The sequence below is a fragment of the Xylocopa sonorina genome, chromosome 10 (genome assembly GCF_050948175.1).
Source record: "Xylocopa sonorina isolate GNS202 chromosome 10, iyXylSono1_principal, whole genome shotgun sequence".
NCBI lineage: Eukaryota > Metazoa > Arthropoda > Insecta > Hymenoptera > Apidae > Xylocopa > Xylocopa sonorina.
This window is the reverse complement of record NC_135202.1, coordinates 12136487-12411738: the sequence shown is the minus strand read 5'-3', so window position 1 is coordinate 12411738 and position 275252 is coordinate 12136487. Positions and strand designations below refer to the sequence as shown.

The window sequence follows — 275252 nt, the reverse complement described above, 5'->3', positions numbered from 1 at the left end:
GATAAGGGAGTCGTTCGTCCTCGTTTGTCTTGGATATACTTATCGAACGCTTGGCATGGACGTTTTTATCGTGCCCGCTTTAGTGGATCCAAGATCGACGCTGCCGCCGAACTATTTGTCGCTACGATACGGATTTATTACCGCTTTCAAGAGATGCGGGGATGCGACGCTCACGCGAGGAAAACAGTATCGTCATCTGGACTATCCGCGAGCGGCTAATTTTCCTACAAATGTCCATTGTACGAACGTAGTCTCGTGTTTGGATTCCTTCGCGAAGTGGATTCGGACGTTCGTAGCCCGGCCAGTGACCACGGTTGTCTCGTCGTGGCCCAGCGGTCCACGAGCACGACTAAATATAATCAGCGACGCGACGCGACGCGCCGCGACGCGCCGCGACGCGCCGCCCCCAGGAATTGTTATTACACGGCGTACAAGTAAACATTATTAAAATATTCATGACAAGTGCATGATGAAAACCGTGGGCCGCGTTTCTAAACAGAGCCACTCGGACGGATCACGGCACCCTCCATACTCGGTTCCTCTCTTTTTCCCTTTTCGTTTCCCAACCTACCAACAACGTACCTTCTATCACGCAACCAACTTCTTTATTTTCCGGGCTGGAGTATCGTGTACGCAGCGCTCTACACAGCTCCCGTTGCAGCTACGTTTTATCTGCACCACTTTTACGACCTTCCGTTTTTACGATACTTCTTTGTTTCGCCGAGCGCTTTTCCCCGAGACTGGGAGAATAATAAGATATAAAAGGAAAAAGGAGGTGAACGAGGCAGGAAAAGGTGAGCCAGATAAAAATTGGCCGGCCCAGAGCGGCGTCGAGTCGCGCGGTATCTCTCGCGTGCCGCACTCGCACGATTCCCAGAGGTGATCGATGCGTTAATGGGTTAACCACTACTGGAACCCCCTGTCTAGAGAGAAATTATTTTCCCATTTCGCGATCTCTGCTTCTCGTTGCTTTATCGCCAGTGTCGCGAGCACTCGCGCGGTCGAGAATTAACCGGAAACTCTTCGTATTACGCGTTAAGGGTGAGAGAAGGGTTCAACGCCGAACCACGATAACCGTCTCGTTTCGCTTCGTTCCATTGCGCGAGGAGATTAACGATTTGGAAAGATAATTCGCCCGACTTGGAGTGAGTTCGCGTGAAAAAAAACTCGAGAAACGGCTGATATCGATTCTTCCCTTTTAACCCATCTTTCTTCCCTCCTTCGCTCGCTGCCAAAGTAACGGGGGGGCGGAGAAAACGACGTCGTTTAATATGCCCGAAAAAAGGAGAGTAAACTTAATTCACGAGACAAATAGCCTGGCATGGATTTGCCCGGGGAATTGTTCCGAGATCCCTGGAGAACCGCGTACGAACAACCTACGAGCGGGTGCAACAGCGAAGAAGCGGCTTCCTTCCTCGGCTCGACGAACATTCATCGAACGCTACAATCGAGCACTACGACAATTGAGATCGAAACGAGCCGCGTTTACGGAGACTCGTATCAGAGAGGAGAGCAGCCGGTGCGAGCTTATTTATGCAAATCAGGTTCCCGGGAAATTTTACACGGGCCACCAACCCCCTAGGCCACGGTCGCCTCGATAAAGAACCAGGCGGGCCACTTTGTTGGGTGAAGAAACGGGGTGTGATATTGGCTTTCTCGAGGATTTATTAATCATCGATAGGAGAGACTTTTTTAGCGCGTAAGACGATCGGAAAATATGTTTTTTCACACACGAAACCGTGACGGATGGAAAGAACAATCCGAATCGAAGTGTCTGGTTTCGTCCGTAGGCGGAACACGTTGAAAGAGACAATTTCGTCGAGGTTACGCGTTCCAAGTTCTTCGGCATCTGCAGAGGGAAAACCGGAGAAGTAATCAATTTGGAAGAAGCAGACCGTTCGGAGCCGGGATTGACTCTGCCTACTTTGCACGGAGAAGTTTCAGGGACGAACGATCCACTCGGAATGGTAACAATATGTGTCCCGCGATTTCAGCCGATTCGTGGAAAAAGAGGAGGAGGAGGAAAGGAATCGCGACGATTCTATTCAGTAGTAAAGAAGAAGTCCTAGTGTTCTCTCCGAGCTTAGAATCCATTCTCTCGTTTGCGAGAAGAGAGCGACGGTGAGAAACGCGTGGCAAACGTGGGAGCGCGGGGGCGTAGAGCGAGGAGGTCGCCGGCACTCGGCTGGCTGCGTCGGGTTAAACAGCGGGCACGACGAAGCGGACGGGGTGAAAGGGAAACGAAAGGGCGGCGAGAGGGTGGCGGCGGTGAGGTAAGGAACGAGAGCGAAAGGAAGGTCGAGACTGGAGAGAGGGAACGATCGGTCGAAGGGTTGAGGCGCAAGGTGATAGACCCGAAGCCAGGCAAAATGCGTATAGCTAAGAATTTACGAGGTGCGTCCACGCCATTTCCACGAAGGTGGAAAAACAAATAGCGCCGATCGAAATAATCCTCGAGGATCTAATCCATCTTCGGAGAACGGCTATCGAAAACTGTATTATTCGAGGAGGGTAGCGCAAATACAGACGCATTAATATTTTTTCTTTGGCTCCTTTTTTTTCGTTCGAGCTAGCCGGCGGGACGTGGGGAAACAAAAGGTTGTGGAACCGCGCCCCCGAAAGGTAGACGGAACGGTTGGGTGTTCGAGAGCGAGCGAGCGAGCGAGAGAGAGAGAGAGAGGATGGGTTGGGTGGTTGGGCGCCGTCCGACGACCACGGCCACGACCGCGGGGGCTACGGCCGGCCCGGGCGAGACATTGAACTCGTTGCAAGGGAGGACGGGCAACGAGCATCGATTCGTCTGCTCCAGAAACGAACGCTCTCGCTGCGCCACCCCCTGCGCCACCGTCGCCGCGTGGCGCCCCCAGCTAGTCTACCTAGCCGCGCGCTTTCACCGTTACCGGGCGAACCGACGCGCGGAAAAAGAGAGAGAACGCAGAGAGAACGATAAAGGGGTGGCTGCCGGCTCGTGACACGACCGGGCAACGTGACACGCTCGTTTATTCGATCAACCCCTCTCGCGTGCGTACTCCGCACCTCGCGCGCCTCCTCCCGTGCCCGATAATTCGCGAGGCTACGCGATAACGATCGATATCGCGTCACGAGGTGTGTCCTTTTCTTCCGTTTTCCCGTCGTCCCCGGCTTCGAGTCGCCTCGGGATGCCGAAGCTTTGTGTGTCAGTAACTCTTGCAGTCTGCGAACTTCCCGGTTCACTTTCGAGAAAGTTGCTAATGAAAGAGACCGCGATGTTTATGTACGCGTATCGCGGGTTTCCACTTTGAACGATCCATGGGGACGTGGTCCAGTTAATTTCGTGCAATTCCAGCAACTTTTTCATATTCTCGAGTAGCGAATCAATTCCGTCGAAGGGGCGGAGGAAAAGAGGACGGAAAGGGAAAGAGCAAAGATAATCTCTGGATCGAATTCCTCCGCAGCGAGTCTCTCGGAGATACAGCTCGGTAATGGATATTCGACATCACCGTACGAAAGGGGAAGCGTAACAAGTGGGCCACCTTTATCTAGTCCATCTTATCGAATGGTCGATTTAGTTACGGTTATGCTAAGCGTAAACGATAAATAAAGTTCACCCTCCGGTAAGCAACGGTACCGGTGGACTCGCTAGACACCGTTCGACGACGTTTCCGCGACGCGACGACGCCGTCCTGCCGAAACTTCTGAACCGCGTTCTCTCGTCCCGTGGTGCCGGCATGCCACCACCACCGTCGTATCTATCCTGTCCCTTTTGCGGCAGCTACAGCGGCTACATAAACGTTATGGTCTTAAGGGGCTGCCGCGACCCCTCCCAATGCCGCGCAGAATTCCCGAAACGTGCCGTCTTTCACGCGATAAGGGCTGACACGCGATAAGATTTTTTTTTATGGCCACGCTTTTGTTGGTCCGGCCGTATATTCATGGCCCCACCCCCATGGAACAAATCGGCTCTTGATCCTGACGCCGTATAGCCACGTACGATTTGGGGTGGCAATTTAATTGCTTCGCTGTCCAACGCTGTCCGTTTCGACGAAAGAACATTCTCGTAGTCGCGTTTCAGCGGCTCGAAGGTGTCTGCGTTATACGGACTAGGGAAATGGAATTATTATAGAAGAGGGTAGGAAATCGGTCTCTCAAGAACGATTTTTTAATGTTAACTAAATTAATATATTCGACGGCTATTTAATTTTTACGAGAAGCGAGTTAAACGATTCATATTTCAATAAAGTATTCGATGATGGATAGAGAATCACCTTATAACAGTATAAATGTAGCAATTTGCAAAAGATTTGTAAAGAAAATGTATAAAAAATTAGTAAAAAATTTATAAAAAACTATGTATACTACTGTAGTAAGTTGCAAAGAGCATAAACTTACAATAAAAGTATGAAAATTAATAAATTACGAGGTGCTATAGTATGAAAATTGATTTTGACAACTCGTAACCTTCAGATAGTGGGGGGGTTGACGTAGTGGGAACAGGTGTATAAAAGCAGTGCGGGCCTGTCGAGGGCCTTTTGGCTCTCTGGACGCCGAGGCGAGAAGGTCAGGGTGAGGATGAGAGTGGTCGCTTCTGATGACTAGCTGTGGACGGATTAAGGATAGTGGACACTGATGGATGATCGTGGACGGTGGTGGACGACGGTGGAGTAACCAAGGGTGGTGGACACTGGTGGACGGACACTGGTGGATGGACACTGATGGACACTGGTGGACGGACACTGATTGACACTGGTGGACAATTGTTGACTGCGGTGGATGCGGTGGACGGCGGTGGACGGTGATGACAACGACTTTTGCCTGCCGATTGGTAAGTGAACAAATTAAAGATTTAACTATTTAGAAATGCGTTATTGGGTCCCTGCGTAGTCACCTCCACGTGGTGGGCCTGGGCCCTTGGTAACGTTTTCGAGAGACCGGTCTCTCGAAAACGATATCAAGCTAAGGACTACGCACGTAGATATAAGTATAGTTGTAAACTCGATATTAAAAGTATCGGAATCAGTTAAAAGATTACAATTTCTGTCTTGTATAAAGATTTCATAGACTTACTATTATTATTTCATTTACTTATTTGATTATCCAACTATTATTTCATTAACTTTGTAGTAAATTAGAATAATTTAATCACATTGGTACATTTAGTATCGAGTCTTTTGCACTACAATTTAAATCTTTCAAGTCCTTTTCAGGACTTTGAAAGTTTAAGTTGGATTGCAAATAGTTTAAGTTAACTTTAGTGAACATATCTGTACATTCATATAATATAATTTTATAACTGTGTAACCTGAATCCCTTCTATCCTGACTTCCCTAATTTATTTTAATCGAGCATAATTGTGGTCGACGTTAATTACTTCATTGGGTATTATTCTCATTATTTTTTTCTAAACACCGTTGGTCGGAATTAGGAAGGTTTAAAACAATTCCGCGTAATCTGTAGTCATTTCTTCTATCAGTCATTCTATCTGTGGTGTTTATTCTTGATGGGGGCTTGTTTGATGACTGGAATTTCACTTATTTCTACTTTATTTTAATTTCTTCATGTCTAAGTTTCTACATGGGCAAGAACTCGCTTAAAATCATCGTGAGTTTGATCAACGATTTTTCACCTTTTCCAAAATTCGTTCTCAAATTGTAATCAAGGATAGCTATTAGGAGAATCTTAACATTGATGGTATTTTCTACGAAGTTGCACTCGTCATTCGGTGGTTCGAAATCCATTTCGTTCCTTCTTCACTTCAATTTCTACATTAGACACTGGATCACCGCTGGATCACCGCTGGATCGCCGTGGGATGCGTGCGTCCTTAGTTCTAAGCACTTAGATTTAAGTAATTTAATTGTAACTGAATTGTATTAAAATTGTAAAGAAATCCATTTTCTTATCCGAAGTGAGAAATAGTCATTTCTACAATCGCGTGTAGTCAGTACCGATAAACATGCGTTACATTCTTCCTTGAGCATTCTAAGTTTCTACTGCGTGAAATCGTTTCACGTAGCTTTTCTTTTCTTTTCTTTTCTTTTCTATTCGCTCGAGACTTCGTTTTCTATCGTCACGCAGCGAAATAGTCGATACTCAATCAAACTGATGTGGTTTTCGGTGCCCATTGAGATTTCGCAGCCCTTGTCGATTGGTACGCCCGTTGGGTACTCGACTTGGGTATAGGCTTAGTACATTGGACGCGCTCACGCGGGTTCGTTCCGAGTAGCTCCTACCCCGTGTCGCTGGGGTCTTCGGACCTGCTGTAAGACGACTTGGGGCGGTCTACGGAGTTCGTTCCTGTCGTTGGGCAATGCGTCCTACTGCTAAGTCTCGCTGAATTCTTGATGGTACCCGCATTCACCATTGGGGAGAGCGTGGTATCAATTGTTTCGACGTAAGACGTGACATAACTTGTTCGCGATTCGCGTCGGGTATGGTTCGCCTAATAACTAGTGCCGAACCATCGGGTTAGAATGCTCTCGCGAGAATCTAACGCATGTTTATTTGGTACTTGTTCGTTTTGCTCGCGTCGCGAATTTCATTTCCATTCTTACTTGATATTAGTTTCTCTTCTTAACTTTAATTTAACTTAATTTTATTGGAATTATTACTAAGAGTCATCATCTTAAATATCGTACCGTAGAACACTTGAATTTTCCTAAAGTGTCGGTAGATTCACTTTAGAAATTTCACTTTGGATAAGAAAATGGCATTCCTCGTCATCCCTTTCGTAAAGTCCATACTGCAATCTCTAAAATCTGTGTTAGATTCTGGAGAATGTATTATGGATTCCGGTTTTAAATTAAGAAGTAGAGTCAGTCCTCGGTACCTTCTGTACCGAGAACACCTGAATGTAATGGAGGGTGGATGGGATTAGGGACATAGGGATGGGTCCCTGCGTAGTCACCTCCACGGGGTGGACCTGGGCCCTTGGTACCGTTTTCGGGAGACCGGTCTCCCGAAAACGATATCAAGCTAAGGACTACGCGCGTAGATTTAAGTCGTTTGCAATTCATTGGAAATTTTTCCAAGTCCTTTTCAGGACTTTGAAACTTTCAATTGGATTGTGAACTCTATAATTAGTTAAGCTAGAGTTTAAGTTAAGTTGAGTATAGGAATTCTCGGTTGGATCGCTGCTGCGTATGCATAAGTACATTATTTTGCATGTAACGCTAGCTGCGTGTAGTTTGAGATTCGCTGGTATCGTCGGCCGATTTATCGGCGCGTCTCGTCGTGAAAAGTGAACTTAAAAGCGATAACGAACGTCGGAGGCGGGCGAGAGGAAGAGGGGTGGGTTTACCAAGGTTCCGATTCAATTTCCTCGAGTCGATTTCCATTGAAAGGACCGGTCCGTGTAGCAGGATCGAGACAGTTTGCCGCGCGAGATGACCGTTTGCGACGATCTGGCGTGTTCGATCCCATCAAATATAAATTTCCCAAACGCCGCGAAGTGGCAGCCTGTTTCCCTGGCTGAGAAGGGATAAAGATATTGCGGTCGTGTCCCTCCATCTGCGTCACGTACCTCTATGGGGTCCATGCGGTGATATAAAGAGACGCTTCGGGGATCGGGATCGGAGGGAAGGGGTGGGCAACCGTTCTCCGCGCTGTTACAACATCTTGGTCTCTGCCGGTTCACCCATGGGAGATGACCAGAAGACTCCGCCACGCACCATCGAACGAACGGTTACGTCGACGTGTCCAGTCACGCGGGAATTATGGCCCGATGGTCATTTGTACGTATCGCGGTAGAAGTGGAACGAACGGGGGACAGGCCGGAGGTCCGACTCGATCGTTTGCAAACAATTTATCGGGAAGCTCCTTTGCAGCTCACCGCACCGTGATCGGCAGCCATCCTGATCTCGCGGATCCCTTCAAGAGAGAAGAGAAAAGTTTGATAGTTACTTAATTGCGTAAGATCGACGCTGTCGTACCAAGTCGAAGCGTATCGTAGAACCGGTTCGGTTCGAGATTAAAACGTCCCTTTTAACCACGGTGATCCGGTGGAGTTTCGTTCGGGAATAGTTGGAACGTTTTCGTATCGCCGGTACGGATGAGCTGCCGAGCTGATCATAAACGAGTATCGGAGGGGCTCGGTTAGGAAGAGGAGACTGGTTTATTAATGCAAACTCTTGTTACTCCCGTGTAAAGTCGTAAAATGTACGGCTTCCGCAGCTACGCGCCGCGGCGCCCTCTTGTAACGATCAATACCTCCTGGGCCTTTACAATCGCGCGAGCCCCGCTCTCTCTCTCTCTCTCTATTCACGAACGAGCTTCGTTTCCCCTCTGTCTCCTCTTCGCGATTGCGTAACTCCCTGCCGGAAGTATGTTTCTCCGATTCTCGTATTTACGGAGGATCTCGAGAGCTCGATCTCGTTCGAGCGTGCACCTCTCCGTTTGTCTCCGCGTTGTCGTTCGTTTCGACTGGAATAACGATCGAGAGGCAACGTCACGTGACTTTTACGGTCGCTTAAAACTGAACGACGGAGCCACCCTTTCGCTCGACCAACGAACGTGAGGAAAATAAACCGCGAACCGTGAGCTCGAGGGTGCGATGTTAAGCCAATGGGGTTAAACAGATTTAAAAAGACCGAACGAGGGGACCGTTCCGGATCCCCGCGGGAACTTCCGCGACGGCCGATAAGAACGGCATAATAGACGTCGAAACGAACCTTGGCTGGATTTTCCACGACGCGTTCCTCGCTCGCCCTGGATCCACCCCCTGGCTACCCCCGGCTCGCGACAACAGGGAAACGCTCGGACCCTAAACCCAACCGGAACCCCCGCCGCGATCTCGACGACGTTCGTCGTTCGACCTTTCATCCGGTTCACCCGCTGACTGCCTTCGCCGCGCGATTATCGATCGATCGGTGAGTGGAAACCGGGTCGTGTACCCTCGGACTTGCAAATTTTCTCTCGGCGAAGCTGTTCCTTTCGCTATTCTTTCGAGAAAAAGAAAAAGAAAAGCGAGGACGAGCCAGCGAGTAGCAATTTGATCGGCAGGAATTTCATCGAAGGAGCCACGGTGACTATTTTCCGCTTTCCAAGGGTCGCTTTTACGTTCCTCGTGGCGGAGGTGGATGGGCGGGTCGCGTTACAAAAAGTATATAAAATTTCACGGGAAACTACCGGGGCTGAAAAACGTTAAAACGGCGAGGCATGGTTCGTTGTCCGCCTTCTTTTCTTTTTCCTTTTCGTTCCTCATCTTCCTCGTTGATCGTAAAAAAAGCGAGGAGGCGGCGTGTTTGGCCGTATAAGGGAGGATTCCGCCGCGAAAAGACCGTTCCCCGCGATAAAACGTGTTACATTAATGAGGCAGTAAAAATAAATCCAACGCTATCGTCAGCTCGACCGTGCCAGCTGCTATGAACTCGCCGAATCGTCTACTTCGACAACCCATTACGGGAACCTCCCTTCGATCGTGAATACTGCCACGATGAGAGCGGGAAACATTTAAAACTCGGGAGGAGGGGGACACGACGTCGTTAAATTGGATAATTTCATTTTCGTCGACCTAGAAAGTCCGCGATAACAAAATGAATCTCGAAAGTTATTCCGTTCGGAAACCGCGAGACTACTTTCCTTCCTATCCAGCTAAACTATCCCTGATTCGATTTGTCCGTTCGTTCGTTCGCGAAACACCGCCGTTGCGACTACTTTTTGCCTATGTATTTATCGACTCGATCGCGAGGAAGGAAACGTTCTTCGAGACGAGACGAGAAAAGAAACGGACAGTTCCCGTCGAGTATCGGTAAAAGTTTAATTGGAAGCGAAACGAAGGTCTGCCCGCCACTTGGCCACGCCATTAATGGGGAAGGTACGGATCGTCCGGGAAGTTGCCTAGGAACCGCCGTCAGAAGTTAACGCCGCTACGAAATGAAAATTGCCCACGATTTAATGGTAACCCACCAAGGAGAATCTCGTGGAGTGGAAAATTTCTGGAGGATTAAAATTAGCTAGCAGCGTCGAGAGACCTAAAAGTTGAGATCGGTTCGGTAATAAAACCGACCGTCGGGCGCGTTGGAACAGTTGTAAACCGAGATAATTGCTCGCGAAAAATGAAAACGCGCCGGCGGAAAAGCGGCGGGAAATAAGGAACGATTTAACGAAAGAACTCGTTTCCATACCCCTTCCATCGGGAACGAAGCGAACTCGAGCAAGGTCACGGGATAATACCAGCTTCGTCATCCTCGTTACCGACGAGCTCGCGTCGAGCCACTGTCGGACGAACGAAATCTTAATTAAGCGTCGCGCAATTTCGAGGGAAAATTCGATGAAACTATCTCAGCTGTTACCTCGATCGGATCAGCAATTTTTAACGACAGTTTCGATTGATCGGGAGAGTGGAATACCGTTCGCGAATGGGTCAAGGCACGCTCGGCTAATCATGGATTCCGTTGTTTCAGCGACGTGAGGTAATTAGCAGGCGCAATTAATTCCGGAGCGGTTAGGGATTGGCCGTGGAGCAATCCGAGGGGGCGAGAATGCGGTTGCGCGGCGCGTCTACAGTTGCAGAGCTATCCGTCTGGCCACCCCCTGATCCCCGATTCAGCTGTTCGCTTCTTACCTGTCCGGCTGGTTCGCTCTCTCCCTTAATTATGTCCCACCAAAGATGAATCGTCGTACACTTTCCTCGACGATATTCACTTCCGAAGCGGAGGAGAAACTCGGAGGACGATGCGAAAATGTACGCCAGTCGCAGCGAAATGAGAAACGATAAGGACCGAGGGAAGAAGATGGTCGACGGCGGCGGTGGCGGCGGCGGCATTAGTTATCAAACGATGAAGGTATAATAAAAGGGTTGGCGGATGAAACGAGACCGTGAAACTCGTCTGCCCAAGGGAGGGAAATCTCTGGAGAGACAGCGAGAGAAAACGAATGGAAAACAGCCGCTTTGTTCTCGAGTAATAATTCGCCCGCTCCTTCCTGAAAATTCGCCCCGTCTGGGCAAATATGGCTGAATTATCGTAAAGTAAACACCGGACAAGAGAGTCGCCAGGTTAAACCCGCCTTGTCATCCGTGCTCTGACTCGACGACGATGGCGACGACATTCTTCGAGCAAACAGCGGGAAAAAACCGGCGAGAATCTGACGAACTGGTGGGCCACCGCGAATTCTTGTATAATGAGACCCCTCCTTCACCCCGGAAATCGATGAACTCTATGGACGGTGGAGAACCGTGCCAAATCGTTTCCTAGCCGTATCTGCGAAACGTTTCCGTTCCCATTTCGCATCAAAACGTTACAATCTTTTTCTTTCGCTTCCAATATTTATCCGTTACCTCCGTTACTGTTAACTTCGACAACGATCGATGGAGCGACGATCAAACTGTTTCATTATCCCTTTCCACCGTCGCTCTTCTAGTTTTGGGTACGCGAATCGTTTTTTTTCTTTCGAGGCAACTCGCGGGACAACCCTCTTTTGTCGGGAGCAGCCAGATCGAATATACCGCGCATACGGCCCTGAGCTCCTCTTCTGTATCGATCACAGTCCCGGTTCGTCGGTCTATGTTAACCATACAGAATGCGTCTAGACTATTTTTTATGCTTATCCTAGTTTATAGGGAATAGAGGGCAATCACCGGAGTGTTCGTCGTCGGTCTTCAGGATCAGCCGGGGCAAACGGGATTAAAATATACACGTACACACAGGTATAGAGAGAAAGAGAGAGAAATCTAGCGGATGGTCGGTCGGTTAAACGCGAATTAGCTATCGGCCGGAACGGAGCGACAGGTTGACGAATGAAAGTAATTCGGGGCACTGTGCGTAGGTAACCCTGGCCATTCCGTGGCAGATAACAAGCCCCTGCTCCGGTATTTCGAGCGTGCCCTCGCAGGTCCGAATGAATTCGAACGTAGTCGAGGTACGGAGGAGGGTCGCCGGTGATCGATATGTAAAATTCACTCTCGCGACCCGGCCGCCGATAAATCCCGACTCTCGCCAATCGTGGGGGTGGGGTGAAAGCAGGTCGCGAGAACACACTGGCCAAGATTTATGTTACCGCTCGTCTTCTCCTCCCCGGACTGATTTACGCGCGACTTTCGCCGCGTTTCGGGGATAGCGTGTAGGGGGTGCAGGCACAAAGACGCGCGAGGAAACAAGAGGGTGGACTTAATGATATATTTTAAGACGATCATCGAGGTGCGCGTCATGGACGACGAAAGGAGAGATGCGCGAGCTTCCTTGCTCGCGAAAGAGTACGAAAGAACGCGTCCTTTAACGTTCTTATCCCGAGCGTGAAATTACTCTTACGTATGTACGTAAGGTGCACCAGCAGCGGAGGCTGAAACATTTCAGTCACAATTTTAATTAAGTTTTTAATTAAAAGCAACTCTCTCGCTCTCCCGGTGACAACTAAAAAAGGCCGCGCTCGGTTACGTCCACGCCGCGTAACTCTCATCCCTCCTTGTTCCTCTTCTCGAGCGAAAAGATACATACCCTTCCCTCTCGGCAACGGCGTTCCTTCGTCTCGCGCCGTCTCTCTGGACCATTGTCCGCCGCCTTTTCGACCCCGTGCCACTGGCATCCACGCGGAACCACCCTCCGGGGCTCTTCTAATTATTTACCCCGGCCGCTGCTTCTGAATCACGCCAACTGTCGCCCGCACGCAACTGATAAATCCTGCTGTCGCGATACACTTAGCTCCGATCTCGAGTTCCATCCGCTTCCCTCCTCCCTCCTTTTTTTCCCTTTGGTTCGCGACGCGGAGTCTCGATCGCGAGCGTTCGTCATCCGCGCGATACCGCGGCGAACGGCTGGTCGGATTTTACGATTCCGCTTATCGCGGATGGATGATCGTTTCGATTTAACTGGCTGGTTAGAGGGAATTCTAGGCGGAGCTCGTTCAATTAAACTTGGAGCATCCTCTCTCGCGCGCACCGTCGCTGATCGTAATTAGAATTAAAGGGAAGAAAATATCTCATCGGGCCCGTGTCACCGGCATCCCCGAAAGTACGGGAGGGACTTCCTTAATTACTTAGCCTGACAACCCCAAAATCGCGCCGACTGTCGACCGCACGCGACTAATAAATTTCGTTTTCCGCGAAACGCTTAGCCTTCCAACGTCTGCTCGATATCCTCTCGGTAGCGCGTAATCGTTTTCCCTCCAGCAAGGAATTCACCCCACGGCTGGTCCGTAACTTTTTCAAGAAGAGGAAGCGCGTGTCGGTCTAACGAGAAACCGTTGTCACGAGACTGTATATCTCTAAACAGGGACAGAGAGGGAAGATTCGCCGGCGTGTAACATCCAGTTCCTCCTTTCCGGCAGTAGTCCGTGAAAATGGGTGACGCCACTTTCACCGGCTAGATATCCACGGATATCCGCGTGGGAAAGGCCCGACGCGGGCCACCCTCTCTCTCTCTCTCTCTCTCCTGATTCCCGACCGACCTTTTTCGCGAAAAGTCGTAATGCGACGTTGACTACGCGACAAGCCGATTGGACGAACCCTACCCTCCGTCGGCGAATTTATTGCCACGGAAAAACTCTTAGCGAGGGCCGGCCTAAATGGCCGCCGATACATCGGCCGTATACTATATATCTCCCCGGGAGCCGAATCACGCGGAGGTTATTATATTTTTGCGGGTAGCTGCGATTTTATTGGGACGGATACCGGAAGAGCCTCTCCTCGTTATCCGTCGTACTGTCCTACCAGTGGCATTAAATAACGTCGAATCGGTCCGGCGAGATTGATCACGGCCAAGATTGGTATGACGCGCGACGTTCGGAACCACGACGAATGCGTCTCTTCCGTTTCGTTTATGGACATTCCGCGAGCGTGATAAAAGGGATCGCTCGTCACCCCCCTCTTACAGATTATCGTTTCTATTCTTCTCGATCGATCGTACGTCTGCCGATTTGTTCCGACCCCTCGGTGAAAACTGGTGGTCGAGATCCACGCCCCTTCTTTCCAATTAAGAAAAAAGCTTCGGATCCGTCGAGAAGGTACGTAGGTAGGAAACGGGAGAGCGAGCGAGTGGATACATTTTTATCAGTTACGGATCATTTAATCGGCTGTTGATTCCTCGTTAACGGTGGTATCGATCGGGAGGGAAACGCGAGGCACCGGTGACCGAAATTGCGGCGAGCGAAACAAAGGCTCGCAGGGATTACGGGCGGGCAGAGCTACGGGTTATTATTGTATTACGGGGCGTCGGGACGCCGGGCACCGGGCGTTATTCCGGTCCAAGGGCGGGTTCTCGAGTTTCGTCTTTGAATTTACGAAGCTATAATTCAAACTTGACACCCCGAACAGAGCCAGGTTCGGCTCTGTCTCGATTCGAGCGAGGGGACTCGTCGTTCGCCGTTCTCGAAGGAGTCGGCTCGGAACAAAAAGGCGATGGCGGCGCGCTTTTACCCTCGTTTCTGGCAACGAACGACAGACCGGCCCAGAATTGATCTCACGGCCGCGACGCGCGCGTCTACGCGCCTCTGATCCCCGGAGATTGAATTCCTCTCGCACCCGGTTTCTTTTTAATTTCCACCGGAAAACGGAGCATCCGAGAATCACCCCGTAGGCTACAGTCTCTCCCCTCGTTCTCGGCTGGCCGCGGATGGCGTATCGCGCTAAGCTTCGATATTATCTCCGGCCTCTAAACAAATTAGGTATCTTAATCAAATTAGGACTCTTCCTCTCCTTTTTTTTCCTTTTCCAGAGAAGCGAAACGAGGCTCACGTTCGCCGAAAATTGCCCCCGTTCGTTCGTCTCAACCGAGACAATGGAGCACCCGTGAAAACACGCGGGGCTAACCACCGAAGCGAGGCGAGGGCGCGAGAGCAAAGACAATCTCCTGCCGTTTTACGGGGCCATAAATTAATTCGGAGAGGCGGAAGGGGGCCACCGAATGTTCTCTCCTCGTATAACTCGAACGACGGTGGAAAGTTGTACAGAACGAGGAACAAAGGGGCTTCGATCGCGGACCCGGAATGCGCTGATTTCGATAAGTCGACGAAGCGCGAGTAAATGGACGCGGAAAGAAATTTTCGCGCATCCTCGAGTTCTCGTAGCGCGCGGTGCGGAAAAATGGAAAAAACGAGCCACTCGAAGGGGGCGGCCGGAATAAAAGCGGATCGTTGAAGAGCAAAGGGCAGGGACGCCTCACCTTCCCGTGTCTCTTTGTACGCACAGGGCCGTTGAAAGAACGCGGTGGTCCGGTGCCCGAGGAGAAAACGGATCTCGAGGATGCCCGAAAATAGAATTGAATCGGCGCGCGTACCGTGGCCCGCATAAACAGCAGGCGGAGGGTGCGCCAGTCGAAAGAAGAACAGGCGGTAGATAAAACGGTATTGACCCAGTGAGCCAGCGTTCCTTTTCTTTGATTCTGTCGCGGTAGTATCCAGGACCCTTCTCGCGTCCCTCCGAGTTTCCTTTCTCGCGGTGAATTTGCTTCCACGCTGCGTCTCTTATCGCTTCTATCGTTCGTTTCAAAGGGATGCCGATAACAGAGACTCCTATTCCGATTCTTCCGCGTCGCTGCCAACCTCCACCGAACTCTTCCCTCCGATAAGTAGAATCTCTTCTGTCGAAACTATTCAATTTATCTAGTATTCTTCGCTTCGCGAGACGAACATTTCTAGTCTCCCTTCATGAGCGCGACATCAAACGAAAACCTTCGGGACCCTCGAAGGTCGAGGGTCCAGGGGACCTCGTTCCTCCACCAGACGTACTCGTCTCGTATGTCCGTCACGCGCGCGTTACGAGGCTTCTGCGTTGTTTACGCTGTCGTTCGGACAACGACGACCGATTTGAATTCGCACGACAAATTGTGCTGCCTCCCGAGGAGAGCCTCTTTTCTCGGCAACAGCCGGGCGAAATTACCTGGCCCGAGAAAAGGGAAAAACGAATCACTTTTAATTCTACACGGTCTCGTTCGATCGATCGGGAACAAACTGGAAGAGAATGGCAAATTTTTCGCTAAACGAACGAATCCTTTTTCCATTTGGTAATCATCGTAGCTGGCGAAAGTCCAACAACTCTTCACCCCGTCGAAATTCACCAGCCACCTCTCCTCTTCTTCTTTTTCCATCCGACGTGTCCCTGTCACTTTGCTCGGTTAACTCGAAAAGTCAACTTCCGACCTTCAAAACGGAGAGAGGAAACTCCTGAATCGAATTCTACGTGGACAGCCTCCCATAACTCGATCGTATCGTAATCATTTGCCCGTTTCCCGTTTCGAACTTGGTCGAGTCTAGTTTCTTCGCGCGCGACGAAACGATCGCGATCATTCGGTTGCGCGCGAATCGCGAGCCAGATTAAAACAGCGAAAGGTCGGAAAGGTCCGTAAACGACGTTTATATAAGCGGCTCACTTTTGTTTCCCGAATGGCGCTCCCCGATCTCGTAACTACCCCCATATCCGGCTTCTAACGTCGGCGTTCCTCCCTCCGGAATTGATTTCATTTTACGAGCCTCCTACCCCGGCGTTCGCCACGGGGTTGGCCTTTGCCTCGCGACGAGTTCACCACCGCCCCGGAGAGAAGAGAGTTTGCTCGTCTTCGCGACGGTATAGATATACGTTCCCGGTCATAAACTCGTTACCCAGAATCGCACGAGCCCTGCCAAATCTAGTGTTAACGTTTCCAACTTTGTAACAGCCGAGGAGAAACGGAGAGAGAAGCAGCCTGGTCCGACCTCGTTACTCGGTACGATCGGATTTTCCAACTATTCCGTTTTATCGTCTGTTTCTCTGTGTTACACGGATCCGCGTGTATATCCTATTTTTCCGTTCGAACGTTCAAAGAGTTTGTTTCTCCCCCTCCGCGTGCCCCCTTTTATCGAGTCACGGGGGCGTATTGTTTCGATATATCGAGTTTCGAGTTCATTATATCCCCCCGTCCAACCGAGGTTCCATTTGAATCCGATCGTTAACGACGCGCGTCGTTACCGGCACGCAGTCACGCAGCTTCTTCTCGGTTCGATGGCACTCGAACTCGCTCGGGGCTCGGCTAACGAACGGCAACTTTTCTCGTTTAACGTAGACGAGAGAGAGAGAGAGAGAGAGAGAGAGATATTACTGTAATCTCATCCCTGAACCGATCCGAGCAGCCCTTGGCTCGCGGATAATTAAGCTTTCGCCTCCGCTTGATGCGTGTTTAATTGTAACGTCGTCGCGGCATGAATATGCAAGGCATTCTTTTTAAATACATCTCCCCTTGCCATCTCTCCTCCTATCTCCGCTTGCTCCACTTGGCGAACGAGAATTGTTCCGCAAACCGTCGAGATCCCTCGAACGACAACGGAATCCGTTATACGCTCGTCTCGTTTCTCCTTTGATCCCTCCTTTTCCGTCAAACACGAATATACGACTGCGAGCTACGCCTAATTATTCTATATAGGTGGATAACAGGAGAAAAGAGAGATCGAACGAGCTGAAAAGCCGAAATATCCCGGGTCCCTAAGCATCTCTAATCCCGGGCCGCCTTTACCGTTGCTATTCGCGCGAACATCGTCTAATGAATCCGAGCGGAGACAATGAGCGGCCTCTTGGCATTGCGCGGGACAATTTCATTACGAAGGCGCTCGCGGTCGAGCTTTTTCAGACCCGGTGATTAATTCGGACCCGTTGTCGAACTCTGCTACTCCGTCGAGGGACGAGCGAGGAATTCGACCTTCTCTCCTTGGAGATGGTCCGTGTCGGTCGCCGGCGTGGATTTCGCGGAATGCTCGCGCGTTAGATTCGTCGACGGGAAATGGAACTTGGTCTCGGAGGGTAGACTGGTTAATCAATTCTGAGAGGGAATATCTTGGCTCGCGTGAGCGCGCGCGCGCGCGCGCATCCAAGGGTGAAAAAGTTGATAAATACGAGGGCGAAACAGTCACGCCCCGGTATGATTTGTCTGGCTCTCTCGGTTTCCACAATTTTGCCGAATTAATGGCCACACCTGTAGAAGCGACTCTTTGGCTGATACTTGTCTCGGAGGACCGTCTTGAAAGGGGTCGAAACGATCCTCGTGCCTCTTCCGAAATAAATCACTGCTCGTTCCCACTTTCTTTTTCTCCCCTCCGGCACGGCACCGTTTTCTCTCGCTCCCTTTTGTTCGGGTAAATATTCAGTGCGTCTGCGAGTTACATTTACGATAAAGTTCGGCCGGCGCTTTATTTATTATTCATGGTGGAGAGGGGAAGTTGCTCGGCAGAGAGAGAGAGAGCCACTTATACGCGCGGCAGTCGAATTAAAAAAGTTTCCCTTTAATTAATACCGGCGTCGGTTCCGGGCGTATTCGGGAGTTTCCGCGGTAGAGAGAGACGGGAAACCTAAAAACTGGTAGATCCTCCCTTATCGCGTCGCGTTAACAAGGAAGCTTTCTCCGCAGGCGGGCATCCCTTTTCGAGCCGATGATTTGCCGGTAAGTTTATCGCTTTCATCCCTCGCGAGCAGACGTTCGCCATATGAGTCACTCCCTGCTGGTGGTAAAAGTTAATAAAAATAACGGTATTACGGAACAGAAGCAGGGGGTTTAGGTCTGGTCGCGTCCAGGCACGGCAATTACGTTCCTCCCTCCTGGTGGAGCATACTGGGCTGGTAAATATAACGACCGGGCAGGCCGCGACAAGACAGCCACGGCCCGTCGCCAGATATATCGCGGCGAATATTGTGCCAGCACGACTCTCCAGACTCCGCGATTCTTCTAACCCCATAGCCGTGCTCGTGTCCCGCTGACACTGGGGGGACACGATCCTTCTCGGCCCTGGGATTATGCGCTGAATTTACTTCGCTTCGCCTGCGCCACCCCTACGGAATTCTTCGAATATCGGGCTCTCGTTAATTAAACGATTACGTTGCACTCGCGAATATTCCGAATATCTTTCTTGGAAATTTCATGGAAACGTAGCAAGGAGAACGCGATATTCCCATCGATAAAAAGGGTACGCGGAAAGATAGCCGAATCGGTTTCCCGGAGGGGAGGTTAAATCGATCGTTGGACCGTGCATTCCCATCGCGAACGAGACCGGAAGCGAGGATAATCACAGGCGTTCGCGACTAGCAATTTTCGACGGCGAAATTTACGGGTGGCGATAAATCGAGCAATTATCGCGATAGAATAGCCGCGAGGTAGGAACCGGCGTGAACTGTTACGAGAGAAAAGACCACCGCCATCACCATTTCGGGGGGTGTCTGAACGGTGGAAAAATGGTATAATCGCGCGAGATAAAGCGGAATGGACCGTGTTGCCGCTAATTATCGGGAAGTCGGTCAGGGGGCTCGGGTATGGTAGTTTAGATAAATATCTGCGGAGCACGCACGGGTGGATGGTGAAACGCGTTAATCGATCCAACCGAGCGTCAAAAATAGCGGAACGATGCGGAGCGGCGATCGGTTTCCCTGACAAATTGCGCTTGTCGCGCGCCTAAAAGCACGCAGCCTGCTGCTCGGTCGCGTTCCAAGTGTAGCGGACGGAAGGAAGCAAAAAAAAAAGAGAAAAAAGTAGAAAAAACAATGCAATCGTGCCCCATCGACCATTAATTTCGATGGCGCGAGAAGAGAGCGTTGGACGAATCAACGGCCACAAATCGGCCGGGAAACAATGAAAGTTTCGAGCAGGAATTGCACGCTAAGAGCCATCGTAAATTCATTTCGAGCGAGCCGCCGCGTAATTTCGCCTCGCATTCCCGCCCACCCGCGGTTCTACTCCAAATATTTTTCCGCCTCTCTGCACCGCAAACCCGGAAATTTAAAAGCCCCGGCGCCGAGCCTCGTTCAGGCTACGCTGATTCCCGAGTTCGATGATCCGCGATCTTTATCAGCGGCCGATCGTGTAAAGCGTGAACGAAAGATCCGCGTGGAAAGAGTTTATCGTGTCGTTGCAACGGAGTCCGAAAAGAAAGCTGCTAACGAAGAGGGGAAAGTTTCCAAAGATCGTTCAACGGAAGACAGTTGGCTCGAGAAATGTTGGTCGACGGACGGAACTCGAGTGAAAAGTTTCGAGGAAAGGATTAGCAGCGGGGAAGAGAGGAAAAAGGTTGCTCTTCCGTTGGTCTCGATTGAAAAACTTTAAGCCGTTGCCCGGTCGAGTTCACGCAACGGACAACAATTAAACCCGACTGGAAAGTTGTACAATTTCTTCGACGTCAACGAGGATCGGCTTGCAAATTTCAAAGTTCCGCGCGAACGTAGGAAATTAGGATAATCGAGCAGGGGTTACCTTTGGTCTGGCCGAGAACGTGGCTGACAGATGCGTGCGTCGTTGGAAACGCAGTTTTCGAGCGGGATAACCCAATTTGCCTCCCTCTTTCGTCGAGGGTCTCGTCGTAGATCGATGAATCCGTGCACTCCCCGCGACATCTTCGAGTTCGTCGGAATATTTCTGGACGTGGCCATGGCGCCGGGACGAGAGAAGAAAATCTCCGCGATGCCGAAGGTGGGTGGGCGTGCAGGGGGAGGTCGGGGGTCGGCAACCTCCCCCCGTTATCGGGGATGCAGAAGCAAAAAAAAGATCGTCCGTTGGCCAAGGGCGAGCTGACAAATGGATGGGATTTAAGCGGCGCAACCGTCAGGGAGCGGGCGTTTTTCATCGGACAGGAAAAAGGGTGGCGTTCTCTCTGGTTTAAGTAATTGCATCCCCGAGACACTTTCCGGCCGAGAAGGGACAACGAAGATCCGACGGCATCGCGGGAGCAAACGTACGACGGATCGTTTTCGCATAGTTTTTTTTCCCATCGAATACTGATTTACCTTCGATGGTATCCGCGAAATTGTTATCTCACGGTGCACGTCTGCTCGGTCGCGTCACAGAGTCGCATCCGAGAGGACAAAGACCGTCCGGAAGACAAAACGTTTCGGTCACGGCCGTGACTGACCCTTCGCCGTACTGGATCCATTAGGGACCGGCGAGACACGACACCGGGAAAATAACGACAGACCGATCTCATCGGTGTTTCCATGGCCGCAGAACCGAGTGGGAAAGTTCTTAACGACCCCGCCGTCCGAGCCACCGGAAGAAAACGGAGAAAACGGAGAAAACGACGACGGAATCTCGAAAGAGGGCTCCGAGTGAAGGAAGTAATGGAAATTTCATAAGGAACCGTTAACTCTGCCGATAAACGCCACGGAGAAATGAACGGGAAATTCGCGCGGGGCTTCTCGCGGAGGAACTATTAAACAAGCCACCCCGTAGCTCGTTTCCGTCAGACCCGAAATATCCCGTTTCACCGTTTTAATAACCGTTTGAGAGGCTAAAACGGACGGCGTGCCATCGAACCTGGTTCCACGGATCGTAATTTCGTCCTATTCCTTCCTCGTGACGGGACGTCCATCGCGAATCAGAAAAATGAACAACTTTCATCACGCGAGCGGTCAGCTTCGCCCGCTCCCGGAGAGATGAAAGGGCCGCGTTTAAACGCGTTTCACTGTCAGCCTCCTGCTTTCTCGTCTTTCCTTTCGGCCACGTTCGCCGGCCGTCTAATTAATTAAATGTAAACCCGGCTCACCGTTCCTCTCTGTACCCCATCGCACTCGACCTCTTCAAACTCCATCTTCTTCCTGTCATCGTTCGCCTCCGCCGACAGGCTTCATTTCGAACCAGAGTTTCGGAAATTCTCCAGTCAGTTATTTGCATTTACCTTTAAGGGCCGCGTCTTGCTCGACGTGGACGGTTAATTGGCCAACCCCTTCTTCTTCTTCTTCTTCCTCCTTTGCGAGTTAAGTCTCTACCACCGGCAATTCCGCTCGATAGTTGACGATTTCGCTGGCCAATTAACGAATCGTTAGAAGATTGTTAGAAGAGCGGAGACTTCGGTGATTCGTTGGAGTGAAAAATTCCATATTCGAGGTAGGCGAGCCGCTTGACCGCTTTTATCTTCATCCGCAGCGGGTAATTACTTACTCTGGCGCGACTCCAAACGTTATCCCCGGGCTCGTAAACCGCGCGGGCATCGGTGGCATCTCTTAATCCCATAAAGGGGTGAATCGCGAGCTATTACCGGACAAGCGTAGGCCGTGCCACGGGGTTGCGTTTTAAGCCAGCCAGCGACAAGACGCGAGAACCGGCAGCTCATTATCATAAACGCGTAGCTTAGCAGGCTCTGTTAGCCGGTTCTTGAACTTTTGGATGGTTTCCAGCGTGCCTAGCGGTCGGAAGAAATGACAGCGTTTTGGAACGCGAGCTCTCGGGAGATTCGCATGGCACAGGTAGTTTCAGCCGTGATCCCTGGGTCCCTCCGTGTCGCGCGTTGCTCGCCGGAAGCGAGGGTCGAATACGGGAAAGGGGCTTTTTAAGGTTGCCCGTGTTGTCGGGGTGAATTTGAAACGATGGATCGACGAGATTGGGGTAGAATCTTCGTGCATCTTTTTTTCATACGGTCTGGTGAACGATGGCTGGCTTGGCGAGCGAGCTTCACCGGGAAACTGCCAGTAGTACCGGGAGATGAGCATTTTCGAACTCTATCTTCGCTACGTCGCGAGCTTCTTTCCTCGTTTCAACGAGATTGATTTTTTTTCTTTTCTTTTTTTCCAAGACCCAGCAGCTATAAGGAATCGTACGGGATTTCCTCGAACGTCACCTTCGATGTTTCTCCAAACAAACACGATTCGAAACGTCTACCGTCTGACTAAATACCTCAGACGACGAAATTTTCCGTAATTAGAGGGGAAACGGCCTCTTTGATCTCCCCTCGGTTTCAAAGGAGCACCGTGCGATCGATCGAAATAATTGCACGGCCCGAAATTTCCATGAGGCGATGCTGCGGCTGCCTGTTGGTTTTCCTCTCGTTTCGCGATTCCCCGCAATTTATACGCTACCTCGCGCGCAACCGATACATTCGGTAACTCGCACGATTTCCCGAAACTATTCGTCGAACCATCGTATCGTCTTAAAACTCTCCCCGGTTTATTCAAAGTAGGAAAACTCCCTGTTAATTGCCGGTACGGCGGCCGAGTTCGAACTCTCCGAGACGATGAAATTGCTCGGCCAATAGATTCTCGGAAAGTTACAGTTTGCCTCCCCCTGCTCGTTCGGTTTCTGAACGAGTAATTAGATGGAGGATCAGAGGGAGGTTTCCTCGAAACCACCGTCCAAATACGGAGTGTCGAAAGTTGCCGCGCCGAGTGAAAAAAAGAAAAAAACAGGAAACTTTTAATTTATTTAAAATCTCCGCGCTGTTCCGCAGGGGTGGCTCGCGTTCTCTAATGAATTCTTATTCGATCCCGGAATTAAACAAGGTCGCGAATGGACCGGTAGCACCGCTGCGGTGGTGAAAATTCATGGTAGGGAAGATCATGAAAAATTCGTCGGTAAGCTCCAAGTAAGGGGATCAAACCGGTGCGAAGGAAGGATAGCACCGTGTATCAGAAGTTACGTTTATCAGGTGAGATGGCCTGTTCTCGAAGCTTTTCCTCGTCCGCGTCTAATCGTTCCTCTTGCACGCCTTTTACCGCTCGATTTACGAATAGACACGTGTTTACTCGCTGCAGAGCGAAAGGGATTCGATCTCCTTTGTAAGTAAAACTTGATATCACCGCTGAGCAGTTACAACTTTTCGCTTCGAGATCAAAGTTTCAGTTTCGCTGTCTATCGGTTAACGATTTAGGGAACAGAGATATGGTAATCGGGAAGTGTGATTCTTTAATTATTCTGCTTGTCAATTTAATAGAGCCTCAACCATAAAAAACGTGCAACTTGGTGAGACTGTGAAGATCGGAGATATCGTTCTATCAGTTGCGGAAGAGAACGGAGAGAAGAACCGAGGGTAAGAGCGTGATCGTCGTAATTTGCGAGTCACCTTTGTTGTACGCAGAATTAATCCGTTCCTCGATCCATCCACGGTAATAATCGACGTCCGTATATACGCCGGGATAACCTGGTCGAGCGCAACCATTTCCACCAGAAACGACACCGGTCAGCATGCCGTTGCATAACATTCCGCCCCCAGAGTCACCCTACGAAACGTTACAATTTCAGATCACGCGAAATCGAATGCTCCCGTCTTATTCGACGTTGAAAAGAAACTTTGCGCTTCTCGTTACTTGGCACGCGTCCTTTTGGCCCTCCTCGTATCCGGCGCACAACATTCCCGGCGGGAAATCTGTTATGTTCGCCAAAAGAGCCTTGCATCTGCTGCTGGACAACAGTGGCAAGTCCACGTACATCAGACTATCGGTCACATCGTTTGCATTCTAAATAGAAGATAGTCTCGGATGCAAACGAATTTCACGGAATGGAAGAAATTGACGGAAATGTACTTACTTCGTCTGGATAACCCCACCCAGATACCTGGCAGATCGTATACGGTAAGGGCGAACCGGATATCAGGGGAACGTTGGTAACATCCAAGTTTATCACGAACTCTGTCGTCATCTGTAACACGTATGGATTCTGTAGAGTCACTTACTTGCTGACTCGCGGTTCGATCGAGTTCGCCAAGCGTAAATTAAAAAAGAGACGGTACAACAAGAATAGCTATGTCGTTCTGCAGAGTGGCTTCGTTGTATTCGGAATGAACGTGAATGGCCTCGACACCCCTCCATTGACCGGTCGACGTCGACTGACTGAGTCGAAGTTCTCCGGCGACTACCGTGATCGTCCATGGTTGCAACGTGGCACCGTCTCTGCGGGAACAGCGCTGTCTTTATTGTTTAAGAGGAAATAATTCTACATCTAACGGATATAGAACTGAGGCGAAAAATCACTCACTTGACTAAACAATGCGCCGCGGTTAGCACAAACTTTTTGTCTATCAGAGAGCCTCCGCAAAAGTGTCTGCCATTGTAACTCCGTCTCAAGGATACCTGTGCGGTGCGTTTCCAAGAATACACATTTGTTACGTGACTTTTTCTCTCGCGTGTACGTCACCGCGATAGATCGGTCGTTGGATACGACAATGTTGCAACCGACTACTCGAACTACTCGAGTGCCTCGAACAACAACTTTATACCTGATAAGGGAACTGCCGTGATTGCGCCTCCGTCCCGTTAACGATGCGCCCGGACAACCCGTATTCCATCCAGTCCACATCCTGATACGGAATTAGGGTAGTTCTGGTATCACCTGAAACGTACAGTTTCCTCGCAATTTCAACGCGCGCGCGTCTTCCTCCTCGTAAACGATCGAAAAAGAGCTTACGCGAGAGAAGACGCGAACGCGATAGAGACTTACCTAGAACAAAATTCGGTGCAACGAAAGCCAGCGTTGATAAAGCGAAAGGGATTGCCCACATTTTTCTTTCCACTGTTACGCTCCTGTCCCGTGATGTTAGTTGCCTCTTTCAACTTTGACGACCGACTGACTTTCTTTCGACAAACTGACCGGTTCGAAAAAATCTCGTTATCGCGACAACGGAGGCGATTATCTCCGCGCGATATCGGTTATCAGATATTGTCACGATATTCGTTAATTGTCAGTAAAACTGTTGACGGTATTCGTATTTTTTATTTTAAGTTTCGTCGATCCGTTGGCTCGCGCCAGTAATGGTGTGGCAACGATAGAGCGTTCAGAGTTTCAAATCGAATCTTTATCGATATCGATACTCTAACGAGAGCCTACAAACCTGCTAAGTCTAGGAGCGTATATCTTTCGCCGTTCCCGGGGGATTTTCCGCCGCGTCCTTCGAGTTCGATCGAGTTCCAAGATTTCAGATCGCAATCGTCCCGATGAGAACATCTTACGTGCGTAGACCGATCGAAGCATCGGAGAGAGTTTCGAGATAGCGAACGGGACAATCAACGGTAGTCGTAACTAATCAGCTGGTCGGAGGAAGATTCGCTCGACGTGTTTCCTTTATTTGACTTTAGATCGGTTATCGGTATTATTGGGAAACTACGATTTTAACCCACTTGAGAAAGAGTGACTGTATATCTCCGCGCCAACGAGACGACCAACCGTTCCGATTTTTATTACTTAGAAGAGGCACCGGACTGTCGCAACTCCTCTCTCCGTAAGCGTTTCATTCCCCTCCGTTTAATTCGTTTATTCCGATTCTGATTTTGTTGACGCGCACTCGTCTTATCCGGAAGCTTTAATCCGTAGGGTTGCTCGACGTTCCCTCGCGCGAATCGATAAGCGAAACACGCGAAGCGTAAACAGCTCTCGCGCGATATTTCCCCTGTCGAACCTCGTTTTTACATTTGCCAAGATTAGTATCGTTTTACATTTGCCATAGAGCCGATACTTATCGGAGTTGGGGAAATTGGTTCGATCGGGTCGAGCGGTTAATTAGCATCGGACAACGAACGGGCTGGCCGGTGGGAAGGTCCTCGATCGGTTCGATGCCCACGCACGGAGTTCTACACGCGGTTTTGTACGCGGGGGGTTGCTCGTCGAACACGGGGATGGGTAATGGTGGCTCCTATCAGTTCCGTACACTCCCTCTCGCGAGCCGTACCTCGTATCGTTATATTCCTCTGAGTTACGCCGATGGAACTTTGCGTCTGGCTGTTCGACGGACACGCGCGCTTATTCTCGATAATACTGCACGAGTACAGGAATTCGATAAAGTTTCGAGTGGCGAACGAAAACCGAGGTAACGTCTCTATCTCCCGAACGAGACTCGAACTCCTTCCATCGCGGCCGTTACGGACGATCCGTTTCTACTCGTCTGCCAACATCCATTCTCCGTTCTCCTTTCACCCGTCTCGGAGACGATGCTACCTCCTCGCGGTTCCTCGCAGCCGGATCGGGGAATCATTCTCGATGGAACCGAGGATAATGTTTATGGGATGCGATGATAAGGAATGCCACCTCGAGCCGCTCTTAACCCTCTAACCATCGCGCTCTACCGCACTACCTCTACCTAACGAGGAGCACTCGTCGACTATATCCAATTTCCGTAAGAAATTTCATTGCCAATCAATTTTTGCAAACAAATAGATCACCATCGCGCCTCGTTCGCGTGGTTCTCTTCCCTTGCCTTGGTTGAACTTGAAAACTTGCGGTGAGATCAACTACCGATTAATAACTCGATTTTCCTTGGACGGTGCGGGTTTCGGAGGGGCGATCAAGCGAAACTGGAAAGAAGAAATCCGGCAATGGCTAGGTACGACCTTGACGAAGTGGCGAACTCGCGACCCTATTCACTCGGTCCCTTGCGCCGCGAACGCAACAACGCCGTGGAAAGAGGAAGAAGGTAGCCTTGACTGGAGTGCAACCAGTTAAAGGGCCGTTCAAGGTCTACCAGACGGTTCCCAGTCCATCGTCTGGCTGGCTGGTTGGCTGGTTGGCTGGCTGGCTGGCTGGTTGGTTGGTTGGATGGCTGCCTCGGCCGGTTGTTACGCTCCGCCAAGTGGACGACGGATGGAAATAGCTAGAACGGAACCTTTTCCGTTTCCCGTGCAAACACCGTTTTACTTTGGGAACCGAAATAACGAGCTGCGGTGTTTCTTTCTCTCCTTTGATTCCGAGGTACGTTTCTCGCCTCTGCAGTGGACGTTCCGAACAATTTTTAAGCGAGAGAAACACTTTTCCCCCTCATCGATCGGAAAGATTGGTAAAAAGGTATCGAGAGAGGATGTTGCGTGAAAGCTGAATCTCCTATGAATCTCGTCGAGCGAACGGGACGTCGAGCTTTCCCCGTACCTTTCTCCTTCGATGGAAGTGCTCGTGACGGCTGACAGTATGTGGCAATCGAAGCGTTTTCCTCCGTAGTGAAATTGGGTTGCGCCCAAAGGGGGTTCCATTCTGCCCGTTGATGGCTGCCGTCAACACGCGATTTTCTCTCTCCGCTTTACTCGAAACGTGCCGCGAAATCGATCGGGGCGTAACCGAGACGTACGTGCCGATTATAATGCTCGGCGAATGCGAGCTCGTACTTTGGAGCGTGAAAAGTGTCGCTCGTAACGACCCAAGCTTATTATTGGAAAACACGTTCGCCTATCGATCTTTCGTTTCTCCTCCCTTTAAATTTCATACTCGATCTCGCAGCGCATCCGTCACTCTTTCGAGTCGACGACTCTGCGTTCGCCAAATTGGCGCCAGGCTGTGTAGTTCGCAAGCGAAGACGAAGAAGAAGAAGAAGAAGAATAAAGGCGAGCACAGGATCGAATCCTGGGTGTGCGTCATCGAATCGGCTCGTCAGCCTCGGCGAGCTTACTCCTGCTGTTCGTATTACGTAACTGAGAGCCCGTGACCTCGATCCCGAGGATAGCAGCGCGAGCAGTACAACCAGACGGCGCAGTCAGCCTCCCACAGACAAAACAACCACCTTCGAGCACGACCGCGACCTTTTTGTCGGCTCCCGATACAGTCGCTGCTCCAAGAACACGATTCCTCGCTGCCAGAGAGAAAACACACCGAATATTACTCTTTTCCGTGGCAGTTTTCCCATCGGATCGAGTTCTCTTTCGCGCGTAGAACCTAATGGAGACTGATTGTGAATTATCGACGGTTTCGTTGAAGTTGGCCAACGAGATATTTGCCGCGAGAACGAGTCGATGCTCGCTTAATCGAAAAGCCGTAGTAGCCAGAGCGCAAGCGATCGCTACGATCGGTACCAAAAATACGGCACTCTTTTATTATAGCCTCCTCGAAAACGCGTGACGTGCATCGCGACTGTAACCGTGCAATTTGTTCGTTTCGCAGAAACGATCCGACCGGGTAATCTGCTTCAATATAGATGGTCGATGCCGCGGACGTAGCGCGGGAACAATTAATTCGATCGATTCTACGGACGCTCGATTTTTCAGGCAGTCGACAGGATTCCGAGGGAATCCGGAAGAGGAGGGCCGAGATGACTTCTGGTGGGATTTTGGGGAAGATTCGAAACGATTCGGGACACGATGAGAGCGTGGTTGCAGGTGCGCCAAAAAATGACCGGTGGTTCGAAAAGGAGGATGAGGGATGGGAGGAGCGAGAAAGAGGAGAAAGTTGGCTCGAGGGGTGAACGAACCGCCGGTGGGTCGCGCGGTTTTTCGGGGCCCGCGATTATGCACGCAACCACGCCGCGTGCAATAACGCGGCGTGCTTCCTGCCATCTCCTCGTCTCCGTCTCGTGTTTTTCTTCTTTTTTTTTTACCAGCCCCGCTGCTTCCTTTTCGGTTTCGCGGCTGAAACACTTTTGGAGAATCAGAGTGTGACGGACACGCGGAACTTCATCCGGTGGCGGCGTAGCTGCGAAGAAGCGAGCGTGGCGCGCGCGAATTAATGTCGAACCCTGAAAAAGGTTAATCGTTAATTATTCGTAGCTGTTCGGGGGACTGCTGCTGGGGAAAGAGGCGATAGTTGAAATTGTTATTTTCTCGCCTCGATTAGCCAGCTGCATCCGGCAGAAGGTGTTCGCCGCAACAACACACGCAACGTCGACGATGCGGTCGGACACGATGTCGAGAGCAGCTCGTGGAATCGCAACGGAGTGCAGGTGTAGCCGCAGTGCAGACTGCTAGCGTTCGCAGGCGGACCGTACCACATGCCATTAACGATCGCCGTTCTCCGACGCAGCCCTTGCCAATATTCCGAAATATAATACTTATGACAATACGCGTACGAATTAAGACGATACACCTTCCTCGAGGTTTCGACGAAGGTTTCGCGTGGAGTTCGTTAGCGAACGGTTGCGAATGAATACTTATACCAACGGTATTGCCCCGAGTACCGGCGGGGTTGCGACGATCGGTTTAAATTGCTTTCCAGGCTGATTTATCGTCGCCACCGTTCCGGTCCCGAACACCACCGGCTCTAAATCAATTCTAGGATACCAGTGGCGGTGTCTTTTAAACGCGTGCGAATCGGTATCGGTAGATCCGTAGCTCGTCTTCGAGGTAACTTTTGGCCAGGATTGTACCGCCTTCGGCTTTGGTGGCCGCGTTAATTACTCGGCTCGGCCTCGGTATTGAGATTAATGACATCGGTTCGTATTTTATGCGAGGATGGGTTTATTGGCAGCGCGCGTTGCCCGTTAGGTGCCTCGTGTGCTCGTGAACGCGGTCGGTGTTAATTGGTACAGACGATCCGGGGAGCAACGCTCCGCGAGGCTCCTCGGTTAACCAGAATCGACCGAGGAGATTGAACCTAACCTAACCTAACCCAACCTACTGTTTATTCCTTGACGAACGACCTCGACTCGATACGAGATTGCGTTACAAGTTTTCGAACCGATCGCGATTCTAACACCCTTTACGAGCGGGACCAACCCTTTTCGGCACGAGCACCGGATTAGATTTGGCCATCGTTCAAGTACGGATACGCGTTCGCTTGATAACGACTGGAGGGATTCATCGTCCATGCCCGTAGGAGCAAGGGTTAGCTTTACCACGCTGGTTTCACCAGAAGGAGAGAGGGACGGAACATTTTCATTTGTTTATTTATTTATTTATTTATTCATTCATTCATTTATTCGTTCGAATATAAAACGAGACGTCTTTTTGTATAATAAAAGCGTTTGCTCGTCTCAGTTTGCAGAGCTTTTCAACCGAGTTTACTACGGTCGGTGGATAGTTTCGTAAATAGAGACACTTCCATCGGCTTTGATTAAAATTTCGCTGGAGAGCCACTCGACGGACCGTTTCAACGAGACAACGCGATTACGGAGGTTCGAAACAATGCGGAGAGAATCGAAAGACGCAATTAAAGCGTCCCATTTTCCTTTTGACGCAGCCTCTGTCGCGCGACGCCACTCGAGCCACGGTCGGCTCCTTTGGAAGCTCCTCGTCCACGTAATTCATTCGTTCCTCGGTAAATCGAGTCCACCCCGGTGTCTGGGAAGCGTCGACTCGCGTGGAACACGGCCGAGCGTGCGAGACAATGCTCGGGAACGATTCCTGAAACGGGGGGAGAAAAAATCTGGTTTCGTCTGCGTTCGGATGGCAGAGGTTCGGGTAATTCGAACGATAACCGGGCAGCCCGTGGCTGGGCAAGCTACGCGAAACAAGGGGATCGGAGACAATGCGAAAGTTTCACCAGCGACGTGAAACTTTCCGCTGTCAATGGTAGACGCGGAGAGAGGGAGAATAGTAGCTGGCCTGGCACAGCGGGGGTGAAAAGGAACAGACGGGGACAGAATCGAAACTTCACCGCGAGTCCTCGGTCCATTGTCGGGGCGTACAATCGTCGGAACCAGAAAACGCGACGTCCGCGTCCGCGTTCGCGAGTCACCGAGGTTTTAAGTGTACGTCGCTGCTGGTGGAACGAGAGAAGAGAGGAGCCACGAGCCCCACGATCCACGATTCACGATCCACGGAACCGTGCATCCTTTCGTTTCCTTTTTTTTTTTCCCACCCCTCTGTCCTGTTTTTTACGCTCGTCGAGGCTGAGTCCGTCGACGCTGGGGGCAGCGGCGGCTACGGCGACGGGTGAAGTAATAAAGCAGGAAAATTCCGAGCGACGCCGTCGTCGAAAATTTGCATTTTCTGCCGCTGGTGCAATTTTCACCGCAGCCACTGTGATTTTTTGTCCCCCCGCAACCCGTGTTGCATCGGTGGCTCGAGAACGACCACGAGAGTTGCGAATCCATCGCGGAGGAGGAGCCGTCTGATTAATTTCGCAACGCGAAGCCGACCGGCGGAATACTCGAAGATAAATGAGATCGTTCCAAGACAATCGGGCATCAAGCTGATTGCGGGACACGCAACAACCTCGGTCGGAAGTTCGATCGGTCCGCGGGCGCGCGGTTGCCCTTCGGGGTGGATGCGATACAGCCCCTATAAATCGTCGGATGACGCGCGTGCATCCGATCCGAGGAGAACGTCTCATAAATTAACCCGCGGACGATAAAACTTGCGGCGCGGTGGGTGAATCACTGTCTCGCGAAAGTTGGCCAACCGTGCCGAAGATATCTCGAGTCCGCGTAGACGCCAGGCGCGACGCGAACGAAAGAAAAGCAAATTCACCGACATTCCTGTCACGTTCCGAGAGGACTAGTTCGTACGCGAAATTGCCGACGAATTCTCATTACCCGCGGTCCTTCCTCTCTTGTCTTCCGATCTAAACGCCTGTCCGTCCAGCCTGGCTGGCTCGCGAGCGTAATTGACCGCGCGTACGCGACGCGCAACCGTTGAATACGGATTGCGTGATTCCGTAATCCGTGGAATTTCGTAAGAAACAAAGGAGTATCGATCCTATAATTGGACGCGAGGGGGTGAAGTAATCGTTCGGGTCGAACGGTTAATATTCATAGAGGTCGAGCCGAATCTCTCCAAGTTCGGATCGTAAAACTACCGTTAACGGGAATCCGAAACTTGTATCCCCCCTATGGTGGCCCGTAATACGAATCGGTCGGGAGGGCGGTGGGATGCATATCTTGCGGTGGAACCGGATAAACCGAGAACAGAGAAATTGGCTGGCACGAGCCGTACAGCCACCCTCGTAACGCGCGGAATGCCAGGTTCGCAGACGGGAACACCTGGGAAATGTCTGCGTTCTTTTTGCGAATCGGTTCTACCTGAAGCTAACCGGATAGACGAAGCTTAAGAGAAAGAAGCAATTTCTGGCCAACCGACCACGAATTATTAAACGCTGCACGGGAAAGAGACTCTCGCGAACGTTTGATCGATGCGGCGTACGTCGCGTGCCTCGAAACGCGTTTATGAATCCGTTCGTTCGAAGGGAGTTCGAAGGAAAAGCCTCCTATTCCTCTTATACTTGGAACCGTAATATCGAAAGCTGATAAAAATTAATGTTTCGCGACCGCGTGGGCTCGTCTACGAGCACGTTATACCAGGGAAATCCGATTAGCATCGACACGGGGTTGCTCGAAATCCAACCACGTTAATGGCACTTAATCGACCCTGGACCATCGAACGTGAACCCTCTCGCGGTAGAGTATTTCGGTTCCAACAGCCTGAATTTATTATTAATTGCTCGGCACTCGAAAGCAAGGAGGCGTTCGGTGTTCTTAGCCCCTCGAGCCTTAATCCTTTCCCCTGTTGTCCATCAACGGGTACCCTAACCGAGGATCCAGACCGAGTTAATCGATCGGCGTAACGCTCGAGCGATCCGTGGTAAAATAGAGGAAACCCGGTAAAGGGTCCAACGTCCGATCTTGGAGATATTAGAGTGTTTATCCGGGCTTTACGAATCCACTCGACGCATTGTCTGTTTGTCCGAGAGCAGCACGCGACGACTCCCGTAGGACCGGCTAACAACATTAGCTCGGGATTTGTCTTTGGGGTTGGATCTAGCCACGCGGGGGTGGCTAGAGGCGGGTGTACACCCTATTAATATTGCCGGCGTATCAGAGTTTCAGCAGACTCGGTGTCGTTAAGAGAGATGTACGCGTAGATAAGCATGCGTCGCGTCGTCCTTTCCGCAATCCGAGTTTATCACGGTTTATCGTTCCTCTAAATAGGAAATCTCTTTTTCTTCAAAGTTTTACTTTAATTCCCGCGCGATACGATCGAAACCGAAAGCCGAAGGAAATTGCGCAAGCGTTAGGTAACGCGAAGAACGGGTATCTCGAACGCAGAACGCAGAACGAAATATGCATAATTATATAAACAGTGACGGTGGCAGTCTACTCGGTAATAACGAGAGGAACGGCTTTCTCCCCCTGGGAACGACCCACGTAAGGGTTGCTTCATTAAATACTCGGATCCCGATGAGAGGGCTCACCCTGCCTCTAAAAGCCAACGATTGTAATAATAATTACGCGATATTAATAATCGGCGGAGTTATGCGCGTAACGACATCTCCGCGTGGCTCCATTAGCGAGATAGTTCGTAATTATTTGTCGGAACGATGACGGATGAAAATTTTTCAGCCGAAATTTCGAGGGAAGTGGCTAGGTCGTTAAGCGGGCGCGTCGTTGGGAACGCGGCCAGGAAACAGCCAGGAATATAGAGATGAATCAGAGGAAACAATGGACCCGAGTCGCACGGAAGACAAAGAGGAGAACGATCGACCTCCCAACTTTTACCGGCACCACCAGTCGTCGAGATCGAAGCCAATCACGACCTTGACTCGGTTCAACCCTCGGCTCCTAACCCTCGTTTAAGATTCCACGGAAAGAGCAAATGAAAATCAAACGACGACGGATTAAGGGTCTTCAAAAGTCGATGGAGTCGAAGGTACGAAGGTTTTCCAGGCCAGCCAGCCAGCCAGCCAGCCAGCCAGCCAGCCAGCCAGCCCTCGCGGGAGTAAAACGTTATTAATGATAAGAGGGTGACAGCGGCCCCGTTGTACGGCTGACACCGCAGTCAGTCGACGCGGGACGCCTAATGACGATTAATTCAATGTCTTGGTGGCACGGGGCTGTCTGAACGCGACAGCTCTCGGTACTTCCGTTCGCTCGCTTCGAATCCGTCTCGACTATTTCGACGGAAGCGTCGACCATTAATCAACGCGAACGAACGCGAATAATAATCGATCGCGGACCCTCGAACTGGACTGTATTGCCTCTCGGCAACGCATCGTCGAGACTCGGCTCGGAACGTTTCCTTACGGAGTGTCGCGATAATCAGAGATTTCAATTACCTACCGCGAAGCGATGGCTCCTCGAATAATAACCGATTTAAAAATGGACTTCTGCCGCGGGCGAATCTTTATCAGCCCCCGAGGGACAGCGACGACACCCTTAGAACGGTCGTTGGTTGCATAATCGTGGAATTCCAGGCTCCCTCGTGCTCTCGTGCAACTTTTATAAAACGAGAAACGATCGCGCCGCGGTCATAAATAAAATATCCTTTGAATCTAATGCGATCGAATCCTCTGGGCTGTATTTTATAGAAGAGCGCAAGCAGGCGCATCGCGGTCCGGAAACAACGGACACGGTGGTTCATCCCTTTGACCGGTCGTCCCGATCGCCACGCATATTTCAACCGGTAGACGTACCAGAGCTCGCCCTCGGGCGATGTTACATATTTTACTCTGCATTATTCATCCTCCAACCCCGAAGCAACCTCGTACTACACGCCGAGGAGAGCATTCCTCTCTCCACGGTGAACTTTTTCGAACGACGAGCGACTTTACGAGTGAATAGGGACGTCCATCGTTCGAACGATCGAAAACAATCGAGCAGTCGCGCGAGCGGAATGTCATCGCGTGTAAGGGAGCGGACATAAAAATTTGTGGCCCATCCCCGCCGGAAGGCGAGAGGGCCAACGCGACGGGCTCAAGACGCTTCGAATCACGCACAGGGCGTAAAGAAACTTTTCAATTCGCGTAACGGTAAATTACGGCTGTTACGGAAAACTTTAACGAGCTGGAATGGTCCGGCTCGTTCGGTAAACTTTAAGTGTCCAAATGGGTAATAAAAACGGGACGAGCAGCGTTGCCCCTCGCGCGTACCAGATCATTTTCACGATTACCTCCGCTCTCCGAGGAGATCATTCCTCGATTCGGTTAGCTGTCGAACAGAAAAATAAAAGGGACGCTATTATTATACAAACGATACGAGGCGTAACGTGTGTTCCGAGGGAAACGGAGAAAGTCGGGGAAAAGGAAGAGAAGGGCCAGCGAAACATCTCTAAAGACCTATCGTAAAAGTGCTCGCCATGAAACTTGTATCTCGTTCGTATCTTTGCACACCCCCTGCGTCGCGAAACGACGCGTCGTCAAACGAAATCGTCTATACGCGACGTTCGTCATAACTATTTACATGTTTCCGTCCGAAACGAGACGAAGCGGATCGTAAAAATCGGTACTGGAAGAGGGAGTAAAAGTTTGCGAAATTTGCAAGGGTGCGTCGCGTTCTCTTCTTTAACCGTTTAACGATTATAACAACAATGTCGAGGAATGCTAAACAGCTGTAACGGCTTATCATTCTTGCGTTTATTCTTCGGACTGAATACGTTATCGGCGTAATCCCGCTATGACGAGCGAAAAAGCAACGTGTACAGGTCGTATCCCGGCGTGGCGTATGGCTAGGGGTGGAAAAAAACGAGGAAAAGGGGCGTGGAGTGGAGAACGGTGGTAGAACGCGGGGACTAAAGGGATTCCAAGTCGCATTTACATGTTTCGTTAGATGTTGTCCTATCGTGAAAGCAACGTTAAACCGAACTAAGAAAGAGGGATCGAATGGAACCGAATCGGGACGTTGTTTGGTTAAGCGCGGTGTTAAGAGCGGTGCGAGAAAAATCCATCGCGCCTGGACGGACTACAATTACCAGTCGCGCGATTCAGCCCTTCGCCCAGCGGAGGTTATTCAAGGTGAGAGGCGAGTTCTCGCGAAAAGAAGAAATTCGAAACGCTTTGAAGATGTTTCCCCGTGCGTTGGGGCTGGCCCGAGCGTAACGCCACGCCGCGCCTCCCCGTTGCCAAATCTAATTTCGACCTCTACTCTCCAAGCTCTCGCGCTCCCCATCTCTCACCGGTCTAAAGCCACTTTCAACGGGAAACTCTCCCTTTCGTTGTCGAAACTTCGCACTTCATCGCGCGTGGATGGATACTTTGGATTTAAATCGCTCGGGAACTAACCGTTCTCTCTTCGTGTCGGGAAAATTTTTTTACCAAGTAGACACCAAGTATTTCTTTCCGAGCCGAGGGCTCGAGAAAGCTCGAAGGCAAAATCGAAGCAGACATTGTCCGAGTTAACCACCGCCACTTCCCTCTCTAGATAGGGGTTCGTTCGAGTGCTCGATGGAAAATGTCGAGCGTAAACTCGATACAAGCGGCTAACGAGAGAACGAGACGGAAACAGCGACGACGACGATGACGACGACGACGACGGAGAGAGGGTGCGCGAAAACGAAGGGCACGGCTCGAGTGGAATTAAAGCCGAAGAGGAATTGATCGCCGTAGGAAATTCTATTTCTCGTATCCGTCGAAACGCGACGCGGAAACGAGAGGTTCCATTTCTAATTACGGGAACAGCAACGACGTCCCCCGAATCGATCCGACTGCCCTCGTTTCGAAAGACGTCGAATAATAAGAGGGCGGCGTACGGAACGAATTCGAAAAGAGACGAGACAAGGCTGGAATTGTAGCCGACGAGGAGTAGAGCTGTGCCAGGATCGATAACCAATTAGCAATCCCCGAGACAAGGGTCGGAATCGCGCGTAAACGACGCGGACAAGGTAGCTAGGGTAACGAGTTTCGAGGCCAGCGTGACGACCATCTTAAATTTTCCGACCCCTCGTCTCGCTGTAGTTTAATCCCTTTTAGTTCGCTCGACGGATTAACGAGAGTGCATTTCCCGTGAAAGTCGGATTCGCTGGACGACGCGGAACAGAACTCGATAACGACGAAAGTGATAAAAAATCCGGAAAACTGATCGATCACGAGCGATCGATCAATTGGGATCGAGTTTCGAGGAAAATGACGGTGAACCAGATTCGTTGAAAAAAATTGTGCGAGCCCCGTTGGCGAAAAAAAAAACGTATCGGAAGAGCGCGGAATATTTGGTGGAAGGGCGGCGGAAAGGGAGGCTTGACGCTCGATGGTGCACGGCCGATGGACCGTGTAAGGGATGCATACCAAGTAGGCTTTTTGCCCGTTGGCAAATTTGTCAATGGGCCCTGCGGTGCCTGGAAGGAGAATCCACCCTCTTCAGAGACGTCGATCATCATCCGCGACTAGTAGACACGCATCGCTACTTGGAACTGCGAAGGCGCGGGAAAATATCCCAGAGAAGACAGTGGTCGATCGATTCTTCGGAGAGGAAGATGTTAATATCGGATGACGGAAACGGTATGGGGTTGTTGCGCGGAGCAGAATAATTGTAAATGGTAACAGCGCGAAGACAACCTGGGGCTAATTGAATTTTGGAAAATTACGACCGGCCATTTGGAGAATACCGGACTCGATCGACCCTCGGTTCGAGGATGTCGCAGGCGGGGAGGTGGCTACCGTCGATGTAGAACAACGCGTGGTAACCCAAATACATTGGAGGCACCCCATTCGGGTGAATTTAGGGGATCAGTCGGCCGAGTGGCTACGGTCCAAGTAGACTCTGACCTTGGCTGATCATAAATATTCAAGAAGGCCGGGAAATCGAGCGAAATCGTTTGTCACCTGCGACCGATAACCCAACGTGATCCAATAACGTCCTCGTACCATTCTCGGACCGATCCAACCTTTGGTCCTATTAAAAAAAAACCCTCGGACCGTTAAAACAACCAGACGCGTTCTATAAATCCTAAAAGTGCTGAACTTGGTAGAATCCGAGAGACAACGGTGAGACAAACAAGAATAAAAAGAAGGTACGAGACGCGAGTCGAGACGGAGAGACCGGGCAAATGGATGGATGGATGGATGGATGGATGGTCGTTCGCAATTTGGCTCCCCAATAACCGCGACGCAAAGTAGCCAATTTATAATCCCCTGCCCCTCTACCAAGCGTTGGATACTTTTATCTATGTACCTGTCCCCTTTTCCATCGGCGAGCACCGCCGCTGTATCCTTTTCCCCCGTTTCCTCCACCCACTGAGCAGACGCCGCGACGGTGCGCGTCGATAACGGTTACGACTCGCGAGCGATGGCCCGAGAAATGAAATTTCTGTATTAACCCTTAATCGTGCCGCGATCTAGTCCTCGACGGGCCGAATCCCTTACTTCTCTATTTCACCTCGGGCCGTTCGTCACCGGTCGATCGATCGGTCATTCGCGAGCAAACGTTTTACGAGTGTAAAAAATTTATCGCGCCCAGAAGGTGGAGGACCGTCTGGCAATTAGCGGCCCCGCCGTTTCGGTGATATACAAGCGCGTCGTTTATGGGCCTGACGGATGTCCAGGGTGATCGGGGACATTTTATTTCCTTTCCCGAACGAAACGGCTATTTGTTTCGCCTTACGCTTATCGTCCGATCGATACACTTAACCACCCCCTCCGCCTTGCAATTTCCTTTGAGAACCAGACGCCTCGAGATAAATGCATAATCTCTCATAATCCAATTTCCCCTATTTCCATGTCCGTCCTCTATCTTCGTTCGCGTCTCTCTACCTGCCAAGCCAAAACACTCCACCCTCCGGACTCTCCTACCAGTCTGTGCGACGTCATTCCGGACCGCTTAATTATTATCAACCCCCGCGGCTGACAGCACGAGTGACGGATGGATTTACGTTTATATGACGCGCGACGTGCCGTGTAATTAACTGCCGGCCAATTATAGACACCGAGCTTCGCGGTTTTTAACTCGATGTGTCGTAACGAGACGTAACGCACCACTATTTTCATCCCTGTCCATTGGTCAGCGAACGATTAGAAAATGTCCTTTCCCTTTCTTACTTTTCTAAAGGGGAAGAAATAGACGGAGTCGGATGATAGGAATGCCGTATATCAAAGCAGGGGAATGGTGAGAAATAATAGGACGCGAGAGATTTCAATTACTTTTTTTTCTCTTTTTTTTTGCTTTTTTTTCTTCTTCATTTCACTTCATTTCACCAGTATCTTTATGATAGTGGTATTAAAAAATGTTTATTATAATATAATATGTATACTTTCCTTAAAATCATCCATACTCGTATTCTCGTAGCGTAATAATCATAATAATATATATAATCATTATAATAATATATATATATTTATTTATATATATATATATTATGTATATGTATTTCGCATATAGAGAATAGTCAATTACATAGTAGGTTTGCGTAGGTTTTTTTCCTGCTGTAATTCAGTATTACCATAATCGTTATCGTTACTATTATTAATTTTTTTTTTTTGTTCATTTACTCTTTAATGTAAGGTATTTTTCATTACTAAACATATAAAAGCGGTATAAAGCTCGATCCTCACACGCTAATTGTATTCATATTCTTCTTTTCCATCGTCGCTTTTTTCTCCTGTTTCGTTTGTCCGTTCCCACCCGAATTCTAATTAATAATTACGAACCGTCGCGTCTCATCACCGGCCTGTATCTTTGTTACGTTCCCTTCTTTCTACAACAAGTTGCCGTTACGCGGAAATTTTCGCCCTTTTTTTCCTCCCTCTCTTCCCGCGCTCATTCCGTTCACATACTCCACAATCTCATCGCTTGTACACGTTTTGCTTTCATTCTTGCACGCATTTCTTTCGCATTCTCTCATATTCGATCTTTACCACATTTTTTGCATTTATTATTTTATCTTTAAACCTAGTCTCGCGCACGCGTGCGCGCAGCTTAAGCCGCGATGCGTTTCGCTTCGATGCTTACGACGAGCATACTTGCGTACGAGCGTACTCGATCGCCGTCCCTTTCGTCGATTTTCACCACTACCCCCTAATTCATCGACCGGAAATCGAACATAGATATAAAGTAGTAAAAATGCCGACAGGTAAACGGGAACGGGAACGGGAACGGGACAGAACGGGTAGACAAAAGGTGAGAAAGGCAGTGGGGATAAGGGTATGGGGTAAGGGGTAAGAGTAGGGACAGAGAACGAGGAGGAAAGATGTTTCAATGGTCGACGAAGTAAAGTTGGGGTAGGAACGCGAGAGGGAGGGCGCGTAAGCTCGAAAAGAACTACCAGGACCATATTGACCGTGTCCTCCGCTCTATCTAAGAGCATCGATTAATTAACGCGAACTCGTACTTGGCGCGACGATAACGACGGAGTTAAGAAAACGGATTTTCCACCCACTTTGACGACCTTGACCCTCTGTGTGTCCCTGAAAATTCGGGTCAACGGCCAGCCCGACCGTCGGCATCGTCCTCGAGTAAAATATTAAAAGACTAAAGGCGAGTCGTTTCTTCGAGAACCTTTCTCCACCCCCCTATCTTCCCCGTCACAACCCTATGCATTCGACACACCCGATAGGCCTCTCTCACCCCTTACATTTTATTTTGTACGTTCCCGATACGCTTACGTTTCTCACGGTTTTCTCTTTTTTGTTGCTTTTTTCTTTTTTTTTGTTTTTTTCTTTTTTTTTTGTTTTTCAATGTTTCGTTATATATCAAGTGATTTTCTCACGGCTGTTTACACCGCATCGAAGAAACGACCCAAACACGTGTTAAGCACTAGCTCTCGATCCACACTGCTTATCGATAATATATCTTTTTCAACCGTAAATCATCCTTCGTTACTTTCCGCTCCTTCACGCGCCTAATCTTCCCTCTCGAAGTCGCTGGTGGGCACACCGGTTCGTTCGATCCCCTCGACGTACAATTTTCTTCAACTTTGCGGATCAACCTCCCGCTGTCCTTTGTGTAGGGGGGGTTGGAACGTAGTCTCGATCGTTCGTTACTATTCCGACCACATTCGACTTTCACGGCGTTTTCTTTTTCATCTCCCGACAGCCCCTTTCCTTCCTCCTCTCTATTAATCGCGAGCGAATTCTCCGAGAACGATTTCAACGCCCAGCGTCGAGAATGCGGTTCCGATGAAGCAATTCCTCTCGAGTGGTGGCACCCTTTCACCGCGTCGAGAATACGTTCATCCCCTTTGTACGCTTCTCAGCAACGATTCGATTCGATTCGATTCGATTCCTGTCGTCGATATTTCACGCTTGTTCCGTCTTACCCTAATCGATCTTTATACTTTATTTCTTTACACTTTACTCTACCGCGCGATGGAGATCTTGCCGTCTTTATTGCAACGATCGATCTCGCAATAATTCTTCTTCGATAAATATCCAAGCATAGTCGAGGGATGTTTCGAAGGAGATCGAGGAAAAATTGTAAAAATTTCAATATCGCCCTTCGCCGATCCGAATGTGTATACGTATGTATATGGATGTATTATACGCGTGTGTACAAGTGAGAAACATTGCGAGATCGGAAACCATTGGAACCATGCGTCTCTCTTCGATGAAAGAGAGTACGAAAAATTGGAAAACTCCAGTAACCGGTTGCCGATTGCCCGCCAGCTAAAGGTACAGCGTAGTATCTAATAACACTCGAGTTAGACTCTCGCCCTCAAGCCAACCAAACAAATATAGTTCGCATACGATTATTACAATACGAATTCTTAAATATTAACTCTTATACTCTAACGATAGAATGATAATTAATAGGGTTGTCTCGGCTGACGGAAACGGTCGTAACCGCTAACCGGTCTTCGGTTATGCGTGTATACGTTTTTGCAGTGTACCGCGAGATAATAGTTATTTCTCTCTAACATGTACCATTTTATACGTGCTTCGTCTTTCTCAGCTGTTTCTGTACCTTCTTTATTTTTCTTTTCTTTTCTTCCTCGTGGATTTGAAACTACGGTGCGAAGCTGTCGAGATCGGTAATGACACGCTTTTCGCGGCACATCTCGTATGTCCGCTCTATAATGAGGTGGAAGGTTGCTTTCCGTTTGTTAATCGTTAGAGCTCGAATTACGATGCCAAACGATTGGATCGTTCGGTAGTACCTCTAGCAGGGTGAAAAACACAGGGGGATTAATTGGGAGTGTTATACGAGTAGATGTTTGTCGAATGTAGCTAAATAGGATTCGTTGCAAATTCCACTTTGCCCGTGGAAGATGTCTCTATCTACATTTAAGCCTTTACTTAGAAAATACCTGAATATAGGATCCGAAGTAGAAATTCCTTTAGCATTGCAAGTTGAACTCTCAAAGAGATCAATTCCAGTAGCAGTCGAACACCGTTTCAGAATTCTCTCTCTGCTGTCCAAGTGTGTCTTGCGTCGTATCGATATCGCGTGTATTCCAAAAATTGCTGAATTCCCTTATCGAAAGCTCAGTCTACCTTTTAGACAGAATATATCGAACTGGTGCTTGAGAAGAGATCGCTGATCAAGATCGTTGAGAATTTTCAATGGATCGTGCTCGCCAGACGATGGACTCTTAATACTAATTAATTCTATTTCAACTACCGCTACTGCTAACGCTACAACTACTACTACTGCTACTGCTACTGCTACTGCTACTGCTACTTCTGCTACCGCGCTACTGCTACTCTCTGCTGCTACACGTACCATCGCCATCCTTCTATACTCGGATCTTTCCTTTCCCGTTTCAAATTTTTCCTCCTTTTTTGCTTCTTTTTTTTTTAGAGCACTTTTGAATAGATTTTTATCAAAAATATATTTCGTATACGCGAGTATACGTAGTCTTTTTTTAGGCGCGGCGTCGATCGTTCGCTCAACGCTCGAGTAAACTGCTTACGGATATTCGAACTATCAAGCAATTCTTGAACGTTCGGATATGGAGTCGTTGGGCCAACATCGTTCGCCGCAATTCGTCGCGTCTCTCTCCTCGTGAATTAATTGCGCCATCGCCTGTCGAGCACTGTATTTTTTCCCGTTTTCGAATAATTTTGGCTTTTTGGCGCGATCCCTTGATCGGCACGATCTCTCCCTCGCGGTGTTTCCGCGCGATTATTTAGATCGTCTACGAAATATCAGTCTGATGAGTCGGAGATGCAAAAGGCATTGAAAATGCATCGTCTGAAAAATCGAAGGCTAGAACAATTATGTTTCTCGAGTCTTATTGGTCGGCAGTTCTGTTCGTGGACCATCGGAAGCTGTTCCCTCGAACATCTTCCCTCGAAGCGACCTTCCTTGTTGCTTTTCATGTTTTCTGGCCAAGAATCGCGAATTCGCCGGATCAGAGCGCAGCAAGAGTACACGTTTATCTCGTCGACCGTCTTGCTGCCCGGACGAAAGAGAAATTTCGAAATGAATTTTTCATATCGGAAGCTCGGCGATCGAGTCGGTAGCTACCGCTCTTCGTCCTCGACGAAGTCGGAATTCAGTCGTGGAACAGTTCCACAGAGTCCACAGAGTTAGTTGGTGTGCTTCTTTTTATCATATTTTTTTTCGCTTTGTTTTTTCTAGAAAATACGACCGAGCAAGTCGCACGGGATTAATTACGTTTCTGTTACACTGTATCGGTGCGAAGAGAGAAATAATCTTGTTCACGCTTGTGTCTATCTATAGTATACGAACGACTGATCTGTAAATACGTGTGTGCTTGTTTCTCGATTAATTACTCGTACTATATAGGTGTGTATATCGTTCAAGTTCGTAATTTCCCCTATTCGATAGATTCCGGTATGAATAAATCCGAATAAATAGAAGAGCGTTCAGATTAAAATGGAAAACTCGCGTTTTCTCTACGTCTATCCTAACGGTGAGCGGAGTTGCATGCAAGTGTACACATCGAATTCTAGCTAAGAGTACCGAGGTTCTTTTTTTTTTTTTTCTTTATCGTTAATATACACACGACACGACCGTTGGATTCCTCTCGCGTAGCGGTGACGTTATGGACCGTGGCAACGTTACATTGAGACACCAGCCGTGTATCTCCCCCTGTTGCCTCGGAATTCTTTTTTCTGCTTTGTACGCCGTCAGGGCCGAGTTATGTCAACCATGGGAAACGTAGAAGGTTCGATGATAGTCTGGAGAGCGGAAAGATTACGGTGCTTAACTTTTGCCCGTTACTTGTTTGACAAAACTCGATCGATGATCGAAAAGTTTCGGACGTTCCCTGGGACGCGATATACCTGAGAGAATTCCTGTTAAATCGAGACGAATCGAACGAAGCCGCGTCTCAACTGCTCTTTGTTAGTACGTCATATATATTATACGTATCGTAACTCGTTTAAGCGAGCCCTGACAACTTTAGATAAGTGTATGCGGTACGTACCATATATAATCTAATAGCAATAATAGTAATAATAATAATTATCATTATTATATGTATATATGTATGTATGTATATACTATAATAGATCATTTGCTAATTTTTCATATCGTTAGATCGTAATAGAACTCCTACCACCGGGGAAAAACATCGTTAAACGTTTCGACTCTGCCACTTAACCATATATATTACCTTCTTCTTACTCCCTTGCTCTCACTCTCTCGATCGTTTCACCCCCTTTCATACGGTTACACTCGATTACAGGGTTATCACTCTTTCATTCGTACAATTGCACACGATTCTCGATACAAACAAGCGAATCCGTTTACTCCGTTTGCCTACAGTAATTCGCACACCTTTTCGCCTCTGTCGCGACTCGCGTCTTCCCGTTCTTCGTCTTCCGTCAGCGCGTGAACGCTTCATTCGTCGCTCGAATATAATTAATTTCGTTTGAAAAATTTGTACTCTTTAATGAGAGAGCCACTCGCACCGTCCAACTCCGAGCCATTTCCCTCTCCCCTCTTTCATTTCCCGTTCGTTATCCGTTCCTCTCGAACGGCAACTCGAAATGGCTCCGATTCATCCGATCCAGCAGAAGGCGGCCAGGTCGACCGTAAGAAACGCGCCTCCTATTCCCGTGGTGATCGACGACCACGAAGAAGGACCATTCGTCGAAAGAGAAGAGCGTCACGTTCGATTAAAGCTTACGATCGGTCCAACATCATTTCCTTTTATTCGTTCCCGCGCTGCGTCTAAATATCCTCGCGGCCTCTTTTCACCGATCCCGTCCTTTTGTTCGGACGATGAAAGAAAAAACAGCTAGACGCCTCGACTCTGCTCGCTAAAGAGCCTTCTCCCTTTCTTTCCTTCCTTTTCCTCCATTTCCACACCACTCGAGACGTCTGCCAATTAAATTAAATAGTGTTGAGAAAGGATCTGCCGGTATCGAACTAACGGAAACCGTTTCTCCTCTTCTCCTCCTTTTCTCTCGATGTTCACAATCTCCGATGCACTTTCCTCGCGATCGAGGATTGACCGAACGGACGCAACGACGCGTTTCCCTTCTTCGCTCATTTATATTTCGCTCTCTCTCTCTCTCTCTCTCTTTTTCTCTCCTCCTATTTTTTCTTTGCGCGTCGACGAACGAAAAAGAGTTGTGTGAAAGAAAAGCTATAACACGCGATGCTGCTGTCCTAATCGTATCGTGTCCTGCGTTGGTTACTCTCTTCCTTGGCGGGTCCTTTCGTTTCTCGCACTCACTCTCCACTCACACGAGATCGTTAAACCACCAATAGCGCGTTCAAGCCATCTCTTCCCTCGTTCTGCCCAATTATCGCGACGCGAAAAATGGGAGATCGCTTCGAACGCTGCAAGCAACGGATTACCTACGAGCTATGTATCGGTTCGATCTCTATCCTCGAAACATGGATTACAGTTACATCGTAATGTGATTAACGCGTGTATATAATATATCGCATCGTATACCGAATGCGTGGTTAGCACATATTTGGATATTCATCGGAACGTCGCAACGATCGTCGTCCAGTTCTCCACAAGTCTCTCACTCTGCGTCAATATGATTGTTTTTCTTTTTACTCCAATTCCTGCTGTTCTCTTTAAAAAAAAAAAAGAAAAAAAAAGAAAGAAGAAGAACGAACATCGCATGTTGCAACGAAATTAAAAGAAAAGGATCGAGGCGAAAAAATGTTGCCGATTCGTCTGGACGAAACTCTCGTACGACGCACGAATCCGTTCCCGTATAGTTTTCGCGTACAATTAATACAGATATATTCCCGTCAACGAGACGGCGAGCTTAAACGTTAAGAATGGTGTATCGCTTTCGAATACCACGTAGCCAATCATGGAACGCCGAAGCGTCCTTTCTTCCGGATGATTCCACGTCCTTCGAACAATTCGAACGAGAGGGTGGAACAAAGAAAAGTAAGAAACGGCAAAGAAGCGTCGCTACGTTTACGTAGGAATCATTCGGAAGAAGTACACGCTCCGTGACAAAATGTTTGTTTAAACACTACGAACGAGTCTTCTCTAGACGTTGATTTCCGATGGAGCGGCAATTTTACGAGTCCTCGACGCATCTCTGCATTTCGATCCTCCTTCTTCGAGTCAATTTCCTCAATTTCCATACCTCGGACGGATGTTCGTCCTCCGCGTCCTTCTTTTTCTCCCCACTTTCAACCCATCTTTTCTTTCTTTCTCTCTCTCTCTCTCTCTCTCTCTCGGTTTCCTTCGCTTCGAAGCAGCCTCTGTCAGTTGTCCCGTTTGGTCCGCACTACCAGCATTGATTATTTTGTTGCTTTCGCAATGCACAAAAATGCTTGTGTCTCACTATGATTCTTTATTACTCGTTTTTTTTTTCATTTTAAACATTCTCACTCCATCATTCCCTTCTCCTGGCTTTGAATTCGTTGTTCTCCGCTACTTCCATGTGCCCTCCGATCGGTCTCTTCCTCCATTCGGCTCTCGTACACACTTTTACAATCGACATTGATTAACGAATTAGTTAGTAGCTAAGCTAAAGACGCGTTAGAAGAACTATTACACCTAGAAAGAAACGCGAGCTTCGCGAATGGTTCTCGTCTTCCATACGTACACATCTCTCTTCGCCTCTCTGCGATGTCGTCACATTCCTTCTTGCTTATTTTTTACTTTAGCTTCCTCCTTCCCCTCAGTACTCGACGAGATTTCACAATTACATTTACGCGACGCTGTCTACGCGCTTAAACTAAACCTTAACACGAGTTAAATACACTAGCGTGTTTCAAAGAACGTACGACCCTTTTTGCCCGATCTCGTTTCCTGATCGCCTCGGCGATCGCTTAAAAAAATAGGGTACAAAAATTATTCATCTAAATTTCAAAAGCCTTATCCGAATACTACGCGAATTTTTTCTTTTTTTTTTTTCGTTTTTCTTTTCACTTTTTTTCCTCTCTTCCAAACCCCCCCACTTAATAAACACAGCCGAATAAAAATGCCCCGATTTTTACGCTCTACTCCGAATTGTTACGAAATGTTCAATCGAATCAAACGATTTTTCTCTTCCCTCTTGTTCCTTTCGAAACACGTATAAAAAAGACTACCCTAATACGACACGTAAGGTACAAGAATTGATCTTTGCTTCTCGCCGATATAAAGAAAGAGGAGATTGCTTATAGTTTCCACGCGTGAAACACCGTTCTCGCTTCTTTCCTTTCGTAACTTGGTAGAAATTTAAGTAAAACGCCGAGTGTCTCGCGAAACGAGCTCGATCTTTGGATCCGAACGGAAACGAAAATACATGTATCGGTGAATTGGTGTCGATTCGAAAGTGACGATACTTCCGCTCGTTTCTCTCTCTCTCATCTCTTCTCTTCTCTCCGTCTTACGATCAAACGCGAACTGTGCGCGTCGCAGTCTTATACGCAATGATGTCCTCGTGCTTGCGAATGATCTCGCTAAAGGTTTCGCCTCCGCTCGCCTCGATTACAGTACGATTCTCGGCTCTCCGAGAACGAGTCCTCGATGTTTCCTTCGATATATTTACACTTCTAATTTATTGCGAGTCTAAAGCTACGATTATGGAAAAAACGGCGAACGTTCCGCTAGGAGAAACGCCGCGAAATAGACGTGAGCGGAGTTTCAGAAAAGGTCTCTACCGTTCTACTACTATCGGTACACTACCGCTACTCGCTACTGTGTTATTATTACTACCCCTTTAAACAGCTAAAACACGGCAGAAGGCGAAAATTCTAGCCCACCTCCACCGACTTGTAAAGGGAATTGGGTTGCGATACAAACACGCGACTACGTATCATCTATGCGCATTATACACGCGTACCAGTATAAAACGCGATTAAACGTGCGAAAGGGGAGGTGAGTGGTGTAGGTGATTACAGCACATCCAAACGCCATTCAAACACATCGGTTTAACCCTCGAGGAAATTGCCTGCAAACGGGTTTCGATACTTTGGGGGAACCGTTAATTACACCGTCTCTTTTTCCTCGAATCTCACCTTCGAGTGTCGATTGAGAAAGAACGAATCTTCAAAACGAGAGAAACCTTCGGATTGTCTCTCCTCTCGAACGCGCCCTCGAACGTTCAACGGACACTCGAAGAGGAAGGGGTGTACAATACATCGCGTAAAGAGAATCGAACGAAGATGAAACGAAAATTGTACCATCGTGCGCGACGAATAATAGAAGCCGTATACGAGACTTTATATTGATAGATATATGTATATATATTATATGCTTATATACGTGTATCGCGCTCGCGCGTGTGTGTGTGTGTATGTTTATATATTTTTTTTTATTTCTTTTTTTCTCCTTTTTTTCATTGCGTACGCTCTCTCTCTCTTGCTTTCTCTTTCTCGTCCACTCTCTTTCTCTCTTGCTCTCTATTGCGAAGCGTCGATCGATTGGATCACGGGTCGTAAAAACCGAGCCATTCCCACCTCGCGGAGGGAAGATAAAACGAACGTAGATGGGAACGGGGTGAAAAAGGGAATAAATCGAAACGAGGGTTCAACAACGACTCGAACCGTACAAAGATGGAAACGCAAAGAGCCGTGAACCAATTGTCCATGTATGGGTGTGTGTGTGTTTGTGTATTTGTGCGCGCAGCTACGCGTCGATTAACTTGTCGATCCACTCGGTGCGGTATCGATTGCCTCGTTTCCGTCTTGGAACCACCCTTTTCTTTCCACAGTAGAGACAGAGACAAAGAGAGAAAGGGAGAGTGTAATAGTCTCTCGATAAAATTTGTCGATAAATTTTTGGCAGCATATAGACGATATTAAGTTTCGTTCTCTTCGTTTTTTTAATGTTCTTTCGTTCGAAACACAAGAGGTAGCAAACGGGAACAGGCGTTATAGGTTAAATAACAACATTACGTTCCTATGTACATTTGTACCTTAGCCAACCTATCCCCAATCGACTCGATTACGGGCCAGGCTCCCAGGATTCGCGAATTTTCCCTCGGGGTCTTCTTCTCCCGTTCTTTCGAGCTTCTATTGCGGAGGGAAACGAACTTTATGAAAAATTACCTTTACATACACCGACAGGGACCGAAGAAGAAAGGGTGCTCTTCAATTTTTGTTCACGTTTTTTTTTTCTTTCTAGAGTTGAGCAAATTTCGACTACAGTTCCGAGAAAATTTTTCATAAAAGTTTTCAAACGGCAATATTCCAACAGCAATTCGTTCAACACACGATTTGGCACCGATATATATATTTTTATATATATATATATATGTGTATGTATATATATATGTATGTATGTATATATTCTTTCACACCCGAAATGATGCCCCGTTGTTCACGCTGAAAAATCGTAGATCCTGCTCGATTAACTGGGAGCCCGGTTCCTTGTTAGAGTGTGAAAGACAGCCGGTGTGTGTACTATTTGCGTGGTCGGCGATCGTGGTCCTTGCCTCCGGCACAACGCTCGATATAGAAATCTCTTTCTCTAAAAAGCACGCCGAAAAATTCGTTCCAGAGTTCCTCCCCTCGTTACCCTCGAGCCATCGACCAGACGTCGCGTACACTCGCTCGACAATAAATTTTACATATTTCTTTCTTTCTTCTCTCTCCCTCTCTCTCTCTCTCTCTCCTTTCGTCTCGCAAGGATCAACGATAGAATCGAACGATGCGTGTCGAGAGGCAAGGCGCGAAACAGGGTCAACGTAAACGCCGTCCGCGAGAAAAAACAAAATATCGCTCTCCAGTAGCGCGTAATCGATAAAATTTCATCGTCGTTCGTAACACGTTTCAGTATTATAATAACACCATATTTCTGGGCAAATGTACATTCAAATAACACGCATCCGTGGGATAATCAATCTTCATTCGTATCTGTTCTCTCTCTTCGGGCGTGGAAAAAACAGTGGCCTCGGAATATCATGCGTTTGCAAAACGGGAGGGAATGAGATTTATAATCTGTCAAACTTAATCGGGACTCGACGCACGCGAAACCGAAAGGAGTTTCATCCACGGGTGGATCCCTTCCGGTTCCACGTACGCTTTGATAAAGTACGCGCGTCTCTCGCTTTTTCTCTTCTTTCCTTCCACTCTTTACAACAACTCACTTTTCTCCTTCTCTTTCTCACTTTGTACCTCTTTCTCGATAAAGTCGCGTTCGTCGATGGACAAACGCTTTCTCTCTCTTTTTTTTTTTTTTTTTTTTTTTTTAATTTTTTTTCGTTTTCTTTCTTTCTTTTTTTGTCTTTTTCGTTTTTTCTGAAATCTTTTTCCTTTCCTTACCCCATTTTTCTCCTCTTTTACCAACGTTCAACCCCTCTCTCACGCGCACACTCCGCCGTCATTCCGGTGGCTCGTTTCCGTTCTTTCGCTTTCGTTCGTTCCGCTCCCATTCGTTCCCTTCGGTCTTTTCACGTCTCTGCGGCTGAAAATAACCGGGCTGGAAAACAAGAAAAACGCGAGATCCTCCGGGCACATCGTACGAAATCATTACTCTCGTATTTCGCGCGCTGTTTCGTGGAAGAGGTGCCCGCGATTGCCGCGACTGAAATCGTCTCTCGACGGACAACAGGATTGCCGGACGAGAAAAAGGAAAGAAATTATTCTCCACTCGATGGATCGACGATCATCTATTGCTGTGTAGAAAAAAAAAGAAAGATCCTTAAGAAAGCTACGAAGCCTACGCTATGTGCAAAAGTGAAAACTGAACAGAAATTGGCGAGGAAATTTGCTTTTCGTTCGTTGATGATAGTCTGTTGCATGTATGGTACGAACGCGTCGATCACTCGCATCTCCTATCGCCATATATATATTCGGTGGAATTAGAATCCTTCGCTTCGAAAAGAAGAAGGATCGTTAAAGGCGGAGATGAAATGAAAAAATGAACTATCGCGCGAGCCCGTGTGCTCGGTGAAACGCGGATCCACGTTTCGTAATTACGACTACCGAAAGAACATCGACCTGTGCGCACACCCGTCTAAGATACCACGTCTAAGATACGTGTCGATGCGTCTCGCGTGTACGTGCTACCTACTTAAAAGAAAAAAGAAACGACTTGTAACGACGGATCGGCTCGCGATTTCGTTTCGTCGGACGCTCGCAGCAGCTTTTTCCGATGCTCCTCTTCGGTTGCACTTTGTCAATTTTTAATTCTACAAATGGACGATCGTAACACATGGACAACGACGCGTATTATATGCTTTATTGTCTCTCGTACTTGATGCTGCTCTTTTGCTGCTGTACCGTTCGAAGGTGCACCGAGAAGATTTCCAACAAACCAAGGAGAAGGACGGAAAAGATCGCTGCGCGTATCCGATAAATCTCCATCGGATCGATCGGTGAACGCGTCCACCATTCGTTCCCATACACATGTATATCGTACGCTAAAACTTGTACGTAATTTAATCGTTAAATGGATACAAGACGCGTGTTCTTTATTCCTAAGGGAGTCGCGTAACCAGGCACGCAGACCGCGTGTACCACATTTTCATTCCTTTATACATATGTATGTGTACATACATATATATATATACCTATAGTTGTCTAGCACATCTGTAAAGAGAGCCTTACACACTAAGAGACAAAAACCGATCCTTAAACGTAGATTCGTATATAATATTTCATATTTATATATATATATATATATATATAGTTCATCTTCATGTTAAATTATTTGAAACCGCGTGAATGTCCGCGCGAAAAAGAACGTTTCGAAGAACAACCGATATATAAATTGCAGAATAAAATTTCATTTTTTTCTTCTCATTTCCTTCTCACCGCCTTCGAGCGGCGGCGAGGTTCGAGCGATAACCGAGTTAGAGCCGAGTTCTCTAAAATGTTCAACGAAATTCAAAGATATATCTTTGGGCGTCGACCAGCGGGCCGGCCGACGGACGAAATCAAGGAAGTTCCCTTCAACTAGAATCTGAAAACCGTCCTTTTCCAATAAACGTTACGTACTTTGCTTAGCGATTACTCGAAAACCACCTTACCTTTACCTATTTCGCCTCGCCACCATCCATAATGACTATACGATGCTAAACTCTATTCATAGTTCAACCACTCATAACCTCTCTCTCCGTCTCTGACGTGTCCCGTCCTTTTCGAATATATACCGGGGAGAAAAACAAAAAATTTCTTTCCCGTATCCTTCTGCGATACCCCTTTGCTACCGCGTACGCGTTTCGATCGACGTCCCCGTAGTCGAACGAACGGGTTGCGGGGGAGGATCGTGTCGGTGCAGTTTTCGTTTACGAAGTGGAAAGCTCGTTTCTCTCCTCCCGGGGTCGCGTGGATCGAGGTAGATTCATCAACTGGGGCTAATTGATCTGAATCCGCAACCCGTTCTCATCGGATACGGACGTCGCAGAGCATCGGCGAAACGAACGCGGGGGGGAAAAATGAAGAGAAATAAAAAACAAAGTTTACCCTTAGTAACTAGTACCGCGGTGCAGGCTAAACGCGCGCTTGTGCTACCATTTTATACCAACCTCCCCTCCCCACTTCTCCTGGGATGCAAAGAGAACGTCGAAATGGCCATTTCTCTCGAGATCCTTTGTTGCGCGCTTCTTTCCCTCGTGCAGCTTTCCCTCCACGATCCGTTTTTTTTTTTTACTCTCTTTCCTACCCACGTCGCGTGTCCGTTCGAGGATCGATTTGGAAACGAAGAGGAAAAGTGCTCGATGGTTTTGGTTGGGATCTCGACAGATTGCGCGACGCCGATCGATCGTTGTTTCCTGCCTTTCTCTCTCTCTTTCTATCTCTATCTCTCTCGTTCCTTTTCGATCGAGTCGCGATAGGAACTGAAAATGAGCCGATGAAACGTCCCCGTACAATTTATTTATACGTACAGTGTTTAACAACGCGAACCGCGTAGCGAAAATTGAAAACGGTAGGGAGTACCAAAAAGTAGGCGCGCGCGCGCTCGCGCGCTCCATGCCGCGACGAAAGGGTTTTAACCAGGAACGAATCGCATGCACTTGGCGGTATTACTCGATACACGTATAGGGGTAGCGAAAAACCGAGCACGAAACCATTCCTTCCGACGATAGCCATTCGAAAACCGAGAAAGCTAAGAAAGAACGCGTACACTTGAACCGTTACCTTTCTCCTTGTTATTTGGCACTCTGAGAAAAACCTAGCCCGCTCCTTCCCCTCTGATCAATGATTTTCCCATCTCGGGACGCGGTAATTACGAAAGCGATTATCAAATTTAGTTGAGAAAAAAAAAGAAAACATGATAAAAACGGGTTCCATTGTCGGTTCGGAGCCCTTACGCGAGAATATATTCGTCTGTTCACAATGATCGTACGGCGTGTGTGCTCGGTTTGATGAAACCCGTCATCGTGGCTGCCTCGAGAACGAAAGAAAAGCGAACGAACTGAGAAAGGGAGCATAACCGATGGGGGGCAGGGCTGAAGCGCAACGACGAGCGATAAACACGGTTCGATAGTGACAGCGCGTGACGGGTTTCACGGATCGTTGCTAGAAAAAACCTCTCTACGGGATACACGATTAATAGAAATCTCCTAAATATACTCTTCCCGGCGTAATAAATGGATTAAGTATACTTTGAAATCGACGTAACGTAAAGAAGGTACACGATCGACTAATTACTACCTTGGGAAACGGTGGGCGGTCTGTTGTGGGACGGCCGCTATTGATGGATAGAGCAACGACCAGCATCGCCAGAAAAACCAAAATATCTTCCCTCGCTCATTCTCTCTCTCTCTCTTTCTTCTCCTCTTTCTTCGCTCCCACGTTATTTAATTACGTACGTATTTACACTGGCTATTCGGGGCGCCCGCGGCTTTCGACCACCCTCCGCTCTGAAATCGAAATGCTAAGCGGGGTTGCGGAGTAGGAAAGAAGAAGAAGAAGAAGAAGAAGCTTTGGAGGAAGCTGAAGCCTGGCCCTGGTTGCGTCCTCGACGAAAAAGGGGTGTCTAATCACAGGGAAAAGGATATCTCGATGGCGGAGGATCGCTGGGCGCCCGGCCGATCAAACGCGAAACCCATCGAACGAGTCGTAGATCCTTAAACAAAATCAACATGGCCGCCGTAAACGTATAAACTAATAAAATGTAAAAAAAACAACGTTCTCGATTATCTAAGTAACAAACGATAGTTTCATTTCTCTTCCCCCTTTTCCTTCTCGAACTGACCTTTTTCTCCATTTTTATTTTCTTTCTCATCTCTGATTTTTCTCTTCCTTGCACTCTCGTCTGTACAATATACGCTACGGGGAAGGCTAACGCGTTTCTCCTTTATTCGTTCTTCCCTCTCGCGGTTTACCTGAAACTTCTTTCTTAGCCTTCTGCGAACTAAATTCAACTATGGAACACGAGGGACGACTCGCGCGTTTCACCTGAAACTCTCGATACGACGTTCCGATCCGTTAAACCTAATTTCGCGAATTTTCCCTTAATTTTAAACGATTTATGTATATACCGAGGCTCTCGTTCGTTCAACGTACTACCTAAGAATTTCGCTCGCGTTTCGATTCGACTAATCCACGAACTTAAAAAATCTGATAATACTGATTTAGCGCCCTTGGCCGTAATTCTCGCCAGGAGTCGATACCTCGACGATTTCCAGGTCGATACAGGATTCGTCGTCCCTCGCGGTGCAATATTAATATATAACACGGATCGATATCGACGTAGATAAAGAAAAAGCTTAAACGTTATCGCCGCTTTCTTCTGTCCGACCGCTCTCGCCTTCCACTCGATCAGGGGGGAATCCGTAATTGCCGTTCCGATATTGGAGAGCTTCTCTCGCTCGCGTTTTCCTTACTCGCTACCGTATGTCAAAGTAGAAACGAAATATAAAAGTCTCTTCGTGAATGTTGGCTGCTGCAAAATCGGAACGCGGATCGGGAACGGTGTGAATCGAGGGAGGGGTGTAAGCGGAGGAAATAAAGGCGGAGTGGAAGAGGAAAGCGTCGGATCCGGTGGATATCGATATCGTTGTCGCGTTGACGATTTTTCGCATCTCTCTTCCGCGTTTCCTTTCTTCTCCTCTCTTCGTCTGCTATTCTCTTTCTCTCTCTCTCTCTCTCTTTCGGTAACGATAATCGCTGGTAAGAGCGAACGAAATGCGTCGGAGGATTTAGAGCAAGGTCGCTCGGAGCAGGGAGATCAGTGGGTCGAAGAAGAGGGGACGCGGGTCAGTCGCGGTGGTGCTTAGACGCCGCCGGGTAACTAAGTTCCCTAATGGTTACGGCCACTGGCTATAAAGCTGAAACTGTTCGCGGGTGAAGCAGACCGAGAGCGGTTTCACGAAGTGGGCGTCCACGGCTCGGCAATGCGGACACGCGAACACGCGGCTGTAGTCCGAATAGAAGTTTAGCCGCTGATGCGGATAGATCAGAGGCTTCTGGCAGCTGTTGCACTGTAACAGAGAGACATCGGGATTGTTTCAACGTTAACAACTCTTCTCGAACCCAGCACAACAACGTTAGGCTCTCCTTTCTCCCGTACACCACTGGAATCGCCTAATTACCTTAAGTCGCTCCGTGCAACAGGGCATGGCAGCGAATATATCGTAGCTGTACATCGTTCCAAGGACCAAGCTGGACCCGTCCCACAGCTGCGTACAACAACGGCAACGCACGGGCTGGCTACCGCTACCTTCCAGGCAACTCATGCACACGGCCGACAAGAATTGCGTGCGACCCTCGACCTTCACCTGGAACAACGACCAACCAGGATGTCGACGAACGCTTCGATCGCGGTCGCTCGAAGAGCGAGCAAAACGCGGGAAGGTGGTTCGAGTTACCTCGGCGCAGGCGGGCGAATGCTGTCTCGGTGACAAGAAGAACGTGCCGTCCACCAACGGATATCTGTCGAAGACGAGCATGGGCGCTCGGCAGAGCACGCAGGAGACCCGGGACCACTGCAGGGCGGCCAGCGTCGACAGAATAAAGCATCTGGTGTCGTCGTTCCCGTGATTCCCCTCGTCCTCCATCTGGAACAAACGAACCGTTTCAAATTTTCATCCATCCTACGAATCCATCCGCGATTATCCAATCTATTTCCACGCTCGCGATCGTCACCCCTTTCGAGTCGACAAGAAAAGAACCTCTCTCTCTCTCTCTCGTTCTCTGTCTCTATCCCTTACTCTCTTTCGTTTTCCACGGTTCAACGGACAAATGGATGGGCTCGCGTGGTCAACAGAGAGAGAGAGAGAGAGAGGCAGGTTTCGCGTTTCAGTGGCTCGAATAAATAAATTGGATCGGTCTGGCAACTTTGCCAGCCGTTCCCGGTGCAACGGAAAACCGATCGCGCGTGGCTCGATTCATGGGAGAGACGCGCTTCAACTTTTCACGAGTTCGCTAGGAGAGAGATTCTTTCCCGAGGCCCCTGGCCTTCGACGACGAAACGTTCGACTGCTCGTCGAGAGACAATTTCCTGAGATACGTAATTAATGTCTCTGACCGGGGCTTTTAATCGAGCCGAGGGAGAAAGGCTACGGCCCCGGGTAGGGGAGGAACGCGAGCCGAAATTGCGGCGAGCGAGGGCAATTATTCTTTGCGACAAGATGAAATGAACGATGGACGTGGGAGAAAAACAAAGAGCATCGGGAACCGATTTTTTCCGGGCCCGGGCGGCGACTCCGGAAGCGCGGGTCGAAGGTCGCCGCCCTTGCAGATTATTTTATCGTCGCGGCTAAAAGGCTAAGAGTGGAAGAGGAAAGTGAACGAAGCAAAAAAGGGGGAAAAAGTAGAAAGAAAAGGAGTAGGGGAGACGCATAAATCGCGGGATATCGTCTGGGGGGTGGTGGCGGGCTGCCCGTCCGGGGGAGGATTACGATGCCGGCGTCGCGGATTATCGGAATTCGATAATACCGGACGGTACAAATAAATATAAAAATCAGCCAGAGGAGAGGAGAGGAGAGGAGAGGAGGGGCAGGGCCTGAGGTAATAGACCGCAGGTAAGAAAAAGGTCGACGAACTCGTAAACGACCCGGTCTTCTTTCGAGCTTTTGCGTAAACTTTATAACGCAGTAAAACGGGGACAGAGTTGGATAAATATGGCATTCCTTCCGTAACCTTTCTTTCCAGGAATCTCCGTTCTCTCGAGGCGTTTCCCGGGACGAGAGGAATTTCAGATCGCGTAAGAACTCAATCCCGACTTGGAATTGCGTGCATCGAAAATAATGTCGGGTAATCACCGGCGAATTTTTCACGACGGTCGATGCCTTCGAATAAAATTCGTCTTCCCCTCGAGGAGGGAGGTTATTGAAAATACCGAAACCGGCATTTTACGCCAGCCTGGATCGAGGGGAAAGCAAGGTTGAAAAGTATAACGCGTCCGCCATCCACCGAGGGATTTGTCAAGACGGTTCTCTCGCGAGGACTCTCCTACTTAGACCTTAACGGCAGCGTCGAGCGGCCATAGGTCCCGGAACGATAAAGCTCTGTTATATGGAAGAGCGTAAAATTCGTTACGATCGGACCCGGTTCGCTTCCGCTTCTCGTCCCTGGCTCGCGAATACGGCCAAGCGAACAAAGAAATTGAAACGTTCTTCTTTTTTTTTCATCGTTACTAATTCCCGATGAATCGAACGTCGTTGCGTAGACTCGTTCGCCGCGAAGGTAGAAGAAGACGAGAGAGGAAGCTAACCAAACCACCATCGAAGTCCGTGGTACAGAAGTTTGGTAACTGCCATCAAACGCTCGCGATACAGCTAGAAGGGAGTCGCGGAAACTTGGAAAGAAACTTTATCGTGAAAGGAAAAAAATGTCGCCGCCACGAGAGATACTCGAAAAGTTGGTCGAGGCGGGGAGAATTTACTGGTGCGGGCGTTCTGCTCCTCGTTAATACAGAAAGGAACGGGTGGGCGGGCGTATGATCGCGCGCGGAGTTACCGCGTGTACCGAGGTTTCGCGAGCGTCTACATTGGTTCGCCGAACGGATTTACGAGCACCGAGCGACAAAGGATACGAGCGACGAGCCTCGCTGCCGCGTGTCTTCTCGACCGGAAATGGGGGGCAGAAAGAGGAGCGGAGCGAAGCGGAGGCTGGAGACGCGACGCTCCGACTTCTCCTTCCCTCGCCAGTCGTTCACTCCCACGCTCTTTCTATCGTTTTTTCCCTCGTTCTCGAGGGGAGAGAATCGTTCCGTTCTTCGCTCCTCGGGTTCCATATCAGTTTGACTGACCCACTGTCGCGCCTACTCGAGGAGGTCCGATTCCCTCTGAGTAGCTTCTTTCTTTTTTTTTTTTTTTTTTTTTTTTCATGCCCAACCGATGCAACTGATCTACTGTGAAACCATTATATCGCTCTCTCCCCGTTTACGGTGGTTTTATTCGCGTGAAAATAATCGATCGACCGACGAACTTTGCTTCCTACTCGGCGAGATCCTCGCGTTTCGCATCCCCTTTGTTCGAAGCGGCGGGAGATGCGTAACCATGGACGGGGTTGGCGAGCGACACCCGAGGGGCGGAACGCGGGGAGACAGAAGGGAGAAACGCACAGAAATTGCGGCCCCTAATATTATTGACAACTGATACGAGAGACGACGCGGTTGCGTGACTCGTCCAATTTTATCGAGGGTGCCCGGAAAAAACTATTCTTCCCGAGCGATAACGCGAGACGCATCCATTCCGTGTTGCTCGATGAAATTCAACCCCGAGTTTGGAAAGCAATTCTCGGGACGAGGGAAGTCGGGGCTCGCTGTAGCCAAGTTTCAAAAAGGAGACGTCTCCTTGGAAAGAATTTATCGCGCATCGAGTTAAATCCGCGGTGCCCGGACAAAAGGGAAAGAAGAGAACTGGAAACGGAAAGGAAGAAGCCAGATAGGCATTCACGGACTAGAAGAGAAGAGGAGGAGGAGAGTGGCGTTCCGGTGCTTTACGAGATTTTTCCCGGTAATCTCCAGCTAAGCGGCTTACCCTCGATTTCCGCGTGCAAAGACGATTACACGTAATTGCGATTAGAAGAAGGAAAATGGAATTTGCCGTTCTGGCTTCGTCCGCGCGCGACGCCTGAGTGGACGACGGCTGGCAGCGCGTTAATTATGCATCGGCAAATATCCTCGAATCACGTAGACGCGAATGTTACCAGCACCGGCGATGCGACCGGTGAACGCCAGATAAAGGAATGCATTTTTCATGCACGCGAAAGGGTGGCGACGCGTATCGTGGGACCCTCGCCGATTCGAGTCGGATAACGGCTGGTACGACTCCACCGGCGTCGGTGAAACGGTCCCTTAGATTGGCGTCGAACATCGACGACGCCTCGTACTTTCGGTTCCTCGAGAGGGGAGCAAAAAATGGAATTAAAACTTCAAATTGAATGCCATCGCGATCGATCGATCGATCGAACGATGAAAAGCATCGACCGATTCCCTCGCGTCGCTTACTAAATTGCACCGAAAACGAGCGAGACGACCACTCGTGTCCGATCGGCTCGACAGCGTTGATCGATACGTACCCATCATCGGGGTCTGGGGTGTCGCATCCCCCGTCCGTCCTGTCCCTCGTGTCTTTTAACGCCGTAAAATGTCGATCAGCGAAAATTCATTCGCGATAGATTCTCACCCCGGGCCTCGCCTCGACCGCCAAAGGAAATTGCTGCCATACATCACGACACGCGTGCCGCTATTGTAAATACCCAACAACTTCAGCCCGGGGGGTAGACTCTCGGCGAAGTAAATGGACGAGACCGACTTTGAGGATTACTCCTGACTAATGATTTTCATAATCCCGTGGCATCGTTTAATAGCGCCGAGTCGGTGCGTAACAAAGGGTTGCGCCGTTACCTGAACGGTTCGAGAACCGTATCACGCGAAACTCTAAAACTGTAAACCCTCTCGGTGGCGGGATTACCCAGCAACAGCGGGAGGATTTACGGGATCGTGGAGGCAGCGGCAGTGGTAGTAGTATTCGGACACGGTATACCGCGTACTCGGACGAGGCGCGAAGGGTTCGGAGTCTTCTCTTGTCCTTATAAATCAGCCACGCGTCGCCGAAGAGGTTAAGGATGGCCTCTTGCTCGGGGTGCGTCAGCGAAAGGTCGCTCTCTCGGTTACGGGGGATTCGGCACCGTGGCGCGTCCTCTCCTCCCTCGGATATCGCGCGCACCGGCTCATCCCCTGCGAGGGGTTGCCGCTGCTCGCGGAAAGTAGGCCCCCCCTCGTTAAATTTATCGCGCCGCGTCGTCGGCGTCGGCGAAGTTATGCGCGCGAGCATCTCGACGCGTTGTCTCGTAAATTCAGAATCGTGGAAACGCGACGAACCGATCGCTTCGAAAAATATCGCCGACCAGACCTCTCGCCGTTTAACGGACCTGCAAAGAGATCAAACGACAAATTGAAACGTCACGCCCGATATCTCGTGGAACGCCTTCCGATTGATCTCTTAATTATCTCTTTGTCCATCGCCTGCCTCGGACAAATAAACGAACGGAACGTAGCCCAGAAATAGAGGCGAAAATTAAAGGAAATTAGAGGGGCCGGTACGGTCCGTGGCGCGGGTTTGATCAACGCGAGACGGTAATTGCGCCCGCGTTTCATACGCCACGCGAACCTAGCCGCGAAAAATTCGAAATAAGCCACAAAGCGCGGGGAGGGTATCGCGTGCCTGCCTTCTCGCTAATGCGGGAAGGCGTGGAAACGTCGTTCAAACCGAGAGAGAGAGAGAGACTAATTACTCGTTTAAGATAAGATTCTGATCGCGGGTGTCGTGATTAACGGCACCCTTAAACGGTCGGCTGTCGCCGGCGTAGAATCGACGAGCTAGCTAATCGCACGCGTATCTGCTTTTCCACGGCAAGAGGCGATTCGAAATCTTGCCTCCGATTTCTCGGGAAATATCCTAATTTCGAGATAATTAATTGCTCCAGCGGAACTTAGGATACGAACGAGAAACGCGAAGCGTGGGAGGGAGACGTGGGAAGAGGGGGGGAGAAAAAATCATTTCCCCCGAAACGTCCGGAGGCTCGAACCCTCGGAACGAGCGGCGATAAATCCAAATAGAAGATTATTAATAATGTAGGCAACGCACCGAGGAATCGTCGGTGGGCCGGTTTTCGAGCGCGAACCAGTTTATTTCCTGCGGGAGCCGCAGGAACTTTCCGAAAACGAAATCCGCGGCGTGTCAGGGGTCGTTACATACCTCCGTTACGTAAAAAATCGCGGATGAGTTCTGGCAACCGCGTAAATAAATGATTTCGACCTGGAAATCGGTATTCACGCGCGCCTAACCGTTACGCGAGAAGTCGATTTGCTTAACGCGGGCGGAAATTATTCCTCGAAAGGTCGGATTCGCGCCCAAACTCTCCGCTCTCGGTTTAAGAGGCTTAACCAGCACTTTGACCCGATATATTATTAATCGCGTCGGCTGGTATTTAGTTGGCGGGTTTTCTTCTTCAACGAGGAGAAAGAAAATGGTCGACGGGGCCTTGACGGAGATGTAAATTCCATGACGGGTCTGGAAGACGGTCGGGCGGGCGCAGCTGAGCCAGCCGAGGAAACTTTTACCGAAGAAGGGAACTTAATCTCGACTTGTCTTACCAGAAAACAAGAGAACCCGACAGCGGATACGTTTTAATACTTAATAAGACCCCGAGGTATCCCCGTCGGCGATTACGCAACGAGGCTCTCAGCTCGACCCCGCTGACACGTAGACGAGGATGAAATTTTCTGTAATTGCCTGGTCTGGCCCTATTAAAAAATAAAATTCCACGGTCCTTCGTGGTTCAGGTGGTCCGGGTTCGATTCGATCGAAGAATCGAATAATTGCGAGGAAGCTAGCGCATCGCATAGGTATTTATATTATTCGAGGGAGTTATCAGCCGGGTGGATAAGTCGCGGAGGGAGCGCGCAAACGCGCGGAGAACGCAGGAGGGCTCGCGCGGCGAGCCGGTTACAAATATAGCCGGTACATAGTTGCGGTGCGTGTACGCAAAACGGAGCGAAAGATATCTCCATCGGGCTCGCGGCGAGGCTAATGCACTCTAATCTAGCCTCTATAGATAGAGGCCCCTCAATGCCATTCACTGCACGTACGCGCGTGCACGAGCTGCACACGGAGAGCCGCGCGCGCACCGCCTAAGTCCTCCGTGGACTACATCGACCGCGACGCCGATCAACCGGAGAATTCCTTCAACGGAAAGAGATCCAGTCCAGATGTCGACCACGGATTACAATTAAGATACTTTATATCATCCATCCTCCGTCGCGTTCCTCCCGGGCTTATTTATTACGGCCGCGCTCGCGCCGTCTTTCTTCGCGACGACTTAAGAAGAATGAAATATTCGTTCCGACGAGCAATGCGGAAGGGCGAAACCATACGCATTCGAAGCGAACGCGAGAAATAAACGGGACGGGATAATTCAGGGACGCGTAATTTCATCCGCCGGATCCTTTCGTCGGGCAAGGAAAAATAAAAGCGTGCTCGTGGTCGTGGTCGTCGGACCACGGCGATAAAGCGAGCCCGCAGGAGGTCCTCCTCTTTCTTCGCCGCTCTTGCCACTTTTCTCCGCGAAATTGAGAAAAATAACGACCTCCGAAGGGACGGGAAAACGCTGGCGTTTCCTGCAACACGGCCCTGACAGCCGGTGCTCTCGCATTATTGCGCGCATAAAAGCCAATGTCGTACGTTTCCCTGCGAAAACGCCGCTGCTCCGTCCTCGTTTGTACCTTCTTTATCATCCTCCTACCAAACCCGGCACGCGTCCCAACCACCCGCACCCCCGATGTTCCCGTTGCTCTAGTCTCTCTAGACAGAGCCGGAGTTCCGATCGAAATCGAGAGCCCTGATCGCCGTTCGACTTCGACGATGCTGAAGAAATCGCGGTTAACGAGATCCGTTTTCGCTCCGCGAGAGTCGTCGTTGCGGCTCAACCTTGGACCGTGTCAACCGAGTTTCCTCCCCTTCGAGGAGAGCCTTCGAGGATCCTTGAGAATATTTTTACGGCGAGTCGTTCCAAAGATAGGCGGTAAAGCCAGGCCGCCGTCGCTCTTGTTCTTCGTTGACTACGAAGGTTTATAAAGCGGCGATCTCTCCCGTGGCGCGAACGACACCCCCTCTTCCACGAGCTGCGCCAACGTTCTCGCAAAATTTCGTCTCACCCCGTTACGATTGCGATAAATAGCCCGGTAAAACCAGCCGCTAAAATAATATTGAGGCAACTCGCGATACCCGAGATAATAAATACGTAGGCGGTCGATTCGCGCGAGTCGGTCGCGAAGCCATTGGAACCGTTTCCGCGCGAAGCATGTTTGCCAGCAGCAGCCGACGAGTTTCCGGTGAGTCCGTGTAAAGAGAAGCCGGAAGTTGAGGCGAGCGACGCGGCAACTCGGAATTCCTTCGAAATTGTTCGCAACACGCGGTTGGTGTAACGCAGTTGAAAACTTGCCCGTTAATTAAAACTTGCCGGAAGCAGAGAGTACCCGGATTGTTCCGATTGTTTGTTGGAAAACGAGGAAGAAGCACCACCGCCTACCACCTACTACTTCGGACGAAACTTTATATACCTGCAGATATTTCTCTCTCTCTCTCTCTCTCACTCCGTCTCCCTCGCTCGTTTCTACAACTCGAACGAGGTTTTCTTGGTGTCGCGAGTCGCGCAACATTCCGGCTATCTGCTTTCCCTCGATTAGCGGAACGCGAAAAGGCACTATGCGACGATGACGACCCGTAAAGGAACGCGATTTCACCGGCTCCGTCGCTAACGAGAGACGCCTGGCGTTTCATCGATTTTTCCTCCTCTCAACCTTTCGTCGCGATTCGTTTTTATCGGGATGGCGTATCGCTCGACTTCTCATCGGAGAAGGCGCAAAGGTGTCGACGACGACGACGACGTCGCCGAGTTGTCAGTTGGTGGTTATTTTTAAACCGGTGCGGGGGGGAAGATCCGAGGCTAACGCGAACCAACGGCCTCTGCGATACTTTTAAACGGGTCGCCGTCGTTCATCGAGACGCTTCCCCTTTCTCGATTCGAGTTAATTAACGTCGACGAATCGTTGAAACGTCGATTTTTCTTTTACACGAAAAGCGGAGCCTCGGATGATCGCACTCCGTCAGAAGTTTCGACGCGTTGGTAATCGATGAGAAACGCGGCGCGTAGGCGGCATGAGTCATCGTCGACGCGTGGCGCGTCTCGGCACGCACTCGGTGAGTTTTCCTTTTTAAACGCGAAGGAAATTGGTTGGACAGCCACCGGTTGTCGATTACTATTCTTCGCCATGCAAACGAGAGGGGCAGCGGGACGCGGACGCGGACGAGGAGACGACGACCGTGTCCCGGTGACTGCCGAACGCCGGAGAAACGGCAGAAAAACCCATTGTTCTCGCAATAATTGGCCCCCGGTGAGTTATGACGCGGGAACGTCGTAAAGTTTGCGGGAACCGGCCGGCGAGCGCGCGCACCTTTAAACGCACCCCTCGAGAGACGCGCGAGGTCCTCGTCGTTCGTTAAACTCCGAGAGAAAAAGCAACCGCGTGAGACCGCCGTTCGAAACGATTATTCGCGACCGGTATCTGCGGGCGGAAGTCGAGGTGCGCGCAATCTTCGCGCAGCTGCCAGATAAACCGAACGTCGCGTCGCGTCGCGTCGCGTCACGTCGCGACGGCGAGCGTGGAAAAGGTGACGTTTCTACGCGGAAGCGCGATCGAACGCGCGGGGAAAGAGATTGGCTTCGGTCGACGACCAGTTTTTTCAACGGCGTCGGCGCACCTGTCCGTTCACGGGTTACCGAGAGGTTGCTCCTCTTTTCCTTTTTTCCTCTCCTCTCGCGGATAGAAAAGATAAATAGTAGAAGTCGATAATAAATCGAAACGAGCCCGAGTAGTCGTAGAACCGGTGGCATACGCTAAACGAGCGATCGTCGCCGACTTTCCCAAAGCTTCCCACATTTTCCGGCGGAGGCTGGTAGACGAGGCATCCGACCGCGCTACCACCAGGTGTATATCCCCTTAAACGCGATCGAGACGGCTAGAAACCAGAAGAACCGGCGTCTCGACGCGGGGGGGAAAGAGAGAGACTGCGTGGTGACAGCGCGCGCGGCACCCGTCCGGACTAGTTTTCTCGTTCTCCTTTTCTACTCGTCGTCTCGCGCACTTTTTCACCTGGAGATCCACCGCGGAACCAGATCGCGATCCAGTTCACCAGACGATCTCTCGTTACCCGGTTCTCGATCGCGAAAAATTACTCGTCCTCCTCTAGCCGGGGCAGCGAGGTTTCATTTTGTTCGCGACGCCGATTGGAAAGCGAGTCGCGGTTTTGAATAGCCAATAAAATCCACGCTCGAACGAACATTTCGCGGTGACGTGGGCGCTTTGCAACTTAGTAATTTTCATTTCCTGTCCGGTACGACAAGTTTCTCTCTCTCTCTCTCTCTTTCTCTCTCCGTGTCTGTCTGCCCGATCAATGAGAACGCGTAATAGGGTATCGCGTACGGGGTAGAAGGAAGTTGTCGATCCTGCCCACTCGAAACTATCGGGTCTCGAATATCTCGCCGACAACTCGCGTGGCACTGAACTCGTGGACGCGGAATTGCGCTTTCGTTCACGTCACCGGATCGGTCGGACCAACTGCGAACCGTAACTACTAGGCGACTGGAATATAGGCAGAGGTATATACGCGATTGGTGGACCGCGCGCAGCTCGAACCGGACGATAGGAAGCCGTCCGGAGAACAGATTTATCGGACAACTCCGTTACACGGAGGCTTGGCATGGCTCGTTAATTACGCCGAGCCTTAAATCGTGCTCGAGTCGAGAATTAGATAGCGCGCGGAGGCTCGCGATCGCGTGACGAACGAACCTCTCGCTAGAATTCTTTCGGTGCGCGCACCGCTTCTTTAATCGATATATAATATACACCGCAACCGAGGCGAGAGCAGTTTCCACGGATAGAGAGATCGCCGGTCGACTATTACGAGCGATCGTAAACCCGTGGAGAGTAACGAGCGACCGTGGTTAACTCGGTGAATTAGCGAGCCTTCGAAAATCCTTTGGTTTTCAGCTCCGTTCGAGGACGGGGTGGTGCCCGCGATTATCGATGAAACAGGGGGTGGTGGACGGTGGTGGAGCGGAGAGAAGCAGGCCAGCGAGAGAGCCAGCTAGAAGGGAGGAGGCGAGAGAGGACGGAGCGGTTCCAAGTGGCACTCCCTGTCTGTCGACCCACGCCAGCTATCTCGCGAGCTGTCACACGATATTATTACGTGCGCATGGCCATGTATCACGGACTACCCGACAGATCGGGACTCGTATCTATACGAGAGCCGGCTCTCTCCCCGGCTAGGTGTGGTTACGTTCGGTACCGCGGCGTGCGATCAAATAAACGAGCTTGCCTCCCTCTTGCCTCTCTCTTCTGCCTTCCCTCCTGCGCTCACCTGACCGACGATCCTCGTGCCCCCCGCCATCGTCGTCGCCGTCGCGGAGTTACTTTTAAGGTCACAGACCTCCGAGAGAGGAGTCGCGCGTTTGATCGGTGCAAGCGAAACGAGGGCGAGACCTCGACGGAGTCCATCGAGACCCCCACCCGTTCCCGTCGCCGTCCTGCGAAAGCCCCGGAGATCGGTGTCCCCGATGCGTGTCTCGAATTACGATCGGTTACACCGATCCTCTCGTCGCGTCCAGTCGCGTCCAGTTGCGTCGACCAGCCATTTTCCCTCGACGGTCGCGGGGGTCCGCGAAACCGCGGCTCCTCTTCTTCTCCGCTTCGAGAGAACTTTCGATGATTCGAGCGGATTCCGCGCGACGACGGATATACTCGCGCGCCTCGATGTTCAGCGAGAGGTTAACGACCCGGTGACGAGGAGGGTCGCGGACTGATTAGTCACGTAGCCAGCGCCCACGTCGACTAGGAACGAGATATAGCCGGTGACGCGACGCGACGCTCCCTTCTCGAGCCTTTAAGTAAAAAGAAAATTCGCTACGCGCGCGTTTATCCCGCGCGATCAGAAAATTCGGAATCGCGATATGGAACAAGGACGACGACCACCCTCTGGAACTCGAACGGACACCGCGTTCCTCCTTTTCCTCCCGCCCCTTCGCCGGTTCCCGCCGCGCCGTATACACCACGGGTATTGCACAACCGATAACCGGTTTCGAATACTGATTTCACGACCGTATCTCTCTCTCTCTCTCTCGTAACCCGTACACGCGTGAGAAGAGGATTCGCGGTTCGAATCGAAGAGAGGAGATCTGCTCGCGACGAATTTCAAACACTTCCGCCGCGTGAAACAACCCTCTCGGAGGTTTTCGTTCTCGCTCCCGAGGAGTACTCTCTGGTAATTCGAGGCGACTCATGACCGGATCGTTTACTAGACGAGGTGAAAGCCTTTCGATGACGTCGGAAAGAGAGAAGAAGAAAAAGTAAGCGGTCGATCGGTGGTAGGAACCTTTCATTACGGCCTGGTAATAACCAACGTGCCGTCGTCCATGTTCGAACCGGCGCAGAGGCCACGGACGCGTGTACGTGTCCCGCGAGATCCTGCCGGGCAGATAGGATGATACCAGCCGCTCGGACGGGATCGTGCGGAGAAACGCGCGCGAACCGAGAAACGAAAGGGCGAAACGGAGACGCGAGAGAGGCGCACGGTAGCGTACGTAGGTACAACACGTTCGTCGTCTCTCGTGTCGTTTATCGCGCGAATCTCGTCCCGTGCGATGTCCAGGACCCGTCGAGAAACAATGGCTAAACGAATGCACGCCTTCTCCTCGTCCCCGTATCCGCGTGTGGCCGAGCGAACGATAGGATCGCATCGCGTCCAGAAATTAAGAGTCGACGCGCGACCAGAGTTCCTCTCCTCGTCGAAGGGAACTCCGTAAAGTGCCCCGGGAACAGCGCAATCCCGGCTGAAACCCTTCTTCCCGCCCTTTATCACAGCCTCTGACGCGAACTACCGTGTGTCGAATTCATTGCTCCCGGAATGAATAGACACCATTTCCCGAACGGAGCTTTCTCTCGCTATCCGCTAATCTCGCCAGCTCGGCCCCCTAATTTTCCTTTACGACCGTTAAGCACCTCGTGTCCACCGCGTGAATCACCGAATCTCTCGGTTCGACGACGGAGCTTAATTCCCGACGCTTATATCACGAGGGGTGAACACTGGCGCGTTATCTTTCCACGCTCGATGGTGAACCAAGGTGTTTCTTTGGCTATAAAACGTGATAACTAGCTATACACGCTACTACCGCCGCTGCTCTACCCGTCCTTTTAACTTTGCGCGTCTCCAAAAATTTCTCTCTCCTTCCCTCTCCTTGGTTGTAACCAAGAACGACGCGGGTCGAGGAACCGGGGGGAAGAGGAACCGTGTAATCCCGCCGCTACCAGTAATTAGCGATATTTGCATATCTCGGCACCGGAGGAAGAAGCGATTTACATGCGAATGGGCCTACTCTCGGCCCCGTGAAACGTACGTCCCCGTAAATAACTACCGTTTATGGTCGATGTAGACGTCGAGACGACGGAAGGCGAAAGGAGAAAGAATCGTGAGTCGCTTATGAAGTACGAACAATCGATCCGACGGTTCCTCTCGCGCATTTTAACGGAACGCCGCGGGAAGAGAATCTACCGAAAAGTTTCCGTTCCGGTGTTTTGCATAATCGCGGTATAATTCGCAGGGTTTATCGTTCGCGTTCGTGTCCCTAATGTCTCGCTAAAGTTTCGCGGCCGCGACCGCCACAGGGGTAGGCGATACCTCGTCGTTAGTCGCTAATGGCCCCGCGAAAGAACTAGGATTAACAGTTGTAAACCACCTTGCGAATTACTCGCTTCCTTCTCTGTCGCTTCCTCGCGTCGCGTCGAATCGGCAACGCGATTTACCCGACGAGTATCCCGTGGAAGCACGGTTTCCCGATCGTTCTTTCGAATCTTGTCGAGTCCGTAAAGTTTCCTCGAGGCACGAACCAGGAGACGAGAGGAAGAGGGAGGAAGGGGAGAGCTGTAAAATTTTACTGCCAAACGCCCGCCCGATGAATTTGCATGGAAATTCGCAGCCAGCCCGAGACGTACGCGTCGTGAGAATTAATTCGGTTACATTTAATGAGCGGCGAAGACGTTCGTCGGGTGAAGCCGAGCAAGTTCTCGAATGGAGCCGTTGCTCGTGGCGTTTCGTCGTTAAAACAGACGCGAGAGGACGATATAATCTGTCTTCGGTATCGCGCTGCGCGTCGTCGGATCACGCTCGGATCATCGGCGATGGCATTTACGTAGCAACGCATTCTCCGGCGAAACGTTTCCCCGTTTCAGACGAGACGTACAAAACGAGGAGGAGAAGAAGAAGAAGAAGAAGAAGAAGAAGAAGGAGAAAGCTTCCTGTGCTCGCTCCTCCGGGCGAGAGGGAGCCTAAAAGGGAGCTCGTTTAAATTATGAAATTACCAAGTCCGTGTTGTAGCAGCCTCGTCGCGTAAGCTTCTTATAGGAGTTAACTAACCTCGTAAAATTAGCAGGTAGGTGCAAACTTCCTTCGCGTACCAACCCTTTCCTACCTTTCGCGCTCGTTTCGTTACCGTCTCTCATCTTCCCCTCGTGCTCCCCTCCGCCGGTGTCTCGTTCTCTTGTCAGTTTCCGTCAGCTCGTAAAACCCGGTCGAGACAATGCCAGAACTCCGCGCGGAACTCGACAACCCTTCGCGCATCCACCACCCGTCGGATCCCCCGATATAAAGTCCCTCGTACCGTGGTTTACCTACCTACATACCTACCTACCTACCTACTACTAACGGAGAAAGAGGGAGGGAGGGAGAGAGAAATTTCGCGAAATACCGGGACAACGCCCATCCACACCCCCCTTCGTCCTGTAACGACGCCAACCGAACTCGCGGAACTGCTAAAAGACATCGGCGCTGGAATGGTTCGGCGACGTTTCGAATACGCGGGTTGGTTAACGATGATCGTGGCACGGAAGCGCGGTGAGACGAAATCGATTTCGAAGAGAGAACGGAGAAGGGAAGGCTAGGCGCGCGCGCGCGCCCATCGCGACCGAAATTGGCTACTACTCGAATACGTGACTCAATTTTACGGAAGGAGATCCGGACTGATTTCCATCCTCGCCGCGAAGTTCGCGAGACACGCGTGTTTAGAGGAAACAGCCCTTTTCTCCGTTTCGTTCGCGGGCCTCTTTCGCGTCTCGCGCGCGCTTCAACGGCAGATGAAATTAATTGGCGAAATGAAAACCGAACGGGGACTGGCCGCAATTTGCATTTCAAATTTCGCGTTTAAAACAAACGGACGCGTCGTGATTCGAATATAAATATCGGACAGCCGGCAAAAGAGGGAGAGCCGTGGACGAAAGGGTCGAGGAACGTAAAATCATCGAAGGGGTAATAAACCAAGCGTCGGTGGAGAAAGATTATTTTTCGAAATAACAACGAGGATTCGGAATGATTATCGATTCGTTAAACGGGGCGCATTAATAGATTCGGCGACGTCCGCGTGGAAGGTTCGTTAGGCAACGGCGACGGGGTCGAGAGAAAGAGAAAATTGGTGACCGCAAACGCGGTCGCGTCGCGTTCAATCGGCAGGCGGTGGTCGGACTGAGAAAAATTTCGTCTGGACGAACCGCAATTGGCGACGCTGGTGGCTGGCTACCAACCGGAAAGAAAGCTTTATTTCTCTTCTTCCAGTTGGAAAGGTTCGTTTCGATTAATTCTGCATCGGGAGGGTAGAAACGAACGAGCATCGACGTAACGGACGGAGCAGGGGGAAAGATTGACGCGTTTATCCGGCCGCGGGGCCCGTCACAGCGTCGACGCGACGCGTCTCGTTACATTTTTATCGAAACAAAACTGTCGCCGGGTGATATTCAATTTCCTGACGGCGGAACCGACGCGGGAACAATTCCGCCGTGCTTGGACAGGACAGATAGGCGGATCGGAACGGGAACCGTTGCCCGCTGTCACCGCTAGCTTCTACGTGACAGTATCTCTAGACGCCGACGCCGGTCGTCGTCCGTACGCTCCCCAACAACAGCGAACTCGCGACGTACTTGTCGCGCTTCGACGCTTGCCCGGAGTTTCCTGCGAAACTCTCCTCGAGAGGGTTCTTTATTATTCCACGTGCGACGATTCGTTCGGCTGCGACGCGTTTTCGGCGTCACCGCGATATTCTGCCATGGAAAACAAACGGCCGTGACGCGGGCAACTTCTCCGTTTGCGGTTTGCCCCGACACTGCAGCCGGGGATTTCACCGTCGAGCCCGACAGGAAACACGCGTCCGGCCGCATTTTTGCGTTTCCGACACCGTTCACTTCCTTGCTTCGCTCGTTCTTTTCGAACCGGCCGAAAGGGAATCCGGAGAGAAATTTTCGCGAGACACCCGCTGGTGGCTCTCGAGAATGGGACCGGGAAGAAAGGATTTGGGAGATCCCCGAAGGTCCACGGGATTGAATTACCCTCGCGCATCCCCCCACCCGACGGTGCGATGTTCCGTCCGTTCGAGTGGCTCGAAAGCCGTGTGGCGGAAGGACCAGGAAAGAGCCACGTTAATTGGACAGATGATACCGCTAAATCCCGGGAAGCTTGAAAGCACGGAGGGAAGCCGCTCGTCGTCCGGCATCGCTTTGTCAGAAATTAGAGGGAAAATGGCCGAGAGATGAGGCCAGCTTCCGGTGGCCTCGTCTCGCGAAGGATCCCGAGGGCCGAGAGGATAAAAGTCGCGGATCAACTCGCGTTGATGCTCGTTAATCCTGGGCGTGGTTGTCGCCGCTCTTGGATAAGATTTCCACCGTGACTCAAACGAGTCGCCAGACGGGGAGAAAAATTTACCGGAACCGATAATCCTCCGGTGACGCTCGCGGAACGGTCGAACAATAAACATTTTGTCGTCGCGTCGATCCGAGGATAAGAGCAGCGCAATAAAACTCCCCGGCTGGCACGCTCGTAAAACGAACGGTAATGAGTCGATCGCGCTCCTCGACCCGCGCCTGTACGTCGTTCCTTCGTTATCCCGTTAATTTTTAGCCGAAACCACGAGGAGACCACCGAGACCGCAGAAAAGTTCAACGACGGGTTTAACGATCGACGGTCGGACTATGCACTTGACGCGTCCCGTTGAATACACACGCGATACATTCCCGCGCGCTTAGCCCACGGGAAGAGAACGGCTCGCGCAAAGGCTGGACGTGTTGGTCTAGCTGTGCAAACACCACCGGTTCGTGGTCGATCGACCGAGTCGCAATTACGCCGGATGAATGGCCGGTTCGTAGCATAAATTAAAACCGCGTGGCGGCGTTACGGTTCTTCGCCGCGGAGCTGGAAGAGAACCTTTTCTCCGGACCCACTCTCAACGAGACCGTTGTGCATCGGGGTTTTCGCGAGAAAAATTGCCGCGATGACGTCGGAGGAAGACGAGCGGCAGACGGAGCGGACGCGCGCAGGGTCAACCGTTCGTCGAAGGACGAGTAGAGTCGCTCCTTGGTCGGAGCTGAAAGGAATAAACGTGCGCGCGCGCGCGCGCGTCCCAGCCAATTGCGGGGGTGTTTCGAGCAGTTGACTCGATTCATTGCCGCAACGAGAGAGTTAGCCTAGTTGTCGGACGGTCGGAGGCGGCGGTAACAGCGGCGCGGCAGAGGGGAGTACGGCCGCGATTATTCCCAAGATTTATAGCCCCTCTTCTTTTCTCGTCCGCCTCGTGGAAGGCTGAAGGAGTAGCGATCGTTAGTATATTCTCGTCTAGATGATTCGAAAGAGAGGCAAAAAGTATGCGTGGCGAAGCGTTCGCGTGGTTTTCGTCGCCGCTCTGTGTACCACGCAGCAGTCGCGTCTATCGCAAGGCTGCGCCGCGGTCTCGACCGTTGGCACAATGAAACCCATTGTGTGCCTCGTTTCTCTGGGTAAACGAGAGTCTCTCCCTATGCGGAGAGGGCGGAGGCCTTGTTATCGCGTGCACCCGGCACCGATTATCGGGGATCGTTCGAGCGTACCGCGAGAAGACGTCGTCGAGGCTGATTTTCGGTGGTCGCGGTCGTTCGATCTCGTTCGTATCTGGTATAAATCTCGATTCAGCTCTCCGGCGAAATTGCACCGTCGCGCGATTATTATGCATCGCACGAGCGGGCGAAACGCGATCGAGCGAGCGCACGGAGACGCGGAGGATGGAAAAGGAGAGAGCACGAGAGAAGGAGCGTGATACAGTAATGACCCAGACAAGCTGCATCCTTGTGCCACATAAAGCCGCGGGCTCCGGGAGAGCGTGCGTAACGCGACATCGAGTATCGCGCTCGTCACGGGCTCTTTATCGCCTTCTCCTTCTTCTTCTTCTTCTTCTTCTTCTTCTCTTCTTTGTAAAACGTTTCTACCGATCAGCCGAGGGAGAGGGACAATAATTCTTACGATCTTTCAAGATCGCGCGTCGAGGAGGGAAAAAAAATCCGTCGACTCGAGCGATATTCAGGCACGTATCCACACGGGTGGCCGAGTTCCGAGGGAAGTCAGCCGAGCGAGAACAGTAGTCGCCGATTAGACACCGCCGAGGGGATAAGAAACGCAGAGGCGGAGGGAAAAACGAGCGCTCGGAAGCGGAAGGCCCGTCTTCCGTATCCATAGGGGCAGAAAGACGTAAATAACGCGACGCTTCGTTTCTTACCGCGAATCGAGTTCGAAAAAATACCCATCTCGTAAGGAAAGAGCGAGAGAGAAGAGGTTCCCCTTTCTCGCGAGTTTTCACCCTCGACCAGGTCTCGAAAAGTTGGTCCCCCGCCCCTGCATCGATCAACCGTCCTGCTCTCTTTTTACAAATCGTGGCTCGTTATTATTTCCTCGAAGCTAGGCTACGCGCCGCCTCCGCCGACCAGCCAGCCACCGCCATCGCCGCGAGATTTACGACCGCGTAAATTAGCCCGAAGCGAAGTTTCCGCGCGCTCTCCCGCGTTGCTTCTCGGTCCCTCGTCGAAGAGGACCCGCGAGATTTCTACCCTTGGCTCGCTGCTAGCCACCACCTCGTATCTTCTTTGTCCGCGGCGACAACCAAACGCGTAATTAAAAGTCCCCTCCCGATCGTTGGTGGACGAGAGAGAGGCATATAGGAGAGAGAGAGAGAGAGAGCAACGAATATGGCATCGATCGAGCCTTTTCGCCGCCGTGCGCTCTCGACTCGGTTAGAAAACCGGTTCCCCGTTAGCAAAGAGAGGAAATTTAAATCGCGCTGTCGCGGCGGCGGTGGCGGCGGCGGCGGACACCGTTATCGATCGCTTCGTTATCGGGATAAAAATGCGAATGCAATTTCGAGGCCGGTCTCGAACGCGGTCGAGCGACGGAGATAAGCGCGCGTTAAAGAGGCGAGAAGAAACGGAGAAAGCTTAGCGAGAGAAGATGTTTGCCGCGCGGAGAACAGACGCGGCGGCCCACACTTGCATTCGCTATGCAACTGGGTCGCTCGGAAATATACGCGCACCGTGACGTTAGCCGATCTCCTTTAACGAGGCGATTTTACGCCTCGTCCGTCCCGTTACGGCGCCGTTCGAGACGCGCGGTAGCTAATTTAACCTTGGATCGACCCCTACGATTCGAAAACGATGCTGCTGCACAGTGGTTGCTCCGATCCACGGTGGTACCTCCCGCGCTCTTCCTCTCTCCTAGATAGATGGAACGCTCGCGAACCGAGTAGTACGCGAACGCGGCCCGATACCGCGTTTATTTCTGCCCTCGCGTTATTTATGGTAGCCCGATAAAAGCGCGTGCACAGGAAACGGGAATCTCTCGACCGTCGAAGGGGCGAAAGTATCGGCGGTTACTATCGGTTAGACGAGGCGGGCCTAGGATAAGAGGAAGACGCAGGTGATCGACGGCGAGCGACACGGTGACCCGTAGTCGTCGTCGTCGTCGTCGTGATCGTCGCGATGGTGCCGGTTTTTCGGCTCGAGCTGTAGCCAAGAACCGGCAAGCGGGTCGCGGCGCGACGGTACCGTCTCTCCGTGGAGAGAAGAGGCCAATGGCCCCGCCGCGGTGCAATGGTGCGGTGTGCAATCGAGCCGCGTTGTGCAACGCCAAGCGGGAGGGAGAATCGAGGCGAGGGGCCGAGAGGGAGAACACGCATCTGCACGCGTGTTCGTGCCGTTTGCTGCCGACCGCGAGTGATCCGCGAGCGGGAACCTTGAAGCGAGCAAGAGGAGGAGAACACCATTCTCTCTCCGCTAAAGGGTATTTTAACGTCGATCGAGTTTCCCCGATCTTCGCTTAAGAATCGTGACGCGCGTTAAACATCCGGCCACGTGGAGAAACACCGCTCCTCGTCGTCGTCGTCGTCGTCGTCGAAGCATTCGCGAAACACGCGACGCGTCAGAGCTTGTGGACAACGCCTATTCGAGGCGAGTAGGCGGATCGTGCGCGACGTCGACCCTGAACGAAGAGGTTTATAAGCAGCATCCATTATTAGAGAACGCTGTCGCTGCTGCTGCTGCTGCTGCTACTACTACTGCTTGCTGCCTGCTGCTGCTGCTGCTGCTGCTGCTGCGGTCGGTGGTACGAGCGGTTCTACTACGCTTCATAAATATAAATTCGAATGCATAATCGATGAAAGCGAACGCCTGCTCGCTTGCCTGCCTGGCTGCCAGGCGACATCGACTGCATGAGAAATGCACCGGAGAGAGAGAGAGAGAGAGAGAGAGAGAGAGAGAGAGAGAGAGAGAGAGGGAGAGGAGAGCACCGTATATTCCTTAATCGCGTTTAACCGTTCTCTCTGGTTCGTTTAAATTTCGCAGCTACAGTTTATTCCAAGTCCAAGGTAATTCATTCACCGTCGATGTCGTAGGTGCCGAACTCTCGTTGAATCTCGACGAACGTCTTTCCCTTGGTCTCGACCATGAAGAACAGCAGAAAGACCATGCTGACGGCGCAGATGACCGAGAAGAAGAAGAACATGGTCGCGATCCCGAGCGCCTCGATCACCGTTGAAAAGGACACGGTCACGATAAACGCCAACGTCCAATTGAAGAATGCCGCGCTCGACGAGGCGACCCCCTTCAGCTTCGCCGGGAAGATTTCGCCCATGTAGCACCACGGTATCGGACCTGTTTCGTCCCTCGTTAAATGTACGCGTTCAAAGTCGTCGCGTTACTACTTTAGAGCGGTTACTAACCGGCGCCCAGACAGAAGGCCATCATGTACGTGCAGGCGCAGACCAACGGCAGCCAATAGAGGGCGTGAGCTTGCTCGTCGTCGCTGGTCCTCAACACGAAGAAGATGCCGAGGACCGCCAGGCAGACGCACATCACGCTGGTGGATATCGTCATTAGGACCTTTCGCCCGAGCTACAAACAATTACCCGATAATACACTAAATACTACCAACGCGACAACGAGTTCGGCGATTTCATGAGAAATGACAAGAGAACCTGGTCGATCAGCACAGCCGAGGCGGCGGATGCGATCACCTGGACGACCCCGACGATCACCATCTGAAGCAGGGGGTCCAGGTCGACGCCCGTCTGTTTGAAAATAGTCTCGCAGTAGAAAATGATCGCATTGATTCCGCTGAACTGTTGCGCGAACATCAGCCCGTACGCTACTCCCATCGTCTTCAAAATCGGTTTCTTCGCGAACGCCGATATCGTCACTTTCTGTAGCCTGCTCTTCTCCACTTGTTCCTGTCCGCCAACAAACACACCAACGTCACGCGTCACGCATGGAACCGTTCGATAATAGGGGTGAGAAGAAAGAGGGGTGCACTGACTTTAAACTCCCTGATCTCGTGGTCAAAGTTGTAGTCCGGTCCGCGGAAAAATCGCATCGACTTGCCAGCGGCTGCCTCGTCGTTCCTCGCGATATGGTAGAGCGGGCTCTCGGGCATGAAAAACATGATGGAGGCGAACACGATGGGCGACAGGCTGCAAAGGCTCGACACGATAGTCACGCTTCCGGTGTATCCGCAGCAGTAGGCGAACAGAATTCCGATCACGAGCAACAATTGAAAGAACACGCCCAACGTACCTGTCGATCGTCTCGCGATAATAATCGATACGATTACGAGAAGAGTAAGTGAGTCTAGCTCCGCTAGACGCGTCGTCTAGGTTTCACCCTACCTCGGATCTCTTTCTCGCTTATCTCGGCGGAATACATCGGCGCTACCACGCAGAACATACCGCCACAGGCGCCGGTGATCAGTCTCCCAATGGTCAGCAGGGTGAACACGGAGACACCGGCGACGATCAAGATCCATCCGAGCATGTACGGGGGCACCAACGACATCATCGTCCACTTGCGACCGATCTTGTCGACGAGAAACGGCACCACGAGCAATCCCAATGCTGCGCCCAGTGGGAACACCGACGCGATCACGTTCGTCGAGAACTCGTCGTACGCGTGATCGTTGATCAGCAGTTCGACGCACGGCGCGCTCCATCCGAGGCCGCAACCGAGTGAAAATCCACCCATGCACGCTACGCAAAATCGATCCATCAGTCTATGCTAGTCGACGACGACGACGACGACGACGACGACGACGACGACGACGATCGGTACGACGCGACATTCGAGGTTACGTATATTTCACGCGCAATGGAAACCGGTGAGAAGCGAAACAGGAGAGAAAGAGAGAGAGAACCTGCGCTCGCAGCGATGTATTGGGGCAGTCTTCTTTGAAAGAGCTTTCGGAAATCTTCCTTGCCATCGGGAAATCCTGTCTCCGCCATTCTTCACGAAAGTTCGAGTCGCGTGTCTCGACTCGAAAACGTGGCTACCTTCGTTCCGTCCTATTTCCAACTCCTATCGGTGTGTGCGTGTATACATATAATATTATTATCACGGGTAGCAGCAGCAGCAGCAGCAGCAGCAGCAGCAGCAGCAGCCTCGCTCCTCCCCGCTCGACCTGAAGAAAAGAGGAACACGCGTCTCTGTACGCGTCTCTAGGCGTCTCTACGCGAAACTCGGCGACCAAAATCGCTGCAAGCTCTCTCGGGGCGATGGCGCGAGGTGAACGACCTACCACCGCCGGCGACGACGATGCATCCGCGGTGCATCGACGGAGGAAAAGGAAATCGGAGGAGAGATAAAGAAAGCGGGTGTTCTCTTTCTCCCACCGCCTCTATTCCCGGCGTATCTGCCACGCCAGGAGGCAGTTTCCGACGAGGAACGTTCGCGAAGAGAATTCTAGATAACCGATAAAACGATAGCACACCTCCCTGGCTGCTCCTCGTTTCCAACGTCCGATGGCGAAAACTATCATTTTTCTCGGGGGCCGCGGAAAATGTTACCTTACCCATTTACCAACGGGTGGCCTAACCAGCCGTCGCGGCTCGAAACAAGCTTACATAAGCAGCCGTCGACCGAGTGCGTGCGGCTTTGCTACCTTGAGGCCGGTCGTTGCCGCTGTCCCCTGCAATCGCGGTAACGCCGCCGGTGTATGCGTCGAACGTTCCTTCTCCACCGAGGCTTGGAACGCGTGCTCGCAAACGAATGGATTTCAATTTCATTCGACGTGGGAATGCGACGTCGCGCCGCTTTATCGCCGCGACGACCTAATTCGAGGGAAACCGAACGCGTCCACCCTCGCGCGCAATCGATTCTAACGAGGGAGGCTTAGGACGCGAGATCGAGCCCGTATAAATCACCGCTCCTTCCTCTCCCCGTGTTAGAAGGCTAGACGCGGGGATGGTGTTCCCGATAAAAGTCACCGAGGCTGAACGAGATTCTTGCCCATCCGGTACAATTTTCTCGCTACGAATTTACCTGCAACAGAAAAAAGAGGGGACGACATCGTTAGATACGATTACTCGAGAGTACACCTCGGAGAACGGAAAAGTTTGAGGGATCCCCGGGCAAATATTTATCGCGAGAGACGAAGGATACGCGTTAATCGCTAGTCGGTATGGAAAAGCAAGTTGGCAATCTGTAAACGCGAAACGGTTGTCGCGTACCTCCTACCAGCAGCGGTTTACGACGCGATAAGATATAAATACCGGTTCGAGTATTGTTTCGAAGGAACGCGTTGTTCGCCGATAACACGGCGAAACTAGTCGCCCCGTTGAATCACTCGCACTCCTCCGCCGCCTTCGCGTTCTTTTCCCTTCTTTCCACTCTGCCGCCGACTGGAGTTTACGAGCCGAGAGGGAGGAAAATGCTCGCAGACCGCGCGCGATATTTCTGTTATGGTACATTAAATTCGCTCGAGTTTCCCGACGCCGGTCTCTCCGTCGTCGATGGCGAGAAATCGTCCAGGAACGATCGAGGGAACGGGACCCGGGCAAATAAATATGTTTTTACAACTGCCAGCAAGACGGGAGCCGTGTTAAATTTCCGAAACTCGCATCCCGTAAATCAATCGCTATTTGCTCGACGTACGCGGGGAACGTGGAAGAGAGAAACCGAATGCGCTTACCGGGTAAACAACGATGAAAAATGCGGTACGCGTATACCGATGATAACGTCGCGTTATTAAAAGCCCCGTTAATTAGCTGGCGGTTGTTTACCGAGTTATCGGAACACCGACGGACACACGTGTACCCACAGCTAAGCTCGGATACCCGCGAGAATGTCGCGGGTATAAAAGTCGACGATATAAACCGGCAGCCTCCACATAAAAGAAGGTATCACGAATAAAACCATGGCCGCTTCTCTTCGAGTCGTACTCTGCGTGCTTTTCGTCACGGTGTTCGCTGTTTGTAAGTATACCTCGCGTTAGTCACCAACAACTCTTACGAACGCTTCGTCTCCGTCAGCAGTCGATCGCACGGAAGCCGACCAATGCCCGGAGAATTCAAATTGGTACATCTGCGGCACGATGTGCGAGCCAACCTGCGAAAACCCCAATCCAAACCCTGAATTTTGTCCAGGAATCGTGAGTACTTCGAGATTACCCTTCCGTGTCGAAAAATACTACCGCTAACGATATTTGAACCGATTTCTGTCAGGAATGCACAAAGCTCACCGGGGGTTGCCGCTGCGACAAGGGCTTCGTCAGAAACACCAATACCAACGCCTGCGTACCACTCTCCGAGTGTTAATGTTAACCGATTACTTTGTTGTTCTTCTTCTTTTTCAAAACCAATAACCATTGCGTGACTATTGTAATTATAAATGTACCAATAAAGAACGTTCTTTGCGCAGCATTAAACGCGATCGTTAAATGCCCTCCCACCTGCCATGCGACTCGCGCGTAAGTCGATAATCTAATATTTGTTGACGGTTAGAAAAATAAGCGTAAAACAGCTTGAAAACTGTCATCACCGATGATTTACACGCGCAAAAAGAAATATTTCGACTAAACAGATAATAAATATTCGGTTAATGTCATTAGTGGCGTGCGTTATCTTTTATGAACGACGACACGTACGAGAACGTATGGAAATTTGTACAAGAAACAAGAGTATAAAAGTCGACACTACCGGTGGGTCAGACATCAGAAACGGAACCAAGTGCGAAAAACGAGCTACCGACAGTCAAGCGTAACCGTAACGATACAACCGACATGTCTCGATTCACGATACTGGTGATGATGGTGGCCGCGATGATCGTCGTATGTAAGTATCGCACTGTTTTTTCGCACCTCCCTCGCAAATAACTAATTTACAACGCGTTCTGCGGGCATCAGTCGAAACAGAGGGTAGAGTCCGAGTTCCACCCCCGCTAGACTGTTCGGCGAACGAAACTTGGTCCCTGTGTGGATTGGCGTGCGAGCCAAGTTGCGCAGAACCAATGAAAGGACAGATGTGCCTCGTGAGTATCGAAAGAGCAAACGAACAGCCGAAAACTACTTGAATCGTCGCATCAATTGCATTTTCACGTTACGAACGTATCAATTTCAGGGGTGCGTACGCGGCGATAGCGTCTGTCGTTGCGCCGACGACTACGTCAGGGACCCGAAAACCGGGGGCTGCGTCAAACTCGAAGACTGCTGAAATTTCAAAATCCACCCACGATATCGATAGAACCTGCCTGGAAGCGTAATTCTATATAGTTTAATAAAGAACGTTAATCAAGCGATACTCGAAACGTTTCTCCCGATCGTTTCCTGGAACACCTACGAACTCGAGGAAACAGCCTCACCCCCGCTCCTACCTTGTTTGACGTTGCATTAATTATTCGTTATTCGCTCGACGTTTAATTATAGACCGTATTTCACGTCTGTCGAATTGATCGACGTTCGCGAACAAATTGCTCCAAGTTCAACGAGGATAAGTTTAAAAATACAATACACGTGTTCGGGTAACCTCGCGAGTCGTGTCAATGGATAATTAACGGCAATTAGTCATCGTCGGTTGTCTGTAAACATAAGCGGAAACGGATGGTAATTTATGCGAGGGACCACGGTATAAAAGTGGACGGCATCGGTGACGTTGCAAGTAATAGCCGAAACGGTGAACTCGAAACGTACTAATCGAAAGCATCGATACCAGCCAGCCGACATGTCTCGATCCAGTGCGTTGTTCGTGCTTTTCGTTGCGGTGTTCGTCGTCTGTAAGTTTATACCGATTTGATAGAGCCTTTATCAATTTACAACTCTGTCAACGCGACACGTTTCGATCCTACAGATCAGACGGAAACGGAATCCTCCTCGTCCTGTTGTCCAATGAACCAAACTTTTTCGTCCTGCGGAAGAGGATGCGAACCTACTTGCGATCATCCCGATCAAAACGTGATCTGTGTAAGTCTTCGAAGCTAAATCGGTTAACAACAGCCTATCACGAATGAATTTATTTCAGCATTGCCCGGTAGACATTGAAGGTTCCGGTACCGGTGGCTGTCGCTGCGACGGTAACCACGTTAGAGATACAAGAATCGATCGATGTATTTTAGTCGAGGATTGTTAGTTTTAAATAACCCTGTATAACCGAATATAACAATAAAGTTCCTGAAACGGTATATTTCTGACGTTGTTATTGTCAGTGCTGTTTAGACATCTGTTGCAACAAAAGGTAAAGGCTAAGCGTTAATAATAGAGTACGGAAAAAGATACTAGTGACAGTTGCGATTGCCTATAAATTATCGTGGTGAGCAGGGTATAAAAATCGTCAACGTTGGAGGCGTTGGTATCAAAAGTAGTAGCGCGGCTAATAAGTGCGGATCGAAACGATACCATCGAAACGGAATCATCATGTCGCGACACGTCGTAGCGTTCGCTCTTCTTGCTACACTGCTGGCTGTTTCTCGTATGTATTTTAAATCGTTTGCTCTGTCGTTGATACGTGTCGTTCACGAGTAACCGATGTAAACCTAGATTCTGCCGTTGAAACGGACAAACCCATTTCGAAGATCCCGATACGAGGAATCGGGCCGGTTATCGTTTGTCCTACCAACGAAACCTATGCGAATTGCCCGAAATCGTGTGAACCGAATTGCGCCAATCCCGACGTCTATATACAATGCGTGAGTATCACTGTTAACGATAATGATAATAATTTCAATGGGTAATTCGGATGCGGATACATAAATTTGTTTTAGAATTGCCTTCCACCTGATCACTTCATCGGTTGCGCTTGCCGTGCCGGATACTTTAGAAACGAAACCAACCACTGCGTTTTACCCCGGGATTGTTAAGCTTGAAATAGCCATAACGGCGATGTGAATAGACGCAACAGCAATAAAGAACGTTCTTCCGAAAGTTGAAGTTATTTATCGGACGTTTAGGTAGTGGACGCTCGGTAGAGGATGATCCTTTACGTGGAAGCGAGTTGATGAAAATGGAGCAAAGCGCAGGCGACAAAGCGTTCGGGTGGGTGTTAATAACGAGGAGGCATCGGTGTCACGCGGGTTTTTGTCCGTCACCGATATAGCTACGCTTATTGTTCCGAAATGCGACGGAATCGAGTAGAGAGAACAAAGAAGAATACCCATCTCTCCCTCCCCGGGAAGTTTCGCCATCAGTTTCCGAGTAAAGGGACCACCACCCGCCACCGTCGCCCTCAACTTTCGTTTCCGTCTTTTTCTTCTTCTTCTTCCGTCGCGACCTTCTTTCTCACGGACCAGTTTCACTTCTCGGAGCAAGTTTCCTATTAATCGAATAGTTGGCCCGCGATTGAGTCGACCGGGCGAAGGATATCATTTCAATCGGTTCGAAAGTTTCGTTTGCGAAAGGGACGAGGGCGCGCGCATTATGACCGATGAAATACCGTATTAAGGGTCCCCAACAGGGTACGTCGTAGAAACGGGCGCACCTGCCTCTCCTCGATCCGGGGATCCTTCTCGGCATCCGATGGAATTGTTTCTCTCTTATTTCCCTCTTTAGTTACCAATTTCATCTCTCGAGAGAATAGACAAGCGTATCCGATGCCCGCTCTTATTGGATCCCCGACAGAAGGGACGACGACGATTCTCTTCGTTAAGAAGATTACTCTCCGAGCCAGGGATTTCGAGATATCGACGACTAACGCTACCTGACCGGCGATTATTATTTCACGAGGAGGGGAAACGAGAATTTCCGCTCGTCTCGAAAGAGTCGAGCGTGTAACAAACCCGAAGTAGCATCGAAGCCTCTACGGCACTGGGAAATAATTAACGACCGCGGTTGGTAACAAAGCGAACAACGTTCGAAAAATAGACCCGACGATTAATAAAACCGTGTCGATTAGTCATCCGAGTGTTTGTCGAGATAACGGGGAACGACGTGTTACGAGGACGCGTGTAAAATTTACGAGAGGAACGCCTCGTATAAAAGGCGACATCGCGGCTCACTTTTACACACCGGAAACGAAAGCGTACTACTCGGGATGTGTGCTAGCGGTATTCGTTTTAAAACCAAAATCCCGATCGCGAGTGTTCTAGTCGCGTCTATGACGGAGACGAGGAATTAGTATTCCGATATCGGTAGACGATACGAACGAGTTTCCTTTTCAGCCGCGCACTTTTCGTTCGCCAGTGGTTGTAGCTGTCAACAAGATTACGTCAGAAATTGAAATACCGGTGTTTGCGCGAAACTCGACGATACATTCGACGGAGGAAAAATAGGTAAACCATCCGAAACGCTCACCAGCTATGCGTGCACGTATGTATATCGGTAGGGCGCAGCTGCGATTTTTCTTCTCCAGCACCTCGAGTCCCGAGCGATGATTCGATTCGACTGACCCGATACGAGCCTAAGCGACTAAATACGTTCCAGCGTTCCATGATTACGTAAAACCTGGGGTTTTCCTTGTATAGCTGGTTCGTCAATCTTTGCGACGGCTCGCCTCTGCGAGTATTCGCTCGATTAATACACATGCACGTGAAACGGCGAACCACCTACGCGAGGTTCGCGCCAATTCTCACGTACGACGACTGCTCTTCGCAACGATGACGCCAATACGTCGACGATTCCTAGGAGACGACGATCGTTTCAGGGGAACAAAGTTCCAAGTCCGCGCGATTTCGCTGGACGTGGTGGTTTCGCAATTGGGAAAAACATCGACGAACCGTCTGTATCGGAGAGGGAGAAGGGACGAGAGAAACGAACCGGAACGAAGAAAACAATTTGCTCGAGAAAACGGAGGGGTATCTCGGGGATGAGCGCGAGCCACCCCATCAGGACGCATCGGGGTAAATCAGCGCGACCAAGAGCGGCTGGTGACGCGCGCGATTCGTTCGAGCAAGCGGATGTGACCCGGACCGGTGAGAGATTCGCTCGAAATTTGCCATCCATGGAAACGGGCGCGAAGAACGCCCTCCTCTTTGTCGGGTGCGACAATGCGACGACGAAGATCAAAGGGAAAAACGGGGGCAGCGCAGCCGAATCCCGGGGAAAGGAAACGTGACACGAGGAGACGTCCGTGTCCGCTGTGCGACAGTTTTCGAAGGGATCGTCGATTGAAAATTAATCCTCCATTGTCGAACGGAGGTTCTGGGAGGCAGCGCGTACCTGCGCGAAGGAACAACCGTTGGCCACCCGAAGCGGAGAATAGAAAAATGGGAAAGCTCGGCGAGGGAAATTTCGGCGGTTGCTCGATCGAGTTGCGTCTGGTCAGCGAATAGGTGTTACGCAATGCTCGGTGAGAACCCGGCTCTAGATCCTCCACCGCGCTCCTCTCTCTCTTTTCCTGGCTCGTAGCAAACAACTTACATAATACCGTATATTTATCCGCCGGGACGAGTTTACTGCACTACCGACACCGTTCTAGCTTGTCCGAGGTTCCGGCACGCGTGTAGGGAAAAGCGTGCGCCCGTACGCGTTCGTTACGTGCTGGCCTCGGGACACGTGACGCCTCGCTCGCTCATTAAGAAACGACGCCAATCTTCCTTTGCTCCTCTCCTACTGAACCAGTCCGAACGAATAACGGAGCGCGGGGAGGGAAAAAAACGAAGGAGAAAAAAAAAAAGGAAATATGGCGAACGGTTTCGAGCGGTCGAAAAGTTGAAGCGGCGCGATATACGCGAGTCGCGTCGGCGGAGAGCAGTAGAGCGTGCTATTCCGAGCAAAAGCTCGTTCGGAGCGGAGTGGAATTCCAGTCGCGGATATCCAGTGGATCTCATTCGATGGGAGAATCGGAGCTCCGTGCACGAGCGAGCGGAGTCACGTGCGAGGAAATTGCCTAACCTAGCCCAAGGAAAACAAGTTTACGCGCAGACGATCGAGCGTGTTTGCGGTTCTAATCGTACGCGCAGAAGCGGCAGATAAGCAAGCGGAAAAAGAATCGATTGGCGTCGCGCACACGGTAGTCGAGAGGCGAGGTTGGCCGCGCACCGGCACACAACGCTCGGCCAATTATTCCACGCGAAAGACTCGTTATCCAATTTGGCTAATAAGGAGACCGATTGGACGGTACGGTACGGCCCGGCTCCGATTGGTAACGAGCTTCGGTTCTCTATCTTCGAACGGAAGAACCTGATGTAACGAAAACGTAGAGTCGCATCGCGTTCTATGCGCCAGTTGGCGAACGGTAACTGGCGAATAAACATGTTTACCAAGAACGTATCAGCTTGTTCCGTAACGCGCATTCTAATGACACAGATAGCGTTACTATTGTTCGCTCTTTACGGATCACTTCGCCCCGCTGGATTACGGTGAACCGTGAACTTTACTCCGGGAGATATATTTCCAGCTTGCTCGGCTGGTTCAAAGTCATCCGATTTAGGTTTCTATTTTTTTTTTTTTTTTTTTTTTTTTCGCCGCGTAAACGGCTCGGGAAAATTCCAACGCGTCGCGTTGGGTAGGTCGGGACCAACGGCAGCGGGAGAGATATCCGTTCGCCGTGTGTATCCATCGCAATCGTAACGGCTGATAACGGATAACGAAAAGGAAAACGAAAAGGCAGACGCAGACGCGATGCGTTACGCGGTGCGTTACGCGGTATGATATCGGTAGGAATCGTCCCGTCGTCGAGTCACGACAGCGACCGGAAAGGGAGGACGGGGGAAGGAAGCGGTTTTTATATAGCGCGCGCCTCGGTTGGCTGCTGCGCAAGAATAGAGCTAGTAAATAGCTCCGCGCCGGCTCGCGACGATATTACTAACCTAGCCCAACGTGCGTTACGACACGTACCGCCGAGTACCGCGACCCTGACGCGAAACTCTACCAACAGCGTATTATCCGCGTATCGTCGTAGTAGTCGAGCCAGCCAGCCAGCCAGCGAGCGACGTTCGCTCTCGCGGCCTTACAAACCTATTCTCGACAAAGTTCACTTAGTATCAAGCAAGAAGGAATCGTTAAGGGAGAACGGTTCGTTTCGCCGCTTCACGGACGATCGAGGAAACGTTTTTGGCCGGCGCCGAAACGGGAATTCTAATTCGAGAAGGCCCGGCTACTACACACGCCCAGCGTCGTCTCCCCCGTCCTCCTCGTTCCGGCACGATTCCTGAGAAACGGTCCGTGCGATTCACCTTTCGTCGCAAACGCGGATCAAAAGGATCGCGCGATTCGACGCGCGATTCGCTTAAATAATAAGGGAAGACGCGTGGCGCGTCCGGATCAAACGGGAGAGAGGTTGCTGGCGCCATAAAACGGTTACGACGTCTCCCACGGCCGGACACACGCGGCTACAGCCAAATAAATTCCGACCCGAGTACGCGAAAAGTTTTAATGGCCCCGCGGTATTTACGCCCGGGACAGTCGGAGCTTCGTCGCCCCTCTTTATTCCCGTGGAATTTATGGCACGATCGTGTTCCGCATTAACCGAGTCTCTCTCTCTCTCTCTCTCTCTCTCTCGTGACGCGCGTCTCGTCTCGTCAGGAAATTTAGACCGCGATATGGAAATACGGAGATTGGGAGATCTTAATGGTGTAGCAGCAGCCTCTAATTCGTAACGACGGGACGAGTTTTCCATCTCGACGGACGACGCAGTTCCCCGGTCCATTCAATATCGACGAGAGGCAGTTTGGCTGTACGAAACGAATTTCTTGGCAAGCGACGCCGACAGCCGTGATTCACGTTACGTTCAACTGACCTGCAACAATGTTTCCGCGTCGGGCACGCGATTCGAAAATATTACGCCGCGCAGGCAGGTGCCGCCCCGAAGGAAACGCGCACGCGAACTCTCACGGATACACGATCGTCTCATTAAACACGATAACGCACGTTTTGTCGCGAACGGTGGCGCCACGGAAATTAGATCGTGGGATATCGAGTTTTCTAGCCAGAGGGGCGCGACGCAGGCGATACGCGTGAAAGGTGGACAGGTTTCTTCGGGTGTGTTCCGAGAGCCGGAGAATGCGACCCCTTCGCCTCTGCCTCTCCAATTACCGTCTCGCTATTCTCGACAAATTCATCAACGCGTAAACGCCTCGCGGAAATTCCGGCAAACATTTGCCGAGCAATCTCGAAAGAATTACACGTTGAATGTGTAAAGAAAGAAACGGTTAAGACTGGAAGATAAAACCGTCGTGCTCGTTTCTCTGCCCCTTTAGGCTCTCCCCCGCGACTATTTTCTCCGCGTAAAAGTGACAAAACGTCGCGATTACGGGCAGCCAGTTCCGCGAGGGTCCAACCAGATGGCTGATGACACGCCCGAGACCTCTCTCGAATTAACCGCACCAGAGCAGAGCCGAGGTCCGGTCTTCGGCTTGACCGTGCGCTGTGCGAGCTACCCTTTTGCGTGGACCGTCTCTTAAACGACTACGACGCTCGTCAAACTCTCCCTAATAGTTTTCTCGCTTCTTTTCTCACTAAAAAGTTTCGCGCGATCCGCTAGCAGGGATTTACGTGGATCGCGAAATTCAATAGGCGAGAGATAGATCTAATCGTCCCGGGAGGGAGGCAGCCTCGTGAATTTCCGGTTTCCTTTTGCAAAACTTTCCTTCCTTCCCCCTTTCTTCTTTTTATCCCCGAAAGCTCTCGCGTCTCTTCCTCGGTGAAAATAACACCGGGCTCAGCCAGATGGGCTCGCTCGTTCCGGAACGCTCCGGAACGCTCCGGAGGGTTAGCAACGCTCGAGGGAGACGCAGGTGAAAGAGCAAAGAGCGCGTGCGTGCGTATCCTCTCGAGATAGGTACTCCAAGACGAGCATTTTAATATGACAGAATCCTCTTACCGGCTCTCCTACTCCTTCTTTCTCTCTATAAAAAGTTTAATATACCGGTGTTGTCCTGCATCCCCTCATCAGCCATCCCTTCGCGTCTCTCCCTCCCTCCCTCTTCGTCCCCCGAGAACGTTCGCCGTTCTCTCGAGAGACGGGGAGAAGAGAAGGCGCGGTGGTGCTTAAACCTTGAAAACTTTCCGAGGACGGCAATAAGCCATCCCCGATGATCCCACCCCCCCGTTTCGGTAAGCTGCCTATAAATCTTCATTACGGTATGCCACGGAGACGCGATAGTAGCACGGAACTGGCAAAAGATCGGATAAAGTCGGCCGTGAGGAGGAGAGGTCTCGGTCCGCGATGCCGATGATAGATCGAGAGCAGGCCTCTAGCCGAGAAGGGGGAACGAACGCGTCAGCCTGCTGCTGGTTGCCGTGCGCGTCGCTCTTTTCGCCGATAAACGCGTCAAGTTGGATCGAAACGTCGAGACGAGGAGCGGAACAACGTCTCGCGACTCGAACACAAAGCCGAAATCTCCCGGAGGATGAGATTTCGCGAAGAGCTCGTGAAAAACCGCGAAAACCCACCCTCTTCTCCCTTCCCGGCTCTTTTTTTCTTTCTTTCTTCCTTTCTTTCTTTTACCTACGACACACCTTCCTTCTTCTTCTTCTTCTTCTTATATGTGCATACGTAGCGCTCGTGCCAACTTGGCATTCCAAGTTTACGTTACGCAACCCCGGGGTCGAAAGACCGATGCAGTCCGTGGTTCGCTCCAAGAAAAGTCAACGATCTCTCCTCCCTTCTCGCAACACCGGATGGTATACTGTTCGATCGAGTCACGTTGCATCGTGAACTTTATTGCCCCCCGAGTATCTTCCCCGCGATCGAGGAGGAAAAGCAAAAGAAGAGATAACGAGAATGGATGGGATACAAGAACGGTGACAAAGATCGTGGCGGATGAAGGAAACGGTGGGAATCGTCATTTGCACCAGGCTCGCCCCTTGGCCGTGTCAAAGGGCCGCCAGCTAATCAGCTCCCCAAACAGAGACCGGAGCTAATCTTCCCCGTCTCGTCCGGGTGACGCGGGTGGGGACGAGGCGTCCCCCGCTGATGTACGAGCGTGTTCGTTTTTTTTCAAAATTCGCTCGACATTTTTCGAGGCTGGTCTCGCGCATCGAGTTAACGCGTGGTTCTCTCTCGACGCGTGAAGAGTACCTGGCCGGATCGGTGGTGCGCGCACAATGGCTTCCGGGCGTTCTCCGGAGGGAAAACAGGAGGAAGAAGAGACGCGTCCTTTTGTGGCCGGTGTGCACAAGCGAGCTGATGCGCGAAGAGAAACACGGAAAGAGGCGTACAAGCCCGGTAGCAATCGAGAGCGAGGAGGGCTGCTGCTGGAGGAACATTGTGCCCTAATCACGCTATTGTCTGCCCGTTGATAGCTGACAACAGTCCGCCGGCAGGCCGTGTCGACGGATGACGGAAACGACGAAAACCATCGTTAAGCTGCGACGACGGGGTGGAGATGGGGTGGTACAGCGGGAAAGGAGGGGTTGCCGCCTGATTTTCGACCGGGCCCGGCCGTTTACCAACAAAGGGGTAAAATTGCTCCGGAGGGCTGCGTTTCTGATTACGACGGCGACGACGACGACGATGGCGATGGCGATGGCGACGACGGCGAGCCTCGCTACGAAAGACGAAGACCAGAACGAAAGAGAGTAGGAAGCGAAAAGGGAAGTTGAAACTCGCTCGTGGAGAAGAAGCACTGTTCAGGGAGCAATTCTTCGATCGATGGTGGTTCGTTAGCGTCGACTTAACCAACAATTTGTTTCCAAGTTCCCTTAAACGCGCGGGAAGCGGTGGTGGAACGGGGAATCCCGGAGAGTGCCGTAAAAACGCATCCCCCCGAAACGAAAAAATCCTGCATCGGTCCTGTTGCTTTCGACGACCAGCCGTAAAAAAAAAAGAGGAAAAAGGGAGCCAACGAGAGCGGACTAGTCGGGAGAGAAAGGGCAATGTCGCGTGGAAAACGCGATAGACGAGACACGCGTATTCCCCCCATCGGGATTCCCTGGGCCCTGGAAGTCATTACTTAAGATACGACCGCGTTGAAAAAATGATCCGGCGCAAAACACACCTTTGCTCGCCGCCCTAGTGCCACACCCCTCTCGATTACGGAGAGGTTGCGTGGGTCGAGAATGCCGAGTGCGCGGTCGGGAGAGAACACGGAGAGGCCTCGAACGAGCCGGGCGAAGAAAGATCTTAAAGTCGGTCGTCCATATCGAAACGGGCTTTAAACTTTCTCCTTGGCCAGAGAGGCGACGCCGCGACCGTTCCTTCGTCTCCGGGGAATCCGCTTCGACGCAATCTCCAGCGCGTTCACCCCCCCGACTCCGGCCAACTTACGATTCTCGACTGAATCTTTGAAATTTTAGTACGGACCGGAAAAGAAACGAGAGCGGAGGAAAAGGCGAGGCCTACTCGCGCTAAGTGTACCCGGCGTAATATTAATACCCGGGGGATGTATGCATAATGCATGCACGCGAGAGCGGGGCAAACCGTGGCCAACCGCGTACGAGAAGAAGGCGTGCCACGGGGTATCGGGCCCGATCGCACGGTGCGTAATCGCGCTCGATCTCGAGCGATTTCCACCTGGGACTCGCGCGGTTCCGAAATGGGTTACGAGGATCGGGTAATTTTACGAGGCGAGGGTGTCACTGGCACCGGTGGTGCAGCCACCTTCGTTGGCCAGCGAAGAAGTAATTCGAGGGAGAAGCTTCCGCGCGCGTACATGGAAAAAGAAGAAAGAGGGTTCGGTCTACGGTGGGGTTGGAAGAGGGCGCGGAGTGGTGCGGATGAGCGAGGGATGAGTGGAAGAGCAGGAAGGAGGCGGAGATGAATCCGGTTGCGACGCCGGGACGTCTGCCGGCTCCGGGTGGATCATCGGGGAAAGTTGGCGACGTCAGCGGAGTCAAGGCCGCGGAGCGTTGCAGCGCCGTCGCAGCCGGTGCACCTCTCTCTCTCCTTTCTCTCACCCCTTCTTCTCCGACCCCTGGTTCCTTTTTCATCGTAGATTTCCACCGTACGCGCGTACACCGCTATCGTACGCGATGGCCGTGTCTTCGAGAAACAACCCTCTCACTCTCTCTCTCTCTCCCTCTCGCCACCCTCTGGTTCTGGTTGGGATCAGCCTGGCCCGCAAGCTTTGGAAGGGGTAGGCCGTGTCTGTGCTGCAGCGACGGTCGATAGAATTGTCTGCGCACATGCGCAGCCGAACGCTCGTCAGCTGCGCCATTGATTCCCGCCTCCACCCCCTGGGGGCCACCCCGCTCTCACGCCACCGTGTAGACTTAAAGGGGAGAGGGCGGAATAAAGGTCGCTAATTTGTGTAACGTCAGCTCGGGAACACCTCGTGGATGTGTCGGAGCGCGCCGGTACCAGATTTTCCAGACGAGCCGAGAATGTACAGCCGAGAGAGAGAGAGAGCGAGAGACCCTTCGATCGAGGGAGCCCACCCATTCTACCGACGCCTGATCCTCTCGGCGAGATCCTTTCCGTCGAGGGTGACCTCCTTTGCTCCCATCTCGTTCTTGTCTCGTCTCGTCTCGTCTAATAAAAGAAAGGGTGCCGCGCTAGCCTAACGCGTCCTCGCTGAAGCCACGCGGAAACCATCGACGACCAGGAAACGATCGTTCCCGGGGCAACGACTGGCCGTGGCATTCTCTATTTTTATAACGTCGCCAGACACGCTACGCGATTCGAATCGATCCGACGCGGCGGTCTCGCTTAGTCGCGCGTCCAGCGGAAGTGAGTAACGAGATTCGTATGGAGGGTTTCCGCGGAATAATGGAAGGAACGCATACGGCCGAACGGGACGGACGGACGGACGGACGGACGGACACCGAAAAATGTCGGCGGAAAGAAAAGGGCAGCGCGGTCGAGAGAGGAGCGAGGCGAGGAACCCGGGATATTCTCCGAGAGTACTCCAGGGAAATTGAGATTGGATCCTGGAGGAGAGAAACCGAGCGAATCCTACCGGCGACGCGAACTTTCAGAAACGAGGGAGAAGAGGACTCCTGCGGATAGCCTGGCACGTGTCGAATCGAAATCGGGCAAACGAGAAGGGACAGACATCGTAGACAGATTTCGCGATCGTGCCGAGATCCTGCAACATCTGTGGTTCCCTCCTCTTTCGTGTACGCCCGAGATTCGACTTCGTGTTCGATTCTCTCGATTGCCTCGTTACGCGGATCCTCGCGTGGAGACGCGCGGCAAAAGGGCGAACGTGAAAATCGAAATTAACCGAGAGAGCCTTCCTCGATGAACGCGTACCAAACGAGCTCCGAAATAGCTCTACTAACCGGGACTACCGAACGCGTTAACGTTTTCCGACTTGGAACGAACCTATTCTTCCTCGATTCGACGCGTACACCGACCAACCGTCACGTCCTTTCTCACGTCCCGTGAAACTCGAAAAGTTCCATCCTCTCGATCAGGTACGAGCCTCGGCGATCTCTGGTGTAAGGAGCAACAATGGAGCTCCAGCGGCATTACGTAGGTACGAAGGTTTTGGCATTCCGATGCCGTCCACGGGCATCAAATTGCCAGGGGTTGTGGCTAATGTCGTTGATATTCAAGACCGAAAGTGCCAAGGGGGGTTGCGTTAATGTCACCGGGGGGGTTCGCTGTTCGAGGCGACGTTGTTATCCGGCCGTGTCTAGGTCCATCGAGGGAGCCTGGGCTAGCGGGAGGATCGTCGTTCGTGGCGTCACCCCCGAATCCCACGATCCGCACGGATAACCAAAAGGGTTACGCGTACACCCGTTTCGGAGATCCTTACGACGGGAGTAAACGATTCTCTGGACATTTGCGCCGCAACGGGAAACCTTTCTTCGACGTCTCCTCTCTCTCTCTCTCTCTCACTCTCTTGACAAACGTGGCGAGAGAGCGATGCTGTTCCTGTTTTTGAGGCGCGCGACGATTCTTGGCAGAATCGTCTATTCCTTCCCTCGGAAATGGTAAATTTAGCCGGATCCTGGATGCTTCGGATATCGACCACCACTGGGGCAGGCACAGGCCACTCACCGCCGCCTCATCCCTCGGGGCATGGCCATTACCGCGAGCCCACCCCCTCTTGCCGGCGCCACCCTTTGCCCTTGACATTCATCGACCGATTACGAGTACGAAGTTTACCGCGCAACCATGCACGACGTACTTTTGCTGGCTTTTCAAACTCGCGAGACACCGTTGCTTCGTTCGATGCGATAACGTGGCCCCCGTTCTGACACGGTTGGAATCTAATTTCGCGAGCGTCGGTAATTTAAGTTAAGTTCGTTTAAGGGATCTCGCGAGAAGGAATAAATATCTGGTTCCAGAAATAGGATCGTCGACGGAAAGGAGGAAGGGACAATAGGGCATCGACTCCTCTCAGACTGTCTCCGACACTCGGCGAGGGCAAGGGAGCGAACGAGCCACCCACCTTCGTCTCGGGGAAGACTTTAATAGAATGCCATTCCACGCTTCCGGACAATGCATACTGTACAGAGAGGAAAGTTCTCGGAGCTCGGCACCGCCGTTCGCGACTTAGCCAGTATCGTGCCAGGGGGCGCGAAAATAACGAAAATTCTACCTCCGGTTTTCTCAGACAATTCCCAGACGCTCTTCCGTCCGGTGAGATGTCAAATTTTCCCAACGGTGCAAACAGCGTTTATCCGTTGCGGGGGGAATCAGAAATACCTGCGTGAGAAGAGAAGCCATTGAAGAGTGGAGCCCGGAATGGTACGCGTTACGCGTCGACCTCCCGCCAAGTCAGATTTCGACGTTCGTTGGCCATAAACGTTCCTCACCGGGCGTCTATCGGTCGAGATAATGGCATAATAAATCTAGCAAGTTTTCGCGGGCCACCGTCCTGAAACGGGCCAGGAAAGAACGCGGGGCGTCTCGCTTCGCAGGGTCCCTCCGATGGGAACGATCGATGGGAACGCGCCGCTATCGAACGATCCTCGCGGAAGAATTCTCCAGGTCCACGAACGCAGAAACGGCAGAGAGGAACGAACGGGCGTTAATACGCACGCGGCGCATCGATCGAGGGCGCGAAAGAAGAATGGCGTAAAAGAAAGGGAAAAAAGAAAGGAGGAAAAAAAGCTCGAGACAAATCGATCGATTGCCGGAGAAAGAAGCAAATCACCGCGCATAACCTGCAGTATTCCAACTATTTCTCTATCAGGATTCTCCTCCGGTTCTCCTGGGGGAGGATAACAGACGACGGCGAGGAAAAAGCCGACGGGTACAGACGACCGTCCGGACAAAGACGTCGCGGGATAAAGGGGAGAGGGTGAAAGGAGAGAAAGGGAAAGTAATACGACTGGTTGGGAACCGTGTGTCCCGTGATAATACGTTTCTGCTCGCCTCGCTCCACCTCGATAATTACTCGGAATACCAACACCGGGTACGCGCACCGCACCCCGCCGCAGAGAATAATATCTCTGTTCGTCCACGGGCCAACCAATTACGGGTCTTTCGTGCTCCCGGATCGATGAGCAATCGCGCAGAACCACCACCACCACCACCATCGCCATCACCATCACCATCGCCAATTTATTAACCGTTCAAGAAGCATCGAGTAGATACACGCCTACGTTCGCGTGTCTATCGACCGAGAGGATCGAAGAAGAGTTAACCCGATTCCGTTTTAGCCCGTCGTCGGGGTAAACGGCAAATCCTGTTACGCGATCGAATAACCCGGTACGTCTACACGAAAATGCCGCGAGAAGATTCGATACTCCTGGGGAACGATCGTTGCGATCATGGAGAGGAGAATCGTATCCTAGGAAAGGATATCGTAATAAGACCCCGGGACCATTTCCCATTTCCATAACGGGAGTTTATTTCCATTTTCTCGGTGGCAACCGAGCTCGGATCGCCTAGAGTACGAGGGGCGGGAAAATAGAGTTCCCCGTAACGAGGAAAGAAAGCTTTCTCTCGAGGGGAGGAATCGTCGAGAGAAATAATTAACGCGGCGTGGGTGGTTCTCTCGTGGCCCAGTGGCATAGAAATCATCCGTGGTCGAGGGGGGACCGACCGTAGAAGTCTCGATGAAAAGAGTCCGAAGAGGCTGCTGCTGCTGCTGCTGCTACTGCTACTGGCTAAGTGGTACGAGCGTATATCGAGTCGTTGTTGGATCGAGAGAACGGGAGGAGGAGGAGGGTTTCCCGTTTAAGGAAAGATGAAAGCCGGTCGAGCGAAAAGGGAAGCCCCGTAAAAGGCGGGTCGAGCCGCGTTTCGCCAGGATACGATATAATGCTCCTCCTCGAAGAAGACGGAAGTGAGCGCGATCGCGACCGACCGCGTCCATTACTTTTCGTACGTCCGTCCAGAGGTAGGGCTGCTCTCCCCCTTTTCTTGTTCGTTCGCGAGGTTCTCCGACGGGCTTCTTTTTTGCCGTGGGCACACAATCCCGCGAGCCAGCCGTGCACGACGACGTCCGTACAGGAAGAACGACATTTGTCTCGCCGATTATGACGTGGCCCACCTCCTCCGGTTTCTCTCTTTCGCGTCCACCATTGTCTCGTCGCCCTTTTCCCCGCGGGAACCGGTCATTCTATTGGCCCGTCGAGGCGATTCGTCAGGGTCACCTTTGAGGAAATGGCACTCCGGAAACGACGGCCAATCACGCCGGCGATCATTTCCGATCGAATTCGGAGCGCGTTCTTCGATTTCTCATTTCTCGTCAGCCCCGGAAGGAACCGAGGCGTGCGCGTTCTCAAGTTCAGGGTCAAAAATAGCTGTGTGCGTGACGAGGTTGGGGCGAGAAAAGCACGGGGGCTATCTCGCATCGATCCGGTTGAGGTAGGTCTCGGTCTCCCAAGGGAGCCACGAGACTTATCCTAGAGTTCGGAGAGAGATTTCAAGGACGGTCCAGTTCGCGCGGGTATTCCACGGTTTCGCGCCGCGAGCCTCTGAAATCGGGGACTGAAAAAATCGGCACGATTATTCCAGTTTGAAATGGTCTTGCTCGCGAGTAACGGGCCGGTGAATTGCGCGGGTTGCGCAACAGGAAGGCGAACGTTTAAGCTAATGACCTTTAATGCAAAGCTCCATTGTACGCGTTGCGAGTCGGGCCTGGAACGAGGGTTAACGCACAAAATGTACCCATCGGGGAACAAAAAAGGGAAAAAAGAGAATAATACCGGAGGCAGAGAGAGAGAGAGAGAGGGAGAGAGAAAAAGAACGACAGAGACGGCGGAACGCACCCTCGAGTAAAACCGCGTCTCTTCTTTCGCTGCGATTGTTGCCAACTCGAATACGCGTGGCTAACAGCTTCCCGCGGTTCCTTGTTTCAACAATTATCCTTAATGCGAAGGTTAGACGGATAAATCGCGTCCCGTTGCATGCCAGAATTCGATCAAACTTGGACGGAAGTCGAAAAGGCACAACCCCCCATAGCTATTCGCGAAACGCGTATATACGTTCCAGCTATGTAATAAAATTAGGAAAGCCAGCACCTGAAACTACTACCGGGAAACTCGCCACCAGCCAAACTTCCCGCTATCCACCTATATCTACGAACCTTTGAATTTAATCAACGCCAGCAGGCATGGGTCTACTCTCGCTCTCCAGGATTATATTACTTGGAAACTATCTTAGGAATAACACGGTTCCCGCGACGGCAGCCAGTCTAATCCCCGAGGATCTCGGGAATCGCGAAAACGTTGGCAAAAGTGCTAGAGATCGTTAGCCGTCCTCCCCCGCGGAATCGATTTCACCGAGATGGAAGCCAGAGCGTCGACACGGTTTTAGTCGACCCGATATCTCTCCTTACTCGTCGTGGAAAAGTTCTCGTTGACCAGCAGACAGGGAACGGGACGAGCAAGAATCGGTGACATCGATATCTACCCGGTGCACGGTGGACGCGATCAATTCCGACTGGCGTTTTCTATTAGCTCGAACCGGTCGAGTCTCGCTGTCGTATATCAGTGTCTGTTGATCGAGAATCAATGTCCGTCGAGCCACCGAAACGAGGAGAATACGCGGCGCGGACGAGAAGGCAAAAGGTTTTCGACGTCATCCGTTTAATTAATCTCTGCTCCCCCGCGCCTTCTTTCGTGCCGATGCACGCAAACAATTAGTCCCACGCTCCTCGAACTTGCCACTTATTCTTCCAAAGGGAACAATGCACCATCTTTTGCATCCGCTTCGTGTTTAAATCGTCCAACAGATCGACGAAGAATTCAGTTTACTCCCACGATCCCCGTGCCTAAATCCAAATATTTGTTTCTCCGATGTAGAGATTGCGCTCCGACTAGAACGATTCGTTTCGACGAGAACGCGGAGCCCTCCTCTCTGATTTCGGCTAGGATGCAGACCGCCGCGATACAACAGCAGGGAAGAGGGGTGGCGGTGATTTCCAATTCACGCCAGTGATCCCTGGTTTTGAAAGCGACGTAACCGCGAACGAGGGTTGCGCGGCAGGCCTGGCAGCGTATTGATATTCAACGTTCAAAAGGCAAACCTTCCGCGCCCTGTAATTCGAAACGCGAGAAAAGAGCTCCCGAGCAATTGAAGATTGGCGAGGGGCGAAAACTATTTTCGCGTAACGGAAATGTACCGAATATTGCGCGGTGGTTGGTCGGTCGGTGACGAGGAATCGATCGTCGGAGAGCATCTTGGTCGGACGATGGTTGGACGAAGCAGCGAGTGAAAGAGGCTTATCGCGGTACCGCGGGGTGCGCGCGCGAAAGAAACTGGCTCGCTTTTATTCCAAGGTTGTACAGCCCTCGGCGTAAAACACGAGGGCCAGCTTTTCACGCGGAGCCGCTGGGAAATTCCTCGCGCGCGATACGTTTCGTGCGGAGCGAATGAAAGGAATCCGCGCTGTAAACTCGCGTTGCACCGTAACCATTGTTGCTTCTAATAAAGCGTGCGCGCGCGCCTTTTCTGCGTTTGCAAAAGGAATAAATAACGGCCGGAACAGTCCGTGGTCGTACGAAAGGTGAACCTGGAAGGCCTTTTACGAGCGAACCTCCGCACAGAGAGAAGGGGAGAGAGAGAGAGAGAGAGAAGGCACGTTCGCGATGAATGGTTACGCGAAAAAGCCAGACGCTAAAAAAGGCCGGTGGCTCTCGTGTTTCTGCGTTACTCGCGCGTATTTCAGAAAATACGATCGCGGTCCACGAACGAACGCTCCCCGCAACAATATTCCACGGGTCTCGCGGTGGATGCAAACGACGGACTACGCAAGTCACAAATTAACCCCTACCTCGGCCAGACTGTATTTTTCGGCGCTAACCCCACGCTGCGGAGCAACGGGGAGCACAGGTCCTGCCGACGAAAATACGAGGGGATCACTGCACCACGCTCCGCCGTTACGGTTGCTCGTTTAGGAGCACCGCCACTTATCCGACTCTCCACAGGGGAAGCGCACCGGCTGTTTTGCTAGTCATTCTTTTTTTTCCTTTCGACTTGCCTCTCGAAACGATGGCTAATTTCAAGCTCGCTAAACCTCGCGCTATTAATCGTTACGCGTCCCATACAGTGGGAGCAAGTGTTCTCGGGTGAGAACCATTTCACGATACATCGATTTTCCTCGCGAACTGCTACTCTTTCGACGAATCTCGAGGACGATACGCACGCCTTGGTTGATCGACCTACCGCAACGCGCACGCAACTCGTCGCCAGGACGGTGATTAAACGTCGAGCGAAAAAGCTCGAGCAAACGAGTCTAGCGCGCGCGTACCGTCGCGACGAAGGGGTGGTTGATGGTAGCGCGGATGCACGGAACCGTTCCGCGCGGGGAACGGTATTGATTTTCCCTCGTATTTGGGGTAGGACGACAGTGTTACGACGCAATCGACGAAAGGAGAGGGGAGGAGAACCAGACGGAACGAAAAAGGAACGATAATGCTCGCGTGAGAGATTACTTGGACGACGTGCATCGCGATATCAAATGTATAGCGCGCAAGGAATGGAGGGTTCTAGCGGCGATATTCGTTCTCCAACAACGCGACGAAGAGAATTGTAGGTACGATTAAGAGAAGTAAAGCTAGCTGGAAAGACTTAAAGAAACAAGATCTCTCGAAGTTCACCGTGACCTTGCTCTATCGTCGCGTGCCTTCCGCTTTAAGAAATCCATCCCGTATAGTTCCTCCTCGCTCTCGTTCCACTCGCTACCAGCATCCGAGATCGTTATCCGTCTAAACTTAACTTTTCTCGTCCTCTCGTGTGGTATTAATAAAAACAAAAAAAGTCACTTACCTTGATGTGATAGGAGTTGAGTTTAGTGCGCGGTAGACTGTTGAAGGCGCTAAAGTCCAGGCGTCGTGAGAAGATCCCGTTCGCACCGCAACTTTGCCTACAAAACAAACAGCGGAGAAAAAAATTACACAACTGTAGAAGGTCGGTTCACCGAGGGGGTAAAAAAAGTCAGGGTTTCTACGGCGTTTCCGACGATACGCGATAACTCCTCCTCCGTTCTCCAGTCCCTTGATAACCCTCGGTGTGTTTCGCGCAACGCGAGGGGTGGCTTTTCGAACTCGTACGTTTATCCTCGGCAATGAAGACGAGAGAACGAACTCGCGAAGAACGCGTGTATCGTACACCGTGGGGTACTCGTTAAATTTCCGTCGACTACTCCTGAGTGGGTAGAGAAACCCAACGAAATGGAAGGAGAATTTACCCTCGCGGTCGACGCGTAGAACTTCCGAACGAGTCGAGCAGAATGGAATTCGTGTGCTCGAAATTGCTCGATCGAATAGTATCCGCAACATCTGCGCGAGCGAAAACTCCAGGACTCGATTCGATTCGATTCGCGGCGAAGAATAGGAGAGACGCGGAAGCACGTATCCATGCGCTTCACACTTGGCTGACCGTCGCGTTTGATTCGAGCGCGGATTTTGCTATCGGCAAGGTTCGACCCAATAACCGATGCAACGTAGTCTACGTGGAATTTCGAGGAAATTCGTCGTGGTTTCCTTTTCTGTTCGACAAACTTTGGAATCGTGACGACGGCTGCGGAGGCCGAACAGTCGACGGACAAAAGTTACGTCAGACTACCAGGAAGCGGACAGAGTCTAGAAGAATGGGTGGCATTGTGGATAGTGGGGAGTCGCGACCTCAACCTTGGCCTCCGTTTAAGAGCGGATCGTACGCTATCTTCGCCTCCATCATCGTCAGTTTTGGCAATGGCTACGACGGTGCAGTGACTCGAGTTTTCTGTATCGTTCTCGTAACCGATCGTAAATTATCGCAAATGACTACTTGGGATGATTAATGATTAAGAGCGAGAGAGGGGAGAAAGAACGAGGAACAGAGAGACGACGCGTAGGTATGTATTTACGTTCGATCGGAAAAGGCTGACCTACCGTAGTCGGCGTCGAGATACAAATACGTTAATTTACGTGACGCGAGAACCGAGCAAAGCGACCGGTTATTTTCAATCATCGCCACTTATGCGTTACCTGGCACCCGACTGGATCGGTGTTTGCCTCTCGATGACTAACGCGAACCGTCGATTGCGTAACTACCGACGACGAGAAACGAGAGAATCGATAGAGCGATTATTCCGTCGCGCAAGCAAATCCTATGGTCGCGTGCTCGTTCCCCATGAAATTGCATCGCCGCGGATCATCCCCGGCGCGTAAACTCGAAATCCAACGACAACATCGAGCCTCGAGGATGGAGCACGGAGTCCCATCGATGCGATCATTTGCATACGAGCTTTCTTTCTCTTTTAATAGCCGAGACAGAGAGAGAGAGAGAGGAACCAAAGGAAAAAAAAGGAAAACATACTCCCAAGCCATTAAAAGCCTTGGCTGCACCGGGTGTGCGCGGCACTCTACGGCGATGATGGTTAAAGATCGTTAAAGGGAGAAAGAAAGAAGGAAAGAAAGGGGGTGAAAGGGAGAGGATCGTTTCGTGGTTGAATTTATTCCGGCATGGAACCGGTTTCCAGACAACCCGGCTGTGCATATTATCGCGAAAACGGCCACGTCCAATTCGGAGCTACCACCAGTCTCCTCTCTAGAGTTCCCGAGGAACGAGAAAACGATTATCTAACCAATGTCACTTCCGAATCGAATATCGATCCGTGAGAACGAACCGCGTTTATTATCGACGCTGTTTCGTCAACAACCGATGCGTTCTTGGCGGAAGCGTGAAAAACAAGCGCGCCTATCGTCATTATCGTACGCAGCGTTCGCGTATCGTTTCTCTCTCTTAATTGGCTGGCTATCTGACAGGAAAACCGTCGCCGATACGATCCTATTTATAGTTCATTCTTGAGCTTCGCCGTTACCGCGGAATCGATTCGCGCCTATTTGAAATTCTAATCGATCGCCGGGAAAATATCGTAAACTTCCGGTACGAGAGAGAGAGACGGACATAATAATTAATAAAACCTCGAGTAGAGAAGAACCCTTTGACCGACACACCATCTCCGCGACGATCTCGTAACGCGAGTCGTGTTACTGGCTGTTATTCGCGAATGAATCAGTTTTTGCAACTGGACACCGTACGCGATATTCGTATTCTCGGTTTCTATTTCTCGGAAGTGTTTCGCAATCGACGATCCGTTTGCAGCGCGCAGCACGAACGACGGATGGTTGGTTAATGGGGGTGGGAAAAAAATTGGTGCAGTTGAAATGGAGCGAGTTTCCAGGGCCGAAGGAAAGGAGAGAGGCGTACGCGTGCGTCTGCTGGGAAAATGATTCACGAGTCGGAAGGTCGCCGCGAGCGCGACACGCATCCGGGCTGCAACTTGTTAAGGTTTTCATGGCCAGGCGGGACCCATCCTTGGAATGTTAATCGGTCTATTTGGCTATCGCGTGTCCCATTTGGCGCCACGATGCCCGGCTCGAGAGCGTCGAAACGGGAAAGGAGCGACACGCCTGGGGTATATATCGCGCTCCGAATTAGGCCCCTAACTTATCCGACAAACTCAAACACGTGCGCGCGTATACGTATAAACCGATAAACGATTTGTTTGCACAGGTTCGCGTTCCTCTGGCGCCTCCAGTCCCTCGAAAGACCATGTTTTTTTCTACTGGATGCATTTATGCGCGGTTATCCACCGCGATAACGAATCTACCGAGGCGACCTCGGATGTCCTTTTTCGTTTCTGCGCGCTCGATGACACAAACTCGCGTGGCGATTAACGCGGCGAGAAAAACAGATACGGGCTAAAAACAGTTCCTCTCCGGGCGTGACCAGCCAGCCACCAACGGCGTATCTCTCTTACGCAACGCGCGCGATGAACAAAAGAGGAATCACGGTGGAACGCGCTCGCCACGACGCCAGATAAACGTTGCCCACGGTTTGCATTGGGAATCGAGCTGCGCGCGAGTAGATAACTGCTCCGATAATCGGTCCGCAAGCCGCCCTGATAACCAGAGGAATACCACGCGACCCTTTCCTCCGCGACGTTGCCTCCACGGCAATAATAGAGAGCGTTGTCGCGGTATCGCGTTCAACGTTTTTTCCGACAGCTACTTTGGTAACGAAAGGGTTCTTCTTTCTCTCTATCGACTGGCTGTGTCGCGAGAGGCTACGGAATGACAATGTCACCCGTGTCCTTGGAGCACCAAGGATGAGAGCTCGGGGATTCGCTTCACGAATTACTTAGGAAGAACGTGGGGATCGTACGAAAGGAGGCTGCGCGAGCAGCTGCCCGCTGCAATTTCCACCGACCAACGATTTGCCGAGACTTCTCCTAAAGTAACTCACAAGTGTCCGCTAATGAGTCGAACGACGATAATGGAAAGCTGGCTCTCTCGAGGCAACTCGAGACACAATGACCACCACCGTCCGGTTTCGCCCAGAGGTGCCCATTCTCGAGCTAACCAAACTCGAATAACTAAACCGGTCCGATTTTCGTCCCTTCACCTTCCTACCGTGCGAACGCGTCTCGCACAAACTCTAATCGTTAACAGCTGATGATCGCGAATCCTCGATCCGAATGCAATCGGAGAAGGTCGCGAAAAGATAAGGCGTTGGATGTTTAAACATCGGCTCGTCGATAGATCTGTTTGCCTCTTCTTAACGCCGTGAACTTGATTCTTCCCAACGATAGCGTAATCGCTAACAACCAAGTATGTTTGCGCGTTCAATTAGGAGACGCGGAGATTCGAGCGTAGGTGAAAGTGTCAACTATTTCGAGAGGAGCGGAGACGAGCAGGAATTAGTAGAAAGGCGTCGAGGGAGTCCGGTTCTCAACAGGCGGCGTAAGTATGCGCGGGGAATGGCAAGGCGCGAGGAATAAAAAAAAAAGGGCGACTTTCGCGAGCGACGAGAGGATAACGATCGCGATACGATCGGTTCGTGCGCCGAATTGAAAATCACGATCATCGTCGGGAGCTGACTCGATCGTGTGCGACCGCGAGTTGCCCGATTTAATTGCACGTTATCGTTGTCGACCCGAGCGCCGAGCTATTAATTAAAAGTCGGAATAGAGAGCAAGGATACGCACGCACGCACGCATTCGTCGGGAGTAAAGTGCGAGAGAGACGGATAAAAGGTCGGTTGAATAGCGCGCGAGCAATTTTATGAAACGGCGACAAGTCGTGAAAACAACAACTCTCCGTCGCTGTAGACGATAAGGATCTGGCATAATATTAGCCGAGCAAACAAATTTCAATCACGCTATTTTAAATTGGAAAGACCGCATAGCTTTCTACGCGCAGTTCGCGTGAGATCGAACAATAACAAAGTTCTCCGCCGGTTCTCGAAACGGCGCAACCACTTACCCGGGATTTCCCGAGTTCGAAGAAGGGCTGGATGGAAACGAAGACGAGTCCACCCTTCCACGAAACGAACAGATTACACCGACGACATTGCTTAGAGAAGCGATCAGGTGCGAACGAGCCTAAATGACTGGGTAAACTCGCGACTGGAGGCGTCGAACTTTTAGTTTGTTCTCTTGACGCGTTCCCGACAGCCTCCACGAATCCGAGTCCATCGGAAGGTTTCGATATGAATACGAGGAGAACGCGAGAAGAGAGAAGAGAAATGGTCGGATAAGAATTGCCGCTTATCAAAGCAATAAAACGAGATTCGCGAGCGTATCCTCCGCGCGATAACGAACCGTCGAGTTTGCAGAGGCGCGACGCGTCGCGTCGCGTCGCGTCGGTTCTCCGAAAGTTGGTCCACGCGGCGCTTGGCGTTCGTCCGAAAGGGAAACTTGGGATACGCGAGCACGGCCGCTGGCACGAATCCCGGTGTCCAATAAACCGAAATGGAGTCTGGCCGCGTGTCAGAGAGGAAGAACCGAGCCCCGTGTAAGGTTCTCCTTCTACCGGACTTATCCCCGTTGCGATAACGGACCAATCCCGAACGAATGCACGGCTCGGTGAGAACCGGCAGAGGATTACCTGAAAACTCGTCCACCACCGGTTAATCCGCTCCGAGTTTGCTCGTACGCAGTTATACGCGCCGCTAGCCGAGCTACGAATCCCCGGATTATGCGTCCGACATGCTCCAAAGGCGGGCAGAGTTTCAGAAAGTGGCAGCAAACTTAGCGGGTGGCTCCCGTGACTCCCTGGTCTATCGTAACGATTCCTATCCAGTATTCATTTTTCTGGCTACTCGGGGCTCTCTATTCGAGGATCGCGTGGATTCCAGCGACACGGATTCCCGGCCGTTGTAAACCGTCGAAAGGGCGCGCGGCTATTACAGCACCGAGCACTCCGAACAACAGAGCGGTGGTAACCTTTGTTCGTCGCCTCTAATTAAAAAATTCCTCCTGCGCGGTGGTATGCCGGTCGAGCAGGGGCCAGGCAGAAGCTGTCGAAATCCACTTAGGCGCCGCGGAGTCGACGCGGTCGATCGGTTTCGTAATGACCTGCGTTTCGCGGTCTCTCTCTCGTACATAATCGCGTTACGTAAGTAACCAATGCGAAACGAATTTTGCATTCTAAAGCGTACTGCTGTTCCACCCGTTCCAGCTAATTTCCAACAGGTATTTTCGGTAGAGAAAAATCTCGACGAATCCCCCGACCTCTCTCGATGTAAACGGACGCGAAGAGACCGGCGAGCGAACGGGTATATTCGCGACAGACACATTACATTATACTCGGTCTCTCTTCTTTTGTCTGGTCGGAGAAAGAAGGTGCGGCGTTTCGGGAGAGGTAAACGCGACGTTAACAAACCAATTAGCAGTAAACCACCCTCGGTCCCGTAATAATTTACAGTCGACTACGCGCGGATACACGGGCCGCGCAACAATGTTGCCGGTGAAAGAAATAACCCCGACGAGAAGAAACAAAAATTCCCTCCACATTCACCGGTTCTTTGTGCGTTCCTTTTTTTGCGACGCTGAGCCAGCTTCCGCCACTTGGGCGAAACAAGAGCGAGAAAGAGGGGAAAGGAGAAGATAACGGGATCGCGTAAATAAGGATTCGCAGTGCACCGACTTCAAGGTATACGTAAAACACGAACGAACCACCCGGAGGTCTCTTTGTTCCTGCGGGAGTAACTCCTTTTTCTCTTCCTAGCCAGTGTTGCCTGCCTGGCTTCTACCTTACGCGCCCTCCGTCCTCTTTGTCTCGAGGAGAAAAGAAGAAATCGCGAAGGAAAAGTAGCTGTACCAGCGAAACGGTGGAGTGAATAGAGAGAAGACTGAAGACTCTATATTCAGATTCAGCCGAAACCGAGCGACAGTGAAAAGTGGTTCCTAAGGGAGGGTGACACCGGAAATCTTTACCTTACTCGTACCATATGGACGGATTCGTAATATCATTCTTAACGAGGGTTGGTGCTCGCCGATTTAATTAATGCACCGTTCGCGAAATCTTTGATGCGTCCTCCGGAGTTAAACCCCGCACGCTGTCGCGTCTGCTACGCCACGTACCGGTGAGCTCTGTTATCCAGGGTAGACAGCCGCATTATTCATTTATAACCGCGACATTGTTCTCTTCTGACACTGTTAGAATATTCCTAGACTCGTCTCCTCCGCCTCTGCGAACTAATACAATGGCTGGATATCTCTCTCGCGTGCGAACACGTCCAGAAAGAGGGCCGGCGAGTGGCGGAGAGATTTAAAGGGCCCGAGCACTCTCCGGAGACCTCGTCGAATCGCGCGAAATCCTCTGGACCGCTCTCCGACGAGCTCTATTCCACGTCTGTTTTGCATCCTTTACTCGCGATTCGCTAGCGACTCGCTGCTGACTCGTGTCCGCCCACGCGACGTTTTTTTCATACCGATGTCAATTATGCAACGCGCGACGATCCGTCGCTGCGAAACACGTGCCCTGTAGGTCAATGTCGGCTCCAATCTTTAACGGCTCGATCGTTTACAAAACGAGTGGCAATAATATTTGCACTGTCCCAGCCGTGCACGTTTCATTGACGATAAAACGAGATACCGGATCTATCTGGTTCCCTTCTCTTCGCGCGCGCGCGCTTAGCCCCGGGATAAGGACGAAACGCGAGGCGTAAATAAAAGCAAGGTTACGCGCGATTAAGGTAGACGCGAAGTTGTACAGCGGTTAGTTATCGCGACCAACCACGGATAAGGCGCCTCTTCTGTATATAAAGTGTCGGATCGCGCGAGATTAACGCGTCTCCTCTATGATAAAACTTACAATCGTCGCGAGATTTCTATATCGGTCGACGTTTGTTTCCGATTCCCGAAACTGGCCAGCAACGGAACCGGTTCGACCGGTTCCCGCGCTACGTTTGGCGCCAACCAGATAAACACATATTTTCCAATAAAACACGGGATTACGTATCGATGCAGCTCGATCCGACCGTATTTATCGTTTCTCCGCCTCGACCCACCTTAAGGCATGCCTCTATCGTAAGCGGCGAGCAAAAACGACGCCAACAACTGCCGACGCTAATGAATATTATTCAACGAGGTTGCAAGAGCTCGGCCTTGTACGATCCGACGCATTTGCATGAATTTGACAAAACACCTCGTCATGGATCCGTCGCGCCATACTGCATTCGCGAACCAACGCGAGTTACATACATTTTCGAAGCAACAAAAATGGCCAACGATCTCCTCCACCACGGTGAAAGTCTTGGATCGAACATGATCAACGGTTTCGCTTGTCGATCATCGAGACGAACGATGCGAGTATTTGTCTTCGACGTCGCAATCGCCGTGCGTTCAACTTGAACCGCTTGGAGGGGGAAAAGAAAACCGGTCTAAATTGGCTGGTTAAAAAATGCGTCGATAATAAAGTCGCCCTGTCGTTATTAACCGCGATACATATACCACGAACGACGAGCACAACAGAACGGGGAGGGGAATGAAAGGAGAACGAGGATGGAAGTTTTAAGTTCGCGGAGCCCCGCCGTGCCCCTTTTACCCACCGCAAGATATAATAAACTTTAATCCCTTTATAAACTTTCCCGCTTTCACCGCGGCGATATAACCGCGCGTTTCGCTCGAGAAAAACCGTAAGCCTTAACTAGCACCCGTTGAAATTACATACCCGCGTAGAAGAACAGAGGAGGAGGGAGGCGGCGGAACATTGGGCATAGTCTGGTTTTTTTAATAAGTAGAAGCAACCCTCGTCGAATCCCACGCATAGAGAGAGAGAGAGAGAGAAAGAGGGAGAGAGGGGTTGCTCGATAATAGCGCGAAAATTCTCTCCGATTTGAGCCGATAGGGTGAGGTTCGGAAATGTACACACCCCTACCCGGTGGGAATTTAATTAAGAACGACTTTTATTCGGTAGGAGAGCGGGACACGTGGCTCTGGGTCGCGCGTCCATCCGTGGGAGGATCGAAAAAGCGGGAACGCCGGCCGAGCATCTTGCCCCGTCTTCTTTAAGATATCCTTGGGGCGGTCCGTCGGCCCGAAGGGTCGAGGTTCAGGGTCAATCCATGAACTCGGTCCTTCCTCTCTCGGATACCTTTTCCTTCGATTTATTCCCGCTATTACATCGTGATTCCGCGTAACGAGCATCGCGGAAATACGCGACAGAGAGGACCGAGCTTCCATCGGACGATGAATAATTGCTTGTCTCTACGGCAGACCCCGAAAGATCGGCGCAATGTTAAGTATGCACATGTATATTTCGCAGGTAGAAAAACAACTTTCGGTTTCGTTTCCGGTGATTCATTGCGCGCGCGCGATATCCCTGACATTTCGACTCGGCATTACTCGATTAAGCATTCGCTATTCGTTTCGCTTCGATTTCGGCGAACCTTCTCCCGCGTGCAGTTGCCCATCGAGAGTTGTTCGCCGAAGCAACCCTTTCTTTTACGCGATTTTCATTTACCTGACGCAGCCGCGAACTCAAGCTTCCAGACCCCGAGATATACGTTATCGTTATCTGGTAAACGTAGACGCGCTCGGCGATCTCGAAGAACCGTGCAACCTTAGTACGTCGAACGAGGAATTCGCAGGTGCGGCTGACAACGCTACGCGCGGCCGTCTCGATCCCGGTTGGGAAACACGTTGGGAAAGAATTCGAGAAATTTTACCCGAAACGATCCCCTATCTCTCTGTATCTACAATATAGCCCGGGTGAACTCCGAATTAAACTGGGAAACACGGTAGGAATTTGACCGGTTCGCAGGAAATTCAATAATTCATCCATCGCGTTCCGCGTCCACTATCCAGATGCCTTACACCGTTATTCGAAATATCGAGATCGAAAAATATCACGAATCCATGGGCACCGTGTCCCGGGGTTGGCGTTTGTCGGGTTTTAATTACCGGTAGGGTAGTAGCGCGAACCACGATTTTCAGCTCGGGAGATTGATTCCCATTAGGCTCGTGCATCCCCGTATTTACCGCAACACGTATTCCTCCCCAACGATCCACTCGTTCGTCCAGGCTGTGGTCCCTTTGAACCTTCGCCGAGGCATCCGTGCTCTCGATCCCTCAAAGCGATAATTCGTAGGCGGCCATAAAACATCAAAGTTCTGGCTTGACAAATGCGTACGTGTGCGCATGTAGAACGTGAGCTGGCTCTCGCGAACGGCCTAATGAGATCGTAAAACGCGAGGGAAATAAGGAGTCGCGCGCGTTTCTACCCCTCGTGCGTCGAATAATTCGATACAAATGTGGAACGACGGGGGCGACGGAAAGAACGGCGACGAGAGGAGAAACAGCAGGGCGGAACACTGTTCTCGGTACTGCCTCTCGGTTGTAATTTATTTTTGGTTAAAACGCGAGTAACGCGATGGGGGAGGACAGAACCCCCTCGGGCCGTCGCACTTCAGCGAAACCGGGATTTATAGGTCGCGTTGCGGCGCCAAAATGTCTTTATATGCGTGGTGTAACGCGAGGGGGTTGATCGCGGACCGGTCTGGATGAAAAGAAAATCAGGACCGGCATAAATTCGAATCGTTTCCGTCGAAGAATGTCGTCGGCGAAATATCAACGAGGAGGAACAGCCAAAATAGAGGAAACCCGAAACACGCCCCTTCTTCCGCTCCGATGCTTTCTCCGCGTGGAGGAACACGCATTCAAAATTTGTAATTCGATATTTAAGATACAACCCTCCTTCTTCGCCGTTCCTTCCAATGCCCCGCCGAGGCACCCCCTTACCTTACATTCGTAACAAGGGTACGAAGAAAAATAAAAATTGAGAATTAGAAAGGAAAGGTAGGAAACCACCTCGGGTGGGTAGACTCGGAGGTAGACGAGATATCTAAATGGTATATTCTTGTGCGCGCGAAACAATGGAGCGTCGAGTTCGAGGAGAGCAAACAACTCGCGGTGGGCTTTTTTCCTTTCGGAGGAGGGCTTTTTAACAACATTCCCGGCGTTCGGCCCGTTTAAATGCATCGCGATGGCGTGATTCCACGCAGTTGGCCTTGGAGGCTGTTAGAGCGTCAAGCTCTCTTCTCCTCGTTCGCTGGCCCTGAGGAGGAGGTGGCCACGGTCAAGGCTACGAGCACCCTCTTCTCTCTCCACGCTCCTCGATCCTCTCTTCGCCCGCGTTCTTTCTTCGCTACTCTTCTCTTCCTTACTCTTCTCACCATCCTCGTTGCTTTATCCAATCGCGACCAACACGTTTCCGTGGCGCTTGTTCGCGATACCGCGCGCAACAAGATCGGGATACCAACGATCGGAAGACTCCAGCTCGAGCTCGCCCATTTCGGTGCATTTCGGCTCCAGGTCGAGCCTCTTCCTTCGACCGCGATAGAACAAACTGGACGGACAAATTTCCGTCTTTCTCGTACACGCGACGAGGGTAAAGGGTTTATCGAGTCGCTAAGATCGAAGGAAGGATCGATAAACGTATTTAGCGAGAAAAGATTTTAGCGAGGGTTGCCCATCGAACCTGGTGGAAAATAAACAGAAATAGGACAGGTTCCGAGACTGGATCTAAATATAGGATACAACCCAGCGTGCGTACTATGGGTGGGGTATCCTCGTAATCGTCTCTCTCTCTCTCTCTCTCTCTCTCTCTCTCTCTCTCTCTCTCTCTCTCTGCTTCGAAGAGCTCTAAAAGACATCTATAATATAACGACCCACGCATCCCAGGAAACAGAGGCCCCCCACACGTTCGTTCGTCCGTTACGTTCAGCGCGATGCGTGAACGAAAATTGGACCTTTTTTCTCTGTCTACCTTTCGCTACGATATCTTATCGTTACGCGGAGTTCGAGGCACGCTTTAATTCATAAAAGCACAACCTGGTTATTTCGAAATAAGTATGCGGTTCTTTTGATATTTTACACTTGTATCACATTTCTTACGGCTTCCAGACACCGATGGGTATCGGAAGATAACGATTGAAAAAAACCTGACACCTTGTTTAGGATGTTTTTTCAACCGGCAGCGATATAAAGAGAAAGACTAGCCGGAGGGAAAAAAAGGCAAGAAAAAGTGGTGTCGACTACCTACGATTTAGATCTTCGGCCGGTTTTTTAAGGAAGGGAGCGCGGCTCGTATTACCGGCTTAATTCATCCGTAAACTTTAGTGTTCGTGAAGGAACACGTGTGTGTAGAATACACGCACGCTAGTGCAAACGTATCGAGAACGTTTCGCGCGTTCTAGTTTCTGGAGTCGATATTCCTCGTCTTTTTTTTTTTTTTGTCATTCGAATGAATGTTCATCAGACTTTTATTACGCATTTACAGTTGAATAATCGAAAAATGACGTACATATAAAGAGGTGGAGCGGGGGGTAAAAAACTTACCGAGCTCGATCGCTGAAGAAATCAACCTTGCTCTTCTTCTTCATAATGGCCTGCGGTTGATGAAGAGGGCTGACGCTGGGTTCGCTGGTCGCCGGTGGTGAACTGGAACCGGTGCTGGAGGAGAGCGAACCAGCCCTTCCACGGCCGGACTCGATCAACTGTACCTCGGTGGTACCGCGACCGTTCGTCGAAATGTGATTCCCGTGGCCCGGGGGTCCGGCAGAAACGGCCAACGAAGGCCTGGTGTTTTGCCGATTACGCCGTTTCTTTTTCTTCGCCTCGTTCTCGTCCTGCCGGTTGCCGGTCGCGTTCCCCGATCCCGGTGGCATCCAGTCGAGGTCTTTCTTCAAGTGTCCGCGGCCGCACCGGCAGCCGCACGCTTTAAACGCGAGATCGTAACCCTTTTTCGTCCAGAGATTCTGATGGCGTTGCCTCTCGGACCAGCTACGAGCGCGTCCGCAGCTCTTCAGATAGGTGAGCACCGTTTGCTCCCAGGCGTCGAAGCACTCGCGATGCATGAACTGCCCGATCGGGCAGCTCTCGTTGTTGCACGTCACTTTGACCGCGTCGTGTAGAGCGTTCAAACGGATTAAAGTGTCGCCACGGAGACACTCACCGGTCGGCGTACAGCAACGGGTCGTCTGATTCTGTATCAGTAGGTTATTCTCCATCGTGTCGTTGATACCACCGCCACCGGGTCCTCCTCCGCCGTTCTCCATCAGTACACCAGCGTGGCCGTTCGCGTGACGCCGTGGTGCCATGGCTTCCTTCTCCAGAATCAACGTCCAACCCGTCCTTTCTTCCCTTCTCTTCTCTTCTCTTCTCTTCTCTTCTCTTGGCTTAGTTTACCTTCTCTTCTTTTCTTTTCTTTTCTCTCCTCTTCTCTTCTCTCTTCTCTTTCCGACACCCGCTTGCGATCCGTTCACCGGCAGCAATCACTAGTCGTTACCAAAACTAGGTAAACGACGCGGTTCTCTGGAGGATCGAGCAATCGAAACTGGCTTCGTTACACACGACACGCTCGTTCGCGCGCACGTTTATTCTTCTATTCTTTCATCTTCACATTCTGCAATTCCCGCGTCTCGGTTCTGCCGTTCCACGAGCACCCATTCAACGACAGCGTCAAGTGACGTGTGTGCACCCGATGAGAAATGCCGCTGCGACCCCAGATAAAAGTTCGATGACACCGTTCGTTTCGTTTCTACGCGTGAACCGCGGGAGAATGGACGAGAGAGACTGCACTGTACGCGCGACAGAATCTCGTTAATGCTCGGAATCACATCGGAAGATCGTCGCGACTCGGTAACGAAACGATCTTCCTTGCTCCACGGCGTTGATCTATATCGTGCACCAAAGTCAAGGTCAGCGTGGTTCCGCGACGCCACGTCGCGGTAGTTTCGGCAAAGTCTCTGGACGAACGAACGCGTGCGAAAACGACGAAGGTTTCGGATACTCGGTGTCGAACGGAGGAAACGTTACGAAGAAGAGCGAGGAGATTTAATCTCCGACTGACCGACACGATCGGACGAATGGGTCGAGTTGTTCTCGTCCGTCGAATGTCAGGGTCACCGGCGCAGAGCGCGCGCAGCGTGGAACGCAATTTTCGATCCAAGTCTCGTAACGCGTAGCCCGTTCGCTTGTGCACAATTGAAACGAGAGAGAGAGAGAGAGAGAGAGAGAGAGAGAGAGAGGAGGAGAACGATTCCGAGCTTACACAGCGCACACCGAGGCTCCGGTTCCTTCTCTTTTATTTTTCTCTCGCGCTACACGGAGAGTCCACGACGAAAAACACTTGCTCGCACGTAGGGTGCACCAGTCACTGAGCACCGGCGAGGACAGCGTGCCGGCTGCCGTGGCTCGGCGCGCGGGCGAGCGCGAAAGTGAGGCCCCATTGGGTGAAAGCGAAAGCAACATGGTGGGGGTCACGGCTAGCGCGCCAATCGATGCGCGCCGTTGTCGTCCCTCCCGCGGGCGCACGTTACCGCTCTATGTTTCCATTCTTCTCGCGCCAGTGAGCCTCTCTCCCTCGCACTCGTGGTTCACGCTGCATACACCAGCGCGCGATTTACTTTTCGAAGCCGGCGAGGAGCTCTGCGAATAATCCTCGATACGCGTGTGCGCGCACGTATCTACGTACGTATATTTACACTACACCATTCGACGTATCTCTCGAATTTACGCAGAAATACGTAACGAGATAATGTTCTTTAAATTGAAAATTCACTTCTACCGAATTCGGATCTCGTTGCCTACGGTAAACTGCTTATAGACGAATCGTGTAAAAAGGAAACGTTCGACGATCGCGTATCGAATTAATACGAGCGATAGGAATGCCACCGAATTCTGCTATCCGGTTACCTTTAATCTTCGACACACGCGACGCATTCCGGTATACTTCTATCGATTCCACGAACATTTCGTTCTTAAGTTTCGAGGCGTTCGGAAATTAAGCATCACTTGTCTCGATGCGTTACGTATCGCGCGTTCCTGTGGTCGGTAAACAAGCTGCACCGGCAACAATGCGTATACATCGGTCGTTCGTTGTACGTAGTCCCTTTTTCTCGAATGTGGCTCCTGTCATGTGTACTTTTGCTTCGAGGGTTTTTCGGTGTATGAAACGACTTTGTGTTTCGAGATGTAAATATTTGCGTCGCTGGCCCTTGGATATATTACGTCGTCGAAATACCAGGAAGGAAGGTATGTACGACGGATGTTTTTGCGACGCGAGCCGCGATACAATGCGTTCGTGTGTTTTCGCGGTGTGATCTTTTCAACGTCGTTCGCGCGTCTTATTACCGTACTTGACATCAATTTCGGTGGTTACGCGTAAAATGTTCGGTTGCGACGCGATCGTTAGTTTCTTTTCAATGTAAATCTTACTCGGACGTGTGCGTGTGCGTGCGCGAGTGCCTCGAGAATAAAAATCTGCAAGAAACCATCCCGTCGACGATATGGACACTCAGAGGTTAGTTCAGCCACCATTAAATTTAACCAAGGTCGCGGTCGCTTTGACGTATATATATATATAACATAAAATTCAACGTATAACATATTTGATATTTGATTTTTATTTTCAGCATCGTTCTTCCCCAATGACAGCATTCCGACCTTTCGAAAAACGCCGAGTCCTCTTGATGCGATTTATTTAGAATCGAATCGACTATTCTGGATCTTGCCACGACGAGCACCGCGATGACGTGAGTACATGCTTTGATGTTCGTATTTTTTGCGGCCACTTTGGAACGATTATCATATACGTCTACGTATGTGTAACGAAAGTAGCCTCCTCTAGACACGAGACGGACGAAAACAGCATTATGTTTACTTTCGTGCCGTTTGCGATCTGAAAATATCGTGAATGAGTTTATTGATAAATAAATCCAGGCTCTCATATCTGTTTCGTTCGCGCTCGATCTACCCTGGCTTTCTCCGTTTCTCTTTCGCGGCCACTTATCGAATTCTTGACAAGCAAATCGCACAAACAACGCGTAGATATATTGTTATAACAAACAAGTGCGCTTCGCTTGTCTCTTATCGTACGCGTTCCGTGTATCTGCAGCGAAGGTCATTAGTGCCAAAGGTTTCTCTCGGTGGTGCGCGAAATAAGGAATCGTTGATTGATAAAAATAAACTCTGCATTCCCTATATATATATATATATATATATATATATATATATATATATATATATATATATATATATATATATATATATACATATATTATCGAGTTTTACGCCCGTTCCTTCTTATCGACATTATCGCGTGCCCTACAAAAAGATACGTACAAACGAACGAACGATCCATCACGACGAAAAACAAAAAAAGAGGAGAAGCGAATGGTTATCGAAAATGCTAATGGCTGCGAATGTTTATCGCTCAATACGCGTGTTTGCGTATGCGTGCATATCGCGAACGACGCACCAATGCGCGATCGACGATACACCGATGTACAATCGTCACCGCGAGCGAAAGTTTCTGATATCGATTAAATATTAACGAGCATCGAGGAATCGTGACCCCCGTCCCCCGATTTCGTCGATAGAGTCCCACGGGCATCGGCGTCACGACGAAATAGAGAACCACCCTCTATCGGGGTACGCATCGCGAAGACTCGATTTTGCCCGGCTGTCAGTTTGGAGTGCGTGCTCGTACGAGCGAAAAGCACGCGGCGAGCCGGCTCCTGGGACGCCAACGAAACGAGATACGTATTAGATTACGTTGCATAATTTCATCGGCGATCGTAAAGCTGTTACGAAACGTGAGACTCCCAATTCTCTAACGACGTGAACCATAAATAACGCGTGTTGATCAAAATAACGTCAAGCATTCTTCATGAGATCGGGATGCGAGAGATCATTCCCTGCTCTTTTCCTCTCTCGGTCGCTTTGGTTTAACAGTAATTCGACGCGCAAAAGAGATCACTTTAAACTTTTTAAAGTGGCAACAAAGCCATTTCACGGCACGCCATTTCTTGCTTTTTCATTATCTCGTTTCATATTTTACGATTCTCACGTGACGAACAGCCGGTCGTGGCAATAAATAAAACGTAACGTTGGAGCGGCGTGCACTCGAGTTTGTTCGCATGGGATCGGAGTCGAATTCGATTCGTTCGCGACAATGGATCCCCGCTGTTTAAATCGAATCCGTGTAAATATTGTGCAGGAGCTGCACGGGGCATAGAATAACGGGGGAATCCAGGTCAGTCGGTGGTTTTGAATTTTGCCATTGCTTTACGCGAACGGCGTGGGGTGAGCCAGAGGGTAGGAACCACCCTTGTAACAGGACGTCGAGGCATGCGAAAAAGGATAATCCAGCGTCCTCGAGAGGACCCCGCATGAAAAAGTTGTTTTGATCGTTTCGGGTTTCTAGGACGGTGACCGTGAATGAGGCTTTAGCTGGTACAGGACTCGTTCCTGACAGGGGGACCGGGAGGGGGGGTGTTAGATTCGGATGCAGGGTGTACCAGATGTCACTGAAAGGGACACGGACTGATCCCGTTTCATTGGCGCGTTACTAGAAACGGTAGGGTGCGCGATTAAAAAATTCCAGCCGGGAAGAATGGGTTAGGGGTAGAGATCGAGCCGAGGCAAAGACAATTGGCCGGAAGAGAGATTACTTTTGTCCGAAAAGGAACCGGGCCCCGCCCGGTATTGTGTCCGCTCCGCTGCCCTTTTCCGGAAGGGCGAGGATTGATAATTTCCCTCGACGACTCGCGGCTGCGTTCTTCTTCTTAACTCGATTAAAGTCGTCCGCGTCGACGTCTGTTCTTTCAAGGGGAGAATAGAAGCGAGGAGTAGAGAAAACGATACAGTCGCGAAAGATGGGAGCGCGTTCAGATTTGCAAGGAGGCGAGCCAAAGATTAAAAGTCTCGGTGTAGTTTGGTAGAGCGGCGGTAGGTGAAATGGGTGGCGGCGGCGGTGGCGGTTGCGTTCGGTACGGTGGATGGAGTTTTGAAGGTTGAGGGCACCGGGTTGACTGTGGGGTGCTGGAAAGCGGGGGTGTAGGTCTAGGTTCAGGGGCGGCATTGCCCGGGGTGGGCGTGCACTTTCGGTTTCAGGCTGCGCATGCTCGTTGCACGTTCGTTCTCTTCCTCGACGATCGTGGTTGTATGCGCTCGTCAAGTTTCTAGCCACGTAAAACTCACCACCACCACACCCGTGCACGACCGTGGAACGAGCACGTTTCCTCCCCGTACAACCGGCGCCTCTGCGAAAATTACCGAGTTTCGATCGCGACCGGGCAGGTTCCAAGTCGCAACGCACCCCTTGCGACGTTTCCGGTCCCGAATTGCGGACGGTTCACCTCGTTTCTCGAACTTGTTACGCACTTTCCTCCCTGCGCGGCGATCGATCGAAAAGTAAACGTGCCCCTTTAGGATCCCTATGTAACTTGGTTTTTTTTTTACAATATAATTTTCTACGATTCATTAGTTTGTTGAGAGAACGTTTCAAGAAAGATCGTACCACCTCGTTTTCGACTCGACTTGGTGCAGAGCCGTGAAACCTTAAATGGATCCGGTGCAACGAACGGAAATTGATGTATTGCTCGTGCACATAGCGGAAAGAGGTTTAATTAACAAGCTTCGATAAACGAGCCGTTGCTCGTTGATGGACGATGTTGTACGATCATCGGCCGACGATGATCCAACATGCTCGTTTTAAATTGTATCGCGTTAAAAAGAACGATTCCGAAGGAAAAGCGTGGACGGAACGCGCGAAGTTTGCGCACGGCAGTTTGTTCACGATAAGCTTGGATTATTTCTGCCGCTAGGCAAGGCTCTATTCATAGCGTACCGACATGCAATTGCATAAAGCTAGTGGATACGTTGACCCTAAGTGTTACGTAAGTTGCGTCTAGTGCCAACTATCAGCGAAACGATAACACAACCTCTCGATACGCGGCGGTCTGTGTGCCTGCGTATATCAACGAGCGTACGAGGCCGTATTTCCCTAGATCGTTGTATTATTATCTTTCCGTAACGTTCATCGACTCTCGTCGAAGCAAATTCTTCGATTCGCGCGCTTCTCTAGAGCAGATTGCGATCGCTTTCGATAAAATAAGGGATCGTCTTCGATAGCGTCCGAGTGATTTCCGTTTGCTCGGAGCGCAACGCATCGAAACTGGGTTACGCAGAGAGGCGGCTTCGAAATAAGCAACCAAAGAGATATCTCCTCCCCTCGGGCTCGACAAAGCCTCTGTACGTGTACGTTTTATTCGGAAACTGGTCGGACGAAAAGATATACGTGTCCAATCTGAATCCTTTTGTGCGCATCTGCAGGCTCACGCGTCGCATCTATTCAACCAGCCGAACCGGGATATCCCTGACCGCGAACCTCTCCTTTCAGGGATTAAATCTCTTCGGATAAAACCCGATTCGAAACGAGAGGACTCACTTTGACCGGTTTCGAATAGGAAGCAAGGGACGCGTGCCTCCGTTGAAAGTTGATGGTCCAGAATAAAACGCACGCGTAACCGGTCGGATACATACGGAACACATTTCTCTGGTTAACTAGAAGCTCGTTAATATCAATTTTGAAGCTGCTCCATTCAGGATTCGCGTAATTTTTTGGTAATTGATCGAATGCGTTCGCGTGCACGTGCGCGCCGATGCGGCAGCCGTGCACGCTAATTGCGCAACGGTGATTCACGGCACATATTTGTTTCGCCGGTCCGAAGGAAACGGTCCCCTTAATTACTAGGCGAACAGATTTATGCCAACGTTCGTGCACCTTGCCGTGTGCCGCGTAAATTTAATTACGCTTATAGCCAGACACCGTGAGCGAGGGTAATTAAAATATTCGGTCGTAACGCTGGTACAGAGTGTAGTTGTACGATACTGCAGCCAATATCTGTATAGACGGCAACGTCCTATAATCCGACGAACCTACTTTGCTCGTCGATTACGTTCCTTATCCGTTTCCAAGGTGTCCCATCTATCGTACGGTGCACTCTAATTTCATCGTCAAACAGCGTGTAAAGCCTAGTGTCAACTTACGGAGCAACAGCGCGGTACGATGTCTCGGATAAAAGTTGATCAAAGGGTTGCAATTACCGTCGCCTCGAGCCAGAATCTCTGTGAAATCCGAAAACGTGATCCGCCATCTTATCTGACGGGGCGATGATTTACGATACGCCTCGCTCTTCTATAGGTACAATTCGACCGATAACCGGGTATAGCCTGAGAGCACGAACTCTCCGTGCCGGGAGAGAACCGCGAGTGTCGGCCGATCACCGATAACGCCACCCATCGAAGAGCATTCAGCCATTCGCCGATCTACGCGACCCTCTACCTTTCGATGCAAAAGAGATTCCGTCGGGTACGTTTCCTCGAATTACGTCCCTTTCCAAGCCACGTGTAGTTAAGCTCGCCGGTGAAAGAGCTCGTTCGCGCGAACTGACTGGCACACCGTGCGAACCAGAAGATATACCGTTAAGCTCTAATTAACGTGTCAGGAGAACGGGCTACGGCAGAGAATTGCTTTCTCTCGCGTATCTGGGCGCGAGCTTTCGCGATTAGATATCGGGAATCGCGGGCGACGATCGTTTCTAGCTACCAGCGTCGTCGATTAGACACGGGTGGTAGTAGTAATTGCGAAACAATGACCGACCGTAGGCCGTTAGCACCGAGCGCGAATCGCCGTGAAGCGAATCGATAGTCGACCCCGGTCTCCCCGCCTACCGATAATTTCGACGTTGAACAAACCGCAATTACGAGCGCGTATACCTGTCCGCTCGGCGGTCGTCAACGGGAAATTTACAACGGTACGTTTAACACCACGGTGATTCGATTTACCACCCTTTCTATGCGCGGCAGAACCTTCAACGCGTAGGTACGCGCGTTTGACGTAGAAAATTCAGCGGTGTTCCTCGATACCAGCTGCTAGAGACGGTAGAGACTGGCTGGCTCGAGCAGACAGACGGTATTCGGTATCGACCAGGCTTCACGGGGAACGGATCGAAAGGCGAACCCAGACAGGTACATACCTACGAGCGGTGTAGCCGGTCGCTGGGACGCGTGTATACGTAACAGTCGTTACGTTAATGACCAGCCCAGCCGATGTATACGGTAACCGAACCGAGCTTTCGGCCAATAATGAACATTACCTTGGCAAAGAGCTCCAAAGAGCTCCACCGTGGGGTGAAACTAATCAACGTTATCGATCTCTTTCTCTCTCTCTCTCTCCTCCCTCTCTATCGTCTTGGACACTCCGAACGCGAAATCGGTCGCGCCGCGGGAAATAATATTGTAATTTCGTATCGGCTAGACATCGATCGAACGAAACCTTATACACGTTTGGGGGCGGCCGATGCTGAAATTCTAGTCGTGCATGCGCGTCACGCTATGGCTTTCTTCCTCCTATGAATTAGTGAAAAGGAAGTTTCCGCGAACGCCCGAGCACACCTCGATCTCCTCTCGGAGCACTAATTTTTGTCGGGGGACGCGCGGTTGAAGAATTGCGCGAGGCGATATCTCTCGGTTGGTGGGATGAAAACAGTGACGTCATAACTTACCGAGTTATGGGGCTATTTTCGGTTTATGGCTACCGGCTGGTCCGACGATATCCGAGTTATTACCGCCGCTTGGGAGAATCACGGCCGGAATTGAAAACAAAAGGAGAAATATAGATGAGCTTGCTGGCCGTGTTCGGCCAACGCTTTCAACCATAAATACCGCTATAAAAGCGCATGATCGGTAGGTGTCCTCCGCGCGGCAGTGAATCGCGAAGGGTGCGACGACGCTCCTCGTCGGATCGGTGGAAGTCGTTGCGAAAAATGAGAGGAACGCGTCACGGTTACCGGGGCTCGTTTATGTATTTTTACGCGCGTCGTCGTCGTAAAGGCCCGTTATAAATTTTTCGAAACAGAAGGCAACGACAAGGCGTGACCGTGTTTTCTTTCCCGTTCCACGAAAAGGGAGAGCGGGAAAAAGGTAGAGGGAACGAAAGGAGAGGTAAAAAAAGAAACGATATGGTAAAGAAGAAGGAACGGAGTCGCAGCGTGTGCTGTTCCAGCTGCGCTCGTTAAATCACGCGGCGATTTTTCAATCGCGCGCGTATCGTTTGAGCGACGTCCCTCCGTACCGCGTAGATAAAGAAAACGCCAAGTTTTACGAGCTCGTAAAAAGCGCGAGCCGAGTTTCGTATCGGGAATGGGAACGGGAACGGGATGAGTGGAAACGCAGCGGGGCTCCTCTCTTCGGTAAGTTTGTCGTTTGCCCGGGCGTGTGCACGCGTGCTATGGGTTCGAGCACGGGAACCGAGCACGCTGGACCATTCACGCCGACCACCAGGTTTGTTTTGGATTTTAAAACTAGGCCGATGGGTCATTGCCCTCCGCTCCACAAATCCTTTCTGCCTTCGTCCCCTCCTCTCTCTCTCTCTTCTTTCTCTCTTGGCCCCTATACCTCTTCTCTCGAGTAGCTTAGGTTACGTATATCTTCTTGTGAAATGCCAACTACTACTAGAGGATTAAATGGAATCTGAAAACTGAACGGACAAAATTGCTATTGCGCGTGTAGTACGGTCACCAGGTGTCCCGAGATCCAATCGATCGGGTAGTTCGCCAGCCGTAAATGTGTACTTAGACATAATACATAGTACGTAGGTAGCCTGAGAAAAATTCGAACGATCCACTTCTTTAAAATACATTCGCTTTGCTTGCATATCGCGGTAGGAGGGTGTCGCGCGATTGATTAGAAAATTATGCAACCGCGCAGTGGAAATATCCAACGATCTAAGCTTTATAAACGATTATTGCAGAGTCGACAGAGTCGTAGCGGCAGATGGATCAATATTTATTCGAGCGAGAATTTATTTAATCGGTAAGCTCAAACAGTGATTCAGAGATCCGCGTGGAATTTGTTTACGCAGAGTAGTTCAGTTCCGTTGTACGGGAAGAAAAGGAGGCACACAGCTCGAGGCGGTTCGATTATGCAAATTAGTCAACATTCGTTGAACAGCGTCGTTGAACACGGCCGGTTCGAAAAGGTTCGATCGATGAATTGGTACGCGTGTCGCCGATTTAACCTAACAGTTTCGTTCGCCGATTCGAGGGTGCTGGTCCCGCATTTTGGTTGTTCCGACAAAAGACTTCCGGGGCTCCCCTTGACGGAGCGATTTTGCCCTGTTACCGTACCGACTTGCCCGATTTACTGCCACACCGTTGCACACATCGTTTAAACCTGATATTTATAAACGGTACGTCTCGTATCTACATCATCCGCATCATTCTCCGATACTATACTTCATAAAAACGAAGTTATTCGTAGAAGTAGATATGTACCTCGACTTTGACGAAAGTTGGCTATCATCTTTTGTCGAGCTAGGCCAAGCGCAGAAGCAACTCGGCGCGTTCGATTGTCGGCACCGCTTTTTCGGAAGCTTCACGATCGGGACTTACTGCTAAAGACGCTCGAGCATCATCTGGTCTCCTCGAATCGCTTTCCACGGAGACATCTGCTGACTGCCAGGCAAAAGTATTCGGGGCAGGGGCGAAAAACCGTGGAAAGACGGTGAAAGACGTTTTTTTCTATCCCAAGTGTGCTTTCTTTGTCCCCCGACTACCGAGTGCGCCTCTTTGCGCGACGAACGAACGTGAACGGTCTCCTCGCGTCGCGACAATAAAAGCGCGCTAATCGCATTAGCGAGTGCGAGGTGCAGCGAACCGAGGCCTCTTCGTCCTTGAAAAACGCTCTCTCGGAGGTCCTCCAGAGAAAAGGACCCCGAGTCGTCTCTGAATTGTTTGAGTCAAACGTGAAACGCAGGCCCTTCCTCGCCGCCTCGCCTACCAGCAGTACCTGGCCGTACCGTACGGATCGAGAACTGGTGCGAAATTTTACTTGAAGAGATATCGATCGCGATCGAACCAGGCTGCGCGCCAGCCCTTTCTAGTCGTAGACACCGTTTCCCAGTCGGCCTCAGAATCCAGTTCAAGCACCATGAAAACCAGTCATTGACGTTGAGTCGAAGCCAAGATCTAGTCTCATCGCTCAAACTCGATCCCAGCAGATGCGCTCCACCGACGCGTTACTCCGCTGCAACCGGACGAAAAAAAAGGAAAAAGGTCGCGATACCTACGTCTAACTATGTACGTTAGACCCGTCTCTATCTACCGTTAAGCAATGTTCAGCCTGTACGTATACAGTGTAGTTACATAGTTCGCGACCAAAACGGGTCAGGCCTTCCTTATCCGCGCTTTAATGAGTAACCACTCTTTTCCATCACCTTATTCGTCCGATGTAAATGAGTGAACTCCACCTCTGGTTCCATCTCTGGATCTGACGATAAATCTTCGAGAACTATGCGCGAGTCGAAAACGTTGTTGATTTTCTTGGTAGTCGTCGTTAATGCCTTGTCTTTCCGAACGATGGCCGATGGAATTCTTAAGGATCGTATAATAGCCAGTCGATCGGTCGGAGAAACAATGACGACTTAATCAGGAACCGTTTGACGAGGGATGGACAAAAGTTGACGGATGAAAAGAAGGTTGTACGCTCCAAACGATGGCGCGACTAACGTGTAGTTCGTCGGCGATTAAGAGCGGTTTGTCGCTGGAATATAGTGGGCTCGCGTAGGAAAAGGCGCGACGATCCATTGATACGTCCCAAATTCGGTGAATCTTGTCATCTCGTGCGATCGCGTCTCGGAAATTCCTTGTACGGAGCACAGGGTTGTGTAATCGAACGACACGAAAGCGAAGTCGTGTGTCGAGTACGTGTCGCTAAAGAGACAGAGAGAGAGAGAGAGAGAGATAAAGAAGGGGATCACGAAAATACCGCGCCGTTTCGAGTATATCGCGAACGATCGCGCTTTTTTTCCCTTTTCTCTTTTATGGTCTCCGATCTGGCAGCCCGCCGGTGGAATAAAACGACAGGGCCATTACCGTAGCTTCGGGTACCTAAGTAGGTACGTACATATGTAGGTACATACTTGGGTAAGTACACGGGTTTTCGGTTGTATCGGGCGCACGGACGTAGGAAATGAATCGCTCCGAAGCTGCTCGTAAATCGAATTTCGAAAGCGTCGATCGACCTGTCCTGCTCCGTATTCGAAGGCAAAATTAACTTTCCGAAGCTCCTCGCGGTGGTACAATTTCTTTCCCGTTGGACGCGGTCATAGAGTCCTCTCCTCCTGTGAGAAAGTTCGCCGCAGCGGTAAGAAAATGGTCACGCATGTGACGAGACAAAAAAGTAGTCCGGTGTCGTGAGAAGCGTATCTTCGTGCCACATGCTGTAACGATATAAATTCCACCGGCACACGGCTTCGTTTCTCTCTCTCTCTCTCTCTCTTCTTTAAATCTTTTCATCGAACCCGTGCGTCACGATCGTTGCGGCGAATTAACAGACAAATTAAACGCCCCCGTTATTACCGGAATCTCGAGATATAATCTTAATTACGTAACGATTAACGATGCGGCAAAGAACGATGACTTTCGTTTCGTCTGCCGTTTCGTTTTCGCGCAAACCCTTTACATGCTTTTGCATCATTTATTACGGCCGATGGTATCGCGATCGGGGAACGGAACTTCTTGCACCGATGAAGAACTGCTAAATAGATACCGTGTTTCGCGACGCGTAGCCGGATACGCGAGGGGTATGCGCGCGAAAGCGCATTTTTCGAATACCAAATTCCGTGCCGATCACGTTGAAACGAGAAGTCCGTGATCGCGGACGTTAGATCGCGAGACGATCCAAGGCGGAACCAACGTGAAATATTTTCGTTGCGCTGCGATTGTTCGCCGAAGCGTAATCCAAAGTGGCGATAAACCACGTCCCCGTTCCTTCCGTGGCATTCGTCTTATCGATCGTACGAAGAAAGAGAGAGAGAGAGAGAGAGAGGACGCAATCGTCAGCTATGATCTACGGCCCCGGCAGACGATTTTCCCTTTTCCCCGACAAAATGGAGGACGATCGCCGATACGTAGAGCAAACTATAATTTCTTCCGAGCACGTTCGTCTTATCGGTGCGTTGTGTCGCGTTTCCGGACGTGACGTCATATCGAGGAGCGAAGTAGACGTCGGGGGGTTCTGTCACTCGGCGTTAGGAAGCCCTTGTTGAAGCTATCGACCTTCGACTACGTTCGGATACCCCAAAGACATCCCGTAACATTTTTAGTACCTAATTCGATCGACTATCGAGGTTGTAAAGTGCCCGCTCCGTCCCCTTTTTCCATATTCGATAATTTCACTCGTGCGTTTACCGCCCCACGAAATTCGCCCGATATTTACATTTCCGTGAACCACCCCCAGTGCGTATAAGTATATATCGTCATTGGGACCACGGGAAAGGTAGCCATTTTCAGTTCCGGAGAGATACGAACTGGCTTGAAGAAGGTTACGCCACTGGAACGTAACAACTCGTTCGAACACACTCCTTTTCACATCCTCCCTCCTTTTACCTAAACCCCTTCCAAAGCTTATCTCCCTCCATTGTGCCGCCTCTCTTTCTCTATCCATCCATCCATCCATTCATTCTTCCTTTTCCATCCTTCCTTCGTCCCTGCACTTTCGACCTTCCAGGGCTTGGTCCTCTTCTTCTCTTTTTCCCTCTCTCTCTCTCTCTCTCTCTCTCTCTCTCTCTCTCTCTCTACTTCGCTAGCGATACTGCAGTGGACTGCATCACCGGGAGACGCAATACAGGTTTGACCTTCGCATTGTCCCCTCTGCCATAACCGCGCCCACACAGCGGAAGGCCCGCGAATATATAAAGTCCGCTCGATGCATCGAAGTGGCGCCGATCCTGCCGCTCTCACCCTGGGAACCCTTTAACCGCGTTGCTACTACGCGCGAATGCGTCTCGAGGAAGATCCTTCCCTCCCTTGTCTCTCGTTTCGTCCTCGTTTCTTCGAGAATTCCATTCAAATTGGACGCGATTCGATTCTGATGTACGATCATCAAGGCCGAGAGAGCTGCAACGAACGACGCATGCACGTAGCTAGAGTGCAGTTACATATGACTCAGTGCATTGCTCAAGGTCGCTCCGTGGTCGTTTCGAACGATAATCGTGTCCCGAGAAAACTCGTTCTCCAAAGAGTAATGGTTGTTGTTCAACCGAAGTGTACGAACTTTGATCGAGGAATGGTTACCAATGTGCTAAAGACAACTATTTTTCTGATCCCCTCGTTAATACTCGACTAATTTAATTGCATTCTCGTTCGACGATGCCCACCAGGCATGCGTCTGAGTCACGAATTGTCCGATGCGCCTGTTCAGTATCAAAAGGCGGTTCATCTTCAGTCTCACGCTCTAGAAGAAAGAATCTTAGTAATGACCAGTAGAGTAGCTATAATGTTAATTTATTCGTGTCGAGGCAGAAAATACGTTTATTTCAATAGTGCTGGAGGAAAAGAAACGACCCTCTAGAGCATTTATCATTTCGATCGGTGCTCATCGAACGGGTGACAGCGTCTGTTTTCTTTTCGCCGATATCGACCACGTATTCAGATACTTTTCCTTCGCGTAAACGTTTATAAATACATCCCGACGATAAGTTGGTGAAAGAGAAAAAAAAGGAGAAGCGATTAGATTAGCGCTCGTGGACGAGTTACATACGAGAATCATCGGTTGTTTCGATATCATTCCGACAATGACGCACTGTCTTCGACATTGTCGCGAGCCTCCACTTTCCTTTAAACAGCTGTGATCCAATTTTACGGCCTCGTGCCGCGTTAGAGCGATACTCGGAAACGGTGTGAAATGAAAAAAATGAAGAAAGGATGAACGGGAGGAGAAAGACGGCGAGCGTCCGTGAGTCACTCGACGTTCCTTGCATACCGAATGACTAAAATTACTCTAAATCCGGAATAGGCGTGTCCATGAAAAACGGCCGACCAAATGAAGACAGTTAACGAGCCCCGTCTCCTGTTTCCTCCTCCTTCTGATTTTCCTATTTTCCACGGCCCTCCAGGGAGTACGGCCGATCGTGATTCACGAGCTGACTAAATACAGCGCGGGCTACGTCCCTCTCTCCCTTGTGGCGTTCCCTTCCGAAATCCAGGCAAATTAACGCGTAATCGAAGTTATTCCAAGGCAGAACACGTATCTCGTAGATACGTCGTTAGCAAGTGGCGAACGAACAAAGATCAACGATGTACCGACAATTGGAGAAATTAAAGAGATGATTTATGCCTCGCACGAATCTGATACCGATCCGTGAATGTGTTGTCGACTGGTAGACTCTGATGCAGATGCCTGTGCCAGGTATATGGAGGGTGATCGAAATTGAACGGGTGCAAAAGACGATAGAAAAAATTAACGGCCCGAGACTTTGATCCGGACGATGATGCAAGGCGAAGAGGGTCCTGGGTCGAGGCTGGGCGAGCAACAAAAGCGTACCCGGTCCGAGCACTGATTAACATTCACCCGGTAGCTCGTTCGTGTTAATTATCTCGGTTGTACGGGATTTTAGCGGCTACCGCCGAAAAGTGCAACGGCGCGTGCACCCGAGCGTGTTCGAGTTGGGCCTCTCCGAATTAACCGGCGATACAATGGCTGGCAGACGCGCACTTCCCCTCGTTCTTTCTGCTCTTTTTCACCGAACTGTTTAATCGAACTCGTACAGAAAGAGAGAGAGCGTACGCTCGCGCGATCGGTAAACGGTGCAGCATGCAAATTCGGGGGATTCCCGTTCGATTCAGACCCGAGGAGGCTTAAAAGTGCACCGATGTTCATCGAATCCGGCAGGGAACATCGGGATTTCACGACTCGATTGCTCGACAAACAGCCAGGCGAACGGACTCTGACGGTTTATCGATACATTATTTACGGTGCAACGATGCGTCTATGGGAATGGACGGGAATGGTTCTCGAAGCTTCGTGAAACTTATCTTAGCCACGTTGAAAACGGTTGCCTCGTTTCTCCGTGATCAGCTTTTCCACAATTCCTGTGTTATCCACGAGACGATCACTGTTTCGAAGGAACTCAATCACTTTGACCGCGTTTCTAGCAGTCGTTGGATCCGACAGGGATCGTGTCACAACGACGTACTCGGTACATCTTACGCAGCCACGGAGCAAATAAAACGAATCATTGGGGTGAATAGAGAAAAAGGCAATTACGGTTGCACACGTGTATCGCTACGTGCCACAATTATCGTGAACAAAGAAAAAAGGGAGTGTATCTGTAAGAAAAAAATACAAAGAAAAGAAAGACAGAGAAACGAGCGAACTTTATTAAACGATCGAAACGAATCGTCCGGGAGGAGAGTAAGTAAAGATTGGACGCATCACGCGAAAGGAGAGGAGAAAAGAAAACGCAGAATAAACGTAACAGATTTATAACGAAGCTGTGGAAACGTTCGATAATGGAGAACTGCTGCGCAAAAGTTGAAATCACAGTTTACATAACGAACGTTAGTCATCCGTTGGTTCGAAATGAATTTTATTCCGAACGGAGGATCGTTAACGGCACCAATCGGCTGCGGGTATTCCTTTACGACGCACCGTACGTGAACCACGAAGAGAACCGGCTGCCGAGGAGTTTTTCGATAAATCCGTGCGCGTTCACAACGGGTTCGTTTCGTAAAAGGTACTGCATGGAATACGATATCCGCGAGAGGATCCGCGAACGCGGAAGAAAAGTGGAAGGTGTAAAGCGCGGCGCCGTGTGGCTGTGCGAATCGCAGATGGCTGCCGGAGACCCACTGGCCCAGTTCCGCCCAGTTCGCTTCATCCCCTTGCATCGCTGCACCCTGCTGCATCTTGCGTGACGTCATCGCCCACCCTCGACCACCCGTGGCTGCAGAGGCTACCCCTTCTGCACTGCTACCACCTCCACCCTCGATCCCTCGAGTCGAGTCGACTCGGCGCGATTCGGTTCCGCGCCCCTCTCTCTCTCACTCTCTCTCTCTCTCTGTCCTTTCCTGTCCGTTGCATTTCCCGAGGAAAGTGCACTCTTTTCCACCGATAACGTCACGAAGACCCGTGTACCTTTCGTTTCCACGTCAATTATACGATTGGTCTACTCGATGGATTGGCCGAATATTTCTTGGAGCATTCGCTCGCAAGGATAGTTAGCGTTGGAATTGCGTACTCGTAAATTCGCATTTTAATTTGTGGAAACTGATACGATGCGCACGTCGTGATAAGAGCGACGACGACGGTTCGAGGACGCATCGAGTGGCGGCGCCACCGAACAGATATACCGAGCAATTCGTTCCGATAGAGGCTCGTAAGCCGTGCCCTGAATCGAATCTTCCTCGGGGCTCGAGTCAGCTCGTTTTAATAAAATGTAGATCATCGGGCCGCTCATTGTGATTTAAGTCGCCTCTCAGAGGGAAATTATACCGTCAACGATATTTCAAGCGCCACGACCGTCCCGCCATCGTTATTTATACGCTATCCCTAGTCAGCCACTTGGGACTCGGCAAGTTCCTCCCACGGTAACTCAAACACCGTCCAAATCGACGTCCCTCCAAAAACCGTTCCCCATTAACTGCACGCCCGTGATTCCCACACGGTTCACGACTCGTGAATAAGTCGCCGGATCTACCGTGGAAATGCTATTTTCTCCGATCCTGCCGAATGTCGTACGCGCGTACCCGGTGCATCGGTGCATTCGTTGCCGCGCAGAGGCGATACACGTGCACGCGCGCGAAGGGCAAAAGTTGTAAGAGGGAAAGGAGCGTTCCTCCTAATGAAACTGGCAGGCCGTGAGCGCGATACGGAGAGGCGAGTTTTGCGTACAAGGGAGGTGATTTACGATGGGACGTGTGTGTTTTAAGCCGGTTGCATACGGGAGAGCGGAATGTGCGCTTTTTATGGCCGGAAAAGAATGGGCCAAGCATAAAGCATCGCGCGGAACCCATTGAAATTCAGTGGGCCTTTATGCGTGCACGCATACACTGGACGGTTTGTCGAGCTAGCTGTTCGGCTGCTACCGGTTCCTCGCACCACGCGCGTCCTTTCGTGGGACTACCGGGCCCCGTTGCGCATCACCGTAACGCGCTCCAACAGGGGAAACCGATACGAAACCAGGTACCAGCCAGATAGGTGTACGCGCGTTGGCTCGTACACCGGTGCGAGCATGTGGACAGGCCGAAGTGCAACCCCCGGGCTGCATCCAACCTCTCCTCACTGTGAATACCAGCAGAAACCCATTCCCAGGATGTGCATACAAACTTTCTTCGCGTGCCTCCACCTGGAATTCCGTCACTCGATCGCTCACCGGTGTTCGCGTGCGTTTCACAATGGGATCGTATCGTAAGAAGGTTCCTCGCGAGCGGAAGAGATCGCGCGGAGAAGCGGAGTAGCCGTGCATATGCCTGCACCATACGCGTTAATATAATATGAATACGGTAGGGTCAGTCGGAGAATTATGGCCGTGCGCCGGTGCTGCGTGTGTCACAGAGTTACTGTATTTTATAGCTATGAATGGTTAAGCTCCTTTCAACGAAAAGAGATGCACCCGGTCTATCTTTATTCCATGGACCGTGACCGTGAAGGGGCGGCGCGATTTCGCGAACCCCACGGACAAAGCTTTTAGGGCAACAAGTTCGAGGGGTATCTCCGTGGCCCCGCAGGCTTCCACTTCTGCCGAGTACAGTTCGAGCTACGTCTCTTGCGCAAAAATAGACAATCTCCTCTTAGGAAAAAGTGTTGCTCGACTCCGCCAACCAACCCTCTGTAAGGTGTCCAACGATCTTTGCGTCTCCGTGATGCGCGATGCGCGTTACAAGCTGACCTACATATAATACATGCTATCCGCAGATGCGTAACCCTTGCACTCCGATCCGGTTTTGGTTAATTTAAATTTTAATGGCTGCATTTGATCGCAGCCCGTTCGAACAGCCAGCTCTTTGTGCTCGCGTTTTATTCACGATACACGCAATACAGAAACGTTAAACGCTTCGGTGAATCGGGTGCTGTCATAATTTTAATAGAATCGCAAAAACGGATCGAGCGATCTCCAGGCCGGAGAGGCGCTCCCTCGCGATGGAATGCGACGAAAAAAGCCTGCTCGAAAGTCGGGGCTTCTTACTTATAGCTTCGCCGATCGGGAATTTCATCTGTCGTTACTTACGATCGCGCGCGATCGTTTCGACGTCGGCGCCTTCCTCTTTTTCATTTCGTTCCTTTTAGTCTCTTTCTCTCGCTCTCTCTCTCTCTCTCTCTCTCTCTCCCTCTCTCTCCCTCGCCCTCCTTCGTCCCTGTTCCCCGAAGGTACACACACGAGCCAAGAGAAACGCGCCGCGGTCGAACAAAGAACAGACATAAATAATCCCAAGTTTCCAGCGAGCGTACCGATAATTAGATTCCAAGGACCGCCTATTTTGGCCGCGGGAGTTACGCTAGAAAAAGAATCCACCCGAGTCAGTCGCCCTTTTCGCCCTCTCCGTCACGACCCACTTTCCTCCGGTCCTCGGTTTTTTTTTCTTCTTCCCTTCTCTCGGGAGTCGTCCTCCATTCCTTCCGCCCGTTTCCTCTCTCGCGCTCCCCTTTTCCGTTCGTCTCGAAGAACTTTGCCAACAGGAGCAAACAAAGAGGAGGAACTGCTACCCCCACGATGTACGCGCACCGGCATATTTATGGACGAAAACGGTGATACGCTTCTACTAGCGGCGAAAGGCGAACGAGGAGGAGCTCGAGACTCCGGCGACCGCAAATGGGGCACGAGAAGTGCCCTGAAAAAGAATGTACGATAAACGTTCGTTTCGTCGTCCGCACAATTGGCCACCGGCCACCGAAAGACGAGCCGATGGATTTTTCCGGATGGAGAATTGCCACCAATTTACGACGCTCACCTGTCCCCAACGTTTACGACCGCGTTTACGACTCTGAAAATTTTGCAAACACCGATCGACCGCCGCCGTCCTGCTCGCTCCGAACTCGTCGTCATTCCATCGGCGTTCCTCCGAGTGCGAACACGATCATTTCTCCACGATCGCTCCGCGACGATCTCGTTCCACGCGAGCTATCGGTATTTTTAACTACCCGGTATTTTTCAATAGACAGGAGGACCGACGGCCCGTACAAGACGCTCTGGAACCGACATTTGCGGTACTCCATTCAACGAGGAAGAAATAAAGTGGAAGAACTCGAGAACTGCTCCACTTCTTTGCACAATAGGGCGCAGGTAGTCCTGTCCCTTCGCCGTTGTCCCCCTTCGTTACCAATAAATGCTCTCCCCCTTTTTTCTTAACTTCCTCCTCCCCGTCAGTTGTAAAAAGATGCGCCCGTAAAAGTTGTTACGGCTTAATGGGAGCAACGACGCTCGACGGGGACTGTAACCGGTATATATACCGGTTGCGGTGCCAGGACGCGATCGTGTCATAAATCCAACGTGCGAACAGCAGCACAATGCGCGTTAAATCATCCCCGATCGCTTCTAAAACGGGCCCTGAATTATTGCCCCGCGCTCGAGTGAAACGCGGTCGTACTCCAACGACCGCCGCGTTGATTGTGAGAACGTCCGACACGTTTTTAGATGGGGTCCACCGGAAAATTTCAATCCAACTACGCGGGGAGCGTGGAACTCCTCGGTCAATTTCCTCTCGAGGCGACATCCGCACAGCAACCTTCCCGGAAGGAACCTCCTCGAGGTTCTGTAACAAACGCGTCGAGAGTAAAACGGTCATAGATAAACCGAACAGCGGATTAAACATTATTCGACGCGTCTCCAGTGCCCGGGTATTGATTTTCCCTCTTCCGAAACAAGCTGGTCGAGGAGTGTACTAAAGCACTATTAAAATAGGCGATTCCTCACTCCGTTCGTATCTCGTTTCTGTTCTACACGGACGAGCGCTGCATTATCGTCGTAATGGAAAAAGTTGTCGATGGTCTATCGGCCGTGAGAGACACAGACCCTCGAAGGCGTCGATGGCACGCGCGTAGCCGGAGCGAATATCAGAAAACGGGTGTCGGGAATGTTTTCCATTCGCTTTAGAGATTTTCATCGTCTACGATCTGACGCGCGCGTATTCGAGGAACGGAAGGGGGCGAGAATATGAAAGATGCGAGGAAAACCAGGCGAGAACGAAACTGATTTAGCTATAAACATACGTGACACCCGGGACGGATAGGGGGGTTGAGTTACGCAGCGGCACGCTCAGGGGTTGCTCGCGATATTTCGCCGTTGGAACTCACCGGGGCCACATTTCTCTTGATTTAACGAAACAATCCGAGCATCTGAATTTCAAATATGGCGTCTACAGCCCTACAGCCGCGTCGGCTGTGCAAACGCCTCACCCTCCGGATGACCCGCGACAGACTGCAGGAGACGCTCGCGAATTAGTTCGCGGAAGAATCCGCCCCTTCGTCGACCTCTGTCTCCCAGTACTTACTCGGCTCTCTTCCACCCGAAATCGACCAATTTCCACGGGGAAACATCTTTCTCGCGAAATTTCCTTTCGACGCCCCCTTTCTTTCCTCCCCCTTGTTGTCCTCATTTTAGATTCCACCGAGTGGAAGGTTGATGATCCGTTGAAAACTCGTAGAAGAAAAAATATATGTTCGAAGCCCGCAGGGGGCTTACGATTTACCCACGCGTTTTTCCACCGTCCGGTGATTTGTCGGACGAATCGTTGTATTCCGAAGAGCTGCTCCCGATTAAGGCCGTCGGATTCGTAATACCGTCGATGGCCACGCGGAGGGTATTGCGACCCATCGAGGAACCGCGTCCCCTGAAAATAATGATCCAACGCCCCCGGGGTCCTTTCGAGAACCGTTCGTCGTCCCATAATTCCCGTACCCTCGATATCTCCGATTATCTTGGTCCACGGTCTGGCCCGAGGGGGTCTCTAAGACGCATCGAAAACACTTTACCAACCGGGCACGTTGCCATCCCTTCGTCCCTTCGCCCCTTTCGTTTTAATTAATTTCCGGGAGCGGTGATTAAACGTAAAACGGCTACGATTTCGTCCGAGGCTCGTCTAACGGCGAAAATCGGTATTTAAAATTCCACTAGGCACCCACCTCATCCGGGAGCGCGTGCAGAAAACCGCACGTGCAGTTCCTGGTCGGCCGTGCAAAGTCCAAGGTCGTGATAATTTGCAAGGGAGAGAGGCCCGACGCTGCGACGAGCAGCTGGAAGGCAGAGCCAGTTAACCATGGTAGGTATGCCGGGCCCAAGGTCTCTCCCGGCCGCTAAGGGCCCTTATTACGTGTATTATTAAGCCTCTCTAACACGCGCCCGCGTACACGCGTCTGCGCAACAATTTACAATCGTCCCTGCCGGATAAAAAGGGAAGACACGTCCTGCTCGACCTTCCCGCGCGGATTCGCACACGTGCACGAATGTGGGTCAAACTGCGCAGCGGAAACTACTAGTCCGCCTCTTAGAGAGCCGGACGAACGATCGAAGGCGTAGAACAGGTCGTTATTTTCGTTTTTTTCTTTTCTTTTTTTTCGCCAACCCCCTCCTTCTTTACTCCCGTTCCTCCTTTTTCGCCCGTACACCAACGGAGGTGAGGATGTTGCGGGACCGGCCAGAGACGCCATAGCACGTGTTTCCAACTCTTTTTATTCGACCAACATCGTAAAAGAGCTAGGGGAATCGGGTGACGGTCCCATGAAAATATTCCCCTCGCTGGCCAAAGCGGAACACGCTTTTAATCTTACGAAACAGATGCTTCTTCACGATCGTTCGTACGACGACGGTCGTTCCTCCATTAGCTTTCCCTTTGGTACACACTTCGTACTAGAAACGTGCAGGACGCGGCGACGATCACCTTCGCGACTATCGAATATCTCCCGGGCAAAAGGTTCCTCCCCGCCGCTGATAGGTCTTTGATAAATTCACGGGGCAAAAATCAGGATTGGTTCTTTTTCTTGATAAATGTTGGGCTCCCGTGTAACTCGGGCGGATGCCTAATTTACCAGTCCCGCGATTCTTTGCATGCCAACCCACCCCATCGAGGAGAGCAGCGGCGAAGGGCGATGACGGTATACGGCGAGGCTTCCGTCGATCCACCCTCTGATTTCGTCGGCGTACGTGCTCGTGTGCGTATAAGCTTTTTCCCTATGACGTATCGTCGTGATTACCTTGATGTAGATCCGTTGCTACGTTCCGAACCGATAACGCACCGAGAATATACGAGTCCCTTTTCTCTGTTCTCTCTTTGGCCGCGTATCGGCGAACGCATCGATCATCGTTGCGCCCGCGATTTTTCATCGGGATTCCGGGGCGAGAAATCAGCCCACCAAGATTGAAAACCCATTCCGTTGTCTGGGAACGCAAAACGATCCTCTTTTCGTCGTTCGCGCTCGCTACCATTGTCCACCTCTCCTTACGACAACGAACTTTACCAGAAATACGAAATTCTTCACACTGATTTCCCTCTTTCCCTCTTTTCCATTATTCGGCTCCACGAAGGGCCGTTCTTCTCCGGCTGTTTCCGGTCACGAGCATATCGGGGTATTCGACGGCCCGGAAGCACGCGTCGATTCACCTGAAATCGTCCGTGGCCGGGAATTATTGCCCGGAATTATACGTTTCGCATGGCGCGCCGCCGCTACCTATACGACCGTGTACCATCAGCCACCCCCGTTACGGTGCCACTCCCCGTGACCGGTTTTTCGCTCGCCGCTCCACTCACCCACTCTCCGTCGATTCGATGATCGAGCACGCGATTCTCCTCGAACTGGGACCAACGTAGGGCTGTTTATCGATGGTACCGGTCCAGTCTCCTCTCGCGTTGAAGAGGAACGCGGATTAGGGTTGGATAATCTCGTTCGCTATCGTCTCGCGTAAATTTTCTAAAAAATGCTCGCAACTATTTTCCGCGTCATTACTCGAGCGTTACGCGCGTAGGAAGAAGGGGAGAAAGTGGCGGTAACCGAGGATGCGGTAAGAATATGAAAACGCGTGAGTTACGAGTCGTTTCTATGTCGTCAAAAGTGACAGGAGAAAAGCCGTCGTCGAGGTTCCGCAAGATTGATGCCCGGGGCGGCAGTCGAGTAGAGAGAAACCGAGGAGATATCCAATATTTAAACAAACGAACCAGTTACGACTATCCCCGGTAAACGATTCCATAAAGTACCGATTGTACGCCAGCTGGAAGAAAGAAAACCACAAATTACTACGGCGCGGGGTAATGGAGGGTTACGCGTCGCAGTTATCTCCGTTAAATTCATTTCGCCATTAGCCTCGATCGAGCCAGCTCGTCGCGTATGGGATGCGTTACGCGGCCATAGACTTCCTATATGGGTTATCGAAAATCACTTCGGCGGGAAATATGGCGGAAAGAAAGGGAAGGTAGAAGCTGCATCGATGGAATCGATTTCCGTGGCAGATGGTTTCCTACGACCCAGTTCACGGTGACTCATTGTTCTTGCCCGGTTTCTTAGGAAGCTGGTCATTAATTTCGGAACGATTCCTGTAATTACGAAGCGTTCGGGTACCGAGAAATTTTTATTGAACGGCACACGAATTGCCACGTGGCACGATTTTACCGTTGCCAGCAGCGTGCCGTCCGCGCAGCGTCTATCCATCTATCGTCCGTGAATTTTCGTGACACGGTGCCGTATGTTTCGCGAAGCTGCCAAGTCGTTTGCTATCTGGCCCATCCATCTACCCTTTTCCGTCCGGCTCGATCTATTCCGCGATCAGTCTCGTTTAACCAACCCTCTCCTCCCAGCCGGCTCTCTCGCGAAATAAAGTTGAATCGGCGACGCGGTAGGTGGAACGGGATAATAGTAGTAAACGATGTCCAGTCGATCGGTTGATACCACCTGCGTAAACGATTGTTCGTTTCGGGCGATCACGTGGCCGCCTGAGGGCGAAACTTTCCAGCAACAGGAAATGAAATGGAGAGGCGAAACGAGCGGGGGCTCGGCCCTTTCCCGTTCCCTTCGGGCGCCGACTTAATGGCGACCGATCGGCCGTACCGTTGTTTACGATTAAGATCGTAGCTGCTAGCCGGGACAGATAGGATCCTCGGTACGCAGGTGGAACGCTTCCTAGAATCTCGAATCTATGGAATAGCGGCGTAACCCGTTTTATGGATTTCGTTATCGTCGATTCGCTCGGTTATTACACGCCCTCTCGTCGTTGAAACCGCGATACCTTCGACCGATTGCGTACCATCGATTTAATGCTGCTGCTGCTGCTGCTGCTGCTGCCGACACGTGGAATTCCACACGAATTTTCGAACATACGAAAAGGACGCGTAGGCTTCTATCGAAGAATCGACATAGGAAATCGATGTAATTGTCGAACGCCGGTCGACGAGAAGCGTCTCTGGGAAATCTCCATGCAAATAGTCCCCCGAGTTTCGGGGCGGCTATTTTATTTTTCGGGGCCAACGCGAAACCCACCCTCTCCTGGCTATGATTGACACAGGGCTCCTGGAACACGCGCGTGTCGTCCAACCCCACGAAGAGCTCCATTGGGGTGGCGAATACCGGGGGAGGGGTATGCTGGCAGCGATGGCAATGGCGACTCGTCGAGGGTCCTTTAACGTTGCCACCCTAGTCATTACTTTGGCATTAACGGGGGATGATTCTCCCCCTCTTCATCGCAGATTCACTGGTTCATCGGGACAGCCGGATAAAGAGAGAACAAACGGAGCGGCGAGAGAGCGAGGGAAACCAGGGGGTGGTAACGGGGGTGTCTTTCGTGAAGTTAAATCGTTGGATTCGCGATCGTTTTCGCGACGATTTCACCAAAATGGAAAGAAAACAGGTGTCGAGGGTTATCCTTTAATCGATTCGCTCGAGAGGCGCGTGCTCGTCTTCCATTGTTTCGCAACGGCGTATCGCCGCATTACGGATTGCCGCAGCTGCTGCGGTTTCCGGACTGAGCAGCCAGTTGGCCGAATAGTTGCCAAAGTTACGCTGCTCTTCCCTTCTTCGTCCGTACCACGACGCGTCCGCGGAGCGCATCGGTTGCGTTCCATCTTGGAGAACGGTTGCGAAACGGTTTGCTATCCTCGTTAGAAATCTCTCGATCTCACGACTTTTCGCCACCGTCGTCGAAGTCACGATTCGCATCCGCCACGTATTTTCCGCCGCGAGCCTTGCCAGCTACTGTAATAATATTTCATTGAGAAAAAAACTGAAAACGATTCGTTCGCGAGATCGTTCTCCTTTCACAGGCTTCTCTTCGTCTACTCTAGAGAAGAGGCGATGGATTATTGACCGATAGGATAGCGCGACGGCAGACACGCGGCAGGTTGCACAATCCAGCATCGTGGACCGTGCGGTCCTTGGACTCTATTCTGGATGGAAACGTTCGCGCTCGTTGGACGGTAGCTAGGCGCTGTTAGCTACCGCAACGACCCGGTGAAAGGCTGCGAAAATGTCAGATCGGCATCGGCTTCCTTGTTTAGGCGAGAAGTCCGCCGAGAGCTCTCGATACTCGACGCTTCGCGTCGTTGATCTACGCGTGCTCCGAATACGGATGGACACGGATGGATACGCGTATGTACGGCCGTGAACTGCCGGAAACTACGGCGACAGTTATCGCGGTAGCTGGTCGAGTGAAAGGGGTTTTCGCGTTTCCCCTCGTAACGTCGTGCTCTCGCACATGTCTCCTTGGCAACCGTAAACAGGCGGCTTGAAATTTGGCCCGGGTTCGCTCTCTCCGTGCCACGACCAATGATGCACCTTTTGTTCCTGCTCGAGTATCGATAGAGTATCGTATCGGCGTGTACTCGCGCGATATCGTTCGTTATCGTTGCTACCAGACTCTCGAAGTAGAGACGAGATTTTCGTCCCTTGTACCGTGCACCGTACCGTTCAATTTGAAAGAGGTCTCGGGCGAAGAAAATGAAATGGAAAGGTAAAAGCAGCGACGCGAGGCGAAAAGCAATCGGCAAATCTACACCCTGCGTTCCCTCGCCATGGAGGAATCCAATTTCCCAAATGCTTTAATTCGTTCAAAGGCAACGACGCGCGGCTAGCGTTGCGCGAGGTCTCGTGAAAGCGCGTCCTGGATGGACACGCGAAGAGAGATCCCCTTTGCCGGCGCGGACGCGCGTGCACCGGTGTTTCCCTGGCAACCGTAAACAGGCGTATCTACCGCTCTATCTCGAGTACACGTGTACAGCCGAGCCAACCCTTTCGTTCCTCTTCGTCAGATTTTGCAATGATATCGGCTCGTCGAGATTTTCGATCCGCGGTTACTCTTCTAATGGAAAGAAATCTCGTTCGTCGAGTTCTTTCCCCGAAGGAGGGATCGATCGCGAGACTAGAGACGATTAGACGACACGATCGACGATAGGAAATTACGGAGACGGTTCCCGTCCATTTGGTAATGTATTAGGTAAAGGAACTCTGTTGTTTCTCTCGTCCCCGGCGTGATAAGCCGAAGGTACGTTCTCGAACGCCACCGAGAGTTCCTAACGACTGGTTGGCCACTTAACTCGGTTGTAGACCGGGTCGACTTCGATCAGGCGAGGGCAAACGATCGCGCGGCAATTAAGCGCGATCCCGGGCAATTAGTGGGTAAGACCGTCGAACAATTAGAGCAAAGGATCGCCGCGACGACGATCTCGCGTGAAAAGTACGGAAGGATCGCTGCGAGTATTCGGTTGGATCGGACCGTTTTCACAGCTGGTCGGTAATCGGTAATCGAGTCGGGTCGATTTGGCCAGCCAGCTTATTCGAGGTGTTCGAAGCGTTAATTACGCGAGAAAACTCGTGTTTGCGTAGATTCGACGCGATTACGATTAACAGGGGCTTGTTTACCAGCGCGTACGTCGAATAGACAAGCTGCCTGGTACAGAGCCATCGACCACTCCGCGCAACATTAACCCGCCCCTTGATAGATGCGTCTGTAACCCCGAACGAACTTGCGCAAACTTGTCCTGCCTGAATAGTTAATAGTCGACTAAATATTTTGTTAAATACTCTCCGTTATCTTCTTTATTGCCATTGCTGGCAAGACGTCGAAATATACGACGGAGGCAGAGCAATTTATTAACGCTCGGATAATCAGCTAAAATTTGCAATTTTATCCACGATAACGAATGATACTTTAAAACGCATTGTTTATTTTTCCGATAATCTCGTGTTTTGATTTAAGCGTTGCTCGAGGTGTACAAACAAAACTTGTTCGTTATCTGTTATCGGCGGAACAATCTTTATCAATTGATCGTTTCGTATCAGAAATCAAGACAGCAGCGTAAAAATTGTTGACTCGAACGTGTCTCTCTTTAAGTGGTAAAGGCTTGGCGAGATTGTCTGGAACATTCGAATCGTTGGAAAACGGAACATATTCGTTTCACGATGGAAATCAGGAAAGAAGAAGAATTGAGAATGAACGATTATATCATTTTCATTTATTCTGTTGTTTGTTCAGTGTGTAATCAGTTTAGTTGATTAATTTTATGTGATAAATAATAGTCGAACGCGTCGCTCGTCCTGCGATCCGCAGGAAACATCCTACCGTGCATAGCTGTAACGTAACTTGTTCCCTTCTTCGTTCTCTCTCGTCAGAGCTTAACAATCACGAGTAAGAACGCACTGGTTGTCCCTGTTCCTCTGGTAGCCCTCTTTACACTGGCAGCCGATCACGCAGTTCTGTAACGCAAAGTTCATCGGAAGATTAGAAAGACGTCCGTTTAGAAACGCTGCTCGCTCGACGATCGCAATCACCAGACGCTAACCAGAGCGCAGATGGGTAAACCTTTTTGTCCACACTTCGGTTCGCATGAACCGCAAGTCTTGAATTCTTCATTCGGACCGCAGTTTTGGTCCGGACGTGCATCTACATGGAATCAAGCGTCGATTCGTTAAATTCGAGTTCGCAGTATTTTCAATGGGATTACTAAGAAATTGTGTCGTCGCGTCGAACAGATCGTTGGTTACTTACCGGTGAAAGCAATAACCGCTACGATGCACAAAATAAGGACTGCTGCTCGGACCATCGCGATTGAAATTAGTGAGATTTACTTCGTATCGTAATATCGACTGTTTTCAGCCGGTTTCACTCTGGCTTTTATACTTTTTTAACCTCCACTTGACAGCCTCCCCTCTAATCGTGCACCATGCCTCCGGCAATTTTTGCCCAATCCTAGCGCTCTGCCGTATTTTGCTGATATCGTCGCTGTGACACATCGTACTTCGTCGATTATCGAAACCTTATTTCCCAATAAACCACATCGAATAAATTTACATCTCCCTGAACCCTTTATCCCATTGTAATCCCTCGAATATCCGCGTTACTTCTATCACAGGAACTAGCCTTAACGTTTAAAAATAGTTGCGTCCAGGTGTGACTTGCGCAATGTTTTCCAATAATATATATTAGCACCTCGATTCGAGTTTCATTAGAGCAAAGTCGAGGAAAATTCTGTGTATTTATCTGCCCGTGTATTTATCTATGTGGGCGGTGCTATATCTTTTCTTTATCTGTTTGCAATCGTTGGTCATCGATTTCACCACTTTTCATAGTGGCCTTGAGAAAGAAGGTTCGCGTCGTTTTGGCGAACGGAATCGGTGGAAGAACCGAACGAGATTAGGCTAACGACCTTTATCCCTCGATTACGGCCAGTTTCGCTGGTGTTTTGCTGCTTGATCTCGCTTCTTCCAAGAAACCAGGACGCCTTTACGGTACTTTTCATTTGAGCGGACTAATCGCGAACTGACGTAACAAAGAAATCGGTCATCGTTTTAATTTGTTTGGGATCTTCTGTTTGGTTAAGCCGCGTCAGACCGATTTCTACGATGCCTACGTTCGGTGGTAATTGCTGAATTAAACGCGAGAGTACAAAGAGGCTCGATCGAACGCGATCGTTACGATAAATCTAGGTCGTACACGATCGATAGTCGAGGGAGTGCTTATCTTTCACAAATATCGGCAATTGTTATTAGACGTGCCTCCATCCCATTAGCGGGACTTGGTTTACTTAGCGCTGTTTGACTTGCTCGCTAAGGCTTTCTCGGAAGCGAGCATACCGCATCCGCGAAAGATGTATTTTCTATGCGACTTGAATTCTTAATGCGACCCGGCAGCGGTCTTAACTCGGCTGTGAATCGATATTTTGCTCGGAGCAAATACAACCCGGTTTGGAAAATTTTCACGAATGGTCTGGTAAATATTTTTCCCGAATCGTGTGCTGTAACTCGCGCGTTACGTGTTTTAATGAACGACAATTGCGAGATAAGTCTCGCTGTTATCGGTGCATACGTACGTAGGACATACGACGAACCGTTAACGGGTCTGTAATCTGAACGATTAGATCGCGGCCTTTGACATCCGTGTCAAGATATACCGGGGAGTACATGTGTGATTCATCGCGTCTTACGCGAGGTACGCGTAGATGTATACAAAAATAGACAGCACTCTTCTCGTTTCTTCTACGAAGACGTAACTGTCTCCGTTCGATACTTGGACTCTTTGTATTATCGTTTATGTAACTCGCAATAACCGAATACGGTAATCGGATCTGGACTTTTTAAATATTAAAGCAATTATAACCAATCGAGTGATTTTTATTTAAATGAAATAACATCATCTCCTCGATATTGCGACGTTTCGCTTAACCGTGAAATACGACAAGTAGTTTGTTTTCTTTGACAATTAATCAACGCCAGAAACGAAACCGTGACTACTCCATTCTCAATGTAACAACAATGAAACTAATTGCCACGTGTTGTAAACTATGTTGTATTTATAACCGCTAAGGCAGGTACGAATAATTTACAACCAGCTCGCAGGTGTTCTCAATTGACGCTTAGTGGCAGTCACGAACAGTTTGTATTAAAGAGGGAAATATATGAGAAATGATAGTGTTCTCAAGGACAAGTATCCGGGTATAAAAATGAAATATTAGAGGTTCTGCAGTCATAGTTGATTGGAAAATGAGTCGCGCCGCTTTTGTTCTCGCTCTTCTCGCGATTTTCTACGTTTGCGGTAAGCATTTAAATCCCATCGAATCGTATATTTGCTAGTCTCAGAGCTTTCTAAAAACAAGCTTTATCCGCATGTAGTTAACAGCGTAAACGCACTCGAGTGTTCCGGTGCAAACGAGGTGTTTAAAGAATGTGGTACTGCATGCGAGCCCACGTGCAAAAACCCCGAACCCTATTGCATCCAGGTTAGTACGAACAGCCAGATTTCGACGATTTCCATCTAACTATAATACCCTCTCGATTTGTTGTCTTCAGGTATGCGTTGAAGGTGTTTGTCAATGTGCGCGAGGATTCGTGAGGGACTCGAACCACGCCTGTATCCCGCGTAGTCTGTGTTAAAATTCATTCGATTCGGTCCTGATTATTCTTATAACGATAAACAAATGTAACAATAAATAATATCTAGGTATCAGGAAATTCGAGTTGTACCGATCGGGAATTTAAAATGACTGTCCGTTAAAGTCATACGTTACGTCAATTTACAGCTTGCCTGCGGAAGGTGTTAATTTCTATTTCTGATTATCGTCCCCTCATCTATTTGCGCTTCAACGCGCATATGCCTCGAATATTTTCACCAGTACGGAGAATACAGCCGAATAACAATAAACACAGTTGAATAATTTCAAGCAACATCACTTTATTAACGTATGCAATCGGTATTGAAAAGGCGAAAGCGGGTCTCGGTTGATTCGATGCGGTTGTCCTCCCATCCTGGAACAAGGATGCTAACAGTCTGCCGGCGAAACGCAGGCTCCTGCGTTATTTCTCAGATATCCATCCTTGCACTGACAGCCGATCTTGCATTGCTGGAAAATCAGCAGATGGACAAGTAAGAATTTCCATAGATCGTTGATCGTGGTGAACGCGTGTAAATGTAAAAGTTAAATGGTACTAACGTAAGTGCAGACGGTTGTACGTGGCTTGGCACAGCTGGGTTCGCACGCTGTTCCGCAGCTCTTGAACTCTTCGTTCGGTCCGCACTGCTGCCCGAACGAACCTTCGCAAGGGAATAGAATCGTTGGATTATCTTTCGCTCGTTCTCGTTCTACCAAGAGAGACATTAGAAACGCTACTTACTGGCGAGGATAGCCATAACGGCGAGCAATACAAAGAGAGTTCGGGACATTCTGGATTTTTAGGTTTACCGTGAACAGGGGATCTTACGTCTGGCTCTACTGGCTGCTTCGTACAATTTCGTCGCTTTTATACGAAACCGATCTTACGAAATGTCGGTTTTCCCCTTCTCTTTCATATTCGTCTCTGTCCATTCCCGTAGACGCCCCTCTGTCTTCTTTTTCCTCGTTTTCCTTCGCTCGGTTCGCCGTTCATTTCTTCGGTAACATTCGCGGACGATCACTCGAAGGTTTCGTTTCGAGGCAACGTAACGTTTTGTGGGTACGCTAATTGTCAGCCTCGTCGCAACCTCGTCGATAGTGGACGTTTCTTTGATAAGCAGTCGTGCGACAGTGGGTCGGTGATCTAGGAAAATGGCATCGCTTAACAATTATTGCTCGAATACGCAAACGTTATCGTTGTAATTCGTGCGAATCGGTGAATTTCAATGTCGCGGATTCACTTTGTCAGCGTCGGTGACATCGATTGTCAGCCCTACCCTCTAGCTTCCCTTATCCGCGTTTGCTTTTACCTTAAACGCCATCCCGTCGTCTGTCGAGACAACGAGCAACGAATTCAATCTGTTCTCTCGGTTACGCTTCAAGGCACTCCGTCCTTTATCTCCGGGTTTTATTCAGCGAGACTCGCCAATCAAAATGCTATTTATTATTGAACCCTCGGTATCGACTATCCGCATTTCGCCTCTTCCATTCCCTTCCGCTCTCTTTCATCTTCCCCTGATAACTCTTTTCGTCGCTAAACATGGAGAAGGTATTGGGAATGAAATCTATAATTGTTTACGAAATATTTAAAGCGTAGAAGTTTCTTTGGTACGATAAAGTTCGCCCCCTTCCATTGAACGTTTTCATGCGATGCTGTCAAGCCGAAAGCCCTGGCCGGGTGTCTCCTCGTCAACGGCGACCAGCAGCAGCTACTGACAGCGGAAAACTTGATTGGAAGTGCTCGAGTTACCCTCCCCGGGTGGCGTTTCCCTTCCTTCTTGCTCTCGAGCCGCGCAGCCCCCGATCTCTACTCTACTTTTCACCCCTGTGCAACGTCACGTCACAGGAGGCGGCGTGGCTCCTTTGTGCCGTCGAAGGGCCACCATTTTGCGCCCCCTTAGAAACGGCTCGCTCTGGCACACTGACCCGATATTAACGCGCCCGATTAGCTTGTCGCTCCATTCTCGAACAATGCTAAACGTTCTCCATTATCCGAGCGATACGCGCTCCGAACGTTTTCACGCGGCCCGCATTTCCCCTCGTTCGATGGATCATCGTCTACAACGAGTTCTATGTCGACTCGAGGGAAATAGACTCTCGGGGGGGAGATAATCTTTGAACTCTGCGCGACGACGATAGTAGCAAGAAAAAATTCTAATTTAAACGCAGGCATTCGATAGAAGTCGCGCCTCGACGCGTCCCGTCTTCGAGGTGATCGCGTTTCAATTTCAGCCTTCGAACTACGTGTGCACGCGATCGGATTCTTCGAATTTTCTCACATCGTTCCGTATTTACAAAACTGCGTATTGCGCGCGCCGATAAACCCAGGAATTCCCCATGAAAACGATACGTAACGTCGCGAAAATCCCCCGCCGCGTCCACTCGCTGCTTCGTTTCATCAGAGTCGGTTTTAATTATCGCGGCTTCGTCCATCCGATTACGAGCTGCCTCGCCTTTAATGGAGTGTCGGGCGAACAGGATAAAACAAGGGACGAAAGGACAGCGTAAAAGAGGCAAAACCGGATAATCCCCGAGCAGAGAGGCAAGCGACGGCCGCGTACTTCCCCGCCACTCGATGCTTGTTTTTCGTATCGCGCGCATTAATTAATGGCTTTTAACAATAGAACTGGGACAGACGGTGAAATACTGGTTTCAGAATAACAGACAACAGGTTTATGCAATAGGAAACGTATCTAAAAGTATCTCAATTACGCCCGCTGGAGCTGTTTGCGTTCTTAAATACATTCGAGCGAGGAAGAAAGGGGAATTGTACGAATGCGAGCTTGTGTCGCGTTTCAATGGGTTAACGTATGTATGAGTGGAGAACGTTTGTGCATCGTCCGCATATAAGTTCCCGTGCCACTCGTTTACGAGTGCCAGTCTTAAGGGAAACAACATCGTCTAGAGTCTCGTGAAAATGTTGAAATTCGTTCTCCTGTTGTTGGCAGCGGTGTCGACGGTGTTCTCCACCGGTAAGTTTCTCATTCTCCATCGATCCGTCTCGACGAATCGATGGCATTCAAAGACTAAAGATCGATCGGTTCTAGTCGCGTTGGCCAAGAAACTCGAATGCAACAGGCCGCACGAGGAATACCAGTGCGGATCGGCGTGTCAGACCACTTGCGCTACCCTGGGCCAAACTTGCCCCATTGTGAACATCGTGAGTTTTTCGGTTCCGTTGTTTTAACGAGAACGAGTGACATCGAGGTTCTTTTTCCAGAGGTGTAACGACGCTTGCTACTGCGTAGAGGGCTACGCTAGGAACTCGAATGGTGTCTGCATCCCCATCAAATCGTGTCCGCCTAAACGACGCAACGCCAAGTATAATCCAAAGCTTTTACCGTTCTTCGCAGATATTATTTAATATCAATTCCCTGAACGTGACTGCTATGTAAATGCGTTGAACGATAGTCGTTGCTTTTCTCTCTCGCAAAAAAATGCAGATAAGACAGCAGTGATATTGCCGTTGCGTTCTTCGCGCGCAACGAACTTTGACAACAACGCAACGATATGTGCGAAACTTTAATCGTTCTTCTCGATTAAGCAATAAAATATGATTTACCTTGAAACGCGATTCGTACGGTACGTCACGTTTTTCGTCTAACCGGTTTCGTGAGATCGTCGTCGTGTTTACTTTAAGCCGATTTCCACATTAGCGAAAGCAGTCATTGTCCGACTGCTGACGAGCCAGACTTTACACCACGAACCGTAGCCCGAGGAGGAGCAATCGGAAAGTCAAACTGTTTGACCAGCCACGGCGCAGCGAAGAACCACTCCAATATTTGGACCCGTGAAGCTATTGACGGAGATGTAGAAAGTGCTGAGACCGCCTATCGCTTCCCTTCGTTCCCTTGCTCGTTAAAAACGGGCGGTTCTCGATCGCGACGAAAAAGGAGGAAACTCTCCCGATAAGGTCAGCTGTGATAAAAGTTTATCGCATCTGCGACGGTCTCGTCTGCTCGCCGCGCGAGCATTAGTTCAGATATGTTGCTGCATCGCGACCAAAAGGGTTATCTGCGACGAGGAAACCGACGTTCGTTTCAGACTCGACGAAACAGCTTTTACATCGGACATGTTCGTTCCAGTAGGATAGAAACGCGGGACGGGGAACAATAATGGCGAACAATCGTTGAAACAGCGGCTAATTGAAAATTCCAGCCAGGCGTACTCGATTGCGCACGTGTCGCAACGGTTGGAAAGACCCGCGAGCGATTCCCGGTCGCGTAACACGCGTACGAACCGCGATGTTAGGTTGGTTATACCTCGCACGCTTCACGATCCACGGCCTCGACTCGAATTTCGCACGCTGCTCGACACGTGCGCACCGTCGACTCTCCTTCCGTGATCCAACGGAGAACGACGGGGCGAAGAAAAAAGAGAGAGAGAAAGAATGGTTGTACGAGGGGTTGCTCGAGTTTCCACCGGGCATTTGTTTAATTGGGAACCGACATGGCCGCTGAAACTCACCCCTATCCTCGTCAGAATGCGCCGCGTGCCGCGTGCTCCCGGTTTTTCGCTTCGCGACCTTGATCCCGTCCAATCACGATGCGTTCAACCGCATTCCACCGACCGGAGAGCAAGTTTCCACGACAAAGATTACTCCCCTTTTTAGTTGGTTCGCTTGTCGCGCAAGCTGTTATCGGGCAGAGTCCAACAAGGGTGAGTACGAAGTTTCCGCGTGGTGCAACATGGCCACGGATCCGAACCCCTCCGCGTCGGGTTTCTCGCGTTGGTAATTGCGTGATTATCGCCAGTTCATTTCTGGCACTTCTTCGCGAAACACTTGGTCGCCTATAATTCGGTGTTTGCGGGACTTACTATTCGAACGAGGGGAGGCTGTTCGTTGTTCGGTAAAATATGCACCGCTTCCGGCCGGTGGCATATGGCGAACAAGGAGCCGGGGTGGTTACTATTTTGTTAGGCGCAAATTGCCGATTCGAACAATGGGAGGAAATTGGGGCAGGATTTTTTCGCGTAACGGTAAAGAAATCTGAACCGTGTAGTTTGTTCGTTCTCGGTAGGTAAGGGCGAGCGAGGCCCACCCCTAATGTTGTTAGCCTGGATATTACGAAGCGCGCGAGGATACTTTCTAGGCAAATGCTCTCGACGGTTCTCTCGGTGGATTAGAAAATATTGCCCGAAGGGCTTTACCGTGGCTTCTTGGCTAAACGCGGTAAGGGGCTGAACGAACGCGTGCAAAGAGAGCACAGGGGCTGTTCAATCGGCTCGTATTTATCCTCGACTAATTAATGAAAAGAAGGGCGGAAGGGAAAAAAGCCGGGTAAACAGCACCGAGCAAACTCTCGCGAGGCTATTCGAACCAATACCATTTCGACCCGCGAAGAATCGCTTTCTTCCCCTTCTCCAGCTTCGATCTCCCCTTTGCGAGCCTCGAGAGGGTAATTCCGGTGAATTTCCTTCGGCAACCGAGCCTCGAGTTCCTTTCGACCGATCGCGGCTCGCGTTGGTTCATGGAAAGTCCATCGATATTATAGTCTCGACGAAAACCAACCGTCGGACACCGTGGCATGAATATTCGATCGTGGCCACGTGCTCCTTTCGCCTCGAAACAGATCGAACTTTTAATCGGAAAAGTTCCATCCGAAATTTTCATCGATCCCACAAGTGGCTCGTTACACGGGCCTCCTTCATCCCTCGTTCTCCTCTCTCCCGCGAAGGATCTCCCTGTCGACTATTTCCCGAAACGAGCGTTGCTCGTCCGTACGAATGATCGGCAAATCGATTGGAAAAATGATTGGGTGGCCTGTCGGACAGAATCGTCGGATCCGTCGAGCGGAACGAACGAAATAACGACTGCTAGCAAGACAAATACTTGGCTCGATGGAAGAGGGACCGAGATTTCTATTAAGCCTCGATAAGGATTCGTCGTCTCCCTTCTCGGTTTTTCGCTTGGCAATTAGCGTAACGAGTTAGCCAACGGATCATCGTCGAGCGTCGGTTACGATCGTATCAGCTGATAGTAATGGGGAACCAGGTCATCGAGTATTACCGTAAAACTCGATACGGCGACCGAGAGAAGGAACGAATTCCGTTTTAAGGGAAATCGATCGCTCGAGCTTAAAGCGGTAAGAGGATTCGGATGCAGGGGCGAATAGAGAGGAGGCGTTAAGAGAATTCACCCTCTCTAAAGTGGACCTCGGCCGCGAGTGAGAATGATATCGATAGGGGTGGCAGCATCGGCTAACCCGTGAGAAAAATGACATTTGCCATGCAGGTCGGACCACCGCCTACGCCAGGCCGAGATTTAACGGGCACGCAGCGGCTCCCTTTCGCGTCACCGATGATTTCCCGGAGCTGAAAAATCCCTGACGCGTCCGATTTCTTTTCCGTCCGTTGTTCTCGGCATTCGAAATGATCGCGAGACGACGCGCACCGCAGGCTATCGAGCGAGCCGAAAATCCTGGATCCATTGTCTCTGGATACCGCGTGCTTCGCTCCCCGATACGGATAATCTCGGCCGCGCTCCCTGCGGGAGAGCCGATAACGCTCTGAAACAGAAAGCGTTAGGCCTTCCGAAGGGTTGCTCGATTCATGGAATTTAGAGCCCTCTGCCCTCTGTTCGGTATTAACCAACGGCTATAAATCGACGCTTCCCTCGTTCCCGTTCAATTTGACGAATCTCCGACGTATTCTCCGACAATTTCGAGATACTCGTTAACGCGCGGCTACTTAATCGCATTAACGACAAACGATTCGCCGTTCCTTCGCCAGCCGCGGGGCTGTCGGTGCGTAAATATTAGCCTACGATATTATCCCTTTGTGTGTTGGACTCGTCTGCGCACGATCCGATGTTTGCGTCGGTATTTCCAGGTCCTCGACGAAGAGTCCTCGAGACGCGGAGGGACAGAGAGAAAGAGTTACTCCGACGTCGGTGAGTTTTTACGATCAAACGTGTACGCGGTGTTTTTCAGGAAAAACCGCGTTCTCGTTTTACGATGTTTACGTTCGACGTCCGCGCGAATACCGAGTACTCGTTCGCGAATCTATTCGTTGGCATCTCTCTGTCGCCGCGTCGGTAATCGACTAATTACGATGGTATATATCTGGCGAAGGGAGAGGAGAGAATGCGCGTAGAATCGGGTATGTTTGCCCACTCGCGAACCTATCGAATAACTGGAATCCCCGGGTCCCGGGAGTATTTGCGTGGAAGGAGCGAGCAAGGTATCCGGCGTGTGGATTCGCGTGGTAGAAATTTAGTAGCCACCCTTGTGTACACTGTCTTCGCGGTGTTTCCCTTGTAATCTCCCGAGGGCCTGCCCGGTGCACGTACGCGTCTACCGATATTCGGGTTGTTTTTTCAATAATTGCTAAAGTAAAACAAAGGATCTTGATTAAGGGTTGCTCGGAGGTGGAAAATCAATATGGTCGCGTAAAGAAACGCGTGGTAAATGGTAGGGAGGCGCGTAACTCGGGGTATCCGCGTGATCGGAATGTATTATATAGAAGAAGGGGAGGATGGTAGGAACGCGACACGGACGAGCGACCACGGGGCGCTAACTAACGCCATAATCAAGTAAGCAGTTTAGTCGAGCGATCCGGTTACGTCGACTTAGCCTTCCGTATCGACGAGGCGTCACTGATTGGTTTACAGATCTGCTGAGCCGAACTCAGACGCTCAAAGGTCTCTCTAGTTAGCCGAGTCTCCCTTCGTCTCCCTCGACCCTTCTTTGGTGTTTCATTAATTTTCCTCCGATTCCGCTTCGTCTGCGAAGCCCACGCGAAGGCTTTGCACCTTTGATTTCGCTAAGCGACCGAGGGAGCACCGACTATCCTTTTAAATTCATAGAAATCGATTTCGAGGACGCGTAACACTGGGAATGCGGTGGCTCGCGTGGCGAATCGCGAGCCGCAATGCGGCAAATTCGAGACAAAAAGCTATCGCGACGATTAATATGCGCTACGGAGAGAGGGTGGCACTCGAAAATGTAGCATAGGCGGTGATGAAGGGGGATGAATTTATCGTCGTCGACGACAACGACGACGACGACGACGACTGTTACTGCTGTTGCCGGTGCTCGCGAGAGAGTCGGAGAGACAGAGCGAGAAAGCGAGAGAAGAAAAAAGAAAGCTCTCGCTGTTGGCACAACATTACCGAGGAAATTCATAGGGGTTGCGAGGAAGAGTTATGGCGGACACGTGGCGCTCCTCGGACACGGCAGATACCTGGTTGGTTATTCGAGAATACTCACCGCCGAATCGAGTTACCTTTTCCATCACGATTTACTCGAAACAGCTCGCGTTTTTCACGGCAAACGAGAGCAGGGCGAAGAAGGGCGCGGTGGTAATCGGCGGCAAGGATCGCGAGAGACGATTCTAATTTCGAAGAGGGGAGCAGCAGAGGTCGAGTCAGATTCTTGACAGATGTGAAAAATGTCACTCGTATGCAAAGCAAATTGTGCCAGCCCGTGTTCGCCGGCGTCGCCACCGCGCGTTTCATTATTTCCACTCCGCGCCACGTCCCTCACTCTCCCTCTCTCTCTCTCTCTCTCTCGCTCCTCCTGTCGCGGAAAATTTAATTCTCAGCCGGAAGCTACGTCGCTCGCACGTCGGCGAACCCTACGGCGTGCTCGTCGTTTCTTTTCTCTCTGTTTAATATAAGCTCACGGTGAAACCGGCGAGACACCTGCGGTCGACCCTTTAAAAATGATTAACCTGCCGAAAGGAAAGAGGCGGGATCGCGCCACCGTGTCCCACGATGAAAAATGAATCCAGCCCGGCTTTTAGGACGGCGCAAAGGCGTCGTTAACTCTTCCTGCTGGCTGATTTTTAACGATTTCGCCCGCGAACCGTTGGGGTACATACTTAAGCAGCGTCGTTTCCTCCTAAGTACTGGAAATTAGGCTTCTCGTAGTTTGCTCGCGAGATGCTTTTATTATCATCTATATTTTCCACCGGTCTACCCTCGTCCCGTCCATCGAATCGATCCACGCGCAACATTAATCATCGCCCCGCGTCCGGCTCGAAAGTTAAACATTCCGTTATATTGAATTCGTCGACGCTCGTCACCCGTTCGAATTGTATGCAACTCGGGATCGCGTTGCACGATCGATGGATCACCGATACGAGGACAAAGGTTAAACGAAACGAAACGAAACGAAACGTATAGGAAAGGGGGGCGCGACACGTCGGGTTGACAAGCGATTTGTCACGTTAACGAGGTCCCGCGCGAGGTACGAATGCGAACGCGGAACAGCGAAACGCATCACGAGATGAAATCCGAGGGAATTTCTTCGGAATTAAATTCAAAAGCCGAAGGGCGCGCGCGCCAGCCAAATTAGCATTCCGAGGGGATGATTGCCGGTTGGCAAGAATTCTTTGTCAAAGGCTCGACCGGCGCTCCCTCGCCTCCTGGAGGCCTCTCGACTCCGGCTTCCTTATTATATTCCCCGGTATCGATCGCTCGTTATACACGAGATACCCTTCGAAACGCGGCTCGATGCTCGTGCGTGTTACGGTAATCGCTCGCCCGGATGTTAAATTGCCTCGTTAAGCTGTCGTCGCGGGAAACATTTTAACCGGAAATTAATCGCGGTGAAACCGCGAGTGCAATATCCGCCATCCGATCAATTTCCAGCGACGTTCTCCTTTACAATCGTCAAGTTTTCGTTCGACCGGCCGAACGTAACGAAACCAGGTTCCTTCGGTTCGCGCGCGGAACACACCGGACATTCGATTGCGCGTCCTCTCCCTCTCTCTCTCTTTTGCACCCTTCTTCCGTCGAGGCTTAATGAAAACCGTGATTGAAGCCGGTGCACGAGGGGCCAATCGATCGGCAGAAATCACGAAGAGGGTGTTTGGCAGCCAATCACCGACCTAGGCGGAAGGGACCGACATTTTTTTTCCCTTTCCCTTTGATTCGATGGGATTCATGAGTTGACTTTGTGCGGGACGCGCGCCGTCCACCGGCCCCGTACCACTTTTCTTTCGTGCAGGACCAATCGAACTCTTTCGGGAAATATCGCGCAACGAAAATCGAGCTGGGGTAGAGAACAAAGCCGTGTCGATGAATAAAAAAGAAACCGGTGATGGAGCGGCGACCTCCGAACGAAACTAGCGGGCGAACGAAAATTCGGATACTTTCGACGGGAAGTTTAACGTAGCTCGTTAACGGGGAACAGGCCAGAGTTTCGAAGGAAACTCGACGCATTAAAGAATCCACGGTTTCCCAGAAGCGAAGCGGTTCGAGCGAGCGACGCCTGCATTAGTTAACAGGTTGATCAACAAGAGTTTACCATCCCTCTGTCTTAGACGTGGTCGAGGAAAAGGTTGAACGAAATCCGACGGAAATAGGGGAGCTCCGAGAAGTTTCAGGGCAAACATTTTTCCGCTGTCCTTCGCGAGAGCTAATAACCTCTGCATATTTGATAGGATTCCATTCTCCGTAGCGAGAGAAAGATCGCGTCGCTCCGCCTGCTCTCTGCCGTTACCACAGCGGAGGAAATCTAATTTCTTCCGCTAACGCGATACAATTTTGATCCCGTGCGGCAATCTGAAAGCTTTTATGTCCCCGAGGCGGGCAAATCTTGTATCCTCTGTGCGTTTTCACCTTACAAAACCCCCTACCGCTTCTCTTCTCTTCTCTTCTCTTTGCTCCCCCTTTCTTACCCTCCACCCACCTCTCCTCTTTTCGTCCCTGTATTAAATTGACCAACGTTTCGCAGTCGGTTCCGTTTGTGCGTTCAACCGCGAGTATCGATCCGGGGCTTTTGTTTCTTTCGAAGAATGACAGATCATTTCCAGACCGCGGAGGACTCTTGTCCCTACCCATCGAAGACGACCACGCGTCGACTTTCTTCTGTCTCACGGTTTATTAGCTCTCGGCCGATTAGTCGACCCCATAATATCCTCCTCCGTTCGATGGGTCCTTCGAGATTTACGCTCGAATTATTCTCTTCTTCGCGCTTGACCGCGATCACGCGATCACAGACCATTCTCTCTCTCCCTCTATCCGAGATGATCTATCGCGGATGAATTTGAAAGAAAACAACTACGTTTCTACGTTTTCCATTTATTTCCATTCGATGGAAATTCAAGTTTGAAGAAGCAACGCCACGCCTGCCAGCGTCCATTTGGCCGGCTTCTCTTTGGTCTTCAAGTTGAAGGTCCACACGTAAGTCGGACCGCGCGTTCTCGTTTTGTACAGGGGACACTCGTACATGTTTCGTAGATCCTGTTTGTCCTGAGTGATCGCCCTCACGTTTATCACCGGCATCGCGGGGAACAGCTCCTTCGGTTTCGAGTCGACCACGATGCCGGTCTGCACGTCCCATCGCGCTCCTTCCATGAAAATTCCGTGAATGTACGCGCCGTCCCTCGGTGCCGACCTGAAGTTTAAAGAAACGGTTAACCCGATTAATTCACGAATCGGGATACGATCGAGCCGACGCACGTGAATTCCTCCTTGTTCTTCTTCGTCACGTCGCACTGCAGACACATCTTGTCGAGGGGTAGTTCCTGCCTTCTGGCGGTCGATTGCATGATAGCCGTGAGCAGCGATTGCGGATTGAAGAATCCGGCCAACCAAACCGACGACGGCAACTGAAAAATAATTAATTTCTCCGTAGAATGATCGTCGATCGAACACCGTTTGCGTGTCGACTTACAACAAAATCCGTGGACCATGTCTCCAGTTCTCTGATTCGCAATAAAAGATCGACGAACCAAGCCGCGAGTCCTAATAAAGAGGGATAAGCCCTTTTAGCCCAGACTGGCGGCACTTGGTCGAGGAAGAGCGCGTTCTCGAGATCCTCCATGTCCGAGGTAATAGTTAGTTCTCCCTTCAGACCTAAATCCAGTTCGCGAAGCGACCGTTTTATCTCGGTAGTTAGGTAGTTCATTCGTTCGCACTCCTGGAACGCGACGATCACGTACGGCGTTCTCTCCTCCACTTTCCCCATTATCTCGGCCATGTTGAACTCCTCCGGAAGTTTCTCCATTATTTCGTCCAGTGTTTGTTTCACCTTCGAGTAAAACAAACTTCGCTGTGGCATCGCGATCGTTGGCTATCGCGCGGCTAACCGTGTCCAGCTACCTTGTCCTCCCTGGTCACCGTTTGTCCGCCTGAACTGCCCGCGTCCCTCGGCTGCATCTCGAACACGGTTCTGAACAGATTCTCCGCGGTCATGGTTAAGAAACCGATCTCCGCGTTCGGATGCAACCCGTACAGATACGGGGACTCTGGGGGCATCGCTTCGTCGATGTACGCGTGATATCCGGCCAGATCCGTGTTGGGCGGCGCTGGGAAACCTTCGGAATATTTGCGTGGCTACGCGATCAGAAAGGGAATCGAGATAGTAGGGAGGAAGAGAAATTTTACTTACCCGGTGCCAATTGCAATTCCCCGTCGACCAACTCGGGTTGCATCAGTTCCTCGAGGTAGGAAACGCAAAGCCTCCGATCCCAATCGTCGGTGATATGCCCGCCGTACATTATTTCTCCGAAAAGATACCTTGGCGTTCGAATTGAATTACCAGTTTAAAATCGTTTCGAGCCACGAGCGAGAGAGATGATCGTCGACGAGACGAACCTTAAGTCCTCCCAAGGCACCTTGGTCGTTGCCTCCAAGTAATTGTACAAGACACTGACGCTGATGTGCAAGTCGCCTACGTTGAAGGGATAGATCTTGTTCCACCCCTGAGGACCGAATTTCCGCCGCTCCGCGACCACAGCGTGGAAATAGCAGAGGGAAAATAGGATTACCTTGAACTCGGCCTCCTTGCTGCACATCTCGAGCGTCTCTTGGCTGAAATTGTCCAAGGCCTTGTGCAGATTCGCCTGCATTCCGGTGGGTGGCTCGTTCGTGATCTTGATGGACGACTCCAAGATTCCCTGAGAGGTCGCGTCTCTTATTAATTTTCCGTCGTTCGTCGAGGTTCCGAGAGATTTACTTGCGGAATTATGTGTCCAGCCGGCGTGCTGGCTGGTTCTGCGCTCATGAACACCCTGTAATCGGTATGCGACCCCTCGGCTGCTATCTCCAGCTTCTTCTCCAGCAACGGTAGCCATTTCTTCACCAGATGGATGTTCTGTAAAACTACCCAGTGCCCGTTCTTCGCTGCCACGTCCATAGCCTGCTCTGCGACCGTTTCCTGTCCCTGACCTAGGGATACGTTGTGGAAATTCTGGTTGTCCAACGTGTAACCCAATCGACGGCCCAGATCCTCCACGTCCTAGTCGCAGGCGAAGGTAGGAAGACCGATTAGATCGAGTTTTCCGGAAGCAACGATGTTTCGTATTCTCGTAGATTACCTTCAACGGATTCACACCAGGAGAGAGTATAAAGAAGATCGGCGTGGACGGGCTGGTCTCCTCGTACGATTTCGCAAACTCGACGGTTCTTCCCTCGACGTATCTGGGGCCGAGTTTCTCCTCGATGAACGCCGCGATCGCGTAGGTCATTCGATCCGGTCGCAGCGCTCTCAGCATGCAGAGACGTTGAATGCTCGTCTTGTTCTTCCACTCCTGCGGGAATTTCTCCCGTTCCGGGCACTCGCATTCCACCAGCTTCTTCCACCTCTTCGCAGAGCTCTCTATATCTCTGTCCAAGTTGCTACGGAATAGAGGATAGTCGTTAAGAAGGAAGAGTGCGAATGGGGGTTAACGTGCCATCTTTACTGTATTACCGAAATTCTTCTCTGCTAGCGAGACTCCTTATTCCGCCCCAGCTGGTGTTGGAGAGAAAGTCGACCGGGGACGTGACGTGCGGCGTGACAGGGAATCGCAGAAGAAAGTCCAACTCTGTGGCGGTCACCTCGTTCCTCGCCAGTTGTATCTGAAACGCCATCTGCGAGGCGAAGATCAGTTTGTCGCACTCGAAGAGGCCCCTGGTCGTGTAGACGAACACGGAGTAGGTGATGCACTCGATCAGATTTTTCACTCTTCCGGACACGTCCGACGCCGGCTCCGCCTTCGAGATGGCTTTTTGGAACACCACGCTGAAAGCTTTCAGGGAGAATTGATAGATTGGATTGATGGTGTTCAGATCGTTCAGGATGAAATAAAGGAGGGACGCCCTGGCTGCGGCTGGCCGATACAATTCCCTCGCCGCGTCGATCTCGCCGCTGGTACCGCGGGCTTCCGTCACTTTCGACTCGATTTCCGCCGCGGTCTTCTTCGTCGTCTCGAGATTCTCGACCAGCGACGTGTCCCCCAGAACGTTGCTGCCAGCCGACGACAATCTGCGCGCGACGGAATTCTTAGATTCGTCACGTTTCACTGGACTGGACGGGAGAAGGAAATGAGAAGGGACGCGCTCCCTACCTCGACAGCAGAGAGTCTTCCAAACTGTTGAGCGTAATCTTGAAATCGTTCTGCTGCCTGGTGAGCTCGGCCTTCAGTTCCTCGAGGTCCGGTCGCTCGGCTTTCACTACCTCCGCGAGTAATTGATCCTCGAGACCGTCCCTCGTTACCGTGAAATTAATCAGAGTGGTCTGAGCCTGCATCTCGGGCTTGTAATGGGGATTAGCCAGCTTGGTGTGCAATAATAATCTGAACAGCGGATTATATTCGACTTCCTTGTCGCCGATCTTAATCGCTCGACCCTTCTTGATCAAGTTTCTGCCCAACAGGGGATCCAGCACCGGGTCCACGGTTTCGCCGATGTTCTCGACGAGAACGGTCGATCCGGTTGCCAGACACTGCTCGATAACGTCCAGATAACCCTTCTGGCCTAGCCTAATCACGCGTAGCTCCTCCCCGTACTTCTGCTTGATCCATTTGATTCCCTGGAGCTGAGGATCGATCATCAGCGGCCAACGGTCCGAGTTGGTCAGAATGGTGGCGTTCTCCGTGGACATTCTGTCGTTCGGTAATCCCTCGTTGTTCCATTTCGCTATCCGAGTGTCGTCCGTCAGTAGGGACAAGGGGTCCAGCCCCTCGGTGATCGGAACCGTCGGTTCTAAGCTACGCAAGAAAGGCAGCCACTGCTTGCGCAGCAGGTCCTGCCGGAATTGTTTGGTGAAGCATCCCACGTAAGATATGAAAGCTGTCACCAATAGTACGTCTCCGGGCAACGTGGATCCCTGTTGCATGAAGCTTGAACAACGATTTCAATTAGTGGGTACGTCGACTCGATAGGGAATCGTAACCAAAATACGTACTTGGCCACCGAGTCCGCCCATCGCACGTTCTCCGAGGCCAAGCCGCCGACCAGCCTGTTAGCGAGAGCGATCGTCGCGTTGGTCGCGTCGGCCTCTTGCTGGCACTTGAGCTTCTCGGTGGTCGCCTGCTCGAAGTCTGCCGTCAGCTTCGCCAATTGTTCCTCCAGCGACTGTCCCAGAAATAATATTCCGTCTGATTCGGGCCGGAATCGTGTTTTACGTACGCGTACGCGGCTGTTACGTACCGCAACTTTCCGTTTGATCACGCCCAACTTCTCTTGAGCGGCGGCCAATTCCGCGTTCGCCTGCGCCAGGGCCTTCCGCTTCGGTTCCACGTCGCAGAATACCCCGTAGAACTTGATTATATTGATTACCCAGGCGCAGAGACCCGCGGCAGCGGCGGACTTTGATCTGACGAACTCTGGCTCGAACTCGGAATCCTTCAGATACGGCTGGATCGCCTTTATCACTTCCGGGTGGATATTTTCTTTGTCGTAATTGATCAGCGAGTCCAAGAAGGTGTCGACCTTCGCCATCGTGATCTAGAGTAACGAGACCCAGTCGGCTAGAGTGGCTCCGATCGGAAGAACTACCGCTGCTATTCCCGGAGTACCTTGGCAGCCTTCCAGCTTCGATCCTTGGGTATCCTACCAGCCGGTGCCAAGAGTACCATCACGGCGGCTGTTACGTTCGTCACAGCTCCCGGTGGCGAACCGAACGACTTCAATTCCGTCAGATTCGCCTTGTTCAGCGTGTTCAGTGCCTCTTGGGCGGCTAACAGGGCCGGTTCCGCCTTGGCCAAGTCCGCCTCGCAGTCCTTTTGCTTCTTCGACACTTCCTCCGCTATCACCGCCACTTTCGATTCCTCCTCGTCCGCTGAACGAAACAAACGAAAGAACGCTCTCGAGAAAGAACGAACAACCCCGTCGACCCCTTAGAGACCGATTGCCTACCTAGAGCTTTCTCCGTCTGCACTTTGTCCGTCTCGACCCCGACGATGGCGATCAGAGCATCGGCCGCGTCGTTCTTCTGTTGCAACTCCACCTCTTGCACCGCCAGCTTCTCCTTCAGCTTGTCCACCTGCGCCGCGGTCGAGCGAAGCTTCTCCAGACCGTTCTCCAGTCGGGCTATCTTACCTCGAAGTTCGTTCGCCTTCGCCTTCAACAGGCTGGTGTACAAGCTGATCTGCTCGAGGAACGACTTTGGCGTGGTGTAGTTGTAACGGCGTTCGCTGACCAAATAATGCCTGCTAGCCGCGTTCACGCTCGTGTGAGCGTGGGCCATAAATTTCGCCGCCGATTCCCTACGTCCGACAACACTTTTCCGTTCAACTCGATCGAATCGATATTCGCCGCCTCCTACCTGTAACTTTCCGGAAGTTCCTCCAATTCCTGCAGGAACCTCTTCGACACAGACATCAAAGCTTCTTGCGGCCATTCGTGGAACCAGTTTATCGCCGTGCAATTTATTATAGCCGGGAATTTCCTCGAGCGCACCCTTAAAGTGGATCCAACCGGGGAGAAGCAGAGAACTATCCTCAATTGCCTGCGCACCCGATCGATGAAGAACTTCCAACAGTTCTCGCGGGTATCTAGTATGCCTGCCCCCTTCACCTCGTTACGGACCCCTGCGAAAACCCAGCGAACAACGCCGTTACCCTCGATCCTTTGTCGAATTAACCAAACGAAACTACCGTTTTGCCTCGCGATCAAATAGTAAAACCTGCTATTATGTTCTCCACTTCGTCCTCGGCGAAGAGGTCTGGAACCTCGCCGGAAGCGAGCATATCGTTGATCAGCACGAGGAACTGCTCGTTCGCCACCTGAGCGTCGGTCATCAGAAAGACCAGGCCCAGGTTCTTCAAACCCGACTTGCTGTACAAAACGGCCAGCTCCAGCTTCAGATCCGCGATCCCGTAACCTTTCTTCAGCTGGATCTGAAACACCTCCAACGAGCTTATGAACGCTGCCAATCGAGACAAACTCTGCTTCCCAGAACCGCCTACACCGACGAGGAGCGCGTTGCCCCGTGGCGACTCCAGAATCCTGTTTATCCGACAGACGTGCATCATCGCGTCCTCGAACAGGACCAGATTCATGGCGGCCACCAGATCGTTGTAACTGACCATCGCCTCGGACAGCAACCGATGCAGGCTCGCCCAATCGTTTATCGGCATATACTTTGGCTCTCCGACTCCACCTTGAAACATTCGACGCGATATTTATTCGTCGCTCGTCACCGTCGCGATATCGAGAACGAAAGTATAGTCGATTACCCGCGAAGTGGCAGTAGATGTTGGGCTTCTCCAGAACGGCACCCTCGTCCACCTCTTCGACGTTCTTCTTCAATACGTCCAGCTGCAATTTCGAGAAGCTCTCTATATCCTTCTCGTCCGTCAGTTTGTCCCCGTAAACGCGATGCGTCTCGTGGAACCATAGTCGGATTATATCCATGGACGACTGTAGACACTCGTTCCCGCTGAACAGTAATCCTTGGAAGCAATTGGAGAGATCGCGAAGGTTGAAGATGTAGTGGAACTTGACCGCCGTGGGCAGGAACATTTGCGCGCATCGATGGTGCAGTTGAATCGACGCTTGGACGATGTTGTTGCACGAGTCGGTCACCGAACTGGGGAATCTGTGCTCGATGTTCGACAAGTGCTGTCTCAAGATAGACGCGTAGATGGTCGTAAGCGACTCGAGATTGGGAAAACTGACCGCGAACACGGAAAAGTGCCGCTGAAGCCGCGGGTTGATCGTGAAAGAGCCAGCGGTTGGATTCATGCAGCTGACGTATTGACAATTGTGAATCTCTTTCAACGTCAGCTTCGTCCTGTCGTACCAATGACCGTAATCCAAATGCTGACGAATCAAAGTGTGCGGCTGCACTGTCCCGTAACCATCGACTTCCGGCATGTTCATGTCGTCGATGAAATACACCAAGGTCTTATTACCAGGCGGCCCGTAGTTTCTTCCGGCCTTCTTCTCCAACGATTTCTCCAGGATCTTCTGCAGCATCTCCGAGGAAGTGTAGAAATTGAACGGGACGTTGGAGACCGCGTACTTCTCGGACAGCTGCAACAGTTTCTCCGCGACGAGAACGGTCTTTCCACAACCAGCCGTTCCAACCAACATCACCGGATGTTTCTCGGCCATCAGCAGGTCGAGGAAATATCGAATCCTGATAGACTCCGCGGTGTAGACCAGAACGGCCTGCAAAGGCATCTCGGGATCCAGCTCGAACTTTGGCAAACGCTGCGTCCACGGGACGAAGCTCTTCGTCTCGGAGTCGATGTAACAGTCGAAGACGGTCCCGTTAGAGGGGAATCGGACCTGCTTGAACTCGTTGGTCCACCATTTGCTGAATTCTACGCGGTAGTCGATCGTCTGATCTTGAAACATCGCAGAGCCAAAAGCCCAGACAGCGGCGAAGACGAAGTAGAGTTCGTAGTGTTCCTTGAGGAAGTCGCCGGAGGTTAACTCCGGCTTGAGAAGGCAGCCAAGAAGATGGCAAAGCATCTCGACGTGCGCCATGTCAGCGATCGGCGTTATCTTCTTGAACCTCGTCCGCAGAGTCTCCAGACAAGTGGGGATGTACTTGTCGAAGAGCATCACCAAGTTCGACTTCTCGATCGGTGACGTCCTTTTCTCCACCCAGCTGGTCACGTAAGGGTTCCAGCCTAGATCCTGAGGATTTATATAGAGGATACCCGCTCTGGATACGGTGGCTGGTGTGGCGGTTCTCAAGTTGGAAATCTCGAACAGCAACCGCATGACAGGTGTCAGCGCTATTCTCTCGTTGCTGGCCAGAGTCAGAACTTTATTGTCGTCCATGACGGTGTTCAACGACTCGATCCACATAGGATCGATATCGCCGTCCAAAACGATCCACTTTGGATTCTCACCGCCCAAGTTAGCCTGCTCTCGCATGATCACCGAGAACAGACCGTCCTTCCATTCTCTGGTCGCTGGATTGATTATTCCAAATAGTTCGTCGTTGGTGACGGCCTTCGGATTCAGATCGTTGTACACGGGCTTTCTCTTCGTGTTCTGATACGTTCTGAACAGCGTCTTCCAGACCTGCGTCTTGCCCGATCCCGCTGTGCCAACGATGAAAACCGAGTGTCTCACTTCCAGCAGTTCCTCCAGCTGTACGACCTTCAGAATGAAACCGTCTTCCGGTTGTAGCATCGAATCCGCCGCCGCCTGTTTCACCATCTTCTCGAATTCGGCGTCCCGTTTGCGAGGAACGTCCAACGCTGGGAACAGGTCGGCTATCAGGCCCATGAACACCGGCAGATCGTCGGAGACTACCTTTGGGATGTTAAAGTCTCGCAACGCTCTCATCAACACTTGCTCCTCCGGTCTGCCAGGGTCGCCCCTCTTCAAACTTCCGGCGACTACGAGGACCGACTTTATCGCGCGCAGCCCCCAATCGTAGTGGTCCTGCTTCGACAGCAGCTCTTTGCACAGAGTATAGAGCGTGATAAACTTCCTGGCCAAGATCCTCGCATCCTGGAATCCCTCCGCGACGAGCATTATCTCGCAGATCAGCTCGAAGTCGGGAACCACCATGGCGCACGGTCGAAACAGCGCCTTCAGATTTTCCGGCAACTCGGTGCGTCCAGCGTAACCAGGATTCATGGTGATGAATATACCAACAGTGGGCTCCAAGCCGATCGTTTCACCCATGAAGTTGAACTTCTCCTTCTTGTCACGGATCGCGTCCTGAATCGATTTCACCTGGACGGCGACCACGGATAGCACCTCGACGGTGATTCGATTGAACTCGTCGAAACAGCCCCAGGCGCCGGTCTGGGCTAACCCTTTGTATATGTTACCGCAGGATTTGTAATCCATCTGCTCGGAGCAGTTGAACACGTAGACCATGATCCCGAGGGCTCTGCCCAGATCTTTGGTAGTCTCGGTTTTACCGGTCCCAGCCGGGCCCGCTGGTCCACCCCCCATGATCAGATGAAGGGATTGGGTCAGGGTTATGTAACATCTGTCCGTCAACGGAGTGATGACCAACCTGTTCGAAAAGAAACGAATCAGAAATCGAATCGATTTCCAGGCATCGGATGAAAGAAATTACGCAAGACCTGGGAGTGTTCCCGAGATACTCGTGGGAGTATTTAAACTGAGCGTCGCAAATGTTCGCGAAGCAATCCTTCTCCTTCTCGTCCCAACGGTGGCGTAGTTGACTCTGCCACTGGAACGCCTGCGACGTCTCTACCTTCGATTGTACCAGCTTGGTCACCACGTCCCGGGAATGCACGTCGATCGTGCAGATGGTCATCACCTTTTGCCTCTCCTGCCGAGTCAGTTCGCCTATCAGCAGGCCGATCAATATGCTCAGCTGAGAGATTTGTTTCTTGAGATAATCCTTGAGGGAATTGTCGTAACCCTCCTCCAATCTGGCGAACGCGATGTTCACCTCGGTGGTCCACCAGATTTGCGTCCCGCAGAGCGAAACTTGGGCGGGATAGTCGAACAGCCACTGTTCTCGCGGTTTCTCCTCGTACGTCACTACAGCCTCGCTGAAGTAATGTCTTATGGTGACTCTCATCGCCCGCTGGAGGCGACTCAACCAGGCCTCCACTGCCCCGTCGCAGATCATCTCGCAATTGGCGAATTCCACGTATTCCCCGTCCTTCGCGAACATACCTTGAAAAGTGGAAGCGCGGCAACGCTAGAGTAGCGATCGATTCGGCCTTCCGTCGAACGTCCGCTTACCCGATACGCGTTTCGGCGAGCCAGCAGCCGCGTCATCGAATTTCAATCGAGCCATGGAGTCGAACAGTTTCGTCAGATGCTTGGCCACGATCTCCGGCTGATTTCCATTCGACAGAATATCCAGCAGGTCGCTCGAGGAAACGAAGTAGAATCTCGGGAACGCGAGACGCTTCGTTTCGAGATATTCCGCCAGGGCTTTCTCGCATAGGACCAGCTCTTTCTGGAGAACGTCGAGGGCCGTGACCAACCCCTCTCTGTTCGTCGCTTCCACGACGTTTGGCGTCTTCGCCAGCTCCTCCGTCATTCGCTTGAACTCCTTGTCGATTCGATCAAACCTCTCCGCGTCCACGGGCAACTGCCTTCGTATATCCTCCGACGACGTGAAGATACTCTCGAGGTGCATCCAGGTCCGCTGCACCTCGAACCAGATAGTGGTCACTTGATCCGCGATGCTCAGTTTACGTTGCCAGCTGGACACCTCCTCCAGGAAGTGGGCGATGAATTTCGAGGTGATCAGATTTTGCAGCTGCACCTACGAAACGTTTTCTCATCGACAATTAACACGGTCCACCCTCGCTCGTTCATTCGTTCCTCGGGATACCTGATTCTCCTCCAAAGTTTCGATCAGTTCCTCGCTGGCTCTTATCAAAGTGGCCCCCGTTCTGTCGTGAACCTCCCTCTCGAATTCCATTTTCGACCAGGTGCTGTTCAATTCTCTCATGTACTTCTCCATCGACATCTCCTTCACGGCCTTGTCCACGATGTTCTTCACCTCCTCCTCGCATTCGTGAAGATTCAGCTCGAGCAGGTCCGCCAGCGTCGTGGAGTCGTCCATGACGAATCGTACCTGAGCGTAATCGTCACCGACCGTTCTTTTTCAATTCTATTCGCTGCGACGCGAGGAGAGACGAGGGGAATGAAAACGATAACCGAGGTGAGCGAAGAATCGAACGCTTTATCAGTGGAATTGATTTATTGAACGCATGCGTGTACAATGTGTGCGAGATGAACGACGAAGATACGATTATGAAATCTTTTGACGGTGCTGCATGCACCACTAGCTAATTATTGTACCAATCTCTCGATCGATGATGGAATCGTGACAATGACGCGGGGATTTGTGCTACAAGACTTAGGGGAGAGTAAGGTGCGCGTATATTTACAGTGAACTTACGGTCATTTCTGGAGTCATCTCGCCCAGTTTCTGCAACATCGACAGCGTATATACAGCGGTGCAACTAATATCTAATCAATCTTCGTGTACGTGTCCCTAACTGTTTCTTTTTTTTCTTTGTAAAAAATTCACCAGAATATCCTCCAGATATGTCGATACAGAAAAAAAAAATTGTACGATCTCTCGTGAAAATTGAATAGTACAAAGATACAATACTCTCAGATCGCCCCGTCCATTAAATCTGTTATCGTTCGACGTATTTCGAACGGCCGCGATACCTTGGTGCTGTTCATCAATTGTCTCCAGTGTCTTTCTCTTATTGCAGGGTTCTGAAGTTCCGCCACGGCCCTCAGAGACGTCAGCATGTTCTTCACGGTTGCCTCCAGCGACGCGTAAGTATCCCACGACCTCATTTCCTTATCCAGAGCTAGATTACCCGAACGAGTACGTTAAAAGTGCGCCAGCGCGATGGACAAGCCTCACGGTTCGTCACGAACCTCGTATTTCCTTGGCGAACTTCTTACACTCGATGTCCATATTTTCCACGTCGATTTTCCTCCAAGGTGTAGTCTTCCACCCCTCTATACTGCTTCTGACGATGTTCACGTAGTCCCAGAGCTGCTTCAACATCCTCAGTTCCCTCCTGCATTGTTTCAGCACTTTAAACTCCGGTACCATCACTTCGAACAACGACGCGGACTCTTGAATGTCCTTCATTTGAAGCTCCAACATCAGAATATCCTTGTGGCCCTCGTCTAGCAGTTCGTAAGGGTTCTGGCAATCGTATCTGAAGAAACTGTACCGTCGGAATGCCTCTCGGTACTGCGTTATCGTCGTGTCGAAAGCGGAGATTCGTCCTCGAATCCTGGACACTTCCCCTGGATATAGAGGTAGGTATGCCTTGATTAATCGAGGAGAAACTTCCGATAGGAATTGACTCTGACGTACCTGCTTGCAAGGGAGCCACTTGCTGCTTGACCATAAGGGCCAGTTTCTTCGTGTTGGCCCACTGTTCCGGCAACTCTTGGAGAAGAACGTTCACTTCCTCGGGAATGTCCTGGTCGTAGAATTTCAACAGCTCGATCGTGTCCTCCAGCGGCTGGAACATCTCGTCCGTGGTCGGCTGTCGTTCCTTCACCTGCAGAAGATAACCCATCACGCTGACGAGGCCAACGTAGTCGCCCGGTTGAATCGGCTGGAGCAAACCTTCGTCCGCTCGTCTGTTGGCGAATACGATATCGTTTAAATTGCGTGGCGAGTAAAGGATGCCGCGTGATACGCAAAAGCGAACACCTTATGAACGATCCTAAATCGGAGAGACTGCTGGTAACGCGATCGACCAGATGCCTCTTGAACATGCTCGACCATTTGCAGACCATGTTCAGCACCGATTGTCTGAAGGGTCTTAGGTCCACCCTGAACCAGCCGCAAAACACTTTCGACGGTTCCATTTCCTCGATCTCGAGATAGAGGCCCTCGTAAAGGTCGATTTGCTCGCGGAATTGCTCCATTTTCGGCGGTGACCGTGCCGGCCCCTTGGGATCCTGCACGGCCACCATCTCCGTTTCCTCCGGCGTCAATTGCCGGCTGTACTCGAGGAACTGTTGCATCACCATCGGCCTGTCGTCCAGCCAGAGATAGGCGTACCCTGATAAAATGAAACGGCCGAGGATCAACGTGGATGCCCGTACTCCGTTTCGCGGTGTTCGCACCTTCGAAGTTGCTGCAGAATTCCGTCGCCTCCTCGACCGCGGTCGCAACGTTGCCCGTGATCTCGTTCTTCATACCCTTTATGTCCGGGTCCTCCTCCAATTCCTCCGCGTACCCCATCGAATCTTCCTTCAACCTACCCACCAACGAGGCCATACCGACGATATCGTTCAACAGCCCGAGAACCAATTGATCCAAGCTATCCGGATCGTCCGGTTCCAGCGACGGCACGTAATAAAGATCCGGCTCTCTCAGCTCCAACTTTGCCTCCAACAGTGGCTCCGTTCGACCGTTCGAGTCCATATTCTCCACCAAGTAACCTGACGCGTGAAATTAGGAAAGAAAACAGCGACACGGGATAGGGGGAAAGTTCTCCCAACGCGATACGAGAAATCCATTCACCTAACGAACATCCCACAGCCCTTCGAAGCGATTCCATCACGATCCGATCGACGTAGCCCACGTATCCCCGCCAGGGCTCCCCCGTTTCATCGGACACTCGAAAGAGCCGCCTGTTCTCCTCCAGCAACGAATGAATCTGCTCGGCCGCCCTCTCGATCTCCGCGTACCGTCTCGTTACTTTCTCCGGCCGCTCGTCGAACGACAACAAAGCATCCTTGCGGCGATCCTTCCTCTCGACGAGAGGCGTCCTCGTGCAACCGTCCAGCACAGCTTTGATCTTCTCCACGTTCGTCTGGGCCGATTTTATTCGTTTCCAGAGACCCTCCACGAGCTCGCCCAGCTCGGCGATGTACTCGAGCACGCCGTCCGACTTCCAGCACAGTTCCGTCTCCCCGCGAGACACCAGCGAATCGATTCTACTCACCTCGTCCTCGATCAGCCGGAACTCGACCGAATTGCTCGTCTTGCGGACGTTGTTGTACGAGCAGACCGTGCCACCGAGTTGCGTGCGAAATCTCCGAAACGTTTCCGCGTTCTCCGACACCTGGGGACACCGGAAGTACCGTGTAACGCGAATCTTTCTCGGCACGAACGACGAGAGTATATTACAGACACCTTTATCGCTTCTTCGGGAATGTTCGATCGAGACATTTGCCTCAGATAGTTGACCTCCTTGAGAACAGCCAAAAGCGCCGGATCGAAGTTCAAGAGCAACGCGGAATCGCTCTCCCGGGTTAATATACTGCGATTCAAGCCAACAGCGACGGTGCTCGGCACTTCTCGTGCCCATTCCTCGAACAGTTCGTCCTCCTTGTCGCCGAAAATCTGGATCAACCTCTCGTATCGTTTCTCTATGTTCCGAGCCTCCTCGCTGCTCGCTATACTGCAATCGAGAATACCCTCCCTTTCCGTAATCCTGTCGATTATCACTCGACGATAAATCTCTGCTCATCACGAGTTACTCACGGGTGCTGAATAGCCTTGAACGATCGAATTGGCAGGTCGATGCGCTGCCTTAGCATACCGGTGAACGTGAGGGCCGCAGCCAGAGGTGGTAGATCGGACAGAGCTCCTCTGGTACCGCGGTTGAACAGTACTTCGACGACCGTCAGTTCAACGTTCAATAGCTCGAGGATTCTGAAGTAGCGATTCGCGAATTGTTTGCTTATCAGTGGCCTGTCCAACACGGTCCCAGCGATGTTTATCAACTGGAATCAGAGATATTTCTTTTTTACAGAAGAAGGAGCAAACGGAGGACGAAGGGCGTACCTTGAACACGCTCTCGAGGTTACCGCAATCGTCGAAAGCCTGGCAAAGTATGGCCGCCAATTTGCCGTCGAGCTCGGCGATCGACTCGTTGAACTTGGCACAGTCCAAGGCGAAGGATTCGTCGTCTGGCTCGAGGGCGTCGCTCGCCCGTACGGTGAAAGACAGGAACAGCTGCTGGAACTCTTTGTGGACGTTGATAATCCGAGCGCTGAGGGATCGTCCTAAAATACCGCCTATCTCTATTTTCTCCAGCTTGGAGAATTCCATCACCGTGTCGAACAGCCACTCGATGTCGCTCAGTCGCCTCAGGAAAGCGTCCAAGCGTGCGAAGACCGCGGTGGAATTGAACGTCCAAGGTGGCGCGTCTGGTTTCATAGCCGGCGTGTCTTTTCTCAGCTCGAATTGCCGCTTGAATTCTTCGAGAACGCCTGCGAAAGAACGCGTCCACGTTCGAGATCGTAACCACTATAACTAGTCGATTCGAATTGGACCGAAGAAGCGTACCGCGAGATATCCGTACGCGCTGCAAGGCCTCGTCCACGTCGCTCTGGAAAATGGAGCTCGGGTCGAGAAATCGACGGGCCTCGCGTATCAACAGGTTGCAAATCTGTCGAAGCACGATGATCACCTTCGAGGAGCTCCGATAGTGGCTGGATTTCCACCAGGCTAATCCGACCGAGTGTACCAGGGTGGCCATTAGCGGCTTAGCCTCGGAGAAGTCCGCCTCTTCGACCGCCTTGAAACACTTGGCCAACGGGGATAGATACAGAGATATCTCTTTCGCCTCTGCCATCGAGGACACCACGTTCCCGAATAGAGTGCGAAAACAGGGGAAATAGGCGCTGTCCGTGTTCTCGAGGATACTCGCCATCTTCCTCACGCGATCCTCTTGCAGCTGATCGTAGATGTACCTGACGGGAACTGGAAATGTAATGAAAATTCTTCCGTTTCCCTCCATAACGGAGGAAGACGCGACGCTTCTCACTTTAAATTTGCCAGTCGAGTCGACCAATACTCGAGCTCGACGTCGGGCGTGGGATTTTGACCGTTCTCGAAAGCGGTGCCAGATTCCTGAGTGACAACGTCGTTCACCAAGTAAGCCCACTTTATCACGACGCCCTCGATGGCGCTTTTCAGATACAAATCGACGGCTTCGGGACCCTCCGCGCGCACGAGTTTCTCCACTTCCGTCACCTTCTCCGTTCCGGCTGGCATTGGGAGAACCGTCCTGCCGTTTACCTGCCCTTTCACCTGCATCGACGCGATCGAGGAACGGTTACAAATTGATCCCTCCGATAAGAAAGAAGGAAAGAAAGAGAAAAAGAAAGGAAGCTTCACTTGATACAGAGTACCGCGAAGAGAGTGAACTTGTCTGCGAATATCTTGAACCGCGACGTCGGGCAGATCCTTGTGATTCTCCGATTTACTTAGGAGGGGTGCGAAAACATTGTCCACCAGAGTAGCCAACTGATCGACGACTCGAGAAGACAAATCGCCCAGGATCAGCATCGAGGAACAGGCTTCTCTTTCCTTGGGCAACGGCGTCTGCTTCAGCTTCACCACATAGATGCCTGAACGGTGGTTACAAAGATGGATTATCATCCGTGGAGAGTATTTTCGCCACGATAGTCACGCTACGCTCACCTTTGGTTCTTTGCCGCGGTATCGGAAACGAGGTAGACGCGACCAATTGAGCGTTCGGCGTTAAAACGACGAAGAGCGCAGCTGGCAGAGGATTGTCGAGGAAATCCAGCACGGCGTTCCTGTATTCTTCCGTGAGCAGCAGTCTGCCCCATTTTTCCGGCTTCAGTTTCAGCGACTTCTGCACGAAAAGTCCGACAAACTCCAATCGAAAATCCGTCGATCCCTCTGCGGTGGCCATCTCTGTCGTTGCACCAATGCAAGATGCGCAAGGTATCGAATCAGAACGATGCTCGTGACGCCAGTACTCAGCGATATTACGAAGCGTAGAAAATATGTGAAAAAAAAAAGTCTAGCGTGTATATCCGCGAAGTTAGGGTAGCGGCAATTAGTCACCGCTGCGGTGGTTTCGAAGTAAAAATGCCAGTGGTCTGATGGCAAGCAGGTCAAGAGACCAGGCACCGACTGAACTTAACGGAACGACGTTCAGGCATTGGCTGATCGTCGTGTCATTCGGGGGACTCTACACTGGCTGCCCTCCTACATTGTCACGGGACGCACGGAATATTCCCGACAACAATTGACGTCGCACGCGATCCTACCTTCCGCGTACTGACAGGTACCATTTTACTCTTCCGCCGCCCTTCGAGCTACCGAGCTCTCTTCCGTTGCGAACCTTTGCCGGAGAACGTTCGCGGTGCAGTTCGTTTCGGTATTTTCGGGTTCGACGAGGCGAACCATTTTGCGCGACGGGAGTGAAATCGTAGGGTGCACTCGTTGGGACGGAACATGTCGGTGCAAGGGTCGCGACGTCGTCGATTGTTCGCCTCGGTTACAATGCAGCACCACCGTTTGATCGTTCGATCGATCGCCCCGTAAAAAAATGGAAATCGTGGTGACGTAAAAATAGCAAGGCTGATGGTTGCGGCAGCTGGTTGCGTCCTTGGATTTCAGCCAGTAAAATCGACGCTCCGGGCGGAATTAAGAACGCGAGGAACGACCAGTTCCGTTTCGATCCTCCGATCGGCTTATCTATCGGGAGTAGACCCCTATTGTTCGCTGGCACCCCCGTACAATGGTGCGCCATCGGTCCCAATGGGGCCAGAATTTGACATAAAAATCGGGAGCGAAGGAGCAGCTTGCGAAACCATCTGCCCGACCGGCACGCTATCGAGATCGAGAGAAGAGGTTCGTATTCTCGATCAAACGTCAGAACTAATTTCTACCGACGGATTAGCCGTCTGGCGTTTCCCAAAAGGCAGCAGATTTTCCGCTGCTCGAGCATCTCTCGAGCCGGCTTCCGTCCGCACGAATGGACCGCGTCTATATAACTTCGAAAACGCGGCGCGTGGCCTGGAGCGTAGAAAGGGGGTGGCCGTACGGTTTTCATTTCGCGACTGCTCGCCCGTTCGTCTGCCGTTCTCGTAGCAGTTTCTCTCGGAGGTTTCTTCCTATTCGCCCCGCCGGTTCTGATAACTCGCGCCCCTTGTTCGCTCCCATTATCTCTAATTGATCCACCAAATAATCGTCAACAGGTGATCCGTAGAAACGGCCGTTCCTTAATAGATAATCAAACCGTGTCACCCTCTTTCGGACCGATCAATCCACGCCCCCGGTATGGAGAAAACCAACGCACCGTTCCTCTTAATCAATTCATGCTCCGCTCGGGAAGACGTTACCCCTTCCAGGTCTGACTGTGCGTCATCGATCACTTCTCCTTCGAGTTTCCGTCCCCGTATCGAAACGGTCGCGTAAGCGGAAAAAAAGGAGAGGAGTGCCTTCGAGCGATGTCGGCCGAAAAACAATTTGCACTGGGGAGCGTCGGTAATGATTTCGGACGTTATCTACCCCAGCTCGAAATTTGTCCCGGTTCCCCGACATTCGTCATCCGCAACGCCGCGCGGTTTTCTTTATCGCGAGCTGGAAACCGACGGAGGATCGCGACGCAGCGGAAGTCAACGAGTCAGCCACTCTTGGCGCGCCGACACCCTCGAAATTGATGACCGCCGCGGGTCCCGCGGCTATTTCGGCTTCCCCGGCGATTTCTTATTTAACCAGCTTCTCAGACCCGTGTCATTTTTCACGCATGCCTCGTTTACCTGTACTCGCGTTTGACGTCCCGCGTCACGCCCTCCTCCCGTTTTTCCCCTCACGACTTTTTCCTTCCTCCGCGCCGGAAGGTGAACGAAAATCGAAAGTAACACGGACGAACCCGTACGCTGAAAGAAATACCCAGCAGTTTTGCTGCCGTTCAGGGGACCCCGACGGGTGTTCGACTCGGGAAAATTGATAATCCCGTCGTCGTTCTTATCCGGAACCCGAGACTCGGCCAGCTATACGACGAGATAAACGATCCGTGTCCCGGAACGGACCGATATCTATCTCCGCGAGGAAGTTTCCGCTGTTCACGAATATTCCCCCCCGTCGCGACGCAGAATAGTAGATTCCTCGTGGAAAAATGAAGAAAGAGGCTAAGCCTGCCTTATTTTCGCGCAATCCGGAAACGCTCGCTGCGACGTTTCGGATTGAGAGAGAGAGAGAGAGAGAAAGAGAGAGATAGAGATAAAAAAAAGTTGAAAACGGGGTTCGTGCGCCTCGACCCTAATGGCGCGAGTGGGTTCGAGAACGGGAGTAAGAGGGAGCGAGGATGTTCGCGAACCGCATCTGGCGAATCCGACGATGGAAAGTTTCTCCGTGGGGAGCTTAGCGACGCGGTCTCGCGTGCACAGGGGTTGCTCGAGATGTCGTTTCGTACCCCGCGACGCGTGTACGCGCATACGTGGAGGACCGACGGACGATATTATCATAATCCGCGTCTGTCGTATTGACGCACCACTTCGGGAGCACCGAGAGGCGGCGGCCCCCCCGTTGATAACAGCCAACCTTTGAACGTGCCGGAAAGCGAACGCGAGGGAGAGAGGAAGAGAGACAGAGATCGTCGATACAACTTTCCTGCGATTGTCTCTACTAAATAGCTGGGCCGATTTTGAATATAAATAGATAGCGATAAAGCCGGTGTACGCGTGGAATACGAGACACTTACCGGTGAAGATGGCAGGAAAACCCGTATCGATCAAGAGGCCATTCGGCGAACGCGTTCTCGAAAAGGCCAAAGCCCGTGTCGCGGGCACATTTTCCGTAAATCTAATAGCGCAATTCCGAAAACGAGGCGGACCATGAGATCGAATTGGCCCGTGGCCAAGAGCCGACGGACCGGTCTCCCGATGCTCGCGAGAATATCCTTAGGTCGCATCCCGTCGAGGCGAATGGCAACGCCCCGCGCGGCATTTAGAATTCGGGCCATCCTCGTTTGCGGCATCGCGCGAGACGCGCGTTCCCCGATGCGGTGCTAATTTCCACCGGAAACGCGAGTCCGCAATTTATTATTTTAATCGCGGCGGAAACACTGTGCGGGTATACGCGTCTCGAAGACAGGACGGGACGTAACCGCGGTCGCGGACGTTTAATTAAAGTTCGCGTCGGTCGATTCCAGCTACTTCCGCTCAAATTTCGTTCCCGACTAGAGAAACGCGAACGTGTCAATTTCTCCGCCGCGTCGGAACGGTAATGGGAATGATAATCCTCGGTCGAAAGAATTGCTCGTCCGGATTCGTGTATTACCGAGAATCCAGGGGGAGAGAGAGAGTGTCGCGTTTCTCCGAAAATTTACGCTGATATCGTGTCGTATAATTTCCAGTCCCGGCCGGTTTTATGAGTTTAATTTGGAACGCGGTGTACGGGGGGGCCAGCAGCGTTTCAGTTTCCACGGAAATTCGCCGTGAAATTTAGGACTGGGCCATCGAGAGGCCGAGGACTCTCGCCACCGACGCCGCGACGGCACGACTCGACGACGCGAATTTGGCAACAGCTGCGGTTCCTTCGGAGAACACACCGACCTGCCCGCTTTCCACCCTCGAATCCATTCGATGCATCGTAATTAAAGCGGTTATTAGCCTCGCGCGACATCGCCGCATCGTTTCAACGGGAGGAGCTCCCGTCGTTTTGTTAACGACACGCCAGGATTCCGTTCGCGTGTCCAAGTACGCGGCGATTCATCGTCTTCCGGCTCTCCGTTTCTCGCGCGACGTTTCTCTTATTTCGATGTTGCGAAATGTTGCCCGACGAAAGAACGAAGGGATGATGCGGCTCGATTTTTCCGACGATCGTTAATTCCGTTCGCGTAATTTTGATCCCCCTCTCGGGAGCGGAGGCTGGACGTTCGTCCGGTCGCCTCGGGCGATCCCCAGAGATGTTCGTTCCTCGTTCGAATGCAGGATTAACGAGAAAAGGAAAAGCGAGGAGCACGAAAAATCGGTGGTGGTATAAAAAAATTGTGAAAGCATTTTCAAGCAATCCCGCGCCTCTTTCCGGGAGACATCCGCCGTGAAAAGGAACGAGACCTCCTCCCATTTCCCTCGCCCCGGCTGGCCGACGACTACGAGGAGGGAATACAAAGCGTACGGCTCCCAGCCGAGCGAGTTCTCCCGTTCGCTAATTTCCGGGGCGACTCTGCCGAGCCACGAAAAAGATCGTTAAAGTTCGCGCAACCATCTGGTCGCCGCGTGGTTCCCCGTGAAAACGGCAGCGAATAAGAATAGAAGTCGCGGAGAAAAGCAGGGAAAAAGACGAGGCCGGTGAGACGTTTCGGCCGCGAGGCGGATTCTTAATCCCCGGGGCCAGAGAAATTTCTTCCCTCGAAAATCCCCAACCAGCCAGCCATCCAGCCATCCAGCCACTTTCCCTGGAAATGCCCTTGGCGAGCGTCTGGGAAATTCTTCGAGTTAAGCTGCGCCGTGCTCTCCATTTTCGCCTACTCCAGCTCCTCTCAACAGGTTACCCGAGTTTCCACTGTGAAACTGCATCCCCCCGATTACCACCCCGCGCCACCTTTCTCGCGCCAGACGAGCCCGTCGGCTCTCTTTTCTCTTCCGCGTGTCTTCTGCCCCCGACTCTGAAAACTCCACCACTCAACGCCTATAAATATTCCCTTTCGAGATACCGATAAACGTCTATGCGTCGCGAGCATAATGGCTCTCTCTCCAGCAGGAACTCGTGGAAAAAATGAAGGGGAGAGAAACTATTTTCCAAAAGAAGAGCGCACCTAGTTTCCTCTCGGTCTCGTTTTCTTCCGTTTCGTCGTCACCCTCTTGCGAGGGCGTGCGAGAGGGCAGCATCGATTGGAGCAGCTTCTCGAACTCCTCGAGCTTGTCACCGTCGACCGCTTCCTCGCCGACGATCGTTCTCGCATCCTTCTCCGATCCGTGGACGCTGTCCACGCTACCCTCCGAATCCGACATCCTCGCAACGCGGCGGATATCTGTAAAATGTCCACAGATATATATATATACATATATAGACACGTTATTCCTCTCTTTCGTTCGATTCTGTTCGGTAGTATTCCCGCTGTCGGCGTGCAATTCTCAGCCGAGAAGCGTCACGTCTCGGATGTTAGCGCGCGGCAGCCGCGGAAAATTGAGCCATCCGCATTCATACCCGCGTCGGTTTACGAGCACACCGCCTCCAATATTCGGATATTATTCGAAGCTTGTATGCAGTCGGGGAATCGCTCCTCCGTCCTCCCTGATACCGCCCCTCGGAAAACGCCTTCGATCCGCTGACGTGGAATCTCTTCCTCCCCCTCCTCCTCTTTTTTCTCTTGTTCGCACGCCGCGTGTTTTCCTCCTCGCGCCTCATCCGCGACATTGAAGTAACCGAAGGAACGCTCGCTAACATTCTCTCGACAATTTCGACGGAGGGTGCGGTCATCGGCCGTGCAAACAACACCTAGCAACCAAAAGGGTGTTGCCTCGCGATGGCGTACAAAGCTGCTACGAGGATATCAACGAATATTTCCGTTCATCGAGAAAATAAAGCAACGATCGCGGTTGTTACCGAATTGTTACCGAAGCAAACGAATAGAAGAAGGTAATAAATAGAAAAACTGAGAGGCACTTTATCCCTCGTTTCGTTCCGGCTATCGTTTCTCATCGCGTTCTCCGCGTTCTCTCGTGAACCACGTCGAACGTTCACGCCCGTTCAATTTTTATCCGAGTTTTCTTCAAGATCCTCCCTCGCCTTGCTCGTAGAGAGTATACTCACCCCGGTATTTCTTTGTTTACTTTTTCCTGAACGGGTGTCTGCGCTCGACACCTGCCCCGTAAAATACTGACGTCCCAATGGGAGCTCCACGTGGCGCCACTTGCCGACCGCTTTTTCCACACGCAAAGTAGAACGAATCGACGCACGCTGCGAAACCTCTTCTTAAATAAAGCTACCTCTATCGAGAGGAAGCCTCCTGTGAGCTGCGCGAGGCGGCCCTTTAATCCTTCCGGTATATCGACGTATATCGAGAAAGTAAAGTTTCGCCAGTTTAATCAGCCAAGGTGCCATGCATAATTCATAGCCAGGAGATGCTTTTCAGTTTTCTTCGAGATTTCTCGCCTGGTCCCCGTCGTCCTCCGTCCTCCTCTCGAGGAGCGTTTCACCTCTAGAGGATGGAGGAGCAACAATTCCAGCTAATTAATCGAATATTCGAAGCGGGTAGCTCGCGCGGACGATCGGACTCGTCGCGATCCAAAAGAGACGAAGCGTCGATTACAGAAGAAATCCGAAGGAAGAGAGGCGGAAGCCTCGCGGTAATTGGATTTTTTCCTGCTTTCGAATGGGAACCGATTCGTAAAGGGGTCTGTTTGCGAGGCGCGGTTAAAGGACCCTCCATCACCGTCTCCTCGCCTCTCCTCTATCCCGGTTCGAGAAACAACACCGGAGATTTACACCCTGCTCAAGCTAACTCTGTATACGTTAATCGGCATTAATTCCATCCATGGTTTCATCCCTAGCCCTCGGGACTTTTCTAAACCTGGCCAAACGATAGCACCGACCGGCACAGCGATACAAACTATCGTTAACCACGGGTTAGGGTCGGACCCGGCACCTATCCTCGTCTCCTCGACGGTGCTATTACGTCGAGCCGACTCCGACCCCGACAATAACAACAGTAACGATAACACCGAGTCTAGGAGCGGTCCGATATGAATATGTATCAGGTACATCTGTTGCCTCGTAGACCTCTAGGCGTTATGAGACGAGGCGAAAGGGTGCAGAGACGCGCGATTCAATATCGGTTCCCTCCTAGCCAGAAGTTGCCAACGCGGAGATGATTTTCAGCCAGCCACGCTTTTCTTCTAAATTGTCCCTTTTCTTCCGTTCTAAATACGGTTGGATCTTCCAATCGGAGGGACGCGATACGTGCCCATTTAATTAAGCCGTTCCGATGAATAATCGCGGCCTGGGATACGTGCGAAGGGTGCAAACGGTGCAAAGGGGTTGGAAAGCGCGAGCAGCCATCTTTTATGCCTCCTTGCTTCGGAGGGTGAAAACGAGGGCAATTGTTGTGTCTTCCTGATATGCAAATCGTGTTGATGCAGATGCGCGCCGGCCGTAAAATATAATTGCCATCAATTTGTTTGAGTATTATTTGGGGAATTCTTCGCAGAGAGAGGGAGAAAGGGAGAGAGGGATGGAACTTGGTAAAAACTCGTCCGATCGAAGATTTGTCTTAAGCCGAAAGTAATTAGTCCTGGCGAACAAGGTGTCGCTCTGCGAAAACGGCGAGAAGACGGCGAGACAGCCCTCATTGTTCCGGGCATAATCCCTTGGGAGAATGTTCATAACTTCCTTCTCCTGTTGATGCGCGTCTCGCGAGGAAAACGATCGGAAGGGATGATTTCTTTTGTCTTTTCTTTTGTCGCTTCGTCACCGTGCCAAACGAATGCCACGGCTAGCATCGCGTTCAGTCAGCAATTATCCGTCACATTTCTCCTCTAGCGGGCTTTAGGAATCGCGACACTCGATTGCTCTGGAACTGAAAAAGGGATTATGCGAGGGACGCGATCGGAACCTGAGGCGATTATCCTATTTAGCCTTCCCCTCGGCCGAATGGATTATCTCGGTGCGTCTGCCGGTCGAAAATTGAAAATTGAACGCCAGGACAGTTGGAGTCATCCAAAAAGGACGAGTATAAAGAACCGGAAGGAACCGCGTGGATTGCGTTGCTCGGATACGAATGCATCGGTACGAGAGCCGACGAGAGAAGAGAGAACGGGAAAGAGGAAGAGAAGGGTCCCCCGGCAACGAAAATAAGCGGCTGGACGAAGGGGTAGTGCTCGCGTTCAGAAGCCGCGGGCTTTTTTGTAGTGCAAATGAATAGGCCCGACCCTCGTTCGCTCGTTCGTCACGAGGGGAACCAGAGTGTCCGAAACTTTTGCAATTTTACGCGGCGGCTGCTCGGTGCATTCATTTTCCTGAAAAATTTAAACTATACATACCCTCGCGTGTGTGCGTGTGCGCGCTGCAAGACCCACTCCGTTTTATATTCCCTTCTCTTCCAATTACGCGCAGCAGTACGAAAAACCATCCGCGTTTCATTTACAGTCTCTCGATGACGGACGAAGAAGACGGTCGGAGAGACACGGGGACATGGAAAAAAAACTCAACGTCTACTCGTTTTACAATCTTTATTACACATTTTATCTAGCTAAAGTAACAAGGATATATAATTAGTTTTATCGAGTACAGGTGAATGAAAACGGAAGGATACGAAAAAGGTCTCAACGATGATCTAGCCACGTACTCGGCTTCGAGTCGCGAGCCCTTTAATCAGTACTACCAAACTGTTGAACAGTTCTTAGCACAGGAAAGATAAAAATATGACGCGTTACACAGCATTCGGAACTTAAAGTATATAATATAATCGTCGCGATACAATTAAGACGAAACGTTGCGCGTATCCCTGATGCAATTAGGCACTTGTTTCAATTGACTGGCATTGTGTTTCAGTTGACTGCGTTATTGCAATGGAAGTATCAGAAGACATTCAGACAGACGATTCTGTGCTCGGTCTGTATCGTACGTATATAAAAGGAAACCACGGAGAGTTCTCCGAACGAAACGAGACCGCGTACAAAAGAATGCGACAAACTTTAGGCGCGCGTATTAATAACGAATTTATCCACTACGTAAACAATATAAGAAGCAGTTTATATATACATAGTTGCACGAGAACTCTTTTAACAACATTCGCGCGTATCCATGAAAAGGCTTAACGTCAACTTTCTTCCCCCAAAGATATAGAACCGGCAACGACAAAAATGTTCGTTTGCAGCTAATAAATATCTTCTCTTGTACTATTACATTGGTTTGTAAGGCACTACGTTCGTTTGTTTCGTTCTAATTATTACGTGTAAATAATTTTCTTCACGCTTATGCCAACTACGCGTTTATATGGAATAAAGAGAAAATAATTCAACGACTCTCAGAACGCAAAAGTGCAAAGCAACTTTCTACGAACGCACATATTTCTCCAGTAATATCAGTTTCGATTCGGCAGTAATGTTAAATCCGTGTAGAGATATGAAAATTGCATTGAACTTTCGAATCCTTAAACCTTTACATAAATAACAATATCGCTCCTCTTTAAACTTGGCAAGATTGTATAGTATTCTAGATCAACAAGTCAAGTGAAAATATATATATGTATATGATTCATGATTTCTAAATATACAAACTTTGCATATACGTGGATCGTATAATTAACTCGAAACAATCATTCCGAATCCTTCGTACAATGTACTTTGAATTTGTTGATATATGCAAAATTTGTTGTATATACATTTTGATCTTGTAACTAGCAAATACTCTATATTTAGGAACTACGGGATAAACTAATAATATCATTGTGCGTTTAAATGTTTCGCGCGCAGGCTCAGCTCACGGATAGTAGAAAAACTAATAAACGATACGGATATTTCCAACAATTTTGCTGATCATCACTGTTTCACGGCAGCCAAAGCAGTTCAATAAGCATTTTACCCTGCACGATTTTAACCTTCCGCGCGTAAGTTGGTTTCAATCAGTTGTTATTATTCTGACGATGCTTCAATATGGCTTGCCATATCCTCAATTCGGTTCCACCTCTGAACAATAAAATCTGAATTAGATTAAATAAACGGGACTGTAGTAAGTGGAAGTTATGCCTACCTAAGATTAAGTCTACGAATATCGTAACGTGTAATGTGATTCAAGATATTCTCCAATGTGTATTGCTCGTATAGGATCTATAACATAAACGTGTAACGATAGTAAAACGATATAATTCTCTTTATCCGACAGGAAGAAATGCATTAAAGTAGTTACCCTTTCGATCGACGTCTCGTCTATCCGAAGGTTTTGCAGCCATTCGACGAGAGTCTGATCGGTACGAGGACTTGTACTGGAAGGTGTATCGGTAACGATCAACGAGACTGCTGCCTGCTGCGACGTATTTCCAGACAATGACGAATTGTAACTAGGACAAGAATACAGAAACGTTCAGACATATTCTATTCCACGTGTCGCGTTCGTGGCAGAACGGCAAACGTGATTAGATTTTACCCAGATTCCCGTCTCATAGTCCGTGCGTTTATAGTTTCACAAAGTCGCGTCAGAGTGTTCACTTGGGCTCTTTGATCCTCGAGTACTTGCAGCAATAACGTCTGATACGACTTCTGACTTTCGATCAGTTCTTGAAGCAACCTCGTGTTTTCCATTTTTAAGGATCCCATCTGATCTCTGTACTCCTTCCAGTACTTGTTATCCAAAGAGTCGCCGGTTTTCTGTGACTTCACAGAGTTTACGGTCGATACGGTGGATCCTTCCTCCGGGCCTTGACCGGCCGGTTGCACGCGTTCCTGATCGAAATTGGCACCGAGTTCTGCAGATAATAAATTGTTTACAAGTTGTTTCTTAAAGGTACACGTGGTACGAAAGCCAGTGACACTAGTTCAACTGAGGTCTAGATTCGCGACAGATCCCCTATTACTGGTGATGACTTTCTTTCTTAGGTATTTTTAGAGTTGACACAATGAGACGACCCCCGTGTCTTTGCGTACACGCAACGACGATACAGACGACGATCAGATACGTGTGACGAATCTAGCCCGTAAAACGATTGCGAAAACATTATTCTATGCACGATGAATGATTGCTACGGTATTACCAGGAGAGAGGACAGTGATCGCAGCTTGAACGGCGTTTCTGACTAAATTGTCCAAGGCAAACATCCAATGAGGCTTTATGCTGTGCATTCGTAGGACCTCGTTCACGGCCGTTTGAAACAAATAAATGGCCAAATTCAAATGATTAATAGCGATCGAATCAAAGTCTAGTTCTTCCTTCAACGTTCTTATGGCCGTCGTAATTATTTCTTGATTTGATTTCTCGATGTAATCTCTCAATGCGCGCATTAGTAACACTAAATGATTCTGAGAACAGATAAGATTATGCAACATATATTATTCAAAACAATATGCGCGTATAACAAAAATAGTAGTTGTTATACCATTTGTAACACAGTTTGCTCCTCTGTTTGATGTATACTTCTCATCCAAACCTCGCAGATCTTTGCCTCGTCTTGCGTAAGTACCCTAGTTAACGTCATTCTTCTTTGACTGTCTTTTTTTAATAGATAAAACCCTTCTTGCTCCTCGCCAGACTTTTGGCCAGGTTGACCTACCGGTACCGATATCAGAAAGCATTAAAGTTAAATAATCATCGATTGCACACGCCGACAACTGTTAATCATGACAGTTCTTCACCTCCTAATTCAACTTCTGGCGACAACAAACCTCCGGATGAACTTCTCCTGGTCATCGAAGCTCCAGACGCATCGGTTTCGCTCGTCTCGATCGACGGTGTATTCCCTATCGCGCTGGAATCATCGCCGAAGAGTTAACATTAGTTTCAAACACTATCGACATATTTTTTTTTACGTCCTTACCTATCGTATTTAAGTTTACACTATTGTGCGCGTGTCACAAGGGCATGAATATTTCCTGCTAAGTATTTTCATTGAAAATAAACCTGAATACATGAAGTAATAATTTACGGGAGTTACGGGAGTATATCTCTAGAAACGTCCAACGAGTTTCACGATCGAAAAGCGTATGAATAGTGTTACACAAGTCAAGTTTTTAATACATTTTCATCGTACTTGTTTAGTACATTAATCTTCGGTTCGTACGGTATCATTAGCGTGGAATCCTCGTTACTAAATTCTAAGACGCAACGAATTACACATATTCTGATTACAAACAGGAAGCTCCATTGCCCATATAACATATTACGTAACAGACGAACGTTTAACATATCGTTTAAAGCATTGAAAATATTAATAAAGTATCCCGGTTAATTACTGCGTTAGTCGTTATTTTCGTTATCGTTAGCGAGTAATTTTGTTACTATACGTATAATGAAATAAGTTTTGCTACACGTTTTATTACTAATACACATATATACAACTACTGTTATTCGTTATATTTTCTACAGACAGTTCTAATCATCTGTAACGTTAGTTCCATACCTGTTAAAAGAAAGGGTTGCGGTGGGCATTCTGATGGGAGACAGAAGGTGTGCTGGACTACGTTCCCTCAGCGGACTTGACTTTGTAAGCCCTCCACTATACGTAACACTCTTTGATTACATTTCATCATATAGAATAGGGAAGTTTGACGAAAAGTTAAAAAACGAATAGAAAAACATAAACAAAATCAAACAACAAACGACACAAAATGAAATACATTGCGCGCAATGTATTCAGATTTATTACTCGAACAAAGACTATTTACTTCTATCATTGTTGTTATAATAGTAGTTAAGTTGGAAATAAAACTGCAAAATGATTTTCAACAATGAGAATCAAGAAAAACGAGACCGATCGTAAGTAAATTGCAACGATGCAACTGTTCGCGCGTAATTGAACATAATTGATGCGTATAACATATTTACGTTACCTATCATCGGACTGTGAAGTCTGAATGGGGGTAGCAGAAACGATATGATTATTATTCGTTTTGTCAGATTTTCCTAAGCGTTCGAGCCTATCGGCAGGTACCGAAATGCTTCTACTAAAATCTGGCGGCGCTGCCAATCGAGTAGTTTTCTTTTTCCTGTGCATATAGAAAAAAAGAACACTATTATTTCATCTATTTCAGCGTACACGTGTTGTTCTATTTGTTTAACGACTCATTCGCAAGCATCGCATACTCGTTTAGGAATGGATCTTCTAAAAGTTCGGCCGCAGTTGCTCTTATGTCCGGGTTGGGTTCAAAACAACGTAGTATGAAATTCTTTGCTCTCTCAGATAATTCCGATGGAATTTCAGGATGTATTTTGTAATATCCAACCTGTCGGCAGACCGTTTCTTAACTGCATCGGAGTTATTATTGTTGCTCCTAAATTGGTTGTTATATATTACAATACCTTAAAGACCGCAGCCTGAGGCGAACCTAATTCAATAAACGGCGGTTTACCAGTCGCCATCTCCACAATTGTACAACCCAAGGACCAGATGTCTGCCTGCGTATGATTTTACATTTATAAACAGAAAATTACTACACGTATATGTACCCTAACGCTGTGTAAAATACAGAAAAGTGATAAAGATATTTACAGGAGCGCCGTATCCACGCTGTCCCTTATCGATAACTTCTGGTGCCATGTATTGCAATGTCCCCGTAAACGTTTCTGTACTCGGACATAGACCGGCCAGTCGTTTTGACATGCCAAAGTCTGAAATCTTTACTACGCCGCTATACGTGTTCACTAACACGTTATCTCCTACATCGCCAATAACAATTAACATTAACAGACTGAAAGCAGTGGGAACAAAATTAAATCGTGTCCTACCTTTAATATCACGATGAACAATCTTTTGATCATGAAGATATTTGAGACCTTCTAAGATTTGTTTAGTGTAATACGCAATTGTGGATTCGTTTTCTTTCAAGGGACCCCATTTTGATCTTAGTAAGGCTGATAAGCTTCCTGAAAATGCAAAGAAGTCGCGATATATATGTTTGTGTCGTTTCTACGTTAATTATTTCATGTATAATCCTCAATTTCGTTCATTCACCTCCCGGTACTTGCTCCATAAAAATTTTGAAGTATCCATCCTCGCTTACTGAACCAAGGTATTGTACGATATTCCTATGTCTCAATTGGCTGTGCAATTTAATTTCTTCGTGTAAGGGTTGCACATCGCCCAGATTTCGTTCACGAATCTCTTTCACAGCGATTCTGACTTGAGTGTTCAGATCTCGAGCAGCATAGACAAATCCGTATGTACCTTTCCCAAGCATTATTCGTTTGTTTTGATCGTCCAACTCGTATTCGAACTACGAACAAGTAAGAAATGTTAACGAATACTCGCGAATCTACCTGAAGAACCATCGCTGTTGACCAAAAATGATTATTCGCGAACCTTCATCCTATCGTCGGTCATGTAGGCATCCAAATCTGTAACCATACCCTCCTGGTCTCTGGTCATTTCTAAGATTAAATCATAAAACCTTTGCCTGCACTGCACAGACGGGAAATACATTTGGAAATCGTCAGAATTTTGATGGACGTACAAAAATAGGCAACGTTCGTCTCTCTTGTACAAGCTTACGCTACGTATCATGTTCGCAGTGAATAACCAGTCGTGAACCTGTTTGCAATTGTTCTTCATATTGTCCAAGCACAAATTCCATATTTGCACTGATTTCTCCTCTGCTCCGAGGTTCACGTTTACGTAGCTCGGCATCAAGATCTTCGTTGGCTCCAACACTAAAAGCTGAAATAGAAAACATCGGTGGCCGATTCATCTTTTTATCGGACGGGGTCGTAATAGAATCTTCATTCATTAAAGTCAGTCTAAGAACCTGCACTAAGAGCAGTTTTATATTGTTCTTACTTTGACCCAAAACGTACAGAAGTAAGCTGGATTGGTAACACAATATTATAAGCCATAGTCTCCCGAATTGGAAACTGGATCCTTTGTAGAACGATTCCATTTATCAACTTACTGGAAACCGTATACTATCTCCAACTTCCGATTTTGTGGCTTCGACAAAGTAGTCCATCCAAAAAGTAAATATTTGCTCCTCTGGCGAAACCTCGGCTTCCTCATTCTTTTTACGAAACCTATCTATCAGCGATATGTTCCCTATTGTTGATTTCAGGTACCTAACCAATCAATAAATCAATTAACATCCTCCCATTGTTTGTATTTCATCGGTTCGCAGAGCTTAAACGAAGATTGGTGGCACGTACCAATTTGGCGGCTTCAATTTAAACATACACTCGGCAGCTTGAATAGCTTTCGAATAGTCTTCAGCGAGCACGCTGATCTCAAAAAATGTGGCCACGTCCCAGTAGTCCTTCAAGCTCGACAAGCTACCCTTCTTGCCAATAAGATTATTCAGCACCATGCCAATATGTTGTAGTTCCTCGCTTTTCGAAAATTCGTTACCAGCTATAACCAATAACGTAGCCAGATTTATTCCAGCATATTCGTTTGGTTGTACCTGAATCAAGACGTTGGCAATTAATAATAAATATGCAATTCAAATGTCTTTAATTAAAACCTAAGTAAGACACGATGATGTACCTCGAAACCTTTCCTGTACCAATGGATTGCACAGTTTAAGCTCTCGTCGTCTGTATGCCTACTTTCTACGAATTTATCTTTATATATTCTTCCACACAAACACAACATGTCAGGAACATGATTTTCTTTCTTTTCCAACGCTTTTTCTATAACTTTTAATGCTCTCTCCCTATCGCCCTCTTTATTTCGTCGATTTAAGGCAAACGCATATAAATATCGAATAGCCGGTGTGTTGATGTAATTTTTGTGAGTCGGTATCGTCCTTAGATCATCAACCAATTGTACCATTGCATCATAGTCCTAGACGTTTATCACATTCGTTAATGACAGGTCGTTTATGAAGACGAAACTCATCGATACCGATACGTTACCTGTATCTCGCGGAATGAAATCAAAACATTCAAAACAACTTCTCCTGACAAAACGTTTGGATCGTCCAAGCGTTTGCGCATATTATTCAAAGCTTTCGAAAGTTCTTCACCCGAATACGTTTCACGAGCTTTCCGTAAATCCGCTAGGAATTTTTCTTTCATGTGCGCTCTATAAAAATCGTACAATCTTTTGTGATAAACTAATCATTCAACTAAGCTTTGTGTGCAAGAAGATAAGATAAGAAAGCATTCCCTTCTTTATCATAACATAAATTAAAATAAGCGAAACGATATGTTTTCATTTCTTATCTATAAGAGGAATACACGCTAACAATGCAACAGAATGTCAGAAACATACTTAGATTGTACTTCAACATCTTGAAATAACTTTTTAAGCTTTAACGTGAGATGCTGCTTTGGATCTATTGCCTCCTCTCCGGTAATTCTGGTAGTAGTTGGATTTGTTGTCACACACGAACCACATTCCACGACACGGTATGAAACAAACATGTAATTGCCACACGATAACTGTGCATGGCCAATTTTTATGTTAAATAATAATTCTTAAATGCGGATATTGCGATATTACAAATTAATACAAATATACCTTAATCCTGATTGTTGTTTCTGGGTCCACATCATTGTGTAACAAAATATTTTCTTTCATACCAAAACTTTCTCTAACACCGAGGTGATAAAACAAAGCGGACTGTTGCAGCTGAATGCTCAAATCTACAATGGCTACATCCGCATTGTAGAACGTATCAAGTACATTTGTTTCTCCAAAATCTAATTTTTCAAACTAAAACAGTAAAAACGATCACAGTTATGCTTGTAGCTTGAAATTAATCACTTCTGTATTAGAAAAATGCTTATACCTGAATGTGATGCATATTGGCATTCACTAAATTGCATGCTTGCCTAATTTCTTCTAACGCTCTTCTCCTGTGAGCTAAGTGTTCTGTTTGCTGCAAATCTAGGACACAAGCCACATCCATCCTGGGTCTTCCCGAGACTGTAGTATGTCCAGAAATGTCACTGTGTGTACCGACGCTATCAGTACTACAAATACCTTCCACGATAGTTGGTTGAGCAGCAGCTATAAAATATTTGATAAGGCGGTTGAAAGTCTGAAACGGTTTCTCAACCAATAATTACATATTACAAGTTATACATTACCAGCCATGTCTACCGTATCACCACAAATGGAAGGCATGTTGCATAACTATCCAATTCGAATAATATCCCTAATTCTTATTTGATAAACGTTTAAAGACTTGGATGAACAACCGAACGATAAATTCACCTGTTTGAAAACAAAATCTAGAATGTAATCACGGACTATCTACTATTGAAGCATAGGATGAAAAGTTACCATTAAAAATTCAAAGAATGTCATAATTTGTATACAAGAAGGAGAACATGCGGAGAGCTTTGAGAGAGCTGTACAACTGGTCCAACTCGGAAAAGTACAATTTCAAATAATTATTATGGAAAAATATCGTTCGCCACCGAGAGAATTTGAATTGCAACGGAACGATAATAGCGAAACGAATTCCAAAGGAATAATCGGCTTGTGTGTGACATTGGGCTACGCGAGACTAACGCACAGTGGAAAAATCGTACGTCGCCTCGCGGGATTCTTCTAACCGTATTACCGTTCTATCGAATCAGAACACGCGAAATACCTTTTACTCTGCACATTATAGATAGAACCGTCCATTTTTATATTTTTTTTTTTTCCGAGAACACACAAAATCCGGAGTCGAGGTCGTGCTCTACACAACTCACGCCAAGTATTTTCCTGTTAGTTCACAGATGGCAGAATGATCAGTCGCTCCGCCGGTATAAAAATAGAAGCTCTCAAGATAGAACGCATTATAATAAAAATGAAATGATAATTTCCGATTAACGAACAACACCGTAAAAGTAGAGGTATCGCGAATCGCTTAGCTGTATACGTTCGACGTGATACAATCTTCCAGAACAAGTGGACTGACGTTCAATTATCCTAAGAATAAGTTGCTATCGTTTCTTTCGATTGCTTTCCATTCCCGCTTAATCTTTAAACGAAATTCGACTGAAAAGAAAGAATTACTTCGAGTATAGCTGGTAACACGATATTAAATTAATTAACCTTCAGACGTATTTTAAGGGTAACGGGTGGTGGTCATCGCTTGCGAGCTCTACATATGTATAATATACACACGTTTTATAAAGGTTACAATATCCAACGCAAGATAGTCTGAATGCTAACTACCGCAAAACACTTTTGTCGATCGACTAGAATCGACCGTTTACTCGAGGAACATGACATTCGCAGAGGTACGACGGATACGTAAAAGGTGGGTGGGCATCTAATGAGTTTTGTAGGTCATTCGAACTCCACGATCGCACCGAATGCTACACAGTACGGAGTATCGTGGAAACGTACCAATGAACTCGACACAAGCAGGATATCAGGAACACGAAGAGAGCCATCGTAGCAGAGTAAATCGTCGGGGACAAGTCTCGTAAAGCATATGCATAAGTGTATATTACTTGTGAGTATGTATTAAATATAGAGTAATAGGTATAAATTGCATTTATTCGTTCTCCAACAGGTTCCATAATCTTCGCGTACCTAACAAATAAGTTTGTGCATACCATTTATTACAGCGTTACTATCAGATCAAGGACCGAGATCTATGCGACGTGAAGTGAACTTTCCCCTTTCGTTACTTTGAACAGGTACTGTCACGCAAACGTAAATCATTAATCATACAAAGTTGCATTTGTTAGTTGTCGAACGGGTATTAGATGCTATACAAAACAGTATCGATACCAAAAGTATCTCTATGTATTGTAAATACGAACTTAAATTCAGTGAGAGAAGCTGAATGTTAATCGAGAAAAGAGTAATGTCGTAGAAACTACTACGATCGCCATCGAAAGGGTACCTGAAGCTGAACATGATTCGTATGTACGCGGTTTACGAATGCGTGAAGAATAGTGGGGTGCAGTGATGCGCGGAGCGGCCACTCCGCAGCGCTCCCCTTTCATTAGGACTATAGAATGAATAAGAAGGTATTACTTCCGTGATCACTAAGAGAAACGCATTTCCTTTGTCTTCTGCGATCCGCGTAGCATGCAGTGTTCCACGATCAACAGCGCAGAATTTGAATCGATATAATAAAATGAACAGGCCAGCTCGTCGCTCATGTTATCACACTACAGGGGGACCCCGAGAACTGGCCTGCCCCACGACTAACCGCTTAAACACGTCATCTCTCTGGACCGAGAAACCTCCAAATTCTCTCGCTCTGCTTAATCCAGCTACGATATCGAGCACCGATTCCTGGAAATTCGATGAACCGCGTAAGCACTATTCTAACTTATCTATACAAGCGTTCGCTTTTAATTACGGAGTGAAAAATGCGAATCGTTCCACAATGTTAACGAATTTATATATTGTATATATATACACCTTATCTACAATTACTATTTGGTATCTTCGTAATAATTAAAAATGTTATTTACGACTTTTGATATGTTACGAATACATAAAAAGTCTATGTACATTCATCGTTTCATATAAAAAATATTGTTTCCCGGTAACCGACGGAGAAGTGAGCGAAGAATGGAACAACGGAAAAACATTTAAATAGTACGTATTCCGACAACACAACTTTGTCACAGTAAGAGCATTGTGATGTTACTTACGCTGCGTGACATCACTTACATAGCCACTACGTCCGTACTCGTCAATGGTTCTGATGGCTTCCATACAAATTAAAACCGTCAGATCTCAGCAGATGCTTAACATATTGAGTAGTGACAGATATTTTGGTTGTTGTTAGCCAACAATTATAGTTATTGAAAGCCATATTTCTTTTTAAATCGTCATAAAAATTATATATAATATGATGATATACACTAGAGGTTTAAAAGTTCTTTTCCTATGAAAATTGTTCAATATGTAGTATTCATTATTTATAAATAATATAAATATATAGTGTCACTCGGTGCAAGTGCCATCATAGTGCTCTTACTGCAACAATATTGTATTGTCGGGATGTATATTTCAATAGTTTTATTGTAATTTATTTGATATTTCCCGCTTTAGAGGTAAGAGAGAGAAAGATATATAAGAAAGCTACAAGAAAGAGTGAGACAGATGATACCGACTCTACTCTAGAACTCCTGGCGCCATCTCTGTGAAAAGTGCTCAAACTGGTCGCTCAGCGTTATCGACAGCGAAGTAAACTACTGAAAACTACTAGCTCCATCTCTGCGGAGAGTACTGAAACTATTGGTCGACCAGTTTCAGCGCTCCTTCAAGAGATGGCGCCAGGGGTTCTAGAGTAGGGTCGGTATCATCTGTCTCACTCTTTCTTATAATCTTTCTAAAGCGGGAAATATGCAAGAAGTTGCAATAAAACCACTGAAATATACAAAACTGATGAATGAACAGCATTGGCAGGCGGTATCAGCACTGGAATAGCACCGCGTACTGTTCTGATGCATTTAAATACGTGTAGTCCTGGTGATACCCCTACTGAGGGCGCCACCGTGATACGCTGGTGCTTTTTGAAGTGTATGTGATTTGCTGTGTTGCTGGGTAGGTGGTGGACGACGAATATCCTAGCTCGAGATGTTTGCCTGATCATCGGGGAGCCTCGCGGTGTAGAAACCTCTCGAGGAATGCGTGTAATGCGTGTACGTACACGTCACGCCTACTTATCGTCGCTGTCACGTACAGGGCTCATCGTCATGTACTACACTCGTGCCTCTCTCTAACCTGCGAATATGCACGTACGCCAGCTGCACTTTACAGTTACCGGTAAAAATGTGTTCATTCTTGGACGTATATTGGTGTGTATACTATATGAACATGACTACTTAATTTCTAACGGATACAAAATGAAAGTATAATTTTATTAGAGCTGGAACAGTACTATGTATTTATGTATTGCATCGAGATAGGCTTAATTAGGCGCGGGAAATTACAGAAGAAGAAACCAACGTTAACGGAAAGGCTTCGAAATCGCGAGGAAAATCTGAATATTTGGACTCCAGCTACACGGCTTCTCTCTCTATTGCCTCGACGAAAAATTAATCAGAAAAGCCAACACCTAATTTACTTTATGCAATCTGTGCGGCTAAACGCGATCTAAGCTGCACCGCAATCCTTCGACTTCCTCCATCCTTTTCCGCTGCTTCAATGCACAGCTGTTCTTGGAACGGATCTTCCTCCTCCATCGCTGAGACGTCGTCTTCGGTAACCCTTCTCATACATACAGCGATAGGGAGAAGAGACGAGGAAGGGACTCAAAAAACGGGTTATAATGCGATCTTATACTCTATCACTACCGCGGGTATCGCGAACTCCGTCGAACGATTCTAGGGTAAGTAGCGCCAAGAAGTTCATCGTGATTCTTTTACCAGATGGTTCGCCATTTTCCCCACTTTGTTAGATCTTTCACGGAACACCCTTATCAGTGTGATAACCCTGACACGTATGACATTCTTGCACGCAAATCGAAGCCAACATGTACATAATATTCTACAAGCTTTGGAGTATCAATTAACACAGCTGTACATTTATTGAGTGAGTTACAATGTGTATTACAATGAAACTATTATTACGTTATACCTTAGGTATATGTATTAAATCCATGAAACTTAGTAAGGATACCTATTCTTATCAAATTGTTAATCTCTAATCGTCACGCTCTATAATCTATTATAATACTCGGGCATTAAAAGGTCTAATAGCTCTTTTCATTCTGATTAAATTGGTATATAATTTGTTTTCAAGGCAAAGAATTGATCTAACATTAATTTCCAAGCCATTTAAATATTGTAGGGATATTTGAAAACATTCCATGAACGTTATTTTCCAAGAAGAATCTTCCTTGTGGCACCAAAGTTCTGACCAGCTTGGGTTGCGCCTTTATTAGTACCAGCTTGGAGACCAATCAAACCTTCGCCAGCTCTTAATTGTTCCTCCGTGAAGTGCCGTTTATTCTCTTCAGCTGGTTTTGGCCCCAGCCATGGACCACGCCATTCTGGGTGCCTATATGTCTGTAAATTAACATCGATACCTTACTTTCTTATACGCAGTTATAGAAAATGTATACAGTAATAGAAAATATATTTATTACAGTGCGACCGATGGCAAAAATAGTGTTGGTCACTTGTGCGATGTTCTTCCTTTCTATAAGATCTACTGCTTGGAACAAGTCTACGTCTGGTACTCCGTATTTCACACAGGCCTTCTGGAATCTAGAATGATAAATACATACGCTGAGGTATCAAGCGGACATTTGTTTTCCGCGGCGCAGGATTAACGCGTCTCGTGTCTTTGATTAATAGGAAAACAGGATACAAAGTTGATCAACGTTCAATGCAATATGAGATCGCAGGTAAAAATGTATATATACATGTGCATACACATACTTGTATAGTAACGTGTATGCGACAATCATTGAAGTCTCTCTAATCTTGTACAAAATGTACCACAACGCATTAAACAAAATGATAATATTTCATTACAAGCAAAGAAGCAAAATAACAAATTAAGTGAAATAGTAAAATTAGTAAAACGATTTCTCATTTTACAAAGAGTCGTGGACGATAAATGCGACATAAGGCCGCCATTTTGTTGGCTTTGGTGCATCAAGCCTCGTGTTACTTCTTACAAAAGGCTCGCAAGCAAGAAACGTGAGGTAGGCCAGTGTTAATGAGCTCTCTTGATATCAGGAACGTAGAAATAAATGGAGCATACACGTTACAGAGCCCGACCTCCGCGTTACTTCTGCTTTCCGCATGAAAAGGGAGTAATGCGGAGTGGCCGCGCTGCGCATCGTTCGCCCCACTACTGAGGAAAGCGCTCTTAAACATTGAAAACGCGCCAATTGCCGTCATGCGCACGCGACACCGTGGTCGAACGCAGTAAAATGTTATCACTTTTACACTTTGTTTACATAACTAATTACGTGCAACAAATGTCTCCTTTTAAGACACCTCATGCATTTCTTCCCCTCGCTCTGGCGCTTAGACATGCTATCTATCATGTAGAATCAATTTTTAATCGATACCCGCGAGCAAGTACTTTGCTCTAATTACAATGACATTATGTTTAATCGGTTCAATTTGATCTTTTATCAGAGATATTTATATAGTACACTGATTACAATATCATTCTCCTCAGATTGAACTTATACATTACACTTGACATTAGTACAAATTATACAGCAATATGTACATATGTTTTCGTATATCAGCGTACGTATAAAACACGAGGTATTTCTTTTAGTTTTTCAGAATAACGCGACAATCCCGACCTTAAACTTTATTAATACTTATTTACCAGGCTTTCAGGTAACGCAAAGAAGGGTTGCGCAGCTAAAATTTCGCGGCAACTGCACGGAAGGAGACTCTCGAACTCACAATTCGAGGTCAATAATCGCGTATCATTTGATCTCTCGATCTCAACGAGTCGATGACCAGTAATACACTCTCGACGTCGATAGCTTGCAGTCGAGAATCGGAACCGAGGCGAAACACTGTCGATTGCGTAAACTCGACTGTGCAATAGGAAAGTATGAGTTGAAAAGAAGCTCGAAGATATCGAGCCGACGAGAATCAACCAAACTGCATTCTTTGCTACCCTCTATTACGTTATTACGCATAAAACACGAGCTATTCCGTTGTGCGTTACATTTGCAATACGTACTGATTAAGATTATCCATCATTTTATAATCGCCACCAGAAGTATTGATTTTAGTGACGAGACCTGGTTGCAATCTGTTCATGAGCTTACAAAGTAGTACACCATCCCGCAAAGCGTCCTCGTAACTGACACCTAAAAAATATTCATTTAATTAATCAATGAAACATTTAAGTAGTCAGGTGTATGGTAAGTTTCAAGTAACTTTATAGTCTAATCCATTGAACAAAAATAATCGCTTTCCCATGTATATGTGCAGGAAAGAAAGAAGAACTAAACTACGTATGTGGTAATCGAGCAATGAAAAGAATGCCGGTAACCACAGTGGCACCAGGATAACAGAAAAATAAACCTCGCCTCCCCCGCGGCATGGCTTTCGATGTTTCGCGGTGGATGACATGCGCAACTCGCATCGGCCATCGATTTTCATTGCCGACTGACGCGATTATCGGCTCGCAGTACATACTCTTGTTTCTGTTTTATTTTTTATCATCCCCTTCCTGTTAACCCACAGCGGTTGAGAGTGCCGCGAAATAATAACAGATAACCAGCGTGCACCAGCACTCGTTTATAGCGTCCCATTATGCCAAGAGGCGCGCCAAGGGGGCATGGCATTTTTTGCCGGCCGATCGAAGGATCACGAAAGACCGCCTCCGTCTTCCGTCACGTAGCTCTCTTTTTGCTCTTCGTTACGGTGTTTCTCTCTCGGCCAGCGCCATCATTGTCTTGCCCGTCGTCGTGACTGGCCCGGTGAACACGGTCCACGTCGCCATTCGAAAGACACGCTGCATCTCGAGTTGCCAGGAATGCAGCATCCGATAAGAGTTCGTGTGCATCGATGCCATGGTATGGATTCGTTTATTGTCAAATGCACCCCCCTCGTCCACGACCCAGTTGACGTTTCGATATATCGAATCTATTGACTCGGTACGCTCTCTGGCGAGCGACTTTATAAATCATTTTGATACACGCCGCGAAACGCGAACGGAAGCGCTGCGGTCGGCCCTTGGCGCAACAGTTGCCGCTTTTCCTCTGCATATATGGTTGCACTGAATCGTTCAAGATGATTTGCGAGTCCGATAGAAGACATTTCGAAAGTGGGTAAAATTATATATATATACATAGGAAGATGCGCGATAAATGTTTAAATACGTATATTGTATTTTAGGTTTCTAAGTGATTCATGGACTATATTATTCTCCAAGCTATATTCTAGTTACACGCCATAACAGAGATGCGGATAATATATGCAGTATCTATGAATATGAAAGTTACGCAGTTACTAAGGAAACATATGAGGCTTCAAGTAACTCTCTTCAGTTGCGGTTCCTATTTAATAGGAATAAATGGCGATAATGTATGTATGCCCCTGACAGGATGAATCACTGCAGAATCTTATGAAATGTCCGTGTTAATTTCATCTAATATAATGATTATAACAATGTAAGCACGCGGTATGTGTAAGTAGCATTCCTGTGTCTCCTTGCATACACATTTGTTATATGAATATGAATTCTTATGTCTCTATCATTTAATATAATTTTGTGGCCAGGAAAGACATGCTAACTGTTCAAAGGGCTACTATCCTGATCCTGCAAGGACGATATGTCACGTGGTCTCGCAATAGAGGGGATGCCATTAAATGCTTACCCCAAAATCTGTTTGCCTAATACAAAACTGGTCGTGTGCTTGAATTTTCGATTGACGGGAATTCGACAGCCGATCCAACCGATGATAATATCATACTTATTGTATTATTCAATTAATTCTCTGTTGATCCCCTAATTGCCAAGCGAGTGTTCGAACAATAATTACTTCCAAGCCTGAATGCGAAAATTCGCAAATTTAACAGTCTAATCTTACGAACAGGAAGGAATTGCGCATCAGAGATTAATTTAGTTTTAAAAGAAACGACCTAATTTAATTACAAAAGGTTTGTACGTTCTTCGATATACTGATTTCTCAAACACCTTGCTTCACGAATTATTAAACGATAAATTATTTTATTATTTATGTATATGTATATGTATATGTATATATATATATATATATATATATATATATATATATACATGTATGTGTATATATATTTATTTATTCATTTACTTATTTAAAAATATCTTTTGCTTGGAAAGTATAGAATTGATTTCTCCCTTATGCAAATAATTATTTTACAAGGACCAATATGTTTTTGTATTACACGTGGCTGAACTACGTTACCAAATTAATCGAGCGGGCAAATCGCTTTTCCGCAATATCCAGGCAACAGCCACAACATCCACCTGCGGATGAATAACGCGGGCAGATGGAGTAAACAAGCGTGACATACTGATACATTCCTGGTAGCATCGAAACGTGATGAGATGTCGTAAACGCAAGAAGATGACAGAAAATCGATAGGAACGTCTTCCGGATTTGGCCCGGCAATCCTTTTCATGATTCTTCGTCGGTTTCTTTTGTGCTTAGGCAAGCATACGCGATCTGATGCTAGCCTGATATTTTTCAGATCTTCCGTGTCTTATTGCCATCTTCGTTCATATCCCGATACTATGGGTTAAAAAAATATCGAGCCGCAATAATATGTATTGGTGGACGTCAGAAGCGATTGCTGTCTCGCGGATACTATCCTGTTACTTTGACACGTCATAGTCATCGTGTCTCAACAATTTGACGTGAAATCGATAAAACACTAGGTACGTTTCCTCCTCTATAATGGCACATTGCATGTCCATCCCTGTTTCAAAAATTCTACCAAAACGTATACTGTTGGGATTCAACAAGTTGAGTAAAATGGATGCTGCATGATTTCTAAACGGTGAGTTGGGAAAAGCTTAACATGTGTTCTAATATTTAATTATATAATGAGTAGATGATTACTTTAATTGACAAGGATGAAGAACATTAAAAACTAGACAGTGATAATGAAGGCAGACGAGAACAAAAAGAAAAAAAGAGTCTATAAGCTATTGCGATGAGATATAATGGTAAAAGGAAAGAAGATATTTAGAAAAAGGGTAGCTTCCAGGCTTCCGTATGCTGGCGTGTCTCGGTATCGATTTAACGTCAGTTTCATGTCATAAAGACGTCAAACACACGGTTTTCACCAGGACAACATCCCGGACTTGAATTTACGATCAACGGTTAGCAACAGGTTCTATGCAACAATACAAAACTTTTCGCGCGCAAGATTCAAATTCCTCCTATTTTTTCAAACATAGCTACAGATTAGGAATACATTTATTATGCATAATAACTGCAGTTAACGAACCTAACTTGCCATATTACCGAACTAAACTGTTAGAATTTAGACGAGGCGAACCAAAAAAAGTAATACGGAAATGAAAAGTTTTCTAAAAAGAAAAAGAGAATTAAATTATTCTCTGAAAATTACCGCAATCGCGGAAAATTACAGAATATCGGTTCTCTGATTAACGAAGAGGGAATACGTGTATCCCCTTGACCATCCCTAAATGAAATATAGCTTGTGGCAACTACCTGTTGCTGTCGGTCGTAAATCTACCCCCGGGCTGTAATCCTGGTAGCTTCTTCTCAGAATGACGTCATTGACGATCTTTTGATGGACAACTGACATCCGTTGACGTCTCCTCGGAGCCTTTTAGCCGAACGAATCATCGAGACGTGATTTCTTTTGAATGATACATTCTTATTTTCCAAGCGAGCACGGTAAACTTGGATGAATATATACGTGAACCAGTCCTTCATTGACAGAAGGCGGGAAAGCCATAAATCCATCTACTACCCCTCCTTGCTATCCTAGTAACTGCGAGCTTTCGTGACGTCACGCAACGTTTCATGACGAGCAGTTTGACATATTGACAGTCACCATCTAGTGAAACTACCCTTTGAAAGGGAAAGGAGACGGCTACTGTTTGGAGGAAGCGTAAAGCTTTGCTATGAATGCGAGAATCGATAAGCAGAAGCTGTTGACGTGATGTGACGTGAATGTACCGAGCAGGCCATAAATCCCTCAAACGTCTGCTAGTACCCTGGTGCTAGCAAGCTACTTCTGCCACCGTGACGAACGGATGACTGACACTTTCCGCCTGTGAAAACCTCCGAGATAGACTGGAATCTTTCGGACAAACTCGAAGAGCTGTTCTCAATGAATTAAAATGACAATGGAAGTAGATGTAACTAATTAATATCACTGTAGATGATTTGTACATAATATAAATTGAATATCGAGAGGATGAAACGTAATTATTATAACAAATTAAGGTACGATTTGCAGGAAAGAGGAATACTGATGTTTGTTAACGTTATTCTGCACGGCAGAAACTCAAGGGTGGTCGAGAGAAGGAGAGGAAATGAACAAAATGATACAATGCGATGTTTAACTTGGCTATCCGATCTCTGATATGCAGTCCTGATACGTTGGCGTCCTTACGACGTAACATGATGAACAGATGACGCTAAATCAATACACGTCGTCGGCAAGGAATAATCGCTAAACGTCGTGAAACGAGAGTCGTTCAAATAAAAAGCTTTTACTTCATTTGTAAGTGACGAGAAACTTTAATTATATATTTTCTATTTAAAACAGAGAAACTATGACACTAGTTATACGACATTAGTTTACTACGTTGTCACGCTTACAATTTCCAATTTTTTATCCAATACGATATCAGCTGATTCGACTTAATAATAATATTTTATCATTTAGATCAGTTGTTTCAAACATTTATTAAAGATTCTAGACAAATTAGAAAAATCAGATAAAATGTAATATTTCAGGTCCCTTTCCAAAAGTATTTGGAATATTATATTCAAAGGTGAGGTATCGTGTACACAAGGGTCGTGTCCAGCATGCTTCGCGAGCTTCCAGGACCGGGCTAACATCCACAGTTGAAAGGTCGGTAGATTCTGTAACGCATCAAATTCCAGCCGCACGTTACCCCGACGATCAGCAAAGTTAGAGGCGCACCAAAGGGATGGTTGACGGCAATGAAGTAATGCTACTCTATGTTCAATTTTAAACAAGTCAATAACATCAAAAGCTTTGAATACCAAGCTCGCATCATCGTGTGGAGCTACTTCTCGCCATAGATGAAACTAACACTCCGTAATATTCGACGGATATACTAGGATGCAGCCTAAAATCTAGTTGTACATTAGAATCAAAGTACACTGTACTCTGTTACTACCATGACAGTCTATCCTAGGACTAACTGAAATTATTTGATAGAAGTTTCAAATAAAATTTTAATTACTTCAGCATTATTCTAATAGATTGTTTCAAAGCTGTGAAAAGCACCAAGCTTCGCCTTAATTGCAGTCAGTGTTTTCATATGACTGATTACTTATACAAGCTAGAATATGTAATTGTACGTTCAACACGGGGATTGCGTCGACGCCTGGCGTATTTCTCAAACCAGGGGTGCACGTTCAACGTAGGGGTTGTTACTCACTTCTCGTTCAATAGGGTGACTCGAATGACGTAACAAAGCGCGCGTTTTACTAGGAGAACATGGAAGAATGTAGGATGTAGCTTGCCCCGACAACCCTTGCCGTCAGCCACCCCCTTTCACCTATCCAACCTCCACCATTTCAAACCCGCACGAGCGTTACACCTTTCCTTTCCCTCCTTCTAGTCTTCGATTCCTCATCCTACGTATCATAGCTAAACATCTCGATAATTAACCTAGTTAGCAAAAACCTTTGCGACGTCACACGACCTAACATTCATATCCGGATATAATGAAGTTTCTGGTATCCGTTGCGTGTGTTACGTTTGTAACGACGAAAACCTGACCAAACTCTCAAATAAGAATACGCAGCTCCCGCAAGGGGGTTTCCCACGGAAGACGTACTGGACAACAGATCAAGGGATGCACATGTGGTTGCTACCAGCCCTCGTCGCGTTATACCACCATCAAGTCGAGTAGGACTAAATCCTAAGTAGTAAAGTATTACCCACACAACAGGACAACCTCTCGTACGATGCGCCCTCACCCCAAAAACCAACCATATAAAAGGTAATATTGGAAAAATCCGAACCATATATATAAAGGGCAATGTTAAAATAAAGACAATTCAATCTAACCCAGAGCATAAAGTAGTTTCATTTCACGTCTACGGACGATTTCTCCGTCCGTATACCGATACTGGCACGCTTTTCGAGTCGCAACACCTCCGAAGAACAGGAGTCCATATACAAGAGTATGTATTCCCAGGAAGAGTGATATCATTGATAAATTTTTAATTAACTGCAAGCATGAGGGCTTTGTGGCACATACTGTGCATTTCATTGAAATTTCAGTATTAATCATCAGGTATTAGACGAGTTTGATAATTGTACCTGGTGGAAATCTCTCTCCGACCACTTTCTCAATCCATTGCTGAGCCTCGGCTTCTTGACTTGGTTCTCGTTTACCAGCAACCTGTAACCAAAATATGGTCAAAGCTTTAATTGTTGAACAACAATCTGGCCAACAGCTGCTAAACTGTCATACTTCCATCAAAAGCATTAAGTATATTCATTATTTAAATCTACGTACTTTAATGAATTAACATAAAAAGATAATGGTAGAGTACACACTACAATCGAATCTAAATTTCAATTAGTTCCACACATTTTATTTTTCATGTTATATTATCAGTTTCCGCAGAAACTTTCAAAAATTGCCGTAGCCGATGGTATTTCACATCGTCATGGCGGGGTATTGGTAAAAGTTTTCAACTAGCAATAATCGCACCTCGGTAGAACCTCATTGGTTACGATATCGCCACTGCGCAAAGCTAAAGAGACCATCTTTCTCTGCCTTACTAATAATACTGGCGTAATCTTTTGACAGTGAGAATCCTTGCTTCTTCGACACCATCTTGCGGAGAGTCAACGAACTAACATACCAAGTGAAATAGATTCTTGTACTAATGAACTGCATATAAATAAATATACGTATGTATTTAAATTTGCTAAATCTAATCTTTCACCATCAAATTCAGATAAGATAAAAACGTTATTAAAAAAATTTGTGGCTCAAATATACATATTATTCTACAGCAGTAGAATATCTTGATTTGACAAGCATAAATTTTCCAGATACTATCTACGGGATGCGTTAAGTATTTGCTGGAAATGCATTGTCTCAGGAAAGCACGAGAGTAGGAGGTAGCAAGCTAAGTGCACGTGGAAAGACGCACTAGGATAGCCTTACTGTATTCTTTCCTCTCCACCAGGCAAATGGTCTTTCTACTTGTTGCTTTGATCTGCGAGGGAAACAAAACGATGCAGTTTCTAGCCAACCTATTTCTTCGCTTTAATTTGTTAAATAATGAATTAAACCAATGAGAAAATGCAGCTGCTGCTACAAAGATTCAGATGTAAAAGATCATGGTAAATACGATTAATCTAATTTTCGTTACGTAATTCCTGCTCACCGTGCCGAATGCGCACAATCGTTCATTCCAGCTCTTGTACGCAATTCCGTTCTGTTACAATAAACTTGGAAACAGCATCGATTGACTGAATCTAAACTCGGCGGTGGCCTCACCCTCCAAAGTGGCGAGAGTCCAGAAATTACGAGCATTTTGCTTATCGGCGTCTTTCATCTGGCGTTGGTCCACGTACCGGTTAAACATCATTCCTTAAAAAACACACCCACTTGTTCAAACTTTTCCATTTCGACGTCGTCCACGGATTTTCTTCGTCTGCACGTGACGTCAACATTTAACAGTAAACCAACAAATAGTCATGACCAGCAATACTACGCTGTTTCTAATATAACTGATGCAGATTTTAGCTTATTCTCGATGACATCTTTGGTCGTAACGTAGGCGCTACGACTACGCTTTCAGACAATCCTCCAAGTCTGCAAATAGTTGCAGGCACAATAAAAACTGTAAAATCTCGAAAGAAGAACTGGTTGCAAGAAGATTAAAACAAGGAGATGAATGAATAATATGCAAACGAGGCACAAAAATAAACAGAACGATCTCGGCTACGGCTTACAATTAGATTGCGACCCACTTCTGATATGTAGCGAAAGGGTTTCTGAACCAAGCAAGTATACACTTATTAATCGGCATAATAGAAACACCATACGCTGTTATTCTAAATGAAATTAAGATGTGCCTTATTCTTACTTTGGTAGAGTCATCGTTAAATTCAATTCTTTATACATGTTAATCTGCTGTTCAGGCATCAAACTGATAAGCTTACTACCTTATTTGATTCAGGTATTTACGTCATTGAAAGTTATCGTTGGTGATGTTAGAGAAGAGAAGCCGATCGAGCAGAAAAATGGATCAACTCGATTATCAAACACGTTACAAGCAGATCTTGTAAATAGGGTTGCAGTGTCAAGATCTGGTTATGAGAGTGGGTGTGGGAATACCCAATGGGCAGTCGGCCAAAAAATACTCGTTTCTGAATGTCGACGGAAAGGATACGGCGGAGGGGAGACCGGCATATAGCGTCGCGACGCACAGCGTTCAACTTAGTCTTTGGTCAGAACCATCGTCCAAAAGTCGTTCTCCTACGGGAAAGCACAGCCTCGTGGTAAAGTCAACAGAGTCCATCAAAGAAAGAAAAATAAAAGAGGAAACATGCCGGTATGTGTTCACTGTCCTGTCAGGAATCAAGTGTGCTTGTTCCATGAAGAAATAGTGATTAACAGATTCGTAAATCACACGTAAATCTCAATTTGTATCGTGTTACTTAATGACAAATGAGATTATTAACGAGCGTACAGTAATAATTTCTTATTGCCAGATTGCCGCGTGAAAACCGTGGTTATTCGTAGAATCCTAATTACGGTAAGACCTTGGGCTATTTCGTTTTGGCGATTTTCCCAAAATACTAAATTAATCTTGACACGCAGAGAAAGCGCTTGAAGTCGTAAAAGGAAAGGGGTATCGAGAATATAAAGAACAAGAAGAAAATTCGTTTTTATTTTAGCTTTACCAATATCAACGGGGTCAGATTGTTTACTATCGAACTCGCCTAATTCTGAAACAGCAATTTGTTTAGTCGATCGACTTTGATGCGTAGGTATACATATACCTACACCCCCGTTCAGAGTATTTATACCTTAAGATAAATATCTTTACGTAATATATCCTGATGAGATCTTTTTAGTCAGAAAATGCTAGTTCAAAAAATCGAGCCATCGATTTAGTAAAGAAATTAATTGTTTGATAAAAGATATCACTTCCGCGTGATTTCCTAAATTAATTTAAATTTAAATTCAACGAATCGTTAGACCACGCGGATGTTACGTTCACGAAATGCCTTCGAAAAATAAATCCGGTATGAACGAAAACGCCGCACCTCTTGAGAATGAAAGCCTAAAATACATCTCGAGAGCATTCGAGCAGGAACACGTTGCTTCGAAAAGCTTGACACTTAGCAGATACGCTGGAGAGATTTTCCATTAACTAAGAGGCAAAACACGTTTCCATCGCGTTCCAGTTTCCCGGCGTACTTTAACTGAAAAGTACAATGAGAGAAATGTCTCTCTCTCTCTCTTTCTCTGACGTTATCCCTATAAATAAAAAGTATCGGAAAGTATAAGCATTTCGGAAAATAATCCATTAACTCGAATACATGGCGCAAGCGAAACAATTGTCAGAGTGCCAAAAGTGCAATTTTGTCTTATGAACGGTTTTACCAGAAATCATTAAAACTTAGGATTCACACGGCACGGAAACAGGTGGCCAATGGCCGGACGTTATTGCTTCATGCTAGTTTTAATAGAAGCCAACGAATCGGTCAGCGTGCGTATTTTATTTTCGATGTCCGTTTTATGCCCGTGGTAACGTAACACCGTCGCGGTCTATTTTCGTTCCCGACATTTTTAAATTGCTCGCCACTACTACGCTGGACTATCCCCGATTCTCAAAACGATATCCGTTGCTTCCATCCAACAGTTTTATTCCTGGCGCATGCAGTTAACCAAGGATAAACTTCCGGTTGTTTAGGGTCGCAACAAGGAACAGGAGGCCGAGGTTCTAGCCTGGATCGAGGCTGTTCTTGGAGAGAAACTACCACCCGGGAACTACGAGGATATACTCAAAGATGGTGTGATTCTGTGCAAGCTAATCAATAAGCTTTCACCAGGGTCGGTGAAGAAAATCCAGCCCAAAGGAACCAATTTCCAGCTCATGGAAAACATCCAAAGGTGCGTACTCCTTTCATATTAAATTTCTAATTAAAAAATTTAATACTATCGATTTTTTGAACAGATTTCAAGCTGCCATTAAGGCATACGGTGTTCCGCAGGAAGAAATTTTTCAAACAGCTGATCTGTTTGAAAGGCGCAACATACCACAAGTCACGCTATGCCTGTACGCACTGGGTAGGATCGTACGTATCTGAAATTTTTTATTTAATCATGTTTTATTTTTATTATTCGAAGGGAAAACGAATAATAGATCTTGTCCATTTTGTTCTCCTTTCTATTCAGACGCAAAAGCATCCTGAATACACTGGCCCACGTCTAGGACCGAAGATGGCCGAAGAAAACAAAAGAGAGTTTACGGAAGAACAACTTCGAGCCAGCGAGGGTCAACTCAATTTGCAGATGGGTTACAACAAAGGTGCCAGTCAAGCTGGTCTTGGTTCATTCGGCAACACTCGACATATGTAAACTTTTTTCTCCAAATGCGTAGAACACGCGTTGTCAAGAACTTATACAGGCATAAATACTCTTTTACTACCTAATCGTCGGCCTCCAAGTACCATGAACGCAACTAGCGACCAATTCGAAATGTTTTAAAGAATATCTAAGAATATCTAAAGACAACCGTGTCTTGGAGACGCTGCATCAGTACAGACAAGAAAATTCATTGTATCATACATGTGTATACGTAAATACGAGATCCTGTTGATGAACGATACTAACACATCGTGTAACGTTAGATGTTACATGCATACATAACATATTACTCACGCAACACTATACATTTCACATTTTCCACAGATACACGCAACACGGACACATTTTACTCTCTACACTATACCCACTATCCATAACTGATATCTACACTACACACGGCAAATAATTATTTATAACACGTCTAACCCCAGTTCACAACATGGAATCTGTTTAATTAAATCACGATACTTTATCACACGATGAATGAATGAGGGTGATTTATATGAAATTAATAGAACCTCGCTACCGTTTCAATGTATAAGTGTAAGATTTTAAGTACGTAAAGTCTATTTTCTCAATTCTAACGAATAGTGTAATGCCTTTTCTAAGACTTGTAACTGTTTCATAATTCAATAATAGTATGTAAATGAGAGGTGTACAAAATAAAAAGGCGGCATTGCTATTTTTTATTACCCGTATTATTACATATACATCGCTGCATTTCTCGGCCATAATTAGAACCGCGGGTCTTAAAACGAAACATTCTAAGTTTCAGTTGACCGCTATTTTCTCTACAATGTTAGAAAAACAAATGTGGTAAGTCGGTGCCAAGTTCCTGGCGAACATTAGCGCAGGAGTAATTAACGCGTTTGAAAAAGAATCAGGCACCATTGAACGGTAAGAAATACATTAATTATTGAATTAATTTATTGTGATTACTACAACAATATTTATTTCTCTAAACCATTCAAATGCATTGCATTTCTTCCTCACCAATTTCTAGAAACTTCAACTCGCCCTTATGATAGAGTTAATTTTGGCGCGCGAAACCCTAAAATACTCGCAACTTGTTTGTAAATAAACCTTGCGCCATGGGTAATGCCGTCATCGCGACACAAATTTTTTCTTACTTTAACATAACCGTATCCTAAAATTTGATCCATACTCTTGCTTAGCTTGGCATGTCTTAAAGCTTCCAGGTTATTTTTGGATGTTCCCAGTGTACCACCAGTCGACGCTGGACTCGTGTTATGATATCGCATTAACATACCAAGTATTTACACGTCACGTTAAAATAGTGTAAGACCCATCGAAAAATTGTTCCACGACAAAAATCGACTATTATAACCGTGTGATTTCATGTCATGTTGAATGTAAATGAAAGTTTGATGACGTATCAAATGATTCACGAGTTAAAACCTATTTCGCTGTTTCACTTTCATCAGAGTTAGAAATATTCTTACGAAAATTCAGAAAACTGTTGCGCGTACAAATGCTGAGTCGAATGTTTGAAATAGATGACATCTAAAAAAATTTCTCTCGCTAAATCTTTCGCAGAATAATACAATCGCGAATGCAATTTTTATAATGGCGAAAGTATGGCGATATAAGCAAAAGTATCATTAAACACGCACAGAGAGACTTTTAAATAAATATCAATAATTCGGAAGGAAAATTAAAGATCACCTTGTGCACTTTACACGAATTACAAGTGAAATATAATTTAAAGGTTATGCATATCCATCGATGAAAACAATTTCACAATACCTATACTTTTATGGCGCGAAAATATTTTAAACGCACAATGATTGGGTAGAAATGAAAATTCCTTAAACAAGAATTACCTGCCAGAGTGGACGTCCAGGCATGATGAATGCTGATCGTAGGTGTTCCTTTACAATTCTCAAAAATGTTGCAGACGGTAGAGCTTAACCAGCTCAAGCACAAAAAGTGTGCGCTTCGGCCATCGTGCTGCGTATATATGCGTGACAGGTGTGTGCACGTATTGGTTAATGTGGGGGCGTTTCTATATATGGACCACTTACTTACTCACCACCTACCCTAGTTTACATGTAAGCAACACCACCAATCTCTTGGAAGACGTTCTTAAAGAGTCACGTGAACATGATGTCTCCTCTGACTGGAAACAATATGAAACAGTTCTTACAAATCTGGAAAAACTCATAGGTAATATTTAAAACTTTCGTATTCTACTCTCGAGCATATATCGTCGAATGATTAATACAAGACGTAATACAAAATCTTAATATCCGTCAGAAATACGGCACCATCGACTTGTAACCTGACAATTACTACATGTACCCCAAAGCGTCTACATGGTCAGTATGCAACTTTAGAAAGTACCAAGAAGATACTACGTAACAAGGGTAGCGTGGCCGAGCGGTCTAAGGCGCTGGTTTAAGGCACCAGTCTCTTCGGAGGCGTGGGTTCGAATCCCACCGCTGCCATTTATTTTTTTTTTCCTTTCACAATAATTATAATATATAACGAGTAACAAGAAACCTTCCTGAATCGGCTGCAGATAATTAAAATAGGAGCTGGTAGCAAAACCCTTGAAGGTCCAATAGGTTGCGTCGGCACGCGGCGCTGTGGTTCACACCTATTAGGAGACTACGTTGCAAAAGGAGATTACCTTTACAGTGAATGACGACATCTATTTACTTGTTCAAGATATGTACATAGTTTAATAAGATGTTCGTGCTTTTTTCTACTACAGCTGAGATACGGTACGTTTTGTGGTTATGTACCATTTTCTACTTCCGAGGGTTTAACATAATCATATTTTTTGCCGCCTTGTTTCAGTTATATCATTCTATTCAAATTCTTTCTATTAGTGAGTATTGAAATCTAATTACTAGTATTTACCTAATTTAACGCTTAGTTATTTAAATAATGATTAAAATAGGCACGTAAAGCGCAGATAATGTACAACAGAATACACTGATGATGTACAATACAGTTAAAGGCATTCACTATCCATTCGAAAAGTTCAGTGAAAGTGTGCTTCGAAGAAACATGTTAGCCTGGTAAACGTCTCATTCTGAAGATGCCACCACGTGCCACACCCTAGGGATACATATGTACGTACATATATGTATATACGTGGAAGTATCGAATTCATTTCTAACCTATATCCAAAGCAACAAAAATAATTTATAAGAAGCTGCATGAATTGAATTCCAGGCATCTTTATAAAAACGACAATTTTATCTATGTTTGAAAGATTTATTTTGCATTCAATTGTATTTAACATATTTGTTTAGGAATATTTATTATATAGAAAATTGCTTATTAAGAACGAGAAATCAAAGAGACTCCGTGGCGCAACGGTAGCGCGTCTGACTCCAGATCAGAAGGTTGCGTGTTCAAATCACGTCGGGGTCAGTTGAAGGTTTTATTTATTTTTTTCTAAAATCAGATACGAATATAATTAATTTTTTACTTTTATATACATCTACTATTCCTTTTATTTACAAACAGGGAGAATAATATATTATCCCCACTTTAAAAATGAATTCTAGGAGTCAGGGGTATTATGTTCAGATGACTTCTATTACCAATGATCTATGACCGATATCATGGTTGCTACTTGGGAAAGTGACAAATCTTCTGATAAGAGGACCATGATAAACCTTACTCAGTACTTACTCCAGAATCTCCAAGCGAGCATATAAAAAAGAAGCTTCTACATATATCTATCACCTTTTATGACAGTAATCAATAATGATATCGTTTGAAATGGTAAGTAGTTGAAATGGTAAGCTCTATAGGAATAATGAGAGAAGAAAGGCAACGTGGAGAATGTGTATTCGCATTTTCTTTACACTGAATTACGGTACCGGTGTTCGCTCACATCCCGCACACAAGACGCGAAATATCAGGATAACATGATTGCACTACCTTTCTCCTCTCTCGTACAGTTGAGCGACATTCGCGCGGGTTGTCTCATTTAGCCCCTCCTTGGATTAGGTTAACATATTAGTCAAGGAAGTTTAGCATAGATATCCTATTCCCCTATATACATTCATATTATATAAGGATGTGAATGTCTATATACATATTGTACCAACTCCTTTTCTATCGTTAAGTTCTAAACGTAGTAATTAATAAACTATTAAATTGGATATAGACATGAATAATGACAAAGCATTTATTCTACATAATCATTTTGAATTTGAGTAATTGTTATTCTTTGGCAAAGATTATACAGCCGGGAGACGATACTAAATTCAGAATTGTCCATACGATACATGTATATATATTTACAATTGATTCTACAGTTGAATAAATTTTCTTGCAGGACTGATAATGTTGGAAACGGCATAAGGAGAATAAAAGAACTCTGATATTCTCTCCGTACTATATACATCAGATTTCACTTGTACCGTATCCGATTTATACTTTTATTTTTTGTACGCTGTGATTATGCGTAATCCAAGTTTGCCGGTAGAATGGACATAATCAACAATTCAACCGATTCATAAGTAGGAACACATGAACAGCGGTAGATATCCAACGGAGCAAATAATACTTCCATGTTTGTTATGTTGGCCGCAGATTGGAAAGACACAATTTTGAGGAAGAGCCGAGCGGGCCCTAAGCACCTCTGTGACGTAGCAATATTTTATTAACCCGTACGCCTTGTTTTCATTGTTTATTCGCTTATTTCAAGATTATCGTGGTAAACAATTTTGTTAAATCTCTGATTCCCAATGTATCTCTGATGGCAAAGATGGTATCCTGCTTTGAAATACTAATTATCGATGTACTGTGTTAATGTTTTAACTTTGTACTTGCAGATTAAAGTGCAATTACAGGACAGTGACATTGGTTTTCCCCAAAATTGGAATTAATAATACATTTCTAGTGTCTACGTGCGCGCGAGAAGTGCAATTCATCATTAGTCTGAATAATTTTTTGTTGTATTACAAGATTACAACGTGCAGTAATACTCTTTCTGTACTTATTCGTGGATGGATCAATCTTATTACGCTTTCCCCTAAAATTAACATCTGATTTGGTACGTACAATGGTGGGGGTTTTGCTTTCTATATAGCTGAGGCTTATAAGTAATATGTAGGAACATGCGTATATACACTCTCAATTCAACGTTATACACTAGCGCTTCTATCGGTGGCGTCATGAAATTACCGTTGGCTGCATGCGTTCCTGTTGAAAAAATTCCTCACGGGCGAAAGTCAAGGCATGACGGAATATCGCAATAGCGTGCAACAACCAAACTCCACCGACCGATAATCTTACTTCTTCGTCGGGAAAAAGTGCACACATCGTGAGTGGTTTTCCTACGGATGAAAGTACGTGACATGCCAGCAAGAGGTGCACCTGGTCAGGTACTTAGCTAACGCCAGTCCTTGTCACAGCACGCCAGCGTCAAATTAATTAAAACTGAATGTTGATGTACAACAGGATGATTTTCCGGACAGACAACAAGACAACTATCCATGATGTACGCTCCTCCTCCCCCTCTCCAACCACAATGTATATATAAGACTGAACTCTCTCAAACGACACAGAAGAGTTTTCACCACGAAGCAAGAATAGTTTTATTTCGTGTCTACAGACATCGTTCCTTTGACTCTCATCATTTGCGGGTCTTTCAAGATATAACGCAAGAGAACAATCGAAAGACTGCCGTAATTGGTAGACCAGATTAAGAAGAAAACAGGGTAAGCTAAGTTACTGACTTTTACCGAATATAAAACCCTTATCCATCACCCACCGCTACCATAAATATCATTATGGAAACCATCAAATTGATATCAGTCAATTCGAAGCTTAACCTAGAAATATTTCGAAAGCACCAGGCTGTGTCTTAAAAGCCGAAATGTAAGTTTGTATAATCAACAAATTACTGGAAGACCAGAACGAGCAGCAAATCAAAGACTAATAAATCAACTGAGGCAACAAAGGCTGACGTCAGCTAAGTATCTGACCACGTGCATCCCTTGCCCGCATGTCACGTACGCCGTATCCGTTGGAGAACCACTCACGATGCGCGCACTTTTCCCGAACGGAGAAGTAAGATATTGGTCGGTGGAGTTTGGTTGTTACGAGCGTCTGGAACATATTGCAGGAACTACATGATATCCTGATGCCAGGAGGGGCTTTGTGAGACAACCCGCGCGAAACTCTTTTCAGCATAGGAAGAGATGTAGCTTCCTAAGTCAATATGTTCCTCGGATAATTCGGTGCTTGCATGCGGGATGTGAGCACGCACCACGTGCTTTTTCATGGGTTTAGTTACACTTACATTGCAAAGGTCGAACGATAGATCTTTACAATTTCATCTTTCTTTCCATTTTGAATATTTTTCTTTACGAATAAGTAACAAATACATCGTATAATTCGTATTCTATTTATGCCTCAATTAATAACAAACTGTATAATATACATTTTAATATCGTATTTAATTTGCAATGCGTACAAAAACATTATACGTTAAATGACACATTAGAGAAAAATAGAATAGGTTTTTATTCTATATTTTATTGTTAATCTTAATTTTATTATGAGACCCTGCTTTTTTTAATTAAATAATATCTGTGTAGGACAGAGGGTAGTGCCACATATCCGTTACTGAACGAATCGATGTAACGAAGACTCCGTGGCGCAACGGTAGCGCGTCTGACTCCAGATCAGAAGGTTGCGTGTTCAAATCACGTCGGGGTCAAAATACTTTTTAATTTTTTTTGTAAATTCTGACATGTTTAATTTGATCAAGCTAATTTGTTGAAACGTCTGACAAGAAATTAGATTCCATTTGAGAAAGAGAGAGAAAGAAAAGAGAAGAGAAGTAGGTAAAGCATATATACAATACAATACAATATAATAACTATAATAATATAAATATATGCACGTTTATTATCTATGATAATAGTGAACGAACTAGAGAGAGAAGTAAAAAAAGGAAGGCGCCGTGGCTTAGCTGGTTAAAGCGCCTGTCTAGTAAACGGGAGATCGGGGGTTCGAATCCCCCCGGGGCCTTCTAGACCAGTTAATTTTTATTTTAAACTAGTAAAAATTGTTATATAACGCATAATGTATATTTTCAAAAATCTCCACAGAATATTTAGAACCAATTTATTGAATAATCATCGTATAAAAGAGTTAATACATTAAATTAATTGATATAAATAAATAAATACAAAAGTGTATAATATAGAGTTTGATATTATACAACTTTATATTTTAAAAATCAAACTTATAGCCATTTCCAGAAACCTTCACCCGCGCTACCGTAGGTGCGGACGAATAAGCGATACCTAATAAATTTTGAGGCTGCTGTTGTTGTTGTTGTTGTTGCTCTTCCTGTTGTAATTGGATTTGCTCAGGCACCTGCGGACGATTACTATTAAACAAAAATCACATTTCAATTTTATATAATGTACCATAGTAATAGTTTTTGTACATTATTCATACTTGCGCTTGCGAAGGCTGCACATGCTCTTGAGATTGAGCTTGAGCTTGAGCTTGAGCTTGAGCTTGTCTTAATGCAAGTAATTGCGCTAATTGTGCTTGATATGCACTAGCAGCAGAATAGCCATGGAACTGAGGTTGCTGAAATTGTTGTAACTGTTGATAATAAGCTAATGCAGTAGCTGGATCTACAGATACTTGATAGGGTAGCGGAGCTTGTGCAGGAGAGATGTAATTAGGTGCAACTGCTGAAGTTGCGTAACCATGTGTGACAGGACTAATTGGAAATACACCTGTAGTATGGTGAATAAATATTAGTCATTGCTACTTTTCAAAAGCATATTATGATATTGGAGATATGTTGCGAACCTAATCCAGGATTTCTATAAGCAAGTGCATTAGCAACGTTTGGTAACACTCTTTGTGCTAAGTGAGGATTTCCAATGCTGGAACTAAATGACTGATGAGAACTAGGACCAGTGAAGGCAAAGGCTGTTTGCGTTAAACCTGGTCTAACAAAACTAAAAGATGCATGTTGATCAGAAGTACCAAGTACATTTGTTGGTTTTACACCCTGAATGGGTGGTTCAGCCAATGTCGAAACAAGCATCGTACAAGCAAGTATTACATATTTCTGAAAATGATAACTTCTATTAAAATACGCAATGTAATTAGAAATAGCAATCGATACTTACCAACATTTTGCAATTTCTTTAGAAACTCTGAAAGCTTCGCTAGAACGGACGACAGTATTATCACCGTTGAAAATCAACACACTATTCTGACGCTACGATACTCTGTGGGGAGTTATATATCACGGAAGCAGCTAGGTTGATACGTGAGTAGCATCGCATCGACACATTTTTAAGCATACGATCATACTTTCTCTGAGACGATACAATTCGTGAATAACAATCGTTTGATATAGTTTTCCCTTTTACAAAACATTACAATATCGTGCAATATATAATAATTATTAGACTTCTAAACAATTACAAGTATAATTAAAATGATTTAATTGAAATTCTATTAAATTTCAATTCAAAATCGCAACATCACCAGTAAATTATTATACATAAAATTTGTATGAATATCTTGTACAAAAATATATATATATATATATAACATTTTAAATTGGTACTATCAAAGCGAATATGTAAGCGGCAGATAATATTTTTGTTCGATTCATCTGTAATCGTAACATTATCGATGAAAGCTGCTTTCAGTTAGCCTAACGCGGAGCTGGTGCACAGACGAGTTAATTGTAATCAGTTAGTCGTACATGGAATATTAAACAGCTTATTTTAACAGACAGTGCTTCAATTTATTGATATCCCACACATGTTAATTGAAAGAAAATCTTACTTACATTTATATTGTAAAACTTTACTGATATTATTTTTATCTCTAAATGTATGATACTTTAATATAGTGCTCTACATATATATGTATATATCATGCGTGTGTTCAATAAAGAGATTGCGATGCAAAGATAAATTTATTCAATTTTAATCTCAATGTAATATTTATACATGTAATTGTAGCATTTTATTGCTTCTCTCTCTCTCTCTCTCTCTCTTTCTCTCTGTCTTTTTTCATTTCTCTACCTACCTACCTACCTACCTATCTATCTATCTATCTATCTATCTGTCTATCTATCTATCTAGCTATCTATCTATCTATATCTACCTATCTATCGTCTATCTCTTTCCCTTTAATCTATATGTATTATAAAATCTTTAAAGTTAGTATTATAACGCTTCCAGTAAGACAGTCGCTGTTGTGCATACCCTAATATAGGTACAATTTTCGAAATAAGTAATTTCGAGAAATACTTATTTAATAATCCAGTAGTTTTAGCATTGAAGAACCAATAGTAAGAAATGACATACATTTGTGCGAATGACATGTGAAATGATCCTTTCTGTAATATTTTACATGACAGAAAAGTACGATTGATAAAACATACCCATGGCGGTAGTTGCAAACAATGAGAAACAACTCCACCATGTTGCTAAGCCTAATAATCCTCTGTACACGTCCGTGGTGAATATCTGTTAAACAAGAAACAAAATTAATTAACGACACAATGATAACATTACAAGCATTACCTGTTTCAAGGAACTCAGAGCGAGTTGAAAATCTTGCGCGACAGTTTTCTCGTTATCATCACTACTCATTACATTTGTTACAGGTTTTGGTAATTCATCAGCTGGACATTCGTCAAGCGACGTTCCTTTGAAAAGACCGTCCCACGTATAACCACCTACAACCAATATTTGAACACAATTGCAAAATGGTATTTACAGTAACTACAAATATTACTTAATCAATATTTGTTTTACCTAAAGTTTTGTACATTAATGTAAAAAATAAGCATATAATAATCGGAACAATGAACTGCAAAGCCACAACGCATAGATAGTAAAATACGGCAGCAATCTGAAAAAAGTTATAAAAAGGATTCCTATCGTAATATATGTAATTAGTCACGTTTTTCTAAAGTAAGTATTTTATATATGTTTCTTCTGGCACCTTTTTCTGTAAATCGACGTTTGTAATTCTACCAGCTTCTTTCTTTTGATTCTCTAATCGTTGCATAGCTAAATTGAGGTATGACTGCAAGTACATTGGCATTAATACAAATTTTAACAGAACTGCAACAATAATTGCAATTAATCTCATGCTCTCAAAAGCTGAGGTTGTCATTCTGAAAAATGTTTGTATGTAAACGAAATTTATATGTAGAAGTATATGTTATAATAAACATTATTTCACAACTTACAGTGGTCCACTCATACCACTAAATATCCTGACTGTAAGATAATCTCTGCTTATAGGTTTAATCCATAAACTTACTAGTAAAAGTGGAGAGGCGTAACTAATGTTTGCCATTAGTAATAATAGCTTGCGATCCTTATAATATCTGAAACATTGCATTTTCATTAAATTTTATTGACAATTAAAAAATTATTTAATTTCAATACCTCAATGCATCCCAATGCATTTTTGACACTCTCAAACCTGGAAAAGTAAAAAGAGAACCTAGTAAACCACACCATAAGGCCAGGAAGAACTTTACTACTATTTTCGATGCAGGACCTCTACAAAAAAAAAATTTGTTCCAACAAGATGAGTGAAAGAGCAAAGAATTGAACATTTTTTAATGGGATTAAGATTGAATAAACTTACGTAGAAGAGAGACCTTGATTGTCAAGAAAGAGAGAAGCACTATGATTGAAACTCGCATAAGCTTTGTCCAATCCAATTTCTAAATTATTTTCATCGACAATAAGAATTATCATAGCTATGAGAAGATAAGCAAATCCAGTTACAATACACGTCGATCTTTCACCTATACTCTCCTCTCCCTTAAAATATTGCACCCAAAGAGAAAGTAACACTTTACTAAATATTAATTAAGGTGAGCACTTTTTGAAGAAAATAATATATAGTCATAATGACGTACATCAACTGTAAAAAGGATACAATGCAAAACCCAGAACTAACGAGCACCAAAGCATACTTAAATTAATCTCATCTTTGATTGGATACAAGTAATTATATGCCTGTCAATTAACAATTGTAAAATGTTATACAGTTAAGAATGCAAAGAAAAGAAAAACAGCAAGTACCAACCTCTGTCATGATATAAACTGCCGTAGCATAGATAGAAAAGTCCAATAGCCATTGATACTCTGTATAATATTTTAAATGTACTACGTCTAATGTAGTTATCTTCACATTTTCAAGTGTGATATCCAAATTTCTAGGAACATGAAAAACATCTCCAACCTTTCCATTCTCTACGTGTTTGCCTTTTTTAGGTTTCTCTTTAGGTACACCAGCCAAAGTTCTAAGCTGTTGGTCAGTTGGATACAAACAACGTGTCAATCTACCAAACAATGGAAAAATCTTTAATTAATATCAGATTTTGTGTAATGGATAATTGATATTATTTCCACGGGAGAAATACCCGGTAGAACATAAGATCCATCTTGCCAAAGAAAAATGGGGAGTTAACTTTTGAATGACGCTGACCATAATCAGAGTGATAACTAATTGAGCTCCTAACAGGGCCTGAAACATTTAATGTTTAGAAATTGTTTAGAAAAATTCTGAATGCTCCCACTTGTTTAAACGTCATGTGCGATTATGTAGTAATTACCATGGTCAAGTTGACAAGAGAAATTTAACACAAAGGTGGAACCACCGAGCTCACAAGAAATGTTTATTTCATCACGCAATTGGTAATATATTTTCGTAAATAATTCCTAATGGTGAAAAACGTAGCTACGAATTGTCTCGTGTTCGAGGCCGCTAAAATGTGCTCGACACATTTTAAATGACACAGAGTGGAATAGCTCGTTTTATAAATAGTTCTAACCCCGCAGAGCCGAAAACATCGTAACTCTCTTTTCATGGGATATGCGAGGTTATTTCCAGTTTTACTTATTCCAACTATAGAAAGGTAAGCGTTTAGTCTATTCGGTGGATGTAAGAACATCTAGCGGAGGAGCATCGAAATATGCTGCTGCTGTTACCAAATCGTTCGCCTCGGAATCGAACTTATGCAATTATTATTGCTCGCCCGCAGGTGAACACACGAGTTATGTACAGAGGAAATGCTGGTTTCGCGATAACATAGAACAAGAAATAAATAATCAAAAAATGAAGAAATACTTCATAGCATTTCGGTAAACTATTATTATAATATAAAGCATACTGTAACTCGTAAAGAAACGAGCAGGATAAACCTGCTATGCATCACGCAGATATTTTCGTTTCCTCGAGACATACTAAATTAACGATAATTGAATGACAAATTTGATGTCACGCTTTTTAAGGAAACAATACAAATGTGCGTTCATTTTTAAACATATAAGTCGCATGGTAACATCTGTACATTGTAAGTATTCAACGCGATGCGCACCTATTAATCGACATCATCGTATTAATACGATCTAAGGTCATTAATTACAAAGGCCTCCGCGTATGCTTTCAGGATCTGATGCGATTTCATCTCACGGAATTTCCATTCAATTGATTACGTAATACTGTAATTATAATACAGACGACCCATCATTCTTAGTATTTGACATTTTTACTATTACGCGTAGACAGAATCAATTACACGAATTGTTTTGCGTTTAAAGAACGCGATTACGCGAAACTAATATTTTGCTAAACTTCTCACGCGGTGATACAAATTATCGACTACTAATCGATGAGTATACTACAGTCTCCTTTTATATTTACGAGGGAAATAGTTTTGAATATAAAGTGTACGTAGTGCCGTGGAATTATCGTACGAGATAATGTTTGTTAATATTTACAGGTTTGGGAAAACTGAATACACACAATAATTGCGTGTGCCCAGGGGAATGGAACGATAAATATTCTTGTTTCGAGGAAAATATGCGCGCGAATGATTTATTTGAAGCAACGGAAGAAGCGGAGGAAGAATCGGTATAAAGACAACAAGCAGTCGGCTTGCGCGGCCAAATCTGAACAAGTGTTTGACGAGCGTGGACAAACGTGTAGTATAGAAAGTCGATAAGTGCCCGCATCTATTTCTCGTCTTCCCAAGTTTTATAGTAAACCGAAGAGAACAAGTGACCACGCGTGATTAATCGATACAAGATAATCGAAGCCAATTAAAAAACATTACACTTGTAGGTATAACGCTGTTAATTATTTCACATCTTCGAAGTTTCAAATACAGTTTCCGGAAGCAAAAATAGTTCTTGGCGTTGTTTAACGTTTGCGTCGGATCCTGTCGAACAGTGAGGTAACGCAGAGGACACGGAAGTGGGCTCTAAGGACTACATTACTGTATGCTTTCGATGTTCACATTTTCATAGAAATATGTGGATTATCGAAATTGAAAGAAGCGCACGTGTATTTTGAATGGTTTGTGCGTTTTTCTTTTAACTTCACGATCAGCATATGACTAATCACAAGCTTCGGACAAAAGATCGCTCCATATAAGACGATCGATCCTACGTAAACGTTTCTCGTACGCTTCCTAATGTGTGTTCCTTGAAGTGACACTTCTAATTCTACGATTAACTTTTTAAGAATCGAATTCTTTTTATTAGGAATGGAATGATTAAATCGATAGAGGAAATCAACAGTATATAGGCGTTACGGATTTTCATTTCAGGGATCGGCAAATGAAAATAGCAGCGATGACACCGATTTCTTTTACTTTTGTTCTCTTATTACTCGGACTGGTTTATACCTGTCACGCTCAAGATAAGAGACCAGATTATATACAATGTGAGAATAATTCTGAATGCCCATCGGATAATTGTTGCGTCCTAGGTATTTATTGCGTTCCGATAAAATAAAACCGATGTGCCGACAAAGAATGTTAACGATTTGTGAAAATTCTAGGCCCTTACAGGTACAGTTACCCGCAATGCTTACCCAGGATAACAAAAGGCGAAATCTGTAGACCAAGTAGCTCTTCGACGCAAAACATGACTCTTGAATATCCGAACGGACTTGTACTGAAATTAACGGATGTCCATTATATCCTCTGCCCTTGTGCCGATGGACTTTCGTGCGACTTAAAAGAAGGTGTTTGTAAATGAAAAATAAGATAGGAGCCGACGAGCTAGGATCTGATAAACATACATGCGATTTCTATAACTTTACACGATGTTCAGATATTGAATGTTCAACTTGCCTCAAAATGCAAGTTAACGATTCCAATTATTTCTAGACTTTTAATCATATGTATTTTTACTACTACAATGTGGAATAAAGATATGTTACTTTAGTTAATTGAACAGCATTATTTCAAGTATAGTTTGCCCTTATCAGGGACAAAGCAAAAGCACCGACGAGGCTATTTAATTGATGACTTATGCTACAAACTACGATAGAATTAACATTACAATTCAAGTACTTTAAACAATGTATTGTTGCCGACAGCGAAATAAACTACCGACCGATTGGTGGCGCCATCTGCCGGAGAGTTGTCCAAACTAATCGGCGAGTAATTTCAGTCTTCTTCGAAGAGATGGCGTCACCAGTCGTAAGTAGTTTACTTCGCTGTCGGTATCGCTGAGCGACCAGTTTGAGCACTTTTCACAGAGATGGCGCCACGGGTTCTACAGTAGGGTAGGTATTATCTGTCTCACTCTTTCCTATAACTATCTTACATATCTTTCTCTCTCTTACCTTTAAAGCGGGAAATATAAAGGAAATTACAATAAAACTTAAGCTTTATATAATACAAATAATTATAATATAATATTTCTTCTATCTACTGATGCAATTAAATAGCCTAAGGTATATTTACATAAAAAATATAATAATTCCCCTAAAAATAATGAATACCCATACATATTAAAATTAATATTTATTATACATCTATTGTCTTTCTCACTTCGCTTCCGCTTCTCTTTCTTTCTCTCTGCTTCTCTCTCTCTCTCTCTCTCTCTCTCTCTCTCTCTCTCTCTCTCATCTTAATTGCAGAATTATAGAGTACTGCTGATTAAATAAAGAAGTTCATTAATTTTCATTGAAGAGAAAGAGTAAGATGAATTATATCTCCCGCTTTAGAGGTAAGAGAGAGAAAGATATATGAGAAAGCTGTAGGAAAGAGTGAGACAGATAATACCTACTCTACTCTAGAACCCGTGGTGCCATCTCCGTGAAAAGTGCTCAAACTGGTCGCACATCGTTATCGACAGCGAAGTGAACTACTTAGAACTGGTGGCTCCATCTCTCCCAGTAAACGGGAACTAATTTTGCTACTAGTTTCAGCCGTTTTTAAACAGATGACACCACCGGGTCTCGTTAATTTATAAATTCGATGACCAGCTTCAGGCGTACTAATTACATACTAAATAATTACAGATGATCGTATAATATCGTAATAATTGTTTTCTATATCAATATTCATTAAGGGAAGTTTTTAATAAACCATTCCGTATTTCACGGCATGGACAGTCAAGTGTGCGGTGACGGTAGATTGTTAGATCTGATCGATGAGATTTGGCATAAAGAACGTTTGCCTATCGACGATATTTTAGTACCAGTAGCAGAATTACCCGACCCGGAAAGTGATAATGGTGATTCTCACATGACACTTAAAGAATTAGAACAAAAGTGGAGTAATCTAGCATTAGGAACTCTTAGTGAAAACCATTTACATTCACCGACACCTTCCCACAATTAAGTAAGCAATGGTTTGTTTAATAATACCTGATATAACCAATACTTCAGTACTTTTGTTATAGATAAAATGGAGTTTCCAAATCTTGGGGAGAGATGTTCAATAAAAGATTGTAAACAATTGAACTTTTTGCCATTTAAATGCGATCATTGCCATGAGTTATTTTGCAAGGAACACTTTCACATTGCTTCTCATAAGTGTTTGAGTTTTAAGGAGAAAATTACATACACTAAAGTAAAAGCACCAAATTACTTATGTTCCGATGAATCCTGTAAAGAGACTTCACCCATTGAAATGCAATGTATCAAGTGCAAGAAACACTTTTGCTTGCAACACAGGTACCATGGTTGTTTAGAATACACTAACGAGGAGAAGACAACAATGTTAAAAAAATGGCAAATACCCAAAAAACAGTTTGCAGAAGCAAAAGCTATAGTGGATCAAGAGATAGCGAATACATTAAAGAAATCAAAAAATATCGCAATGGCTAATAAAGTATGTTATACTTAACATAGATGCTATTTAAATATACATTCTATTTAATTGAAATATTATTTAATTAGGTGAGACTCATGCGCGTAAAGGGTTCCGCAGTTGGTGCCAAAAATATACCGACGATCGAGAGGTGTTATTTTCTTGTATATCCACCAACAACAATAACTAATAAACATATAGGACCTTCAAAGGGTATTTATGTGAACAAGAATTGGACAATTGGAAAAGCTATCGATTCGATAGCAGATATATTGAAAATATCTAATAATAATAATGTAGCTGGTGCGCATAAACTACAGTTGTTTCATCATGCGACTGGTTCATTGATATCCAATGAAATGAATACTCCATTGATGGAACTATTTGAAAATTCAGAACTTATCGATGGACAGAGCGTTATATTAGAATATTCAAATGACATACTTGTAGATACTACTTTATACAAATAAATATTTACAACAAATAATAGCAGATTATTTAATTTTCCTTCTATTCACCGTTAAAGTATGTGTTACAGATATGCGTATAATAATTTACTGATAGTGGCAAAAGCATAGTTTTAAACTAACATTTGTTTATTACAAACTAGATTGTTTTATTACGTATTAGTTTTACATTTACTCTTGGTAAAAAGATATTCAGATGTACCATTTATGCAGTTAATAAACAGATCATTTACACCAGATTATTGTCAGGTTTGCTTGAAATAAAATGATAAGATGATGCATTGACTTTGGCACTGGACGTTTTTCCGACTTACTTGAGTCATATTAATATAGAATAATAAAAGAATCAACAATATTGATTCAGAAATAACTACATGCTTACTAACAATATAGTTTTACAATATACTTATATAAATATTAAGAAAGGAACACGCATAGCAAAAGAAGATACCGCATTATATTTTCAACTATGTGCGTGTTTTACCGTGTCGTTATTTCATTACATTTCGGCGTATCGGTTAGTTGTTATTTTTTATAAAAAACGTAAAAAATTTACGCCAGATGACACACAAGACGAAATGCTTTCGCAAATAATTATGTAAACATATTGAAAAAAGAGCATTAATATAAAAAAAATGATGAATCTCTTATAAGTAGATCTATTTTCTAAAGTATATGAGTCGTTTGTAGAACATTTAAAGATTTGATGCTTTTGATACTTATAATACTGTTACATATAATGTGCGAATAATACTTTGTTGAAATTTTAATGCAAAAATTACAAATGTACGAAATTTAATATCATACAAACACATTTTTCATGTACACAAAGATCATTATGCCTATTTTAATATATGTACTATTGTTAAATTAGTCAATTATATATCAATAAAGTAAGTAGTTTTTACAATAGAAATTTTATGTAACTGAATGTGTTGAATGAATAATATTAAATTTCAAATGTCCTACTTTAGATTGAATTATAAGATACAATTTAAAAGTATTCAGCCTGTGACTAAACTTGGCAAGTTTTGTAGAACCGTTGAGAAAGAAAAGCTTATGGCTGCATCGTTTAAAATGCTCATTGATAAAAATGTAAAGTAAGTCAGAAGACAAAGTTGTGATTATAAAAATATAGCAATATGCGCATAAACTAACGTTCATTTAGGTAGAGATGAAAATAGTTTTTGAAGTAAAGAACAAATCTGATCAAAGAGAGAATGCAGAGTATATATACTGAAATCGCGAAAAGAACAAGTAATGTCATACGAACATTCACATTTGTTTCGTTATCCTGACCTCTCATTCGGCCACTGGCCACCTGCCTGCTGGGAGGGGAATGAATTTGGTAGCGGTAGGTGGCCTGAAGTCAAGCTCAGGAATGCCAACGAGACTTTTGCAATTCAATTTGACCTTCTAGCGTTTTAGCAAGATAAATGACAAATAATTGGCTAAGAGCTATACCCAGAGCGATACCAGCTATCGTATATAAATTACGTTCTGCCCAACTTCGCACAATTTCAATACAACCGCTAGTCCATACTTTTTTACCGGCTTCGGATACTGGTAGCATCTGTACCTTATAACCGCACATTATGTTCACAAGACCGCTCTAAAAAATGTTCAGATCCTAAATAAATATATTCTTTGCGTATAGAGTATATTCATATTTAATAAAATATACCCAAACTTACTGATATGTCAGTAGCATTAATGCAACAAGAAAATGGTACACCGCAGCGTTCTACACTAGGGCTGGAGCAATTGAAGTACTCATTTTTTCCCCAATCCAAGTATCCTTCTTGACTTAAACCACAGCATCTAAACTGCTCGATAGAAGCATTGATTTATTCGATATTTCTAATATTAGTAGGATATTTAAATACACATTCCTTTATGGATATTCCTTACTTCCTGTTGTCCAAAATCAATAAAATTTTGTAGATCAGGATCTTCTCTGTAGGTTTGTATAATTTTATCAGTGAATGACTCTTCCAACAAAGATTGCAATGTATGTGGAAATACAAAACCAACAATTGCTATACCCATCTCAAGGAGAAAGAATACCAATAAACACAATGAATACTGGAATAAATAAATACTATATAGATTGCCTATCAAAGAACTGTTAAATGTAACAAATATAAATGTACTAACAAATTTTAGAAGACATGTATTTTCACGCAATGCTCCGACGCAACCCGCGAAGCTAACAACAAAGACCACCCCTCCTGCAATAACCATTACGAGTGAAATATTTAATACTACGTCGTATACATTTTCCACCCTCACAGAACCGGTTGCTTGCCATTTGTCCACAAATGCGTATAAACCTACACCGATTAATAGTCCTCCAAATAGCTGTGAAACATGTATAACATATCAAGTTTTTGGTTAGTTGTATCTATGTTCATTTATTAATAACGATAGCGAGAAAATATTCAGCTGAAGGGAAAAGGCGGAATATTTACTTACCCAGAAAATAAAATTGAGCATAAATATCATATACTTTACGCAAGAACTGACGTATGTGAAGTTATTTGTCCGTCTCCGGTTATTCATCATTGTAAAGATAGATAAAGCTTTCAGATATCAATTGATATATACAACAGAGATTCGCACTTTTAATTACACTGTACTAATTACACCGACTGCTTTGCCAATTTCATTATTTCACATACTCAACGCATATTTATTATCTTTCCGTTCGATCGTCGACAAATTATATCCGATCGTTTATGAATTAAAGGAAAAATATAACCCACCATACTTTGACAGCTTACTTTGGATCCGCCATTACACATCTGCTTCCTCGTATTCCTCCGGTTCCAATATGAGATCAGCTGTCCAGGCATTTCATGTTTCAGCGGAATAAGTGGAACGCGCGTGTGTGTGTACAAACCGTCAAATGTGAAAAGCTGCAAACGAAGGAAATCTTAATGTTTAATTTGCTTGCACAACTTAACAGTTGCGGATGTATTAAGAAAAAGGATAACATTTTCATTTACGAAAATGACATCAGTACAAGATAGTATGTTTATTATTTACTTAGCGTAGTTCATGATTTAGAGGTTAACGTGATTATTGGATATTAGTTTGTAACTTTTTTAAAGTTTAATATTTCAATAGACTACAGTAATACTATATTATAAACTCTTAATTCTTCGTACCAAGTGTGTTATTATGTTATTATGCTGTTCATTCTTAAATGCTTGTGTAAAAAGTAAATTATTACTTCTTAACCTGTACAATGTAAACAAGCCAACAGAGTACGATACTAGTACTCTTTGTTCTTATTTTGAAATAATACCGAAGATATTCGAATTATTTAACACTTGGCACAATTTATATTTCATAATTTCTCATTGCACTGTTTCTTGACAGGATTAAAGTTAAAACGGTCGTACGATAATTGGAGTACACGTGAACAGCTATGTCTAGCTTCGAGCGTATTAAAGTCGGGAGATCAGAATTGGATGAGTGTATCACGATCGTTGAAAGCATTCGTTGAAAAAGAAACATTGAGACCACCTGATTGGTTTTCTCAAAAATCTTGTGCTATTCAATATGCTCATTTATTGGAAAATGCAGACACTCCTAAGAGAAAGAAAAGGGAGAGCGGAGAAACGACAGGTGAATTAATAGTTAGAAAATTAACACAGGAAAGAATAGCTGAATTAGGGCAAATATTAGCTTTTCAAAGGGACGAATACCAACAACTGAAAGCTGAAATAAATATGTTAAAATCTGGATCAATTACAGAGGATAAATTACAAAAAATGTGGCTCGCAATTGAACAAGAAGAACGCGAACAAGAACAAAAAGCAAGAGCACATTCTGCATGGTTAGCAAAACGTCAACAAAAACAAGAATTAAATTCACCACAAACAATATCAGCTATAAATCAACGTAAGTCTATTGAAAATACAATGGAAGTTCAGGAAACGACAGAAATTCTAGACGAAGATGAAAAGAAAGTTAGAGGAGGAAGGTCACCATTGTTAACAAGTCTATTAAAATCACCAAGTCCGACAACACAAATTCAGACCTTGACTACTACAGCACAAGTGAGCTCACCAACAATTACAAGCCTACTTGGTTCTAGCCCCAAAGTACCAAATTCTCAGTTAACACAAAATGTATCACCACAGTTACATCAGTTGGTTACTTCTACAATTTCAAATGTATCATCAGAAAGACCATCAGTGGGAGCACCAACTTTGTCTATGCTATTAGAGATGCCTGCTAATGCACAACGAGGCCTTTTACCTAATTTACAAACAACATCGACCATTATATCTCAACACAATGTACAGAATGTACCTAATGAAGTACACAATGTGCAACATCAATCTGTACATCAAGTAACGGTTCAAAATGAACTGCCTGTACCCAATCAATCTCTTACAATCAATACATCGAATATTCCAGTTACAGAAAGCATGGTACAAATTATTGACCATATAGATGATGTAATACGTAAAGATATAATGGCAGATGTAATAGATAAAGATGAAATTAATGAAATTATTGGTGATATAGAAGAGTTGATAAAAGAAGAAATAACAAACGGTAGTCCACAAACTTTAGACTCAGCTCCTTCAACAATTAATACTCTTTCTATGTCTCAAATACAAGAGATACCAGTGGTAACGGAACGACCAGAACCTAGAGATGTAGATGAAGTTGTCTCACTTTCTAATTCACCAGAAAGTGAAATGGCTATTGAAGAAATTGATTCTAGTACATCAAATATTGCAGAGATTATTGGAACTGTAGCTATTGAACCACAAGAGCCCAAGGTTATTGTTGCCGAGATATCTGATACTATAGGGAGTGCGTCTGACAATGTAAAATCTGAAGAAAATACGTGCGATGAAAGAGTAACATTGAACGAAGAACTTAATCCTGAATTAGAAACTCAAGATGATGAAAATAGCAAACATACCCCGTTGGAAGAAAAACAAGTAGTTAACGAATTTGATGCTATGGATTCAACTTCAAATGTAGAAACTGAAGAAAATGATTCAAAAATACCAATAAAAGAGGTAATAGATGAAATAGCAGAAGATGAAATTGAAGAAGAAGAGGAGGAAGAAGAAACTGAAGTAGTGGTACCAGAAACTAAAGAATTACCTGCTAATAAGTTGCAGAGGGTATCTTCTGAGGAATTAGAAAATAAAAGTAATATGGAATTAGATCAATTGGAAATGCATCTTGCTAAAATTACAGGCGAGCAACAAGATGTTCCATCGGCAGAAGTTGTTAGTATTTCTTCTGAAATAACAAACGATCTTCCAAGTACCGAAGATACAGAAAAATCACAAGATATTAGTTTAATTTTAGAAGATGATGAAAGTAGTTCAGATGATAAAAAAAAAATAACAGAAGAACAAGTCATAGAGAATACAATTGAAAGTACTGAATCAATTGAATCATTCAAAGAAGAACCCATAATTGTAGTGAAGGAGAAAACTATTATAGAAGTAAGCGAGGAACCTTCAGAAAAAACGCAAGAAGAACAGACAGATGAAACTTTGGAGCTTTACACAGACGAATTTAAGAAAGAAGATACAAAAGACTCTTCAGAAGATACAACAAGCTCCATTTTACAAGATATAGAAATTAAAGAAGAAGAAATAGAGGAAACAGCAATTGTAGAAGATTCTACTCAATTGGTATCTCCGGATGAAGTAGAAAGTTCAAATCTTGAGTCCATAGAACCCATTAAATCTGAGCCTGACATTCCTATCATTAAAAAAGAAGAGGACGTGTATGAAGAATCAAAAGTAGAAGAAGAATCAAAAATTCGGTTGGAGAATACTCTAATACTAGAAGTTAAGAAAGAAGAAGTTCAAATAAAAGAGGAGAAAGAAGAAAAAAAAAGCATCGATATAGAGCAAGATGTAAAAAAGGAACCGGAATCTATAATAAGCGCTGGAGAAGATACTGTTGAATTAGATGAAGAAGAATCATCGCTAAGCAAGTTAAGCGGAGGACGTGCAATGAAAACTTATTCAAAGCGACAAAATGTTTCTATTGATAGTGAACCTGAGAATGAAGCTACAGGAGAAGGTGCAGATTATAGAGCATGGAAGAAAGCAGTTATGCTGGTTTATAATCGACTTGCTACACATAAGTATGCATCTGTGTTTTTAAGACCTATTACAGAGGATCAAGCACCAGGATATCATTCGGTCATTTTTAGACCTATGGACTTATCCACCATTAAGAAAAATATAGATAACGGTACAATCAGATCCACAATGCATTTTCAACGTGATGTTATGTTAATGTTTCAAAATGCCATTATGTATAATAAACACGATACATTTATTTATAAAATGGCAGTTTCAATGCAAGAAGAGTGCTTGCAACATATGCAGGTAAAAGATTTAAAATCTCCCTCTTTCTTTATAATTATTATTTTTATGAAATCTTAGATTATTAAATTTTGTCTCAGATATTAGTACAAGTCACAGGAGAAGGAACGCTCAGAAGAGAAACAAGAACCGCAGCAAGTAGTAGTAGCGAGACCAGTGAAAGTAGTATAAAAAGAAAACGAAGTCATATCACTCCAAGTCCACATGATACCGATAGTCCACGTTCAAAAAAACGAAGAAAATCAGAAAATGATTAAATTGTCTTTCTCTTTATATGTATACATACATATAACGCGATACGCCTTAAAGTTCTTATGAACTTTATCGAAAGAAAAGTGACAGGAAAGATATGTACGTCCTATTCGTATTAAGATACAACATCGGACATGAGAGATACTTAATGTATGTACGAGAAGAAGTATTATTACTTCAAGTATATTTCCTTTAATTTTCTATAGCATTCAAAACAACAAGAACAAATTTCATATTAATAATTTTAAAGTTGGTTCCATTTATCTTTCTTTTTTTTTCTTGATAACATACTAAATGTACAATAAATAAAAGAATTAGTTATTTGTAATATACTGCAAAAGAATCAATGTCAAACTTTTGTTTTATGAAAAATAAAAGTGTTTTAAAAAATGTACTTCTTAAAAGGTATCAAATAACAAAAGAAATGTATTAAACAAATAAATTTCAAATTGTAGACTATACAATAATACGATTTGTTCAACCATTATAAAAAACGGTTACCATGTATTCAACAAAATTGACTTTCTCATAAACATCAAAATGTAACGTATAAAAGATCTAAAAAATTCTTAATATCGCCAAATTTACGCAGAAATATTAACTTTGTAATATATCACACAACATCTAAAAATAAAAATAAACTTGATAATGGGTTATTATGCCAGCGGTGACACACGTGAAATGATACAAACGTCTGAAGACGATGAAGGTTATGAAAATGAATCATCTTACACTACTCCTATCGGAGTATTGAATCATTTGGAACACAGGGAGAAACAATGTTTTACGTTTGAAATTTCTCAAGAAATTGTAAGTTAATGTTACTAGAAATATATATTTTTATTTGAATAAGTTTTTGATTTAAGCATTCAGTACCAAATCCACCAGTATCGGATGACACTGACCGACCGTTTTGGGCCGAAGATGAATTAAGTAGTTCAGAATCAAAACAACAATTAAATAAGAAACAGAAACACCGGCGCAGTTTGTCTTATCGCAATCGTATCGCAGTACACCGAAGCCGCTCTTTGCTTTTTAAAACATCAAGTTCTAGCTTAGATTCAATATCTGAAAAAGTTTCGCCTCGAGGTACCTTTATTGCAACAGTATAAGTAATATTGTTTGTGAAATAATATCTAAAACAAATCCGAAAATATGATAAGTTGCATGTAGTCTTAACATAATTGCTATAGTTTGTAAACAGAAACAATTTACAAACCGATTGAATATAGAACAATCAAGATATAGCAATACATTTTTAAACAATAATCAAATTATGTACACAGAATGTACAAATTTCGATCAAAAGCGAACACGGAAGAATCATCCATTTTTACTGAATAAAGAAAACGAAGTCATATCACGTCGGTGAATTATTTCACAGTGCCTTCAGAAACGTACATTTAAATTGTTTTAAGTATTATAAAATATTAAATTGAATTAAAATACAAAGTTAAATATTTTTAAAATTATGAGCTACTTTAAAATTAATAATTATGGTAAAAATCAGTACGAGAGGTTTGGTAAAATTCAAACCCGTAAGTTATATATTGTACATAATACAATGCATGCCTGACATTTAAAATTTTAAATATATATTTTATATATTTTTCAGGAGCAGTATTATATCTTATACTTGGTTTTGTGGGTTTTTCTATGATATTTATGGCCTTGTTAACATGGGATTTTAATAATACAGAAAATGAAATAGTCCACACTCGCGTAATTTATTTGAACTCAAAATATTTGCTTCAAAACATTGTATCTAAACAATTTTTATCATTCGGTCTTGATACGTCTTTACTTCGTGACATGCAAAATCTTCCAATAAAAAATAGTAAATTTATAAACTTAACTAGGCACCTTGCGCCAGCTTATGTTCGAATAGGCGGCACATCTGCAGATTGTTTATATTTCAATGAGGTTGGTCTGTGATTATATTGTAAATAAGTTATATGGATATAAGTATTTTAAAGTATACTTCAACTTATACAAACTTAATTGTGTAGACAGCTCAAATAATTTCTGAAAGAGAAATTAGTCCTGTAAATGATCGAGACGTAAGTAATTTTACAATCAATGGAGAAAATTTTGAAGATTTGTACAATTTTGCAACTGAATCAAAATTGCGAATGATCTTCGATTTAAATGCATTAATTAGAAATGCAAATGGTTCCTGGGATGACAGTAATGCTAAAAGTATAATTACATTTGCCAAAAATAAAAATATGAAATTAGACTGGCAACTAGGAAATGGTGGAGTCAGATTTACATGTTCAATTTTTTATCTTTTAATTGTAGTATACCACAATGTGATAAATTTTCAGAACCAAATTCATTTCGTCGTGCATTTAACAGAACTGTTACCGCAACTCAACTTGCACATGATTATTGTCACTTAAAACAACTATTAAATGAATTGGGATACAACGAAAGTTTACTTGTGGGTCCAGAAGTAAATCATGTAGGAGATGGTAAGGGAGAGAATTATACAAAAAGGTTTTTAGAAAATGATAAAGATAGTATAAATTATGTTACTTGGCATCAATATTATCTTAATGGAAGAGAAGCTCAAGTAACTGATTTTATAAATATCTCAACTTTTAATTATTTACCAATGCAAATAAAATCTATGGAAGAGGCAATTGAGTCATCAGGAAGAGCTATTCCTATGTGGTTATGTATGCGATTATATATTATTATGTCAATCACTGTTAATAAACCCACAAATTTAATCAATTTAAAGGAAGTTTTTTTGTAGCGGAAACAAGTACAGCTTTTGGTGGTGGTGCCCCAAAATTGTCAGATAGATTTGTTGCTGGATTTTTATGGCTTGATAAATTAGGATATAGTGCTAGTGCAGGTTTAAATGTTGTTACTAGACAATCATTGTTCGGGGGAAATTATGCTATGATAGGACCTGATATTATACCAAATCCTGACTGGTGGGTCAGTGTAATTTATAAACGGTTTGTCTCAGAAAAAGTATTGAGCATAACGGTTGAAGACAAACCTGATTATATTCGACTTTATGGACATTGCACTCCAGAGAAAGCACGAATTAACAAAATTCCAGCAATTACAATATATGGAGTTAATATTAGTAAATTTGATGTTCAACTTATCTTCCAAGGAATTCCTACATTTCAGAATGCTAAAATTTTTTTATATGCACTTACTTCTGATCATTTACAATCACGGTACATGATAATAATTATATATGTATATCAAATTAGAATAGATTGTATAGTATACTTTATTCTATTTTAATTATTTTTAGAACTATAAAGATGAATGGAAAAATACTGCAGCTATTGCAACCTGATGGGTCTTTACCATCATTTCAACCAAATATATCACTACCCACAGAACCAATTACTTTACCATTTCGCTCCATGGTATTCATTGTAATACATGGTGCAAAAGTTCCAGTATGTTACACGTAATATGCATTCAAATTGATTAAATATTTGTTTTACATTATTCATTTTCCATGCATTACAAATTTATATAATAGTCTTGTAAAATATATTGAGAATAAAGAATCGAGTAATGTTTAGTAAGATATTTATATATGAGTGTAATCATGTATTTATATGTATATGTATGTAAACAACTACATCAACAGTATTTTATATATTACCTTATTACAATCAACACGATATATTATTATAGATAATCTATAATGTGAAATTTTTTAATAAATTTTATATGAGGTTTAATCAACCATTAATTATATCACAATGTTGTTCCATTGTTGAAAAATTTACACCAGCATATTTACTTACTCATTAATACATAATACTATGTCCTTCCATGATTATAAAATAACATTTTCTCACAAAATTATATGCAGTAAATACTAGAAAGTTAATTATCATTTACAAAAGAAGATACAAATACCAAAAATGGTACATGTCTCAAATAAATGGAATGATTAAATTGGTAGTTTTCTTACAGCAAAATGTTATTGTAACAAATTAAAATCAATATTATACTTAGATATATTTAGAAAGTAGATAGTATTAGAAGTATTATTTAATGTACATTATATACGTATACAAATTATTAGCATGAAATTGAAGATCTAGTTGATAATTTATTAGATTAGAGCATACTATGGCATATATGTACATATAACTCTAATAATTTTACATTACATCATTCTTGAGCTGCAATAGTGATTGTTTTTCCTTTAGGATCATCAAATCTATCCATTGTACGAATATCTATAATCATACTGAGACCCCAAATCATAATTAAACCTAATATGGCAGTAACAAATACCCCTGTCCAAATTGGAATTGTAGTAAAACCAACACAATCATATGCATCAGCAAAAATTTTTGTGTTGTTATTCTTACCTTGTTTTGCATCAAATTGTACTTGCAAATCTGTGATATTTAAGATAGTTCCACTATTTTTAAATATAATATTTTGCGAACAATGGTATGAAAAATTAAATGGAAAAACAATATTTGTATCAGTTACTAAACTCTGTTCATTAGTAGGGGTATTTGCATGCGTAAAATATGTGTAATTAACTGTTTTAAGCGTGTAATATCCTGAAGTTTTAACTTCAAATATGAATACAAGTTTATGTTTAATTATATTTTCATCTGTTCCATGAAATTGCAGGATTAAATTGTACGAAGATTTTTTTACGCCTGGTTCATCAGTGACTGTAGGCTTAAACCCAAGATGTATTTCACTTTCCTTTTCTCCAGGCTATTAAAAATATTAAAAGTTACTATTAGAAAAAAAACAGAACATCAAACTCAATGTGGAATTCTGATGATTAAAATTACCTTTATCACCAATGGTTGACTAGAATATAATAGCACTCTGTTTGATGCAATTTTAAAAGGTTTAGTGGAAGCATCCTCATTGGCATCTCTTTTTACTCGTTCCGATCTTCTATAACTACATGATTTTCCTGTGAGTACAGCTATCGAATTAGGATTAGAATCTTTTACTGCTTTGTATGTTTCTGGAATAATGTCTAAATTGTTAATTGGCACAATTAATAACTGTCCATCGGGCACTACATCCACGTAATCATTATAGGTTTGATTGTACATAGGCAAGTCTTCAATGGTATTCACTGCTTTTTCAACAGCAGAAAAATAATGTAAAGAGTCGCCAGTAGCAACTTTTTGAAGATGCTAGAATGTTTAAAAAATATATTAATATTTGAAGTTGCTAACAAAAGAGCTCTTGACTAAATACACTATAATAACCTGTTTGTGTTTCACTAAATCTTCGGTGCACAAATTTTCTTTCATATAAAGTAGAACAGGAGGTGAATTTTCTAATAGTTTACGCAGGAAAAGATCAAATTCCTCGCTGGTAGTCTTTAAGAATGGATTCACGGCACTTCTCGATAAATCAGATTTAACTGATCCACCCCATAGCAAAACAGGTACCGCATTATCAGCGTGTAAAGGTAAAATTTTATATACAATATTCAATATCAGAACGGAACAGAAAACGGTACGAAATCGTGTCATGATGATTTTTACTCGAACAGAATTGGGCGAGTCAGTTAAGTACTGATTAACTGCAGTCAAGCAGACTGTAACAGAGCACCTGACTAGGCTAGAATCATATGACAGGCGTCACGTGACAACTTTGTTTCCGGGTTTCAAATAATCTTCCATTCCGGCTCGATAAACCGCTCATGTTATGAAATTGTTCATCGAATTGATTAAAACTTATTAAAAGAGCACTTTATGAGGATCGAATTTTTGTTCGTTTTACTAAATAAATATTAAATTCTTTCGGCTGACATTATAAATGAAGAGCATTATGGCTAATACCAACACCGAGGCAAAGAAAGAAACAGTCATGTACTCGGTTCGTACTTACATAAATAGAAATAGAAATTATATTACATATCAATTTACTTTTCTATTATTAGCAACTTCAACCATGGAGTACAGTGGGCGTACTGCCATGTATGGAACAAATAGCTGGGCCACCGATTTCAGTTAGAGTTGGTGAATTTTTTCAAACTCCGAAACCACATCCTTGGCGTCCAACTTTAGGATATGAAATGGTGGATGCATCTTCTTTGTAAGAATTTCCATTCAATGAAATATTAGTTTGTATTAAGTTACTGGCATCTTAATTAATTTGGTAAAGTCATTTCTCTTCTCTGGATTATTTTAGGCCCGCGCAGCCAGTGACAAATTTGCTCACTGATACTTGTTATATGCCAAAAGGAATGGCTACGGAACCGTTACGATTTCCAAATTTAGTAACTGGTTTCGATAGAAATCCTGCACATGCTGCACGAGCTTCACTTTTTACAAGATATGGTCCATACGAGTGGGTGCAGAATCAGTTAAAACTTTATAATGAATCGAATACTAACAGAAATTTCTCTGAAAACTTAAGACAGGATACCATTCGAATAATGCGGTAATAATGTCGTTATTTTCTTTATTAAGTATCGAGCAATAATGTCAATTCATGGAACGATTTATACGTAGAAGAGAATCTAAATAATTTCAGAGAAACCGATGAAAAAGTACAGAATGCTCAAACTGAAACTGGTCGTAAATTAGGGGAGAGAATTACAGACACCACATTCTGGAGGAATGAAGTGGCCTCGGAATTGGAAAGATTGGTAATCGAAAATAACAAGATGCAGGAATGTCGTCGGAATTTGCAAACTACAATACAAAATTTAGAAGGTCAGTTGCACATAGCGCAAGAATGTCTATATTATCGCGAAGCTAGGACAGGTTTCGATTTGGTTCACGATCAAGTTGAACATGCTCTTTTAAAGGAGGTAGAAGTAGTCAGAAATTGTCAGAATAAATTAGAACACTTTACGGATAAATGTATTAACCAAGTGAGTATGAAAACATAAATTCACGCTGCTGCATTGTATAATTAATTTCCTTCTGCACAGCTCACAAATAGCAGGGCGGTGCAAAACGAACTGGAAATCGACATAAAAAATAAAGAAGCCGCGCTTGGAATCGATATTACGTGTCATCAAATGAATAATTTTAGTCGAGGGTTAAAATATTACGGTGGCATCGAAAAATATGACTCCAGGTAATTTTATTTATGTTGAAATATGGTTTACGACTTATTAAGTTGTAAAACCTCAAGTATTACAGAAGCTGAGTCATGGGCCGAAGCTTCCAACAATGTAGTTAAGAAATCACAAACAGAACGAGCAAAATCTAATCAATTACGAAGCGATATAGATATCGCGATTGACGCAGTGGGACACGAAATGTGGGAAGCTTGGGGAAATACAAATAATGCCTTAGCCAGAAGAGCTGCAGAGGTGCTCGAAGGGAAAGAAAAATTGCAAATACATTTACACAAAGTAATTGGAATTATATTTATCTTGAACTTCAAATCTTCAGTGTTTAATACATATCTACAATCATAGATTCAACAAGAAATATTTGAAATTGAAAAGAATTTGCAATTAATACAAAAAGCTATAGGTGATAAAAGTTCTGCTCTTAAAGTTGCGCATACCCGTTTAGAAAGTAGAACACATCGGCCAGCTGCTGAATTATGTAAAGATTATGCTCAACTGAGGTATGCATTAGAAATTTTGTGAAATTTTTAACAGCTTAATTTTAAATGTCATATATTTATTTTTATAGAATGATCGAGGAAGTAGAAACGATTAATTTATTGATACACGACATGAATTTAAAATTACAAAGATTTGAAGCGCAACATCAACAGCTTTTACGCACTAGATCCAATTTAGAAACTGATTTAAAATCTAAAGTTGATGCATTATTTATTGATAGAGAAAAATGCATGGGAATACGAAGAAGTTATCCACTTGCTTCAGTTATTAAATTCTAAGATACAATGTGTCTTTAATTGCAAATATATTCAAAATTACAAAGATCGTTTAACTTTTGTATATTATCATACAATAAAAAGTACTCTCATACAAAACAGCTATGTATTTTGCTAGTTTATTGTTTTGTAAAAATGTAATAAAAATAGATTTGTGTCTTATAAGTATATATACCTTTTTCTTAGTAATAAAAATTATTGACTTTCCATCGAATAGTATGCATGATTATTTTTATTAAAATAAATCTATATTTTTGATGTACAGTAGTATCACATTAACTATCTGATGTAGATTTCGTATATGTATCTAATAATTCAAATCTAAGACTTAACTGTACAAAATAGGACTTGAAAATTACTCAACGAGTTTATACAAAGAACAATTTGCAAGTCTTTGCATTTTATAATGTACATAAGAATTATATTGTACTTGATACTTATTCGCCATTATGTACAAAACTTCGTAACAAATTGTCTTCTCGTATAAAAGAAATAGTATATTACTTTACATTTCTCCTTAATTTACGTTTCTTGTCCACTTAAACGTTGCTATTGTATCGTAAACTTTCGTTACAGCTGAATCTGTATCATACTCATCTTTCAAATAGAAAATTTTGATATTCTCTTGTGAATAACATTCCAAGACATTCCATTTTTCGAATAATTTTAATGAGTTCTTTATTGGATCAACACATAAACTTTCACCTGTTTTTAAATAGAATTAACGATAATATATTGTATATTAGGACTATATAATATAAAAAAATTTAATCAAATGTTAATATATTTACCATAATTTACTATGCTACAATCTAAGTTTGTTTTCAGCTTACTTAAAATTTCATAAACTAGATCCCCTTCGGAAAGTGATCGCCCTACTAATTTTCTAAGAGTAAAGGCACTAAAGGTATAAGTATCGACTAATGGTCGTAATAATGTATGAAGAAATTCCATGCGCTGTGCATATTCGGGTAGTAAATTCAGCTATTAAAAAAAGGTTTAGAAAGTTTAAAAAATTATTAAAAAATATAATTAAATTTAAAAGACACTTACTTTGTACCGAATATTTTTAGTCTTAATTGCATTATAATAATCTTCATCTGAACTATCATCAAAATTTTGTGCGTATCTTTTACTCCACTGTTCATCTTGTAAATAAGATTCCTATTAAATAATTTGTATGAGTAACTTTTAGGCAATGAAATAATTACATCAAATACTCTACCTCTGGTAAATTAATAAGATCTGCATGCGAAAGATTTTCTATAGCCTCTATAATAAGGCGTTCTAATTCTTGACATGGTTTGCAGAAAATAAATTCGTACTTGAGAATATCACAAAGTTTAAGCGATCTTTCAATCAAAAGATCTTTGGACACCGTAATATCATTTTGGGCAATTGCCACTGGGTCATTAATCTGTGACTGTAATTCAGCATACAAAGCTGTTACTGAAAATATAATAAACAAGTTATAAAACGAAGTTGATTAAGAAATGCGGTTTGTCTTACCTACTATGCTATCCATAACATAACATGTTAGCAATGTATTACTATAATACGATAGTTCGATTACATTTTGTAGAATTAACACAGGACGGATTGCAATAACAAAATTCGATTTAATTAGCCGATCATCAATTACTTCTGTAATTTCTTGACGTTGTTGTTTTACTAAACTCGGACCCAAGATGTCTAACTGAAAAAAATAGTAAAAATATGCATATATTTATTGAATGATCAAACATTTATAAAGTAGCTATTTATTACTAACAGCATGATTTATAATATCAACAGTTTCTCCACAAAATGCAACATCTTTATTACGGGTTTCTAACTCTTGCCTTATCAAATCAAAAGCTTCAACCAATTTATCTAAAGTACAACCATCTCGGAATTTGTTTAAAAGTAAGAACGCAACAATATTGGTCGACATTACTGGCATCGAACTGGCACAATCTAAAAAGTATTTTTCATTAACGTTGCGATACGAAATATACTAATATTTATAAGATTATTGTATCCTTACCGTATACAACGTGACGCGCAATACTGTCAACTAATTGACGGTATTCTTCTACTATAACATCTGTACCGTACAACGATGAGCTAGACATAGTAGATTTTAAAGTCCTTTCAACTGCAGGCGGTTTTCCTCCAATTAACTTACTTTGCTGACCTTGCAGAGATTTTAACATTTCCTATTTTTGTTAAAAAAAGTTGTATGATAGTAATAAAAATGTGAAATTAACAACAAATATTAAGTACGACATAAAAAATATTTAAATAACGTACTCTAAGTGAAAAGGGTTGGCAAAAGTCAACTTTAACAATACCATAATTTCCTCTTAAGGTTGACCATATAGCTTTAATTGTAGATCCAAATGTTTCCATTTTCTTTGGTTGACCTAGTTGTTCTCTAACAAAATTTCCATCGACAAGCCGTTCATAATTTATTGCAGCGGGTATTATTAGTGCATCTTCGATAATTCCATCCATGTATGCATCAAGAATTACACTCAAAATACCACCCTTTGGCATACATGGTTTACCAGTTCTTGTACGTCCACCTTCTATAAAGAATTCCATATTGTGGCCTGCTCTTAAGCTTTCCATTATGTAGGTGTGAAGAGTGGCACGGTAAAGAACATCTTTACGGCCTACAACGGGATCAATTCGACGTTTTATAAAAAAGGCGCCTAAACCTCTCAAAAACCGCCTATTTGAAACATAAAAATATTTAAAAGTATATTAATATATACATATAATAGTGAATATATTATTTATGTTATTGTATGATGTACATGTATTCATAACATACCCAAAGAATGGAATTTTCAGATTATTACCAGCTGCAATCAATGGACTTTTAATATTGTTCGACAAAAGAATAAAACTGATCAAAATATAATCTAAATGGCTACGATGCAAAGGAACTAGTATCAAAGGAAGGCCAGTCTCATTTGCTGTTTTTAACATTTCTATCTGAGATGGTAACACTACAGCAGATTGTATAAAATATGGCAATAATTTATAAAGTAACCACGCTGTTATCTTAAGTAAAAGGTTGCTTATTTTGCTTTCCATTTGAAGTAATATAGTTTTAGCTCTAGCTTTTGCCTTTTCTAAAGCCACTTTCTCCGTACACCCTTCATTGGTAACTGTTTCCCAAGCAGTCAATTTAATTGCTTCTTTTAATCTTTCATCTTCCAAAACCTATAGAAGAAAGTATTATCTATAAATCAAATGCAAAGATCAATTCTGTTACTATATATGTTACAAATATATCCACATTTTTAACTTACCGTTTGCGTTACCCTGGGATAATTGTATTCTTTAAAATTATAAACATGCGAAATACAATAAAACATTTTGGAGAATAGTGACAAGCCTGGTTTAACTATCAATATGTTCAAACCAAAAGGCATATGCTGTTTGCTAATGGTATTCACCAGTGAATTCTGCAAAGAATTTGATTAAATAATGGAAGAAGTATGTAAAAAACTGAAATAGTAGAAAACTTATATACATGAATGAGTATTTTCTGATTGTAAATTAATTTAATTGTTGAGTTAAAATATCAAGGAAGATAAAGGTATTTAATATAAACATTACAATCATTTATAAGTGACTTACATTTTCACGATATCCACGTATAACGATAATACGTAACCATCGTGAAAAAAGTTCACGCATTTCTTCTGACATTTTTCCCTCTTAATTATTATAAGTTCGTGCGGAATTTCGTATTATCGATATAATGATTATGTTTGAACTTTATCGACCTCATACCTTGATATATTGACATATAAATACCAATATAATAGGATGATTTATTGAATAGTAAAAGTAAGCAATTTTTTCATCGGAAGTTCATGACTTGTCAATAAACAGAATTATCTTCGTAAGTGTAGCACTTTATTTTGCATTTTTTTGCTAACTATATCTAATTATACCGAAGGAGAAAAGTTACTTCCGTAATTTAGTGATGTACGAAATTATATAGTTTATATTTTAATTCCGCACTAACACTTTTATATTATATTATACATTTATATGAACCGTTTGTTTGTTTTGATCGAACAAATTGTTATAATTCAGTTAACTAGTTACGTAATCAAATGCGCTTTGAAAGGTGGCGTGTTAATTCGGTAACTAGAGATTCATAGTTGTATATTTCTTCGCGCTCAACACTTGAAAGTTAAATCATAATGTTTGTAGTTCCTTAAAAGTACTATAAATTGAAGATTCTAATTTATTTGCACTGTATTCATAACATTATCATAGAAAGATATGAATCATTTGATGAATTATCTTCCTTGAAATTCAAACGATAAGCAATTTGATACTTACTCTAGATGACGGAGTGCAACTTCTGCAACAGTAATGTAAGAACGAAGATTTTTCTTTAACCAAAGGAACTAATGGCTCCGTTTCTTTGATTTTAAATAGAGAGTTTTCTCGAATTTTTTTAGCTTGTTCCCTATCTTGCATCTTTTTCCTAAACAACTGTTGCTCAGTCCGCCGAAGCTCTATAGCATAAATATTTAGTTTTTCAATCATTTCGCTACTTCGGGTGTAAAAATCTTACCCTCTATCGAAAATCGTGTTGAGTTTGATTCCGGGTTTCGTCTTATTTTTGTTCTGGTCTCCCATTTTGCGTACACTTCTTGTAAACGCGTCGACAGTACATCAACCATGTTGGAAGCCCTGTAATTGTACATATAATTATTAAAAATAACTTCTTTTAAAAGGTTTCCTTTTTATAATAAACAACACGACATAGAATGGAAGTCATGAAACATTACATAAAAGGAAGGAATATTTAAAATAAAAATACTATTTGATAAAAAATCGCGATAGAAGTACATATTATTGAATGAAATCAAAGTGTAAACTTTCTTTAATAATCAATTTTACATTGAATGTATTAATATGTAGATTATCATCCTCTGCAATTTATTGGAATTAAAGAGATTTTTTTTCCGTAAGATAAATTAGTACTATTACATATATATGAAATATACATGTATAATTAATTAACTCACACATATATCAAAAAGCTGACCTCACAAATCAAAGGTCTTTAATATCGCGAAAGAAATTATCGAAATATCAGATCAAAGTACATAAAATTCATACTTCAAACGTTTTAAAATATATTGTGCTCTTTTTCTTGAGATATTAATTTTTAATAAAATATAATTTTTAGTAAAAATCTGGAGTAACTGTTATACATGTGACTATGTATATACGATGCAATATACTTCTAAATCTTAAAATTATCAGCAACTGCTTTTTCTTAATCTTGTAATAAGCAGTTTGTAAGTAATGCAGAATTTGTCACATGTAACAGTTAATAGTGTGACAAGTTTATAAAGCAATCAAAGCATAATAGTACATATAAGTACATATAAGTACAGAGCTACCTGGCTGCAAGATCTGAATTTCATAAAACGTATCGTGTGTCGGTTATATAAACGAATGCTGAATATTATGGTCAGTGTTAGGAATAAGAATACATGGTGATTATTAGGGTAAACGTGTCCTTGCGTTGGTGGCCGGTCATAGGAAACAGTTCTTATTTTCGAGATGTCCAATAACTGATTCGGTATAACTGTTCCTCTATGCACATAACTTCTTTTATCAACAAGCCAAGTATAAATTTGAATAGGATACTGGTAGTAATAATCAAATTCAGATAGGTATAAGTATCATTAAATAAAAATATCAAATACATTATAATCGATTATGGAACTTCTTCTTTGTACAATCAATAATTATGGAGTTTCTTTTCCCATTATTTTATGGTCTTGCACTCTTATAGTCTTGCAATTCTTTTACAGTTCGTCGCTGATAATTCTACGATTACTATATTTGGTAATTTTGTTTTCGAGTTACATAAAATTCTTAAGAGATTAAGATACGAAATTTTTAAAAAACATTAGGGAAAAAAGTGGAGATAATTACATCTGCGATATATACAAACTATGATTTGTAGTATGTAAAACAAAAATATCCGATTGATAAGTATCCTTCTTCTATACTTTTTCTGTTTAACACATGCGATATTATCGTGTAATATTAGGTTATCAAAGGTGAACATTTGTATAATATTCCGCTACCACGAAAACTGTACATGATTACAATTTATCTTGCATCATAAATGTCATTATGTAAATCTATAACATACTAACTTAAAGTATTATGAGTGAATTTAAACCATTTGATTGGCATCTCGTTATTGTATCTTTTTCTGTAGTATTATTAGTAAGATATCCGGTAAAAATATGTAGATATCTCCTTTCAGTTTTATGATACAAGGAATGTTCAAAGCACTATTTGTATGGTTTTGAGAGAAGTATTTTCAAGTATAAAATATTTGAAATATTGTAATAAAAGTTTTCATTATTAAGGGGTGTTAGTGAAATACTAATAAAAATAATAAATAATAATACGTAAAAGAACTTCTCTGCGCATGTAAAATCTCTTTAAACTAAACTTCGCGTGTTATGATATTTAATACTATTAAATTGCTACAATTATACACCGAATACTTCCGGCGTTTTTTTTTTTTTAATTATTGAACATCTAGCATTTTACAGAAAAAAGGGAAAAGAACGATCCGTAAAATAAAAGTTCCTCAGTATGCGTGATAGAAAACAGTTAAATGTACACTACCTGAAGTTGAAGAAGTAAAAGAGTACACCAAAGAAAAGAAAAATCTCAACGAGACCATCCATTGTCGTGTGGTGTTTTTTTTGCACTAACAAAAGAAACGCTGATGCCTTTCGTTCGTTAATAAGAGCACGAAAGCTTAACTACTCATTTTCATGATTTGGATTTTCGTTTATCTACTTTTTTTGATGAAGGACATCAACAATCTCTTTCTTGTAAACTTTGGACCAGCACGTTAATAACTGCCGTGGAAAAGATGCCACTGATTACTGCGTCAAAATCCATAGATCCAATTCATTTGATGTTTATAACTTTGGCACCGTTGCCCACGCACTCTGCCACGATTCGTTGGTTTAAAATATTTTTTATAACCTTCAGAAACAAAATGATATGCGAAAGGCTACACTATAGTCACGGCAAACACCGACTTTCTACTGCAATACGTTAAGTAATCACGGACAATATTCACCGAGGACAGTTCACTGACTCGTTTAGTTGACGATGCAATAGTACTAGGATGTGTTCGCGGTACTTGTTACAACTGAACGTTTTTAAGGTGCACTCGAACAATCAACATATGCACAAACTTCCGTAGAAAAATAACTTCGCATATTTGTGTCAGAAAATAACAAGAATATGTAGATGCATTATATTTCAGCGTGTTTTAGAAATCCCAATTTGTAGCGTTTTCGACTTAGAATTGTGATTCATTGACAATTATACATCGTGAAATTTTATCTACCTTCTTGTTCCCACAATATAATCCTTTTTATAACTAAAATTCGACTTAAAGAAAACACGATAGACTACCTAATAAATTTGGAACAAATACCTCAATTCCGAAAATTTTTCAACTTCATTGATTTCAACTACAAAAATTAAGATTTTGCGAAGAAGAACATAATCCTATTATTCATACAAAAAACGGAATGACAGATATTTATTTAAACAGTTATATATAAAATATTAGATCAGAATTGTATCGCGTGAGATTCTAATTAAAGAAAAAAAATACAATCATTTTTAACTACAACGCGATGCGAGTACCGCAAAAATCGAATCGTAACTATGCCTTAGTTACCCATGGCACCACGTGGTATACAGGATAAAAAATATATAAACATAGTGGGCTGAGGATAGTCAGATTGATCATATCACTTTTCATTTTTCTACCGAGCACGATCTTTTATCGCTGTCAACTTATACATGATAAAGTTACAATTTTTTTAAATAATTACGAAACATGTAATATCGTAGTCTTTCACAAAACAGTAAACACGACGTATGATGCGCAAAATACCGATGGCGTTACTTTTGGAGAACCAATAGAATCTCGTGATAACTTAATTACTTCAATTGAAATATGATTGCAACTTCGTATAACTCCACTATTTAGAGCTATTTATACTATGCACAAAAGCTATATATCTAATGAAGTTACACGTAATGTTGTTAAACACATATTAACTTGCTGTAATAATATACTACTTTAATTAAAAAGGTATTGATTTTTAAAAACTGTGAACTTAAAATAGCACCAAAGTAATTTAATAATAATAAAAACAGATTGCTAATTAAGCTACAAAATTTGTATGCTCTAATGTTCAGTTATTATGCTGGTCTTTATCTTATTTCAATTTATAAAAACATCTTATGATTCTCTGGTAATATGTTTAGCAAGATTTATTGGTAGGATAACTACTTACGAAAGAATGATTTCATACAAAATTTATATCACAGACCACAGTTCCTCTGTATGTATTATTATTACAAACTAGAAGTGGTAAGTCCGAGGGAATTGTAGTTTTCTTAATGATCTCTTTTTACATTATTTAACAGCTGTTTATATCACAAGTTTATACATTTTTTATGATCATCCTGATGCATTGTTTGTACATTCATTTATCAATAGTTTACTTTATGTTTAACTCAACATCATAATTTTCACTATGTACATATAATATAATTAGAGGAATAACAAGAAATTGTTAACATATTGTTTTTATGTTTATAAAAATAACTGTATTCAGTTAATAAAATATTTTTATTATATTCAGTAATTTGCTTTAACTTACATGCGTAATATAGATTCGATAACACAAAATATAACCTTACATTTGTAAAATAATTTTAAGTTTATAAAAAAGACTAATAACTTACCCTACGTTGATGTTTAAAAATGGAACCTCCTAGCTTTAATCCGGCTGTTCAATTAATTACTATGAATATATTAAATAAATTGAAAACATTAAAATACACTTCACAAGTTGTACGCCATAATACGTATACCCTATATACTGTCGTGGTTTCGGGTTACTTTTTAACATTACATATTCAAAATTAATGGAATTATGAATATGACATTTAAAATACTTTAAAAGTATTTAATTTTTTTTATAATATCAATATTTAATTTTAATTAAAGTTTTCAAAAAGGAACGCTTTCACTTCTTCACTATACACAATTTACATTTGTAACAAAATCATAATCATATGTACTATATATATCAGAGATGTGACAATAAAATGTTTTATTACAAAATAATAAAACATACCAAAATTTTAGAAAAATTAAAGGAACATTTTCCATCAATATATTCTGTTCATTAAGTAAAAGAGCTATTGTTTAGATCAGTAATTTTCAAACTTTTTTCATCACGACAAAAAGTCGGGTTAAAAAAGTTTCACGGCACAGTTATCCTTAAGTTATCCTTAAAACGGTTTGAATACTTAGGTCTGTTACCATATTATAAAAACGGATTTTACTGTTAAGTTGCTAAATTTTAGTGAAAATGAAATATTATTACCACAGCACTCAGTTTGAGAACTCTTGGCTTAAATAATATTTGTGCAGATAGCGCCTGTTGTACTCGCGAACACGTGTGTACATAACTCGAACTGTGATGTACAAATAATTTCAACGCCGTGAATGATCGCAAAATTGTTTTAAAGGATATTATAGCTTAAAATAATTACTTGAGTGAAAAAATATGGCAGTAAGTAAAAATAATTTTACTTCATTTAAATACGCTATATATTTTAATTTCTGAATGCATATGCATTATAGTTTAACCTATTAAGATATAAATCTATGTTGATTCTATATTTTCAATTCCATTCAATAGAAAAAACTTAAAATCAGTGCTGTAAAAAGAGGTAATCAAAAAAGAACTAAGCTTGCAAGACAAGGAAAGCTTAAAACACGAAGACACAAGCCAGTTAAAAAACAAATTCCAAAAACAGTAGTTCCACATGTAGAATCTGTGGAAGACGAAGAAAGCGATCATGGTGAAGATCTTATGAACATGGTTGAGGAAGATGATCTTGATTTTTTAAAAGAGGCTATTTCAAACAAATCTTATAATATATTGAAGCAGCTAAATTTAAATAAGTACGGATATTATTATTAGTTTATTTTTTAAGTTATATTTGAACATAGATTATTACAAGTAAATAGTATGGAGATTTTTATATGTTATATATATATATTTATATTTTAGTACAGTCGATGACAAAAGGCATAGTAATAGGAAAGAGGACGAAGATACTTTGGAAGAAAGGTATGAAACTACTATGTCAAAAGTAGCTGAGAAAGATGGTACAAAAAATGTTCGTATGTTACTTCCTACAAAAACTAAAAATGGAATCATACAGAAAAGGTTGATGGAAGAAGAAAGTAATGACAAAGATAATCAAAATATATTTGACAAAGAGTATAATTCTAAGAGCAATAACATTGAAAATGAATCAAGTTTACATGTAAGAATTTACTTTTATAGAACATTACTATTTATGGACAAAAATATATCTTCATGTATTAATTTCTTAGGATAATGATGAAAATGAAGTCAAAAGACCTGTGTCTATGGTAGAACTTTTAGCGTGTCGCAGAGAAGTATTAAGTTCTAAACGTTTAAAAATAGGATTATTATCTAGCAGCCTTTTAGAAACACCAGAAACTAAATGTGACAATTTTAAAACATTACTAGAATTCATGGAAGAAACAAATCCAGAGGTATATATTACAGTAAGAAAATTAGCAACTGTTTCTCTGTTAGAAGTTTTTAAAGATTTGTTACCATCTTACCAAATTCTTCAAATTCAACAAGAAGGAGTAAAATGTATGTGACTACCACAATTTGTAAATTCTTTAATTGCTGTAATTTAGAGATACATTCTCTAGAGACTATTCTCTTCCAGATAAAAAAGAAACATTTGCATTGCAAAATTACGAAGCTGCATTATTAAGATATTATAAACGTTATCTACAAAAATTGGAAAAGGCAACTACTGTATTAAGAAAGAAGAAAGGAGATTCACGACAAATAAATGAACAAGAAGTTGAATTAGGAAAAATTGCAGTAACATGCATGTGTGATCTTTTAACTACTCATCCGTACTTTAATTATTCTGTTAATATTGCAAACTTTCTCATACCATTGTTGGATAATAAAAATGAGTTTGTAAGACAAGAAGTCTTAAAATGCATCTCTCAAATATTTAAAGAAGACAAACGTGCAGAATTATCACTTAAAGTAAGAAATTTTAATTACTTATTTAAAGTGGATACTAAATTTTTTCGTGTATACTATCAAATTTTTTACAGATAGTGCGTAAATTAAATCAATATGTAAAATTAAAAGCTCATTCTGTGCACCCTGAAGTTCTATTAGTACTTTTGTCTCTTCGAATAAAAGATGTAAATTTAGATAAAGAGAAAGAAGAAGAAAGTAAGCAAAAGAAACTGATGTCTCATAAGCAAAGAATTCTTGCTTTAAGTAAACGAGAAAGAAAAAAAAGTAAGAAACTTGAACAAGTAGAAAAAGAATTGCTTGAAACCAAAGCAGAGGAAAATAAACAATCTAGGCAAAAGTTACTTACTGAAATAACAAGTATAGTGTTTACGATTTACTTTAGAATTTTAAAACAAGCTCCAAATAGTAAAATTTTATCAATCTGTTTGGAAGGACTGGCAAAGTAAGACATTTTTACTTTATTTTTTTGTATTATATTATGTAATCGCTAATAACATTTAATATTTACAGATTTGCACATTGTATAAACTTAGATTTTTATCAAGATTTAGTAACTACTATAGATAGACGAATGGGAGAAGGTAATTTAAGTTTGAAAGATCAGTTATATTGCATTCAGTGTATATTTACAATATTATCAGGACAAGGATCAGCATTAAATATTGATCCTTACAGGTTTGTATTGAAGTACTGAGTAAAAACTGTAAGGATGCAAATTAGGAATAAACTTATAATAACTTGTGATATTTGTACAGATTTTATGCACATTTATACAAAAATTTATTAAACATCCACTGTGGTAGAACTCATTTGGGAGCGGAAATTCTTATAAAGATTTTAGTTCAAGCTTTAATTCATAGAAGAAAAAGAATTACGCAAAGTCGCTTACTAGCATTTATCAAAAGAATAGCTACCATTACTTTACAATTGCAACACAATTCGGCGCTTGGCATTCTTGGTATTATAAAACAAAGTATGCAATTGGGAAAAGCAGTACATGTTCTGTTGGACACTGACTGTACTACTGGAGATGGTTTTTACCAAGCAGAGTTAGAGGAACCTGAGTGTTGCAATGCACATTGTTCAGCATTGTGGGAACTTGCAGCTTTACAAGTATATATTTACATAAGATATAAATGCATATGATTACATCAGGTCTACATATAATTATTATTAAATTTTGTCTCATTTCTTAATTTTAGCGACACTATCACAGTACTGTACAAAAAATGGCAAAACACATAGCTTGGAATGTGCCACCTACTGGTGAAGGCAGTTTATCTCCAGAAATTTCAAAATTGTAGGTTCAAGTAGTATTTACTTTTATTTAACACTCAAATTGTAACCCATAATTCTATAGTAGGTTTTAAATTCTTTATTGGTTTTAGTTCCCCAGAAGAACTTTATGTCGAATTTGATCCTACCGGCGTAGTATTTAAACCAGCAGTTCTAGTTCCAAAAAAGACAGGTGTTCAGAGTACAATAACAAACCATCATTTTATAAATACCGAATTTAAAGAGTATATTAATACTATAAATGATACTGAATTATTTGCAAATGAATACATAGATTTTTATAAAGCTTATAATGCTTAATACTAGTAGCCAACGCAAATTATACGAATGAAACAAAATTTATTATCTAATATTGTGCACACTTTGTAAATAACACTAATAATTACCTTTTATATCGTAATAATTTTGCTGATTTCAATGGCATACTCTAGACTTACAAACGACTAAGTGGTTTACTTATAAAATATGTTACATTAAAATAAACAAATGAACAAATGAAATGTTACTTTAATTATAAATTCTCATGAGAACATAATTATTTGTGTTTTCATCTATATGCATAGGTACATGGTATCATATATATATATATATATATATATATATATATATATATATATAGTTATTATGCAATTTGTATTCTACATTTACAATCTGTGTACCTTTAGTACTAATATTCACCATCAGTTGGAATGAAACATGTTATATTTGCAAGTTCATTACATCCTTAATTTTAGTGCATTCTAAATTATTTTCTTCGGCTACATTTAATTTTGTTTCAACTAAAGTTTCTCTCATAATGTCACTTGTCTGCAATGGTATGTCTGCTCTTTGCACAGGCAAATGTTTACGTTCTATAATGTTCATTTTTATAGCATCTTCTATTTCTAATGCCTCATCTATTATATTATTTTCGATCTTTGTTGGTTGCTGTGTAACAATTTGCGCATAACGGTGCTCATTTTTATTAAGATTTAACAATTTAGATGTATTAGCTTTGTCCATTGTCTTTGCTACAACGACCGGTTCGTTTTTATCATTTTGATGAACTGACTGAGAACTTCTTTTTGCCAGAATTATTTTAGTATATTTAACAGTAGGTTGATTTGAACGTGTCTGTATTGGAATTGTAGTTTTAGCTTTGGACAAAGTAGGATTTTGAGTTTTTGTCTGCAGTATTATATGATTTAAGTTTTGTACAGCCACATTAGGGTATAAAATAGCTTGAGTAGAAGGCGTCACGAATTTATTAGTTTGCTGTAATTTATCTTGTTTATTGCTTATAAGAACAACTTTGGTACTATTGTTTAATTTAGTTGAGCCTTTCTCGTGTACATCTATAGGCATAATCTGAGACAAAGATGGATTTTTTTCAATGGAGTTTAAATTATCATCATCCTTTGCAAAAATTATAGGTATATCCAATATATTTCCTAATTCATCATCAATCTCATTTGTAAGACAATTCTTCTGCATTGTTTGAGATTTATGAATTCTTTGTAAGTTAGATGTGTTGACTGTAATTTTTGGCATTGTTTTAGTAGATTTATGAGTAACTTTCAATTTGTTAGACAACGGTAAGATAGTTCCTGTATTATGAGTGCTTAGTGGAACTACCATTGATGAACAAGCAGGTTTAGTATTAAGGGAATTTTCAACCATGATTATATTCCCGCATGATGTATTATGAGTATTATCGTTGTTACTACAGGTTGTTACTTGTCGAGGTAATTGTGATATCTTGAATGTATCCAAGGAATGAGTAGAACTGAGCATCACATGTGAAGAGTTACTGGTTGTTGCCACGTCGTCCATCACTATAAAATACACATGTATGTTTCAACAAATTTTTAAAATATAAATCAATTACATATTGATTTATTGATCATGTTGTTATGAACATCATTCAAGAATGAATACTTTTCTTCTACTTGTGAACTTTGTAAATACACGTTCAAAAATAATCATGCAAAAATCTAATAAACATAAAAAAAACTAATTTAACTTTATATTTGTTATTAAAAATACTGCAAAATATCAAATTAAATTATACTGATTTATGTACAAAATTTTATTTCCAATAATGTTCTTTAAACCAAGAGGATTCTTACATTATATGTTAACAATATTTAAACAATTATTTCACTTGACAATGTAAATATGTGGTAAAATAATGTTTATACTTAATGATATTAATTATTTGCACGTATATAATGTTAAACAGGATCAGGTCAAGGAGACAAATAAATTCAAATTACATGGAGAAATATTTATTTAACACAAAATAAAGGATAGCAGTAATATATTTACAACATATTACTCTTTAGATACTTTCAAATATAAACTTATATTAATTGTAAAATAATATAAATACATGCTACATTTGGAAATATGTTACATCACATGCTAAACAAGGATATGTACATTTAAAATCCCCTTAGTACTTTTTCATATCAAAACAAGATACAAAATATATTTTATTGTATATATATAATTGCAAAGAAAAGAATGTAAACAGTCTAATACTAAGAGAAAAGTATTATGACTAGTAAATGTAAGATCTATTTAAAACAAACTATTTTAATTCTTCTACACAATGAATATGGACGATTTCAAAAAACATGATTCTACTATATATGTAGTTTCAAAAATATAAATACATTTTTATTTCGAGTACATAAATTTTATCAAGAAGTAACTATATCAATGGTGTGCATGCTCAATACGTTGCATTTTTGTAAATCTGAAGGTAATTTGTATGAGGATACGTATGTATCTTCGAATAAAAAAGCGAATCGAAAAAGTTATTAAGTAATGATACTAATAACAAATGTATTAAAACAAAATACTAAGGCTAATGTATTATATATATATATACAATAAAAAAAACTTACATCTAATAGAAATTTGTATACATGACATAAAGTTTGATAAATGTGTTGATAGATGACATGAATGCTTCCTTCCAGTGCTCTTATTCTTTTAATCACTATGTGCTAAATATTATGATATTCATTTTGCTAATCAAATTTTTGTGCTCTCTTATTATATTTATGTATATCTTAATTACTATCTTATAGACATATCTATTTTGAGGTAAATTTTATCATTCATTTTCAATTTCATCCCATCCCCTTTTACATGTTTATATATAAATATATATATCAAACATATTTCAAATATGTATGTATTACAATTCCTTGGTTTTTATATACATATATACAAAAATTATTGTGAAATTTAAAAAGTAGGGGAATACTTGAACTAACAAAATTGTCATTTATTTTAAATGAGAAAAAATAGATCAAGTTCATTTTTTACTTGTTTAAAATAATAATAATTTATATCAATCTTTATAATTTTTTTTATGTTCAACATTTTTAACTTTAAATGTGTGTAAAGCTTCTATATATTCAATTAAGAATTAAAAGATATTACGATGTAGATAAATTATTTAATAGTTGATTAGATAATAATATTCTACCTTTTGATATCGGTGATGTGGTTGACGTAACAGTAGTGGTCACAGAATTGTTTGGTGTTAGTAAAATACTGGAAGCTGCTGATACACGCGCAGATGACGAACTGGTAGCGAGTGTAAGAGAATTTTTGCCATTTTGTAAAATATTTGATAGACTTGATGTTCCGTTTGATGTGCCAATCGTAGACTTGCTATATATGGCTATAAAGAAAGGATAAATAGATACATTAAATACATTTATAGGGAATAATGTAAAATTAGAAGGTATGATTTCTTTATGCGAAATTTACCTGCAGCAGTTGTAGTGTTAACTCTAATCTGATTTCCTGATGTTGTTAAAACATTAACCAATTTTGTATCTCCATTCTTATCAGGAATATTGAGATGTCTGTAGTTGTGTGATACTACTTTAGAGAAATTTTTATTTGATGATACAATAGCTTTCATTTTCGAAACGTTTTGTAATTGTACATTTGTTGATACAATTTTAGGCACTTTAGTTGATGCAATTGAAGATTTAGGAATATTTTTAATTGCTGCAGATACAGCTTGGCCTGATGTTGTTGGCGCTAGACGTATTGGGCCGATTGGTGCTAAGCTTGCTAGCGAGCCAATGTTTAGTGTGATACCGCCACTATCTGAACTCGAATTCGACTAAAAAAGATACGCATTATTGTATGCTTTCTGTTTCTCTAATTGAAATTCAAGCCAGAAACTTACGTGTCCGGAAAGTTTAGATGTTATTAAGTGCTCTACAAAATGACCTTTCGGGTTACTAGCAACTCGGGATTTACGTTTTACAGTCTGTGTATGATTTGCATGTGTTTCAGCCACTGCAATCAAATTTGATTGTGTACCAAATGTTCCTACTCGGGATATTGTAGCCGATGGTGTACTTTGCCCAACAGATGATACTGAAGAGATTGGTGTATTTGGTCGAGACTTTTTTACGGTGGGCGAATTTGGTTCACTTTCAACGGAACTACTTGTAGAGTTTCTCCGCTTTCGCGGTTCTTTTCTGTTGTTTTTATTTTCATAATTGGACAGTGATGTTGATCTCAATGGTAACGGATGTGGTTGTAAAAGAATGGTGCCTACAAAATCCCCAATTTCATCCAAGATACACTTGTCTACTATATTTTGCGTAATACCCTCCGATATCTTTTTCGCAGTAGATATTCTTAAATTATCATCGGCAGTTCCAACTACAACCAAGCTTGTTTCAACCATCATTTTCTCCCGGAGATCCTCTAAATCATCAGGTCTTACAAGCGTAGCATTTTGGCCTATGACAAACATAACCGGGCATCGAATATCCATTAATGTGTCATCAGGCGTACCTCTTTTTCCTTCAACTGTAAAAAAAGGATAGCCAAGACATATAACTGCAGTTATATGTTCCATTTGTGCAACCTGCAATGTTAAACATGAGAAGTTAATACTGATTATTATCAAAATTTACCAATATAAATACCATACCTGACATGCAAGAGCAGCACCAGTATTAAAACCAACAAGAATTATAGGTCTACCAGGATAGTCGCTTCTCATATCTTGTATTTTCGTTCTAGTGGCTTGAACTAACTGATCAATGCACACCATCATAGTCATTCTATTAGCAGCTAAACCTAAATGTGTATGAACTGTAACCACCATTCCTAAAGCTCCTAACTGTGAAATCCATTTATGTTGCCGAGCAGTTATGTTAGATCCAATCCCAGAGGGGACTATTATTAAAATTGGATTTCCTGGTAACTTTTTCTACAACAATAATAATAATTACATTTATAAATATATACATATAACTTAAATACATGTAATGATCTACGTAATAAAACATAATTACAAGTCTATTGTTATTTAAACTTGGAGTAACTGGATCCCATGTTCGTTTAAAAAGTGATCCAAGGGTTTCCCATGTTATAGAACCTGTTTTTGCATTAATATTTGGTTGAACAGCAATCATCTTATCGATAAGTTGAGGAATTTTCAGTCTTAATGTTTGCAGTATGTCAAGGTAAATTCCAAGATATTCTTGGGGGAGATGGTCAAATAATAAATTATGCAACCATTGTGCAAGCCTCCAATCCCAACCAGCTGATGCCAATGTTTCACGGAATCTTCTCGCAGCTGTATCAACTGATGTCCTTCGATAAATTGGTTCTATTGGACTATTTACTTTAGCCAATCTTGCCAGTCTTTCTGAATTTAATATTTTAAGAACTTTGGTAAATATCCGATTCTGAACAGGTGTCCATAAAATTTTATCAAGCTTCTCCTCCCAATCTTCATTTTCATCAGGTCGAGCAAAGTTTGCCAACTGTTGTAATTCATCCATTTGGTATTTAGCTCTAGTAAAATCTATTGGTGGTATTATTAACTCGTTAGCATCTTCTTCTATATTAATTTCTTCATCTTGTGTAACTTTCTCCCTATTACACAAAAAATAATATAACGATATGTGTTTAGAAACTATGTTTACATGTATTTCTATTACTCACGTTGATAAATTCTTCTTTGGAAAAAATAACTTTTTTACTGGTTTTACATAAATGTTCTCTGGTTTCCAATTCCATGGACGTGCATAACAATGATCCTTTATAAGGACATTAACTTCAGTTTCATAGCATCCAGCAAGTTGATGCAAATATGTAGTTAATCTACTTGTATTATCGTCAACTGTATCGCTAATGGGACTTGGTATTCTAGAATTATTTATTGATGTGGAAGGCATTGTTGATGTAGATATTAACATTATTTATGCTTAGTATATTTATAAATATAACTGCTCTTTTCAACAAATATTGTAACCATTTGTATTTTTCCTGTTTTAATTGTCACTTTATACCTGATTATACCTCTGTGTCACTAAAATCAATAAAAGATTATTACATAATGAATAATCATCATAGCACTTATATTAAATATTAAAATGAAAGCTTGGTATTCTCATAATTTAATATTTAGTGTATAAAAGCGTTGCAAAATTAATAGCAAAATATTGTGAAGCTTAAACTAGTTGGTATAAAATTCATATAAACATATAGATGCAAATATACAATATATTATTTTTATTACATAAACTATGTTAAAGGGATTTCTTTCTATCGCTAAACTAACCTTTACTGCACATTAAATTGATGTATTTAAACAGTTGTATCGCACCATCAATTAGGTTGTACTGATATGCAATCGTATTTTAAACAATAGACAATAATATACTGTAATCTAATGCAGAAAAGATATAAAGGAACATGGGATGTGAAAATAGAACTGCATGGGTCATAACTATGTTACATTGACTTTAAAATTATTTTATCAATGAAAAGTGTTTATCATGAATCGATTTTTGCGATGTATGACATAATAATTGGTAAGAAATGAAAGTAAGAAAATTAAAAAGAAAAGGATATATGTAGGTTATATGTCGTTTAATAATGCTTAGAATAACAAATAATCACTGGCACCTACGATACATTAACTAATCAATTGACAAGCGAAAAATCAAGTTAAATTTGACGGTATTTCAAACTTCCTAGAGCAAGTTTAAACGTAGTCATTACACACATATAAACAGGCCATAAGTGAATACCATATAGTACATTTATTATATTATATATACTATTTCTCACATGAAAAATATTCTGAAAAACATGAGTGCTCAAGTTCTAGTGTAACGTGTATTATACGTATAATAAAGTCCAATCTTCAACAGACATTTAAGCACACTATACACTATCATTGTCACAAAAACAGTGAATATACAGTGCGTCTAACATCAAATTGAATGTTGGTATTTAAACCGAAATGTTGTACAGCTAAAATTAAATGTCTTCTATATTGGAGTTTTAGTGTTCCACACCATTTAAATATATTTTATTTCAAAGATATGTTTAATTTACAATTATATGTGATTAAACAAATTTTATAATTATAATTGTTTAAAGTTAATTTTTATAAAAAGGCTATATGAGAATGAGAAGAGAAGTAATAAGAGATGTACAGTTCATAAAATACAATCTGTTTGTGTAATTTTTTTAAATCAATGAATCGTATGAATCTTTTAAATCAATAAAATTCTACTTAAATATGGAGTTATCGATACATTAATATGCTTGTATAATGCGTTGTCTAAATCGGTGTAACTTGTTATTTATTTGTATAAATAAATATAATATTTATACTATGATTACCTAAAACTCACGATGGCTGTGACACGTAGTAAACATTTATTAACAGGATATTGGTTTGACATATTATTACGTATTGTATTAATAGGATTATTTATGTAAGTAAAGTTAAACATATTCTAGTGGTTTTTTAATATTTTTTTCATATTAAGGTATTGTATTTTATGTATTTAGTGAACTAGAGAAAGCAGAACCATTTACTAGAAAAATTCACGAAGATGAGTTATGGCTATATAAAAACCCAAGAACCGATTCATATGTACCAACTATTATATTATGGGTAATGAATTTTATATAAAAGAGAATTATATGTTTAATCATATACTTTGGAATTATAATTAAGTTTTATACATTTTATAAAATTAATTTATTTTCAGCCCCTGGTTTTTATAATGCCAGTTATAATAATATTTTGGGTTTTTTTAATCTATAAAGACAAAACTGACACTTATCAAGCAGTATTATCTGTAACATTAACCTTAGGATTTAACGGCGTTATTACAGATATTATAAAACTCATAGTTGGTAGGAGTTGCAAAACATTAAGGATCCATTTTGAAATTATTATGCATATAATATATAAAATCTTTTGATAGGTCGTCCTAGGCCTGATTTCTTTTGGAGATGCTTTCCCGACGGACAAACAAATCCAGATTTTAAGTGTAATGGAAACCCAATTGCCATAAGGGATGGAAAAAAGTCATTTCCAAGTGGACATTCCTCGTGTATGTAAAGAGAATAAAATATATTTTCTTTTCAAGTATTTAAATTTTATTAATGGAAAAACCATTTTTTAGTTGCATTTGCGAGCTTTGGTTTTATTGCATTATATATAGCTGGTAAGCTACATACGTTTAGTTTAGGAGGCAAGGCACAGTCATGGAAATTGTGTGCATTTATATTTCCAATTTGTATTGCTCTTGCAATCGCACTAAGTAGAACTTGTGATTATCATCATCATTGGCAAGGTAAAGATATATTTTTGTTAGTGTGTTAATAAACAAATATTTTACTTTTCGAAATTTTAGATGTGGTCGTTGGTTCAATAATAGGATACATTTTGGCATACATGTGTTATAGACATTATTATCCACCATTAGATTCACAGGTATGCCATAAACCTTATGCTGCCCTTACTCATCAAATTCAGTTGGAAAATGTAGGAAACAGAAATGAACAGATTAAGTGGATTTAAAATATAAAAGCAAATTAAAGTATTAAGAAATTGTTTTAATTGAAAATTTCATTTCGTGTATATTATAAATGTAACAAGTAACATAAATATATAAATTTTTATGAATGTATTATAAATATACACTTTGTGTTTATAAAAATACTATTGTGTGCGTATATATGCGTGTGTGTATGTGCGCGCGTGTATTTAATAAAGAAAGCGTATTTTAATGAAAATAAGAGTTTTTTTAAATTGCTTGCAATGGCGTGATTGAAACATGCGCGAATGCGTAGGAATTGATATATTGCGCATAAACGCCATTTTGAAAGTTTTGCGCACGTTGCGCCATCAAGTTAGGTACAGTTAAACAGCAGCAGTGGTGAAGTCGATGGTATTAGTGCTCCTCAGTAAGCTTTTTATCTTTCCGGTTGACTGTGCATATCTTTGTAAATTTTTGGACTCATTCAAATATCTTGTACATCTCTGAAGCGATTAACTTTACGGTTCGGATATTATTCACGTACAGGTAGTAATATGGGTCTATTTTTTTTCTATATAAATTAAAAGCTGTATTAAGTTTCTTAACTCTGTGAAGTGACATAGTTATTTACGAGCTGTTGTGTTGGTGAAATGTTGTCTCAACTTCCTGTACATGGCGAAGACTCATGAGCGTCGTCGGTCGTGTCGAATAGTAAAACGCTAGTGTTCAAGCGGTGTTTTATCTTTTTTCAAGAACATCTCGCCAAATTGATCTACTTGCAGAATCGAAATTAACGATATTGTGCCAGTTGTGCGTGAAAATGATGAACATGGAGACGGATGAGATTATCGAAGATACAAACACGAACCTTCAGGTACGTAACATATATTAGTATTTTTCACCCGAATCCTACCGCCATCTTATGTTTCCTTATGATGGAGAAATTCACTAATATTCACTAATATTTTGCGATCAACTGTTAATCATTGCAAAGCTTATATTTACATCGTATATACATTTTAATGAAGATTACTCATCAGAAAAATATCTCGTGCACGAGAGGTTATAAAATCCAATTGCGTACTGTCACATACGATTGTGGTCATTTTTTAAAACCTCGTATGAAGATATTTACATACATTTAATAATAACAATAGCTTTAATATCTCGGTAAAAATTAAGATTACATCGCCTTTAGTTTGCACGTCTAATAAATACTGATTATAAATACTGTTATACATCATACTGTTTTTAATTTCACACAAAAATCGTAGAAAGTTTGCATCGGTTTCGATATAACTTGAAATGTATTCTTGTTTAAATAAAATGTAAATTGTATTGTGCATAACATCGATTGATTAACATTATTCAATTTTATGACTTAAACTCGTGGAATTTATTTTATATACTGTACGATATTTGATTCACGGATGTAGGGTTAATAAATCTTTTCAAACATGGTTTTTCTTTTAGTTTTTTTATTTATGCTACTTTCCTGTACTATGAAATGTAACGATTTTATTTTTAGACTAGAAAACCGTAGTCTTTATTAAGTTTATTAGCACAACACGTTTTACTTCAAAATTATTACCGACCTAATATTTTCTTAATCACAACAGTAGCCAAATTTATCACAATATATAATGATATCGCCTTTGTTATTAGAATAAAAGATAGATTAATATAAGTTAAATATAAGTCTAATTTTCAGGCTGAGCAGACGGAGGATAACTTACTATATAATCAATGTTTTAGCTCCCTCTTCAACCTTTCTCTTTTGTTTCTCTTCTTTTGTGATTCTTTACCTCTTTTTAGCGCTTCTTTTTCGTAGTTCTTTGTGGCACCACGCTACATTCACGGGAATGGTAAACGATCGAATGGAAACTATATTTTCATTTTCCTATATTTTTATTTATATGTATAACGGCAATTAATAAATATTCTTCACTATTTACCTTTGTTGTATAACGTTACAGCAATATTGATTCGTACGTATAATTGGATATAAGCCAAAAAAATAGTTAGAAAGTATTATATATTCCATATAATAAATAAATATTCTATATAATGAGTTTACACAAAGTTTTTTTATAAAATTATTTTGTTTCTTAAATATAAAATGTAAGATCATCAATTCACAAATGTGTAAATAAAATAGATACGATTGTTATGTTAGAATTAACGTGACAACACATGTACCACGGTGGTACCGTTCGCGACAAGGAAAGAGGAATACATTACAATTCTTGCGTTAGGTTTTGTAAATTTAAGTAATTTCGTTTCTATCAATTCATCTTTTGTCAGAGTTCTATATGTCGATGTCTTATTAAAATATTCTATCGTCGCATGATGTAAATGAACTCTGTATTGTCTTGCAGAGAAGTACGTGACTTGCCAAAAAAATATATTACCCCGCGTATTTCGTACTAGTGGCTGATCATTCCGGTTTCACTTCTTGCTACATTGCGATGCATATTTTTCATTTTGTATCGTTTTATCGGTAGTTAAATCTATGTACAAAAACAGTAACAAATATTCGAGGAAATGCGGAAGCAATGCTTCGTGATTATGATTTTATGATCCTTTTTCAAGATCAAGTATATGTATGTAAATTTTGTACCTATCCTTGGAACTTGTTCTCTTCGCGTATGTTTTCCCTTTGTCTTACGCTTGGAAAGGTAAAAAATGTGTATTGAAATCTAGAGTTAGAGTAAATTTATTATTGATAAATGTTACGAAAACTGTCTGCAAATAAAGTAGTAAAAAGATATATATATATTTTTGTCTACTGCCTGTTCTTGATTGTCTTTCCTTTGTAATTCAATAATCATACAAGCGGCATTGATAATATCGGTAGGTATTTCCTCGAAATAGCGACCACTATGATTTGCAGTTATTGATATCAGAATATTATCTTGCTATCAATATTCGTGTTGATATATAAAAGCAAAGGAAATATAAATTATCAATTTTCTGTTCGAAACGGTTTTATTATTATTAAATTCCTTTATGAGGCTTCTCCACATACGGTAATTGTTTACTCAGAGTGCGCGTATTTTACGTATGCCTATTTGTTAAAACATGGAGAACATGTAAGGGATACATATGAAGACAAAGAAATGCAAAGAGCATAGATTCGACACGAGTTCGCGATCCCGTTATGCTGGGAGCACCGCAAAGAAACATTTTCAGGTGATCGAGGTACTCCTCGGTCGCCAGGACTCTTCAATGTTGCTATGCTACCTTTTACAGTCGAGTGATCACAATATCTTGAATTGAAGGACCGTTGTAACTTATAATGCACACGTGCAAGAACATAATCACACAGTTTGAAAGTTTCGTATGTTATTCTCCGCACAAATGTACTTTTTTTTTTCTTTTTGTCGAAAAGAATTACGAAGAAATTTGTCTCAGATAAAAAATTATATAAAAAAAGAACAAGGATTGAAAAATTTGCACAAAGATAATAGATAGTGAAAAGTGATACGATCTCATCGCGTTTGCGATGTATTTCTCGTAGGATAAGAATTTTCCACTATAAATGTTTAACTTTAGTCTCATAAAAACATCAACAAGATACTTACGTGACTATTATACGAGTTTCTACATCCAAAAGTAGTAAACGTAAACAGAACTAGGTCAGGTAGAAAGATACACTACGTTTTTCTTTGTATTAATTGCTTATTAATTGCAAATTATGTAACAACCTTATTTTGTTTCTTTTTCATTGTTTTTTACCGGTTTTGTGAAAGATGCTAATACTATAAAGTTGAAAAATGAATTGCATGGTTGTTTGGAACATTAACTTTTACAAGTGTTTAATGCCCTCTATATATTTCAGAGTGTGGTCTATCTGAGGTCAAAGAACCTGATACCATACTCTATGTTAAAGTACATATGTTATTTAGTAATTGCACTATTTCTTTATACGATATTTGTAAATATTGTACTCTTTATATATCATATTGTATGTATATATGTTCTTAAACATTTTTTATACATACTATTAAATTTGAATTAAATTATTAACTTTTGTGGAAATAAATTTACTTTCTTCAATTTCTATTCTTTTTTTGTTTTTTTTTTGTTTTTTTTTTTTTTCTTTTTCTTAAAGAAGGGGAATTTATATAATCTGTACAATCTGTGCTGTGTTTTTACAGTATCCAATTACAATTCTCTATGATCCTACTCGCAAGAAAGAACTACCATCAGGAGTATCTGCGCAATACAGGCAAGAAAAGGAAGCTTGTATGAAACTTTTTGAAAAATGGAGCGAACCTGAACAAGTTAATTTTGTTGAGCAATTGTTAACGAGAATGTGTCATTATCAACATGGTCACATCAATGCATATCTAAAACCCATGTTGCAGAGAGATTTCATTTCTCTATTACCAAGTAAGTATATTTTTATTTGTGCATTACAAAAAGTACGTCATTAGGTTTTTCATAAAAAATATCTCTGTTATCAGAAAAAGGATTGGATCACGTAGCAGAGAGCATTCTTTCTTATCTTGATGCTGATTCATTAATTGCTGCTGAATTAGTATGTAAAGAATGGCATAGAGTAATTAGCGAAGGAATGCTTTGGAAGAAATTAATTGAATGTAAAGTTCAGACTGATTCAATATGGAGGGGTCTTGCGGAAAGGAGAGGATGGTTAGTCAACACATTCTATGAAATTTCCCATCATGATGTCTGTTGATTTATTAATATTTTTAGGATTCAGTATTTATTCAAACCAAGACCAGGGGAGAGCCACCCGAATCACAATTTCTATAGATCTCTTTATCCAAAAATAGTTAAAGATATTAATAGTATAGATCATAATTGGAGAATGGGAAGATTTAATCTTCAAAGAATAAACTGTAGAAGTGAAAATTCAAAAGGGGTTTACTGTTTGCAATATGATGACCAGAAAATAGTCTCTGGTCTTAGAGACAACACAATTAAAATTTGGGACAGAAGTACACTACAGTGTATGAAAGTCTTAACAGGACACACTGGTTCTGTTCTATGTTTGCAGTATGATGACAAAGCAATAATATCTGGTTCCTCTGATAGCACTGTAAGAGTTTGGGATGCTAATACTGGAGAAATGGTTAACACGCTAATACATCACTGTGAAGCAGTTTTACATCTCCGATTTAATAATGGCATGATGGTCACGTGTTCAAAGGTTAAGAAACTAATTTATATTTTCCATTTGATGTATTATACGTACATGTATACTTTCTTTTTTTGAACTGTGAAGAATAATGATTTATTAATTATATTTAGGATCGTTCAATTGCTGTATGGGATATGACATCACAAACGGAAATTGCTTTAAGAAGGGTACTAGTGGGACATCGGGCAGCAGTGAATGTTGTTGATTTTGACGAAAAGTATATTGTGTCTGCTAGTGGTGATAGGACTATTAAAGTATGGAAAACATCTACTTGCGAATTTGTACGAACATTAAATGGACATAAACGGGGTATAGCGTGTTTGCAGTACAAAGACTGCTTAGTAGTTAGTGGTAGCAGTGATAATACAATCAGATTATGGGATATTGAATGTGGTGCGTGTTTACGCGTCTTAGAAGGTCACGAAGAATTGGTCAGATGTATTAGATTCGATAGCAAACACATAGTTAGCGGAGCTTACGATGGGTGAGTGCAAAGAGAATATATCTTCAGTATATTTTATACTTTTTGTAATAATCCATGTGTTTATTGATTTTTATTATAGAAAGATTAAAGTATGGGATTTGGTGGCAGCGCTAGATCCACGTGCGTTAACTAATTCGCTCTGTATACGCACATTAGTGGTGAGAGATATTTTACGTGTATATACATTTTAGTTTAATATTATAAAATTATTTAAAACAGTGACACAACATATATCTGCAATATAGGAACATACCGGACGTGTATTTCGTCTTCAGTTCGATGAATTCCAGATAGTATCTTCATCGCATGACGATACAATATTAATTTGGGATTTTCTAAATTTTAATCCATCAAATGGACCTGCACCTACAGCAGCAAATGCATCAGGTGTGAATCAATCTGATACTAGATCTCCATCTCGTAAGTACGATAAGAAAGATCTATATTTTATGTTCTTGATATTTTTTAATATTATAAATATTTTTTACAGCATTCGAGTGATGCATCCCTATGAATATTCCTTCATTGTGATATAATTGTAAGTATATTACTTAATATGTAGGGTATATCATATTCTATGCTTATGAATTTGTATTTCGTTGTTTTTTGTGTTTATGGAATACCCTTTTGTTTCTTGTTAATATATTCGACGGACTTGTATTAAATTTATATATTTATTTCAGACAAGGTGATTAGTGAGTGAGTTCAATGTGTTCACGATAGTGTACGCAGAGAATGAAGAATCAGTGTCCAGTGTGAACAGCGCCTAGAAAGAAACAGAATCTCAGAAAGACACGATCATTGATTTTTTGTTTATTTGCTGTGAAAAGCAAAAATAATTCTCTAAAATAGGATATATATGGGCTGACTCTCATAAAACTACGAATTAATTTATACGCGCTTGACGCACTGCGTTTAGTAACGAACAGTATAATTAAAATCACATAAATACATCCCATGGATGTAAATAATTGTTTGCTTTGGCCATATCTGGAATTCTTCTACGCTCTATGACATGATAGAAGTTGACCACTTTCCTACTACTATGAAAAAAGACTTACAATACGTAAAGAAAATGGAAACGTTTTTAGGGAGGCTGGATGCACTTAATACGACGTGTGTTAGCTGTACTATAGTAAATTAATAATTTTTTTTTTTAATGTAATTAATTTATAGTAAGAAGATTGTAAAATGCTGTTTGATTGGAGTACTTATCTGGAATGAATGTGGAAACCAAGGTCTTGATATATGTGAGAGAATTATTATAACTATCACGTTTTATTATCTTCTAAATCTAGTTAATATGAATTACTATACGCATGTTTAGCATTATAGATGTACAGCCGTTAATTGAAAGCATAGCAGTTTTCATGGACATTAATTTTATGAAATTTATATTATACATTGAGAAGTAAATGGACAGTGCTGACAACACCTGCACAGTCATTCATAAAATACCATTTGCATTTAAAATATAAAGTTTCATTATACCGAGATGTAAATATTAATTCATAAAAAATGCAACAATATAGTGTCTCTGAGATAATCTTAGCTGCTGTGAAGGAATTATTATGTTTTGACTAATGATCTCGGATAGATTATATTTTTGAATTTTTGTTTAAGGTACGTTAGTCACATCTTTCCAATTATAAATTATAAGTGTGTTCTGAACAATATTATATGAATTGAAATATAATTGTCATTTTTCGAGATTTTAAGAAGTATTATCAAAGATATTATTTTTACTCCTACAGTAATAGTAGCATTAAAAAAATATGTTTAACTTATTAGTATACTGATCAATAAAATAAACACGATATGTTCTCAAAATTGTCAAAAAATATAATAATATATATAAATATATATAAACATATATTTCGGTAAATACTGCGATAATGATTTGAATATATTGACCACATTGAAAAATTGGAAACAAAGCTTATGAGTAACCCCTGATATTAATTTCAATATATATATATATTTTAAATTTTATACAACACAGATTTTGCATGACAAAAATGTGAATACGTGCTAAAACAAAGGAATGAAATTAACTATCACAAATAAAGTATGTGAAGTTATTTCACTTTAGCATAAGTTAACAAATAGTATTAAGTAGTATATTTGAACATTATTTTAATATTATAAAAGTTTTTACATTAAAAGTATAAAAAAAATGCAAAATTATAAACTGCATGTAGTCAAATCGGGTACAAAGAATTGTGATTTTTAAGCTAGAATGATGACTTGAAACATTTTCTATAACTTTATTGTATTTATATATGGGACTCCAGTGCAAACTTTATTTTTGTAGTATGCAGCATGTTCAAAATTCATTGAAATACTTTTATGAGAAGAATAGCATAACAGAGTAATCGTTACTCTGGTGGTATTAACATAATCTCTTTGTAAGCACACATTACATTACAGCTACCTAGGTACATACATACTGTAGGCTGAAATTATGTATTGCTATTTCTTGTATTCCGCATTGGAACGTGAAAGTTTTTATTTAGATTGGGGTCTTACAATATTTCAATTAATAAGCATATTAGAAAAATATGACATTTTTTATTTTCATTTAATTACACTGATGATTATTTATAAGACATTTAATTTGGTCCTACAATTTTCATAATAAGCGATAACGCGTTTTAAATATAATTTAGTTTTGATCATTACTTTGATGTTACATTTGCCCGGAATAATATTATGACAAAAGTGTCTTCAAGAGAACATTGTGATGTCTATTGTTAATATTAATATAAACGTTCATGTATGAAATTAATTACACAAGAATAATATGAAGGCTGTGGAAAAGCTATAATTGAAATACAATATCTATGCAAGAAGATGCAATTTTAATGGAAAAAAGTATCCGTCATTATCCCTTAAATTTAGTGTAATTTTTTCAAAGTCAAATTGTAATTAAAATCTATTTTAAAGTATAATATTATATTTTAATAAGTAACGGTGAGATGTATAGAAAGCTACAATCTAAACAAATTTGAATAAGAAAAGGAAAAGTTTACTAACACAAATACATATGATACTAGTATTGATATGATCAAAGCTATTACATATTAATAAAATTAAAACTTGATTTTCCAATTTAAAAGACAGCTTCAATGTATTTAATTATTTTTGTTGTATACATTTAACTTTTTATCAAGAACTAGCACTGCACGGTACAGTTCCTGACAAATTTTATTACATTGCAATTTGCATTTGAGCCCAGATTTCAATAAATTGTACATATTATACAATTGATGTAGAAAATTACAACAAAATATATTCTACATGCTTAACATTTCCATAACATTTGAAAGATGTGCATTGTTTTATTAATTATAAAGTTTCACAATGGTTTATTAACATTTGCTAACTGTATACTTTAGCAAAAAAGAAGGCCCCAATCTGAATCTTATTTTTTTTTTTTTCTTTTTCTTCCATGCATTATGTATTATCATGCACAATGCTATATAGTATATAAATGACAAATGTACAGTTATTCATAAATCAACATCAATGATAATTGCTATTATTCAAACCCAATTATTTTTTTATTCGATATAGTTCAATTGTATCGGAATAACAATGCAATCTTGACATTAAGAGAGAAAAAGAAAAGGAAATGTAACAAGTATCAAAATATTTATGTATAATTTTGATACAAAAAATAATGATTGTATCTAATTTGCGTAATACTATTTTCTTATTGTTTGAAATATTGATAAAATGCTATTAATTATTACTTCGATTCAACAAGTTGTATCATTTATAGTATTTAACGTGTCTAATTTGTCATTAATTTTATATTATTTATTTCAACTTGTAGACTTGTTTTTGTTTTATGAACAATTCATGAGAATTATACACTTAGAAATTTTTGTTTTATGGGGTACGTCAGAAAAATAAAATAATCTAAAGATTACTATACTTATTTACATAACTAATATAATTAATAAGATCTTTCATGTTCTCTCTCTCTCTCTCTCTCTCTCTCTCTCTCTCTCTCTCTCTCTCTCTCTCTCTCTCTCTCTCTCTCTCTCTCTCTCTCTCTCTCTCTCTCTCTCTCTCTCTCTCTCTCTCTCTCTCTCTACATATATCTCTATATACATATATACCTAAATTTAAAAAAAAGTAGACTATTTTTTGTAATACTGAATTATTTGTTTCGCTTTTTTTTTAATTGTTTACAGCTTATTTATATTTTTTTATTGTTTTCTACAGAGATAAGTAGTACAATGGTAAATATAATATTTCTATCAGTTATAAACATTAACGACAAAATAACGATAACAGAAATGAATCATTGATATTTTCGAATTCGTTTTATCCTTTAGGTTGAACCAGAAAATTTGGTTAAATCTGCCGTTACTAATTTTTCTTAAATCGAATAGTTAACTGATTTTAATAATATCAAAATGTGATGAGGACGCGGCTTAACATTTCTTCCATCTTTATGTAGTAAACGGTAGGATACTTTTTTTTTTCGCGCTAATAAAGGTGGCGTTGTTGATGCTTCCGATGTAGAAACGTCGCGTCTACATAACATGTTGTGGCAGTCGAGATTAAAGCATGTGATCCTGCCTTCATTGTAGATAATACGAAGCTGCGAAAATGGCGGACGAACAGGTGAGTTACCGATCAAAATAACGTGCAAACCTCAAAATGCGGCAGAGTTATTTACGATGAAGTGATTTAAAAAATCGTGTGGTAAGCTAGCCGGTGGTAAATCTGTTGCAAGTTATGTGGTATCGACGTGTGACCCGAACATTTTACTGACGAAAAACTTAAGTATTCTTGGAAGCTACGTTGTTTGTTGCCGGACCACAGTGATTATTTTGTCGCACTGTCAATAGAAATGTGGTCACAAACTGAAAGATTTTTCGGGCTTTACTTCATTGACATCTTCTTCTACAAACAAAATCGTGTTACCGATATATAAAACTTTAACCTTCTTTCCGTGAATAATATTTTGTGCAGATATAATTTCGAAGTTTCAGAAGATAATTAATGGATGAAAATATCATCTAAACCGTGAATTTTGTGTTTAAATAATGTTACCTTAAACAAAATTTTGATTATTTCAAAAACACATTTATACTAAGCTATTAGTTAGAGTTTCTAAAAATTACAGCATAACCTATTCACTCTTATATTTTCCAACATAAACTAATATGTTTTCTCTGTTACTTTGGTATAGTAGATTGTTATTTATCTGACATTCACATATAAATTTACGGTTCTACTAACCGTAAACTTTTAATTGAATCAGAAATCATTTTTATGGAAATAGTTTTAAATGTATTTGTACCCTTTAAAACAAATGTTTGTTCTAAATTGAGTAAATTTAATACCTGTTATTTACAAAATACAAATTGCGTAACCTCGAAATACTGTTTTAGAATTTTGAAATGTTCATTATCACATTAGGATTGTGATAAAAAAATAAAAATCATTCTCACAAACCTATTTAATTTCTATTTAATTATAAAAAGAATCTGAGAAAGTTTTGTAATTGTTACATTATTATATTTATTATAGATAATAGATTCAAAAAATTAAATTATTACCCCTTTATATATATATATATGTGTATATATACACACATATATACTGTATGTATATACATATATATATATGTATATATAATTTGATGTACCTTCTTTCTATTTACATTTTTGGTATTATTTCTTTTTAATTATGTTAATATTTGGACATATTGTTTAATAAGGAAAACGTTTTATTAATAAATGTTACAATTTAAAAATGATGTTTATTTGTTATAATGTCAATGTATAATTGGAAAAATGTGTATTAGATGTGTAATAATTCTTATATATTTCGAATAAATAAAATTATACTTTGCTAATTATAAAATGAACATCAATAACAACAAATGTTTAAATCTATCAAAGAATCCAAGAAGTGAAGTAGCGGTGTTTTGAAGTTTATAGACTTTAAAATACCTAAATGGAAATATTGAAATCTATGAATTGTGTCACTAAGAATGGATCACATACAGGAAGTACGGCAACTGGAGTTGCTATGCAAGCAGCTATATGAATCACAAGATTCTGCGCATCGTGCAGAGGCTGAAAAAGCACTAGTTGCTTTCCAAAATGCACCAGATACGCTTACAAAGTGCCAGCTCCTACTTGATCGAGGAGATTCAGCATATGCTCAATTATTGGCAGCCACCACCTTGACAAAATTGGCTTCCCGTTCAGCAGGACTTAGTTTACAACAAAGGCTCGATATACGTAAGTATATTAATTTAGCGAGACAAAGGTGAACATATTTGAACTTGACATCTGTAATTTTATTTCAGGAAATTATATTCTCAACTACTTAGCAACTCAACCAAAGTTACCAAACTTTGTGATACAAGCTCTGGTCACATTGTTTGCCAGGATATCAAAGTTTGGTTGGTTTGATATTGATAAAGATGAATATGTTTTTAGAAATGTAGTCAGTGATGTAACAAAGTTTCTACAGGTTGGTTATTATCAGTTTAATTTTAAACAATTTATTTTTATAATTATACAATGTTCCAATGCAATGCTCAGGGATCTGTAGAACACTGTATGATAGGAGTCCAATTACTTTCCCAACTGACATGTGAAATGAATCAAGTATCAGATGCAGATGCAAACAGATCTATTACAAAGCATAGAAAAATTGCCAGTCACTTCAGAGATACACAACTTTTTGAGATCTTTAGGTTATCGTGTACTTTACTAAGTACAGCTCGTGAAAATTGTAAAAATTTAAATTTTAATGATGAAGCACAGGTATTATTATTACCATTACTAAATATCATTATTCTTATTATTATTGCTGTTGTTGTTGTTGTTGCTGTTGCTGTTATTATTGTTATTATTGTTGTTTTTTTTCTTTCTATTTAGCATGGTCTAATCAGACAACTTTTAAAACTTGCACAAAATTGTTTGACATTTGACTTTATTGGAACATCGACAGATGAAAGTTCTGACGATCTCAGTACAGTACAAATTCCGACATGTTGGAGGCCTGCATTTTTGGATTTTACATCACTGAAACTTTTCTTTGATTTATACCATAGTTTACCCAACACATTGTCATCTTTGGCCCTTTCATGTTTGGTCCAAATGGCATCTGTTAGAAGGAGTTTGTTTTCAAACCCGGAACGGGCACAATTTTTAACACATTTAGTTAGTGGTATAAAACACATATTACAAAACCCACAGGGTCTGAGTGATCCCGAAAATTATCATGAATTTTGTAGACTCTTGTCAAGGTTGAAAAGTAATTTTCAACTTGGAGAATTAGTTTTAGTAAAAGATTATCCGGAGGCAATACAGTTAATTGCAAAATTTACAATCCAGAGTTTGCAGATGTGGCAGTTTGCACCAAACAGTTTACATTACCTTTTAACCTTGTGGCAAAGAATGGTATCATCTATGCCTTATGTAAAGGCAGGAGATCCACATCTATTAAATACATACACACCTGAAATTGTAAATGCGTACATTACTTCAAGACTTGAGTCGGTCGCTGTAGTAGTTAGGGAACGTTTGGAAGATCCACTTGATGATTTAGGAATAGTTCACCAACAATTGGAGCAAATATCTGTAATTGTAAGATGTGAATATCAGAAGACATGTACTTTGTTGGTACAACTTTTTGATCAAGCAGCTAGAACATACCAAGAACTAATGACACAAACAGCATCTCCAGCACAACAAATGGATATCACTATACAGGAGGGCCAACTCACTTGGCTTGTATATATTATAGGTAAGTGTATATAGCAATGTATTAAACAATAAAATACAAACTGTATAACTGTTTAATGTGTACAAAAATAGGTGGTGTTATTGGTGGAAAAATAACATTTAACAGCAATGAAGAATACGATGCAATGGATGGTGAACTGGTGTGTAGAGTACTTCAATTGATGAATCTAACTGATTCAAGACTTGCGCAAGGTGGCTGTGAAAAATTGGAGTTAGCAATGTTGAGCTTTTTTGAACAGTTTCGTAAAATATATGTAGGTGATCAGGTTCAAAAAAATTCTAAAGTATATAGAAGACTGTCAGATGTTTTGGGAGTTAATGATGAATCTATGGTACTTGGTATTCTTATCCGGAAAATGTAAGTAATAAGAAACTAATTTATAAGAATAATTATATTTCATTAAATTGTTATAGTACAATCTTTAATACTGTATTTGTAGAATAACAAATCTCAAGTACTGGGGCCGTAGCGAACAAATTATTTCAAAAACATTACAATTATTGAACGATTTGTCTGTGGGTTATAGTTGTGTTCGTAAACTTGTCAAATTAGAAGAAGTACAATTTATGCTTAATAATCACACAGTATGTATAAAATTCACTATATAAAATTTTGTATACACAATGATCATGGAAAAAGCTCCGTGTGTCTGTATCATTTTCTTTATTTACAGAGAGAGCACTTTCCATTTTTGGGAAACAACGTTGCTGTAACAGAAATGCGTTGTCGATCAATGTTTTACACATCCTTGGGTAGATTATTAATGGTAGATTTAGGAGAAGATGAAGAAAGGTTTCATACTTTTATGTTACCTCTAACAAGTATGAAAGCTATTTCGCATATTTAACCCTATAAACAAAAAATTTCTTTGATATTTACATTTACATTTCCTCTTTATAGGTGCATTTGAAAGCTTGGGACAATTGATTGGTCCTGCTGATCCCTCACTGTTTGCAGCAGAGGAAGCAAAAAAAGCGCTTATCGGTTTAGCAAGAGATTTAAGAGGTTTAGCTTACGCATTCAATACAAAAACGTCGTACATGATGCTTTTTGATTGGATGTATCCTTTTATTGAAATATAGCTTCATAAATGATCAGTAGATAATGTATCTGAAATCTGTAAAAATACCTTAATATTTATATATACAGATATCCTAATTACACACCAATTTTATTACATGCCGTGGAATTGTGGCATTATGAACCACAAGTTACTACGCCCGTCCTCAAATTATTTGCCGAATTAGTACAAAATAGAAGTCAACGATTACAGTTTGATGCATCTTCCCCAAATGGAATTCTACTATTTCGTGAAGCTAGTAAAGTAATATGTAGTTATGGTAATCGTATATTAAATGTCGACGTTCCGAAGGATCAAATATACCCGTTAAAACTTAAAGGGATAAGCATATGTTTCAGTATGTTAAAAGCAGCTTTATGTGGAAGTTACGTAAATTTTGGCGTGTTCAGATTATACGGCGACGAAGCATTGGATAATGCACTTAATACATTTGTAAAATTACTACTGAGTATACCACAAAGTGATTTATTGGTATGCATTGACTTATTTTTATAGATATCATACGCAGGAAGCTGTGAAAGTATTGTTTTTAATACATTAATATTGTTTTCCATAGGATTATCCGAAATTGTCGACGACATACTTTGTGTTACTTGAATGTTTGGCTCAAGATCATATGGTGTTCCTTTCCACTTTGGAACCTAGGGTTTTCTTGTACATTTTATCAAGCATCAGTGAAGGCCTTACAGCACTAGGTGTGCAAAAAGACTACTTTACAGGTCTGTGCGGCTGATTCTATTTTATTATCATTCTCTTATCCTCTATGCCATGCCACAGAGTTATAAGACCCAAATCACTTACTTAGATCGATTCTTTTTTTCTAAGAAATTGTTTGTCACTGTTTAAACACTAATGAATCAGAAATAATTTACTATAATTGAAGTATAATAGATCTTCCACTGTAACAGAACTCGCGATTCAGTAATTGTTTCAAAATTATCGTTTGAAACATTTTTAATTAAATTGTACGAAACTTTCATAATTATAATTATATGAATATATCTTGTACTTATGCATGAACGGATTTTTATTGAAAATCCTTGTTTTAATATGATTATGATTTACTCTTATATATGATTTTTACAATCACAGGTAAAATATAGAAGAAATACGAAAAAAAGAGATTAGTTTATAAGGATGTTTAATTTTGTTTATGTTTATTTGCTTTTTTATTGTTGCTTGGAATGTAAAAACCTGCATTTAGGTATATTAGTTATGGCTATAGTTTAAGTGATACAGAAACAAACACGTTTGCGAGTAATTTTTATACATATATGAAGAATGATTAAATTATCATGATATAGGCAATAAGAGGATTGGAGTTTGTAGAATCTAGACCCTAATTGCTATTGTTTTATATTGCCTTTTTCTTTTCATTCAAATTTTCGTCATAGTATTTTTAGTACAACATTGTATTAAACAGTTTTGTGTATTTTTTTCATTCCTTCAAAATTCAATTACATAGTGGGTCTAGCATACATAGTCAGCCGCACAGCTGGCATGCAACTAAAATATATTACTGTTTATAGTTATAAGTGCTTAAGTTACTAATTTACTAATCATTACGTGTTATTTTGATATCTTAATGCTTTGTTTTTCACTCACTGTATGATATGCTAAATTGTATGTAATTGTACCTTGTCCGTTTTCTGGTTCTAAATTGACAGAAGCTATTCTCTAATTTATTATATAATCTTTTAATGACAGAAACGTAACATTTTCTATGCATTTGAATTAGATTATAATACAAGAAGTTAACTATAATTTTACAGAGTTCGATTTATTTACGAGGTAGGTCTGTGTATTAAGTTTCACAATAACTGTGAATCGTGTTCATCTATGTTTTCATATTATCATTTTATCAATATTTCTTATTTGATAATATCTATTGTTCTTTCCATTTTACTTATATGTATAAAATATCTAATAAAAAATACAACTTTATTACAGATACTATGGTCTGTACCGGTTGTTGTGCAACGCTTGATCATATTGTGACTTATCTGTTCAAGCAACTATATCAAAAAGGTACCATCTTTTTAATTAGTATTTATATTATATACATATGTTGGTGTATATTTGAATACAACATGTACCCTTTTTGTTAGGGGGATATCCAGGAAGGAAAAATACTGTAGTTCCAGGAGGTGGAGACCTATTCTTACAAGTTTTAAAACAGCACCCGGAAATTCTTCAACAAATGTTAAGTACTGTTTTAAATGTGATAATGTTCGAAGACTGTAGAAATCAATGGAGTATGTCACGTCCGCTCTTGGGATTAATTCTTTTAAATGAGGAAGTGAGTACATTTAATGTCCCTTAGAGGCTCTATCCGGAAAAGAAGGAAAAAAGTTACTGTATCACACCGAAATGACTGAAATATATATTAAATATTACAGTATTTTAATCAGTTACGAGAAAATATTATCAGAAGTCAACCAGTTGATAAACAAGCAACAATGGCACAATGGTTTGAAAATTTAATGGAAGGGATTGAAAGAAATTTACTCACAAAAAATAGAGATAGGTAAAAAAAGATTTTCAGTAAAAGCACGAACTTTTAACGAAGCATCTGTATATGCTTTTATACGTGTTTCTTTCCTTTCAGGTTTACACAAAATTTATCATTGTTTAGAAGAGATATAAATGATACCTTAAAAGGACCTAATACAACTGCGAACCCTATCGGTGATATGATGACCTTGAGTTTCAATTAGATTCTCCTAGGTTCTTGCCTGCCAAATGCTTGAATGTGTGTGCGAGTGAAACTATAAATTATGGTGGATTTAAAATTATGATTTTAGATGAGTATAAAGATAATAAATTAAGTACTGTTGGTTTATAGAAGCATTATTGTTTGGCTTCCTATTCTTTTGTAACTACAACTATTTTGCAAATCTTTCGAAGCAAGTGATTAGTTCAAAATTTAGTGTAATCAAATTTATAGAGTTCATTTCATCTTTAAATATATACTCGGTGTACTTATGAAGTTAATTCTTATGTACTTTGTTCTAAATTTTCAATCACGAAAAACCAAATCCCTTTTATTACCTTTATACTCCTACCACTTTGATTTATTACAATATAGGAACGTGAATATTCTTGCACATATATTAAGTACAAAAGAGTGATTCGCAATAAATGTACTAAATTTCGTAAACCAACAATTACTGCATATCAAATAACTCTGTACGAACAAATTATTTGAGTACGTTTTAGTTGTTTTTGCCAGTATTTATCAGATCAAGATTACACGATTTTCATTTTACGTTAACATTAGCGCATCTATTTCAAATGATAAAAGATGAATTTATTTTATGTTACATGCTAGAAAAAAATTTAAGTTCCAGTGCCAAGGATCACTTTTTTACGCATATTATTCATTATATATCTGCACTTTATTTTATATAAATAAAAAATTATCGTCTCCATCGTTAAGCAACATTGTAAAAATACAGCTTAGAATAGGAAGCCAACTATATAAACTATTATCGTACATCTTGTTCCATATTACTTTTACACGTAATCGACTTCCATTTATTTAAATGTATTCATTATTAAAATATTTTTTACCACAAAATATAAGTCGCAATTGTAAGATCATCTTCTAACAACAGTGATAAAAAAATCTAACGAGTCATTATCAAAAAGAGATGTTAATGTTCAAGCATTAATATCAATTTATTTAAAAATTGAATTATTTAAATCAATGTTATCGAATGAAAAATTTGTAATATTAATGATGTATCATGAAAAACATCATTAAATTAATAATGCAAAAATTTGCTTACCACTTTATCGTTACTACTGCTACTATTACTATTACTATTACTGCTACTA

The 275252-nt window shown here is 44.8% G+C and overlaps 30 protein-coding genes, 4 long non-coding RNA genes and 5 other non-coding genes across 59 annotated transcripts; 23 read left to right on the top strand and 16 right to left on the bottom strand.

Annotated features, from left to right (window-relative positions):
* Positions 1–23616: 23616 nt before the first annotated feature.
* LOC143428652 (trypsin) lies at positions 23617–24951 on the bottom strand. Its single transcript, XM_076903697.1, has 6 exons — positions 24837–24951; positions 24596–24690; positions 24351–24510; positions 24149–24259; positions 23929–24078; positions 23617–23841 (listed from the first exon to the last, which is right to left on the bottom strand). The coding sequence occupies exons 1-6, from the start codon at positions 24903–24905 to the stop codon at positions 23617–23619; spliced, it is 810 nt and encodes a 269-aa protein (XP_076759812.1). The 5' UTR covers positions 24906–24951.
* A 30259-nt stretch (positions 24952–55210) lies between these two features.
* Positions 55211–112474, bottom strand: LOC143427951 (headcase protein-like). Its single transcript, XM_076902482.1, has 6 exons — positions 111649–112474; positions 99804–99900; positions 56027–56215; positions 55751–55936; positions 55341–55639; positions 55211–55270 (listed from the first exon to the last, which is right to left on the bottom strand). The coding sequence occupies exons 1-5, from the start codon at positions 112407–112409 to the stop codon at positions 55466–55468; spliced, it is 1407 nt and encodes a 468-aa protein (XP_076758597.1). The 5' UTR covers positions 112410–112474; the 3' UTR covers positions 55211–55270; positions 55341–55465.
* LOC143427950 (trehalose transporter 1-like protein) lies at positions 75903–77858 on the bottom strand. Its single transcript, XM_076902481.1, has 6 exons — positions 77741–77858; positions 77220–77576; positions 76871–77127; positions 76533–76784; positions 76278–76449; positions 75903–76209 (listed from the first exon to the last, which is right to left on the bottom strand). The coding sequence occupies exons 1-6, from the start codon at positions 77826–77828 to the stop codon at positions 75929–75931; spliced, it is 1407 nt and encodes a 468-aa protein (XP_076758596.1). The 5' UTR covers positions 77829–77858; the 3' UTR covers positions 75903–75928.
* On the top strand, positions 79507–80237 carry LOC143427959 (chymotrypsin inhibitor-like). Of its 2 annotated transcripts, none has more exons than XM_076902492.1 (3): positions 79507–79796; positions 79857–79972; positions 80046–80237. In XM_076902492.1, the coding sequence occupies exons 1-3, from the start codon at positions 79739–79741 to the stop codon at positions 80136–80138; spliced, it is 267 nt and encodes an 88-aa protein (XP_076758607.1). In that variant the 5' UTR covers positions 79507–79738; the 3' UTR covers positions 80139–80237. The 2 variants fall into 2 exon arrangements, with proteins under 2 accessions (XP_076758607.1, XP_076758606.1); XM_076902491.1 differs by having other exon boundaries at positions 79854–79972.
* Positions 80538–81093, top strand: LOC143428356 (chymotrypsin inhibitor-like). The gene is made up of 3 exons (XM_076903158.1): positions 80538–80654; positions 80726–80850; positions 80940–81093. Exons 1-3 carry the CDS (start codon positions 80603–80605, stop codon positions 81030–81032), a joined length of 270 nt encoding a protein of 89 aa, XP_076759273.1. The 5' UTR covers positions 80538–80602; the 3' UTR covers positions 81033–81093.
* LOC143428472 (cysteine-rich venom protein 6-like) lies at positions 81486–81990 on the top strand. Its single transcript, XM_076903365.1, has 3 exons — positions 81486–81591; positions 81666–81778; positions 81837–81990. The coding sequence occupies exons 1-3, from the start codon at positions 81540–81542 to the stop codon at positions 81942–81944; spliced, it is 273 nt and encodes a 90-aa protein (XP_076759480.1). The 5' UTR covers positions 81486–81539; the 3' UTR covers positions 81945–81990.
* Positions 112475–134585: 22111 nt separating the features above from the next.
* Ask1 (apoptotic signal-regulating kinase 1) lies at positions 134586–187911 on the bottom strand. 3 transcript variants are annotated; one of them, XM_076902470.1, is made up of 24 exons: positions 187852–187911; positions 187343–187469; positions 187042–187262; positions 186771–186965; positions 186522–186691; positions 186164–186332; positions 185793–186092; positions 185456–185709; positions 185209–185368; positions 184623–184976; positions 184275–184536; positions 184049–184186; positions 183813–183979; positions 183623–183718; positions 183407–183546; positions 183154–183309; positions 182724–182819; positions 181960–182072; positions 181704–181873; positions 181362–181626; positions 180758–181076; positions 180521–180671; positions 180365–180441; positions 179602–180300 (listed from the first exon to the last, which is right to left on the bottom strand). In XM_076902470.1, exons 2-24 carry the CDS (start codon positions 187377–187379, stop codon positions 180237–180239), a joined length of 4074 nt encoding a protein of 1357 aa, XP_076758585.1. In that variant the 5' UTR covers positions 187380–187469; positions 187852–187911; the 3' UTR covers positions 179602–180236. The 3 variants fall into 3 exon arrangements, with proteins under 3 accessions (XP_076758587.1, XP_076758585.1, XP_076758586.1); XM_076902471.1 differs by lacking the exon at positions 182724–182819; XM_076902472.1 differs by lacking the exons at positions 179602–180300; positions 180365–180441; positions 180521–180671 and adding an exon at positions 134586–134600 and having other exon boundaries at positions 180743–181076.
* Positions 140355–140985, bottom strand: LOC143427960 (chymotrypsin inhibitor-like). Its single transcript, XM_076902493.1, has 3 exons — positions 140900–140985; positions 140694–140794; positions 140355–140607 (listed from the first exon to the last, which is right to left on the bottom strand). The coding sequence occupies exons 1-3, from the start codon at positions 140952–140954 to the stop codon at positions 140527–140529; spliced, it is 237 nt and encodes a 78-aa protein (XP_076758608.1). The 5' UTR covers positions 140955–140985; the 3' UTR covers positions 140355–140526.
* On the top strand, positions 142882–146839 carry LOC143428651 (von Willebrand factor-like). Its single transcript, XM_076903696.1, has 5 exons — positions 142882–142942; positions 143020–143126; positions 143197–143257; positions 146225–146436; positions 146497–146839. The coding sequence occupies exons 1-5, from the start codon at positions 142891–142893 to the stop codon at positions 146638–146640; spliced, it is 576 nt and encodes a 191-aa protein (XP_076759811.1). The 5' UTR covers positions 142882–142890; the 3' UTR covers positions 146641–146839.
* On the bottom strand, positions 143596–144107 carry LOC143427961 (chymotrypsin inhibitor-like). The gene is made up of 3 exons (XM_076902494.1): positions 144019–144107; positions 143838–143938; positions 143596–143747 (listed from the first exon to the last, which is right to left on the bottom strand). Exons 1-3 carry the CDS (start codon positions 144065–144067, stop codon positions 143667–143669), a joined length of 231 nt encoding a protein of 76 aa, XP_076758609.1. The 5' UTR covers positions 144068–144107; the 3' UTR covers positions 143596–143666.
* On the bottom strand, positions 154326–170567 carry Dhc93ab (Dynein heavy chain at 93AB). Of its 4 annotated transcripts, XM_076902467.1 has the most exons (34): positions 170330–170567; positions 170024–170256; positions 169671–169936; positions 169190–169596; positions 168686–169113; positions 168383–168624; positions 168032–168299; positions 167417–167960; positions 167017–167334; positions 166598–166952; positions 166253–166524; positions 165802–166182; positions 165583–165731; positions 165305–165334; positions 164732–164977; positions 164131–164662; positions 163497–164061; positions 160671–163426; positions 160118–160594; positions 159758–160022; positions 159349–159698; positions 159009–159271; positions 158641–158937; positions 158396–158565; positions 157557–158330; positions 156920–157474; positions 156546–156846; positions 156185–156466; positions 155824–156125; positions 155618–155745; positions 155329–155543; positions 154901–155257; positions 154687–154835; positions 154326–154621 (listed from the first exon to the last, which is right to left on the bottom strand). In XM_076902467.1, the coding sequence occupies exons 1-34, from the start codon at positions 170565–170567 to the stop codon at positions 154327–154329; spliced, it is 13410 nt and encodes a 4469-aa protein (XP_076758582.1). In that variant the 3' UTR covers position 154326. The 4 variants fall into 4 exon arrangements, 3 of the variants coding, with proteins under 3 accessions (XP_076758582.1, XP_076758583.1, XP_076758584.1); XR_013102379.1 differs by lacking the exon at positions 154326–154621 and having other exon boundaries at positions 154698–154835; positions 155997–156125; XM_076902469.1 differs by lacking the exons at positions 154326–154621; positions 154687–154835; positions 154901–155257; positions 155329–155543 and having other exon boundaries at positions 155617–155745; positions 155824–155899; positions 155997–156125.
* A 3812-nt stretch (positions 187912–191723) lies between the features above and the next one.
* On the bottom strand, positions 191724–206496 carry LOC143428585 (muscle-specific protein 20). Of its 2 annotated transcripts, XM_076903586.1 has the most exons (6): positions 206342–206461; positions 201393–201485; positions 200198–200279; positions 193884–194013; positions 192310–192430; positions 191724–192229 (listed from the first exon to the last, which is right to left on the bottom strand). In XM_076903586.1, the coding sequence occupies exons 2-6, from the start codon at positions 201426–201428 to the stop codon at positions 192038–192040; spliced, it is 561 nt and encodes a 186-aa protein (XP_076759701.1). In that variant the 5' UTR covers positions 201429–201485; positions 206342–206461; the 3' UTR covers positions 191724–192037. The 2 variants fall into 2 exon arrangements, with proteins under 2 accessions (XP_076759701.1, XP_076759702.1); XM_076903587.1 differs by lacking the exon at positions 201393–201485 and having other exon boundaries at positions 206342–206496.
* LOC143428590 (uncharacterized) lies at positions 192424–193840 on the top strand. The gene is made up of 3 exons (XR_013102442.1): positions 192424–192570; positions 192908–193099; positions 193521–193840. It is a non-coding gene; the product is annotated as an uncharacterized LOC143428590 (long non-coding RNA).
* Positions 194161–196297, top strand: LOC143428589 (uncharacterized). Its single transcript, XR_013102441.1, has 3 exons — positions 194161–194975; positions 195047–195811; positions 196057–196297. It is a non-coding gene; the product is annotated as an uncharacterized LOC143428589 (long non-coding RNA).
* On the bottom strand, positions 200499–200639 carry LOC143428674 (U4 spliceosomal RNA). Its single transcript, XR_013102458.1, has one exon. It is a non-coding gene; the product is annotated as a U4 spliceosomal RNA (small nuclear RNA).
* LOC143428586 (myophilin) lies at positions 202299–205195 on the top strand. Its single transcript, XM_076903588.1, has 4 exons — positions 202299–202452; positions 203821–204020; positions 204085–204205; positions 204306–205195. Exons 1-4 carry the CDS (start codon positions 202447–202449, stop codon positions 204486–204488), a joined length of 510 nt encoding a protein of 169 aa, XP_076759703.1. The 5' UTR covers positions 202299–202446; the 3' UTR covers positions 204489–205195.
* LOC143428588 (uncharacterized) lies at positions 202459–203813 on the top strand. Its single transcript, XR_013102440.1, has 3 exons — positions 202459–202656; positions 202722–202891; positions 202979–203813. It is a non-coding gene; the product is annotated as an uncharacterized LOC143428588 (long non-coding RNA).
* Positions 206497–206883: 387 nt separating the features above from the next.
* Trnal-aag (transfer RNA leucine (anticodon AAG)) lies at positions 206884–206965 on the top strand. Its single transcript has one exon. It is a non-coding gene; the product is annotated as a tRNA-Leu (tRNA).
* An 865-nt stretch (positions 206966–207830) lies between these two features.
* On the top strand, positions 207831–207902 carry Trnaw-cca (transfer RNA tryptophan (anticodon CCA)). The gene has a single exon. It is a non-coding gene; the product is annotated as a tRNA-Trp (tRNA).
* Positions 207903–211137: 3235 nt separating this feature from the next.
* Trnaw-cca (transfer RNA tryptophan (anticodon CCA)) lies at positions 211138–211209 on the top strand. The gene has a single exon. It is a non-coding gene; the product is annotated as a tRNA-Trp (tRNA).
* A 240-nt stretch (positions 211210–211449) lies between these two features.
* On the top strand, positions 211450–211523 carry Trnat-agu (transfer RNA threonine (anticodon AGU)). Its single transcript has one exon. It is a non-coding gene; the product is annotated as a tRNA-Thr (tRNA).
* LOC143427909 (uncharacterized) lies at positions 211459–213019 on the bottom strand. The gene is made up of 4 exons (XM_076902417.1): positions 212651–213019; positions 212325–212589; positions 211959–212248; positions 211459–211874 (listed from the first exon to the last, which is right to left on the bottom strand). The coding sequence occupies exons 1-4, from the start codon at positions 212654–212656 to the stop codon at positions 211728–211730; spliced, it is 708 nt and encodes a 235-aa protein (XP_076758532.1). The 5' UTR covers positions 212657–213019; the 3' UTR covers positions 211459–211727.
* A 48-nt stretch (positions 213020–213067) lies between these two features.
* LOC143428321 (uncharacterized) lies at positions 213068–213869 on the bottom strand. Of its 4 annotated transcripts, none has more exons than XR_013102413.1 (2): positions 213645–213869; positions 213068–213566 (listed from the first exon to the last, which is right to left on the bottom strand). It is a non-coding gene; the product is annotated as an uncharacterized LOC143428321 (long non-coding RNA). The 4 variants fall into 4 exon arrangements; XR_013102412.1 differs by having other exon boundaries at positions 213551–213570; XR_013102410.1 differs by lacking the exon at positions 213068–213566 and adding an exon at positions 213574–213598.
* Position 213870: 1 nt separating this feature from the next.
* On the bottom strand, positions 213871–216196 carry Emei (transmembrane protein 161-like emei). Its single transcript, XM_076903105.1, has 11 exons — positions 216124–216196; positions 215932–216035; positions 215595–215850; positions 215445–215524; positions 215148–215363; positions 214943–215059; positions 214741–214881; positions 214491–214665; positions 214301–214397; positions 214067–214221; positions 213871–214009 (listed from the first exon to the last, which is right to left on the bottom strand). Exons 1-11 carry the CDS (start codon positions 216124–216126, stop codon positions 213890–213892), a joined length of 1464 nt encoding a protein of 487 aa, XP_076759220.1. The 5' UTR covers positions 216127–216196; the 3' UTR covers positions 213871–213889.
* Positions 216197–217487: 1291 nt separating this feature from the next.
* LOC143428030 (astakine) lies at positions 217488–218580 on the top strand. Of its 2 annotated transcripts, XM_076902604.1 has the most exons (3): positions 217488–217630; positions 218122–218282; positions 218355–218579. In XM_076902604.1, exons 2-3 carry the CDS (start codon positions 218132–218134, stop codon positions 218552–218554), a joined length of 351 nt encoding a protein of 116 aa, XP_076758719.1. In that variant the 5' UTR covers positions 217488–217630; positions 218122–218131; the 3' UTR covers positions 218555–218579. The 2 variants fall into 2 exon arrangements, with proteins under 2 accessions (XP_076758719.1, XP_076758720.1); XM_076902605.1 differs by lacking the exon at positions 217488–217630 and having other exon boundaries at positions 218355–218580.
* Positions 218581–219869: 1289 nt separating this feature from the next.
* On the top strand, positions 219870–220153 carry LOC143428452 (anaphase-promoting complex subunit 13). Its single transcript, XM_076903326.1, has one exon. The coding sequence runs from the start codon at positions 219913–219915 to the stop codon at positions 220147–220149; it is 237 nt and encodes a 78-aa protein (XP_076759441.1). The 5' UTR covers positions 219870–219912; the 3' UTR covers positions 220150–220153.
* On the top strand, positions 220008–221107 carry LOC143428451 (AN1-type zinc finger protein 1). Its single transcript, XM_076903325.1, has 3 exons — positions 220008–220149; positions 220211–220641; positions 220710–221107. The coding sequence occupies exons 2-3, from the start codon at positions 220216–220218 to the stop codon at positions 221088–221090; spliced, it is 807 nt and encodes a 268-aa protein (XP_076759440.1). The 5' UTR covers positions 220008–220149; positions 220211–220215; the 3' UTR covers positions 221091–221107.
* Positions 221108–222087: 980 nt separating this feature from the next.
* LOC143428450 (tetraspanin-33) lies at positions 222088–223890 on the bottom strand. Its single transcript, XM_076903324.1, has 5 exons — positions 223563–223890; positions 223245–223448; positions 222999–223172; positions 222782–222913; positions 222088–222699 (listed from the first exon to the last, which is right to left on the bottom strand). Exons 1-5 carry the CDS (start codon positions 223650–223652, stop codon positions 222463–222465), a joined length of 837 nt encoding a protein of 278 aa, XP_076759439.1. The 5' UTR covers positions 223653–223890; the 3' UTR covers positions 222088–222462.
* A 58-nt stretch (positions 223891–223948) lies between these two features.
* On the top strand, positions 223949–228116 carry Brd8 (Bromodomain containing 8). Of its 3 annotated transcripts, none has more exons than XM_076903322.1 (4): positions 223949–224118; positions 224472–224720; positions 224850–227473; positions 227551–228116. In XM_076903322.1, the coding sequence occupies exons 1-4, from the start codon at positions 224100–224102 to the stop codon at positions 227725–227727; spliced, it is 3069 nt and encodes a 1022-aa protein (XP_076759437.1). In that variant the 5' UTR covers positions 223949–224099; the 3' UTR covers positions 227728–228116. The 3 variants fall into 3 exon arrangements, with proteins under 3 accessions (XP_076759437.1, XP_076759436.1, XP_076759435.1); XM_076903321.1 differs by having other exon boundaries at positions 224472–225154; positions 225239–227473; XM_076903320.1 differs by having other exon boundaries at positions 224472–227473.
* A 76-nt stretch (positions 228117–228192) lies between these two features.
* Positions 228193–229094, top strand: LOC143428252 (uncharacterized). The gene is made up of 3 exons (XM_076902976.1): positions 228193–228532; positions 228589–228811; positions 228916–229094. Exons 1-3 carry the CDS (start codon positions 228371–228373, stop codon positions 229092–229094), a joined length of 564 nt encoding a protein of 187 aa, XP_076759091.1. The 5' UTR covers positions 228193–228370.
* Positions 229095–229157: 63 nt separating this feature from the next.
* LOC143428449 (heparanase) lies at positions 229158–231203 on the top strand. The gene is made up of 6 exons (XM_076903323.1): positions 229158–229260; positions 229338–229645; positions 229732–229978; positions 230050–230403; positions 230484–230922; positions 231003–231203. Exons 1-6 carry the CDS (start codon positions 229194–229196, stop codon positions 231166–231168), a joined length of 1581 nt encoding a protein of 526 aa, XP_076759438.1. The 5' UTR covers positions 229158–229193; the 3' UTR covers positions 231169–231203.
* Positions 231204–231708: 505 nt separating this feature from the next.
* On the bottom strand, positions 231709–233331 carry LOC143428453 (V-type proton ATPase subunit S1). Its single transcript, XM_076903328.1, has 3 exons — positions 232963–233331; positions 232531–232887; positions 231709–232450 (listed from the first exon to the last, which is right to left on the bottom strand). Exons 1-3 carry the CDS (start codon positions 233230–233232, stop codon positions 231884–231886), a joined length of 1194 nt encoding a protein of 397 aa, XP_076759443.1. The 5' UTR covers positions 233233–233331; the 3' UTR covers positions 231709–231883.
* Positions 233332–233530: 199 nt separating this feature from the next.
* LOC143428251 (tektin-3) lies at positions 233531–235664 on the top strand. The gene is made up of 8 exons (XM_076902975.1): positions 233531–233578; positions 233643–233797; positions 233894–234145; positions 234239–234581; positions 234642–234790; positions 234848–235070; positions 235137–235291; positions 235360–235664. The coding sequence occupies exons 1-8, from the start codon at positions 233531–233533 to the stop codon at positions 235568–235570; spliced, it is 1536 nt and encodes a 511-aa protein (XP_076759090.1). The 3' UTR covers positions 235571–235664.
* A 114-nt stretch (positions 235665–235778) lies between these two features.
* Positions 235779–242846, bottom strand: Mino (glycerol-3-phosphate acyltransferase mino). 2 transcript variants are annotated; one of them, XM_076902311.1, is made up of 13 exons: positions 242246–242846; positions 240156–240274; positions 239918–240096; positions 238870–239025; positions 238386–238780; positions 237860–238283; positions 237594–237765; positions 237339–237523; positions 237077–237263; positions 236793–237016; positions 236621–236731; positions 236359–236551; positions 235779–236272 (listed from the first exon to the last, which is right to left on the bottom strand). In XM_076902311.1, the coding sequence occupies exons 1-13, from the start codon at positions 242305–242307 to the stop codon at positions 236085–236087; spliced, it is 2595 nt and encodes an 864-aa protein (XP_076758426.1). In that variant the 5' UTR covers positions 242308–242846; the 3' UTR covers positions 235779–236084. The 2 variants fall into 2 exon arrangements, with proteins under 2 accessions (XP_076758426.1, XP_076758427.1); XM_076902312.1 differs by lacking the exons at positions 239918–240096; positions 240156–240274; positions 242246–242846 and adding an exon at positions 239201–239691.
* A 2317-nt stretch (positions 242847–245163) lies between these two features.
* Positions 245164–248561, top strand: Noc3 (Nucleolar complex protein 3). Its single transcript, XM_076903604.1, has 10 exons — positions 245164–245238; positions 245368–245633; positions 245743–246001; positions 246072–246363; positions 246443–246777; positions 246849–247219; positions 247288–247452; positions 247533–247890; positions 247980–248077; positions 248166–248561. The coding sequence occupies exons 1-10, from the start codon at positions 245233–245235 to the stop codon at positions 248371–248373; spliced, it is 2358 nt and encodes a 785-aa protein (XP_076759719.1). The 5' UTR covers positions 245164–245232; the 3' UTR covers positions 248374–248561.
* A 140-nt stretch (positions 248562–248701) lies between these two features.
* Positions 248702–255272, bottom strand: Rcd1 (Reduction in Cnn dots 1). Of its 2 annotated transcripts, none has more exons than XM_076903387.1 (8): positions 255184–255272; positions 254053–254419; positions 253398–253983; positions 253031–253312; positions 252272–252964; positions 251842–252205; positions 251555–251752; positions 248702–249887 (listed from the first exon to the last, which is right to left on the bottom strand). In XM_076903387.1, exons 2-8 carry the CDS (start codon positions 254304–254306, stop codon positions 248773–248775), a joined length of 3492 nt encoding a protein of 1163 aa, XP_076759502.1. In that variant the 5' UTR covers positions 254307–254419; positions 255184–255272; the 3' UTR covers positions 248702–248772. The 2 variants fall into 2 exon arrangements, with proteins under 2 accessions (XP_076759502.1, XP_076759501.1); XM_076903386.1 differs by lacking the exon at positions 255184–255272 and adding an exon at positions 254672–255118.
* A 381-nt stretch (positions 255273–255653) lies between these two features.
* On the top strand, positions 255654–256983 carry LOC143428485 (phospholipid phosphatase 5). The gene is made up of 6 exons (XM_076903390.1): positions 255654–255839; positions 255916–256021; positions 256119–256266; positions 256338–256466; positions 256539–256709; positions 256770–256983. Exons 1-6 carry the CDS (start codon positions 255757–255759, stop codon positions 256934–256936), a joined length of 804 nt encoding a protein of 267 aa, XP_076759505.1. The 5' UTR covers positions 255654–255756; the 3' UTR covers positions 256937–256983.
* Positions 256984–257634: 651 nt separating this feature from the next.
* On the top strand, positions 257635–265398 carry Slmb (beta-transducin repeat containing E3 ubiquitin protein ligase slmb). 2 transcript variants are annotated; one of them, XM_076903389.1, is made up of 9 exons: positions 257635–257769; positions 261056–261290; positions 261365–261551; positions 261615–262071; positions 262173–262546; positions 262626–262704; positions 262792–262933; positions 263037–263084; positions 263230–265398. In XM_076903389.1, the coding sequence occupies exons 1-8, from the start codon at positions 257716–257718 to the stop codon at positions 263045–263047; spliced, it is 1539 nt and encodes a 512-aa protein (XP_076759504.1). In that variant the 5' UTR covers positions 257635–257715; the 3' UTR covers positions 263048–263084; positions 263230–265398. The 2 variants fall into 2 exon arrangements, with proteins under 2 accessions (XP_076759504.1, XP_076759503.1); XM_076903388.1 differs by having other exon boundaries at positions 262792–262966.
* A 1662-nt stretch (positions 265399–267060) lies between these two features.
* Ranbp16 (Ran-binding protein 16) lies at positions 267061–275044 on the top strand. 5 transcript variants are annotated; one of them, XM_076903599.1, is made up of 15 exons: positions 267061–267184; positions 268578–268815; positions 268884–269050; positions 269122–269346; positions 269461–270331; positions 270403–270688; positions 270771–270915; positions 271005–271152; positions 271232–271391; positions 271481–271883; positions 271969–272131; positions 273363–273440; positions 273521–273711; positions 273812–273939; positions 274021–275044. In XM_076903599.1, the coding sequence occupies exons 1-15, from the start codon at positions 267170–267172 to the stop codon at positions 274127–274129; spliced, it is 3327 nt and encodes a 1108-aa protein (XP_076759714.1). In that variant the 5' UTR covers positions 267061–267169; the 3' UTR covers positions 274130–275044. The 5 variants fall into 5 exon arrangements, with proteins under 5 accessions (XP_076759714.1, XP_076759715.1, XP_076759717.1 ...); XM_076903600.1 differs by having other exon boundaries at positions 267089–267184; positions 268562–268815; XM_076903602.1 differs by lacking the exon at positions 267061–267184 and having other exon boundaries at positions 268471–268815; positions 271969–272107; positions 274021–275043.
* The last annotated feature ends 208 nt before the right edge of the window (positions 275045–275252 follow it).

Excerpts from the sequence above, each read along its gene's own strand:
- LOC143428452 (XM_076903326.1), top strand. The coding sequence starts at position 219,913 with ATGGACAGTCAAGTGTGCGGTGACGGTAGATTGTTAGATCTGATCGAT.
- LOC143428651 (XM_076903696.1), top strand. The coding sequence starts at position 142,891 with ATGAGTCGCGCCGCTTTTGTTCTCGCTCTTCTCGCGATTTTCTACGTT. Across the intron at positions 142,943-143,019 it reads CGCGATTTTCTACGTTTGCG|TTAACAGCGTAAACGCACTC; the intron begins GTAAGCATTTAA and ends ATCCGCATGTAG. Across the intron at positions 143,258-146,224 it reads GAGGGACTCGAACCACGCCT|CGGTGTCGACGGTGTTCTCC; the intron begins GTATCCCGCGTA and ends TGTTGTTGGCAG.
- Brd8 (XM_076903320.1), top strand. Across the intron at positions 227,474-227,550 it reads AGTGCTTGCAACATATGCAG|ATATTAGTACAAGTCACAGG; the intron begins GTAAAAGATTTA and ends ATTTTGTCTCAG.
- LOC143428451 (XM_076903325.1), top strand. The coding sequence starts at position 220,216 with ATGGAGTTTCCAAATCTTGGGGAGAGATGTTCAATAAAAGATTGTAAA. Across the intron at positions 220,642-220,709 it reads ATATCGCAATGGCTAATAAA|GTGAGACTCATGCGCGTAAA; the intron begins GTATGTTATACT and ends TTATTTAATTAG.
- LOC143428450 (XM_076903324.1), bottom strand. The coding sequence starts at position 223,652 with ATGATGAATAACCGGAGACGGACAAATAACTTCACATACGTCAGTTCT. Across the intron at positions 222,914-222,998 it reads TTGATTTTGGACAACAGGAA|TTTAGATGCTGTGGTTTAAG; the intron begins GTAAGGAATATC and ends TCTATCGAGCAG. Across the intron at positions 222,700-222,781 it reads TTAATGCTACTGACATATCA|AGCGGTCTTGTGAACATAAT; the intron begins GTAAGTTTGGGT and ends AACATTTTTTAG.
- LOC143428453 (XM_076903328.1), bottom strand. The coding sequence starts at position 233,232 with ATGACACGATTTCGTACCGTTTTCTGTTCCGTTCTGATATTGAATATT. Across the intron at positions 232,888-232,962 it reads ATTTAGTGAAACACAAACAG|CATCTTCAAAAAGTTGCTAC; the intron begins GTTATTATAGTG and ends TAAACATTCTAG. Across the intron at positions 232,451-232,530 it reads GTCAACCATTGGTGATAAAG|CCTGGAGAAAAGGAAAGTGA; the intron begins GTAATTTTAATC and ends TATTTTTAATAG.
- LOC143427909 (XM_076902417.1), bottom strand. Across the intron at positions 212,249-212,324 it reads TTATAGAAATCCTGGATTAG|GTGTATTTCCAATTAGTCCT; the intron begins GTTCGCAACATA and ends ACCATACTACAG. Across the intron at positions 211,875-211,958 it reads TGCAGCCTTCGCAAGCGCAA|GTGCCTGAGCAAATCCAATT; the intron begins GTATGAATAATG and ends AATCGTCCGCAG.
- LOC143428585 (XM_076903586.1), bottom strand. The coding sequence starts at position 201,428 with ATGCTCGTAATTTCTGGACTCTCGCCACTTTGGAGG. Across the intron at positions 194,014-200,197 it reads CGGAGAGAGATTTCCACCAG|GTGTCAGTTACGAGGACGCT; the intron begins GTACAATTATCA and ends AATATTTTTTAG. Across the intron at positions 192,230-192,309 it reads TTTTTGCCATCGGTCGCACT|ACATATAGGCACCCAGAATG; the intron begins GTAATAAATATA and ends GTTAATTTACAG.
- Mino (XM_076902311.1), bottom strand. The coding sequence starts at position 242,307 with ATGGATGGTCTCGTTGAGATTTTTCTTTTCTTTGGTGTACTCTTTTAC. Across the intron at positions 240,275-242,245 it reads TTTTACTTCTTCAACTTCAG|GGCTTCCAACATGGTTGATG; the intron begins GTAGTGTACATT and ends GTACAATTACAG. Across the intron at positions 236,552-236,620 it reads CTAAAAATATTCGGTACAAA|CTGAATTTACTACCCGAATA; the intron begins GTAAGTGTCTTT and ends TTTTTTTAATAG.
- Emei (XM_076903105.1), bottom strand. Across the intron at positions 215,525-215,594 it reads CAGTTTATATCATGACAGAG|GCATATAATTACTTGTATCC; the intron begins GTTGGTACTTGC and ends GTTAATTGACAG. Across the intron at positions 214,010-214,066 it reads CTCTGAGTTCCTTGAAACAG|ATATTCACCACGGACGTGTA; the intron begins GTAATGCTTGTA and ends CTTGTTTAACAG.
- Rcd1 (XM_076903387.1), bottom strand. The coding sequence starts at position 254,306 with ATGTTAATATCTACATCAACAATGCCTTCCACATCAATAAATAATTCT. Across the intron at positions 253,984-254,052 it reads CCAAAGAAGAATTTATCAAC|GGAGAAAGTTACACAAGATG; the intron begins GTGAGTAATAGA and ends TTTGTGTAATAG. Across the intron at positions 253,313-253,397 it reads GTTTAAATAACAATAGACTT|AAAAAGTTACCAGGAAATCC; the intron begins GTAATTATGTTT and ends TTATTGTTGTAG.
- LOC143428356 (XM_076903158.1), top strand. The coding sequence starts at position 80,603 with ATGTCTCGATTCACGATACTGGTGATGATGGTGGCCGCGATGATCGTC. Across the intron at positions 80,655-80,725 it reads GGCCGCGATGATCGTCGTAT|TCGAAACAGAGGGTAGAGTC; the intron begins GTAAGTATCGCA and ends TGCGGGCATCAG. Across the intron at positions 80,851-80,939 it reads TGAAAGGACAGATGTGCCTC|GGGTGCGTACGCGGCGATAG; the intron begins GTGAGTATCGAA and ends TATCAATTTCAG.
- Slmb (XM_076903388.1), top strand. The coding sequence starts at position 257,716 with ATGATGAACATGGAGACGGATGAGATTATCGAAGATACAAACACGAAC. Across the intron at positions 257,770-261,055 it reads ATACAAACACGAACCTTCAG|TATCCAATTACAATTCTCTA; the intron begins GTACGTAACATA and ends GTGTTTTTACAG. Across the intron at positions 261,291-261,364 it reads TTTCATTTCTCTATTACCAA|AAAAAGGATTGGATCACGTA; the intron begins GTAAGTATATTT and ends CTCTGTTATCAG.
- Ask1 (XM_076902470.1), bottom strand. The coding sequence starts at position 187,379 with ATGCCTTCCATTTGTGGTGATACGGTAGACATGGCTG. Across the intron at positions 181,627-181,703 it reads AGCAAACTGTGTTACAAATG|AATCATTTAGTGTTACTAAT; the intron begins GTATAACAACTA and ends ATCTGTTCTCAG. Across the intron at positions 180,301-180,364 it reads ATTCGTAGACTTAATCTTAG|AGGTGGAACCGAATTGAGGA; the intron begins GTAGGCATAACT and ends TTTATTGTTCAG.
- LOC143427950 (XM_076902481.1), bottom strand. The coding sequence starts at position 77,828 with ATGGCGGAGACAGGATTTCCCGATGGCAAGGAAGATTTCCGAAAGCTC. Across the intron at positions 77,577-77,740 it reads ATACATCGCTGCGAGCGCAG|CGTGCATGGGTGGATTTTCA; the intron begins GTTCTCTCTCTC and ends GATTTTGCGTAG. Across the intron at positions 76,210-76,277 it reads GGCCTTCTGTCTGGGCGCCG|GTCCGATACCGTGGTGCTAC; the intron begins GTTAGTAACCGC and ends GGGACGAAACAG.
- LOC143428586 (XM_076903588.1), top strand. Across the intron at positions 204,021-204,084 it reads CTCATGGAAAACATCCAAAG|ATTTCAAGCTGCCATTAAGG; the intron begins GTGCGTACTCCT and ends TTTTTTGAACAG. Across the intron at positions 204,206-204,305 it reads TGTACGCACTGGGTAGGATC|ACGCAAAAGCATCCTGAATA; the intron begins GTACGTATCTGA and ends CTTTCTATTCAG.
- LOC143428472 (XM_076903365.1), top strand. The coding sequence starts at position 81,540 with ATGTCTCGATCCAGTGCGTTGTTCGTGCTTTTCGTTGCGGTGTTCGTC. Across the intron at positions 81,592-81,665 it reads CGTTGCGGTGTTCGTCGTCT|ATCAGACGGAAACGGAATCC; the intron begins GTAAGTTTATAC and ends TCGATCCTACAG. Across the intron at positions 81,779-81,836 it reads CCGATCAAAACGTGATCTGT|CATTGCCCGGTAGACATTGA; the intron begins GTAAGTCTTCGA and ends AATTTATTTCAG.
- Dhc93ab (XM_076902467.1), bottom strand. The coding sequence starts at position 170,567 with ATGGCCACCGCAGAGGGATCGACGGATTTTCGATTGGAGTTTGTCGGA. Across the intron at positions 164,663-164,731 it reads AAACTTTGGAGGAGAATCAG|GTGCAGCTGCAAAATCTGAT; the intron begins GTATCCCGAGGA and ends AACGTTTCGTAG. Across the intron at positions 154,622-154,686 it reads AAGAACAAGGAGGAATTCAC|GTCGGCACCGAGGGACGGCG; the intron begins GTGCGTCGGCTC and ends TTTAAACTTCAG.
- LOC143427960 (XM_076902493.1), bottom strand. The coding sequence starts at position 140,954 with ATGGTCCGAGCAGCAGTCCTTATTTTGTGCATCGTAGCGGTTATTGCT. Across the intron at positions 140,795-140,899 it reads AGCGGTTATTGCTTTCACCG|ATGCACGTCCGGACCAAAAC; the intron begins GTAAGTAACCAA and ends GATTCCATGTAG. Across the intron at positions 140,608-140,693 it reads GTTTACCCATCTGCGCTCTG|AACTGCGTGATCGGCTGCCA; the intron begins GTTAGCGTCTGG and ends TTTGCGTTACAG.
- LOC143427961 (XM_076902494.1), bottom strand. The coding sequence starts at position 144,067 with ATGTCCCGAACTCTCTTTGTATTGCTCGCCGTTATGGCTATCCTCGCC. Across the intron at positions 143,939-144,018 it reads CGTTATGGCTATCCTCGCCA|GTTCGTTCGGGCAGCAGTGC; the intron begins GTAAGTAGCGTT and ends TCCCTTGCGAAG. Across the intron at positions 143,748-143,837 it reads GTACAACCGTCTGCACTTAC|CAATGCAAGATCGGCTGTCA; the intron begins GTTAGTACCATT and ends CTGATTTTCCAG.
- LOC143428652 (XM_076903697.1), bottom strand. The coding sequence starts at position 24,905 with ATGGAATACGGGTTGTCCGGGCGCATCGTTAACGGGACGGAGGCGCAA. Across the intron at positions 24,260-24,350 it reads ACGACATAGCTATTCTTGTT|ATGACGACAGAGTTCGTGAT; the intron begins GTACCGTCTCTT and ends TACGTGTTACAG. Across the intron at positions 23,842-23,928 it reads GCCAAAAGGACGCGTGCCAA|GGTGACTCTGGGGGCGGAAT; the intron begins GTAACGAGAAGC and ends AACGTTTCGTAG.
- LOC143428251 (XM_076902975.1), top strand. The coding sequence starts at position 233,531 with ATGGCTAATACCAACACCGAGGCAAAGAAAGAAACAGTCATGTACTCG. Across the intron at positions 233,798-233,893 it reads ATGGTGGATGCATCTTCTTT|GCCCGCGCAGCCAGTGACAA; the intron begins GTAAGAATTTCC and ends GGATTATTTTAG. Across the intron at positions 234,791-234,847 it reads ATCGAAAAATATGACTCCAG|TATTACAGAAGCTGAGTCAT; the intron begins GTAATTTTATTT and ends TAAAACCTCAAG.
- Noc3 (XM_076903604.1), top strand. Across the intron at positions 246,002-246,071 it reads AAAATGAATCAAGTTTACAT|GATAATGATGAAAATGAAGT; the intron begins GTAAGAATTTAC and ends TTAATTTCTTAG. Across the intron at positions 247,453-247,532 it reads TTAAATATTGATCCTTACAG|ATTTTATGCACATTTATACA; the intron begins GTTTGTATTGAA and ends ATATTTGTACAG.
- LOC143427951 (XM_076902482.1), bottom strand. The coding sequence starts at position 112,409 with ATGGCACCACGGCGTCACGCGAACGGCCACGCTGGTGTACTGATGGAG. Across the intron at positions 56,216-99,803 it reads TCAACTCCTATCACATCAAG|ATGGAGGACGAGGGGAATCA; the intron begins GTAAGTGACTTT and ends CGTTTGTTCCAG. Across the intron at positions 55,937-56,026 it reads ATTCGCCCGCCTGCGCCGAG|GTGAAGGTCGAGGGTCGCAC; the intron begins GTAACTCGAACC and ends TCGTTGTTCCAG.
- LOC143428030 (XM_076902605.1), top strand. The coding sequence starts at position 218,132 with ATGAAAATAGCAGCGATGACACCGATTTCTTTTACTTTTGTTCTCTTA. Across the intron at positions 218,283-218,354 it reads GGATAATTGTTGCGTCCTAG|GCCCTTACAGGTACAGTTAC; the intron begins GTATTTATTGCG and ends TGAAAATTCTAG.
- LOC143428252 (XM_076902976.1), top strand. The coding sequence starts at position 228,371 with ATGGGTTATTATGCCAGCGGTGACACACGTGAAATGATACAAACGTCT. Across the intron at positions 228,533-228,588 it reads TTGAAATTTCTCAAGAAATT|CATTCAGTACCAAATCCACC; the intron begins GTAAGTTAATGT and ends TTTTGATTTAAG. Across the intron at positions 228,812-228,915 it reads TGAAAAAGTTTCGCCTCGAG|TTTGTAAACAGAAACAATTT; the intron begins GTACCTTTATTG and ends TAATTGCTATAG.
- Ranbp16 (XM_076903599.1), top strand. Across the intron at positions 269,051-269,121 it reads ATGTAACAAAGTTTCTACAG|GGATCTGTAGAACACTGTAT; the intron begins GTTGGTTATTAT and ends TGCAATGCTCAG. Across the intron at positions 273,940-274,020 it reads CTCACAAAAAATAGAGATAG|GTTTACACAAAATTTATCAT; the intron begins GTAAAAAAAGAT and ends CTTTCCTTTCAG.
- LOC143428485 (XM_076903390.1), top strand. The coding sequence starts at position 255,757 with ATGGCTGTGACACGTAGTAAACATTTATTAACAGGATATTGGTTTGAC. Across the intron at positions 256,467-256,538 it reads TCCAAGTGGACATTCCTCGT|TTGCATTTGCGAGCTTTGGT; the intron begins GTATGTAAAGAG and ends ACCATTTTTTAG. Across the intron at positions 256,710-256,769 it reads TTATCATCATCATTGGCAAG|ATGTGGTCGTTGGTTCAATA; the intron begins GTAAAGATATAT and ends TCGAAATTTTAG.
- LOC143428449 (XM_076903323.1), top strand. The coding sequence starts at position 229,194 with ATGAGCTACTTTAAAATTAATAATTATGGTAAAAATCAGTACGAGAGG. Across the intron at positions 229,646-229,731 it reads ATTGTTTATATTTCAATGAG|ACAGCTCAAATAATTTCTGA; the intron begins GTTGGTCTGTGA and ends TTAATTGTGTAG. Across the intron at positions 230,923-231,002 it reads TCTGATCATTTACAATCACG|AACTATAAAGATGAATGGAA; the intron begins GTACATGATAAT and ends AATTATTTTTAG.
- LOC143427959 (XM_076902491.1), top strand. The coding sequence starts at position 79,739 with ATGGCCGCTTCTCTTCGAGTCGTACTCTGCGTGCTTTTCGTCACGGTG. Across the intron at positions 79,797-79,853 it reads CGTCACGGTGTTCGCTGTTT|CAGTCGATCGCACGGAAGCC; the intron begins GTAAGTATACCT and ends CGTCTCCGTCAG. Across the intron at positions 79,973-80,045 it reads CTGAATTTTGTCCAGGAATC|GAATGCACAAAGCTCACCGG; the intron begins GTGAGTACTTCG and ends GATTTCTGTCAG.